The 280,455-nt window shown below is 53.8% G+C and overlaps 3 protein-coding genes and 2 long non-coding RNA genes across 27 annotated transcripts, besides 21 other annotated features; 2 read left to right on the top strand and 3 right to left on the bottom strand.

Moving 5' to 3' along the window:
- Window positions 16,529-17,095: an enhancer, noted in NCBI's record as "H3K27ac-H3K4me1 hESC enhancer chrX:461079-461645 (GRCh37/hg19 assembly coordinates)". NCBI's record gives its function as "activates a minimal SCP1, AML or CMV promoter by ChIP-STARR-seq in primed H9 embryonic stem cells {active_cell/tissue: H9 hESC(primed)}" and the evidence as "EXISTENCE:reporter gene assay evidence [ECO:0000049][PMID:30033119]".
- Window positions 17,096-17,663: an enhancer, noted in NCBI's record as "H3K27ac-H3K4me1 hESC enhancer chrX:460511-461078 (GRCh37/hg19 assembly coordinates)". NCBI's record gives its function as "activates a minimal SCP1, AML or CMV promoter by ChIP-STARR-seq in primed H9 embryonic stem cells {active_cell/tissue: H9 hESC(primed)}" and the evidence as "EXISTENCE:reporter gene assay evidence [ECO:0000049][PMID:30033119]".
- Window positions 17,096-17,895: a biological region, named in NCBI's record as "CNE-3 enhancer upstream of SHOX". NCBI's record gives its function as "regulatory_interactions: SHOX".
- Window positions 17,510-17,894: an enhancer, noted in NCBI's record as "CNE-3 PCR-amplified reporter construct fragment". NCBI's record gives its function as "activates a beta-globin promoter by in ovo reporter assays in chicken limb buds {active_cell/tissue: limb bud}" and the evidence as "EXISTENCE:reporter gene assay evidence [ECO:0000049][PMID:19997128]".
- Window positions 17,510-17,895: an enhancer, noted in NCBI's record as "CNE-3 PCR-amplified reporter construct fragment". NCBI's record gives its function as "activates a SHOX promoter by reporter assays in human U2OS osteosarcoma cells {active_cell/tissue: U2OS}" and the evidence as "EXISTENCE:reporter gene assay evidence [ECO:0000049][PMID:26631348]".
- On the bottom strand, window positions 44,683-87,418 carry LOC102724521 (uncharacterized). Of its 2 annotated transcripts, XR_001755744.2 has the most exons (10): window positions 86,950-87,418; window positions 83,345-83,602; window positions 81,748-81,862; window positions 79,669-79,835; window positions 76,053-76,125; window positions 75,515-75,819; window positions 57,369-57,981; window positions 47,779-47,899; window positions 46,529-46,727; window positions 44,683-45,922 (listed from the first exon to the last, which is right to left on the bottom strand). It is a non-coding gene; the product is annotated as an uncharacterized LOC102724521 (long non-coding RNA). The 2 variants fall into 2 exon arrangements; XR_007068359.1 differs by lacking the exons at window positions 44,683-45,922; window positions 46,529-46,727; window positions 47,779-47,899; window positions 57,369-57,981; window positions 76,053-76,125 and adding an exon at window positions 74,043-74,727 and having other exon boundaries at window positions 75,515-75,602; window positions 86,950-87,174.
- Window positions 70,727-71,258: an enhancer, noted in NCBI's record as "OCT4-NANOG hESC enhancer chrY:356916-357447 (GRCh37/hg19 assembly coordinates)". NCBI's record gives its function as "activates a minimal SCP1, AML or CMV promoter by ChIP-STARR-seq in naive H9 embryonic stem cells {active_cell/tissue: H9 hESC(naive)}" and the evidence as "EXISTENCE:reporter gene assay evidence [ECO:0000049][PMID:30033119]".
- Window positions 70,727-71,565: a biological region, named in NCBI's record as "OCT4-NANOG hESC enhancers GRCh37_chrX:406609-407442 and GRCh37_chrY:356916-357447".
- Window positions 70,732-71,565: an enhancer, noted in NCBI's record as "OCT4-NANOG hESC enhancer chrX:406609-407442 (GRCh37/hg19 assembly coordinates)". NCBI's record gives its function as "activates a minimal SCP1, AML or CMV promoter by ChIP-STARR-seq in naive H9 embryonic stem cells {active_cell/tissue: H9 hESC(naive)}" and the evidence as "EXISTENCE:reporter gene assay evidence [ECO:0000049][PMID:30033119]".
- Window positions 79,224-79,817: an enhancer, noted in NCBI's record as "CNE-5 PCR-amplified reporter construct fragment". NCBI's record gives its function as "enhancer in human U2OS osteosarcoma cells" and the evidence as "EXISTENCE:reporter gene assay evidence [ECO:0000049][PMID:26631348]".
- Window positions 79,267-79,817: an enhancer, noted in NCBI's record as "CNE-5 PCR-amplified reporter construct fragment". NCBI's record gives its function as "enhancer in ovo in chicken limb buds" and the evidence as "EXISTENCE:reporter gene assay evidence [ECO:0000049][PMID:19997128]".
- Window positions 79,366-79,528: a conserved region, noted in NCBI's record as "conserved region; CRCNE00011082 more deeply conserved sub-region". NCBI's record gives the evidence for it as "EXISTENCE:sequence alignment evidence [ECO:0000200][PMID:21731768]".
- Window positions 79,569-79,690: a conserved region, noted in NCBI's record as "conserved region; CRCNE00011074 more deeply conserved sub-region". NCBI's record gives the evidence for it as "EXISTENCE:sequence alignment evidence [ECO:0000200][PMID:21731768]".
- Window positions 80,988-81,487: an enhancer, noted in NCBI's record as "H3K4me1 hESC enhancer chrX:396687-397186 (GRCh37/hg19 assembly coordinates)". NCBI's record gives its function as "activates a minimal SCP1, AML or CMV promoter by ChIP-STARR-seq in naive H9 embryonic stem cells {active_cell/tissue: H9 hESC(naive)}" and the evidence as "EXISTENCE:reporter gene assay evidence [ECO:0000049][PMID:30033119]".
- Window positions 88,438-88,609: a silencer, noted in NCBI's record as "fragment chrX:389565-389736 (GRCh37/hg19 assembly coordinates)". NCBI's record gives its function as "represses an EF-1alpha promoter that drives an FKBP-Casp9 reporter gene in an ReSE screen in K562 erythroleukemia cells {active_cell/tissue: K562}" and the evidence as "EXISTENCE:reporter gene assay evidence [ECO:0000049][PMID:32094911]".
- Window positions 119,470-120,355: an enhancer, noted in NCBI's record as "H3K27ac-H3K4me1 hESC enhancer chrX:357819-358704 (GRCh37/hg19 assembly coordinates)". NCBI's record gives its function as "activates a minimal SCP1, AML or CMV promoter by ChIP-STARR-seq in primed H9 embryonic stem cells {active_cell/tissue: H9 hESC(primed)}" and the evidence as "EXISTENCE:reporter gene assay evidence [ECO:0000049][PMID:30033119]".
- PPP2R3B (protein phosphatase 2 regulatory subunit B''beta) lies at window positions 130,532-183,506 on the top strand. Of its 8 annotated transcripts, XM_047442005.1 has the most exons (15): window positions 130,532-131,071; window positions 132,334-132,397; window positions 155,107-155,184; window positions 155,849-156,034; window positions 169,746-169,849; window positions 170,103-170,205; window positions 170,664-170,738; window positions 171,179-171,265; window positions 171,767-171,923; window positions 175,508-175,556; window positions 176,043-176,132; window positions 176,499-176,674; window positions 178,543-178,661; window positions 178,729-178,835; window positions 182,376-183,201. In XM_047442005.1, exons 4-15 carry the CDS (start codon window positions 156,008-156,010, stop codon window positions 183,070-183,072), a joined length of 1,791 nt encoding a protein of 596 aa, XP_047297961.1. In that variant the 5' UTR covers window positions 130,532-131,071; window positions 132,334-132,397; window positions 155,107-155,184; window positions 155,849-156,007; the 3' UTR covers window positions 183,073-183,201. The 8 variants fall into 8 exon arrangements, with proteins under 8 accessions (XP_047297961.1, XP_047297960.1, NP_037371.2 ...); XM_047442004.1 differs by lacking the exon at window positions 132,334-132,397; XM_047442003.1 differs by lacking the exons at window positions 130,532-131,071; window positions 132,334-132,397 and adding an exon at window positions 152,964-153,519.
- Window positions 141,399-142,289: an enhancer, noted in NCBI's record as "H3K27ac-H3K4me1 hESC enhancer chrX:335885-336775 (GRCh37/hg19 assembly coordinates)". NCBI's record gives its function as "activates a minimal SCP1, AML or CMV promoter by ChIP-STARR-seq in primed H9 embryonic stem cells {active_cell/tissue: H9 hESC(primed)}" and the evidence as "EXISTENCE:reporter gene assay evidence [ECO:0000049][PMID:30033119]".
- Window positions 144,284-144,466: a silencer, noted in NCBI's record as "fragment chrX:333708-333890 (GRCh37/hg19 assembly coordinates)". NCBI's record gives its function as "represses an EF-1alpha promoter that drives an FKBP-Casp9 reporter gene in an ReSE screen in K562 erythroleukemia cells {active_cell/tissue: K562}" and the evidence as "EXISTENCE:reporter gene assay evidence [ECO:0000049][PMID:32094911]".
- Window positions 153,486-154,000: an enhancer, noted in NCBI's record as "H3K27ac-H3K4me1 hESC enhancer chrY:274174-274688 (GRCh37/hg19 assembly coordinates)". NCBI's record gives its function as "activates a minimal SCP1, AML or CMV promoter by ChIP-STARR-seq in primed H9 embryonic stem cells {active_cell/tissue: H9 hESC(primed)}" and the evidence as "EXISTENCE:reporter gene assay evidence [ECO:0000049][PMID:30033119]".
- Window positions 154,001-154,506: an enhancer, noted in NCBI's record as "H3K27ac-H3K4me1 hESC enhancer chrX:323668-324173 (GRCh37/hg19 assembly coordinates)". NCBI's record gives its function as "activates a minimal SCP1, AML or CMV promoter by ChIP-STARR-seq in primed H9 embryonic stem cells {active_cell/tissue: H9 hESC(primed)}" and the evidence as "EXISTENCE:reporter gene assay evidence [ECO:0000049][PMID:30033119]".
- Window positions 154,001-154,516: an enhancer, noted in NCBI's record as "H3K27ac-H3K4me1 hESC enhancer chrY:273658-274173 (GRCh37/hg19 assembly coordinates)". NCBI's record gives its function as "activates a minimal SCP1, AML or CMV promoter by ChIP-STARR-seq in primed H9 embryonic stem cells {active_cell/tissue: H9 hESC(primed)}" and the evidence as "EXISTENCE:reporter gene assay evidence [ECO:0000049][PMID:30033119]".
- LINC00685 (long intergenic non-protein coding RNA 685) lies at window positions 196,107-198,294 on the bottom strand. 2 transcript variants are annotated; one of them, NR_027231.1, is given in 2 exon segments: window positions 196,107-197,231; window positions 197,888-198,294. It is a non-coding gene; the product is annotated as a long intergenic non-protein coding RNA 685 (long non-coding RNA).
- GTPBP6 (GTP binding protein 6 (putative)) lies at window positions 198,643-212,680 on the top strand. 5 transcript variants are annotated; one of them, XM_047442545.1, is made up of 11 exons: window positions 198,643-199,000; window positions 200,020-200,160; window positions 200,388-200,525; window positions 202,140-202,210; window positions 202,419-202,549; window positions 203,222-203,289; window positions 204,515-204,907; window positions 205,812-206,020; window positions 209,559-209,707; window positions 209,927-210,079; window positions 212,242-212,680. In XM_047442545.1, exons 3-11 carry the CDS (start codon window positions 200,456-200,458, stop codon window positions 212,363-212,365), a joined length of 1,368 nt encoding a protein of 455 aa, XP_047298501.1. In that variant the 5' UTR covers window positions 198,643-199,000; window positions 200,020-200,160; window positions 200,388-200,455; the 3' UTR covers window positions 212,366-212,680. The 5 variants fall into 5 exon arrangements, with proteins under 5 accessions (XP_047298501.1, XP_047298500.1, NP_036359.3 ...); XM_047442544.1 differs by having other exon boundaries at window positions 199,955-200,160; NM_012227.4 differs by lacking the exon at window positions 200,020-200,160 and having other exon boundaries at window positions 204,515-204,673.
- Window positions 214,083-241,083, bottom strand: PLCXD1 (phosphatidylinositol specific phospholipase C X domain containing 1). 10 transcript variants are annotated; one of them, NR_028057.2, is made up of 9 exons: window positions 241,045-241,083; window positions 235,755-235,957; window positions 233,125-233,272; window positions 228,570-228,706; window positions 226,663-226,791; window positions 225,785-225,940; window positions 224,221-224,404; window positions 218,047-218,342; window positions 214,083-214,846 (listed from the first exon to the last, which is right to left on the bottom strand). NR_028057.2 is itself a non-coding variant. In XM_047442245.1 (9 exons), the coding sequence occupies exons 4-9, from the start codon at window positions 233,249-233,251 to the stop codon at window positions 218,104-218,106; spliced, it is 972 nt and encodes a 323-aa protein (XP_047298201.1). In that variant the 5' UTR covers window positions 233,252-233,272; window positions 235,755-235,957; window positions 240,672-240,811; window positions 241,045-241,083; the 3' UTR covers window positions 214,083-218,103. The 10 variants fall into 10 exon arrangements, 8 of the variants coding, with proteins under 8 accessions (XP_047298201.1, NP_001357299.1, NP_001357301.1 ...); XM_047442245.1 differs by adding an exon at window positions 240,672-240,811 and having other exon boundaries at window positions 214,083-218,342; NR_163416.1 differs by lacking the exon at window positions 241,045-241,083 and having other exon boundaries at window positions 214,083-215,549; window positions 217,660-218,342; window positions 235,755-236,058.
- Window positions 245,938-246,519: an enhancer, noted in NCBI's record as "H3K4me1 hESC enhancer chrX:187587-188168 (GRCh37/hg19 assembly coordinates)". NCBI's record gives its function as "activates a minimal SCP1, AML or CMV promoter by ChIP-STARR-seq in naive H9 embryonic stem cells {active_cell/tissue: H9 hESC(naive)}" and the evidence as "EXISTENCE:reporter gene assay evidence [ECO:0000049][PMID:30033119]".

Below are 280,455 nucleotides of genomic sequence, written 5' to 3'. Positions count from 1 at the left end.
AGCTACTCAGGAGGCTGAGGCAGGAGAATCACTTGAACCCGGGAGGTGGAGGTTGCAGTGAGCCGAGATCCCACCACTGCACTCCAGCCTGGGCAACAGAGCAAGACTCCATCTCAAAAAAAAAATAAAAATAAAAATAAAAATTCTCATTTTCAGGTGACAGAGTGAGACTCATCTCAAAAAAAAAAAAAAAACAAAAAGAAAGAAACTCAACAGAACACAAGTGTTTGTCTCTTGCCTACCTGTGATCTGGAAACCCTCTTCCCGCCTCATATTGTCCTGCTTTTCCAAACCAAACCAACACAGAGCAAGCTGTGCCCTGACCACCTTGGGACACGTCGTCAGAGCCTCCTAAGATGGTGTGACGGACGCTGTCTTCTTAACCTTGGCAGAAGAAACTTCCTGACTTGCTGGAGATCTGTCTCAGATATTTGGGGTTCACAGGCGTCTTATCCCGGGAGGTGACCGTGTATGAGAGATTTAATGAGGGTAGGAAGACACTTCAGAGATACTCTCTTAAATATGTTTTAGGGGCAACCTCACGGACCAGGGGCCATGAGGACAGCAAAGATCCAGCACCCACATGCACAGTATTTTTTCTTACCATCTAGTCCTTTATTTAAAATAATAATGATAATAATAAAAGATTGGCTGAGCCCTGCTCCCGGGTGAAAACACAGACGTAGGAATTGAGATGGTGGATGAGATTATAGGTGTGGATGAAGTCCCTGGGAGAACCTAGAGTGAGAAGGAAAGAGCCAGGAGTAGAATGTAGGACCCTCCAGGAGAGGAGGAGGCGAAGGAGGGCGAGAGGACGGCCAGGAAAGGATTGGGATGCAGTGAGAGGAGGGGGGAGAAGGGAGAGGGAGAGAAGAGAGAGAAAAGAGAGGAATGAAACAGAGAAAGGAAAGAGGAGAGGGGAGAGAGAGAGAAGAGAGAGGGAGAGGAAGAAAGAGAGGGGAGGGACAGAGGCAGACGGAGAGGAAGAGAAGAGAGAAGGGGAGAGAAAAAGAGGAAAAAAACAGAGAGAAGAGAGAAAGAGAGGGGCAGAAACACAGACAGAGAGGGGGAGAGAGACAGGGAGAGGAAGAGGAGAGAGACAGGCACAGAGAGAAAAAAGGAATGAAACAGACAGAAGAGAGACAGAGAGAAAGAGGGGGAGAAACACGGAGACGTGAGAGAGAGAGAGAGAGGAAGAGGAGAGACGGGGAGAGAAAAAAAGAGGAAAAAAACAGAGAGAAGAGAAAGAAAGAGAGAGAAGCGAGGGAAAATGCAGAGAAGAGAAAAAGAGAGAGAGAGAGGCACAGTCCAGTCTGCAGCCCCCACAGAACCTGCAACCTCTGCCCCTGCTAAAAGCCAGAGTGGAGACCCTTCATCTCTTCAGTGGAGGAAGGAGCTCCTGCTCCCACAGGGAAAGGGGATGCAGGGAGAGGGAAGGAGCTCCTGCTCCCACAGGGAAAGGGGATGCAGGGAGAGGGAAGGAGCTCTCACTCCCACAGGGAAAGGGGCTGCAGGGAGAGGGAAGGAGCTCTCACTCCCACAGGGAAAGGGGATGCAGGGAGAGGGAAGGAGCTCTCACTCCCACAGGGAAAGGGGATGCAGGGAGAGGGAAGGAGCTCCTGCTCCCACAGGGAAAGGGGCTGCAGGGAGAGGGAAGGAGCTCTCACTCCCACAGGGAAAGGGGATGCAGGGAGAGGGAAGGAGCTCTCACTCCCACAGGGAAAGGGGATGCAGGGAGAGGGAAGGAGCTCCTGCTCCCACAGGGAAAGGGGCTGCAGGGAGAGGGAAGGAGCTCTCACTCCCACAGGGAAAGGGGATGCAGGGAGAGGGAAGGAGCTCTCACTCCCACAGGGAAAGGGGCTGCAGGGAGAGGGAAGGAGCTCTCACTCCCACAGGGAAAGGGGATGCAGGGAGAGGGAAGGAGCTCTCACTCCCACAGGGAAAGGGGATGCAGGGAGAGGGAAGGAGCTCCTGCTCCCACAGGGAAAGGGGCTGCAGGGAGAGGGAAGGAGCTCTCACTCCCACAGGGAAAGGGGATGCAGGGAGAGGGAAGGAGCTCTCACTCCCACAGGGAAAGGGGATGCAGGGAGAGGGAAGGAGCTCCTGCTCCCACAGGGAAAGGGGCTGCAGGGAGAGGGAAGGAGCTCCTGCTCCCACAGGGAAAGGGGATGCAGGGAGAGGGAAGGAGCTCTCACTCCCACAGGGAAAGGGGCTGCAGGGAGAGGGAAGGAGCTCTCACTCCCACAGGGAAAGGGGATGCAGGGAGAGGGAAGGAGCTCCTGCTCCCACAGGGAAAGGGGCTGCAGGGAGAGGGAAGGAGCTCTCACTCCCACAGGGAAAGGGGATGCAGGGAGAGGGAAGGAGCTCTCACTCCCACAGGGAAAGGGGATGCAGGGAGAGGGAAGGAGCTCCTGCTCCCACAGGGAAAGGGGCTGCAGGGAGAGGGAAGGAGCTCTCACTCCCACAGGGAAAGGGGATGCAGGGAGAGGGAAGGAGCTCTCACTCCCACAGGGAAAGGGGCTGCAGGGAGAGGGAAGGAGCTCTCACTCCCACAGGGAAAGGGGATGCAGGGAGAGGGAAGGAGCTCTCACTCCCACAGGGAAAGGGGCTGCAGGGAGAGGGAAGGAGCTCCTGCTCCCACAGGGAAAGGGGCTGCAGGGAGAGGGAAGGAGCTCTCACTCCCACAGGGAAAGGGGATGCAGGGAGAGGGAAGGAGCTCTCACTCCCACAGGGAAAGGGGATGCAGGGAGAGGGAAGGAGCTCTCACTCCCACAGGGAAAGGGGCTGCAGGGAGAGGGAAGGAGCTCTCACTCCCACAGGGAAAGGGGCTGCAGGGAGAGGGAAGGAGCTCTCACTCCCACAGGGAAAGGGGATGCAGGGAGAGGGAAGGAGCTCTCACTCCCACAGGGAAAGGGGATTCAGGGAGAGGGAAGGAGCTCCTGCTCCCACAGGGAAAGGGGATGCAGGGAGAGGGAAGGAGCTCTCACTCCCACAGGGAAAGGGGATGCAGGGAGAGGGAAGGAGCTCCTGCTCCCACAGGGAAAGGGGCTGCAGGGAGAGGGAAGGAGCTCTCACTCCCACAGGGAAAGGGGATGCAGGGAGAGGGAAGGAGCTCTCACTCCCACAGGGAAAGGGGATGCAGGGAGAGGGAAGGAGCTCTCACTCCCACAGGGAAAGGGGATGCAGGGAGAGGGAAGGAGCTCCTGCTCCCACAGGGAAAGGGGATGCAGGGAGAGGGAAGGAGCTCTCACTCCCACAGGGAAAGGGGATGCAGGGAGAGGGAAGGAGCTCTCACTCCCACAGGGAAAGGGGATGCAGGGAGAGGGAAGGAGCTCTCACTCCCACAGGGAAAGGGGATGCAGGGAGAGGGAAGGAGCTCTCACTCCCACAGGGAAAGGGGATGCAGGGAGAGGGAAGGAGCTCCTGCTCCCACAGGGAAAGGGGATGCAGGGAGAGGGAAGGAGCTCTCACTCCCACAGGGAAAGGGGCTGCAGGGAGAGGGAAGGAGCTCTCACTCCCACAGGGAAAGGGGATGCAGGGAGAGGGAAGGAGCTCTCACTCCCACAGGGAAAGGGGATGCAGGGAGAGGGAAGGAGCTCTCACTCCCACAGGGAAAGGGGCTGCAGGGAGAGGGAAGGAGCTCCTGCTCCCACAGGGAAAGGGGATGCAGGGAGAGGGAAGGAGCTCCTGCTCCCACAGGGAAAGGGGCTGCAGGGAGAGGGAAGGAGCTCTCACTCCCACAGGGAAAGGGGATGCAGGGAGAGGGAAGGAGCTCTCACTCCCACAGGGAAAGGGGATGCAGGGAGAGGGAAGGAGCTCCTGCTCCCACAGGGAAAGGGGATGCAGGGAGAGGGAAGGAGCTCCTGCTCCCACAGGGAAAGGGGATGCAGGGAGAGGGAAGGAGCTCCTGCTCCCACAGGGAAAGGGGCTGCAGGGAGAGGGAAGGAGCTCTCACTCCCACAGGGAAAGGGGATGCAGGGAGAGGGAAGGAGCTCCTGCTCCCACAGGGAAAGGGGATGCAGGGAGAGGGAAGGAGCTCCTGCTCCCACAGGGAAAGGGGATGCAGGGAGAGGGAAGGAGCTCTCACTCCCACAGGGAAAGGGGATGCAGGGAGAGGGAAGGAGCTCTCACTCCCACAGGGAAAGGGGATGCAGGGAGAGGGAAGGAGCTCTCACTCCCACAGGGAAAGGGGATGCAGGGAGAGGGAAGGAGCTCTCACTCCCACAGGGAAAGGGGATGCAGGGAGAGGGAAGGAGCTCCTGCTCCCACAGGGAAAGGGGATGCAGGGAGAGGGAAGGAGCTCTCACTCCCACAGGGAAAGGGGATGCAGGGAGAGGGAAGGAGCTCTCACTCCCACAGGGAAAGGGGATGCAGGGAGAGGGAAGGAGCTCCTGCTCCCACAGGGAAAGGGGATGCAGGGAGAGGGAAGGAGCTCTCACTCCCACAGGGAAAGGGGATGCAGGGAGAGGGAAGGAGCTCTCACTCCCACAGGGAAAGGGGCTGCAGGGAGAGGGAAGGAGCTCTCACTCCCACAGGGAAAGGGGATGCAGGCAGAGGGAAGGAGCTCCTGCTCCCACAGGGAAAGGGGCTGCAGGGAGAGGGAAGGAGCTCTCACTCCCACAGGGAAAGGGGATGCAGGGAGAGGGAAGGAGCTCCTGCTCCCACAGGGAAAGGGGATGCAGGGAGAGGGAAGGAGCTCTCACTCCCACAGGGAAAGGGGATGCAGGGAGAGGGAAGGAGCTCTCACTCCCACAGGGAAAGGGGATGCAGGGAGAGGGAAGGAGCTCTCACTCCCACAGGGAAAGGGGATGCAGGGAGAGGGAAGGAGCTCCTGCTCCCACAGGGAAAGGGGCTGCAGGGAGAGGGAAGGAGCTCCTGCTCCCACAGGGAAAGGGGATGCAGGGAGAGGGAAGGAGCTCCTGCTCCCACAGGGAAAGGGGATGCAGGGAGAGGGAAGGAGCTCTCACTCCCACAGGGAAAGGGGCTGCAGGGAGAGGGAAGGAGCTCTCACTCCCACAGGGAAAGGGGCTGCAGGGAGAGGGAAGGAGCTCCTGCTCCCACAGGGAAAGGGGATGCAGGGAGAGGGAAGGAGCTCCTGCTCCCACAGGGAAAGGGGCTGCAGGGAGAGGGAAGGAGCTCCTGCTCCCACAGGGAAAGGGGATGCAGGGAGAGGGAAGGAGCTCCTGCTCCCACAGGGAAAGGGGATGCAGGGAGAGGGAAGGAGCTCTCACTCCCACAGGGAAAGGGGATGCAGGGAGAGGGAAGGAGCTCTCACTCCCACAGGGAAAGGGGATGCAGGGAGAGGGAAGGAGCTCTCACTCCCACAGGGAAAGGGGATGCAGGGAGAGGGAAGGAGCTCCTGCTCCCACAGGGAAAGGGGCTGCAGGGAGAGGGAAGGAGCTCCTGCTCCCACAGGGAAAGGGGTTGCAGGGAGAGGGGCCACAGGTGGTCTCTTATCTCTCTTACCCCAGCCGGCTGGGGCTGCGGCTATCCCAGAACAGAACACAGGGGCTAACTTAGAAACCGCAGACATTTACCGCTCAGAGCTCTGGAGGCTGGAAGACAAAGATCCAGGTGTGGTGGGTTCTGTGTGTATGGAAAGGCCTCCTGCTTCATAGACAGCGCCTTCTCTCTGTGCCCTCACGTGGTGGAAGGGGCCTCCCCGGCGACCCTTTTATAAGGGCAGTCATCCCAGCCATGAGCCTCCAACCCTATGACCTCCTCACCTCCCAAAGACCCCACCTCCCAATATCATCAACTTTGGAGAGAGGATTTCTTTCCTTTTTTTTTTTTTTATTATACTTTAAGTTCTGGGGTACATGTGCAGAACGTGCAGGTTGGTTACATAGGTATACACGTGCCATGGTGGTTTTCTGCACCCATCAACCCGTCGTCTACATTAGGTGTTTCTCCTAATGCTCTCCCTCACCTTCCCCCAACCCCCTGACAGGCCCTGGTGTGTGATGTTCCCCTTCCTGTGTCCATGTGTTCTCATTGTTCAGCTCCCACTTATGGGTGAGAACATGCGGTGTTTGGTTTTCTGTTCCTGTGTGAATTTGCTGAGAATGATGGTTTCCAGCTTCATCCATGTCCCTGCAAAGGACATGAACTCATCCTTTTTCATGGCTGCATAGTATTCCATGGTGTGTATGTGCCACATTTTCTTCATCCAGTCTGTCATTGATGCGCATTTGGATTGGTTCCAAGTCTTTGCTATTGTGAACAGTGCCGCAAAAACATACGTGCACATGTGTCTTTATAGGAGAATGATTTACAATCCTTTGGGTATATACCCAGTAATGAAATTGCTGGGTCAAATGATATTTCTGGTTGTAGATCCTTGAGGAATCACCACACTGTCTTCCACAATGGTTGAACTAAGGATGGGGAGACAATTTCAACACAGGAATTTGGGTAACACAGACATTCAGGCCACAGCTGAGCACGGGACAAGCATCACTGCTGAGCTGGCCGCCCCGTGGACACCACCTACCTGCACGCCCGCTTGCCTGTCAAAGATCAAATGCCAAGGACGGTCAAAAAACCCAACGTTTATCAAGCTCTCTCTGGGTGCCACGTCCTTCTGCGCAACTGGGCTTATTAAGACACAGATAGAAACAGCGTTCGTTGGAATCTGAACACTGAGATACTGTAAATATCCTGCCAAAAGGAAGGAATCTCTGAAAACATTGTCATGACAATCATATTAACAGATATTTCATCTTCTCCGCCTTGGGTAGGGCTTTGCAAGGTCTTTGTAGAGAATTTCCGTTCAAGCCTCCGAGAATCCTCAAGGGCCCTCTGCCTCCGGAAGGATTTGAAGGTCTTGGTGGAGACAGCGTTGAAGAAATATCATTAAAAGCAAAATCTGCCAACCCCGGGGACCTCACCACGAAGGTAAAAGAGAAAAGAAAATGATTTTATTGTGGAACCAGCATCAAACCAGAATGCCAAGCCTATCACAAGCAATTCACTAAAGAGGTTGTAATGACACGAAGCAATCTCACCCTTCGCTAGATGTAAGTGTGTACAGCCCATTGCCTTAGCTGGCTTTTGCAATCTCGAGTCAGGTGACAACTTAGACCCTTCTCGTCCGCAGACACTGGAGCTAGGGGCGTTTTCCTCCTTCATGATCTCATTTGAAAAGAGGTGGCTCCCAGGTCCTTGGGGAAACGTTCCTGGGTTATGAGACAGGCAAGTGGATTATTTAGACTTGAAAAAGATTTATACCCCTTTGCCGGGCGCGGTGGCTCACGCCTGTCATCCCAGCACTTTGGGAGGCCGAGGCGGGCGGATCACGAGGTCAAGAGATGGAGACTATACTGGCTAACACGGTGAAACCCCGTCTCTACTAAAAATACAAAAAAAATTAGCCGGGCGTGGTGGCGGGCGCCTGTAGTCCCAGCTACTTGGGAGGCTGAGGCAGGAGAAAGGCGTGAACCCGGGAGGTGGAGCTTGCAGTGAGCCTTGTCACGCCACTGCACTCCAGCCTGGGCGACAGAGCGAGATTCCATCTCAAAAAAAAAAAAAAAAAAAAAAAAGAGCAAGCACATACATGGGACACTGTTTATCTTTGAAAGAGGAGGCTGAGGTTATTCTGTCTGATTATGTCCAGTGTCTCCTTTTTATTCTTTTTTTTGCATAAATAAAATACGTTAATTATAGAATTAGAAAAGAATACACTTTGAGAAGGGAGAATGCTGTTGATGGAAAGAAAAGGGTCATGGTAAAACACTATCTCTACTAAAAATACAAAATTAGCCGGGTGTGGTGGTGCATGCCTGTAATCCCAGCTACTCGGTGGGCTGAGGCAGGAGAATTGCTTCAACCCAGGAGGCGGAGGTTGCAGTGAGCTGAGATTGTGCCATTAAACTCCAGCCTGGGCAACAGAGCGAGACTCCATCTCAAATAATAATAAGAAGAAGAAGATATCTTGGTCCTAATATCTAAACATATCAAAAAGTTGGCCAAACAAACATGTGAAAAAAAAGCTCATCATCACTGGTCATCAGAGAAATGCAAATCAAAACCACAATGAGATACCACCTCACACCAGTTAGAAGGGCGATCATTAAAAAGTCAGGAAACAACAGGTGCTGGAGAGGATGTGGAGAAATAGGAACACTTTTACACTGTTGGTGGGACTGTAAACTAGTTCAACCATTATGGAAGACAGTGTGGCGATTCCTCAGGGATCTAGAACCAGAAATACCATTTGACCCAGCCATCCCATCACTGGGTATATACCCAAAGGATTATAAATCATCCTGCTATAAAGACACATGCACACGTATGTTTATTGCGGCACTATTCACAACAGCAAAGATTTGGAACCAACCCAAATGCCCATCAATAATAGACTGGAGAAAGAAAACGTGGCACAGAGACACCATGGAATACTATGCAGCCATCAAAAAGGAGGAGTTCATGTCCTTTGCAGGGACATGGATGAAGCTGGAAACCATCATTCTCAGCAAACTAACACAGAAACAGAAAACCAAACACCGCATGTTGTCACTCATAAGTGGGAGTCGAACAATGAGAACACATGGACACAGGGAGGGGAACATCACACACCAGGGCCTGTCAGGGGGTGGGGGGATAGGGGAGGGAGAGCATTAGGAAAAATACCTAATGTAGATGATGGGTTGATGGGTGCAGAAAACCACCATGGCATGTGTATACGTATGTAACAAACCTGCCCGTTCTGCACACATACCCCAGAACTTAAAGTAAAATAAAACAAACACACAAACAAAAACTGAAAAAAAGAAAGTTGGCCAAAATATATGAACAGGACTTGGACGCTGGCTCATTTCTACGTTGGTATCTTAAGTAGTGATATTTTGTAAAAATCTGACCCAGACACGCTACTGTCTCTCTCTCTCTCTCTTTCTCTCTAATCCAAAATCATCTTTGGAAAGAAACACAACTCTTGTAAAAAATAAAACACGAGGCACCTGACTCACAAGACGGCAGCCTCAAGTTACACCACAAGTAACCGAGGTCCTTTCTGTTCACCACCACGTGGCCTCAAGGTTGCAAGGAGGCTGCTGCTGATCCGGGCATCACAGCCACACTCAGAGACAGGAGCGGAGTAGAGGTGGAGGGGCCGTGCTAGCCACACCTCCTCTTGTATATTTACCTTCCGTTCCATTGGCTGAGATTGGACCCCAGGGCCACCCCTAGGTAAAGAGAAGCAAAAGGTTGTCTTTGGCAGGTAATTCAACTGCTGGTTGTTCACACAACACCTCTTTTCAAAATTGGTTTTATAGCCCGAGTGGTGGCTCATGCCTGTCATCCCAACACTTTGGGAGGCTGAGGCAGGCAGATCACTTGAGGTCAGGAGTTCAAAACCAGCTTCAGCAACAAGGCAAGACTGTCTCTAAAAAAAATAAATAAATAAAACAAAAAAATTGCCAGGCATGGTGGTGCACACCTGTGGTCCCAGCTACTCTGGAGGCTGAGGTGGGAGGATCACTTGAGCCCAGGAGTTCGAAGTTCCAACGAGCCATGATTGCACCACTGTGCTCCAGCGTGGGCAGCGGAGTGAGACCGTGTCTTGCAAAAAAACCCAAAAAACAAAAACAACAGTTTTCTATGACTAGAGGGAAGTCACTCAGTTGTAGCATCATTTCCGAAGGTCCCTCCTTCTCTGAGCTTGGAATAACCGGGAAAATTGGATAAGGTTAGAGAAAACAAGGGGAGTAATGACCTAGTTCCCAACAGACCATCGGCTCCAAGCTCTTCCTATGTTGAGTATTAGAGTTTTGGAGTAAGTTCCATGGATGAGGTGGCTTCCATTTCCTAATCAACCTCAGAGAAAACAAATCATGTGTAAAGGTTGCCGACATTCCCAGTTAAACACAGAAGGAGGGGACCTTTTAGCCTCCGTAGCTGTTGCTTTTTTTTTTTTCTTTTTTTGAGACAGAGTCTCGCTCTGTCACCCAGGCTGGAGTGCAATGGCGTGATCTCGGCTCACTGCAACCTCCACCTCCCAGGTTCAAACAATCCTCTCCCTCAGCCTCCCGAGTAGCTGGGATTACAGATGCCTGCCACCACGCCTGGTTAATTTTTTGGTATTTTTAGTAGAGACAGGGTTTCACCATCTTGGCCAGGCTGGTCTTGAACTCCTGACCTCCTGATCCACCTGCCTCGGCCTCCCAAAGTGCTGGGATTATAGCCATGAGCCACCCCACCTGGCCCCTGCAATATATATATATGTATTTTTTTTTTTTTGGTGGCATATTCTGAAGCTCTTCAGGGTCTCCCAGGCTAATTCTTGAGACAGTCACCATTTTCCCTCCAGTGGAAACTCGGAGCTTCACCGGGAAATCGTTCATTTCAATCAGGATGTAGGGGACCTCACCCCATAGAACCATCACGCTATTAGGGCAGGAAAAGCAAAAAACTGTAAAAAAGCTGACACGTTTGTTTTTTTAATACAGGACGTAACTTAATTAATTAACTCTAAAATCCAGCATATAAAGTAGATCACTGGCCACTAGAAGAAGAGTAATTGATTTTTTTTTCTACCCAATACAGTTGCATAATTTATTCTTATTATTCATTTATATGGCATCTCTCTTTTGAGAAGTGCATAATGGTTTTGCAACTTTGGTGTCTTATTAAACATTCATCATCGCCCTCAGAGGACGGCAAGAGGCAAATATTATTACATTATCCAACAATTTCTCCATGAAAACCTATAATTGGAATGAAAAGCCATTTCAAGGAATGAAATAATGCCAGTGAAAGGTAACGCTGAGATAATTGAATGATCGGCTTTTCTGATATTCAGCACAAAAGAGCCGTAAATTGACTCTCTTGTCCAGCCCAGGTACCACATTGCTAACGGTGACATGACCACAGACCCCAGGAATGCAGCTTCCTACGGGTGGGTGTCTGCCCCTTGGGGCAAAGGATCGGGAGGGAGTCACTTCCTGCTGCGTTCTGCCTGCTTTTGGCAAGGTTGAGAGAGAGAGAGAGTGAAATATGTGTGGGAGCACGGATATTGATAATCCAGTTGGATGATAGATAGATGGATAGATAGATAATAGACAGATACATACATACATAGATAGATGGATAGATAGATGATAGATAGATATAATACATAGATACATAGATGAGAGATGATAGATATAATAGATGATAGATAAGATAGATGATAGATATAATAGATACATAGATGATAGATATAAATAGATATAATAGATAGATAATAGATGCAATAGATAGATGATAGATAAGATAGATAATAGATATAATAAATACATGATAAGATAGATGATACATACATACATAGATACATAGATAAATATAATAGATACATAGAATATAGATACATAGATATAATAGATACAAAGAATAAATAGATATAGATAAATAGATAAAATAGATACATAGAATACATAAATAGATATGGATACATAGATATAATAGATACATAGAATAGATATAGATAAATAGATACATAGAATACATAAATAGATATACATAGATATAATAGATACATAGAATAAATAGATATAGATACATACATAAAATAGATACATAGAATACATAAATAGATATAGATACATAGATATAATAGATACATACAATAGATATAGATACATAGATAAAATAGATACATAGAATACATAAATAGATATAGATACATAGATATAATAGATACATACAATAGATATAGATAAATAGATAAAATAGATACATAGAATACATAAATAGATATGGATACATAGATATAATAGATACATAGAATAGATATAGATAAATAGATACATAGAATACATAAATAGATATAGATACACAGATATAATAGATACATAGAATAAATATAGATACATAGATAAAATAGATACATAGAATACATAAATAGATATAGATACATAGATATAATAGATACATACAATAGATATAGATAAATAGATAAAATAGATACATAGAATACATAAATAGATATAGATACATAGATATAATAGATACATACAATAGATATAGATAAATAGATAAAATAGATACATAGAATACATAAATAGATATGGATACATAGATATAATAGATACATAGAATAGATATAGATAAATAGATACATAGAATACATAAATAGATATAGATACACAGATATAATAGATACATAGAATAAATAGATATAGATACATAGATAAAATAGATACATAGAATACATAAATAGATATAGATACATAGATATAATAGATACATACAATAGATATAGATAAATAGATAAAATAGATACATAGAATACATAAATAGATATAGATACATAGATATAATAGATACATCGATAGGTAAGATATATAGATAGATTAATAGATAGAGAAAGAGAGAGAGATGATAGCTGATCATCTCTCTTCTAGGTCTATATGGGCTACATTCACGGCGCCCCTTTCCCTGTGGGAAAGAAAAAGAAAGAAAGAGAGAAAGAAGAAAAGAAAGAAATGAAGGAAGGAAGGAGGGAAGGAAGGAAGGACAGGAAGGAAGGAAGGAAGAAGGGAAGGAGGGAAGGACAGGAAGGAGGGAGGCAGGCAAGAAAGGGAATACTTTTTGCTGTTGTTGACCAAATGATTACCTTTAGAAATCCTTAAATGATGAGTTTAATTTCAAATGCTGAAGTGGTTACAAACAGGCTTTTCTCACCACCATTTATGAGCTATTGAAACAGTCGCTTGATTCTCAACTGTGTTTGTTGTGAGACGTGTGTGGTAGCACCCAAAACCAGTCCAGTTTTTCAACTATGGAAGTGTAGGTTTGTTTTTTTTGGTTTTGTTTTGTTTTTAAGAGGCCAAGACACATAGATTTAGCGTTAACTTCTGAAAAAAAAGTGCAAGAAGCATGAACATCTCTTTCTGTACATTAGAAATGTGTCTCAGAATGCAATATATTGGATAAAAAGGGGAAAAACACCACAGAGAGGTGACATAATCTCACGGTGGCCCCTGGGCTTTGTTTAAAGAAAATAAATCAGTCTGGGAGTGGTGGCTCACGCCTGTCATCCCAGCACTTTGGGGAGGCTGAGGCAGGTGAATCACCTGAGGTCAGGAGTTCGAGACCAGCCTGGCCAACATGGAGAAACCCCATCTCTAGTAAAAATACAAAAATTAGCCGGGCGTGGTGGTGGGCACCTGTAGTCCCAGGTACTCGGGAGACTGAGGCAGGAGAATGGTGTGAACCCAGGAGGCGGAGGTTGCAGTGAGCCGAGACCACAGCACTGCACTCCAGCCTGGGTGACGAGGGCGCAACTCCATGTCAACAAAAAGAACAGAATTCGGCCGGGCACGGTGTTTCATGCCTGTAATTACAGCACTTTGGGAGGCCAAGGCAGGTGGATCACCTGAGGTCAGGAGATCGAGACCATCCTGGCCAACATGGTGAAACCCTATCTCAACTAAAAATACAAAAATTAGCCGGGCGTGGCGGAGGGCACCTGTCATCCCAGCTACTCGGGAGGCTGAGGCAGGAGAATCGCTTGAACCCAGGAGGCGGAGGTTGCAATGAGCTGAGATCGAGCCACTGCACTCCAGCCTGGGTGACAAGAGCGAGACTCCATCTCAAAAAAAAAAAAAAAAGAACAGAAGTCAGATGTCCTCAGGAACCCTGATGTTATCCTAGGGGGATATCCTAAGAAGTATCAAGACCCCATAGCCACCAGCAGCAAGCACAGCAGTGGCCAAACTTTGAAATTCTTTTCTATGTATAAGCAAGTCTATTAAAAAATAAACGCAGAACAGACAAATTCGTTGAGACAGAAAGGAGCTTTGTGACTGCCAGGGGCTGAGAGAGAGGGATTGGGGCTGTGACTGTTTGATAGGTTTCCTTCTGGAAAATTCTATTCCTAGAATATTTTGCTCCCCCAGAAGGAACCCTATGAAACAGACACACCCCCAATCCCTCTCATTGTAAATGTACAGCAACATTGTAAATGCACACACACGTCCCTGAACTGTTCACTTTTGAAAGGATTGCTTGCGTGCCATGCAAACTTAATCTCAGTTTTAAAAAATTGAGAAGCTGGGTGTGGTAGCTCACGCCTGTAATCCCAGCGCTTTGGGAGGCCAAGGAGGGCGGATCACGAGGTCAAGAGATCGAGACCATCCTGGCCAACACGGTGAAACCCCGTCTGTACCAAAAATACAAAAAATTAGCCGGGCTTCGTGGTGGGCGCCCCTTCGTCCGGCCTGAAGTCTCTTTTATAAGGGATGAATCCCATTCATGAGGATCCAACCCTCCTGACCACCACGCGCCTCGGCCTCCCAAAGTGCTGGGATTACAGGCGTGAGCCACCGCGCCCGGCCAGATGTCCACATCTTAATTCATCGTAAGTTCCTTCAAATCAACCGTTGTTGAGGCAGAAATCAACTGGCTCTTGGGGCTCATGATGTGGGGGTGACCTACCACATTTGTGTGTGTGTGTGTTTAGTGTGGTGTCTGTCCTGTGCAGAGTGTGTGTGTTTAGCGACGTCTGCGTCTGTTGCGTGTAATTGTAGATTATGTGTTATGTGTGTGTATTCAGTGTGACGTCTGTCCTGTGCAGAGTGTATGTGTTTAGTGTGGTTTGTGTGTGTTGTGTGTAGTGTGTATTTTCTGTGTTGTAAGTGTGTGGTGTCTGGTATCTGTATTGTGCATAGTGTGTGTTTAGTGTGGTTTGCATGTGTTGTGTGCAATGTGTATTTTGTGGGTGCAGTGTGTGTTTAGTGTGGTTTGTGTTGTGTGTAGTATGTATTTGTGTGTTTTGTGTGTGTATTGTGTGGCATCTGTGTTGTGCATAACGTCTGTGTTTAGTGTTGTGTATATGTAGTAGGTATTTTGTGTGTTGCATGTGTGTGTTTTATGTGGCATCTGTTTTGCGCACAGAATATGTGTTTAGTGTGGTTTGTGTGTATTTTGTGTGTTGTATGTGTGTGTGTTGTGTGGCATCTGTTGTGCACAGTGTATGTGTTTACTGTGGTTTGTGTGTGTTGTGTGTAGTGTGTATTTTGTGTGTTGTAAGTGTCTGTTGTCTGGTATCTGTATTGTGCATAGTGTGTGTTTACTGTGGTTTGTGTGTGTTGTGTGTAGTGTGTATTTTGTGTGTTGGGTGTGTGCGTGTTGTGTGGCATCTGTGTTGTGCATATGTGTTTAGTGTGGTTTGTGTGTGCTGTGTGTAGTGTGTATTTTGTGTGTTATATGTGTGTGTGTGGTGTGGCATCTGTGTTGTGCATAGTGTGTGTGGTTTGTGAGGCCAGTCTGTGTTTTTCTATGTATTTTGTGTGTCATATGTATTTTGTGTATATGTGTATTTAGTGTGGTGTTTGTACTGTGCAGAGTGTGTGTGTTTAGTGTGGTTTGTGTGGTTTGTGTGTAGTGTGCATTTGTGTGTGCAGTGTGTGGTTTGTGCTGTGTTGTGTATAGTATGTATTTGCGTGTTTTATGTGTGTGTGTTCTGTGGCATCTGTGTTGTGCATATGTGTTTAGTGTGGTTTGTGTGTGTTGTGTATATTTTGTGTGTTCTATGTGTGTGTGTTGTGTGGCATCTTTGTTGTGCATAGCATATGTGTTTAGTGTGGTTTGTGTGTGCTGTGTGTAGTGTGTATTCTGTGTGTTGTGTGCAGTAGGTGTTTTGTGTGTAGTGTGTATTTTATGTGTTGTGTGTGTGTGGTGTGGCATCTGTGTTGTGCATAGTGTATGTGTTTACTGTGGTTTGTGTGTGTTGGGACTGGGACCTAATGGCTGTCTACACAGCAGGCTCCTATGCAGCTCCATCCTGGGACTGGGACCTAATGGCCGTCTATGCAGCAGACTAGGATGTACCTGCATCCTGGGACCTAATGGCCGTCTACACAGCAGGCTTGACTCCAGCTCCATCCTGGGACTGGGACCTAATGGCTGTCTACACAGCAGGCTCGACTCCAGCTCCATCCTGGGACTGGGACCTAATGGCTGTCTACACAGCAGGCTCCTATGCAGCTCTATCCTGGGACTAGGACCTAATGGTCATCTACGCAGCAGACTCAAATCCAGCTCCATCCTGGGACCTAATGGCCATCTATGCAGCAGACTTGGATCCACCTGCGTCCCGGGACCTAATGGCCGTCTATGCAGCAGACTTGAATCCAGCTCCGTCTCAGGACCTAATGGATGTCTACACAGCAGGCTCGAATCCAGCTCCGTCCTGGGACCTCATGGCCATCTATGCAGCAGACTCAAATCCAGCTCCGTCCCGGGACCTAATGGCTGTCTACACAGCAGGCTCGAATCCAACTCCATCCCAGGACCTAATGGCTGTCTACACAGCAGGCTCGAATCCAGCTCCATCCCGGGACCTAATGGCCATCTATGCAGCAGACTCGAATCCAGCTCTGTCCCGGGACCTAATGGCTGTCTACACAGCAGGCTCGAATCCAGCTCCATCCCGGGACATAATGGCCGTCTATGCAGCAGACTCGAATCCAGCTCTGTCCCAGGACCTAATGGCTGTCTACACAGCAGGCTCGAATCCAACTCCATCCCAGGACCTAATGGCTGTCTACACAGCAGGCTCGAATCCAGCTCCGTCCCGGGACCTAATGGCCGTCTATGCAGCAGACTCGAATCCAGCTCCGTCCCAGGACCTAATGGGTGTCTACACAGCAGGCTCGAATCCAGCTCCATCCTGGGACCTGATGGCCGTCTATGCAGCAGGGTTGGCCGCCCACCCCGAGTTTATTCAGCTGCGGCCGCGCCGTCATGCCGTGGAGACTGTCGGCTTTTTCCGGGATCTTTTTTATCATTGCCTTTGCAAAGGTTCCGTCGAGTTTTATGCTGAGCTATGAAATTAGACCGATCGATTTTCTTCCTGCGTACAGAGGCAGAGGGGGAGCGACCTGGCTTTATGAAGTTGTAACGAACTGAATACCGAGGCTTGGCTCTGATCTCGTCTGCAGCAGTGGACGACTAATCCGTGTCCACACTCCACCGAGGATCTGAACAGTCCTGGGCAGGAGGAGGAATCTTCAGACTCGACCCCATCCAGAGGGACGGGGGTTCGAGGCCTGGCTGGTCCCGTCCTGCACTCCCCGGACGCTCCGGCCGTAGGATTTGCAGCTGATTTTAATTGCTTGTCGCCTCTGCTGGCTCACGATGGCTCCGGGAACCCAGCACAGAGACGTAGCACAATGCCAGGCCTGATTTTAATTTCTCGTCGCCTGTGCTGGCTCAGATGGCTCCGGGAACCCAGCACAGAGACAGGCCGGCTCGCAGAAGAGATGCTTCCCGGGAGCGTCTGGGAGGGAGCCTGGCTCTGGCAAGCCGGGGAGGGCTTTGGGGACCGGATTTGCGCTGGGGATGGCCATTCTGCCTGGGATTAACAGGATTAAAAAGCATTAAATGAGCGTCCTCCAACTCCCCACAGCAGACTTGCTTTCCGAAAGGATCCTCCTAGAGGCTCTGAGCACCCGGGGTGACCACAGAAAATAAAGGTTCCCCTTTAGCATGACAAAGGAGGGCTGCACGCATCCAGGGGTACAAATGCTCTGCCATATCCTCAATCCCATTGTTCCCCGCTCCGACACGGGGCCCCCTTCCTCCCCTTTCCCTTTCCCTTTTTTGTTTTTTTTTTTTTTAATTTCTCCGTGCAGAGCTCAAGGTGTCATATTAATTATTTAAATCTCGGGAAGATTTCAGCAGTGATCCACCAAAGGCCCTCTTCGGAGCCAGAAGGCCTTGGCTCTGTGTTAGTTTTTCTTAATTAGAGCTGAAATGAGAACTTTGATCTCCGGGCACAGAATGGCCAAAGAGGAGGCGGGGAAACTTCCCATGCGATTTTTTTTTTTTTTTTTTTTTTTAGTTTTTTTCTTTTCTGCCATACCTATCGTCTGTCTGGGCTGTTACTGTATGACACTTTGATCCACCTCGTTCTGGGGAAACAATTCAAGTACAAGAGGAACTTAAACAACTCAAAGGGCCGGCCGGGATGAGAGCCCAGTGGTTCGTCTGTCGGTCACCGCCTGCCAACACAGTTTTGTTATTTATTTTGGCCGTCTACACAGCAGGCTCAGATGCAGCCACATCCTGGGACCTAATGGCTGTCTACACAGCAGGGTCCAATGCAGCTCCGTCCCAGGATCTAATGGCCATCTATGCAGCAGACTCAGATGCAGCTGCATCCCGGGACCTAATGGCTGTCTACACAGCAGGGTCCAATGCAGCTCCATCCCAGGACCTAATGGCCGTCCATGCAGCAGGCTCAGATGTAGCTGCATCCCGGGACCTAATAGCTGTCTACACAGCAGGGTCCAATGCAGCTCCGTCCCAGGACTTAATGGCCGTCTATGCAGCAGGCTCAGATGTAGCTGCATCCCGGGACCTAATAGCCATCTACATAGCAGGCTCGAATCCAGCTCCATCCTGGGACTGGGACCTAATGGCCGTCTACACAGCAGGCTCGACTCCAGCTCCATCCTGGGACTGGGACCTAATGGCCGTCTACACAGCAGGCTCGAATCCAGCTCCATCCTGGGACTGGGACCTAATGGCCATCTATGCAGCAGACTCGGATGCAGCTACATCCTGGGACCTAATGGCTGTCTACACAGCAGGGTCCAATGCAGCTCTGTCCCAGGACCTAATGGCCGTCTATGCAGCAGGCTCAGATGTAGCTGCATCCCGAGACCTAATAGCCATCTACATAGCAGGCTCGAATCCAGCTCCATCCTGGGACCTAATGGCCATCTATGCAGCAGACTCGGATCCACCTGCGTCCTGGGACCTAATAGCCATCTACATAGCAGGCTCCACTCCAGCTCCATCCTGGGACTGGGACCTAATGGCCGTCTACACAGCAGGCTCGAATCCAGCTCCATCCTGGGACCTAATGGCCATCTATGCAGCAGACTCGGATCCACCTGCGTCCTGGGACCTAATAGCCATCTACATAGCAGGCTCAACTCCAGCTCCATCCTGGGACTGGGACCTAATGGCCGTCTACACAGCAGACTCGGATGCAGCTACATCCCAGGACCTAATGGCTCTCTACACAGCAGGGTCCAATGCAGCTCCGTCCCAGGACCTAATGGCCATCTATGCAGCAGGCTCAGATGTAGCTGCATCCTGGGACCTAATGGCTGTCTACACAGCAGGGTCCAATGCAGCTCCATCCCAGGACCTAATGGCCATCTATGCAGCAGGCTCAGATGTAGCTGCATCCCGGGACCTAATGGCTGTCTACACAGCAGGCTCGAATCCAGCTCCATCCTGGGACCTAATGGCCTTCTATGCAGCAGACTCAGATCCACCTGCATCCTGGGACCTAATAGCCATCTACATAGCAGGCTTGAATCCGGCTCCATCCTGGGACTGGGACCTAATGGCCGTCTACACAGCAGGCTCGAATCCAGCTCCATCCTGGGACCTAATGGCCGTCTATGCAGCAGACTCGGATCCACCTGCGTCCTGGGATGCAGACATGGGGGACAGAGAAGGGATCCTCATCCCAGGCCTCCAACGTGGGGACATGGGGACTAGTCTTGCCTCATTAACGCCTCTGTGTCTGCAGGAGCAGCGGCCGCAGCAAAGGCCCTGATTAAACAGCAGGCCTGAGTTTTCTCTGCAAAAAAAAAAAAAAACGTTTTCCTCTCTCATCGTGGTTTTGCAGACCGGAGCTTCCCCAGAAAGAGGTCACCTCCGAGGGCTCGCCTCGTTAGAATGCCTGGCTCATTTGCATTTGTCTTATGGAAAAAGCACAGGGTGACATCAAGCAATCGGGGGAAAAAATATATATATATATATCAAAAAGTGAGCCACAGTTCACGGAAGATGAAATCTGTGAATTTCACCCAACGCCTCGGAGAGACTACGGTACGGCTTCCTAACGACAAAATCAAAAAGACATCCCCAGCCTCCACCAGCAGGCCCGGCCCCGGGGCCCCGAGCCCACCCTGTGTCCGCCGAGCCCACTTCGCTGAGCTTTGCCTACGAGCCTTCGTTAGCGACCAACGCAGATCAATCCGGCCCCCGGTTCCCTTTGGAATGATTCAGCTGCGTGTCACCCCGTGGGTCAGCGGCGGTTTCCCCCCACTTGCAGAGAACGGGAAGAGGAGCATTTGCTGAGATATCCCTCCAAGATTGAAAGAGCCGGTCTCACAATATCAAGCCGAAGACTCATCCGGAGGTTCTGAGGTTTAGGGCTCTAAATTATAGCAACACGACTGCAATCTTTGAGGGTTTTTTTTTTCTTTCTCTTTTTTTAAATAAGCATGCATATTTTAGAGTGCATTTTCTGCCTCAGAAATAATTGGGATTTACAGCTGTTAAGATAATGACATGCTGTCTCTGTCAGACTCTCGGAGACAGAAGGAGGATTTCTCCCTGGCCTATGGATCCCAGAAGACTGGGGTGTGGACAGACTTTTCCCTGTACCCCCATAATCCAGCACCTCTGGGGCCCAGGGGCAAATGCATATGCTTTGTGATAACGTGTGCGCCTTCCCTTAAGACTCCAAGGCGACAGGACGGCCAGGAAGAGGCTCACAGTTGCTATAATTCCAGCAAAGACACTCCCATGTCTCAGGGCAGGGAATGGGAGAAAACACCTGTTATTTGTCCTGGGAAACAGTCCAAGCCAAGACTTACCTGGTCAGGTGAGCAACGTGGCTTTGACAGCCCCAGACAGCAGCTCAGGAATGTAACGCGCTCAAAAAAAATTTAAAAAAACTGAATTTCTCTAAAACGGTTGTCTGCTGGCAGAGACGGTTAAAAAAAGTCACTTTGGGCTGCGCATGGTGGCTCATGCCTGTCATCCCAGCACTTTGGGAGGCCGAGGCGGGTGGATCCCCTGAGGCCAGGAGCTCCAGACCATCCTGGCCAACATGGTGAAACCCCGTCTCTACTAAAAATACAAAAATGAGCCAGGCGTGGTGGCGGGCGCCTGTAATTCCAGCTACTCGGGAGGCTGAGGCAGGAGAATCGCCTGAACCCGGGAGGCGGAGGTTGCAGTGAACCGAGATCTCACCACTGCACTCCAGCCTGGGCAACAAGAGCGAAACTCCATCAAAAAAAACAAAAAAACAAAAAAACACCGAATTTCTCTAAAACGGTTGTCTGCTGGCAGAGACAGTTAAAAAAAAAATCACTTTGGGCTGGGCACGGTGGCTCACGCCTGTAATCCCAGCACTTTGGGAGGCTGAGGCGGGTGGATCCCCTGAGGTCAGGAGTTCGAGACCAGCCTGGCCAACATGGTGAAACCCCATCTCTACTAAAAATACAAAAATGAGTTGGGCGTGGTGGCGGGCGCCTGTAATCCCAGCTACTGGGGAGGCTGAGGCAAGAGAATCACTCGAACCTGCAGTTCCAGCTATATATTTTTTATATATAAAATCTCTAACCTGGGAGGTGGAGGTTGCAGTGAACCAAGACCACGCCATTGCACTCCAGCCTGGGTGACAGAGGGAGTCTCCATCTGAAAAAAATATATATATATATAAATATATATTTGTAGGTTTATATATAATATAAAAATATATATAAATATGTTTATATATTAATATAAATATAGGTTTATATATTATATATAAATATAGGTTTATATATATTATAAATATAGGTTTATATATAAAAATATAATATGAAAATATATATTGCATATATTACATGTATATAAATATTGCATATATTACATATATTAGATATTACATGTATATTATATTGCATATTATATATGTGTTATATATGTGATATGTAAGTTATGTATGTGTACATTATATATTTTATATTTTATATATGTAATATATTACATATTATGTGTAGTATAATGTATATTATATATGCAATATAATGTATATGGTATATTATGTATGTAATATAACATATATATCTGTAGTATATATAATATGTGTCATATATAATATGTATGTAATATATAAAATATATACATATTAGCCAGGTGTGGTGGCGTGCCCCTGCAGTTCCAGCTACTTGGGAGGCCAAGGTGAGATGATCTCTTAAGCCCAGGAGTTTGAGACCAGCCTGTGCCACGTAGCAAGATCCCATCTGCATTTTAAGAAAAAAAAACAGTTGGGGAGTGAACACCTTTATAGAGAGAGAAAATAAATATCTCTGGGTTCACTTAGGTGAGATGGAGGAATTGCTTGATTAACTATCCTTCCAATCGTTTACATACCAGCCAAGCTCAAAAGGGAGGTGTGGTTTGGAGCACGCCTCCAAGGCTGGGCACCCAGCTCCCAGCTCCCAGCTCTCCGGCATCGTTCGTGTCAGTTACGGAGCGGTAACCGGGACGGTGTGACAGGTGCCCATTCACAATGGGGAAGTGTTTCCTACGCAGGCAGCACACGCAGACCCCAGAGTGGTTTGTTTGTTTGAGATGGAGTCTCGCCCTGTCACCCAGGCTGGAGTGCAGTGGTGAGATCTCGGCTCACTGCATTGTCCACCTCCCAGGTTCAAGCGATTCTCCTGCCTCGGCCTCCCGAGTAGCTGGGATTACAGGCACCCACCACCACACCCAGCTAATTTTTGTATTTTTAGTAGAGACGGGGTTTCACCGTATTAGCCAGGATGGTCTCGATCTCCTGACCTCATGATCCGCCCGCCTCCGCCTCCCAAAGCTCTGGGATGACAGGCGTGAGTGGTATTTACTATCTAGGTGGGAATCATGAGTCGGCTCCTTGCGAGGGGATGTCCCACGACGGGGAATGTCACCTTTTTTCCTTGCAGGCTTTGAAAATCGAGACATCCTTGCGACCTCCTGTTTTGGGGAGAAACAATCCTGTTTCTTCATGACACTCATTACGTCCATTTCATCAGGTGCAATTTCCACGGCTATCAAGTCCTGGCCGCTTGATGGCCATGGACAGGAGGAGAGAAGGGTGCTGGCCAGACGGAGAGAAGGGTGCTGGCCAGACAAAGCCAAGGGTGCTGGCCAGACAAAGCTAAGGGGTTACGAGAGCCAGCCCACCTTCGTCCCCAAAGGAGACAGAGTGGCTCCGAGGCCATCGATGTCCGGCCGGCCGGGGCCTGCTCTCTTCTGGAAAATGAGTTTTTTGCCGTTGGTGAGTGCCAGGGTCCCTCTCAGAGCCCGTCTCTGCAAGGGGATCTTTTAATTACCTCTTTCCCCCAGTGACTTCTTTCGCCCCTGGAGGGGTGGCAAAGCTTTCATACTGTATCCTATTTTAATCTGTCATGACTGAGGAAGCCAGATGGCTCTTGATGACAAGCTCTCCCTCAAAACAGCCCGAACTTTCTATCAGAGGATTTGTAAGATGACGGTTTAAAAAGAGAGAGGCTGGGGGGTGCGTTTGCCTCCCACAAAATAACCTGAATTTTAATTGGACATCATAGTTTGGCAGTGATTTCCACGTGATTACCATTTCTGGTTAAGGAGCAGGTGGATTAGACGCGTAACCAAAATGGTATTAAAAGTTCCCAGAAAGGAGATTTACTTTTAAAATACGGAATCACGAAGAAAAGTTGTCAGGACCCTCATGTGTGGGACTCAGGGCTTCTAACAACTTCCCCTTGCCCAGCGCGTCCCTTTTTTCTTTTTCTTTCTTTTTTTTTTTCTTTGAGACGGAGTCTCGCTTTGTCGCCCAGGCTTGAGTGCAGTGGTGTGATCTCAGCTCACTGCAACCTCCACCTCCTGGGTTCAAGCGTTTCTCCTGTTTCAGCCTCCTGAGTAGCTGGGATGACAGGTGCACGCCAACGCACCTGGCTAACTTTTGTATTTTTTGTAGAGGCAGGTTTTGCCGTGTTGGCCAGACTGGTCTCCAACTCCTGGCCTCAGGTGATCTGTGTGCGACTGTTAATGTGTGTGAGTCTGTGTGTGCTCATGCGCACTGATCCGTGTGTGTCTGTGTATGTGTGTGAGTCTGTATCTATACTCACATGCACTGATCTGTGTGTGACTGTTGCCATGAAAATAGATGTGTGTGGGTGCACGTTTCTACCTGTGGGTGTGTGCACATGTGTGTGACTGTGTATGTGTGTGTCTGTGTACTCATGCGCACTGATCCCTGTGCGACTGTGTATGTGTGTGTCTGCAGACTCACACACATAAACAGTAACACAGATCAGTGCGCACAACACACAGACACACACATACACAGTCACACATGGATCAGGGCGCATGAGCACATGCAGACACACATACACAGTGAATGCACAAAACTAGGAGTGTGTGCTTTGCATTGTGCGTGTATGTGCATGTGCATTTGCATGTGAGGGCTCATGGCTGTGTGTGCTTGCCTTCTGTACACGTATATGCATATGGGCTTGTGTGCATGTGTGAGGCTTGCAAGAATGCGTGCATGCACCTGCACGTGAGGGCTCATGACTGTGAATGTGTGCTTGCCTTCTGTACACATATATGCATATGGGCTTGTGTGCATGTGTGGGGTTTGCAAGAATGCGTGCATGCACCTGCACGTGAGGGCTCATGACTGAATGTGTGCTTGCCTTCTGTACACCTCTGTGCAGAGATACTTGTGTGCATCTGTGCATGTGGGAGCTTGAATGAATGCATGCATGCAGTTGTATGTGAGCGCTCATGACTATCAGTGTGTGCTTGACTTCTGTACAAATATATGCATATGGGCTTGTGTGCATGTGTGGGGTTTGCAAGAATGCATGCATGCACCTGCACGTGAGGGCTCATGGCTGTGTGTGCTTGCCTTCTGTACATGTATATGCATATGTGCTTGTGTGCATGTGTGGGGCTTGCAAGAATGCGTGCATGCGCCTGCATGTGAGGGCTCATGACTGTGAATGTGTGCTTGCCTTCTGTACACGTATATGCATATGTGCTTGTGTGCATGTGTGAGGCTTGCAAGAATGCGTGCATGCACCTGCACATGAGGGCTCATGACTGTGAATGTGTGCTTGCCTTCTGTACACATATATGCATATGGGCTTGGGTGCATGTGTGAGGTTTGCAAGAATGCATGCATGCACCTGCACGTGAGGGCTCATGGCTGTGGGTGTGTGCTTGCCTTCTGTACACGTATATGCATATGAGCTTGTGTGCATGTGTGGGGTTTGCAAGAATGCGTGCATGCACCTGCACGTGAGGGCTCATGACTGTGAATGTGTGCTTGCCTTCTGTACACCTCTGTGCAGAGATACCTGTGTGCATCTGTGCATGTGGGGGCTTGAATGAATGCATGCATGCAGTTGTATGTGAGCGCTCATGACTATCAGTGTGTGCTTGCCTTCTGTACACATATATGCATATGGGCTTGTGTGCATGTGTGGGGCTTGCAAGAATGCGTGCATGCACCTGCACGTGAGGGCTCATGACTGTGAATGTGTGCTTGCCTTCTGTACACATATATGCATATGGGCTTGTGTGCATGTGGAGGCTTGAATGAATGCATGCATGCACCTGCACGTGAGGGCTCATGGCTGTGGGTGTGTGCTTGCCTTCTGTACACATATATGCATATGGGCTTGTGTGCATGTGTGGGGTTTGCAAGAATGCGTGCATGCACCTGCACGTGAGGGCTCATGACTGAATGTGTGCTTGCCTTCTGTACACCTCTGTGCAGAGATACCTGTGTGCATCTGTGCATGTGGGAGCTTGAATGAATGCATGCATGCAGTTGTATGTGAGCGCTCATGACTATCAGTGTGTGCTTGACTTCTGTACACATATATGCATATGGGCTTGTGTGCATGTGTGGGGTTTGCAAGAATGCATGCATGCACCTGCACGTGAGGGCTCATGGCTGTGTGTGCTTGCCTTCTGTACATGTATATGCATATGCACTTGTGTGCATGTGTGGGGCTTGCAAGAATGCGTGCATGCACCTGCACGTGAGGGCTCATGACTGTGAATGTGTGCTTGCCTTCTGTACACATATATGCATATGGGCTTGTGTGCATGTGTGGGGTTTGCAAGAATGCGTGCATGCACCTGCACGTGAGGGCTCATGACGGTGGGTGTGTGCTTGCCTTCCGGACATGTGCGCATGTGTGTGGGGGCACGCACTTAATACCGTCCCCTGTTCATCTCTCAGATTGCCCTTTTCTTCTACGTTCTACCCCCAACAGGCCAGGCCTGTTCTCCCACCTCCCTCGCTGAAACCCCATCTCCTCCGTCCTTCTCTCTGGTCCTGTGTGTTTGTGAGCTTGGAGGACAGTGCCTTCATCCAAAATTATATCAACCAGCAAGATTACACCCTCTTTCTTCTGAAGCTCCCAAAGGCATCTCTATAAATCCCTTGTTCTTCCTTCCTTCGGAGGTGGAGATTTGTACAAGGCAGGACTAATCCCAGGGCCAGAAAGCCACCTCTCTTCACCTTCAGGTGGGCCAGAGCTGAGCCACAGTCCACTGCCCACTCATAAGACACCTCGGGCCGGGCGCAGTGACTCACGCTTGTAATCCCAGCACTTTGGGAGGCCAAGGCAGGTGCATCACCTGAGGTCAAGAGTTCAAGACCAGCCTGGCCAATATGGAGAAACCCTGTCTTTACTAAAAAAAAAAAAAAAAAAAAAAAAAAGTCGGGCACGGTGGCTCACGCCTGTAGTCCCAGCACTCTGAGAGGCCGAGGCGGGCGGATCACGAGGTCAGGAGATCGAGACCATCCTGGCTAACACGGTGAAACCCCGTCTCTTCTAAAAATACAAAAAATTAGCCGGGTGCAGTGGCGGGTACCTGTAGTCCCAGCGACTCGGGAGGCTGAGGCAGGAGAATGGTGTGAACCCGGGAGGCAGAGGTTGCAGTTAGCCGAGATCGCGCCACTGCACTCCAGCCTGGGCGACAGAGCGAGACTCCATCTCAAAAAAAAAAGAAAGAAAGAAAGAAAAATACAAAATACAAAATTAGTTGGGCATGGTGGCACATGCTTGTAATCCCAGCTACTTGGGAGGCTGAGGCAAGAGAATCGCTTGAACCCGGGAGGCAGAGGTTGCTGTGAGCCGAGATCACGCCAGTGAACTCCAGCTTGGACAACAAGAGTGAAACTCCATCTCAAAAAAAAAAAAAAAAAGAGAGAGAGAGAGAGAGAGACCTCAGCCACCACTGCTCACATAATCCTTCTCCCCTCGTTAGATGTTATCTGCAGGCTGCACTGTCAGAAAAGTATCATCCCAGAGACAAACCATTCATCTGTCAAATACACACAGTTTGCACGGAAGGCGTGGAGACACCCACGTTATGGGTGCATTCGCCCAGGTTTAAGGTCTAGTTAGCACTGGGCTTGGCAAAGAGCATGACTTTTCCTCCTTCTGCGTCCGGTCTTCTGAGCCATGTGCTAATATCCTGGGACTCTGTCTGGTTTTGTTTTTTTTTTTTAACATTGCCTAAATCATATTTTCCATTTAAAGAAATTTCTAAAGAACAGTTGGCAAGTATTCAGGTCACCTTCTCCCCAGGGCTCACTTAGCACCTGCATGTAGATGGAGTGTTCCGCGCCGGCCGTCAACACCAATCGCGGCTGCATCACTCACGCAGTCAGCGTCCTGCTGCTGGCCGGCTCCAGCTGGACATCCTGTCTGCCGCTCTGAAAAGCAATCACATCATACTGGAACACCAGAGTGTCCAAAGCACACCTCAGCCTCTGCAGTGCCCATCTCACAGTCTCTAAAGCACACCTCAGAGTCTGCAATGCACACCTCAGAGTCTCCCGTACCCATCTCAGTCTCCAGTGCCCACGTCAGAGTGTCCAATGCACACCTCAGTGTCTGCAGTGCACACCTCAGGGTCTCCAATGCACATATCGGAATCTCCAAAGCACATCTCAGAGTCTCCAATGCCCATCTCAGTCTCCAATGCCCACGTCAGAGTCTCCAATGCACACCTCAGGGTCTCCAATGCCCATCTCAGAGTCTCCAAAGCACACGTCAGAGTCTCCAGTGCCCATCTCAGAGTCTCCAATGCACATCTCAGAGTCTCCAGTGCCCATCTCAGAGTCTCCAAAGCACAGCTCAGAATCTCCAATGCCCATCTCAGAGTCTCCAATGCACATCTGAGAGTCTCCAATGGACACCTCAGAGTCTCCAAAGCACATCTCAGAGTCTCCAAAGCACACCTCAGAGTCTCCAATGCACATCTTAGTCTCCAGTGCCCATCTCAGAGTCTCCAATGCACATCTCAGAATCTCCAGTGCCCATCTCAGAGTCTCCAAAGCACAGCTCAGAATCTCCAATGCCCATCTCAGAGTCTCCAATGCACATCTGAGAGTCTCCAATGGACACCTCAGAGTCTCCAAAGCACATCTCAGAGTCTCCAAAGCACATCTCAGAGTCTCCAAAGCACACCTCAGAGTCTCCAATGCACATCTTAGTCTCCAGTGCCCATCTCAGAGTCTCCAATGCACATCTCAGAATCTCCAAAGCACAGCTCAGAGTCTCCAATGCACATCTCAGAATCTCCAAAGCACAGCTCAGAGCCTCCAGTGTCCATCTCAGAGTCTCCAATGCACACCTCAGAGTCTCCAATGCGCATCTCAGAATCTCCAAAGCACAGCTCAGAGCCTCCAGTGTCCATCTCAGAGTCTCCAATGCCCATTCAGAATCTCCAGTGCACATCTCAGAGTCTGCAATGCTCATCTCAGAGTCTCCAGTGCATGTGGGTGTACCAGCACCTGCCTCTAAGAATGCTTCAGCTCATGTTGAACGAACATGTCTTCAGCACCCCTGTACTGGGTGTTTTACAGGCATTGTTTCTGCACATCAAAAAAATTCCAGACTCAAATGCTTGCAGGAGGAGGCAGGTCAGGTCAGTAAGGCAGGCCTGATGTGAGAGAGACATCGGGGAGCAGTGGAGACTGCGGCGAACATCCCATCCAGCCCACTGGTGTTGGGCAAGAATGAAGGCACGGGTTGGCCGCCCCTTCCAAAAATATTTCAAGGAACCCAGGAATTGGGTGTTCATGATCAGTGGGCCAGTGTTTAAAATATTAGCATTAATTTAAGGATACTGTCTCTTCCAAGAAAAATACGATGGCCAGCTACTTTACAATGTCGTCTCTGTTTTCTTGCGTTCATTCTGCAAGTCACAAATTACCAGATAAAAATGTGAGTTTAGGCAAGTTTTATAAATTGTCTGAGGACTGAGCAGGAAAGGGTAGGACCTGGAATTTCAACTCAGAGGCCAGTTTCAAAGACAATCTAAGCTCCCCACGGCATGAGGCCCCCCAAAAGTGTCATTCATTTCAGAATTGGATTCCTCTTCAAAGAGGCGAGGCTTAAGGAACCAAGCTTAGATTTCATGGGTAACTTAATCCAGTATGAGGCATCATTGCTTTTCCTTTCTTACAGCCTTTTTGTCTCTCTTTTCTCTTTCTTTTCTTTCATTTCTTTTTCCTTCCTTCCTTCCTTTCTTCCTTTCTGTCTTTGTCTTTCTTTTCTTTCTTCCTTCCTTCCTTTCTTCCTTTCCCTTCGTTTCTTTTTCTTGTCTTTCTTTTTTCCTTCTTTCCTTCCTTTCTTCCTGTCTCTTTCTTTCTTTTTTCCTTCCTTCCTTTCTTCCTCTTTCTTTCTTTTCTTTCTCTTACTTTCTTTTTTCTTCTTTCATTCCTTTCTTCCCCTCTGTCTCTTTCTTTTTCCTTCCTTCCTTTTCTTCTTTCTTTCTTTCTTTCTTCTTTTTCCTTCCTTCCTTCCTTCCTTCCTTCCTTCCTTCCTTCCTTCCTTCCATCCTGTCTCTTTCTTCTCTTTCTCTTTGTGTTTCTTACAGGGTCTCTGTCTGCTGCCCAGGCTGGAGGGCGGTGGTGCAATCTTGGCTCATTGCAGCCTCCAACTCCTGGGCTCAAGCAATCCTCCCACTTCAGCCTCCCTGAGTAGCTGAGACCACAGACAAGCTGAGACCACAGCTCACTGCAACCTCTGCCTCCCTGAGTAGCTGAGACCACAGACAAGGGACACCACACCTGGCTACTTTTTTTATTTTTATTTTTTGTAAAGATAGGGTCTCCCTAAGTTGCCCAGGCTGGTCTTGAATGCCTGGCCTCTGGCAATCCTCCTGCCTTGGCCTCCCAAAGTGCTGGGATTACAGGCATGAGCCACCATGCCTGGCCAATTACTGTGTTTTAAAAGTACATGGCCAGACACAGTGGCTCATGCCTGTAATCCCAGCACACAGTGGCTCATGCCTGTAATCCCAGCGCTTTGGGAAGCTGAGACAGGTGGATCACGAGGTCAGGAGATTGAGACCATCCTGGCTAATGCGGTGAAACCCCGTCTCTACTAAATAATACAAAAAATTATCTGGACGTGGTGGTGGGCGCCTGTAGTCCCAGCTACTCAGGAGACTGAGGCAGGAGAATGGCGTGAACCAGGGAGGCAGAGGTTGCAGTGAGCCGAGATTGTACCACTGCACTTCAGCCTGGACAACAGAGCCAGACTCCATCTCAAAATAAATAAATAAAAATTAAGTCATGAAATGTAGCTTCAAATGTACATGAAGGGCCGGGCGCGGTGGCTCATGCCTGTAATCCCAGCACTTTGGGAGGCCGAGGCAGGCAAATCACCTGAGGTCAGCAGTTCGAGACCAGCCTGACCAACATGGTGAAACCCCATCTTTACTAAAAATACAAAAATTAGCTGGGCATGATGGTGCATGCCTGTAATTCCAGCTACTTGGGAGGCTGAGGCAAGGCTTGAACCCGGGAGGCAGAGGTTGCAGTGAGCCAAGATCACGCCACTGCACTCCAGCCTGGGTGACAGAGCAAGACCCTGTCCCAAAAAAAACAAAAAAAATGTAGGTGAATATTACATCTCTACATTCAGAAGTACTTTCCAAGAATAAAAACAATGGAAGAAATTATATGAACAAGACTGATCAATTTGACTACATTCAATTTTAAAACTCTTTAGGTTTAAAAAACAATTTCAAGTAGCATAAAAGAAGTTGAAAAATATTGATAAAATATGCCAATGATAAAAGAGCCTGTGTCCTTAATATATAAAGAGCTCTTACAAATCAACAAGAATGATTGCTATTTATTGAATGCTTTCTGTGCATTAAAATTCTGTGCTACTCAATGTACATATATTATCTGGTTTAAATGTCATAAAAACTCTAGGCAATTTGCTACAGACGGAGAAAGTGAAAATTAAAGGCATAAATTAACTTCTCCGGAGAAACGGAGCTAGTAAATTGTCGTGTTGTGTTTGGATTCAAACCCAGTTCTGTGTGACTCTGAAGTTCAGGGCCCTAAGAACTGGTAAACACTGGAAAAATAAGCAAACATCTCAAGTAATTTACAAAAGAGAAACACACATGGCTTGTAAACATGAAAAAGAATTGTCCCCCACTAAAAAGTCGTCTTTAAATGCCAAGTCAAAACAATGGATGCCGTTTTGAAACTATGAAATTTGCAGAATTCCTCATTTTCTTTTTAAAATGAACCTCAATGTTCATCACAGCGTAAGTCCCGGGCGACCTCTTGCTCTGCCGGCAGGAACGTAAATTAGAACAGCTTTTCCCGCAAGCCGTTTGAGACTATGAATAGTGCCTTTTAGCAGTTGGTATATGAAATCCAATAATTTTACCTGAAGGAGTCAATCTTAACAATCCACGTTTTATGAGCTAGAAGGTTTAGGGAATCATCTACATTCTCTTAAATAACAGCCTGGTCAAATAGCTGCCGGCGGACCTAGAAGGATCCGTGTCACGTAGGAATCCAAAATCTTGTTTTTGAGAAAGACGTAATAACATTAAGACATGCTCCTGATACAAGGTTCCTAAAATGTGGTCATCTGCAGGTTCGGGGACCCACGGGGGAGAGGGACGCGGTGTCACCGTATTCTAGGTCTTCCCGGGCCATCCTTTATCAGAAACGGGATGAGTTTCCACCAAGAAATTGGGCCCCACCGAGGCCTTCATTGATCTTCACCTAGAAGCTACGTCAAAGCCAGTGTCACTCAGGCCCAGGCGGAAAAACGTCCCACGCAGAATTTCAGGGAATGAGGAACCAGGATGTCTGCAGACCAGGAGTCCAAGGAATACTGCCTGTTGAGGTGAGCATTACAGGCCTGCTGTATACACACCAGGCAGGAAGGCCACAGGCCGACTGTATACATCCCACTCCTGGGAGGGAGACCACAGGCCAACTGTATACATATCACTCTAGGGAGGGAGACCACAGGCCGACTGTATACATATCACTCTAGGGAGGGAGACCACAGGCCGGCTGTATACATCCCACTCCTGGGAGGGAGACCACAGGCCAACTGTATACATATCACTCCTGGGAGGGAGACCGCAGGCTGCTGTATACATCCTTCTCTAGAAAGAGAGACCACAGGCCGACTGTATACATCCCACTCCTGGGAGGGAGACCACAGGCCGACTGTATACATCCCACTCCTGGGAGGGAGACTGCAGGCTGCTGTATACATCCTTCTCTAGAAAGAGAGACCACAGGCCGGCTGTATACATTCCACTCCTGGGAGGGAGACCACAGGCCGGCTGTATACATCCCACTCCTGGGAGGGAGACCACAGGCTGACTGTATACATCCCACTCCTGGGAGGGAGACTGCAGGCTGCTGTATACATCCTTCTCTAGAAAGAGAGACCACAGGCCGGCTGTATACATTCCACTCCTGGGAGGGAGACCACAGGCTGCTGTATACATCCCACTCCTGGGAGGGAGACCACAGGCCGGCTGTATACATCCTTCTCTAGAAAGAGAGACCACAGGCCGGCTGTATACATTCCACTCCTGGGAGGGAGACCGCAGGCCGACTGTATACATCCCACTCCTGGGAGGGAGACCACAGGCCGGCTGTATACATCCTTCTCTAGAAAGAGAGACCACAGGCCGGCTGTATACATCCCACTCCTGGGAGGGAGACCACAGGCCAACTGTATACATATCACTCTAGGGAGGGAGACCACAGGCCGGCTGTATACATATCACTCCTAGGAGGGAGAGCACAGGCCGGCTGTATACATTCCACTCCTGGGAGGGAGACTGCAGGCTGCTGTATACATCCTTCTCTAGAAAGAGAGACCACAGGCCGGCTGTATACATCCCACCCCTGGGAGGGAGACCGCAGGCCGACTGTATACATTCCACTCCTGGGAGGGAGACCACAGGCCGGCTGTATACATCCTTCTCTAGAAAGAGAGACCACAGGCCGGCTGTATACATTCCACTCTAGGGAGGAAGAGACCACAGACCAACTGTATACATCCCACTCTAGAGAGGGAGGCCACAGGCCAGCTGTATACATCCCACACTAGAGAGACAGACCATAGGCCGGCTGTATACATCCCACACTAGGAAGAAAGAAACCACGGGCTGACTATATACATCCCCCTCTAGGGAGAAACACCACAGGCCAACTGTATACATCCCACACTAGAGAGACAGACCACAGGCCGGCTGTATACATCCCACTCTAGGAAGAAAGAAACCGCAGGCCGGCTGTATACATCCCACTCTACAGAGGGAGACAACAGACCAGCTGTATACATCCCACACTAGAAAGACAGACTGCAGGCCAACCGTATACATCTCACTCTAGGGAGGGAGAGACCACAGGCCAGCTGTATACATCCCATTCTAGGAAGGCATATATACACACAATCGCATTGAAACATTTAGAACTAACTCAGATTCAGTGTGCCACCAGTGGATATTGGGAAAGTGGGAAAGTGGCTTTATAATTTAAGAAGCAATGTGTCAGAGATGGTTAAATTAAGTTTCTGTCTGTAACAAAATCCATACATCTATGTACGTATGTGTGATAAATATAGATGTATGCATATATATGGTCAGGTATGTGTGTATATAAACGTGTGTGTAGAGGCCGGATGCGGTGGCTCACGCCTGTCATCCCAGCACTTTGGGAGGCCGAAGTGGGTGGATCACGAGGTCAGGAGTTTCAGACCAGCCTGGCCAACGGGGTGAAATCCCGTCTCTACTAAAAATACAAACATTAGCCGGGCGTGGTGGCGGGCGCCTGTAGTCCCAGCTACCTGGGAGGCTGAGGCAGGAGAATCGCTTGAACCCGGGAGGCGGAGGTTGCAGTGAGCCGAGATCGCGCCACTGCACTCCGGCCTGGTGACAGAGCGAGACTCCATCTCAAAAAAAATGAAATAAAATAAAATGACAGTAAAACAAAATAACATGACACACCGAATATCAGGTTAAAACTAGAAAGTTGGGGCAACGATTCAGGTGCTTGGCCTCTGTCTCCAAATCTGGTTGCAGCTATAGACAACGTCTAAATTTTTTTGCCTGTGTTTTCAGCCAGACAAACGTTTGCCTTCCTGTTCCCTCCAGGGGGAGAGCGCTCGATTGACTTTATTTTCATCTCGATGAATGATTGCATGTATTCTGCACCTCCCTTCCCGCCCAGACCTACCTTATCATAGACGGTGTGCGTGACTGAACACGATCATTTCAGCTCCTAGCCTTGAAATAAAACGCCGCTTGCCGACGGACGTCTGCAATGATGATGTAATTTCAGCCTTGTTGTTCCAGGAAAGCTTTGTCCCTGAATCACCTAAAACAAACAAACAAAAAAAGGTGGGTTGTCGGGGAAGGAGACCCGTGGTGTCTACATTCATATCTATCTCACTCTATCTACCAGGCGGATTTGCATTTGGGGACATTTGCCCCCACCCCGAGTCCCCGGTTCACAAAGGCAACGGTACGTGTAATCTTCTGAGTTGACAATGATGTATGGCTCCGGAGAAACGCACTATTCAGAAATTATCATGGAACAGACACTCCCCCACCCTCTACATTACTTCTTACGTCAACAAATGCACCGCCGTTTCTCCAGAGGCCGCCAAACTTGCGGCCACCTCGTTCTACAAGGAGGCGAGCCAGCCAGACTCATGGTGGCGAGCGAGAAAACGCCGTTCCCGGGGGCTTAGAGGTTCTCCTTTGCACAAAGCCTGGGAGTTTTGTTAGTGACTTCAGAGTCAGGTCCCGTACCAACAACACCGTCCGATCTAGACGGCATCCTCCTGGTGGGAAATTGCCTTATTTCTCCCTCTTAAGCAAGTGATTTGAATTAGGATTTGTTTTTCTTTCTGTCTTTCTTTCTTTCTTTCTTTCTTTCTTTCTCTCTCTCTTTCTCTCTTCTTTTCCTTTCTTTCTCTTTCCTTCTTTCTTTCTTCCTGATCTCTCCCTCTTAAGCAACTGATTTGAATTAGAATTGGTTTTTTCTTTTCTTCTTTCTCTTTCCTTTCTTCCTTCTCTCTCTCTCTTTCTTTCTTTCCTCCTTCTTTCTTTGTGCATTTGCAGTTGGCTACTTGTTACTACTTGTCCAAACAGCTGGGGAACCTGGCCGGGCATGGTGGCTCACACCTGTCACCCCAGCACTTTAGTTGGGAACTTCCTGATCTCTCCCTCTTAAGCAACTGATTTGAATTAGAATCTTCCTTCCTTCTTTCTTTCCTCCCTCCCTTCCCTCCTTCCTTCCTCCCTCCCTCTCCTTCCTTCCTCCCTCCCTTCCCTCCTTCCTTCCTCCCTCTCCTTCCTTCCTCCATCTCCTTCCTTCCTCTCCTTCCTCCCTCCCTCTCCTTCCTCCCTCTCCTTCCTCCGTCTCCTTCCTTCCTTCCTCCCTCCCTCTCCTTCCTTCCTCCCTCTCCTTCCTCCCTGTCTCCTTCCTTCTTTCCTTCCTCCCTCTCCTTCCTTCCTCCCTCTCCTTCCTTCCTCCGTCTCCTTCCTCCCTCCCTCTCCTTCCTCCCTCCCTCTCCTTCCTCCCTCCCTCTCCTTCCTTCCTCCCTCTCCTTCCTCCCTGTCTCCTTCCTCCCTCTCCTTCCTTCCTCCCTCTCCTTCCTTCCTCCCTCTCCTTCCTCCGTCTCCTTCCTTCCTTCCTCCCTCCCTCTCCTTCCTCCCTCCCTCTCCTTCCTCCGTCTCCTTCCTTCCTTCCTCCCTCCCTCTCCTTCCTCCCTCCCTCTCCTTCCTCCGTCTCCTTCCTTCCTTCCTCCCTCCCTCTCCTTCCTTCCTCCCTCTCCTTCCTCCCTCTGTCTCCTTCCTTCTTTCCTTCCTCCCTCTCCTTCCTTCCTCCCTCTCCTTCCTCCGTCTCCTTCCTTCTTTCCTTCCTCCCTCTCCTTCCTTCCTTCTTTCCTTCCTTCCTTCCCTCCCTCCCTCTCCTTCCTTCCTCCCTCCCTCCCTCCTTCTCTCTCTCTCTTTCTCTCTTTCTTTTTTTTTTCTTTCTGCAGTTGCAGTAAGCTTTTCTGGATTTGCAGAAACTATAGGCCGGCCGTATGCATCCGGCATACAGCTTATGTTATGGACAGTATGTTAGCACTTGTCCAACCTGGCCGGGCACGGTGGCTCACAGCTGTCACCACAGCACTTTGGAAGCTGGGAAGAGTGCTTGAGCCTAGGGGTTCCCAACCAGGCCAGGCAACATAGTGAGACTCCCCTTCTAGGCAAAAAATTAAAAAATTAGCTGGGCATGGTGGTGTACACCGGTAGTCCCAGTGACTCAGGAGGCTAAAACGGGAGGATTGCTTGAGCCTGAGAGGTTGAGGCTGCAGTGAGCTATGATCCTGCCACTGCACTCCAGCCTGGGCAATAGAGCAAGACCCTGTCTCTTAATAATAATAATCATTAGTATTATACTTCCCAGGGAGTATATTATTACTACTATATTATAAAATAGATACCATATTATAATGTATAATATAATACATAAATATATATTATTATGTATTAAATATTATATATCATTATATATTAAATACAATACATAAATGTTATATAATATAATGTAAATGTTATATAAAATATAATAAATATATTAATATATTAATATAATTACATATTAATCATATAATGTTTTATATTATATATTAACATAGTAAAATATGTAATTATATTATATATAATATATTAATTATAATATATTAATTAATAATATGCGATTATTATTATATATTGGCCAAACGCAGTGGCTAACACCTGTAATCTCAGCACTTTGGGAGGCTGAGGCAGGCGGATCACCTGAGGTCAGGAGTTTGAGACCAGCCTGACCAACATGGAGAAACTCTGTCTCTACTAAAAATACAAAATTAGCCGGGTGTGATGGCGCATGCCTGTCATCCCAGCTACTCCGGAGGCTGAGGCAGGAGAATCGCTTGAACCCGGGAAGCAGAGGTTGTGGTGAGCTGAGATCGCTCCCCTGCACTCCAACCTGGGCAACAAGAGCGAAACTCCGTCTCAAAAAACATATATATACATAATTATATATTAATATAATTATTATTGTAGTAATATCACATAATATATAATTATTTTATTATTATAGAATTTTTATTACAAATTATATTATAAAATTATTTTATTAATTATATTATTACATAATTATTTTATTAATTATTATGGAATTTTTATTACAAGTTATATTTATTATAAAATTATTTATTATAAAATTTATAAAATTTATTATAAATTATTTTATTAATTATATTATTATATAATTATTTTATTACTATAGAATATTTTGTTATACGTTATATTTATACAATTATTTTATTAATTATTAAAAATAATATTTTATTAATTATTAAAATATTTTATTTATTATAAAGCAATATTTTATTATTATAAAATAGTATTTATTATTATAAAATAATATTTTATTAATTATAAAATATAATTATATTATTATTATACAAAATAGCAGGGGAAGGCAAGGATATTTAAGGGTGTTTTATGTGGTACAATGAGTCTCCAAAACACACAGCCACCTCCAGGATACGAAGCTCCCACCTCCAGCCCCCCGGAGTGCCCAGAGCCGCCCTCTTCCCGGACAATTGTCCCACAGACGCCATGAGAGAGACGGCACCAGCTTCTCCGGATCAAGGCGCCTTAACTTTCTATAACTCTCTAATCATTCGGAAGATTCCCAAACAGCAGTGTCAGAGGTGTTGGAAGTAAAGCAACTCCACTTTCAACAGGGGCTGGGTAAAATGAGGCTGAGACCTTCTGGGCTGCATTCTCAGAAGGTTCAGATTTTTTTTTTTCTTTTTTTTAAGACAGAGTCTCGCTCTCTCACCCAGGCTAGAGTGCAGTGGTGCAATCTCAGCTCCACTGCAAGCTCCGCCTCCCGGGTTCAAGCGATTCTCCTGCCTCAGCCTCCTGAGTAGCTGGGATTACAGGCACGCGCCACCACACGCCCGGCTAATTTTTGTATTTTTATTACAGACGGGGTTTCACCGTGCTGGCCAGGCTGGTCTTGAACTCCTGACCTCGTGATCCACCCACCTTGGCCTCCCAAAGTTCTGGGATTGCAGGTGCGAGCCTCCACGCCCGGCTAATTTTGTATTTTTAGTAGAGACGGGGTTTCGCCATGTTGGTCAGGCTGGTCTCAAACTCCCGACCTCAGGTGATCCGCCCGCCTTGGCCTCCGAAAGTTCTGGGATTACAGGCATGCACCTCCACGCCTGGCTAATTTTGTATTTTTAGTAGAGACGGGGTCTCGCTATGTTGGTCAGGCTGATCTGGAACTCCCAACCTCAGGTGATCCACCTGCCTCGGCCTCCCCAGGTTAAGGCATTCTAACCTACAGGTTGAGATAGGAGGTTGGCACAAGACAGAGGTCATAAAGAGTTGCTGATAAAACAGCTCGCAGTGAAGAAGCCGGCCAAATCCCGCCAAAACCAAGATGGCAACGAAAGTGACCTCAGGTTGTCCTCACCGCACTAATTGTACCTTACACTAACTGTAATTCATTTGCTGCTAAAAGACACTCCCACCAGCACCAGGACCATTTACAGATGTCATAGCCACGCAGGAAGTTACCCTGTATGTCCTAAAAACAGGAGGCATGAGGCCGGGCGCGGTGGCTCACGCCTGTCATCCCAGGCTGGTCTCGAACTCCTGACCTCAGGTCATCCACCCTCTTCAGCCTCCCAAATACCTTGTTTATTAAAAGGCATCTTTGGGCCGGGCACGGTGGCTCACGCTTGTCATCCCAGCACTTTAGGAGGCCGAGGCGGGCGGATCACGAGGTCAGGAGATCGAGACCATCCTGGCTAACACGGTGAAACCCCGTCTCTACTAAAAATACAAAAAATTAGCCGGGCGTGGTGGTGGGTGCCTGCAGTCCCAGCTACTCGGGAGGCTGAGGCAGGAGAATCGCTTGAACCCGAGAGGCGGAGGTTGCAGTGAGCCAAGATCGCACCATTGCACTCCAGCCTGGGTGACAGAGCAAGACTCTGTCTCAAAAAAAATAAATAAATAAAATAAAATTTAAGAAGCAGATAAATAAGTGACTAGAGCCCCGCCTGGTTTCAGCTCATCTCCAAAGATGACCAAAGGAGGGATGAGTTATTTTCCCAGCATGGTCCTCAGAGACCCCTCTCCTGCACCCCAGGGACTCGAGAAGTCAAGGCTTGGTTTCCCGCTGTTCTCACCAAAAATAACCCGATCCCCTAACCTCCCTTTGAAATACCGGAAAAAAAAAATCAGGACGGCTCACGGAGGCAACACTGCTACACAGATACCTTCTTTGGAGCGAGGATGAATTTTAAATGATCACAAGAAAAAGAGATGTTTCATGAGAGAGATGCCAGGCACAGCCCGTGGCCCCCTGGGATCACCAAAAATCTGGTACTGGGGGATCGCCACCGTCTCAGGAAGGGGGCTGCAAGCATCCCAGGCAGGAGGGGACGGAGAGTGATGAGCTTTGCACCGATGGAAATAAAAATAGAACACTGTGTTATGGAGAGAATGACAAGTTAAATGACAAGCATTTAACCGTCTCTGTGCGCAGAAATGCGGACGGCTGCAGAAATGCAATAGAGGATTTTCTCCTGTTGCTTCCAAGTGAATGAGGGCCTGGGGACCATCCTGTACCCGTCTGCCTGTGCTCCGGAAGGCTGGATGCTTCGGGAAGGAGGCCAGGAGGCAGGACCAGCCGGAGACCGGGTCTGCACCTGTCACGGGTGAGCAGCGTTTGCTGGCTCGGGCAGACGGGGTTTCACCTGTAATGCCCAACCTCCTTTTTACTAACCCTGTTTTTAGACTCTCCCTTTTCCTTCAATCACCTAGCCTTGTTTCCACCTGAATGGACTCACCCTTAGCTAAGAGAACCAGACAGACTCCATCATGGCTCTTTCACTGGCAGCCCCTTCCTCAAGGACTGAACTCGTGCAAGCTGACTCCCAGCACATCCAAGAATGCAATTAACTGATAAGATACTGTGGCGAGCTATATCCGCAATTCCCAGGAATTCGTCTGATTACTAACGCCCGAAGCCCTGCGTCTATCACCTTGTAATAGTCTTAAAGGCCCTGCACCTGTTTACTTCCCTGTAACCATTTATCCTTTTAACTTTTTTGCCTACTTTATTTCTGTAAAATGGTTTTCGCTAGATCCCCCTCCCCTTTCTAAACCAAAGTATAAAAAAAAAATCTAGCCCCTTCTTCGGGGCCGAGAGAACTTTGAGCGTTAGCCGTCTCTTGGCCGCCGGCTAAATAAACGGACTCTTAATTCGTCTCAAAGTGTGGCGTTTTCTCTAACTCGCTCCAGGTACAACACGGGAACATCCTTTACCCAACTGATGCCTGTGCAGACGTCGCTAACAAATGCTGCTCACCTGTGACAGGTGCAGACCGGTGTCCGGCTGGCTGGACGTCTGGACATCTGGACGTCTGGAGGGCGGCCGGCCGGTCCTGCCTCCTGACCTCCTTCCCCAAGCATCCAGCCTTCCGGAGCTTCTCCGTGCCCTCCCCTTCCTTCTTTCTTTCCTCCTGTACATTGCCTAGAAATCGCCAGAAAGCTGCCACCGCGTCTACAGAAACAAAAACATTATCTTCGGGAGCACGCTGGGTGCATTTAAACCGACCCCACTGCCTTCTTCTAAACTGGGATCTGGAAGGAATGCTGAAGGATCTGGAAGGAATGCTGAAGGATCTGGAAGGAATGCTGAAGGATCTGGAAGGAATGCTGAAGGATCTGGAAGGAATGCTGAAGGATCTGGAAGGAATGCTCAGCATCCTATGGATTTTTTTTTTTTTTTTGGCTCTTTTTCCTTCTAAGATGACAGTGAGGCTGTTAAGCATAATAATTGTCCCTGAGTGAGTCACCCTCGCTGTTCCGCTTTTGCCTCCAAGGCAGGCTCTCCGCCCCCCGCAGAGGTCAGGGGTCACGTCTGCTAAATCACGCAATATCCCCGAATCCCAGGCGAATGAGGCCCTTCACAAACTGCTGCTGGTGATTAAACCAGCCCGGCATGAAACGCGGGCTCTAAATTGCGATTATTTGAATGATGGATGGCGTGTCTAACGAGACCATTATTGCCACGAGTGACCTTCTGGGCTGAAGACGGTTTCGATATAAGCAACACTCTCACGCGGCCGGGGTGATGGCCGTGTGCACCTGTGTGTGCGTGCCCGCGTGTGCACGTGTGTGTGTGTGATGCGTGCACCTGTGTGTGTCCTCGCTCTCTCTAGAGCTTGTCTCCGATTCTTTGAACTGCCACACAGGCAATGCCACCCTCACTGGATGTGTCATCCGAGCAGTCCCCTTAATGAGACCATTTTCATACACCTGGGCTGAAAGTGCCCCACGCCTAAAATACTCACGGGGTGAAACTTGAGTTCCCGTGCGTGCGTGTCCTCGTCCTCCATGGTAGGGAAAAAGAAAAAGGAATGGGAGAGAAAAGGGGTGTCTCCGGGAAGCCACTCACACATGCAGATGTAATTAAGTTGAGGATCTTGAGGTGAGATCATCCTGGATTAGGTGAGCTCTAAATGCAATGACAGGTGTCCTTGTAAGAGACAGAAGAGGACACACAGACACAGAGGAGAAGTCCACGTGGAGACGGAGGCAGAGACTGGAGTGATGCGGCCACAAGCCCAGGGACACCTGGAGCCCCCAGGAGCTGGGAGAGGCAGGAAGGATCCTGCCCTAGAACCTCTACAAGGAAGTGGATACAATTGTAATGGATTGAACAGTGGCCCCCAGAAAGATCTGTCCACATCCTAAAGCCCAGAACCTAGAATGAGATATCGTTTGGAAATAGGGTCTCTGCAAATGTGATTAAGTGAAGGATCTTGAGATGAGATGATCATGAATGAGGGTGGACCCTAAATGCAATGACAGGTGACTTTCTAAGAGACAGAAGAGGAGACACAGACACAGAGGAGAAGTCCACGTGGAGACGGAGGCAGAGACTGGAGTGAGGCGGCCACAAGCCCAGGGATGCCTGGAGCCCCCAGGAGCTGGGAGAGGCAGGAAGGACCCTCCCCTAGAACCTCCAGAAGGAACTGGATACAATCGGAATGGGTTGAACCATAGTCTCCCCGAAAAGCTATGTCTACATCCTAACTCCCTCAACCCATGAATGGAATCTTATTCGGATATGAGGTCTTTACAGATGTAACTAAGTCAAGGATTTCGAAATGAGATGATCCTGGATTAGGTGAGTCCTAAATCCATTGACAGGTGTCCTTCTAAGAGACAGAAGAGGAGACACAGACACAGAGGAGAAGGCCACGTGGAGAACAGAGGCAGAGACTGGAGTGATGCGGCCACAAGCCCAGGAAGCCTGGAGCCCCCAGGAGCTGGGAGAGGCAGGAAGGACCCTCCCCTAGGGCCTCTGGAGGGAGCTCAGCCCTGAGACCGCTTCATCTCAGACTCCTGGTCTGCAGGACTGGGAGAGGATAAATTTCTGTTGTTTTAAGCTCCCAGTATCTGTGAATGAGAACTTATTTGAAAATAGGGTCTTTGCAGACACAGTTAACTCAAGAAGTTTGAGATGAGGTCATCCTGGAGTAGGCTGGGCCCTAAATGCAATGGCAGGTGTCCTTGTAAGAGACAGAAGAGAAGACACAGACACAGAGAAGAAGGCCACGTGGAGAACGGAGGCAGAGACTGGAGTGACGCGGCCACAAGCCCAGGAAGCCTGGAGCCCCCGGGAGCTGGGAGAGGCAGGAAGGACCCTCCCCTAGAACCTCTGGAGGGACTGTGGTCCTGCCTACACCTTGATCTCAGACTCCTGGACACCGGGACTGGGAGAAAACAAGTTGCTGTTGTTAGAAGCCCAGAAACTCCTACAATACAGGGCCCAAGACCACTCCTTTCCTTCCCCCTCTTCCCCAGGAGCCTGTCCCTACCAAAAAAAAAAAAAAAAAAAAATTAGCCAGGCGTGGTGGTGCATGCCTGTGCTCCCAGCTACTCGGGAGGCTGAGGCAGGAGGATTGCTTGAGCCCAGGAGTTGGAGTCTCACTGGGTGACAGAGCAAGACTTCGTGTCTACAAAAATAAAAATAAATCAATGAAACACACAAGAGGACAGAAACACAGGAAACGCGTGACGTAGAAAGCACGTAGAAAATAAATAACAAACTGGGAGACTGAAGTCCCTCCTAAAATCCTCATAAGCCAGCCAAAAGGAAGAAAATTTGGCGCTTGCTACAACAAACGTGAGTCTTGGAGCAGTGACGAAGCCAGACACAGAAAGATAAACACTGTGGGGCCGGGCGCCGTGGCTCACGCCTGTAATCCCAGCACTTTGGGAGGCCGAGGCAGGCGGATCATGAGGTCAGGAGATCGAGACCATCTCGGCTAACACGGTGAAAGCCCGTCTCTACTAAAAATACAAAAAAATTAACCAGATGTGGTGGCGGGCGCCTGTAGTCCCAGCTACTCGGGAGGCTGAGGCAGGAGAATGGCGTGAACCCGGGAGGCGGAGCTTGCAGTGAGCCGAGATCGCGCCACTGCACTCCAGCCTGGGCGACAGAGCAAGACTCCATCTCAAAAAAAAAAAAAAAAAAAAAAAAAAAGATACACACTGTGGGATTCCATTTACAGGAGGTCCCTGGAGTCCTCAGAGTCATGGAGATGGAGAGGAGGTTGATGGCAGCCGGGGAAAGGGAGTGAGTGTGTAAGGGGAACAGGGTTTCTGTTTGGGAAGATGAGAAACTTCTGGAGATACGGATGGTGGTGATGGCTGCAGAAGCCAACTGCAGTTCAAACTGCTGTGTACATTTACACACGGTGAATGCCGGCCGGGCACGGTGGCTCACGCCTGTCATCCCAGCACTTTGGGAGGCTGAGGCAGGTGGATCACCTGAGGTCAGGAGTTCAAGACCAGCCTCACCAACATGGGGAAACCCGGTCTCTACTAAAAATACAAAAAATTAGCCGGGCGTGGTGGCGGGCGCCTGTAATCTCAGCTACTCGGGAGACTGAGGCAGGAGAATCGCTTGAACCCAAGAGGCAGAGTTTGCAGTGAGCCGAGATCATGCCATTGCACTCCAACCTGGGCGACAAGAGTGAAACTCTGTCTTAAAACAAAATACATGGTTAATGCTCTAGACTTTGTGTTATGTGCGTTTTACCACAATTTGAAAAACACTGGAGGCCGGGCACAGTGGCTCACGCCTGTCATCCCAGCACTTTGGGAGGCTGAAGCAGGCGGATCACCTGAAGTCACCCATCGAAGACCAGCCTGGCCAACATGGTGAAACTCCATCTGTACTAAAACACTGGGGGGAAAGTGTCAGGAAGCGGCAGGTTAAGGAAAGGAAATGGTACGATTTTCTGGCCGGAAACGGGGAAAGGGGTCGGGAAGCGGCAGTCGAAGGAAAGGAAATGGTACGATTTTCTGGCTGGAAATGGGGGTGCTGTGTAGCTGTCACCTCTGGGTAAACAGCTCCTGACACGTGTTCAATAGGATTACGTTAAAACAAGTGGGTCGTGATTGATAACCTAATATCCAGACCGTGCGGATCATCTATCACCAGGAGTATATTAATTATTCAGAGGAGGTCCCTTATCTAGGTGTTAAGCCCTGGATGGATTAGATATTTGTTAGCATTAGGATAGCATCCTAATGCAATCCCACTCCTTGGCCCGCAACCCACTGACAGGCCCCGGTGTGTGATGTTCCCCTCCCTGCGTCCCTGTGTTCTCATCGTTCAGCTCCCACTTAGGAGTGAGAACATGCGGTGTGTGGTTTTCTGTTCCTGTGCGAGTTTGCTGAGAATGATGGTTTCCAGCTTCATCCATGTCCCTGCAAAGGACATGAACCCATCCTTTTTCGTGGCTGCATAGTATTCCATGGTGTCTGTGTGCCACATTCTCTGTATCCAGTCTATCATTGATGGGCATTTGGGTTGGTTCCAAGTCTTTGCTGTTGTGAACAGTGCCTCAATAAACATACGTGTGCATGTGTCTTTATGGTAGAGTGATTTATAATCCTTTGGGTATATACCCAGTAACGGGATGGCTGGGTCAAACGGTATTTCTAGTTCTACATCCTTGAGGAATCGCCACGCTGTCTTCCACAATGGTTGAACTAATTTATTTACACGTACTCCGATTTGCCTTAGATAAAGCTACAGGATAGCCAGGCAGGAAAAAGCACATACACATCAGCCCAGAAGGACTCGCCTAGATCGTTTTTATGTTAAACAAAGCAAAAGTAATAATAATAATAAAATTAAAATAATAAAGGAGACAGACTTTGTGGTTGCAAATCTGTCTGAATGTTTCTTGGGTGTTATTTTTTCCCCATCCCCGCCCCCCTCCAATTTATTGCTGAAATCAGCCGGTTAAATGGTGGCTCAAGAAGTCAGGCTCTCTCTGGTATCCAATTATCTCCTCCTTTCCTAACCAGAAACAACAGGTGTCCACCAGGTCTGCAAACAGCGTAGAAAAAAAAAAATACATATCCAGTCGTTTAAAAATTGTAAATCTATGCCGTATGAATTTAAACCAGACGTGCTTCAGCTGAGGGGCAGGCTGAGTTCCAGCCAACGGTTTCGAGCAGGAAGGGCAAGAAATAGCTCTCATTATATTTCCTTAGCTGACTGTTATTCCAGGAAACCTTTGCTTAAAGGTGCCGGTGCCCAGTTAATGATAGTTGCCTTCCCCAAAGTCAAAGCTATTTTGTGAAAAGGAGTGTATGACACTATTTGCTAGCATTTAGGAGACCTGCATTATTTAGAATTGAATCTTCAAGAGAGGAACAGACTGCAGACATAAACATCCTCATTATTTTGAATCCGAGTCATCTTCCACAGCCACAAAAAAAAAAAAAAAAAAATTATTAAAGCAAACCTTTTAGGGATCGTTGGTCTGTGATTCATTTGGATTATTATTTTTTTTTCCAGCTTCCTTTCTTTTCCTTAAAATCTCACAGACACTCGGAGCTCTGGATAAACGCCGGCTTACGGGTGGCGCACGGTATTTTAGCTGCATTGGACATTATTTATTTTCCGTGAAAACCCTGTGCTTTCAACACAGTTCACCGAATATGCAGCTCTCCTCATTCCATCCGCTGCCAGTGCTTATCCTAGTTTCTGAGAACATTAAAATGAATGCAAACCTCTCTGCCCCTGCCATCTGGGCCCATTCAGCCCTCACCGGGGCCCGTGTGTTCATCACACCTGCTGCCCATAGCTGGAAAGTTGGCGGTAGGTCTTCTGAAATACGTGTGTCAGGATTAAAGTTATCCATTCAACCCCACTGCCGCCCTCTGGAAGGGAAGATGCCTCTTTCACGCCCCCACTCACCTCCAGCTCTGGGCTAAGGGGGTGACCCTATGAGGCAAGGAAGCCACTTTGGGGATGCTCTGAGCCCTGGTCCCCCTCATTCCCCGAATGCCACCTCCCGGGTACCTGGTGGAGACGTTCGCATGATGTGGGACTTTCCAGGTACCGCATAAGAGAAGGTGCTGGCCAGGAGCGGCGGCTCACACCTGTAATCCCAGCATTTTGGGGAGGCTGAGACAGGAGGATCGCTGGAGACCAGGAGGTCGAAGCAACCGTGAGCTGTGATCACACCAGGGTACTCCAGCCCAGGTGACAGAGCAAGACCCTGTTTAAAAATATATATATTTATATATTTGTATGTATATATAACATTAAAACATTATATGTATATAGCATTAAAATGTTATATATGTCATATATAAATATAAAACATTTATATATAACATTAAAACCTTATATATATAACATTAAAACCATATATATATATATATTTTTTTTTTTACAGATAGTTGTTATTTCAGACCTTGTCTCAAAAACAAAAAAAGAGGCCAGGCATGGTGGCTCACGCCTGTAATCTCAGCACTTTGGGAGGCCGAGGAGTGAGGATCACTTGAGCCCAGGAATTCAAGACCAGCCTGGGCAACATAGTGAGACCCTGTATGTACCAAAAGAAATCAAAAACTTAGCTGGGCGTGATGGTGCATGTCTGTAATCCCACATACTTAGAAGGCTGAGGTGGGAGGATCGCTTGAGCCTGGGAAGTTGAGGCTGCAGTGAGCTATGATTACACCACTGCACTCCAGCCTGGGCAACATAGTGAGGCCTGATCTCCACAAAAGATCAAAAACTTAGCCGGGCGTGGTGGCGCACACATGTAGTCCCAGCTACTTGGGAGGCTGAGGCAGGAGGATCGCTTGAGCCTGGGAAGTTGAGGCTGCAGTGAGCTATGATTACACTGATGCACTCCAGCCTGGGCAACATAGTGAGGTCTCATCTATACAAAAGATCAAAAAATTAGCCAGGCATGGTGGTGCACACATGTAATCCCAGCTCCTTGGGAGGCTGAGGCAGGAGGATCGCTTGAGCCTGGGAAGTTGAGGCTGCAGTGAGCTATGATTACACTGTTGCACTCCAGCCTGGGCAACACAGTGAGATCCTATCTCAAAAAAAAGAAAAAAGACAAAACAAAAAACACAACATTTTTTAAAAGAGAAGATGCTGTTTCAGGACACGGTAGTCTCCGCTCACTTAGGCATATCTGGGACCGGGTATATCTGTGAGCAGGTTTGTGTGAAGTCATTTTCCAAAGACAATACACCAATTTCCGAAAGGAAGCAGTGAGCCGTAGCAGCTCAGGAACCCCAGACTGGGTTCACCTTCCTATATAGCTCCGTGGGGAGGGATCCCGTCTAGCGTCCTAGGCGTTCGTAGGGTACAGACCGCAGACACAGAGGGAAGGCGGGGGCCGTAGGAGGGCCGGGATTGTGTTGTTTTTCACTGCAATGACATAAAACGTATTATATGAAATTCACCATAAATTTCACAACATAAAACTCACCACTTTAACCGCCGTGAAAATCTCAGTGGCATTGAGAACATCACTGCGCCGTGTAACCACCCCCTCTGTCTACTTCCAGAACATCCTTCTCCCCATAAAAGGAGACCCCCTCCCCAGGAAGCAGTTCCTCCTCATTCCCTCCCCACAGCCTGTGGCAACCACTCATCTGAGCTCTCTCTCTGTGCATTGGCCGCTTCCGGACAGTTGACGTAAGGGGATTGTACAATAAGCCAAAGGAAATATCGCTGAGTGTGACTTCTTCAGGGTGTATCCACGTTGCAGCCTAGGTCACAGCCTCATTCTTTTTCATGGCTGTATAGTACTCCACTGGGTGGGCACAAAGTGAGTGAACCACTGTTTGTTTATCGATTCATCCACTGAGGGACACCTGGATGGTTTCCATGTGTGTGCTCCTACAAACGTGAGCGAGCAGATATCTCTTCCAGTCCCTCTTTCTTTTTTTTGAGACGGAGTTTCACTCTTGTTGCCCAGGATGGAGTGAAATGGCGCCATCTCGGCTCACCACAACGTCCGCCTCCCGGGTTCAAGGGATTCTCTTGCCTCAGCCTCCTCAGTAGCTGAAATTACAGGCAGGCACCTCCACGCCCTTGGCTAATTTTGTATGTTTAGTAGAGACGGGGTTTCTCCATGTTGGTCAGGCTGGTCTCCAACTCCCGACCTGAGGTGATCCACCTGCCTCGGCCTCCCAAAGTGCTGGGATTACAGGCGTGAGTCACTGTTCCCGGCCCCTCCTTTCTATTCTTTTAGGTACATACTTAGCTGGGGTATTACTGGGTTCTATGGAAATTCTCTGTTTCACACTTTCAGGAGCCCCTGTGGTCCCATGAAAGCCAGATAAGAATCAACAGGCCCGGCACAGCGGCTCACGCCTGTAATCCCAGCACTTTGGGAGGCCAAGGCAGGTGGATCACCTGAGGTCAGGAGTTCGAGACCAGCCTGGCCAACAGGGTGAAACCCCATCTCTACTAAAAATACAAAATTTACAAGTGGTGGCGGGTGCCTGTAATCCCAGCTACTCCGGAGGCTGAGGCAGGAGAATGGCTTGAACCTGGGAGGCGGAGGTTGTGGTGAGCAGAGATCGCGCCATTGCTGTCCAGCCTAAGGGACAAGAGCGAAACTCCATCTCAAAAAAAAAAAAAGAAAAAATCTACATCCACAGGACCCCGGCACTGGGGCAGGGCAGGAAGGAGGGGCAACAGCAGGTCTTGGCGGGGCTCCTGGCTGCTCACATGTGGTGAGCCGGTCTCAAGGCCAGGCTGGAGGCTCTGAAGGAGGTTTCAGCTGACCTCAAGGACTAGCAGCTCCTTCCCCTCTTACTAACACACAGGCATTCATTTACCAGAATGAATACTGGAGATAAATTTTCCAGCCTGGGGGGTGGAGGGAACAGCTGTTTTTTGCTGCCCCATTTCACATAAAGCAAAACACTACATGAGGCCCACGCTATTCCCACGAGCCTCTCCCCATTTGCTTTCTGATGGCCTAACTTTCCATCCAGCCTTGGTGTCTGGGGAGCTTCAAGATTCCAGAACCCGGCTGGGCGCGGAGGCTCACGCCTGTAACCCCAACACTTTGGGAGACCGAGGCGGGAAGATCACCTGAGGTCGCGAGTTCGAGACCAGCCTGGCCAACGTGGTGAAATCCCGTCTCTACTAAAAATACAAACATTAGCCGGGTGTGGTGGCTCATGCCTGTAATTCCAGCTACTCGGGAGGCTGAGGCAGGAGAATGGCTTGAACCCGGGAGGTGGAGGTTGGAGTGAGCTGAGTTGGCACCATTGCACTCCAGCCTGGGCAACAAGAGCAAAATTCCATCTAAAAAAAAAAAAAAAAAGGATTCCAGAACCTTCCTCCCAAACAAGGAAGGTGGGAAAGAAACCCAGGCCGTCCCTGACAACTTTCTGAGCATGAACAAGTCAGAAACAGAACTTGGGGGGGCTGAGGTCTATGGAGCCTGGAGGAGGGCTACACCCCAATTCCCGATCCTACCCCAAAGGTCACCCCAGCAGCCACATCATTTTTAGCCCTAGGTTTGAATAACTACATAAATATGGTTTGTAAAAATGAATAGGTGTTATTTGTGATAATAATCCCAGGCAGGGCACGGTGGCTCATGCCTGTCATCCCAGCAGTTTGGGAGGCCAAGGCAGGTGGATCACTAGAGGTCAGGAGTTCGAGACCAGCCAGACCAACATGGTGAAATTCCATCTCTACTCAAAATACAAAAGTAGCCAGGTGCGGTGGCTCACACCTCTCATCCCAGCACTTCGGGAGGCTGAGGTGGGTGGATCATGAGATCAGGAGTTCGAGACCAGCCTGACCAACATGGAGAAACCCCGTCTCTACTAAAAATACAAAATTAGCCGGGCGTGGTGGCGGGCGCCTGTAATCCCAGCTCCTCGGGAGGCTGAGGCAGGAGGATCGCTTGAACCCGGGAGGCGGAGTTTGCGGTGAGCCGAGCTCATGCCACTGCACTCCAGCCTGGGCGACAGCGCGAGACTCCATCTCAAAAGTAGATAAATATATAATCCCAGCACTTTGGGAGGCTGATGTGGGAGGATCACTTGAGCCCAAGGGTTTGAGACCAGCCTGGTTTGCAATATAGTGAGACCCCCATCTCTACAAAACATTAAAATATATATATATATATATATATATATATATATATATATATAGCCAGGTATGGGCCCGGCGTGGTGGCTCACGCCTATAATCCCAGCACTTTGGGAGGCCGAGGCAGGTGGATCACCTGAGGTCAGGAGTTCGAGTCCAGCGTGGCCAGCTTGGTGAAACCCTGTCTCTACTGAAAATACAAAAATTAGCCAGACGTGGTGGCGGGTGCCTGTCATCCCAGCTACTCGGGAGGCTGACACAGGAGAATCGCTTGAACCTGGGAGGCGGAGGTTGTGGTAAGCCAAGATCACACCGCTGCTCTCCAGCCTGGGTGACTGACCCTGCCTCCAAAAAAAAAAAAATAGACAGGCATGGTGGCATGCACCTGTAGTCCCAGCTAGTTGGGAGGCTGAGGAGGGAAGATTTCTTGAGCCTGGAAGATCAAGGCTGCAGTGAGCTATGATTGCACCACTGCCCTCCAGCATGGGCGACAGACCAAGAAGCTGTCTCAAATAAATAAAATCATAAAATGAAAATAAATATTGCTAATACATAATGCAATGGTCCACAAGGTCGCTGGCCTGTGGATTGTGAGCAGAACGGCCTGTCTTTGCGTTCAGAACCTCACACTTACACACCCCTGCTCCCGGCCTCTGTGTCCCTCTGTCTCTGACACACACAGACACACACACACACACACACACACAAAGTATGTGATACTTTCTCCTGTCAATCTCAGAGAACTCCAATGAGACTGTAGGAAACGTGAACACATACGTGATCAATTCTGACAGTTCTTGGCAGCCGGGCAGCTGAGCCCTGGCTAGCATCTCTCTCTCCCCATCCAAGATTGAGTTTGGACGGAAACTCAGTCCTCATTTAAGAAGCAATTAAAGGGCCTTATAGACTGCTGGAGAATGAAGTGATTAATGCAAAGAGTCTCGTTTAATAGGGATATTAAGTAAACTGCTGCTTAAAACGCCCATTTATCATCCACGGATTCCTATTTGCCTTCCCGTTCCGCCAGCATGAGCATTTTCAGGAGGCAGGAGGTTTCCTGAGCGCGGCCGTTGCAAATGCCAGAAATCAAGCCGGTGGGTTTTTAGCTAATTCTGAGGGAGGCTAAACGGAACCCATAGCACGAGAAGGGGGTTGCCATGAGAGTTCGTGACAACTTCGAGATGCAGAGAACACACAGGATGTCGGCAAGGGAGTCCGGCCCCAGCTGCCCGCCGGGGAACACAGGGCGTACCACACCCCCAAATCCCTTTCCCCAAACACTGTGGGGACCCAGACGGGTGGCTGCTAATTCTGAAAATCGCGTGAATGTTGGCCGGTGTGGTGGCTCACGTCCGCGATCCCAGCACTTTGGGAGGCCGAGGCGGGAGGATCACTTGAGGTCAGGAGTTGGAGACCAGCCTGACTCACATGGTGAAACCCCACCTCTACTGAAAATACAAAAAAAAATTAGGCAGGTGTGGTGGCGGGGGCCTGTCATCCCAGCTGCTCGGGAGGCTGAGGCAGGAGAATCGCTTGAATCCAGGAGGTGGAGGTTGCGGTGAGCCGAGATCGTGCCATTGCACTCCAGCCTGGGCGACAGAGTAAGACTCAGTCTCAGAAAAAAAAAAAGGCCAGGTGTGGAGGCTCATGCCTGTAATCCCAGCACTTTGGGAGGCCAAGGCAGGCGGATCACCAGGTCAGGAGTTTGAGACCATCCTGGCCAACATGGTGAAACCCTGTCTCTACTAAAAACACAAAAATTAGGCAGGCGTGGTGGTGGGTGCCTGCAATCCCAGCTACTCGGGAGGCTGAGGCAGGAGAATCACTTGAACTCAGGAGGCGGAGGTTGCAGTGAGCCGAGATTGCACCACTGCACTCCAGCCTGGGCGACAGAGCAAGACTCCATCTCAAAAAAAAAGACCTTCAGAGAAAATCCAACACCACCAAATGTCAGATGTGGCAACTTATAAACAACAGACAAATGCTGCGCGCAGTGGCTCCCACCTGTAATCCCAGCAGTTTGGGAGGCCAAGGCAGGTGGATCACCTGAGGTCGGGAGTTCGAGACCAGCCTGGCCAATATGGAGAAACCCCGTCTCTACTAAAAATACAAAAATTAGTCAGGCATGGTGGCAGGCGCCTGTCTTCCCAGCTACTCGGGAGGCTGAGGCAGGAGAATTGCTTGAACCCAGGAGGTGGAGGTTGCAGTGAGCTGAGATCACGCCACTGCACTCCAGCCTGGGTGACACAGCGAGACTCTGTCTCAAAAAATAAAAACACATATTTCAATCATCATCTTTATTTCTTTTTTAAATCATGGCAACTTTTATTTCGGATTCAGGAGGCTCATGTGCACATTTGTTGCTTGAGTATAATGTGTGATGCTGAAGTTTGGGGCATGAAGGATTGTGCCATCCAAGTACTGAGCATGGGACCCAACGTATGATTTTTCCGCCTTTGCCTCCATCCTTCCCTCCCCCGTCTAGCAGACGCCAGCATCTATTGTTCCCATTTCTATGACTATTTGTACCCAATTTTAGCTCCCTCTTATGTGGGCCTCCACTGAGGCAAGAGAATGGCGTGAACCAAGGAGGCGGAGCTTGCAGTGAGCCGAGACCGCGCCACTGCACTCCAGCCTGGGCGACAGAGTGAGAATCCGTCTAAAAAAAAAAAAAAAAAAGAAGAAGAAGAAGCGCCTCCAGCTGCATCCGTATTTCTGCAAAGGACATGATTTGATTCTTTTTCATGGCTGTGTAGCATTCAATGTTACAGATGGATCATATTTTCTTTTTTTTTTTTCCGAGACAGAATCTTGCAACCTCTGCCTCCCAGGCGCGACCTCAGCTCGCTGCAACCTCCGCCTCCCGGGTTCAAACGATTCTCCCGCCTCAGCCTCCGAAGTAGCCAGGGTTCCAGGTGTTCACCACCAGGCTTGGCTACTATTTGTATTTTTTTTTCTTTTTTTGAGCCGTAGTCTCACTTTTGTCACCCAGGCTGGAGTGCAATGGCATGATCTTGGCTCACTGCAACCTCCACCTCCCGGGTTTAAGTGATTCTCCTGCCTCAGCATCTCAAGCAGCTGGGATTACAGGCACCTGCCACCACGCCTGGCTAACTTTTTTTTTTTTTTTGAGATGGAGTCTCACACTGTCACCCAGGCTGGAGTACATTGGTGCGATCTCGGCTCACTGCAACCTCCACCTCCCAGGTTTAAGTGATTCTCCTGCCTCAGCCTCCCGACTAGCTGGAACTACAGGTGCCCACCACCATACCTGGCTGATTTTTTTGTATTTTTAGTAGAGATGGGGTTTCACCATGTTGGTCAGGCTGGTCTCGAACTGCTGACCTCGTGATCCACCCGCCTCAGCCTCCCAAAGTGCTGGGATTGCAGGCGTGAGCCACCACGTCCGGCCTCAAGACTCTTTCTAATCCCCACCTCCTCCTAAAGCACCAGCCATCCTGCATAGAACCAAGAAACCCCAACAGGTTTCCTAACGAAATTGCCTGAGCTGTAACTTCTGCCAAATAAAATAAGCGTGTGGCAGACGGCGACCGAGGACTTTGCGTGAGCACGGACGGAGATTAGGAAGCAGCCGACTTTCCTGAGCAGCCTCTGCCTTCAGGAGCGTCTCGGCACGGCGGGCACGCACCTCACCCACCCTCCCCGGGGAGTCCTCCTTTGGCACATCCCTGGGGTGCCCTGGGGAAGTCACCGGGCCAGGGCCAGGGCTGGAGATGGCCGGTACCACAGTCTCAGAAGAGAGCAGTGAGGGCCCACAGGTGCCCAAGGGTCTCTCTCTCCAACAGAGCCTCCTCCTCGGGGAAAGGACTTCTGAGAGCAGGTGCAAACGTGTGCACGGCCCACCACGGCGTGTCTGCTCCTGACAGACTCATCCCGCAAGCCCAGGACGAACAAGGATGGGAGGATCCTGCGGAGCCGACAGTGACGTCACTCCCGAGACGCAAAACAAAGCAAAGGGGGGCTGGAGGTGGCACTTCCTTCAGGCAAGAGGGGCTCTGAGGAGAGGCCGCCAACGTTCACTGACATGCATGCACACACACAGACATGCAGGCGAATGCACACACAGGTACACAGATACACAGAAACATGTACACACATACGTACAAGGCACACCCACATTCACACAGACACACACATACAGACACATTTGCACACACACACACATATACAGGCAGATGCACGCACAGACACACAGATACACAGAAACGTACACACGTACGTACATAGGCATATGTACACTCACACAGACACACATATATGAACACATGTGCACACAGACACATATACAGGCATATGCATGCACAGACATACAGAAACATGTACACATATACGTGCATAGGCATGCCCACCTCACGCAAATACACACACATGAATGCCACTCACACGCATACACACAGAGACACACAGGCATATGCATGCACAGACATGCAGAAACATGTACACACATGTCCATAGGCACATTCACACACTCAAGACACAGGCGTATACGCAGACACACAGAAACATGCACACACACACGTGCATAGGCATGCCCACACTCACACACACATCCACTCACATGCACGCACACACACATGCAAGCATATGCACACAGAAACATGTGCACACATATGTGCATAGGCATGTCCACACTGAGACACGCACATACACTCCCACGCATGCACTCAGACACGCATACAGGTGCATGCATGCACAGACATGCAGAAACACATACACACATAGGTGCATAGGCACACGTCCACCCTCACACTAACATACACACACACTCACACGCATGCACACAGAGACACACAGGCATATGCATGCACAGACATGCAGAAACATGTATACACATGTCCATAGGCACATTCACACACTCAAGACACAGGCGTATACAGACACACAGAAACATGCACACACACACGTGCATAGGCATGCCCACACTCACACACACATCCACTCACATGCATGCACACACACATGCAAGCATATGCACACAGAAACATGTGCACACATATGTGCATAGGCATGCCCACACTGAGACACGCACATACACTCCCACGCATGCACTCAGACACGCATACAGGTGCATGCATGCACAGACATGCAGAAACACATACACACATAGGTGCATAGGCACACGTCCACCCTCACACTAACATACACACACACGCATGCACACAGACACACATGGGCGTATGCACACACAGAAACATGCACACACACACGTGCATAGGCACGCTCACACTCAGACACACACACATACACTCACATGCATGCACACAGACACACATACAGGTGCATGCATGCACACATACATACACACATGGACACACATAGACACATGCTGACGCCACACACAGATGCACACACACGGGCGCGTGCGCACACACGGACACACACAGAGGCACGCAGACACCACACACACATGTGGACACACGTGCACACACACACGCGGACACGCTCACGCTGCATGGAGGCCGTCCAGCCTGCCCTTCCCGCAAACACCTGACATGCCCTTGCTGGAGTAAAAAATACAGATGCAAATGACTCTTTTACAGGGGGGTTAGCGCATCATTTCTCCCCACTCTGCATCTTGCGTGTGTGACGGGGCACGGGGCGGCAGCCGGGGCCGGGGGTCGGCCAGGACGGTGCTGGGTGAACCAGGGCTCCCCCCACCGCAGCCTCCGTGTGGACCGGTCGTCGACATGATGTGTCATAATTTGGCCTCCGAAGCTGACAGGCCCGGCTGACTGGGGGCATTAAATCATTGCCCCGAGGGACTCTCACTCTGGCAACGCGCGCTGGTACGGCTGTCATCTCCTCCCACACAGTACCTATCATTTTTGACATGATTGGATCAAAATTAGTCAGTGCATTTAGATGTAAATTACACACATCCAAGAATCGTAATGAGCACGAAAAAAAAAAAGAAATACAGCCCTGTAGAGTTGACACGGCCCACGGCTTCCATCCGTCCTGCACCGCGTCCCCGGCTGATGAGCCCCCTGATAATGAAACTGGCGTATCAAAAAAAAGTCAGGAAACTTTTTTGAGGGGCATATTTAACCGAGCCTTAAATTCCCATATAAGTCTGTAATGTTGGCTCACCCAGAAGTCCCCGCTTTACCCAACGGCTCCCAACACAGAGAGAGACATAGCTGGTCTCTCCTGAAGCGTGGCTCAGCCCTGGCACGGCTCTCACCTCTGCTCACGTATCTCGGGCCTTTTCTCCCCATTCCCCCTGGATTCCTTCCTAATGCAGAATTCTCTTCCGAGGCACAAGGAGACACTGTCCACCTGGGCTTGTGACCCGGGCATTCTCGGGGTCAGCTTTGCCGGGATAGGGCAGGGGGCCACTGCTATCTTTCTCTGCAGGCTGGACGGCTTCAATGGGGGAGCTGAAATTATCTACTCAATGCCTACTTCCTCCTGGAATTGGGACTCAGCTGCCAGAAAACCTTCCCGAAACAGTCCCTCTAACGCTGAGGACCTTCCAGGTCCAGCCAGCCTCATACTCCAGGCCAAATGTCTCCCGCCGGCTCCAGATACACACAGGTTTGGGGTCAGGACCTCGTACTAACCCTCCTCAGCCAACCCACAGCTTTGAGAGCTGGTTTCTAACAACTGCATTATTTAAGCCGGCTCATGAACGACGGCGTTATTTCAGCACCAAACTAGCCTACTTTGCCTGTAACTGGTTTTACATTTGTTTTTTTTAAACATGGCCACACACACACACAAAAGAAGGGGAGAAACGCTTCTGAACACATACCTTTAAATATTCCTTAATCAGACACGCTTGATAAAACTGACAGGGCTGTCCAGAGGGCAGACACAAAACTCTTTCTCCTGCAAACCGTGGAAATCTTGGTGCGTAGAAACAGCTCTCCCCGCTCATGCGGGAAAACCTCACTTCAATTTGACATCCGGAGGTAACGACGGGGCACCTGCGTGCATCCCCAGCTCAGCCTTTCCACGGGGCCAGGCGGGCTTGAATTGAGTTAGGTAATTAGTGTGTGTTTGGCCTGTCACCCGTGTTTAGGGCAATAGCCTGGTGCATGAAGCCGTCATTAAACATCTCGGGCTGTGATGACCGCGTGTGTGGGGAAATTCTGGGGCCGGCAGGCGGAGAGGGGTGTCCCAAGGCAGGCCAGGGCTGGAGGGTATATAGAACCACCGTGGCAGCCAGGCTCTGGGAGCTCTCCGAGGTCTCTGAGACAAGATGATTACCGGAGCCAGAAGGTTAAACTGTCTTCACGCTTCCCCCAGCAGGTTGACAGCGTAAGGTAAAATACTTGTGTTTCACTGGAGCAATTCAAAACTCCGTCTACGATACACAGACAGAGCCCCCAACATCCAGGTTTTCACAGCAACGTAAAGAAATCCTGAAATAAAGCAAAAATGTACCTGAGCATTTTTTTTCTTTTCTTTTCTTGAGACGGAGTTTCGCTCTTGCTGCCCAGGCTGGGGTGCAATGGCGCAGTCTCGGCTCACTGAAACCTCCGCCTCCCGGGTTCAAGCCATTCTCCTGCCTCAGCCTCCCGAGTAGCTGGGATTACAGGCACCTGCCACCACGCCCAGCTGATTTTAGTATTTTTAGTAGAGACGGGGGTTCACCGTGTTAGCCAGGCTGGTCTTGAACTCCCGACCTCAGGTGATCTGCCCACCTCTGCCTCCCAAAGTCCTGGGATTACAGGCATGAGCCAACGCGCCTGGCCTATTTTTTGAATTATTATTTTATTTTTAAGACAGGGTCTGGCTCTGTTGCCCAGGCTGGAGTGCAGTAGCTCAATCATGGCTCACTGCAGCCTCGGACGCCTGGACTCAGGCGATCCTCCCTCCTCGGACTTCCCAGTGTCTGGGACTACAGACGTGAGCCACCACGCCTGACTAATTTTTTTTTTATTTTGTGTAGAAATCGGGGTCTTGCTATGTTGCCCAGGCTGGTCTTAAACTCCTTGGCGTCAAGCAATCCTCCCACCTTGGCCTCTCAAAATGCTAGGATTGCAGGATTGCAGGCGTGAGCCACCGGCCCGGCCGCCCTTGGCCATTTCTGACCTCCGAGCTGAAGGACTCAGTATATTTGAAATGCGGTGTTTGCGGCCAGGCGTGGTGGCTCGGGCAGGTAACCTGCGGTCAGGAGTTCGAGACCAGCCTGGCCAGCATGGTGCACAGATATGGCGTGCACCTGTAACCCCAGCTACTTTGGAGGTTGAGGCATGAGAATCACTTGAACCTGGGAGGCGGAGGTTGCAGTGAGCCGAGATAGTACCATTGCACTCCAGCCTGGGGGTACAAGAGCAAGACTCCTTCTCAAAAAAAAAAAAGAAAGAAAAGAAAACAGAAAGCAAAACCAGTGTCTTATTTTCTCCATGAAGGAATCCCGTACTTCCATATCAGTGCTAAAATCATAGGGGGCTTAAACCTATCGATGCCTAGCATTCCATTATTGGAACGCTAAGCATCTGGCAGTTATTTACCGCCTATTGTCAAAGTCATTGCCAAGGTCTGGTTTTTCACACATATCTGCAAATACAAGAAACTGCCACCTCCAGCATAAAACAGGACATCTTTGGGAAGCACGATGCCGGCCCTTCAGTTTCAACTCAGGACAAAATGAAGATTTTATTTTTTATTTTTAATTTTTGAGACGAATTTTCACACTTGTTGCCCAGGCTGGAGTGCAAAATCTCGGCTCACTGCAACCTCCGCCTCCCAGGTTCAAGCAACTATCCTGCCTCAGCCTCCCGAGTAGCTGGGATTACAGGCACCCGCCACCACGCCCAGCTAGTTTTTGTATTTTTAGTAGAGACGGGGTTTCACCATGTTGGCCAGGCTGGCCTCGAACTCCAGACCTCAGGTGATCGGTCCGCCTTGGCCTCCCACAGTGCTGGGATTACAGGTGTGAGCCACCGTGCCCAGCCCAAAACAAAGTTTTGAGACCTCTTCTCAGAAAAAGAAAATCATCCTGTTTGCAAACCATTGAATAGACAGGTAGATAACTGACTGATGGACAATTGATAGATATGATGAAAGATGATACATAGTTGATTTGATAGGTAAATAGATGATTGATAATTGATACAGATGATTGATGATTGATGCATAAATGATATAGATCAAGGATTGATGATTGATAGCTGATTGATAGGTATGATGGATAATTGATATAGATAGATGATTGATGATAGTTGATAGGTATGATGCATAATTGATATAGATGATAATTGATAAATAGTTGATTGATAGGTGTGATGGATAATTGATATAGATTGATAGGTAGTTGATTGATAGGTATGATGGATAATTCATATAGATAGATGATTGATGATAGTTGATAGGTATGATGCATAATTGATATAGATGATTGATAATTGACAAATAGTTGATTGATAGGTTTGATGGATAATTGATATAGATGATTGATGATTGATAGATAGCTGATCGAAAGGTGTGACGGATAATTGATATAGATTGATGATAGGTAGTTGATTGATAGATATGATGGATAATTCATATAGATAGATGGTTGATTGATAAGTATGATGGATAATTGATATAGATAGATGATTGATGATTGATAGGTATGACAGATAATTGATATAGATTGATGATTGATAGATGGTTGATTGATAGGTATGATGGATAATTGATATATGATTGACGATTGATAGCTGATTGATAGGTATGATGGATAATTCACACAGATAGATGATTGATGATATATGATTGATAGGTTTGATGGATAATTGATATAGATGCTTGATGATTGATGATTGTTAGTTGATTGATATGTATGATGGATAATTAGTATAGATAGATGATTGATGATAGATAGTTGATTGATAGGTATGATGGATAATTGATATAGACAGATGATTAATGATAGCTGATTGATAGGTATGACAGATAATTGATATAGACAGTTAATAGGTAGATAATTGACTGATAGATCACTGATAGGTGATAGATAGACAAACAGAGATTGTCTCAGCCTCAGGCAGTGTCTTTCAGCCCTGGTACTTCCGACACATGGGACTGGACGATTCTCTCTGGTGGGGCTGATCTGTGCACTGTAGGGTGTTGAGCAGTGTCCCTGGGCTTCACCCACCAGCGACCAGAAGCACCCTCACTCCACAATCCAGACAACCAAAAGTGTCCCCAGAGACTGACAAAGTGTCCTCAGAGGAGACAATCGGCAGCAGCTGAAAAGCACAGATTAGATAGATAGGTAGATAGATGATAGATAGATAATGGGTCAATAAATAGATCTGTAGATAGATGATAGATAGATAATAAAGATTGATGATAGATAATAGATAAAGGTAGATAGGCAGATCTAGATAAATAGGTAGATTGGTGGATGATAGATGATAGATTGATTGATTTATATATGATAGAGATAGATAGGTAATGGATGGGTAGATGATAGATGAATGATAGATGGATAGATAGATGATAGATAATAAAGATGGGTGATGGATGGATGAATGACAGATGATGGATAAATTGATTTATAGATGATAGAGATGATAGATGATGGATGGATGAATAGATAGATGTATGATAGATAATGGATAGATGGATAGATGGATGGATGGATGGATAGATGGATGGTTGGGAGAGAGAGAGATTATAGATAGATGATAGGTGGATAGATAGATAATAGATACATAGATAGATACATAGATAGATGATAGATAGATGATAGGTAGATAGATACATAGATACATAGATACATAGATAAATGATAGATGATAGGTGGGTAGATAGATAGATAGATAGATAGATAGATGCATAATAGATTGAGAGATTGATTGATTGATTGACAGATGATAGAGTCCCTCAGATAGTGTCTCTCAGCCTCACCTCTGCTGACATTTGGGGCTGGAGGATTCTCTGTGGTCACTGTAAGGTGGTGAGCAGCATCCCCGGGCTCCACAAACCAGGTGCCAGGAGCACCCCCCTCCCAGTTACCACACCCAGAACCGCCCCAGACAGTGCCGAGTGTCCGTCGGGGTGCATGTTCATCCCCAGTTGAGAACGGTCGCTCCCCAGTTCCCCCGGAAGCCATCCTCATTTCTAAAGTTCCAAGAACCTGGCCAGGCCGTTTCACCTCTCCACAAACATCTGACTTCTGCTCTGCTATATATTTAGAATCCTCTCCATTCATATTTATACCCACAGAGTCCTCTGCTGGCTGAACCCCTGGGCTCAATTTTTCAGCACGAAAAGAGCCTTTTTATTCCCATGGATTTTCACATGAAAACAGAGTGCATCGGATGGAGACGCACAATCCAAGAGGCAGCTCCACCGGCAAAAGGCCTGGAGAAAGTGCAGCTCCTGTGGGCTCCTGGGAACTCAAGGGCAGCAGGATGATGGGTGGGTACCACCGAGAGGAAAACTTCAGAGCAGGTGCAGAGGCTGACAGACGGCAGGTGCAGAGGCTGACAGACGGCAGCCTCCACCACAAACCAGAGCAGCATAAACAGACACAGTCTCAAGCCACAGCATGAGACATAAATAATGGCATTGCTTCCTTACCACAACACTCAGAGGCAGGCGCTATTTTCAGGTACATTTTTCCCGATGAGGAAATGAGGGGTTCATAGATGGTGAGAATTTCTCCTAATGCAATCCCTTCCACAGCCCCACAGCCCTCGACAGGCCCGGGTGTGTGATGTTCCCCTTCCTGTGTCCATGTGTTCTCATTGTTCAACTCCCACTTAGGAGTGAGAACATGCAGTGTTTGGTTTTCTGTTCCTGTGTGAGTTTGCTGAGAATGATGGATTCCAGATTCATCCATGTCCCTGCGAACGACATGAACTCATCCTTTTTGATGGCTGCATAGTATTCCATGGTGTCTATGTGCCACATTTTCTTTATCCAGTCTATCATTGATGGGTTGACTTGCTTAGAAAAACTTCCCTGTTGCCAAATACTGAGTGATGAAGAAAAACTCTGGGACTCATCTAGAAAGACGGTGAATTCAGAGAGCCGACATCATGGTGCACGCTAAGCAAAGACGACGGGCTTTGAAAACCTGCTGGGAATAGCAAAAGACTTGGGACCAACCCAAATGCCCATCAATGATAGACTGGATAAAGAAAATGTGGCACACAGACACCATGGAATACTATGCAGCCATGAAAAAGGGTGAGCTCCTGTCATTTGCAGGGACATGGACGAAGCTGGAAACCATCATTCTCAGCAAACTCACACAGGAACAGAAAACCAAACACCGCAAGTTCTTACTCCTAAGTGGGAGTTGAACAATGAGAGTATTTTTTTTAATCTTTATTTTTGCAGAGATGAGAAGCTAACTCTATTGCCCAGACTGGAGAGCTGTGGTACGATCTTGGCTCACTGCAGCCTCGACGTCCTGGGCTCAAGGAATGCTCCCACCTTAGTCTCCCCAGGAGCTGGGACTACAGGTGGAAACCACCACATCTACCTGATTTTTTTTTTTTTTTTTTTGAGACAGAGTCTCACTCTGTCGCCCAGGCTGGAGTGCAGTGGCGTGATCTCGGCTCACTGCAAGCTCTGCCTCCCGGGTTCACGCCACTCTCCTGCCTCAGCCTCCCGAGTAGCTGGGACTACAGGCGCCCGCCACCGCGCCCAGCTAATTTTTTGTATTTTTAGTAGAGACGGGGTTTCACCGTGTCAGCCAGGATGGTCTCGATCTCCTGACCTCATGATCTGCCCGCCTCGGCCTCCCAAGATATTTTTTTTATAGAGCTGGGGTCTTGCTATGTTGCCCAGACTGGTCTCAAACTCCTGGCTCCAGCGATCCTCCCACCTCAGCCTCCCAAAGTGCTGGGATTGCAGGCGTGAGCCACTGCACCCGGCCCCAAAGCACTTTTGGAAGGAATTTGAGGAGCAGATGCAGTAAGTGTCTCATGCATTATTTATTTTGCTTAGGAAGCATTTAAAATAATCCCCCTGCCAGGCACAGTGGCTCCCACTTGTAATCCCAGCACTTTAGGAGGCCGAGAAGGGAGGGAGGATCCCTTGAGCCCAGAAGTTTGAGATCAGTCTGAGCAACCTCATGACACCCCATCTCTACAATAAATTAATTAAATTAAATTAAATAATTCCCCAAGGTCCTCAGAACCACATTCAGTGATACACTTCCAAATACAACACATATAACTATGTATTTCTGTTATACATATAATAAAAGATATAACAAAGTCACATACAGTTGGTGCGGTTTGATCTAAACTATTCAAAGAAAAGTGACGTCACTGGGCACGGTGGCTCATGCCTGTAATCCCAGCACTTTGGGAGGCCGAGGCAGACAGATCACCTGTGGTCACTAGTTCAAGACCAGCCTGGCCAACACGGTGAGACCCCATCTCTACTAAAAATACAAAAATTAGCCAGGCGTGGTGGTGAGCACCTGTAGTCCCAGCTCCTCAAGAGGCGGAGGCAGGAGAATCACTTGAACCCAGGAGGTGGAGGTTGCAGTGAGCTGAGATCGTGCCACTGCACTCCAGCCTGGGTGACAGAGTGAGATTCCATCTTGAAAAAAAAAAAACCAGAAAAGTGACATCCTCACAATCTGTTGCTTCATTGGTGCAACCTCACCAGAGAGTTCTGAGGCCAGTGTGGACGCGGCTGCCATTTTTCTCTATATGATAGAGATAGACAGGGAATGGATGGATGGAGGGATGGATGGATGGATAAATACATACAGGATAGATAGATAAATAGACAGGTGATAGATAATAAAGATAGATGTGGGTGATTGATAGATGATGGATAAACTGATTGACTTACAGATGATAGAGATGATAAATAGAGGAGGGATGGTTGAGTAGATGCATGGATGGATAAATACATACAAGATGGATGAATAGATGGATAGATACATAGAAGACAGATAGATGATAGAATAGATGGATGGATGGATGGATAGATAAATACATGCAGGATAGATAGATGGATGAATAGATGATAGATAGATAATAGAATAGATGGATGGATGGATGAATACATACAAGATAGATGGATGAATAGGTGGATAGATACATAGATGATAGATAGATGATAGAATAGATGGATGGATGGATAGATAAATACATGCAGGATAGATGGATGAATAGATGGATAGATACATAGATGATAGATGATAGAATAGATGGATGATGGATAGATAAATACATGCAGGATAGATGGATGAATAGATGGATAGATACATAGATGAAGATAGATGATAGAATAGATGGATGGATGGATGGACAAATACATACAGGATAGATGGATGAATAGATGGATAGATACATAGATGACAGATAGATAGATAGATAGATAGATAGATAGATAGATAGATACATAGATAGATACATAGATAGATACATAGATAGATACATAGAATGGATAAATACACACAGGATAGATAGATGGATGACTAGATGGATAGATACATAGATGACAGATAGAATAGACGATGGATGGACGGATGAGAGAGAGATAGATGATAGATAGATAGATGATAGGTGGATAAATAGATAGATAATGGATAGACAGATAGATGATTGATTGATTGATTGACAGATGATAGATAGAGTCCCTCAGTCAGTGTCTCTCAGCCTCAGCTCTGCTGACATTTGGGGCTAGAGGATTCTCTGTGGCCAAACAGACCCCAGAGTGGTGTGTGGTGTGGTGTGGTTTAGACAAACGAGGCAGATGTTTTGAAATGCCAGCTTCCCTTGGTGCTCTGTGGACCCTCCATGGGCTTGTATTTAGTCCCAAATGGAGATCACGCCTGTCCCATTGAAGTGGCCTGTTCACATCACAGCTCCCCACCCTTCAGGAGGAATCAGACGCCCACCTTCGACCCATGGTGGGTACAATGTGAACTCCGTGTGCCTTGGGCCACCTTGTGGGCTGAGGTTGACGTGCACCTGTCATCCCAGCTACTCCGGAGGCTGAGGCAGGAGAATCACTTGAACTCGGGAGGCGGAGGTTGTAGTGAGCCGAGATCGTGCCACTGTACTCCAGCCTGGGCGACACAGCGAGACTCTGTCTCAAAAAAATGAAAAAAAAAATAAATAAAATAAAATGTCTATCCTAAATGAAATTTGCTGTGAGTATGGTGGGTACAGCTTGGGAAAATGAGTAGGTGTTTGGTGAAAAGGGAGGGGGGGAGGTCTCCCCTTTCTCTCAGCTGAGTGAAATCGAAGAGGAAAAAAATCTTAAAAGAAGGGGGAGGACTTGTAGGCTTATGCTAAAGTCCTGGAGTTGTAAAAGATAAAGGAAAGGGGACAGACAGGGTGGCTCACGCCTGTCATCCCAGCACTTTGGGAGGCCGAGGCAGGTGGATCACATGAGGTCAGGAGTTCGAGACCAGCCTGGCCAACATGGTGAAACCCCATCTCTACTAAAAATGCAAAATTAGCCAGGCGTGGTGGCAGGTGCCTGTACTCCCAGCTACTCAGGAGGCTGAGGCAGGAGAATCTCTTGAACCCGGGAGGCAGAAAATGCAGTGAGCCGAGATCACGCCATTGCACTCCACCCTGGGCAACAAGAGGAAAACTGTCTCAAAAAAAAAGAGTGGGCAGGACTTCTTGTTTTTTCGGGGGGCTTCTTGTTCTTGTTGTTTTCTGTTTTGAGACAGAGTCTCGCCCTGTCGCCCAGGCTGGAGTGCAGTGGTGCAATCCTAGCTCAGTACGGCCTCGGACTCCCGGGCTCAAAGGATCCTCCTGCCTCAGCCTCCCGAGTAGCTGGGACTACAGACCACCCCCCCCCCCCATCTACACCCGGCTAATTATTTTTTTTTTTATTTTTCTAGAAACAAAGTATCACTACGTCACTCTGTTGCTCAGGCTATAGTCTCAAACTTCTGGTCTCAAGCAATCCTCCGACCTCAGCCTCCCAAAGTGGTAGGATTACAGGCATGAGCCACCACGCCTGGCCAAATGTGTGTTTTTTTGAGCCACTCTGTGAACGGCCATTTGTTACACCTGCTGAAACAGCTTCGTAAGGGTGAGGCTTGTATTTCCAGAACACTATCTTGCTTGATCCTTGTAGCAAACCTACTACGGTATAGATGCCTTAGGCATATTTACAGATGTGTTGGCTGAGTGCAGTGGCTCACCCCCCTAATCCCAGCACTTCAGGAGTCTGAGGCGGGAGGATCAGTTGAGCCCAGGAGTTCGAGGCTGCAGTGAGCTATGATGACACCACAGAGCTTCAGCCTGGGAGACATAGCGAGACCCCATCTCTATCTGTTGGCTGAGTGCAGTGGCTCACCCCCCTAATCCCAGCACTTCAGGAGGCTGAGGTGGGAGGATCAGTTGAGCTCAGGAGTTCGAGGCTGCAGTGAGCTATGATGACACCACAGAGCTTCAGCCTGGGAGACATAGCGAGACCCCATCTCTATCTGTTGGCTGAGTGCAGTGGCTCACCCCCCTAATCCCAGCACTTCAGGAGGCTGAGGCGGGAGGATCAGTTGAGCCCAGGAGTTCGAGGCTACAGTGAGCTATGATGACACCACAGAGCTTCAGCCTGGGAGACATAGCGAGACCCCATCTCTATCTGTTGGCTGAGTGCAGTGGCTCACCCCCCTAACCCCAGCACTTCAGGAGGCTGAGGTGGGAGGATCAGTTGAGCCCAGGAGTTCGAGGCTACAGTGAGCTATGATGACACCACAGAGCTTCAGCCTGGGAGACATAGCGAGACCCCATCTCTATCTGTTGGCTGAGTGCAGTGGCTCACCCCCCTAATCCCAGCACTTCAGGAGGCTGAGGTGGGAGGATCAGTTGAGCTCAGGAGTTCGAGGCTGCAGTGAGCTATGATCACACCACAGAGCTTCAGCCTGGGAGACATAGTGAGACCCCATCTCTACCAAAAAAAATCATTTAGAAAAAAACAGCCAGGCATACTGGCACACACCTGTAGTCCAGCTACTCAGGAGGCTGAGGCAGGAGTATGGCTTGAGCCCAGGAGGCTGAGGCTGCAGTGAGCTGGGATCACATCCCTGCAGTCCATCCTGAGCGACAGAGCAAGACCCTGTCTCAAAACAAAAAATGCAAGGACCCTGATCACGTCACTGCACTTCAGCCTGGGCAACAGAGAAAAGCCTCATCTGTACTAAAAATAAAAATAACGGGCCGGGCGTGGCGGCTCACACCTGTCATCCCAGCACTTTGGGAGGCCGAGGTGGGTGGATCACAAGGTCAGGAGATCGAGACCATCCTGGCCAACACGGTGAAACCCCGTCTCTACTACTAAAAATACAAAAAATTAGCCGGGCGTGGTGGCGGGCGCCTGTAGTCCCAGCTACTCTGGAGGCCGAGGCAGGAGAATGGCGTGAACCCGGGAGGCGGAGCTTGCAGTGAGCCGAGATTGCGCCACTGCACTCCAGCCTGGGCGACAGAGAGAGACTCTGTCTCGAAAATAAATTAATTAATTAATTAAAATTAAAATTAAAATTAAAATTAAATTAAATTAAAATTAAATTAAATTAAAATTAAATTAAAATTAAATTAAAATTAAATTAAATTAAATTAAAATTTAAAAAGCCAGACATCTTGTCTTGGGCCACCTGTCTGAGCTTGGAACCCAGGAGGGATACTCCCCACGGTGTACACCCGTGAAGCCCCCTCTCAACACCGATCCCTTTGCTGAATACAAAAGGCTCTTCATTTCCAGAGTATAAAGTAGATCTCTCTTGAATTTCTAGATATCCTCAGACAATAACAACCAATCATTAGAGGTGGCCCCACAGCCTTGCTCCCCAGTAGGGTGGAAGGCAGAGGCGCTCAGAGGCACCCCCAGCTCGGGGGCGAGTCACCTATGACCACAATTGCCATCATTAGTGAGCTGGGCTCAGCTCCTCAGAAGCTGGAAAGCACGCTCGCAAACACCCTTTGATCATTTCTATTTCTAGGCCTTGAGTGATTCAATAAAACATACCTCTAAATTCAGATCCTTTCTGCGATGCCCTGTTTCGACTTTGAAGTTAAATTATCTAAAAGGAGTAACTGCCTAAGTTTTCTAGGCAAACTTCTCCATACTCGCGGCTTTTTCGTGGGAACTGCACTCACTGAAAGCAAGGTAATGTTCCTGCAAAATAGTATAAAGAGGCCGGTCGGGTGCTACGGTTCGTGCCTGTAATCCCAGCACTTTGGGAGGCTGAGGTGGAAGGATTGCTTGAGCCCAGCAATTGGAGAGCACCCGGAGCAACATAGCAAAACCCCAGGTCTATAAAAAATAATTTTTTGGCCAGGAGCAGTGGCTCACACCTGTAATCCCAGCACTTTGGGAGGCTGAGGCGGGTGGATCACCTGAGGTCAGGAGTTCGAGACCAGCCTGGCCAACATGGAGAAACCCCATCTCTACTAAAAACACAAAAATTAGCTGAGCGTGGTGATGGGTGCCTGTCATCCCAGCTATTCAGGAGGCTAAGGCAGCAGAATCGCTTGAACCCAGGAGGCAGAGGTTGCACTGAGCCAAGATTATGCCATTGCACTCCAGCCTGTGCAACAGAGTAAGATTCTGTCTCAAAAAAAAAAAAAAAAAAAAAACCAGAAAGAAAATTAGCTGGGCATGGTGGCGGGCACCTGTAATCCCAGCTACTCAGGAGGCAGAGGCAGGAGAATCACTTAAACCCAGGAGGCAGAGGTTGCAGTGAGCTGAGATCACACCACTGCACTCCAGCCTGGGCGACAGAGCAAGACTCCATCTCAAAAAAAAAAAAAAAGAAAAAAGAAAAAAGAAAATTAGTCTGGCATGGTGGGCACCTGTAATCTCAGCTACTCAGGAGGCTGAGGCAGGAGAATCACTTAAACCCAGGAGGTGGAGGTTGCAGTGAGCCGAGATCTCACCATTGCACTCCAGCCTGGGCGACAGAGCAAGACTCCATCTCAAAAAAAGAAAATTAGCCTGGCATGGTGGGCACCTGTAATCTCAGCTACTTGGGAGGCTGAGGCAGGAGAATCACTTGACCTCAGGAGGCGGAGATTGCAGTGAGCTGAGATCGTGCCACTGCACTCCAGCCTGGGCAACAGAGCGAGACTCCATCTCAAAAAAAAGAAAGAAAGAAAGAAAAAAGAAAAGAAAATTAGCTGAGTGTGGTGGGGGGTGCCCGTAATCCCAGCTACTCAGGAGGCTGAGGCAGGAGAATCGCTTGAACCCAGGAGGTGGAGGTTGCACTGAGCCGAGATTACACCGTTGCACTCCAGGCTGGCTGACAGAGCGAGACTCTTTCTAAAAAAAAAAAAAAAAAAAAAAAAGCCTATTCCCATCATATACGAAATGTGTAGAACAGGCAAACCCATAGAGACAGAAGGAAGATTTTGAGTTGCCTGGGAATGGGGAGGGAAAATGGGCAGTTCTTCTCCTGGCTCTGTTTTTGAGGGATGACAATATTCTGGTATTATGTAGATGATATGCTACCACAACAAGGTGAATTCAGTAAATACCAACAAATCCTTCTGCTTGAAAGGGTTGCTGGCTGCGTTGCCTCACCTGTGTAATTGCAGCACTTTGGGAGGCCGAGGCAGGAGGATCGCTTGAGACCAGGAGTACAAGATGGGCCTGGGCAACACAGTGAGACCCTGTCTCTACCAAGAAAATAGTAATAATACAAAAATTAGCCAGGCATGGTGGGGCATGCCCACGGTCTCACCTACTCAGGAGGCTGAGGCAGGAGGATCACCTGAGCCCAGGACATTGAGGCTGCAGTGAGCTGTGATTGCACCAGTGCACCCTAGCCTGGGCAGCAGAGCGAGACCCTGTCTCAAAATAAATACATAAGTAATAAAAATAAAATGGTTGATTGCATGTTTCGTGAAACTCACCTCAATTAAAAAAAAAAAAAAACTTAAAACAGAGTTCAGAGGCCAGGCATGGTGTCTCACGCCTATAATCCCAGCACTTTAGGAGGCCGAGGCAGGTGGATCACCTGAGATCAGGAGATCGAGACCAGCCTGGCCAACACGGCAAAACCACATCTCTATTTAAAAAATAAAAAAAATTAGCCAGGCGTGGTGGCCGGTGCCTGTAGTCTCAGCTACTCGGGAGGCTGAGGCAGTAGAATCGAACCCAGGAGTCGGAGGTTGCAGTGAGCCTAGGGTGCACCACTGCACTCCAGCCTGGACGACAGAGCGAGACTCCCTGTCAAAAAAAAAAAACAAAAAACAAAAAAACAAACAAACAAAAAAACCGAAAAACCCAGAGTCCACCGTGACTCTCACAGTCAGGACTGAGCCAGGAAGAATGGGATCAGGGTGTGGTATTCCTAGCCCTCGCCAGGCCATCCCCAAGGCTGCTGTCTGCAGAAATGGAAGTCACCCCCCGTAGCGCGTGAACTCAGAGCACTTTCAGCCAACAGCGCAGAAATCGCGGAAACAAAGGGAAAAAGAAAAGCCCTTTTTGAATATTTTGAATAAACAAAGGGAAAAAGAAAAGCCCCTTTTGGATATTTTGAATACAACTTGGGGTCTCCTGCTGCCTCGGCCATGCTGTGAACATAAATAAATCAACGCGGGGGTGTGTTGCATCCATTGGGATTGTCCCAAAAGCACAGAAAGAATCAGAAGACAGTGGCCTTTCTCAAGCATTAATATTTCACCAGGCTCAGGACCTCCCTGGATTACAAATTAACAGTAATCAGGTCCCAGGAGCTCTGCCCTCTCCCCACCCAAATCCATCATCGTTTTCCTGAAAAGCGTTTTTGTTTTGTTTTCTTTTTGCTGATTTGCTGATTTCACACCACCCTATCCCATGTAAAACTCCCTTCTTTTCTGAAAATGAGATTTTTATAATATAAATCAGAAGTGCTCGGTAAAAGAGGGTGTGAGCCCCACGCTGAGTCCCTGACTCCCCCAGCTACTCCCTCTCCAAACAGAGCCATTGATGGGGAAGCTTTGCCCTTTGACGCCCTTGAGATCATCGTGCTGTCCTGAGCGTCTGTCAACCCCAAATCCGGGGGAGGGCTCCAGCTAATTACAGATAGGCCCATCAAGGGTCGGGGCCCAGGTCTTCACATCCTCCACATTAATGCCCTCTTCTGACCTCCTTCCAACTCTGACAAAATATCTTCTCTGGCTGGAAAGTTCTGGGGCTTTCTATCAGGCTGCGAAGTTTGAAGCAAATTGGACAAGCCATTTTTGACTTACGAGGCCGTGAAAAATTAATATGTTTCTGAGTTCTGCGAAAGTGTCCAAACTTTTTCTGCTCATAACTCAAAAAAAAAAAAAAAAAAAGGAGGAGAAACTCATCTTTGGGGAGTTTTCTAACTTGCCCTGCACTCAGTCAAAAGAAAAGGGTTTTATTCCGTTTGCGTTGTGTTGTTTTGCTGTTTTGTTATTTTGCAGAGTTGGAAGGTATATCACGGAGATCCTGGTGGTGGGAATATTCTATGGTAAGGGTGTTCTCCCATAATGATATTAATTATAATTTAGCAGGTGTTTGAAGAACAACGGTCAGTATACACTGAATGTCGTGTTCCCCCGACAAATTGCTATGTTGAATCCCTAACCGCTAAGGTGATGGTGTTAGGAAGTAGAGTTTTGGAAGGTGATGAGATTGTGAGGATGAAGCCTCATGAATGGGATTAGTGCCTTTATAAAAATTACAGACCCCAGGCCTGTAATCCCAGCACTTTGGGAGGCCGAGGCTGGCAGATCACAAAGTCAAGAGATCGAGACCAGCCTGGCCAACAATGGTGAAACCCTGTCTCTCCTAAAAATACAAAAATTAGCCAGGCGTGGTGGTGGACACCTGTAATCCCAGCTACTTGGGAGGCTGAGGCAGGAGAATCCCTTGAATGCGGGTGGCAGAGGTTGCAGTGAGCTGAGATCGCACCACTGCACTCCAGCCTGGCAACAGAGCAAAATTCCATCTAAAAAAGGAAAAAAAAAAAAAAAAGGAGTGGGGGACCCCAGGCCAGGCACGGTGGCTCATGCCTGTAATCCCAGCATTTTGGGAGGCCAAGGCAGGAGGATCACCTGAGGTCAGGAGTTCGAGACCAGCTTGGCCAACATGGTGAAACCCCATATGTACTAAAAATACAAGAATTAGCCAGGCTTGGTGGTGGACACCTATAATCCCAGCTACTTGGGAGGCTGAGGCGGGAGAGTCAGTTGAACCCAGGAGGCAGAGGTTGCAGCGAGCCAAGATCGTGCCATCGCACTCCAGCCTGGGGTACAAGAGCATAACTCCATCTCAAAAAAAGGGGGGACCTCAGAGAGCTCCCTCACCCCTTTCACCATATGAGGACACAGCCTGATGGCACCGTCTATGAATGAGCAAACAGGTCCCCATCAAACACAAAATCTACCACGCCTTGATCTGGGACTTTCCCCACCAAACACCAAATCTACCACGCGTTGATCTGAGACTTCCCAGCCTCTAGAGCTGTGAGCAGTAAATTCTTATTGTTTCTAAGCCATGCAGTCTATGGCATTCTGCCATATCAACACCAAGGGAGTAAGACAGCTGCCACCAGGTCTATGAGATTCTAGCTTCTATTTAGCAAAGGCTCAATGAAACCAGAAGAGAGGAAGATGTGTCCTGCTTTTCAATCCATGCCCCCTGCACTGTGAACCCAGTCACAATTCTTTCCTCTTACCCACACGTGGCCAATAGTTGGTCCTCTCTGTGGCTGTCCTGCCTCTGATTTGTGTCCACAGTGAACCCACCTCAAGGTTGCAACAAATCTCCTCTTCCTCTCCCACTGGCTGATCCTGTTGGTCATCGTGAAATGTTTCCTGAGGTTCCCAAAGCTCGCCCCACCCCAAACCGAGGGCACTTTCTTCCTGATGCCTGAGTTCCTCATGCTCCTTCCATGAACACGTGAGATGGGGAAGCTGAATCATCGTGCTGGGACTCGGAGCCTTGTCATTTTGGGGTCATTCCTGCCTCACACGTCTCAGTGGGAACCAGCGTCACCTCCCTCTTTGGCATCCTGGAGCCTCATACATTCTCTATCCCCCCCATCCTGGCATCCAGGGAGCTGGACTTTCTGCCCAGCACTTGGAACCTTGAGAGAATAAAGGAAATCAGCTGCAGGACAGAAATTCCTCATGACCACAGCAACATCTCCAGAGCCCAGAGGCAGCTTGGAGAGTCCTCCCCGACCACCTTCCTCCCTTGGGTTCTGCCCTGTTGTCTGAGTCTCCATCTTTGGGTTCCCTGCCAAGACTATAAATTCCCCTAATGTTTTTCCCATGAATTCCTTCCCTGGCTAAGCTATTGAGGTCTTCTCTGATCCTCTCATGTCCTTTTCCTTGTTCTCCTTAGACCTCGTCCACCTCCACTCCTTCTATATCCCACCCGTGTGTGGAGCATCTGCAGGGACACTCCGACTCCTAGGTTGCTTCCTCTGCAAGATCTGGGGTGATATTTTCAGCTGCCTGAATAACTCCTCCACGTGCAGCCTTGATGATTGAAGATAAGGTTATGCCACCTCCCAAAGAACAGGTCAAAGACTTGGTAGGACATTCAGATTGTCTCGTTATCTGCTGCACTTCTAATTACAAATCAGAGACCGATCCATCTTATCTGCAGGTTTAAAATGAAGCTACTTCTGCACATCACTTTGTGGTCAGACGGAGGGGAACTCTCCACTTTTAAATTCAAAGTTGAATTGAATGAACGAATGAATGAATGAATGAATGAGTACTTGATGGAGACTTTCTCACCTCCCTGGCTGAGAAAAACTCCAACATCCACTCCAAACATGCAAGCAACTAAGTAAATAAGTACATTTCTGGTGGGGCTATCTGTTTGCTCTCCAAAGAAAGCAAACTCAGCCGAGCATGGTGGCTCATGCCTGTCATCTCAGCATTTTGGGAGGCCAAGGCGGGAGGATCACCTGAGGTCAGGGGTTCAAGACCAGCCTGGCCAACATGGTAAAAACCCGTCTCTACTAAAAATACAAAAATCAGCCGGGTGTGGTGGCAGACACCTGTAGTCCCAGCTATTCAGGAGGCTGAGGCAGGAGAATCACTTGAACCCAGAAGGCAGAGGTTGCAGTGTGGTGTGGTGGCGGGTGTCTGTAATCCCAGCTACTTGGGAGACTGAGGCAGGAGAATCGCTTGAACCCCAGAGGTGGAGGTTGCAGTGAGCCGAGATTGCGCCATTGCACGCCAGCCTGAGCGACAAGGGTGAAACTCTATCTGAAAAATAAAATAAAATAAAATGGAAAGCAAACTCTCCCTTCTCTGCATGGAAATAAACTTATCTTCTCCTTTTTGTTGCTTCTGAAAAATGAGACAAAATGAAGAGAAGAGAATGATATATTGTGATGTGAAAACACACACACACACATACACAAATGTCTCTCTTTGCTCTGCACCAATTACTAAATGAAAGCCAGTTTAGTGAATGTTTAAACTTCTCCACCCTAGAGGTTGAGCTCTCTGGGTATAGAAACCTCTCACTATGTTTCAGCTCCTCTGTCTCAAAAAAAACCCAAAAGATAGATGGATAGATAGATGATAGATGGATGGATGGATTAGATGGATGGATGGATAGACAGATAGATAGATAGACAGACAAACAGACAGACAGACAGACAGACAGACAGATAGATAGAATTGCCGGGCACGGTGGCTCATGCCTATAATCCCAGCACTTGGGCAGGTTGACGCGGGTGGATCACGAGGTCAGGAGATTGAGACCATCCTGGCCAACATGGTGAAACCCCGTCTCTACTAAAAATATAAAAATCAGCCAGGTGTGGTGGCAGGTGCCTGTAGTCCCAGCTACTCAGGAGGCTGAGGCAGGAGAATCACTTGAACCCAGAAGGCAGAGGTTGCAGTGAGCCAAGATCACACCACTGCACTCCAGCCTGGGCGACAGAGTGAGACTCAGTCTCAAAAAGAAAGAAAGAAAGAAAGAAAATCTACAGCAAAGTACCACAAACCACAGGGCTTAAACAACAGACATTGATTTCTCACACACATGAAGACTGGAGGTCCAAGATCAAAGTAGCAACATCTCAGCTCCTGGTGAGGACTCCCTTCCTGGCTTGCAGACGGCAACCTTCTTGCTGTGTCATTCCATGGTGCGGGGTGGAGAGAAAGAGACAGAGAGAGAGACAGAGAGAGAGGAAGCTCTGGTGTCCCTTTTATGGGGATACTAATCCCATTCGTGAGACTCTACCATCACGACCTCCTCACCTCCCAAAGACCCCCCACTAGTAACACTCTGACCTTGGGGTTCAGGGTTTCAACGTAGGACTTGGCAGGACAAAGCATTCATTCGGTCTGCAGAAAAAGATCCACAAAGCCCCTTTGGAACCTGGACTGGGACACAGCCGTGCATCTGGGGAGGCTCCACCTCCCAGGTTCAAGCGATTCTCCTGCCTCAGCCTCCCAAGTAGGTGGGACTACAGGTGCCCGCCACCATACCCCGCTAATTTTTTGTATTCTTAGTAGAGATGGAGTTTTACCACGTTGGCCAAGATGGTCTCGATCTCCTGACCTCATGATCCACTCACCTCGGCCTCCCAAAGTGCTGGGATGCCAGGCGTGAGCCACCGCGCCCGGCCAACCACAGATTTTTTCCAAAGACTGAAACCAACAAACAAAAAAAATCACCAAAATTCACAAAAGTATGTCTGTTACAACTTCACACTCACCTTTCATACTTTTCATTTTCATTATAAAACATTGACGAGTCGCTTTTTCTGCCTCCAACAAGCAGTAGAAACACAACAAAATACCACGAAAAGTCCACATGCGTCTACTATGAAAGCAGGAACATCTAACAACCTAAGGGCCCCTTTGTACACGAAAAAAGGCAAAAATTAACATTTCACGCTAGACCAGGACAGCACAAAGGGAATATGGCCTGGGGCCTTCATCTCTTCATCCTCACGAATTACCATGTGTGGTTGGAGACATATGTGTGGTTTGTCTGCCTCACGTGGGTGTCTGTAAAGAAACGTCTGTCCCTGCGTCCAGGGCCCCTTTGAGCCTCACGCCTCTCCCCCCTGCACAGGTAGCTCCACGGAGCCTTGTGGAATCAGCCGAGGCCGGACGTGTGGTTTATGAGGCCTCCAGGGCCCTCAGGGTCGGCCTGCAGCCTGGGCTGGACGATCGCTGAGTAACATTTGCAGCAGCAGCAGCAGCCTGAGGAAGGGGTCAATGTTTGCCACGCAGATGTGTATGTCTGTGTGTGGGTGTGTGTGTGTACAGGTGTGCGTGCATGGGCCTGTGTATGTGTGTGTCTGTGCAGGTGTGTATGAATGTCTGTGTGTATATGTCTGTGTGTGGGTGTGAATGTATGTGTACAAGCGTGTGTGTGCACCTGTGTGTGCGTGGGTGTGTATCTGTGTGTGTATGAATGTGTGTGTGTACAGATGTGTATGTCTGTGTGTAGGTGTGAATGTATGTGTACAGGCGTGTATGTGCACCTGTGTGGGGGGGGTGTGTCTGTGTGTGTGTGTGTACAGGTGTGTATGTCTGTGTGTAGGTGTGAATGTATGTGTACAGGCATGTGTGTGCACCTGTGTGTGGGGGGTGTGTCTGTGTGTGCATGTGAATGTATGTGTACAGGTGTGTGTGTGCATGTGCCTCTGTGTGTGTGTGTGCAGGTGTGTCTGTATATGTCTGTGGGTGTGAACGTGTACAGGCGTGTGTACCCGTGTGTGTGTGCATGTGTGTATGAATGTGTGTGTACAGGTGTGTGTCTGTGTGTAGGTGTGAATGTATGTGTACAGGCGTGTGTGTGCACCTGTGTGTGTGGGGGGCTGTGTCTGTGTGTGCATGTGAATGTATGTGTACAGGTGTGTGTGTGCATGTGCCTCTGTGTGTGTGTGTGCAGGTGTGTCTGTGTATATGTCTGTGGGTGTGAACGTGTACAGGCGTGTGTACCCGTGTGTGTGTGCGTGTATGAATGTGTGTGTACAGGTGTGTATGTCTGTGTGTGGGTGTGAATGGATGTGTACAGGCGTGTGTGTGCACCTGTGTTCAGGTGTATATGAATGTGTGTGTCCTGGTGTGTACGTGTGGGGTTGTGAATGTGTGTGTACAGGAGTGTGTGCGCCTGTGTGTGGTGCAGGTGTGTATGAATGTGTGTGTGGGTGCGTATGTCTGTGTGTGGGTGTGAATGTATGTGTATAGGAGTGTGTGTACGTGTGTGTGTGTGCAGGTGTGTATGAATGTATGTCTGTGTGTTGGTGTGAATGTGTGTGTACAGATGTGTGTGTAGGTGCGTACGAATGCATATGTGTGTCTGGGTGTGAATGTATGTGTACAGGCATCTGTGTGCCTGTGTGTGTGTGGGTGTGTATGTCTGTCTCTGTGTGCACAGGCCAGGGAAGCTCACACACAAACAGCTGTCTTCTTTGATTCATCTCTGCCCCCACCCTGGTGCGTTGTGCAGAGTTCATTGCACCCCCAAAATACTCAGTGCCCCGGCGTGAACCCTGAGTGGCCCAGCCTGGGCAGGTGCATGTCTCCAACCCGCCGTGTGGAACCCGCCACACTCCTGAAGGAAACGGTCTTCCCAGCTGAGCAGGCTTGAACCTGCTGCCCTAGAGTCCTGGGTCTTCCTATTGGGCTCCTTTCCAGGGTACCTCCTGGGGTCTCTGCACCCTCCTCCAACACCAGCTCTGGGGTCTGTGTGAAGGTCATAAAAACACCAACCCTCCCAGCACTTTGGGAGGCCGAGGTGGGTGGATCACCTGAGGTCAGGAGTTCGAGACCAGCCTGGCCAACACGGTGAAACCCCGTCTCTACTACAAATACAAAATTAGCCCGGTGCGGTGGCAGGTGCTTGTAATCCCAGCTATTCGGGAGGCTGAGGCAGGAGAATGACTTGGATCCAGGAGGCGGAGGTTGCAGTGAGCTGAGATCACGCCACTGCACTCCAGCCTGGGCAACAGAGTGAGACTCTGTCTCAAAAAAACAAAACAAATCAAAAACGCCAGCCCACCCAGGCAATGCCTGTTGCGCACCCAGGACTCTGCATTCCAGGCACCAGAGGCAGGAAGCTTGACCGAGCTGGCCAGGAGAGAAGCAAAGCTGCCCGTGTCGACCTGTCCTTCACTGCGGGAATGCAGGTGCTCAGGTACGCCACCGTTTGTCCCCAGCTTCCTGGCCAGCCGCGGGAACCCCCTGCTGCTCCCTTTCTTGGGGACAGTGATGGGGACCGGGTGCTTTTGCTCCCCTGAGACTGTGACTGTGTTTTGAAGCTGCCGCCAGGATGCCAGCGGCTCCGTCCCAGCAAACAGGCCACATAGCCGGGCGCGGTGGCTCACGCCTGTCATCCCAGCACTTTGGGAGGCCGAGGCGGGCTGATCCGGAGGTCAGGAGTTCGAGACCAGCCTGGCCAACATGGTGAAACCCCGTCTCTACTAAAAATACAAAAAATTAGCTGGGCGTGGCGGCGGGCGCCTGTAGTCCCAGCTACTCGGGAGGCTGAGGCAGGAGAATGGCTTGAACCCGGGAGGTGGAGGTTGCAGTGAGCCGAGATCACACCCCTGCACTCCAGCCTGGGCAACAGAGCGAGACTCCATCTCAAAAACTAAAAATAAAAATAAAAAAAACAGGCCACATGTGTGCACAGTGAGGCTCTCCAAGCCCATCGCTGTCCCAGGAAATGTTAACAGCTCCCCGAGCTCTGCTCCTCATCCAGGACCCCAGACCGACTTCTCCTCGACAGCCCTGGGACAGACACGACCGCGGCCTCCTCCTCCCCCTCCTCCCCTCTCCGCCTCTTCGGCAGAGGCCCCCACGTCCGCACGATCGGGAACAAACATCCTTTCTGATTCAGCATCACGTTACCTGCCAGTCCTGTGGCCTTTCCTCATCTGGTTGCACGTACCTCATATGCTTTGTGGTTAAATTATGCATTAAGGTCAATGTCAAAACACAGCAGCCCCGTAACCTGCAGGGAACTGGCTTTTACTCGTGATCACGGTGAAACGGGGGCCGCCTGTCAGCCAGCCGGGGTGGGCGCCCAGCGTGGGGGGCCCCCGTGCCGTGGCGTTGTCTACAAAGGCGGCCCGTCGTCTCCCAGGACGCACCCTTGATGGATTTACCCAGACAACGCGCCTCTCTTGAAAGGCGTCTGCCCTGCCTCTTCCATCTGAAACCTGTCAGCCTCACCTATAGACTCACGTCGGAAATCAAACAGCAGAGGCTGCGCGTGCCTGGGACGCTCCACGTGTCATGTCCTGACTTGTAGTTTCAGATCTTCTAAAGGAAAACGGTGTCAGAAGAAGGAAGGCCGGGAGGAGTGTGCTGTTCCGTGTTTGCTTTATCTTTTTTTACCCCTTAAAAAAAATAAAAATAAAAAAAAAATAAAAAGTTGCCGCATATTCCGGAAGCCGCCGTGGGCCTCGTGGTAGATGAAGCACGTCGGGGTGTTGAAGGAGGCGGCTCTGGGAGTGGGTGGGGGGTGGCGGGGGGTGGCGGGCCCCGGGGAGCTGCGGGAACCTCCTGGAAACTGCAGGAATTTGTGCAGGACGTATATTGATTGTGACTCTTGGGGGTTTTTCTTTCCTTTCTTTGGTTTCATTTCCTCCTTCCCTCCCTCCCTTCCTTCCTTCCCTGTCTCTGTCTCTGTCTGTGTCTCTGTCTCTCTGTCTCTCTGTTTCTCTGTCTCTGCCTCTCTCTGTGTCTCTCTGTCTCTCCATCTCTCTGTCTGTCTCTCTCTGTGTCTGTCTCTGTCTCTCTGTGTGTATCTGTCTCTCTGTCTCTGTCTCTCCATCTTTGTCTCTCTGTCTCTCTCTGTGTCTCTGTCTCTCTCTGTGTCTCTGTCTCTCTCCATCTCCATCTGTCTCTCTCCGTCTGCTGTCTCTGTGTCTCTGTCTCTCTGTGTGTATCTCTCTGTCTCTCTCTGTCTCTCTGTCTTTGTCTCTCTCTGTGTCTCTACGTCTCTCTGTATCTGTATCTCTCTGTCCCTCTCTGTCTCTCTCTGTCTCTCCATCTTTGTATCTCTCCCTCTGTCTCTGCCTCTCTGTCTTTCTGTCTCTGTCTCTGCCTCTCTCTGTGTCTCTCTGTCTCTCCATCTCTCTGTCTGTCTCTCTCTGTGTCTCTCTGTCTCTGTCTCTCTGTGTGTCTCTGTCTCTCTGTCTCTGTCTCTCCATCTTTGTCTCTCTGTCTCTCTCTGTGTCTGTCTCTCTCTGTGTCTCTGTCTCTCTCCATCTCCATCTCTCTCTCTCTCCGTCTGCTGTCTCTGTCTCTGTCTCTCTGTGTGTATCTCTCTGTCTCTCTCTGTCTCTCCGTCTTTGTCTCTCTCTGTGTCTCTACGTCTCTCTCTGTATCTGTATCTCTCTGTCCCTCTCTGTCTCTCTCTGTCTCTCCATCTTTGTATCTCTCCGTCTGTCTCTGCCTCTCTTTCTTTCTCTGTCTCTGCCTCTCTCTGTGTCTCTTTCTCTGTCTCTCCATCTCTCTTTGTCTCTCTGCGTCTGTCTCTCTTTCTCTCTCTCTATCTCTCTTTCTCTTTGTCTCTGTCTCTCTGCCTCTCTCTTTGTCTCTGTCTCTGTGTCTCTCTCTCTTTCTCTCTGAGCCAGTTCATCCTCCCCTGGTGCCTAGTTTTTAGGGGATTTTGAGCGTAATAAAAACTGATTCCTGGCCGGGCGCAGTGGCTCACACCTGTCATCCCAGCACTCTGGGAGGCTGAGGCAGGCGGATCCCCTGAGCTCATGAGTTCGAGACCAGCCTGACCAACATGGTGAAACCCCATCTCTACTAAAAATACAAAATCAGCCGGGCGTGCTGGCAGGTGCCTGTCATCCCAGCTACTCGGGAGGCTGAAGCAGGAGAATGGCTTGAACCCGGGAGGCGGAGGTTGCAGAGAGCCGAGATCACGCCCCTGCACTCCAGCCTGGGTGACAGAGCGAGACTCTATCTCCAAAAACAAAAAAGAGAGAGAGAGAGAGAGAGAGAGACAGGGTGTTGCCCTGTCACCCAGGCTGGAGTGCAGTGGCGCAATCACAGCTCACCGCCGCGTCCACCTCCCGGCCTCACACCATCCTGCGGTCTGGACGGGTCCCCGGGACACCCCTGTCTTTTCCCTCAGCTCTGCATTTTCCCAGTGAATTCTCCTCTTTCCTGGGGCCTCACCCACACCCGGGACCTGGGGCCACCGCTCCTGCCCATCCCGGCGCCGGGCACCCATGGCCGGCCGTGAGTTCTGGTCCTTCACTGGCAAGGAGGCACCTCCCAGGACCGTATACAAACCTGTAGGTACAAATGTCATCCGTCCTCAGCTCGGGGAGACACAGGTGCCTCTCACGGCGCTGACAGCCCCGGCACGTGTCGTGGGCTGGGTCAAGAATAGAAGCTCCTTCCCCTACTGAGAATGACCGAGAATCAGTGGTGTTTTATCCTGAATTTGATATTCAGAGTCGAATGAACTGTTTTTTTTTTTTTTTCTTCCCCCAGCTCAACTCTCATCTATTTATCTTAAGGCAGACGATCGCTGTGATTTTATAAGAAAGCGCTCCCAATCAAAGCGTACCTATGCGGAGGTAATTAATACAAAGATTGCTGAATTAAAGATGTGAGTCTCCGCTCTCGGGCGAGGGGCCCAGGGACCCCGTCTCCCGGGCCCAAATTATGCCAGAGACAGACCAATTAACACCCCGCGTCATCCTCTTTTATGTTAACTTCAATGACGGCTTCTCACCATTTTTAAAGTTATTTTCTTCTTCGCCATCTCTGCACATCAAAGAGCCAGGCCGGAGAGGCTCCCGCAGGTGAGATCGGTGCCAGGAGACCCCCCGGGAGGGGACGACCGCCGCCCCAGGAACCCCCACACGGATCACTGTAGGGTCCGCCTCGGGGAGCGAAGACCCTCAGGGAAAGGGCCCTTCTGAGGGGAAATCCTGGTCAGCTTATTATTACTATTATTATTATTATTATTATTATTATTATTATACTTTAAGTTTTAGGGTACATGTGGACAATGTGCAGGTTTGTTACATACGTATACATGTGCCATGTTGGTGTAGCATTAGGTATATCTCCTAACGCTATTCCTCCCCCTTCCCCCCACCCCACAACAGTCCCCGGTGTGTGATGTTCCCCTTCCTGTGTCCAAGTGTTCTCATGGTTCAATTCCCACCTATGAGTGAGAATATGTTTGGTTTTTAGTCCTTGCGATAGTTTACTGAGAATGATGATTTCCAATTCCATCCACGTCCCTACAAAGGACATGAACTCATCCTTTTTCATGGCTGCATAGTATTCCATGGTGTATATGTGCCACATTTTCTTCATCCAGTCTATCGTTGTTGGACATTTGGGTTGGTTCCAAGTCTTTGCTATTGTGGACAGTGCCGCAATAAACATACGTGTGCATGTGTCTTTATAGCAGCATGATTTATAGTCCTTTGGGTATATACCCAGCAATGGGATGGCTGGGTCAAATGGTATTTCTAGTTCTAGATCCCTGAGGAATCGCCACACTGACTTCCACAATGGTTGAACTAGTTGACAGTCCCACCAACAGTGTAAAAGTGTTCCTACTTCTCCACATCCTCTCCAGCACCTGTTGTTTCCTGGGGGAGAGGGGAGGGACAGCATTAGGAGACATACCCAATGTAAATGACGAGTTAATGGGTGCAGCACACCAGCATGGCACATGTATACGTATGTAACTAACCTGCGCTTTGTGCACATGTACCCTCGAACTTAAAGTATAATAATAAAAAAGTAAAAAAAAAAAAATGCCATTGACAAACCCAACTCCCATCGCGGCTGCCTCCCAACCTCAAAACGGCCGTCTCAAAGCACAAAATGAAACCGCCTCTGCCGTCGCCTCTGTCCTCCTCACCAATCGCCAGGTGGGAGAGGTTTCCACGGGGTCCGTCTCCTCGTCTCTTGAAGTCCCTTCACGCAGCTCGGCCGCCAAAAGCTCCCGAGTTTCAGCGTCTTGACCGGTGAACGGGAGAAAACAGAACGGCCCAAGGTGTCATCCCAGGTCGGCGGGCAGCTGGTGACATTTCGGCTCAAGCACGCTGAGTAAGACTCACCGCCACACCAGGTCACAGAAAGTGGAAACGAAGCCCGGGCTGGGCAGTGTACGCTGCTGCTACAATGGAAGAATGGAAGCTTCCTTCCTTCCTTCCTTCCCTCCCTCCTTCCTTCCTTTCGTCCTTCCCTCCCTCCTTCCCCTTCCTTCCTTCGTTCCATCACTCCTCCCTTCCTTTCTTCCTTTGTTCATTGCCTCCTTCTTCCTTCTTCATTGCCTTTGCAGCAATGAAGGGATCATCCCTTGCCAGGTGCCAGCCTCCCATATAGATTCTCTCCTTCCTTCTGAGCCCCTGTTGGTGTTTGACTAATCCATGGGTCCATGCCCATGCCAAGATCCCAAAGACAGGTGCCAGCGTGCAAGGGTCATAATCAAGCCACTTAAAGAGCTGTTGGGCCGGGCGCAGTGGCTGACGCCTGTCATCCCAGCACTTTGGGAGGCCGAGGCAGGCGGATCACGAGGTCAGGAGATCGAGACCATCCTGGCTAACACGGTGAAACCCGGTCTCTACTAAAAATACAAAAAAGTATCCGGGCGTGGTGGCGGGCACCTGTAGTCCCAGCTACTCGGGAGGCTGAGGCAGGAGAATGGTGTGAACTCGGGAGGCGGAGCTTGCAGTGAGCCGAGATGGCACCACCGCACTCCAGCCTGGGCGACAAGAGCACGACTTTGTCTCAAAAAAAAAAAAAAAAAAAAAAAAAAACAAAAAAAAAACAAGATTTCAGAGTGACCTGCTTGGAGAAGCCGGTATGAGCTCATGGGCAACTGTGTCTCTAAGTGCGGCCGTCCTCTTAATTCCTTAGTGCAGTGTGGTTCTCAGCCAGGGGACATCCTGCCCCCTCCCCGGACACACTCAGCAATATCAGGGGACATGTCTGCATGTCACAACATGGGGGTGAACTGGCATCTGCTGGGTGGAGCCCAGGGACGCTCCTCAGCACCCTACAGCGCCCAGGACGGCCCCACCACAGAGTCAACACCCTACAGCTCCCAGGACGGCCTCATCACAGAGACTCAACACCCTACAGCGCCCAGGACGGCCCCACCACAGAGTCAACACCCTACAGCTCCCAGGACGGCCTCATCACAGAGACTCAGCACCCTACAGCGCCCAGGACGGCCCCACCACAGAGTCAACACCCTACAGCTCCCAGGACGGTCTCATCACAGAGACTCAGCACCCTACAGCGCCCAGGATGGCCCCACCACAGAGTCAACACCCTACAGCTCCCAGGACGGTCTCATCACAGAGACTCAGCACCCTACAGCGCCCAGGACGGCCCCACCACAGAGTCAACACCCTACAGCTCCCAGGACGGCCTCATCACAGACACTCAACACCCTACAGGGCCCAGGACGGCCTCATCACAGAGACTCAGACTCAACACCCTACAGTGCCCAGGACGGCCTCATCACAGAGACTCAGCACCCTACAGTGTCCAGGACGGCCTCATCACAGAGACTTAACACCCTACAGGGCCCAGGACGGCCTCATCACAGAGACTCAGACTCAGCACCCTACAGTGTCCAGGACGGCCTCATCACAGAGACTCAGCATCCTACAGGGCCCAGGACGGCCTCATCACAGAGACTCAGACTCAACACCCTACAGAGCCCAGGACGGCTTCATCACAGAGACTCAGTACCCTACAGTACCCAGGACGGCCTCATCAAGAGAGTTAGCACCCTGCAGCACCCAGGGTGGCCCCAAGACAGAGAGTCCTCCAGTCCCAAACATCAGCAGTGCCAGAGCTGAGAAAGCTGCCTGGGCATGAGAGATTCTTTATCTATCATCTATCAATTATTGATTAATCAATTATCTATCTATTAATCAGCTATCCATTACTATCGGTCAATTATCTGACAACCAATCATCTGTCAATCATGCATCTATATCAATTACCTATCAACCAATCACTGATCAGTCATACATCTATATAAATTATCAATCATCTGTCAATCAATTCCCTATCAATCATGCATCTGTATCGCTTATGTATCAATTGTCTGTCAATAAATCATCTATCAATCATGCATCTATACCAATTATCTGTCAATTATCAACCATCTATTAATCATGCATCTATATCAATTATCAATCATCTGTCAACCAATCATCAATCATACATTTCTATTAATGTCTATCAATTATCTGTCAATCACCTATTAATCATGTGTCTATATCAATTATCTGTCAACCAATCATCTATCAATCATACATTTATATTAATGCCTATCAATTATCTGTCAATCACCTATTAATCATGCATCTATATCAATTATCTATCATCTGTCAACCAATCAATCATACATTTATATTAATGTCTATCATCTGTCAATCACCTATTAATCATGCATCTATATCAATATCTATCCATCAACTATCTGTCAACCAATCACCTATCAATCATACATGTATGAATCAACTGTGTATCCTATGGTTTGAATCAATGTGTCCTCCGAGTGAGAACATGTCCCCGACACCCCACAGGGCACAGGACGCCCCACGACGGAGAATCCTCCAGCCCCCGATGTCGGCAGATGTGAGGCTGAGAAACCAGCCTTCGTGAGAAGTCACCTGCCTGATCCCAAAATCCCTGCCGACAGCCACCTTCTCACCCTGGCGACAGAGGAATAGGACTTCGTGGCCACAACCCAGGACCCCACGACTGGGCATTAAACCGGCAGGCGAGGAGACACACGTGTGTTTAACACGAGGCTTTTCTTGAGGAGTCTCGGGCTCGTCCTGGACGTCAGCCGTGCGGGTCCCCTGTGAGATGAGCTATTTTCAGCTGAGACTCCCCAGGAAGGGGGCAGTGACCCCCTGCCTGGTCCAGGGTTCCCAGGGCCAGGCTGGAGGCTGGATTCTTTCCCAGGACCCCCCGAGTTTCAGGGGGAGAGACCCTCTCCTGCGTCCCCAGCCTCATACACACGAGCCCTTTTTTGTTTGTTTGAGATGGAGTCTCGCTCTGTCGCCCAGGCTGGAGTGCAGTGGTGCGATCTCAGCTCACTGCAACCTCCGCCTCCCGGGTTCATGCCATTCTCCTGCCTCAGCCTCCCGAGCAGCTGGGACTACAGGTGCCCGCCACCACACCCGGCTAATTTTTTTCTTGTATTTTTAGTAGAGACGGGGTTTCACCATGTTAGCCAGGCTGGTCTTGATCTCCTGACCTCAAGTGATCCACCCACCTCGGCCTCCCCAAGTGCTGGGATGACAGGCGTGAGCCACCGCGCCCGGCCAACAGGTGAGACATCTTTATGTGCACAGTTCCGGGGTAACAAGCACGCTCACACTTTTCTGCAACCATCCCCGTGATTTGTCTCCAAAATTCCACTTCTAAACCCGAAACTGCGACCCCCCCCTTCAACGACAGCTCCATTCGCCCTCCTCAGCCCCCGGCACCCACCGTTATACTTTCTGTCTCTGTGACTCTGGTGACTCGAGGGACCTCCTCGAAGTGGAATCACACAGGACTTGTCTTTCTGTGTCTGGCTGATTGGTCAATATTGTCAAGCTTCTTCCACATGGTAGCAGGTGTCAGAATAGCCTCCCTTGTTAAGGAGTCTCGCTCTGTTGCAGGCTGGAGTGCGATGGGGCAATCTCGTCTCACTGCAACCTCCGTGTCCCAGGTTCAAGCAATTCTCCTGCCTCAGCCTCCTGAGTAGCTGGGATTACAGGCACCTGCCACCACTCCCAGCTAATTTCTTTTGTATTTTAGTAGAGACGGGGTTTCAACATGTTGGCCAGGCTGGTCTCGAACTCCTGAGCTCAGGCAATCTGTCCGCCTCAGCCTCCCAAAGTGCTGGGATGACAGGCGTGAGCCACTGTGTCCAGCCTTTTTTTCTTTTTTTGAGATGGAGTTTCACTCTCGTTGCCCAGGCTGGAGTGCAATGGTGCGATCTCAGCTCACTGCAACCTCCACCTCCCAGGTTCAAGCAATTCTCCTGCCTCAACCTCCTGAGTAGCTGGAACTACAGGCACCTGCCACCACTCCCAGCCAATTTCTTTCGTATTTTAGTAGAGACGGGGTTTCGCCATGTTGCCCAGGCTGGTCTCGAACTCCTGACTTCTGGTGATCCACCCGCCTCGGCCTCCCAGAGTGCTGGGATGACAGGCGTGAGTCACTGCGTCCGGCCACTTCTTACATGATTTCTGCAAAACCCTCAGCAATAAAAAATAGGCCAGGCACAGTGGCTCACGCCCATCATTGCAGGACCCTGGATGGCCGAGGCAGGAGGATCGCTTGAGGTTAACAGTTCAAGACCAGCCTGGACAACACAGTGAGGCCCCATCTCTACAAAAACTGTAAAAATCGGCCCAGCGTGGTGGCGGGCACCTGTGGTCCCAGCTCCTCCGGAGGCTGAGGCAGGAGAATCGCTCGAGCCCAGGAGGTGGAGGCTGCGGTGAGCCGACATCACACCCAGACTCCAGCCTGGGTGACAGAGCGAGACCCTGATTTGAACAGGCTCTGAGGTTCTATGACTGGACAACAGCCTCGGGTCCCGGCCGCCACCATCCCAAGGGCCCCCCTCTCTGTCCTGGGCCGTTTTTGCAGCTCGACGAGTCAGGGTGACGCTTTTCCATGGATCTAAGTTCATGTGAGACAGCTGTAAACAAATGCTGGAGGGGTGACCTCGAGGGGTGCCTGTTTCCGTCCCTGCCTCACAGATGGGGAAACTGGGGTGCAAAGATGGTGAGACACGCCCCCCTCAACGAGGCCACAGAGCTGGCAGGAGGCTCAGCCAGGACACGGTGCAGATGCCAGGCTGTCCAGGAAGAAAGGAAGGAAGAGAGGCAGGGAGGGAGGAAAGGAAGGAGGGAGGAAAGGAGGGACGGAGGAAAGGAAGGAGGGAGGAAAGGAAGGGAGGGAGGAAACAGGCTGCAGTGAGCCGAGATCACACCCAGACTCCAGCCTGGGTGACAGACCCTGATTGGAAACTGTCCAAACGCTGAGCCGTCTAGACGTCGAGCCGAGGCCACTCAGGTCAGCAGCAGCACATGCTGTGTGCCCACGAAGACGATTATTCTAAGGGAGAATCTCAGGGAGGATGTTTGTGGACTTTTGTAGCCACTTAAACAATTTCTACAAAAGAAATAATAAAATAAAATAGGCCCGGTGCGGTGGCTCACACCCGTCATCCCGGCACGTTGGGAGGCTGAGGTGCTGGACGGCTTGATCCCAGGAGTTCAAGACCAGCCCAGGCAACATGGAGAAACCCCGTCTCTACAAAAAATACAAAAAAATACAAAAAAATGAGTTGGGCGTGGTGGCAGGTGCCTCTGGTCCCGGCTACTCGGGAGGCTGAGGCGGGAGGATCACTTGAGGCCACAGTAGCCGGAGGCTGCTCTGAGCCGAGATCATTCCCGCCGTGCTCCAGCCCCCGGATGACAGAATGAGACCCTGTCTAGAAAAGCAAACCACAAAAAAAATAAACTTTTTGAGGAAAACCCCAACAGACCTCCAGAGCCCGTGTGAGGAGGGGTGTCTGCAGGCAAAGCCGGGAATGGGAGTCTTTTGCCCAAGAGGCCCTGGCGGCCGCCTGCTGCGTCTACAGACACGGAAATGTGTCCTTGGCCTTTTCTGCACAGCTTGGGACCCGGGTCCGAGAAGCGGCTTCCTCCCTCGGAATCTTGCAAGTGTGGGAGGGAACGGGGCGGCTGAGGAGATGACGGTGCAAAGTGAAACGCGGCTGATTTTCCTCTCCTGGGCTAGACCATTGCTCACTCCCGACAGCTTCTGTTCTGTGACGGGAGCGTCAGAAACACAGTCGAGCAAAGGTTTCACGACGTCAGTTCCGAAGTAGCCGGTTACGGGGCCTGAACGGCACGGGGTTGGCAGCCGGGGGAGGGATGGGGCTTGAACCCGGTTTGGGATGAATGTAAAGACCTGAGCCCCGGCCCACGAGGCGGGAAGGCGGTCCCGGGGTTCGCAGCCCGGGGACCCACAAGGCTGAAGGCAGTGACGTGTTTCAAAACTCAGCAAAGGGTCCGACAACGGTCCACCGTTTCCGTAGCTGGCACTGCCATCCTGTGGCCGAAGAGAAAATATGTCATGGAAAACGCGGGGCCGGGGCGGCCGTCCTGTCTCTGGGGCGTCCGTGCTGTCTCTGGGGTGTCCGTCCTGTCTCTGGGGCGTCCGTCCTGTCTCTGGGGCGCCCGTCCTGTCTCTGGGGCGTCCGTCCTGTCTCTGGGGCGTCCGTGCTGTCTCTGGGGCGTCCGTCCTGTCTCTGGGGCGTCCGTGCTGTCTCTGGGGCCTCCATCCTGTCTCTGGGGCGTCCGTCCTGTCTCTGGGGCGTCCGTGCTGTCTCTGGGGTGTCCGTCCTGTCTCTGGGGCGTCCGTCCTGTCTCTGGGGCGTCCGTGCTGTCTCTGGGGCCTCCGTCCTGTCTCTGGGGCATCCGTGCTGTCTCTGGGGTCTCCGTCCTGTCTCTGGGGCGTCCGTCCTGTCTCTGGGGTCTCTGTGCTGTCTCTGGGGGCGTCCGTCCTGTCTCTGGGGCATCAGTCCTGTCTCTGGGGCGTCCGTCCTGTCTCTGGGGTCTCCGTGCTGTCTCTGGGGGCGTCCGTCCTGTCTCTGGGGCATCAGTCCTGTCTCTGGGGTGTCCGTCCTGTCTCTGGGGGTGTCCGTGCTGTCTCTGGGGTCTCCGTGCTGTCTCTGGGGCGTCCGTCCTGTCTCTGGGGCGTCCGTCCTGTCTCTGGGGTGTCCGTCCTGTCACCCGTGTGCCTTTCATGTCACTGGAGTGGCCGTCCTGATTCCAGATTCTGATCCCGGCACAGGGAGCATAACCTTGAGCCTGTCTGGGAGGGAAGGAGCCCAGCCCTGCCATAGTTGTACATTGCTTGCATGTGAGTCACGACTGTGGAAACTCCGAGATGGACCAGACAGTCTGTGTTTAGGGAACCATTGCTTTTCATGAGGGACGTGTGCGATCAATATTTTTAAGAGATATTCACTGAAGTACTATCAGCATGAAAATCATTTTCTAATGGGTTAAATATACATCTAGATCATATATATCTCTATATGCACAAATACCTCCACACCTGTATAAATGCATATATACATACAAGGGATGTGTCTGTGTGTCTGTGTGTGTGTGTGGAGTTAGAGCTAGAAAAGAGATATTCACTGAAATATTAGCAATGGAAATCATGTTCTAATGGCTTAAATATACGTATATATCATATATATCTATATATGCACAAACACCTCCACACCTGTATAAATGCGTATATACATACAAGCTGTGTGTGTGTGTGTGTGTGTGTGTGTGTGTGTGGAGAGAGAGAGAGTGAGAAGGAGAGACAGAGGCAATTTGGTTGAGAATTATGTCCCCCCCAAAAGACGTCTTGGCCAGACGCGGTGGCTCACACCTCTAATCCCAGCACTTTGGGAGACCAGAGCGAGAGGAGGCCTTGAGCCCAGGAGTTCAACACCAGCCTGGGCAACGTAGCAAAGACGTCATCTCTACAAAACATTAGAAAATTAGCCCGGCACATGCCTGTGGTCTCCGCTGCTCGGGAGGCTGAGGCGGGAGGACGGCTTGAGCCCAGGAGTTGGAGGCTGCTGTGAGCCGAGATGGCACCACTGCACTCCAGCCTGGGTGACAGAGCGAGACCCTGTCTTAAAAATAAATAAATAGAAAAGAAGAGCCTGAGGCAGAGGAGAGAGGCAGCTTGCAGCCTGGGACCCGCGTCTACACCGCCAACAGCCTCTAAGGCTCTACGACCGGACAACAGCCTCGGGTCCCGGCCGCCACCATCCCAAGGGCCCCCCTCTCTGTCCTGGGCCGTTTTTGCAGGTTGACGAGTCAGGGTGACGCTCTTCCATGGATCTAAGTTCATGTGAGACAGCTGTAAACAAATGCTGGAGGGGTGACCTCGAGGGGTGCCTGTTGCCGTCCCTGCGTCACAGATGGGGAAGCTGAGGTGCAAAGATGGTGAGACACGCACCCCGCCCCCCTCAACGAGGCCGCAGAGCTGGCAGGAGGCTCAGCCAGGACACGGTGCAGATGCCAGGCTGTCCACAAAGAAAGGCAGGGAGGGAGAGAGGGAGGAAATTGGAAGGAAGGAGGGAACGAAAGGACGGAGGGAGGGAGGAAAGAAGGAAGGAAGGAGGGAGGCAGGAAGATTCCGTGTGAATTCACGCCATGAACAAACACTCCCTGAGCCCATCCTCCACGGCCCGTTCTGCTCCAACCCCGGGATGAACCATGACCTCAGCTGACCGGGCCTTTGGGGGGTCCTGGTGTCCCCTCCCCCAACCCCGGGATAAACCATGACCTCAGCCGACCAGGCCTTTGGGGGGTCCTGGTGTCCCCTCCCCCAACCCCGGGATGAACCATGACCTCAGCCGACCAGGCCTTTGGGGGGTCCTGGTGTCCCCTCCCCCAACCCCGGGATGAACCATGACCTCAGCCGACCAGGCCTTTGGGGGGTCCTGGTGTCCCCTCCCCCTAGAATGGCTCAGGTGGGTTTTCCTCTGAGGTCAAGCCTGCATCCCGGGGACCCCGCCTCCGTGGGCAGCTGGTGGGATGGGCCGTCGCCGCCTCCCTGGAGAGCCGAGAATCCAGGGAGACACCCAACGTGAGGACGATGGTGACATCACGATGACAGTGAAGACCAGCCCTGCGGCCACCGCTCCAGCGACGGAAGCCAGGGACCCCCCCACCTCCATCCAAACCTTTCAGACGAGATTGGGTTGACTTGAGGCTGTGGCAAGGGGGTGTTTTCCTGGCTGATATGACAACACTTTGCACAGAGCCACCTCCAGGAATCGCCCCACAACTCCCGAGACCCACCGGCTCGTGCCTTTGGGGGCTCAGGAGAAGAGGGGCCCCCGGCACTCCGTTCACACGTGTGCGATGAGACACACCTGCCCCCCCACCCCCCACGTGGCTTCTAAACACGATGCACCCCCTCTGTCCCCACTGGAGTTTTCTCTGCATGCAGATGTGGCTTTCCTCTGCCTGGAACCCTCAGTACCGTCCCCAGCGGTCACCTAAGGTTCATCGGATGCAGGCGGGAAAGACATAAGCCCCAGAGGTGTTTTCCCTGTTTATTTTAGACAGTTTCTTTCTCTCACCCAGGCTGGAGTGCAGTGGTGCCATCTCAGCTCACTGCAACCTCTGCCTCCCGGGTTCAAGCGATTCTCCTGCCTCAGCCTCTCGACTAGCTGGGATTACAGGCGCCCGCCACCACACCCAGCTAATTTTTTGTATTTTTAGCAGAGGCGGGGGGGTTGCACCATGTTGACCAGGCTGGTCTCGAACTCTTGACCTCAGGTGATCCGCCCGCCTTGTCCTCCCAAAGTGCTGGGATGACAGGCGTGAACCACCGCACCCGGCCCCTCCCAGGTATTTATGCACCCACCGTCGACAGCCCTTGGTTGGGAGAGACTCTGGAGGGTGCGGTTAATTCTGTGGTTCTCCCAACCTACCACTCGGGAGGGCTCCATCACCCAGAGAGGCCCCTACGCACGCAAAGGAAGCTGGACTCGAGGTCTCCATGCTCTGAGCAAGAAAGAGAGCGGAGACACAGCTGCATACAGACCCCTTCCCTTTGTCCTTGTCATGGAGTATCTGAGCTCCCAATCAGCCCTGCAGGCTGCTGGGAAACCCTTCAACCCTCCACCTTGCCATCCTCCTCTCCACCCTAAGCCTGCCTCCCTGTCTCGGTTCTCGGAATACACAGAGGTTTTTCCCAGCTCAGAGTCTTTGCACACGCTGATCCTTCTTCCTGCATTGCTTTTCCCTGCGCACAGCCAGCTCCTCCTTCTTGCTTCTTTTCAGCACTTTTTTTTTTTTTTGGAGACGGAGTCTCGCTCTGTTGCCCAGGCTGGAGGGCAGTGGCACGATCTTGGCTCACTGCAACCTCTGCCTCCCGGGTTCAAGTGATTCTCCTGCCTCAGCCTCCCGAGTAGCTGGGACTACAGGTGCCCGCCACCATGCCCGGCTAATTTTTTGTATTTTTAGTAGAGATGGGGTTTCACCGTGTTAGCCAGGCTGGTCTCGAACTCTTGACCTCAGATGATCCACCCGCCTTGTCCTCCCAAAGTGCTGGGATGACTGGTGTGAGCCACCGCACGTGGCCTGCTTGTGATGAGTTCTTTTGGAGAAATGAATTCACGGGGTGTTGAGATGGGGAATAACAAGGGTACCAACTTTGGCTGCTCCTGGAGGTGTCTTTGAAGGGGTAATGATATTTTAAAAATGCTGAAGGGGCCAGGTACGGTGGCTCACGCCTGGAATCCCAGCACTTCGGGAGGCTGAGGTGGGAGGATGACTTGAGGCCAGGAGTTTGAGACCAGCCTGGGAAACCTAGCAAGACTCTGTCTTTATGAAAAAAAAAAAAAAAAATTAGCCAAACATGGTGACATGCACCTGCCATTCCAGCTACTCAGGAGGCTGAGGCAGGAGGATCCCTTGAACCCGGGAGTGGAGGTTGCAGTGAGCCGAGTTCGCCCATTGCACTCTAGCCTGGGCAATGAGAGCAAGACTCCATCTCAAAAAAAAAAAAAAAAAGGCCACGCACGGTGGCTCACGCCTGTCATCGCAGCACTTTGGGAGGCCGAGGTGGGTGGATCACCTGAGGTCAGGAGTTCGAGACCAGCCTGACTAACATAGTGAAACCCAGTCTCTACTAACAATACAAAATTACCCAGGAGTGGTGGTGGGCGCCTGTAATCCCAGCTACTCGGGAGGCTGAGGCAGGAGGATGCCTTGAACCCCGGAGCAGAGGTTGCAGTGAGCCGAGTTCGCCCACTGTACTCCAGCCTACACAGTAAGAGCAAGACTCTGTCTCAAAAAAAAAAAAAAAAATAGGCCAGGTGCGGTGGCTCATGCCTGTCATCCCAGCACTTTGGGAGGCTGAGGCGGGCAGATCATGAGGTTGGGAGTTCGAGACCAGCCTAACTAAGATAGTGAAACCCAGTCTCTACTAAAAATACAAAATTAGCCGGGCATGGTGGTGCACACGTGTAATCCCAGCTACTCGGGAGGCTGAGGCAGGAGGATGCCTTGAACCCGGAAGCAGAAGTTGCAGTGAGCCAAGATTGCACCATTGCACTCCAGCCTGGGCAATGAGAGCAAGACCATCTCAAAAAAAAAAAAAAAAAAAAGAAAAAGGCCAGACATGGCGGCTCACGCCTGTAATCCCAGCACTTTAAGAGGCCGAGATGGATGGATCACCTGAGGTCAGGAGTTCCAGACCAGGCTGACCAACATGGTGAAACCCCGTCTCTACTAAAAATACAAAATTACCCAGGCGTGGTGGCAGGTGCCTGTACTCCCAGCTACTCGGGAGACTGAGGCAGGAGGATGCCTTGAACCCGGAAGCAGAGGTTGCCGTGAGCCAAGATCACGCCATTGCTCTCCAGCCTGGGTAACAAGAGCAAGACTCTGTCTCAAAAAAAAAAAAAAAAAAAACTCATCACAAGCAGCAGTTAGATGCTATTTTCTTTGTCTACTCACTCCTGATCTCTGCACTAGAGAGGAGGGAACCTCACACACCCCACCACGTACCCAGCACCCGGAACAGCACTCACAGCTCCGTGGACACTCAACAAGCGTTCACTGAAAGCCCCACTCAGCCAGGGCAGGGCCGGGAGGCTGTGACAGAAAGGAGAAAGAAGACGCGCATTTGGGGACAGCTCCCCAGGGGCCCGTCCATCAGCCAGGACCACTTCCAGGCTGTGTTTTTCTTCCCCGTCTCCGAGGCCGAGCAGGTGATAAATCTTTCACCGAAGCCGGGGCTTTGCAGGACGGAGCCGGCTGCCACCTACGTGGTGTGGCTCTGGGGACCCCAGGAACTCCCCACACGCCGTCCGCGTCCAGAAATCCCCCTGCCCCACCCCAACCCGGCCGCAGGTGCCTCAAAGTCCTTCCTTTCTTCCTCAGGGTAAGAAATTAACGGCAGCTGTGAAAACACTCATTTTATCTGGGTGGCGAAATACATTAGACAGGGGCCCTGCCGTTAACACCTTCGCCCCAAGGAGTTTATCCGGATTCCCGTCAGGACCTGGGAGGTCTGGACAGAGAAGGCTCCGGGGTCCCAAGAACCAGGACAGACGGGAGGCGGGAGCAGGTGGGGGCTCTGAGAGTTTGCAGAGCGAAAGTGTTCTCACAAGGAGGGCGCTGGCGCAGGACCTCCAGCCAGGAATGCAGGGACGTCCCTTAGACGTTCTCCGACGGCCCCTCACGAGACCCTGACGTCCTGGCCTGTGTGCTGTCTGCAGCATGAAAACAGTTGTTTTTATTATTATTATTATTATTATTATTATTATTATATTATTTTTGAGACAGAGTTTTTGCTCTGTTGCCCAGCCTGGAGTGCAGGGGTGCGATCTCGGCTCACTGCAACCTCCGCCTCCCGGGTTCAAGCGATTCTCCTGCCTCAGCCTCTCCTGAGTAACTGGGATTGCAGGCACCTGCCACCACCACGCCCGGCTAATTTTGTATTTTTAGTAGAGACAGGGTTTCTCCATGTTGGTCAGGCTGGTCTCGAGCTCCCTACCTCATGATCCGCCCGCCTCGGCCTCCCGAAGCGCTGGGATGACAGGCGTGCACCACCATGCCCGGCTAAGTTGGTATTTTTAGTAGAGACAGGCTTTCTCCATGTTGGTCAGGCTGCTTTTGAGCTCCTGACCTCGTGATCCGCCCGCCTCGGCCTCCCAAAGTGCTCGGATGACAGGCGTGAGCCACCACGCCCGGCTAAGTTTGTATTTTCAGTAGAGATGGGGTTTCTCCATGTTGGCCAGGATGTTCTCGAGCTCCTGACCTCATGATCCACCCGCCTCGGCCTCCCGAAGCGCTGGGATGACAGGCGTGAGCCACCGTGCCCGGCCTCTGGTTTGCAATTGTGACCGAGCTGGTAAGAGGTGGGGGCCAAGGGTTCTCAATCTGTTTTTTAAATTTTTGTGTTTTGTTTTGTTTTGTTTTCGAGACAAGATCTTGCTCTGTCGCCCAGGCTGGAGTGCGGTGGTGAGATCACAGCTCGCTACAGCCTCCAACTCCTGGGCTAAAGCGATCCTCCCACCTCAGCCTCTTCAGGAGCCGGGGCGACAGGCACCCGTGTCACTACGCCCAGCTGATCTGTCTTTTATGATTTTTAAAGACACGGTCTCGTTACGTTACCCAGGCTGGGGGACTCAAACTCGTGGCCTCCAGCGACCCTCGTGCCTCGGCCTCCCGTAGTGCTGGGACTGCAGGTGTGAGCCACCACGCCTGGCCCAAAACAAAATTTACAGAGCAGGACAAGCGCGGTGGCTCACGCCTGTCATCCCAGCACTTTGGGAGGCGGAGGCGGGCGGATCACTGGAGGTCAGGAGCTTGAGACCGGCCTGGCCGATGTGGTGAAACCTCATGTCTACCTAAAAAAACACAAAAATTAGCCGGGCATGGTGGCGGGCGTCTGTCGTCCCAGCTACTCAGGAGGCTGAGGCAGGAGAATCGCTTGAACCTGGGAGGCGGAGGTTGCAGTGAGCCGAGATCACACCACTGCACTCCAGCCTGGGCCACAGAGTGAGACTACATCTCAAAAAGAAAAGGAAAAAGAAAGAAGGAAGGAAGGAAAGGAAGGGAAGGAAAGGAAAGGAGGGAGGGAAGGGAGGTAAGGGAGGGAGGGAAGGGAGGGAAGGAAGGAAGGAAGGGAAGGAAGGAAGGGAAGGAAGGAAGGGAAGGAAGGAAGGGAAGGAAGGAAGGGAAGGAAGGAAGGGAAGGAAGGAAGAGGGGCCGGGCGCGGTGGCTCCCACCCATAATCCCAGCACTCTGGGAGGCCGAGGCGGGCGGATCACCTGGGGTCAGGAGCTTGAGACCAGCCTGGCCAACACGGTGAAACCCCGTCTCTAGTAAATATACAAAAATTAGCCGGGCGTGGTGGCAGGCGCCTGTCGTCTCAGCTATTGGGAGGCTGAGGCAGGAGGATCGCTTGAACCCGGGAGGCGGAGGTTGCAGTGAGCTGAGATCGCACCATTGCACTCCAGCCTCGGCGACACAGAGAGACTCATCTCAAAAAATAAAAATAAAAGTTCCATGGGGAAATGAGCCAGAATATGTGTATCCCCAGCTGTTCTCTAAAGACTGAGGGTATTTGTGCTGTTAGGCGTCTCAAAGTTTTCTCGAATTAATTTATTTTTTTCCTTTATCATCTTCCAGAACTTTCTGCCAGCAGCCTGCGTGCATTTCTTTTGCAAGCAGAAGGCAGCCCTTTTTTTTTTAATGTTAGAATCAAAGAGCCGGTTTCTTTCTGTCTTTGTCAGGAGGATGCGGTACGGTGACCGGGCCCCAGGGCTGCACCGACCGCGTTTTGTGGGGACAGACGTGGGCAGAGTGGCTGAGATAGGAGGGGAACAGGTGCCCTCGGGCTGGGGCAGGGAGAGGGCACTGCCACGCATCGCCCTGATCATTCTATTCTGTCGCAGAGCCGTGGGCAGGACCCCCTCGGGCAGGTGAGAGCCCCAGGTGAGCCCCCCCCGCCTCACCTGGCATGCAGGCCGGGGAGGTGACCCCACCCGCAGGTCACAGACACGGGTGTTCTTACGGGAAGCCCGGAGCGTCCTGCGTGGCGAGGTGCCCGGGGAGGCGGCGGTGGGGGGTGGATCGGCAGAAACAAGTTGTGTTCTGAGGCGCAGCGCCTGTGATGTGGGAGCCGGGCGCCCGGGGTTTGCAGACGTTTCTCGGTAATGTTTGTGCAGAAGCAAAGATCGAGCTCCTGGCTGGAGACCGTGAGGCCACTATAGAGAGACCACGGATGCTGGCTGCCGGGAAGGTGGCAATTAGCAGGATTTATGGTGTTTGCACGGCTCCCTGCGGTGGGGCATCCTCTTGGAGGCGGCCCTGGGGAGCAGCGTGGGGTCCAGACGGTGTCTCCGGCCCGGCTTCAGAACAAGCCACGCGGCGTCCGGGAGGACCCGTTGTCAGAGGCGAATGAACCGCAGTGACTCCCTCTTGACTGACGGCTGATTCCTCGCCTGCAGACGTTTACGGTCAAGGGAACGAATGCGGCTCACGCCTGGAATCCCAGCGCTCTGGGAGGCCGAGGCGGGCGGATCACGAGGTCAGGAGTTCGAGACCAGCCTGGCCAACACGGTGAAACCCCGTCTCTACTAAAAACACAAAAATTAGCCGGGCGTGGTGGCGGGTGCCTGTAATCGCAGCTGCTCAGGAGGCTGAGGCGGGAGAATCACTTGAACCCGGGAGGTGGAGGTTGCGGTGAGCAGAGATGGCACCACTGCACTCCAGCCTGGGGACAGAGTGAGACTCCATCTCAGAAAAAAAAAAAAAAAGGAAGAAATTGATAATGTTTACTGGCACGGTGGCTCACGCCTGTAATCCCAGCACGTTGGAAGGCTGAGGTGGGTGGATCACATGAGGTTGGCAGTTCGAGGCCAGCCTGACCAACATGGAGAAACCCCGTCTCTACTAAAAAAAATACAAAATTAGCCGGGCGTGGTGGCGGGCGCCTGTCATCCCAGCTACTCGGGAGGCTGAGGCAGGAGAATTCCTTGAACCCGGGAGGCGGAGGTTGAGGTGAGCTGAGATCGCACCACTGCACTCCAGCCTGGGCAACAAGAGCGAAACTCCATCTCAAAAAAAAAAAAAAAGTATTTACTAAACAGCCCCAGACTTGGGAGTGTCCAGGTATCTTAATATCTGGAGAACAAAGGCATTTTCCTAAGTTTGCTCTAAACATAATACCAATTCTCGGCCGGGCGCGGTGTTTCACGCCTGTCATCCCAGCACTTTGGGAGGCCGAGGCGGGCGGATCAGGTAGTCAGGGGTTCGAGACCAGCCTGGCCAATATGGTAAAACCCGTGTCTATTAAAAGTACAACGATTAGCCGGGTGTGGCGGGTGCCTGTAGTCCCAGCTACTCAGGAGGCTGAGGCAGGAGAATGGCTTGAACCCGGGAGGTGGAGGTTGCAGTGAGCCGAGATCGCGCCACCGCACTCCAGCCTGGGCGACAGAGCGAGACTCCATCTCAAAAAATAATAACTATAATACTGATTCTTGCAAAATATAGTAATTAAGAAAATTAATCCTTTATCACGAACCTTTGTAGCAGAGCACGTGTACCCGTATAGACAATTCTTTCTTTCTTTTTTTTTTTTTTTTGAGACAGAGTCTCGCTCTGTCGCCCAGGCTGGAGTGCAGTGGCGCGATCTCAGCTCACTGCAACCTCCGCCTCCCGGGTTCACGCCATCCTCCTGCCTCGGTCTCCCGAGTAGCTGGGACTACAGGTGCCCACCACCACGTCCGGCTAATTTTTTGTATTTTTAGTAGAGATGGAGTTTCATCGTGCTGGCCAGGCTGGTCTCGATCTCCTGACCTCGTGATCCACCCGCCCTGGCCTCCCAAACTGCTGGGATGACAGGCGTGAAACACCGCGCCCGGCCCCATTTTACTTTCTAAATAAACTTGCTTTTATTTTGCACTGCAAACTTGCCGTGAATTCTTTCTTGCACGAGATCCAGGTACCCTCTCTTGGGGTCTCAATCCGGAGACCCCAAGATGGCGTTGGCTGCCCGGTGGTCCGGGACTCAGGGGTCCACACGGGCTCTTCTGTGGCAAAAGGGGGATACCGAAGGGACGTCCTCCCTGTCAGCCTCCTGGACAGCTCAGCGTGGGCACCCGGGGAGCCCAGAGCCGCAGCCCCACACCCACCTCCCCGCCCACCAGCTCCCTACATGCTCAGAAGCAGGAGGACGTGAGTTTGAATTTGGCGACGTATCACCCTCTTGTTCTCCAAACCCAACATCAGGGCTGGGAGCCGTACTGCACACCTGTAATCCCAGCACTTTGGGAGGCCGAGATGGGAGGATCGCTGGAGCCCAGAGTTTCAGAGCAGCGTGGGCAACATAGGGAGGCCCTATCTCTACAGAAAATACAAAATGAGGCTGGCACGGTGGTGCATGCCTGTGGTCCCAGCTACTCGGGAGGCTGAGGCAGGAGGATCGCTTGAGCCCAAGGATTGGAGGCTGCAGTGAGCCAAGATCATGCCACTGCACCCCAGCCTGGGCTACATAGGGAGACCCTATCTCTACAGAAAATACGAAATGAGGCTGGCACAGTGGTGCATGCCTGTGGTCCCAGCTACTCGGGAGGCTGAGGCAGGAGGATCGCTTGAGCCCAAGGATTGGAGGCTGCAGTGAGCCAAGATCATGCCACTGCACCCCAGCCTGGGCTACATAGGGAGACCCTATCTCTACAGAAAATACAAAATGAGGCTGGCACAGTGGTGCATGCCTGTGGTCCCAGCTACTCGGGAGGCTGAGGCAGGAGGATCGCTTGAGCCCAAGGATTGGAGGCTGCAGTGAGCCAAGATCATGCCACTGCACCCCAGCCTGGGCAACAGACCAAGACCCTGCCTCGAAAAAAAAGAAAAGAAAAACCACATCCTTGAAGGTGCCAGGAGGGACGTTTATTTGGACCTCACGGAACGCTCTCTCGTCTTGGGGATCTGGGGGTGGGGGGATGGCTTCAGCGTTCACCTCCGTGCCAGACGCAGCCCCGGGCACACGGTGAACAGTTCCTAGTGGGCTGGTGATGAAGGCCTTTCGCCAGGTCCCGTTAGGTCCTCTGAGAAGTCTCCAGGGCCCCAGGGGCAGGAACAGGCTTGAAGTATTTGTGGGCTTATAAAGGTTTCCACCTGCCCGTAAAACGACGTTTACGAGAGCCCACCTCCACCTAGCAGTCACGGCCGCCTCCCCTCCTCACCCCTCCGGCGGCTCCAAATCCCTGGATTATGGAAAACGGTGTGCGTGATCTGGACTCGGAGATCTGTTAGAAATACACACATTTGGGAAGAGAGGTCAGAAAGGCAGATTTAAGAATAAAGACCTTCCCTGGGGTGGGCAGGGGTGGGGGCAGTGTAAATGAAAGGCGGGATTTGGGCGGGCAGATACATCAAGCCCAGGTGTTCAAGATCACCATGGGCAACAGAGCAAGAGTCTGTCCCTACAAAAAAATTTAAAAATTAGCTGGGAGTGGTGGCACCTGTCTGTAGTCCCAGCTCCTCAGGAAGCTGAGGCAGGAGGATCACCTGAGCCCAGGAGGTGGACGCTGCAGTGAGCTGAGATTGCACCACTGCACTCCAGCCTGGGCCACAGAGCAAGAGCCTGTCCCTACAACAAAATTAAATATTGGCCAGGTGTGATGGTGTATGTCTGTAGTCCCAGCTCCTCAGGAGGCTGAGGTGGGAGGATCACCTGAGCCCAGGAGGTGGAGGCTGCAGTGAGCGGAGATTGCACCAGTGCACTCCAGCCTGGGCCACAGAGCAAGACCCTGTCTCTACAAAAAAAATTAAATATTGGCCAGGTGTGATGGTGTATGTCTGCAGTCCCAGCTCCTCAAGAGGCTGAGGCAGGAGAATCGCTTGAACCAGGAGGCGGAGGTTGCAGTGATCCGAGATCACACCACTGCACTCCAGCCTGGGTGACAGAGCGAGACTCCGTCTCAAAAACAAACAAACGAAAAATGGCTCACACGGTGAATTTTATGTTCTGTACGTCTTACGTGCCACGGTAAACAAACAGGAAAACAAGACTCAGAAAGCATTCATCAGCCACCACGTGAAAACCACCCCTTGATCCATTTTTATAATTAATTTCAGACAGTCAGGTATTTGGTTTAAGAGCTGTGGGAGTCCACGCTACCTGGGGTGCTCGGACGCTTAATTGCAAAATAATTAGAGAAAATTGGTGACTGCTTTCATCTCTGTTTCATCTTTCAGGGTGAAAAGTGAAAATCTAGACGCTTCCGGTTCTATTCTAATGATGTTTCATACGCGGCCGCCAAGGCACAAAGCAAGCTGACCGTTTTGTACCATTTGGACTTGACTTTTTTCTAAATGTCATAAGGGAAACTTAATTCCTTTTAATTAAATGTCTTTAAAAGCCCGTCCCTTTAGTCTTTGAGCTCCTCTTCTCGGTCTCCTCCCGCGCTGTGGAGGGTACTTCCATTTTCAATAAATCCCTTCATTCCTTCCTTGCAAAAAATAAAAATAAAATAGGGCCAGGTGAGGTGGCTCACACCTGTCATCCCAGCACTCTGGGAGGCAGAGGAGGGTGGATCACCTGAGGTCAGGAGTTCGAGACCAGCCTGACCAACATGGTGAAACCCCGTCTCTACTAAAAACACAAAATTAGCCGAGCGTGGTGGTGCACGCCTGTAATCTCAGCACTTTGGGAGACTGAGGCAGGAGAATCACTTGAACCCGGGAGGCGGAGGTTGCAGTGAGCCGAGATCCCGCCACCGCACTCCAGCCTGGGCAACAAGAGTGAAACTCCGCCTCAAAAATATTAATAATAAAATAAATAAAAAATAGGCCGGGCGCGGTGGCTCACGCCTGTAGTCCCAGCACTTTGGGAGGCCGAGGCTGGCGGATCACCTGAGGTCAGGAGTTCAAGAACAGCCTGGCCGACACGGCGAGACCCCATCTCCACTAAAAATACAAAAATTAGCTGGGCGTGGTGTGGGCACCTGTCATCCCAGCTACTCGGGAGGCTGAGGCAGGAGAATCCGTTGAACCCGGGAGGCGGAGGTTGCAGTGAGCCGAGATCACACCATTGCACTCCAGCCTGGGTAACAAGAGCAAAACTCCATCTCAAAAATGATAATAATAATAATAAAATAAAAAATAAAAGGTGCCATTTCCCCTGCTCCTTTTATTTTTGACATGCTTTTCAGCATGACTGTGTACAGCAGTCGGCCCCTGCCCTGGAGTCCAGCTGCACCTGCTCCTGCCCCAGCCCCGGCTGACCGAGGTCTGTTTACGTCTCCCCAGTATCACCCAGCAACGGGGACCTAAACACAGCTGAGCAGCAAAGACAAGGGCCCCCGGGTGGTAAAGACGCAGGTCCTCTTTCCGCAGATGGCCCTGAAAAAGACCCTATGCCCCAAGGACCCGGGGTCGGGGGAGGTTTCTCCTCTGCTCTGCACCCCACATCCCGAGCTCTCGGGCAGCTCCGAGCTCAGCCGTGGGTCCTGGAGGAAGGAGGGAGACGCTGTGTTACGGTTCCCCGCGGGTGGGAACCAGTGCCCTTCTAATTCGGAAGGTGGCACATTCCCCAGGCCTGAAGTCATGCTGGCCTGGAGGGGGGCTGCCATCCTGTCCGGGGGGCCTGGCTCGTCTTGGAAGGGCAGGCATTGTGGAGGCTGGGACTCCCGGCTTCTCCCCAGCTTCCTTCCTCCCTGACCAGCCCATCGGAAAAGCAATTCCTCCTGTAGACCTCAGAGCTCCAGCGTCTCCGGCATCCACCCACCCCGGGCCTTTGCAAGCCACCCTGACCGCCGATGCCAAGCGGGATGTCTAAATCGGGCGCGTGCATTCCTGCCACTAAGCGTGGCCCTCGGTTAATCCCTGGCAGGGGGTGACTGTCTTGGCCGTGGAATGTGTGGACGGAATGTTGGGGCCGGGTGAGCTGTTGAAAGCTCGTCCCCGGCGCCCACCCGGACTCCGCAGCTCCATGGACACTATTTCCAGGATGGGGGAGCGGACAGGGCCCCTTTCAACCTTCGGAATTCCTGGCGGGGCCTCCCAGCTGTGCTCGCCATGCTTATTTAAATCTCGCTGATTTAAAAGAAAATCCTTTTCCATCTTCTTCTGGGTGGCTTGAGGCTGTGCCTAGGGGGGTCCATGGTCACCGGCTGTATTTTCACAAACCATTGATTTTTTTTTTTCTTTTTGAGACAGACTTTCGCTGTCACCCACGATCTCAGCTCACTGCAACGTCCGCCTCCCAGGTTCAAGCAATTCTCCTGCCTTACTCTCCCGAGTAGCTGGGATAACAGGCACACACCATCACACCTGGCTAATTTTTTTTTTTGTATTTTTTTTTTTAGTAGAGATGAGGTTTTGCCATACTGGCAAGGCTGGTCTTGAACTCCTGGGCTCAAGCAATCCACCGGCCTCGGCCTCCCAAAGTGCTGGGATTACAGGCAAGACCCACTGCACCTGGCCTCTACAAACAATTTAAAAATAAAATCAGCCGAGCATGGTGGCTCACGCTCGTAGTCCCAACCACTCAGGAGGCCGATATGAGAGCATCGCTTGAGGCCAGGAGTTTGAAACCAGCCTGGACAATATTGCAAGACCCCCATCTCTCAAAAAACAAATTTAAAATTGGCCAGGCATGGTGGCGCACACCTGTAGTCCCAGCTACTCGGGAGGCTGATGCAGGAGGATTGGTGGAGCCCAGAGGGTTGAGGCTGCAAGGAGCTGAGATCCCAACACTGCACTCCAGCCTGGGCAACAGAGCAAGACCTCAGCTGAAAAAATAAAGACAAGTTTGATACCGACAGTGACAGCTGTGCTCAAATTTGTGGGTTCCTAGCCCTGGAGCAGGGTTTCAATTTTTTTCTTTGAGACAGTCTCAAAAAACCAAAGAAACAAAAAACCTCTGAGATGGTTATATTTCAATTTCTCTGAGATACAGGGTGTATTACCTTGGAACACTATTGTTGCCAACTTGATCTCCCACCTACGGTGAACAAAACTTTGCGTTTGAATCCAAAAACAGGCTAGGCAAGTATATTGAGACATTCATAAAAGCTCTTTGAATCGGCAATGGGAGTCATTGCAACTTTATTTATTTACTTTTTTTTTGGAGACGAGGTTTTGGTCTGTTGCCCAGGCTGGAGTGCAGTGGTGCGATCACAGCTAACTGCAGCCTCGACCTCCTAGGCTCAGGCAATCCTCCTGCCTCAGCCTCCTGAGTAGCTGGGACTATAGGTGTGCACCGCCACAGCTGGCTAATTTTTAAGTTTGTTTTTTTTTTTTGAGACGGAGTCTCGCTCTGTCGCCCAGCCTGGAGTGCAGTGGTGCCATCTCAGCTCACTGCAAGCTCGGCCTCCCGGGTTCACCCCATTCTCCTGCCTCAGCCTCCTGAGTAGCTGGGACTATAGGTGTGCACCACCACAGCTGGCTAATTTTTAAGTTTTTTTTTGTTTGTTTGCTTGTTTCTTTGTTTTGAGATGGAGTCTCGCTCTGTCGCCCAGGCTGGAGTGCAGTGGCGCGATCTCGGTTCACTGCAAGCTCCGCTTCCCGGGTTCACGCCATTCTCCTGCCTCAGCCTCCCGAGTAGCTGGGACTACAGGCGCCGCCACCACGCCCGGCTAATTTTTTTTGTATTTTTAGTAGAGACGGGGTTTCACCGTGTTAGCCAGGATGGTCTTGATCTCCTGACCTCGTGATCCACCCGCCTCGGCCTCCCAAAGTGCTGGGATTACAGGTGTGAGCCACCGCGCCCGGCCCCAAATTATTTATTTATTTATTTATTTATTTATTTATTTATTTATTTAGACACAGTCTCACTCTGCCACCGAGGCTGGAGTGCAATGGTGTGATCTCGGCTCACTGCAACCTCCGCCTCCCGGGTTCAAGCAATTCTCCTGCCTCAGCCTTCCGAGTAGCTGCAATTACAGGTGCCCACCACCGTGACCAGGTGATTTTTGTATTTTTAGTAGAGATGGGGTTTCACCATGTTGGCCAGGCTGGTCTCAAACTCCTGACCTCAGGTGATCCGCCCACCTCGGCCTCTCAAAGCGCTGGGATGACAGGTGTGAGCCAACATGCCCGGCCTAAAAGTAGCCACTTTTAACACTATAACTAAAGCAAGCTGCTTTGGGGCAGACATCAACAACATTCTTTTTTTTTTTTTTTGAGTCGGAGTTTCAGTCTTTGTCACCCAGGCTGGAGTGAAATGTCGCGATCTCAGCTCATTGCCACCTCGGCCTCTTGGGTTCAAGCAATTCTCCTGCCTCAGACTCCTGAGTAGCTGGGATTACAGGCACATGCCACCATGCCCAGGTGATTTTTGTATTTTTAGTAGAGACAGGGTTTCGACACGTTAGCCAGGCTGGTCTCGAACTCCTGACCTCGGGTGATCCGCCCGCCTCAGCCTCCCAAAGTGCTGGGATTACAGGCGCATGCCACCATGCCTAGGTGATTTTTGTATTTTTAGTAGAGACAGGGTTTCGCCATGTTGGCCAGGCTGGTCTCGAACTCCTGACCTCAGGGGATGCACCCGCCTCAGCCTCCCAAAGTGCTGGGATTACAGGCGTGAGCCACCGTGCCCAGCCTAAAAGTAGCTGCTTTTACCACTATGAGTAAAGCAGTTGGGCAAGTGTGGTCAGCAGATTCCCAGACATAAAATCCAGGACCCAGGCTCTTTTCCACAGCTCACCGTGGAGCCCATCGCAATGCCTGGGATCCACCTGGCCACCAGGTCCTTGCACCCCACAGTCACGACAGCTGCCCTGGGTCCCCGGGGTCATGGAATTCTCCAGATCTGCCAGTCCGCCTGAATTGGAGTAGCTCTTCCCAGAAAACCTCTGCAAACCCCAGCCGAGGCTCAACAGCCCGGCTGCCACGGGTGCCGAGAACCAGGCGTGCCCACGGAGGTGAGAGCAGGTAGGAGACAGAGCTGATGCTTGGATAGGACCCACACGTTCCTCCCACCGAGAGGTCCGAAGGCAGCCAGGCGCGGTGGCTCCCGCCTGTCATCCCAGCACTTTGGGAGGCCGAGGCGTGTGGATCACCTGAGGTCAAGAGTTCAAGACCAGCCTGGCCAACATGGAGAAACCCCATTTCTACTAAAAATACAAAATTACCCAGGTGTGGTGGCGGGCACCTGTAATCCCGGCTACTCAGGAGGCTGAGGCAGGAGAATCGTTTGAACCCGGGAGGCGGAGGTTTCAGTGAGCCGAGATCACACCACTGCACTCCAGCCTGGGTGACAGAGCAAGACTCCATCTCAAAAAAAAAAAAAAGCCTGAAGGCTCCCACTGAGTGTCCTGCTTTCAAGTTAGCTGCACCCCAGCCTGCTGCGGTGGCTCACGCCTGTCATCCCAGCACTATGGGAGGCGAAGGCGGGTGGATCACTTGAGGTCAGGAGTTTGAGACCAGACTGGCCAACATGGTGAAACCCCATCTCTACTAAAAATACAAAAATTAGCCCGGGCATGGTGGCAGGTGACTGTCATCCCAGCTACTCAGGAGGCTGAGGCAGGAGAATCGCTTGAACCTGGAAGCCGGAGGTTGCAGTGAGCCGAGATCGTGCCACTGCACTCCAGCCTGGGCGACAGAGCGAGACTCTGCCTCAAAAAAAAATAAAATAAAGTAAAACAAAAATAAAATAAAATGTATTCTGATGTCTGGACACCATGGTTCATACCCATAATCCCAGCAGTTTTGGAGGCTGGGACAGGAGGATCACTTGAGGCCAGGAGTTCAAAACCAGCCTGGGCATATAGGGAGAACCTCTCTCTACAAAAAAACAAACCAAAAAAACTTAACTGGGGATGGTGTTGTGCACCTACAGTCCAAGTGTACTAGTCTGTTCTCAGGCTGCTAATAAAGGCATAACGAAGATGGGGTAATTTATAAAGGAAAGAGGTTTAATGGACTCACATTTCCGCATGGCTGGGGAGGCCTCACAATCATGGCGGAAGACGAAGAAGGAGCAAAGTCACATCTTACATGGCGGCAGGCAAAAAAAGGGCGTATAGAGGGGTGCTCCCATTTATAAAACCATCAGATCTTGGCCGGGCACGGTGGCTCACGCCTGTCATCCCAGCACTTTGGGAGGCTGAGGAGGGTAGATCACCTGAGGTGAGGAGTTTGAGATCAACGTGGCCAACATGGTGAAACCTCGTTTCTATTAAAAATACAAAAAATTAGCCAGGTGTGGTGGCGGGTGCTTGTAATCCCAGCTACTTGGGAGGCAGAGGTTGCAGTGAGCCGAGATCATGATATTGCACTCCAGCCTGGGTGACAAGAGCGAGACTCTGTCTCAAAAAAAAAAAAAAAAAAAAAAATCAGATCTCATGAGACCTATTCACTACCACGAGAACAGTCTGGGGGAAACTGACCCTATGATTCAATTCTCTCCACCTGGCCCTGCCCTTGACACGTGGGGATGATAACCGTTCAAGGTAAACCTTGGGAGGGGACATAGCCAAACCATGTCACCCAGCTACTCAGGAAAAACCGCGTCACCCAGCTACTCGGGAGAAACCGCATCACCCAGCTACTCTGGAGAAACCGCGTCACCCAGCTACTCGGGAGAAGCCGCGTCACCCAGCTACTCGGGAGAAGCCGCGTCACCCAGCTACTCGGGAGAAACGGCGTCACCAGCTACTCCGGAGAAACGGCGTCACCAGCTACTCGGGAGAAACGGCGTCACCCAGCTACTCGGGAGAAACGGCGTCACCAGCTACTCTGGAGAAACGGCGTCACCAGCTACTCGGGAGAAACGGCGTCACCAGCTACTCGGGAGAAACGGCGTCACCAGCTACTCGGGAGAAACGGCGTCACCAGCTACTCGGGAGAAACGGCGTCATTCAGCTACTCGGGAGAAACGGCGTCACTCAGCTACTCTGGAGAAACGGCGTCACTCAGCTACTCGGGAGAAACGGCGTCACCAGCTACTCGGGAGAAACGGCGTCACCAGCTACTCCGGAGAAACAACATCACCCAGCTACTCGGGAGAAACGGCGTCACCAGCTACTCTGGAGAAACAGCGTCACCAGCTACTCTGGAGAAACGGCGTCACCAGCTACTCGGGAGAAACGGCGTCACCAGCTACTCGGGAGAAACGGCGTCACCAGCTACTCGGGAGAAACGGCGTCACCAGCTACTCGGGAGAAACGGCGTCACCAGCTACTCTGGAGAAACGGCGTCACTCAGCTACTCTGGAGAAACGGCGTCACCAGCTACTCGGGAGAAACGGCGTCACCAGCTACTCGGGAGAAACGGCGTCACCAGCTACTCGGGAGAAACGGCGTCACCAGCTACTCGGGAGAAACGGCGTCACCAGCTACTCGGGAGAAACGGCGTCACCAGCTACTCGGGAGAAACGGCGTCACCAGCTACTCTGGAGAAACGGCTTCACCCAGCTACTCGGGAGAAACGGCGTCACCAGCTACTCTGGAGAAACAGCGTCACCAGCTACTCGGGAGAAACGGCGTCACCAGCTACTCGGGAGAAACGGCGTCACCAGCTACTCGGGAGAAACGGCGTCACTCAGCTACTCGGGAGAAACAGCGTCACCAGCTACTCTGGAGAAACAGCGTCACCAGCTACTCGGGAGAAACGGCGTCACCAGCTACTCGGGAGAAACGGCGTCACCCAGCTACTCGGGAGAAACGGCGTCACCAGCTACTCGGGAGAAACGGCGTCACCAGCTACTCGGGAGAAACGGCGTCACTCAGCTACTCAGGAGAAATGGCGTCACCAGCTACTCGGGAGAAACGGCGTCACTCAGCTACTCGGGAGAAACGGCGTCACTCAGCTACTCGGGAGAAACGGCGTCACCCAGCTACTCGGGAGAAACAGCATCACCAGCTACTCGGGAGAAACAGCATCACCAGCTACTCGGGAGAAACGGCGTCACCAGCTACTCGGGAGAAACGGCGTCACTCAGCTACTCGGGAGAAACAGCGTCACCAGCTACTCGGGAGAAACGGCGTCACCAGCTACTCGGGAGAAACGGCGTCACTCAGCTACTCTGGAGAAACGGCGTCACCAGCTACTCGGGAGAAACGGCGTCACCAGCTACTCGGGAGAAACGGCGTCACCAGCTACTCGGGAGAAACGGCGTCACCAGCTACTCGGGAGAAACGGCGTCACCAGCTACTCTGGAGAAACGGCTTCACCCAGCTACTCGGGAGAAACAGCGTCACCAGCTACTCTGGAGAAACAGCGTCACCAGCTACTCTGGAGAAACAGCATCACCCAGCTACTCGGGAGAAACGGCATCACCAGCTACTCTGGAGAAACGGCATCACCAGCTACTCCGGAGAAACAGCGTCACCAGCTACTCCGGAGAAACAACATCACCCAGCTACTCGGGAGAAACAGCGTCACCCAGCTACTCGGGAGAAACGGCGTCACCCAGCTACTCGGGAGAAACGGCGTCACCAGCTACTCCGGAGAAACAACATCACCCAGCTACTCGGGAGAAACAGCGTCACCCAGCTACTCGGGAGAAACAGCGTCACCCAGCTACTCGGGAGAAACGGCGTCACCCAGCTACTCGGGAGAAACAGCATCCTCCAGCTACTCTGGAGAAGCCACGTCACCCAGAAACTCTGGAGAAGCCGCCTCACCCAGATACTCGGGAGAAACCGCGTCACCCAGCTACTCTGGAGAAACAGCGTCACCCAGCTACTCGGGAGAAACAGCATCCTCCAGCTACTCTGGAGAAGCCGCGTCACCCAGAAACTCTGGAGAAGCCGCGTCACCCAGATACTCGGGAGGAACCGCGTCACCCAGCTACTCTGGAGAAACAGCGTCACCCAGCTACTCGGGAGAAGCCACGTTGCCCGGCTACTTGGGGAGCTGAGGAGGGAGGATCCCTTGAGCCTGAGAGTCCAAGGCTACAGGAGCGAGACCCTGTCTCAAAAAAAAAAAAAAAAACAAATATAAGTAAAGCAATAAAATAGACTGTGGTGATGGTGGCACAAGTCTCTGCATACAGAAAGCCACGGGTTGGAAGAGTTTAAACGGACACATTGTCAGCTGTGTAAATTCTCTCTCTATACAGCTCTTTTCTGGAAAACCAGTGAATGTGACGCACCGTATTCATGGCTAAGGGGCCAAACTCACATGACCATTTGCAGAAATGCAGGAAAAGCATTTGAGCAAAGGCAGTGCCTTTTCGCGATAAAAATTCAGTCAACCCAGAAGGGGACAGAAAGTTCCTCAAGCCGCTGAAGATCCAGAAGACGGCCCTGGCCGGTGGGCCGCGATGAAGGTCGCTCTGGGCGCCGTCGGGTAAAGCGTGAGACGCACTCCCTGTCAGAATACAGTCCAGGAAGGAAGGGCTTCTCCGAGGCGTCAAAAGTCATGCGTTGCCCCGGCCTGGGTTAGGAACCATCAGTCTTGTCATCCCAGAGACTCTCCCAGCACCCGGGGAATAAATGAGACATTGGAACGGGCTGCAATCCCGCCCCGGCAGACGGTGCCGTTTGATTTCTCTTCCATCTACACGATGCGCGTCACATAAAAAGGTGACTGTGTGGCCGGGCGAGGTGGCTCATGCCTGTCATCCCAGCACTTTGGGAGGCCGAGGCGGGAGGATCACTCGAGGTCGGGAGTTCGAGACCAGCCTGGCCAACATGGTGAAACCGCGTCTCCACTAAAAATACAAAAAGTAGCCGGGCGTGGTGGCGGGTGCCTGTCATCCCAGCTACTCGGGAGGCTGAGGCAGGAGAATCGCTTGAACCCGGGAGGCGGAGGTTGCGGCGAGCCGAGATTGCACCTCTGCACTCCAGCCTGGGCGACAGAGCAAGACTCTGTCTCAAAAAAAAAAAAAAAAAAAAAAGGTAACTTTGTGACCCTGAATAAAATTAAAATGTCTAAAAAATATGAGCCAGGCTTGGTGGTGCATGCACGCTGAGGCAGGAGGATCTCTTGAACCCAGGAGGCGGAGTCTGCAGTGAGCCGAGATCACACAGGTGCGCTCCAAGCTGGGCAACAGAAGGAGACCCTGTCTCTAAAATAAAATAAAATAAAATAAATAAAATGAAATAAAATAAAAATAAATAATAATAAATTTAAATAAATTTAAATAACTATCTAAATGAATACATAAATAAATAAATGAATAAATTTAAATAAATTTAAATTTAAACAAATTTGATTATTTATTTATTATTATATATTTATTATATATTATTATTTATTAATTAAATTTATTAAATAAATTTAAATCGTTTTTTAAATTAAATTATAATTTCCCTCATGACATTTAAATTTAAATGAAAATGTCATGAGGGAAATTATAACTATATTTCATTTAAAATACGTTAACAAAGCAAATGTTATCACAGAGTATTTACAACAAAGCACTTTTGGTGACTTTAAAAGCAGATTACACAAACAATATCACAGTGTTTTAGATCCAATGGGGACTACAAATGTCCGTTAAGGGTTTTGTGGGGTTTGTTTTTTTTTTCGGTACGACATTAAAACAGATTTTGTCAAGAATTATTACCTCCTCGAACAAAAAGCACATTGTTGTCTCAGGGAAAAAAAAACACACAATTATGCTATTGAGTTTGTGGCTACAAAGATGTACTGTCATATAAAGTAATAAAAACGGGGAAAACAACATAAAATAAGAGTTAGACGGATTAAACGACTTCATAGGAACCTGAGGAAAAGGAAGCAAAGTCCCTTTACTGAGAGCGCTTTTAGGGACGCATAATCAATACTAAAGTTTATACATCCTGCCTCGGGACTTGATTTAAAAATTCTCCTATTTATTAAATAAGTTGACGTTGTTTTGAGATGTAATGAAATGGCCGCAGCAGGTGCGGAGGCCGATTTTTGAGGGGGGCAGGTGGAGCACGGCTGGCCTTGTGCAGCCCTCTGCTGAGTGTGCGTGATTTCTACTGCAAATGCTCACTGTCAAGACACGAACCATTCCCGTTTATCTCAAAGAGGACTTATTTAATAATTCCAGCATTGTGTCCTTTCCTTGAAAGAAAGGACACAAAGAAGTGCAGGGGTGGCCGGGTGCGGTGGCTTATGCCTATAATCCCAGCACTTTGGGAGGCTGAGGTGGGTGCATCCCCTGAGGTCAGGAGTTCGAGACCAGCCTGGCCAACAAGGTGAAACCCCCGTCTCTACTAAAAATACAAAAATTAGCCAGGCATGATGGTGCACACCTGTAATCCCAGCTACTCGGGAGGCTGAGGCAGGAGAATCGCTTGAACTGGGAGGTGGAGGTTGCGGTGAGCCGAGATCGTGCCACTGCATTCCAGCCTGGGAGACGGAGAGAGACGCCGTCTCAAAAAATAATAATAATAATAATTAGCTGGGCATGATGGCAGGTGCCTGTAATCCCAGCTACTCGGGAGGCTGAGGCAGGAGAATCGCTTGAACCAGAGAGGCGGAGGTTGTGGTGACCTGAGATCGTACCACTGCACTCCAGCCTGGGCAACAGCGCAAGACTCCATCTCAAAAAAAAAAAAAAAAAAAAAAAAAAGAAAAAGAAAAGAAAAGAAAAAAAAAGAAGTTCAGAGTTTGCAGACGTGAACCCTACATGACCCAAATGTCGTCCTTTCCGGAGAGAAATCGCGTGGCTATGATTTAGGACGATTTCTACTTCCAACCTTTAGGAAAATGACAAAGAGGAGGTTCAATGTCTGCGCTGGGGACCCCCCGAGCCTGTCCAGGTTGCACCGTCATTGCCCAGAGAATGCTCAGATTGCATTTCACAATGTGGTCCCAGGGGCCGACCTATTCCGTTGCAGGTGAGCGTAGAAGCATGAAGCTGTTCAATCTGCACACAGCACCTGACGGCCCTGGGGTTTTACGCCGGCAATGACCGTGCTGTGGTTCCCACCTTCCGGGGTTGAGGAAGGACCTGCCAGCCTTTACGCTTTGCCGCCCCAGCACGCAGGTGGCAACTGTGGCAGAGAAGGGAAAATGGGAGCCCAGGAGGTCTCCTAGGGAGAGCAGCGATCCGACTGTGGGTCCCAGGGCGGGCTCTGAATCTCAGCCCCACTGTCTCCAAGGGGCTTCCTCAGCTGGGAAGTGGGAACCACGGTGCCCCCTAAACGAGGCATATTCTTCACTCCAGCATCAGGTTCCTGCCAGGGACTCCAAGTCAGGAGGACAAGCTCCTGCGCGGCCTGCGTGGCCGCTCCCCTGTGCGGGCCCTCTCCTGAGTGGGGAGAAAGCTGCTTCCCCCAGTTCTTCCCTGGGCAACACCCCCTGCCAGCTGCAAGGACACACACGCACACACAGAACCACGTGCTCAGTCACAGGCTCACGCACTCACACGTACCCTCACACACATGCACACACATACAGTCACGTGCTCAATCACACACGCACTCACACATACCCTCACACACACACAAATAGCCACGTGCTCACACTCACACGTACCCTCACAGAGCCAAATGCTGAATCACACACACATACCCTCACACACACACCCTCACACACACACACATACTCATACGTTCACACTCACGCACTCACACATACCCTCACACACACATACTCAGTCACACATCAAAGCATTTTCATAGATAGCTTGTTTCTAGCTTTTATCATTGGATATTCTATGTTTCCTTACAAGCCTCGATGGACTCAGAAACGTCACTTTGGAGATTCTACAAAAAGAATGTTTCCAAGTTGGTGACTCAAAACATTTAAAGTGATCCTCCTATCTCCTTGTAGCTGGGCCTACAGGCAGGTGCCACCATGCCCGGCTAATTTAGTGTATTTTTTTTTTTTTTGCAGAGACTGGATCTTGCTGTGTTGTCCAGGCTGGTCTCAGACTCCTGAACTCAAGGAACCTACCCACCTCTACTTCCCAAAGTGCTGGGATGACAGGCTGGAGCCCCGACGCCCTTGTTTCATTTATCGAGGGAACAAACATGTATTAGGAAGCTACCGTGAAGACAGTTCCATGGTGTAATGGTGAACATTCTGGACTCTGAATGTGTCTGTCTGAAAGCTACCGTGTGACAGGTGCCATTCTATTTCCCGGGGTCCCTGTAGTGAGAGAAACAGACCAAGGAGAAACCTTCCTGTCCTCGGCGGCTCACGTTCTGATTGGTGGGGGCTGGGTGGGGCTGTGAGGGGTGGGTTAAACCCAGACAGCCAGCAGGCACACAATTCGCTGTCATAGTGTCAACATTCTTCTCCATAAAGGCTTTCTTCTGGCCGGGCACGGTGGCTCACGCCTGTCATCCCAGCACTATGGGAGGCCGAGGCGGGTGGATCACGAGTTCAGGAGATCGAGACCATCCTGGGTAACACAGTGAAACCCCGTCTCTACCAAAACTACAAAAAATGAGCCGGGCGTGGTGGCGGGCACCTGTCATCCCAGCTACTCGGGAGGCTGAGGCAGGAGGATGGCGTGAACCCGGGAGGCGGAGCTTGCAGTGAGCCCAGATTGCACCACTGCACTCCAGCCCAGGCGACAGAGCGGGACTCCGCCTCAAAAAACAAACAAACAAAAAAGAATACACGGTTCCATTAAACAAGCCAGCCTCTCTGAGACTCCCGGAGGTCAGCTTTGCAGGTTGCTAATTTAATACAGAAGAAGGGTGAAGGGCTTATGTTTTTATAAAATGTAATTTTATATATTTTCATATTTTAAAACTTTTTATAAAATACAATTTTACATATTGTCATATGTGTAAAAATGTTTTTACAAACTATAATTTTGTTTCTATATTTTAAAATTTTTTATAAAACATAATTTTATAAACTATATTTTTTAAAAAATTTATATTGTATTTTATATATATACACACATACACACATATATATACAGACACACACATATATACACACACACAGATATATACACACACACACATACACACACACACACACACACACACACATCTGCACCCAAATTTCCCCGTTCTTTAAGGATAGAAGACATGGTGGTGAGCACCTGTAATCCCAGCTACTTGGGAGACTGAGGCAGGAGAATGGCTTGAACCTGGGAGGCGGAGGTTGCAGTGAGCCAAGATCGCACCACTGCCCTCCAGCCTGGGTGACAAGAGCGAAACTCCGTCTCTTTAATATATATTAAAATGCATACATGGGCCAGGTGCAGTGGCTCACGCCTGTAATCCCAGCACTTTGGGAGGCTGAAGCAGGAGGATGGCTTAAGCCCAGGAGTTTGAGACCAGCCTGGGCAACATAGCGAGATCTCATTTCTAAAGAAATTTAAAAATTAGCTGGGTATGGTGGTGCACGCCTGTGGTCCCTGGTGCTCAGGAGGCTGAGGTGGGAGGATTGCTGGAGCCCAGGAGTTTGAGGCTGCAGTGAGCTGTGATCGTGCCATTGCACTCCAGTCTGAGTGACAGAGAAAGAGTCTGTCTCAAAAAGAAAAAAAAAAAATCTAATTTTCTGCCATGAGAAAGCAAGTTGCTATTGCAGACAGCCACCTCAATCATGCATCCTGGGCTTCTAACCCTGAACTGACAGGATTCACACACTCTCTCATATGCCGAAAGGGTCATGGCTTATAACAATCATGTAGGCGGCCGGGCGCGGTGGCTCACGCCTCTAATCCCAGCACTTTGGGAGGCCGAGGCGGGCGGATCACAAGTTCAGGAGATCTTGAGACCATCCGGGCTAACACGGTGAGACCCCCTGTCTCTACTAAACATACAAAAAATTAGCCGGGTGTTGGTGGCGGGCGCCTGTAGCCCCAGCTACTCTCTAGGAGGCTGAGGCTGGAGAATGGCGTGAACCCGGGAGGCAGAGCTTGCAGTCAGATGAGATGGGGCCACTGCTCTCCAGCCTGGGCGACACAGCGAGACTCCGTCTCAAAAAAAAAAAAAGCATGTAAGCAAGCCTAGGAATCCCTTAGTCTTCCTTCCTATAATAGCAAAATCGTACCAATTCCTCCCTCCCCCAGCTGCCCTCCAAAAATAGCGCCACTCAGCAGGCCCACGATCGAGTGACGGGCACAGAGGTGAGCCCCACAGATGCCGTCTGTACACTTTCCACGGGATGTTTTTAGAACGTGAAAGGCCGGGAATAGCCTCCCCTGCCCACACCCACAAGGCGCCCCAGGAGAGGAAGGTCCCGCAACACGTGGTCTACCTTCTTTTATTGTTGCTTTTCATTTATTTTTATTGTTTACATTTTTTGGTAGGGGCAGGGTCTTGCTAGGTGGCCCAGGTTGGTCTCGAACTCCAGGCCTCAAGCGATCCTCCTGCCTCGGCCTCCCACTGTGCTGGGATTGTGGGCATGAGCCGCCGCGCCTGGTCCTATGGTCTTTCATTCCAGGGCTGAGAGGGAGTTCAGGTGGCCCCTTGGCTCTGTGTCCGTGTGTAACTGTGGCCGGGCGCGGTGGCTCACGCCTGTCATCCCAGCACTTTGGGTGGCCGAGGCGAGCGGGTCATGAGGTCAGGAGTTCGAGACCAGCCTGGCCAACATGGAGAAACCCCGTCTCCACTAAAAATACAAAATTAGCCGGGCGCGGTGGCTCACGCCTGTCATCTCAGCACTTTGGGTGGCCGAGGCGAGCGGGTCATGAGGTCAGGAGTTCGAGACCAGCCTGGACAACATGGAGAAACCCCATCTCCACTAAAAATACAAAATTAGCCGGGCACGGTGGCTCACGCCTGTCATCTCAGCACTTTGGGTGGCCGAGGCGAGCGGGTCATGAGGTCAGGAGTTCGAGACCAGCCTGGACAACATGGAGAAACCCCATCTCCACTAAAAATACAAAGTTAGCCCGGCACGGTGGCTCACGCCTGTTATCTCAGCACTTTGGGTGGCTGAGGCGAGCGGATCACGAGGTCAGGAGTTCGAGACCAGCCTGGCCAACATGGAGAAACCCCATCTCCACTAAAAATACAAAATTAGCCAGGCACGGTGGCTCACGCCTGTTATCTCAGCACTTTGGGTGGCTGAGGCGAGCGGATCACGAGGTCAGGAGTTCGAGACCAGCCTGGCCAACATGGAGAAACCCCATCTCCACTAAAAATACAAAATTAGCCGGGCGTGGTGGCTCACGCCTGTCATCCCAGCTACTTGGGAGACTGAGGCAGGAGAATTGCTTGAACCCGGGAGGTGGAGGTTGCAGTGAGCTGAGATCGTGCCACTGCACTCCAGCCTGGGCAACAAGAGTGTAACTCTGTCTCAAAAAAATTTAAAAAAAAAATGCAAAAAAAGAAATCAAACTATACATAATATTGCATACAGACAGTCCCCAGCTTCCAATGGTGCAATTCAGGATTTTTTAACTTTATGCTGGAGAGAAAGCAGTATGCATTCAACAGAAAGTGTACTTGAAGGCCGGACGTGATGGCTCACGCCTGTAATCCCAGCACTTTGGGAGGCCAAGGTGGGCCGATCACTTGAGGTCAGGAGTTTGAGACCAGCCTGGCCAACACGGTGAAACCCCGTCTCTACTAAAAATACAAAAAATTAGCCGGGTGTGGTGGCGGGCGCCTGTAGTCCCAGCTACTCGGGAGGCTGAGGCAGGAGAATGGTGTGAACCCGGGAGGCGGAGCTTGCAGTGAGCCGAGATCGCACCACTGCACTCCAGCCTGGGCGACAGAGCGAGACTCCGTCTCAAAAAATAAATAAATAAATAAAATAAAATAACAAAACAAAATAAAGTAGGTCAGAAAGGCAACTGGAGTCCATAGCCCACGTTCTGTAACCCAGTTCTGACTCTGCTGTGCGCCCCGTGGTTAGAAAATGGCAAGTCAACAGAAACGTTCTCAAACCAGAGACCAAGGCACATCCCGAGGCATCCGTCTCACTAACAACTGCGGGGACGTGGGATCTGGGGGACATCCTGTCTCTGCCACTCAGAGCGCTGCTGCGTGCAAACAGGTACAAATGCCAGCAACTCTTCGAGAGCTTCCCACGTCATCCACGGACGGGCACGACCTCTTCCTCACCACCAACACCCACCCTATCCCATCTACCATAGTGTGCTTGCCACAGCGAAGATGATTCCATAAAACACCACTTGTGCTCTGAAACCACAGGGACCCACGTCTGCCTGGACCCGGAAAAACGGTGCAGAATATAGCAGGTTTCTGGCCGGGCGCGTTGGCTTACGCCTGTCATCCCGGCATTTTGGGAGGCCGAGGCGGGTGGATCGCTTGAGGTCAGGAGGTCGAGACCAGCCTGGCCAACATTATAGGTGTGAGCCACCGCCCCCAGCCTGGGACCTTATTTGGAAATAGCGTAGAGATGCTGAAACCCCATCTCTACAAGGAATACAAAATATTAGCCGGGCGTGGTGGCGGGTGCCTGTAGTCCCAGCTACTCGGGAGGCTGAGGCAGGAGAATCGCTTGAACCCGGGAGGCGGAGGTTGCTGTGAGCAGAGATAACACCACTGCACTCCAGCCTGGGTGACAGAGCAAGACTCCATTTCAAAAAAAAAAAAAAAAAAAACAAAAGAAGAAAAGAAAAAAAAAAGAGAGAGTTTTTGTCACGGAAACGCCTGACAGTGCCTTGAAGCTGGGGATTAAGAGTGAATTGCATAGTTGGGATTCTGCAGCCAGAAAGTCATCGCGGAGTTAACGCAGTGCCTGGCCGAGGCTTCCTGAAAGCTGCTGGTCCCTGACCTCTGGGGCACGAACAAGACATCTGAAAATAACTGGGGTTCCGTGCTGCCAAAACGGCACCGGACGTCAGCTGTTCTCCCCGGAGGCATTCCTTCCACACACGGGTTCCTTTGGAGGACAAAGGGAGCAGATGCTGCCGGCCGAGCCTACGGCCTCTTCAGTCCTGGAGGGTGTGGGGGGCAGGAGGAGAGGGCTGCGGTGTCTGGGGCAGCCTCGTCCGGCCACTTCTCAGCAAGACGTCCCTCTGTGCTGTTGAACAACCATGTCTGGACTTTTTTTTTTTTTTTGAGACGGAGTCTCGCTCTGTCGCCCAGGCTGGAGTGCAGTGGCACGATCTCGGCTCACTGCACGCTCCGTCTCCCGGGTTCACGCCATTCTCCTGCCTCGTCCTCCCGAGTAGCTGGGACTACAGGCGCCCGCCACCATGCCCGGCTATTTTTTTTTTTTTGTATTTTTAGTAGAGACGGGGTTTCACCATGTTGGCCAGGATGGTCTCAAACTCCTGACCTCGTGATCCGCCCGCCTCGGCCTCACAAAGTGTGGGATGACAGGCATGAGCCACTGCGCCCGGCCTATTTATTTTATTTTATGTGAGACAGGGTCTTGCTCTGTTGCCCAGGCTGGAATGCAATGGTGTGATCTCGGCTCACTGCAGCCTTGACCTCCTGGGCTCAAGTGATCCTCCCACCTCAGCCTCCCGAGTAGCTAGGACTACAGGTGCACACCACCATGCTGGGCTAATTTTTTTTGGGGGGGGGGTAGAGATGGCATCTCACTACGTTGCCCAGACTAGTTTCAAACTCCTGGGATCAAGTAATCCGCCTGCCTCAGCCTCCCGAGTAGCTGGGACTACAGCATGGGCCACCATGCCCAGCTAATTTTGCTTTTTGGTAGAGATGGGGTCTTGCTATGTTGCCCAAGCTCATCTCAAATTCCTAGGCTCCAGTGATCCTCTCACCTCAGCCTCCCAAAGTACTGGGATTACAGGCAGGAGCCATCCGGCCCGGCTTTTTTTTTTTTTTTTTTTTTTTCAGATGGCATCTCGCTCTGTTGCCCAGGCTGGAGTGCAGTGGTGCAATCTCGGCTCATTGCAACCTCCGCCTCCTGGGTTCAAGTGGTTCTCCTGCCTCAGCCTCCTGAGTAGCTGGGATTACAGGTGCCCACCACCCCACCCAGCTAATTTTGTATTTTTAGTAGAGACGGGGTTTCACCATGTTGGTCAGGCTGGTCACGAACTCCTGACCTTGTGATCCGCCTGCCTCAGCCTCCCAAAGCCCAGCCCTGATTTTTGAATACTCTCTGTACTTCCCAAGTTTTCTCCAATCAGCAACTACTCCTTTTACAAAGAGGAAAAAAACAGTTTTCTGTACTACAGTGCTGTAAATCACTACCCCTGGCTATCAGAAATACGTCCTTCTGGCCGGGCGCAGTGGCTCACGCCTGTAAATCCCAGCACTTTAGGAGGCCGAGGTGGGCGGCTCACGAGGTCAGGAGATCGAGACCATCCTGGCTAACACGGTGAAACCCCGTCTCTACTAAAAATACAAAAAAATTAGCCGGGCGTGGTGGCGGGCGCCTGTAGTCCCAGCTACTCAGGCGGCTGAGGCAGGAGAATGGCATGAACCCGGGAGGTGGAGCTTGCAGTGAGCCGAGATCGCGCCACTGCACTCCAGCCTGGGTGACAGAGCGAGACTCTGTCTCAAAAAAAGAAAAAAAAAAAGAAATACATCCTTCTGTCATTCAGAAAAATGTGCATTTCGGCCGGGCACGGTAACTCACGCCTGTAATCCCAGCACTGTGGGAGACTGAGGCAGGCGGATCACGAGGTCAGGAGATCGAGACCATCCTGGCTAACATGGTGAAACCCTGTCTCTATTAAAAATACAAAAAATTAGCCGGGCGTGGTGGCGGGTGCCTGTAGTCCCAGCTACTAGGGAGGCTGAGGCAGGAGAATGGCGTGAACCCGGGAGGCGGAGCTTGCAGTGAGCTGAGATCACGACACTGCATTCCAGCCTGGGCGACAGAGTGACAGTCTGTCTCAAAAAAAAAAAGAAAGAAAGAAAGAAAGAAATACGTCCTTCTGTCATTAAGAAAAATGTGCATTTCACCAACTACACTCTGAGTCAAATGTAGGTCTTACGCAGAAAAAAAAAAACAAAGCTTTTACCGAAATGGGTACCCAGGCTCCATTCTCAATTTGCTTAAAATTTATGCTGAGCGAAATAAAAGAAGGCGTCACATCTGACATGCTAAGACTTTTTGCCTCATTTCAGATTAGGAGGAAAATCCACCCCATAGCAAAAGTCCGATATCTATCGTTCTAGTTAAAGAATCACCTAGAGGCCAGCGCGGTGGCTCACGCCTGCAACATCCCAGCACTTTGGGAGACTGAGACGGGTGGATCACCTGAGGTCAGGAGTTCGAGACCAGCCCGGCCAACATGGTGAAACCCTGTCTCTACTAAAACTACAAAAATTAGCTGGGCATGCTGGTGGGTGACTGTAATCCCAGCTACTCGGGAGGCTGAGGCAGGAGAGTCACTTGAACCTGGGAGGCGGAGCTTGCAGTGAGCCGAGATTCTGCCACTATAGCACAGGCGAGATAGCGAGACTCCATCTCAAAAAAATAAATAAATAAAATAAAATAAAAGTGAACTGTTTCACAGTAGCTGGATTTCGTAACGGCCCAAAAGCAGAAACCACTCAAGTGTCCACCAGTGGATGGGTGGATTAGCACAATGTGGTCCATCCACATGGTGGAATAGTATGCAGCCATGAAAAGGAACGAGGCTGTGACACAGGCTGCAATGTGGATGAGCCTTGAGGATGTCACACTCCGTGAGAGAAGCCAGACACAAAAGGCCACATAGAGTAAGATTCCATTTCTAGGAAAGGTCCAGAACAGGCAAATCCATGGAGGCAGAAAGTGGATGGGTGGTTGCCAGGGGATGGGGAGGGGGACGAATGACTGTTAATGGGGACAGGGTTTACTTTTGGGGTGAAGAAAATGCTCCAGACCTTTTGTTGTTGTTGGTTTGTTTGTTTATTTTTGAGACCGGGTCTCGCTCTGTGGCCCAGCCTGGAGCGCAGTGGCGTGATCTCGGCTCACTGCAACCTCCGCCTCCCAGGCTCAAGTGATTCTCCTGCCTCAGCCTCCCAAGTATCTGGGATTACAGGCACCAGCCACCAAACCCAGCTAACTTCTGTATTTTTAGTAGAGATGGGGTTTCGTCATGTTGGCCAGGCTGGTTTTGAACTCCTGACCTCAGGTGATCCGCCCGCCTCGGCCTCCCAAAGTGCTGGGATGACAGGCGTGAACCACCATGCCCAGCGCAAGTGTTCCGGAACTAGACAGAGGTGGTGGTACGCCATTGTGGATGTTTTAAATGCCCCTGTTCACTTTAAAACGGTTCCTTTTATGTTATGTGGAATGTATCTCAATTACAAAATTAAAAACAGAGGCCTGGCACGGTCACTCATGGTGGTCATCTCCGCACTTTGGGAGGCCGAGACCAGTAGATTGCTTGAGCTCAGGAGTTTGAGACCAGCCTGGACAACATGTCAAAACCCCGTCTCTACAAAAAAAATTAGCCAGGTGTGGTGGCAGGTGCCTGTGGTCCCAGCTAATTGGGAGGCTGAGGTGGGAGGATCGCTTGAGCCTGGGAGGCGGAGGTTGCAGTGAGCTGAGATCGCACCACTGCACTCCAACCTGGTGACAGAGTGAGATCCTAGCTCAAAAAAAAAATTGGCCGGGCGCGGTGGCTCACGCCTGTCATCCCAGCACTTCGTGAGGCTGAGGCGGGCGGATCACAAGGCTAGGAGATCGAGACCATCCTGACTAACACGGTGAAATCCCACCTCTACTAAAAATACAAAAAATTAGCCGGGCGTGGTGGTGGGCACCTGTGGTCCCAGCTACTCGGGAGGCTGAGGCAGGAGAATGGCGTGAACCCGGGAGGTGGAGCTTGCAGTGAGCCGAGATTGTGCCACTGCAGTCCGGCCTGGGCAAAAGAGCAAGACTGTCTCAAAAAAAAAAAAAAAATTAAAAATATAAATCTTTCAAAACCCTAAACAACTGTCTACAGTGTGATGTTCTGGGTCGTGGATAAGAGGAAAGTACTTATTAAAAGGATTCAAGGCTGCGTGCGGTAGCTCACGCCTGTAATCCCAGCACTTTGGGAGGTCGAGGCAGGAGGATTGCTTGAGGCCAAGAGTTTGAGACCAGCCTGGGCAACATAGTCAGACCCCATCTCTAGAAAAAAATAAAAAAATTAGGCGGGCATGGCGGTGCATGCCTGCAGTCTCAGCTACTCGGGAGGCTGAGGGTGGAGGATCACTTGAGCCTAGGAGGTCAAGACAGCAGCTGTGATCGTACAACCGCACTCCAGCCTGGGTAACGGAGTGAGACCCTGTCTCGGAAGGAAGAGAGAAAGAGAGAGGAAGGAAGAGAGAAAGAGAGAGGAAGAAAGAGAGAAAGAGAGAGGAAGAAAGAGAGAGAAAAAGAAATCTCAGCTCCAAGTATTACCAAGAAAAATAAGAGATGACACATAGGAAAACCTGTTTCTAATGAGCTCAAGCACGGGCCAAGTTCAATCAGAGATATGCATGACATTTATTATTATCATGAACAACACCAAAATAGATGCAGTTAGGGGTGATACAAAATGCTGGCCAGGCGCGGTGACTCACATCTGTAATCCCAGCACTTTTCGGAGGCCGAGACGGGCAGATCTCCTGAGGTCGGGAGTTCGAGACCAGCCTGGCCAACGCGGCAAAACCCAGTCTCTACTAAAAATATAAAAGGTAGCCGGGCGTGGTGGCAGGTGCCTGTAATCCCAGCTACTTGGGAGGCTGAGGCAGGAGAATCGCTTGAACCCGGGAGGCGGCTCCAACCTGGGCGACAAGAGCAAAAACTACGTCTCAAAAAAAAAAAAATAGAGAGAAAAGAAAATGCCATCTGCGTGCTCTTTGCAAACATTTCCCCATCTGCGTGCTCTTTGCAAACATTTCCTCCCGAAAGTCTCCCGGAATGATAAAAGCAACCACACAGCCTGGCCACCTAGAATCTGGGTCCGCTTGTTCCAGGCTCAGAATCTTTTTCCTCTCAGCCAGTCTCATCTTCCGGGCTGTCAACAGCGTGTGCAGGGCCGCAGGATTTATAGGTAATGACATGCTTCTAATTCTCCATTACCTCCAAAGATTTCATCTTCCCCTTTTCTAAATCCTTCTTAGGAGATACTTGTCAGGTTCATCTGGCCCAGCAGCTTCTGACAAGGGGACCCCGCTCATCCCCGTCATCTCTGTGACTTCATGTAAATAGCGGCACGTGGCGGCCGCCTTTGGCCCTCGGCCCCGAATCCATTGCGGAGTCTCACTTCCATTAATTCTTAATTTGTGACCACGCTTCCTTTTCTGTTCTGTGTTTAAATGGAGATGTGATTAGTAAGGTAATAGGAGAAAGCCGGGGTCCTCACGATGCAACGTGCATTTCTGCGCCTTATAGAAAATTGGATAGGCGTCATTATTTCTTCCAGTAGCAGAGTGCATTCTGACATCTGATTGCTTGAACTGTGATATTTCCATACGCCATCCATCACCCCGGCCACGGCGGCACGCTGAATATTCAGATTAAATTGGAACTTTTTCCCTATGAATAAGGGATTTCATTCTATCCTATAAGATACACTGTCTCCGGGGAGAGGAAATTGAGTTGAAGGTTGCTGAAAATCGTATTATCCAAATACAGAGTTCTTTTCCTTATCATCAAAACCTGAAACACAGCCGTGGGGAACCGAGAGGTCAGGAGAGAATTCAATTAGAGAGGAAAATGGAAAAGGGAGCATTTTTCCACTTACGTTTTATTTTGCCAAGCAGGTGGCAGCGGGCGCCGCTCGGGACAAAAGGGGCGATGTGTGAAGGGTTTTTGGTTTCTGGAAGATGGATGAGGACACAGCCTCAAGGAGTTATGAAGAGGCAGGAAAACCTCTACAGCAAATGTTCCATCCTCTCCTTTGCCGGTTTTGGACGAGGTATCTGTGAGAGTTCCTGGCCTCTTACTGCCACAGTTACGGTGGTTTCTTTTTTTGGGAGGGAGTCTCGCTCTGTCACCCAGGCTGGAGTACAGCAGCGCGATCTCGGCTCACTGCAACCTCCGCCTCCACCGGGTTCAAGCGATTCTCCTGCCTCAGCCTCCCCAGTAGCTGGGATGACAGGTGCACGCCACCACATCTGGCTAATTTTTGGATTTTTAGTACAGATGGGGCTTCACCATATTGGCCAGGCTGGTCTCGAACTCCTGACCTTGTGATCCGCCCACCTCGGCCTCCCAAAGTGCTGGGATTATAGGAGTGAGCCACCACTCCCGGCCCACGGTTAGAGTCTAAACTGTGCACGCTGCCTGGAGTCCCCACCTCTCCTCACCTGAAATATGCACTCGGAAATGTGTTTCCAAAACCTGCAGAATGCAGACCCACACTACTTTCCTATTTATTTATTCATTTTGAGACAGAGTCTCGCTCTGTCGCCAGGCTGGAGTACAGGGGCATGATCTCTGTTCACTGCAAGCTCCGCCTCCCGGGTTCAAGTGATTCTCCTGCCTCAGCCTCCCGAGTTGCTAGGGTTACAGGTGCCCGCCACCACGCCCAGCTAATATTTGTATTTTTAGTAGAGACGGGGTTTCACCACGTTGGCCAGGCTGGTTTCGATCTCTTGACCTCGTGATCCACCCCTGTCGGCCTCCCAAAGTGCTGGGATGACACTGTGCTCGGCTGGGTTTTTTGTTTTTTTTTGTTTGTTTGTTTTGTTTGTTTGTTTTAAGTCATCGTGCGGAATGCAAGCGGCAGATATAAACTTGATCCCTCTTTGACCTCTCACTGCACGCACCTAGCTGGGAGCTTTGGGTCGGCGCAGGACCAGGGAGATCCTACTTGCCAGGTGCTTCCTCTGAGGCATCTCCAGGTCTGGAGCTTTAGTGTTCGATCAACCACCCAGGTCTGCGGGGCGAAGGCCGACTGAGATCCAGAGCATGTCATACAGTGGGTGAGTTTGCATTTCTGAGCAGCTGCAGGTGGGGCAGAGGCTGCAGAGGCTGTGGCCACACAGGAGACCCGGGCTCAGGTGGATGAAGGAAGGAGCTTCTCTCCCTCTACAACCGTTGTGGCTCCCTCCTTCCTCACCTCCCTGGGAAGCGCTGACCCAGCTCTTTGTTCCTGGACCTACATCCCACAGAGGAGCAGAGTCTTCCGGAATCTTCCTCGCTACTCTTCCCTCCCCATTCTCGCTTTTTATTTTATTTTTATTTTTATTTTTTCGAGAGGGAGTCTCGCTCTGCTGTCCAGGCTGGAGTGCAATGCTGTGATCTCGGCTCACTGCAACGTCTGTCTCCTGGGTTCAAGTGATTCTTCTGCCTCAGTCTCCCAAGTAGCTGGGATTACAGGCACCCGCCATCATGCCCAGCTAATTTTTCTATTTTTGTAAAGACGGGGTTTCACCATGTTGGCCAGGCTGGTCTCGAACTCCTGACCTCAGGTGATCTGCCTGCCTCAGCTTCCCAAAGTGCTGGGATGACAGGTGTGAGCCACCACGTCTGGCTAATTTTTGTATTTTTGTAGAGACGGGGTTTCAGCATGTTGGTCAGGCTGGTCTCGAACTCCTGACCTCAGGTGATCCTCCCACCTCAGCTTCCCAAAGTGCTGGGATAACAGGTGTGAGCCACGATATCTGGCTGCTTTTTAAAATTTAATGCTTTTAGGGACAGAGTCTTTCATTCCTGCCTCGGCTGGAGAGCGGTGGTGAGATCTCGGCTCACTGAAGCCTCAACCTCCCAGGCTCAAACGATCCTCCTACCTCAGCCTCCCGAGTAGCTGGGACCACAGGCACACGCCAGGATGCTCAGCTAATTTTTAAATATTCTCTAGAGATGGGGCTCGCCATGTTGCCAAGGCTGGTCTTGACCTCCTGGGCTTAAACAATCCTCCTGCCTCGGCCTCCCAAAGTGCTGGGATGACAGGTGTGAGCCACCATGCCTGGCTAATTTTTGTATTTTTGTAGAGACGGGGTTTCACCATGTTGGCCAGGCTGGTCTCGAACTCCTGACCTCAGGTGATCCACCACCTCGGCCTCCCAAAGTGCTGGGATGACAGGTGTGAGCCACCGTGCCTGGCTAATTTTTGTATTTTTGTAGAGACGGGGGTTTCACCATGTTGGCCAGGCTGGTCTTGAACCCCTGACCTCAGGTGATCCACCGTCTCGGCCTCCCAAAGTGCTGGGATGACAGGCATGAGCCACTGCAATCTCCCGGCCTGCCCTCACCTTTCTCTCCCCAGGACAATTCTGGTGGCCACCCACCACCCCTGCAAGACGGACAGACCCGAATGGGCAGGGCGTCCATCCGGCTGTGGAGCAGCTTGGATAATTGCAGCTGGCCACATCCCAGCAAACTCTGCAACACCTCAGGCCCTGCCAGCCTTGGGGGCCCGACAGCACCTCTTTGTTCTCCCAGAGCAAAGCCTGCACGGAGTGGGCCCCCGGGCCCCAGCGCAGACTGAAGGCGCATTCTGTTTCTGCCCTGAGTTGATTTCTGTCCTGTTGGCCCTGGGCCTCACTACACTGTGCCCCAGTAACCTGGCAGAGAAAGGCCTCTTGTGCAGGCATTCAAAGGAAACCCTTTCCCCTCAAAACTGCAGTGATGCTTCCAACAGTGACTCGCAGCTCATCGAAACACCCAGAATGAAAAGCACGTTTGTTCCTTGAAAAGACGTCTGTGTCCGATACATACTCAAACAGAGAACTGTATTAATATATTCACTTCCCTCCAGAAATCACAGCATCGCACACACACACAAACGGTTGCTTCCCAATTAGGAAAAATAACTTCACAGAATTCCTGCGTGATGGCGCTCTTCTGACCAAGTACACTCGGATTTTTATATCCAATCACGAAACACAAACTGAAATTCAAATCATTATGTACACAACACAAAACTATCGTTTATGAGTGATTTAAATCGGGTGCGGTGGCTCACGCCTGTAATCCCAACGCTTTGGGAGGCAGAGACAGAGGCAAAGGCAGGAAGATTGCTTGAGGCCAGGAGTGTGAGACCAGCAACACCTCGTCTCTATAAACAATAAAATTAAAAATGAGCCAGGCATGGTGGCGCATGCCTGTTGTCCCAGCTGCTTGGAAGGCTGAGGTGGGAGGATCGCTTGAGCCAGGAGATCAAGGCTGCACTCAGCTAAGATCGCAGCCTGGGTGACGGAGCAAAACCCTGTCTCATACGAACAAAAAGAGTTATTTAGGCCGGGCGTGGTAGCTCACGCCTGTAATCCCAGCACTTTGGGAGGCCGAGGCGGGTGGATCACTTGAGGTCAGGAGTTCGAGACCATCCTGGCTAATACGGTGAAACCCTGTCTCTACCAAAAATACAAAAATTAGCCAGGCGTGGTGGCGGGCGCCTGTAATCCCAGCTACTCGGGAGGCTGAGGCAGGAGGATCCCTTGAACCCGGGAGGCGGAGGTTACAGTGAGCTGAGATCTTGCCATCGCACTCCAGCCTGGGCGACAGAGCGAGACTCCAACTCAAAAAAAAAATAAAACTAAAAAAAGAGTTATTTTTTTTTTTTTTGAGACAAAGTCTGGCTCTGTCGCCCAGGCTGGAGTGCAATGGTGTGATCTCAGCTCACTGCAACCTCCACCTCCTGGGTTCAAGCAATTCTCCCGCCACAGCCTCCCGAGTAGCTGGGACTACAGGCACACGCTACTATGCCCGGCTAATTTTTCTATTTTTAGTAGAGATGGTGGGGGCGGTTTCACTATGCTGGCCAGGCTGGTCTCGAACTCCTGACTTCGTGATCTGCCCGCTTCAGCCTCCCAAAGTGCCGGGATTACAGACTTGAGCCACCGCGCCCGGCCAAGGGTTACTTATTGAGTCTGGCTCGATTTATGCAGCTCAGAAGTAGGAGAACCTGGCTCATAAAAGACCTTGAAATTACTCTCTAACAGGGTGCAACACCAGGTGAAACCCTATTTTGATAAAAAATGAATAAAAAGCGGGGCAAGATGTAAAGGAAACAGGTGCATGTGTGCCAGACAGATGATAATGCAGTGTTTTTATGGATACTGTTAAAAGCAGAAACAAAAACGACCATTGGGTAAAGTTATTTAACTAATGTCACCTCCCTGGACGTGGATGATTTTTGCAATTTTCAACGCACTTCACGCTCATCCCTGAACACCAACGTTTAAAGGGGTCCAACTCCTCCAACCTGTCTCTACTGTTTGATAAGCAAAGCTAAAGTAAACGGGGCCCTTTGGGTCCCAGGTAGCCCGCTGTTATTGAAAAGTTTGATCTTTTCCTCGCGCGCTCCCGTAGGACGCACGCTCGCTCCCGAGCTCGGCGGGCGCGCACCCCGCATGCTCGCTCGTTCCCGGTGCCTCCCACTGCGCAGGCGCACTCCCGTCCTCCAGCCCCACCCGCTCACACACCTCCCAGCCTCTGGCTTGCGCCCCGCGGGCAGCCATTGCGCACGCTCACCCGACCGGCCTCCCGAACTCCGCTCCTCCACCGCTATGCACGGCGCATGCTCCATGCGGAGGTTCCACCCTCTCCTCGCTCTGGCAGGCACGCATTGCGCATGCTCGCATTTCCGCAGCTCTAGGACTGCCACGCCGCCATGGGCCGCGCCTCTAAAAATCCTAAACGCAGAAAGAGCTCGGGCGGTACGGCCGCCACAGCCCCTCCCTCGTCCTCACCGCAGCCGCTCGGCCCCACCAAAGCCTCCTGCAAAAGCTCCGAGGGCCGCGGGGCGCGCGTGGCTAGCGGCGGCGTCGCCTCGTGATGACATCGTCGCGATGACGCGACGCAGTGACGTGAACGCGGGCGCCCTTGTTTGGGAGCGCGGCCGGCGCGCCCGTTTTGAAGCTGCCCTGAGCAGCGCGGGCCGGACCGCGCCCCCTCCTCGGTCCCCGCGCCCCGCGAGTCCGCGCAGTTCCCGAGGCGCGGGCCCTGTTCCCTGCGCCGCGCCCCCTCAGCGGGCCGTGCTCGCATCACCGAGGTCGGTCCGGGGCGGACCGAAGCCCCCGGGGCGGGGCGGGGCGCGGGCGTCCGGGGGCGCCGCGGGCCCAGCCCCCGCCATGCCGCCCGGCAAAGTGCTGCAGCCGGTCCTGAAGATGAAGGTGGACGAGCTGTTCCTGTACTGGCTCAGCGAGGCCAGCACGCAGCGGATGCTGCAGGACTGCCTGCGCCGGATCAAGGCGCCCGGGCGGGACCAGCCGACCCCGGGGGACGGGGAGCAGCCCGGGGCCTGGCCCACAGCCCCGCTCGCCGCCCCCCGGCCCAGCGGGCTCGAACCCCCGGGAACCCCCGGGCCGGGCCCTGCGCTGCCCCTGGGCGCCGCCTCCAGCCCCAGGAACGCGCCCCACGTTCGAGGCACCCGTAGATCCGCAGGGACGAGAGTAGTAAGTTACTCTTCCTTCTGCTAACAACTGCGCAGGTGGCTCTGGTCGCATAGTGGGCGTGTGGCTGCGCGATGGAGGCTGGTGGGCGAGCGTCAGACCCCAAAACGGTTTCATATTGAGTCTGTTCCCCGCCCCGACCCCCCCCACCACACACATACAGACAAGAAAGTCCCACGTACTGAACATTCCGTCATTGACAGTTGTTAACCTAAAAATCACACAATTTATAAAGGTAGAAAGGCTTCCTATTTTATTTTATTTTATTATTTTAATTTGTTTTAATTTTGAGACAGAGTTTTGCTCTGTTGCCCAGGCTGGAGTACGATGGCGCGATCTTGGCTCACTGCAACCTCTGCCTCCCAGGTTCAAGCGATTCTCCTGCCTCAGGCTCCCGAGGAGCTGGGACTTACAGGCACGTGCCACCACGCCTGGCTGATGTTGTATTTTTAGTAGAGACTGGGTTTCCCCCATGTGGGCCAGGCTGGTCTCGAACTCCTGACCTCAAGTGATCCTCCCGCCTTGGCCTCCCAAAGTGCTGGGATTTCAGACGTGAGTCACTGCGCCTGGTCCGTTTTTTATTTATTTTACAATTCTTTGGAGACAGGGTCTTGCTCTGTCTCCTAGGCTGGAGTGCAGTGGCGCAAACACAGTTGGACTTCCTGCCTCAGCCTCCCCAGTAGCTGGGATTACAGGCGTGCACCATCACGCCAGGCTAATTTTTGTTTATTTATTTATTTATTTATTTTTGCAGAGACGAGGTCTTGCTATGTTACCTAGAGTGCTCTGGAATTCCTGGGTCCAAGCAATCCTCCCGCTTCGGCCTCCCAAAATCCCACTGTATTTCTTAGAAGAAACGCCATTTATTTCATAGAAGGTGATTATACACCGCAGGTGAGAAGCGCAGCCTCTGGCTAATGTACCTGTAATCTCAGCTACCCGGGAGGCTGAGGCAGGAGAATCACTGGAACCCAGGAGGCAGAGGCTGCACTCCAGCCTGGGCACCAGAGCAAGACTCCATCTCAAAAAAAAAAAAAAAAAAAAAAAAAAGAAAACTAAAAACAAGCACTTGGAGGGAAGAAAAGATGAGACGGGAATTTATGCTGAGTGGGTTGGCCAAGTGTATATATTCAAGAAGTTATAGGAAGAGCTATGGATATTCACCAAGGGTGTCCTGACGCATGGGTATTGAACAAACATGCATGTTACCTACTCCCGAGTTCACCTTGGAGCGGAGACTTAACATTTAAATGCATTATGGTTAGGCCCCCTAGGTCAAAAGGTGAAGCAACTCTGCAGCCTCTGTCAACCGGCCAGAACCAGTCCGTGGTGAGTAGTTACCAGGATAAAGTGATTGCAATCAGTTTTTTTTTTTTTTTTTTTTTTTTGAGACAGATTCTCACTCTCACCCAGGCTGAGATGCAATGGTGCAATCTCAGCTCACTGCAACCTCCGCCTCCCGGGTTCAAGCGATTCTCCTCCCTCAGCCTCCCGAGTAGCTGTGATTACAGGCGCACACCACCACCCCCGGCTAATTTTTGTATTTTTAGTAGAGGCAGGCTTTCACCTTGTTGGCTAGACTGGTCTCAAACTCCTGACCTCAGGTGATCCACCCGCCTCAGCCTCTCAAAGTGCTGGGATGACAGGCGTGAGCCACCACACCTGGCCTGGAATCAGTCTTTTCCCAGTCAAAGCTGTAGTTACGGCTGGTGGAACAGAGGGGTCTGTTCATCAGGATCTGACAGGAAGCTGCAGGTGTTTTAATATTGTTTATATTGGTCAGGCATGGTGACTCACGCCTGTGATTCCAGCATTTGGGAGTTGGAGGCAGGCAGATCACTTGAGTTCAGGAGTTCGAGACCAGCCTGGGCAACATGGCGAAACCCCATCTCTGCTAAAAATACACAAATTAGCCAGGCGTGGTGGCGCACCTGAAGTCTCAGCTACTCAGGAGGCTGAGGCAGGAGAAATGCTTGAAGCTGGGAGTCGGAGATTACTGTGAGCTGAGATTGCACCACTGCTCACCAGCCTGAGCAACAGAGGAAGGCCCTGTCTCAAAAAAAAAAAAAAAGTATATATATATATATAGAGAGAGAGAGAGAGAGAGAGTCTTCTTGCGTGCGCGAGCTTGAGGCCAAGATAAGCAATAGAGAAAAAGAAAAACATCCTTTATTTACTTCTTGAATCTCAAAAACGAGTTTCTGCAGAGGTCTCTAGTGAATAACCTAAAAGGACATTTAGCTGCTGGAGAAAAAGAAATGCTTTGGCAGTTGGAACTGTAGTTTATTCTTTAAGTGTAGGCGGTGTGTGACTTAACCCTCACCTCAGGTGGCCCTTGGTCTTGTTTGCCACAGAGTCTGTTCTGTCAGTCTTACGATGTTGATTTTAACCTTTTTGCTGGTTGGTTGTGTTTAAACTGCCAAAGCAGGAGGGGTATAATAAGGTGTGTCCAAACTCCCATCCAGTCATGACTGGGAACTTAGTTGTTTTTTTGTTTTTTTGGTTTTTTTTTTTTTTTTTTTTTTTTTTTTTTGAGACGGAGTCTCGCTCTGTCCCCCAGGCTGGAGTGCAGTGGCGCGATCTCGGCTCACTGCAAGCTCCGCCTCCCGGGTTCACGCCATTCTCCTGCCTCAGCCTCCCAAGTAGCTGGGACTACAGGCGCCCGCCACCACGCCCGGCTAATTTTTTTGTATTTTTAGTAGAGACGGGGTTTCACCGTGTTAGCCGGGATGGTCTTGATCTCCTGACCTCGTGATCCGCCCGCCTCGGCCTCCCAAAGTTTTGGGATTACAGGTGTGAGCCACCGTGCCCGCCGACAGCCGTGTATTTTTAAAAATGCTTTCTGTCGTTTTATACTATGCAGTTTAAAGCGATAAAACATTGCTTCCAGATGTTATAGAAACACGTATGGCTGGTGCGTCTGGTGTCCCGAGAATACTACGGAAGCCTGAAATATTCAGAATGTTCCGTCGGAACTTGTTTATACCATTTGAAAATTTTCAGCTGAACACCAGCTTTCCATCAGCAGCACTAATAAGCATGTCACAAAGTGATATTTACGTAGCACCACAGTTTTCCAGCCAAAATGGACCAGCCTCTCTACTTGCTGAGTGAGAGGTGGGTGGCAATCTGAGGTGAGCTCCTTGCGTTCTAAATTACCGGTGGTTGTCCGATGTCTTCTGATGGATCTAGAACATTTTCCAAAAGTACGTGTCGATGAAAATGTGAACTAGAGCTAGAGGCAGCTTGGAGACCGTCTGGCTCAGGCCCTCCAGATCCCGATCCAGGAGGGGACTCAGGGCCCCAGGACGCATCTCTTGAGCTCCGGCCCAGTGCACTTTCCCAGTGAGCTGCAAAACCTGAAGCACCTTAGGAACTCTTGCCCAAATCCCTCATTTACTGAGGAGGTTGAGAGGAGGGCCAGGACTCAAGAAGCATGTGCTAGTAATGATGGTTCCCCTCCATGACTTGCTTTCTCAGTGGGATCGCTAATGAGCTGCCATTTTGTCCTTAAACGTGTTGAATGACAGCCAGACGCTAAGGTAAATGCTTGAATTGTGTGACTTTGCAAGAATTCTCCTAGGGCTGGGACTATTGTGACTTTGCATGAATTCTCCTAGGGCTGGGAATATTGACGGAAGGTCAGGTCTGTGCAAACGAGGCCATTTGGGTGCATGTGAGAGGATGATATATTCTGTAAATCAGGCAAGAAGCCTCTAACAAGTGGAAATTAAGTTCCAAAGGTGTTCAAAGCAGGGAGACATCATTTCTCTCCTGGAGAAAGTTTTGAGGAGGAAGTGAGTAGTGGAACTTGAGAAATGCACTGAGTTTATTGGGTATAGGGGGCAGGACCAAGGGAGGCGGTGAAAATGAGACCAGGCTCAGTCGCTCACACCTGAATTCCTAGCACTTTGGGAGGCTGAGGTGGACGGATCACCTGAGGTCAGGAGTTCGAGATCAACCTGGCCAACATGGTGAAACCCTGTCTCTACTAAAAATACAAAAATTAGCTGGGTGTGGTGGTGGGCACCTGTAATCCCAGCTACTCTGGAGGCTGAGGCAGGAGAATCACTTGAACCTGGGAGGCGGAGATTGCAGTGAGCTGAAATTGTGCCACTGCACTCCAGCCTGGGTGACAAGAGTGAGACACTCTGTCTCAAAAAAAAAAAAAAAAGAAAAAAAAAGATGAGATGTTCAGGTCACGTTGAGGGACTGGAGTGGTCTGACCGGAGAAGCAGAAGGAAGGATGCGTGTGGACCGTGGGCATGGCGGCCAGGGTGTGCAGGGTGCAGGATTCTGCACTTAGGAGATGGCAAGAATTTTCAAAAAGCAGTGACTGACCTTGTTTGGGACTAAAAGTTTACCTTAAACATGTCTACGTGTTTGGAACCTATGGCTTACTTCAGCTGAATCTCAAGAAGTGAATAACTTAGAAAGATGTGTCTGTTCATTGGGACAAAAAAGATGAGCTTGGGCTGGGCACGGTGGCTCATGCCTGTGATCCCAGCACTTTGGGAGGCCGAGGCGGGCGGATCACAAGGTCAGGAGATAGAGACCATCTTGGCTAACACAGTGAAACCCTGTCTCTACTAAAGATACAGAAAATTAGCCGGGCGTGGTGGCGGGTGCCTGTAGTCCCAGCTACTCCGGAGGCTGAGGCAGGAGAATGGCATGAACCTGGGTGGCAGAGCTTGCAGTGAGCTGAGATCGCGCCACTGCACTCCAGCCTGGGTGACAGAGCAAGACTCTGTCTCAAAAAAAAAAAAAAAAAAAAAAAGATGAGCTTGTTCCTGTCCATCCCATATACAGAATACGCGAGGCCACGTTAACAGTGAAGGATGCAGTTCCATGCTACAAACTCTGGCTGGGGAGGGGCGATGCTGGGGTCAGAGGAAGAGATTTTCATAAATAAAGCAGCTTTTTCTCACCCACACATGTACAGAATGGAGTATGAGCTGTCAGGAGGGTTCACGCTAGGTCCATTGAACTCCCCAGCCAAGGGTGAAAGGAACGGCATTGTTTTACGTTACCTACGCCTTCATCGTTACTGAGCAGAGAGATTGCATTCTGTGTTTGAAAGGGGTGCTTGCAGTGGCTCCTTCCCGTCTTTGGGGAAGAGAAACTGGTACAAATTAGAAAATGTGAGCATTGGCCGGGTGCAGTGGCTCAATCCCAGCACTTTGGGAGGCCAAGGAGGGAGGATCCCTTGAGGCCAGGAGTTTGAGCCCAGCCTGGGCAACATAGCGAGACTCCCCCATCTCTGTAAAATAGTAAAATCAGCCAGGCATGGTGGTTCATGCCTGAAGTCTCAGCTGCTTGTGAGGCTGAGGCAGGAAGATCCCAGGAGTTCGAGGCTGCAGTGAGCTATGTTTGTGCCAGTGCACTCCCGCCGGGGCAACAAAGTGAGACTCTGTCTCTAAAAAAAAAAAAAAGAAAGAAAACGCCAGTATCGATGGGCTGATGCTGCAAGCCAGGGTGCTTCTGCTAGGGGGGACCCTAAATGCATCTTTAAAGTAAGTTCTTACAAGGGGAATTAAGAACCTCATGTGGATGAGCTGCTTTTTTTTTTTTTTTTTTTTTTTTTGAGATGGAGTTTCACTCTTGTTGCCCAGGCTGCAGTGCAATGACGCAATTTCGGCTCACTACAACCTCCACCTCCTGCAGTTCAAGTGAGTCTCCTGCCTCAGCCTCCCGAGTAGCTGGGATTACAGGCACCCGCCACCACGCCCGGCTAGTTTTGTATTTTTAGTAGAGATGGGGTTTCACTATGTTGGTCAGGCTGGTCTTGAACTCCTGACCTCAGGTGATCCACCCGCCCCAGCCTCCCAGAGTGCTGGGATGACAGACGAGGGCAACCACACCCGGCCAGTACTGCACGATTTTGATTGCATTTCCCTGCGGCCTGGTGACGCCGAGGAATTTTCAGGTGCTTATTTGCCATTCATGTGGTTCCCACTGTCGAGCGTCTGTTCAGGTCGTGTGTTTGCTTTTTAAATTGGGTTATGTTATCACTGAGTTGCGAGAGCTCTTTACATACAACTGTTGGCAAGTCCTTGGTAAGACAATGTGGTGTGTGCATATGTCTCTTGAGTCTGGCTTGCTTTTTGTTTTCTTCAGTGTCTCAAAGAGCAAAAGTGTTTAGTTTTTCAACTTTTTTCTTTTATGACTCTTATTTTTTGTGTCTTATTACAAAATGTTTGCATACCACAAGGTGTCAAATATTTTCTCCTATTTATCTTGAGAAAGCAGTGTGGTTTTAGGTTTGCGTTTCGGCCTGTGATCCAGTTCAGGTCAGTTTTTCTGCGTGGTATGAGGTGAGGTATCTGGATGACCCCAGCACCGTATATTGAACAGTCTTTTCTCCCCCCGTGGAATTGTGTTGTTGAAAGTCAGTTGAGTACGTACGTCTGTTTTATTATTATTTCCATCCCATTGCTGTATGTGCATCCCCTCACCTTCATGGCACTTTCCAGATTAGTGTAACTTTCTAGCAAATTTTGAAAGCAGATACTGTGAGTCCAAGCCTGTTCTTTAAAAATTGCTTTCCAGCAAGAAAAGCCTGTTGGAATTTTGATTGGGATTGCTTTGAATCTGTGGATCAATTTAGGATAATTGATACCTTAACAGTATTTTCCAATCCACAAACAAAGGACTTTCCATTCATTTAGGTTTTGTTCAGCAACGTTGTGTACTTCCCCGGGTACACCTCTTGCACCTCCTTGATTAAGTTTCTATCTGTTTATTTAGTTCTTCTCTAATTTCTGGAAGCTACTCAGTTTTGGTGTCCACCTAACCTGTGATTTTTATCAGACCGGGTGCCAGCATTCTAGAACATTAGAACAGGGTATTTGGAGATAAACACGGGCGTGCGTGTGCATCACACACACAGGTGCATACACACAAACACACAGGTGCATACACACACACAGGTGCATATGCACAAACACAGGTGCATACACACATAGGTGCATACACACATAGGTGCATACACAGGTACATACACACATAGGTGCATACACACAGGTGCATAACAGGTGCATACACACGCATACACACATACATAGGTCCATACACACAGATACATACACACAGGTGCATACACATACATAGGTCCATACACACACACACACATAGGTGCATACACACAGGTGCATACACAGGTGCATACACACGCATACACACATACATAGGTCCATACACACAGGTACATGCACACATAGGTGCATACACACACATAGGTGCATACACACAGGTGCACACACAGGTGCATACACACACACGTAGGTGCATACACACACACAGGTGCATACACACAAACACACAGGTGCATACACACACACAGGTGCATGTACATACAGGTGTGGTTATCTTAACGTTTCATTAGAAGTTCTTAACAAACATGTTGTAAGACAAAAGCACCTAGAACCCTCAGGGCAGGAGCTCAGGGTTTCTGAAGGTTTCGTGCGGGAGCCTTGAGCTTGCCCAGGGACTGTAGCTTTTGTACAGGTGCGTGCCTGTCTGCGTTCAGTTCTCACTGCCTTCGTAACAACGACCTATTCACGTTTTCATAGTGGGCACCGATGAGAGTCTCGTTGTGAGGAGGAAGGAAGGTGTCGAAAACCCTTCTTGCAACCTCCGAGAATCTGCAACCATGGAAACTGTGTAAAGAGCTTCATCCCTCCCTCCCCTTCTGTTGACAGAGAGAACCATGCCGTTTCCTGAGATGAGGTGGACGGGTTTTGAATCCGCTGGAGCCTGTCCTCTCAGGGCCTTTGAAACAGGGAGGAAGCCGTGCTCTGCAGACGGCACCTGCAGGGTGAGGACAGGATTCTGGGCCATCTTCCTGTCTCATAGGCTTGCCTGTTACTAGCTATGCTTTTAGCTTTGGATGTTCAGAAAAACTTTTTCTCACAAAGGGCAGGTCGCCTTCGTAAGCCTTTCAAATCTGGGATTTCAGAAAAGCCATTATGTTTGCTCATGGAAGACACATTTTTATCCTAAAACAAGCCGTCTGAACAAATGTATGTTTAGTGAGAATGAAAAGTGAAGAGATTTTTATGAAAATTTTGCATAAAGGTCTTCTGGGCATTTTAGGAGCCTTTAGAGGTTGATGGTAAGATTGTGTCCCGACAGCAGAGGGACGGTGGAGATTCGGGTGCCGTGAGGGGCTTCATCGGCCCAGATGGCAATGTTGTCTCTTCAGAGTAGGAATTTGGGGGGAACAGGCTGAAAACAGGCCTCGCAGATTCCGTGCTGGCCTGTGGTGCAAAAACAATGCTATGACGGCCCCGTCCCTGTACACAGTAGTGTATAGACAGCCCTGTGGTGGTCCTGTCAAGTGTGGACGGCCCGTCCCTGTACACAGTAGTGTATAGACAGCCCCATGGCGGCCCCACTGTAGACGGCCCGTCCCTGCATACAGTAGTGTATAGACAGCCCCATGGTGGCCCCACTGGGTGTGGATGGCCCGTCCCTGTACACAGTAGTGTATAGACAGCCCCACGGCGGACCCACTGGGTGTGGACGGCCCGTCCCTGCATACAGTAGTGTATAGACAGCCCCATGGTGGCCCCACTGGGTGTGGACGGCCCGTCCCTGTACACAGTAGTGTATAGACAGCCCCATGGTGGCCCCACTGGGTGTGGACGGCCCGTCCCTGTACACAGTAGTGTATAGACAGCCCCATGGCGGCCCCACTGGGTGTGGACGGCCCGTCCCTGCATACAGTAGTGTATAGACAGCCCCATGGCGGCCCCACTGTAGACGGCCCGTCCCTGTACACAGTAGTGTATAGACAGCCCCATGGTGGCCCCACTGGGTGTGGACGGCCCGTCCCTGTACACAGTAGTGTATAGACAGCCCCATGGCGGCCCCACTGTGGACGGCCCGTCCCTGTACACAGTAGTGTATAGACAGCCCCATGGTGGCCCCACTGGGTGTGGACGGCCCGTCCCTGTACACAGTAGTGTATAGACAGCCCCATGGCGGCCCCACTGTGGACGGCCCGTCCCTGCATACAGTAGTGTATAGACAGCCCCATGGCGGCCCCACTGGGTGTGGACGGCCCGTCCCTGTACACAGTAGTGTATAGACAGCCCCATGGCGGCCCCACTGTGGACGGCCCGTCCCTGCATACAGTAGTGTATAGACAGCCCCATGGTGGCCCCACTGGGTGTGGACGGCCCGTCCCTGTACACAGTAGTGTATAGACAGCCCCATGGCGGCCCCACTGTGGACGGCCCGTCCCTGCATACAGTAGTGTATAGACAGCCCCATGGTGGCCCCACTGGGTGTGGACGGCCCGTCCCTGTACACAGTAGTGTATAGACAGCCCCATGGCGGCCCCACTGGGTGTGGACGGCCCGTCCCTGCATACAGTAGTGTATAGACAGCCCCATGGCGGCCCCACTGGGTGTGGACGGCCCGTCCCTGCATACAGTAGTGTATAGACAGCCCCATGGCGGCCCCACTGGGTGTGGACGGCCCGTCCCTGCATACAGTAGTGTATAGACAGCCCCATGGCGGCCCCACTGTGGACGGCCCGTCCCTGTATACAGTAGTGTATAGACAGCCCCATGGCGGCCCCACTGTGGACGGCCCGTCCCTGTACACAGTAGTGTATAGACAGCCCCATGGTGGCCCCACTGGGTGTGGACGGCCCGTCCCTGTACACAGTAGTGTATAGACAGCCCCATGGTGGCCCCACTGGGTGTGGATGGCCCGTCCCTGCATACAGTAGTGTATAGACAGCCCCATGGCGGCCCCACTGGGTGTGGACGGCCCGTCCCTGCATACAGTAGTGTATAGACAGCCCCATGGCGGCCCCACTGGGTGTGGACGGCCCGTCCCTGCATACAGTAGTGTATAGACAGCCCCATGGCGGCCCCACTGTGGACGGCCCGTCCCTGTACACGGTAGTGGATGGCCCCATGGGGGCTCTGTCGAGTGTGGACAGCCCTGTCCCTCCCCCATCCGGTGTAGACAGCCCTGTGGCTGCACTGGGGGCGGGTGGTGCGGGTTCTGCATCGGGACAGGACGCAAGGGCTCCAGGGGGGCAGTGGGACTGCATCCAGAGGTGGTTCGAGGGCTCCAGGTCAGAGTCTAAATCTCTGCCTATGTGTGCACTTCAGGATTTTGAGGCTGTTTTCCAAAAGTCTTTTTTTTTTTTTTTTCCTTTTTGAGACGAAGTCTCGCTCTTGTCCCCCAGGCTGCAGTGCAGTGGCGCAATCTCGGCTCACTGCAACCTCTGCCTTCTGAGTTCAAGCGATTCTTCTCCCTCAGCCTCCCAAGTAGCTGGGATGACAGGCACCCGCCACCATGCCCAGCTAATTTTGTATTTTTAGTAGAGACAGGGTTTCACCATGTTGGCCTGGCTGGTCTCGAACTCCTGACCTCATGATCTGCCTGCCTTGACCTCCCAAAGTGCTGGGATTACAGGCATGAGCCACTGTGCCTGGCTGTGTTCCAAAAGTCTTGTACGGAAAGAGGAAACCTGGCAGTAAAGTCCACAGGGGTGTGTGTCACCCGCCGTGGCAGGACAGGGCGTGTGTCACCTGGCGTGGCAGGACAGGGCATGTTGCCTGAGTGTGAGGATCGCGCCCGTTGGCTCGCTTCCCCCGCATTTTGGGTTTGATCTTTGACTTTCGGAGGGAGATCACAGGAGGTTGGCTCCCAATCTGGTTCCCCTAGCTGCGTTTGGGAGGCCGTCCGTGTGTAGTGCTGATATGAACTGAAGGGGCGGCACCTCTGCCCTGTGAGTTTGCGCCCCACATCGTGGGTGACTGGGCGGCACCTCTGTCCTGTGAGTTTGCGCCCCGCATCGTGGGTGACGGGACGGCACCTCTGCCCTGTGAGTTTGTGCCCCACATCATGGGTTACTGGGCCGCACCTCTGCCCTGTGAGTTTGCATCCTGCATCGTGGGTGACTGGGCGGCACCTCTGCCCTGTGAGTTTGCATCCTGCATCGTGGGTGACTGGGCAGCACCTCTGCCCTGTGAGTTTGCGCCCCGCATCGTGGGTGACTGGGCGGCACCTCTGCCCTGTGAGTTTGCGCCCCGCATCGTGGGTTACTGGGTGCACTTGTTTAAATCGTCTCCTGGTGGTTTGAGCACATTCCCTCTGGTGCTGTCTTAAAGCTTCCCTTTGGAGACTTACCGGGGGTCAGAGGCCGACTTCTGAATCCTCAAGGACAGTAAGGAAGTGAGAAGGATGGAGGGATCCGAGGATGGCTGGAGAAGGGAAGGAGGTGGAAGAGAAGGAAGTGGAGAGGGGCGTACCCCTAAGAAGAGTTGGAAGGGGCCTTGCGGGTGGGGGGCTGTGGTGGGCGTCAGAGGTGGTGTGGAAGGTTGCAGGAGAAGAAAAGGCCAGTCTGAGATGGCTGCAGACTTCTGGTTCCAAGTCTAGGACACTCGGAAAAAGGAAAACGATGGAGACAGGAAACAGATCGGGGCTTGCGGGGGTTGGGTGCGTCAGTGCCACACAGACGTTTTTCAGGGCAGGGAAACTCCTCTGCGTGACCCCACAGTGGTAGATCCGTGTCATCCTGCGTTTTTCCAGACTCAACAGAGCGTGCGGCAGCGGGAGAGCCCAGTGCACGCTGTTGACTCGGGGTGATAGTGACCCGTCCAAGGAGGTTTATTGACTGTAACAGATGCAGGCGGTCACGCAGGACCTTCCTGATCGGGGACCCGGGAGGCTTTCTGCTGACAGCGTTCAGCCTGGCAGGGATGTGGCCAGTTTCTGACCCTCAGCCCGAAGGTATCCTGTCTCCTTCCCGGTGGGATCGAGGTGCAGGCCCCCGGAATGTCAGCTCACCCTCATTTAAAGTTGCCCGTCCCCCTTTTCCACCGCCCCTCTTTTCTTGTTCTAAATACGATTGCAAACAAGCGCAGTTATCACAGTGAGCAGTGGCAGAGAAGACGAGATCCTGGATGCCCACTGCAGCTTAGCTGTATTCTAGAAACTCCTGAAGTTTGGGGAGGGGCGGAGATGCCGGCGCGCTTTGATGCCGGGCTGCCGGGATGTCTGGGCTGCCGTGCGTGTTTGTGGAGGCGCAGCTGCACCTGGCGTGCCCTGTGCTCTGGAGGGGCAAGCCGGAGTCGGCACCGAGCCTGCAGCCAGCTCTGGTGTTGTCGTGGAGGGGGGGGACCTCACTTCTCGCGGGGAGCGCCTTCGCCTGGGTCCCCGAGGCCGTCCCCAGGCTCTCTTCTCGGGGACCTGTTGATGCGCGTTCCGCCCAGGCTCTCCTCTCGGGGACCTGTTGATGCGCGTTCCGCCCAGGCTCTCCTCTCGGGGACCTGTTGATGCGCGCTCCAGGGCGAGCCACGTGACGGCTGCCGCGGTGCAGAAAGCGCCCCCTTGCCCGGCCGGACGGCCCAGCCCGGAGCGAACGGGGAGAGGAGAGAAGAGGACCGGAGGGAGCGGAGGGCAGTGCAGGGAGCGGAGAAGGAGGAGAGGAGAGCAGCGCCGGGAGCAGCCGGGTCTGCACAGTCGCGGGTCGGGAGAGGCGGCCGCCCCCACCCCCGGCGCCATGCGCCCTCCTCAGCCTGAGGAATGCGCGCGGCGCGGGCCCCGGCCCCAGAGCGCCTGGCGGGCGACGCATGGAGCGCGCTGAGCCCGGGCCACGCCTGCAGCGCCCCGCCGGCCCCGGCCCGGCCCTGCCCCGAGAGCGCGGCGCCCGGCCCGGCCCGCGGAGAGCCCTGCGCGCCGGCGGCATGCGACTCCGCGAGCGCTCGCTGCGCCAGGACCCCGACCTGCGCCAGGAGCTGGCCTCACTGGCCCGCGGCTGCGACTTCGTGCTGCCCTCTCGGTTCAAGAAGCGGCTGAAGGCCTTCCAGCAGGTCAGCCCCGCGCGCCCCGCGGCTGCCCGACACCGGGCGAGGCCTCCCGGCCCGGCGAGCCCTGCCCTCCCGGCCCCGCGTGGGCCCCCGCTCGCCGCTGCTGGCCGTGCACCCGTTGTTGCGTGGCGGGGCCCAAACGCCAGATTTACAGGGCCAGTTGTGGGCGCAGGGGACCCGCTCGGGCCGCACGCCGCCGAAAACCGGGTGCTGCTCTGTGGGAAGCGGTGCCAAGCTTGTTAGGAAAACCGGGCTTTGAAAAGAGCACTCGCTCCTTTCCCGGGAGTTTTGGCTGTGAGTGCGCGCCTTGCTGTGATCAACCAAGGCGGGTGAGAGCCGTCAGCGCCTGGGAGTGTTCGCTGCAGACAGATTTTTAATTTAAATATACCTTGCATTGCTGGTAATAAACATCGGGAAACTCCTTCACCCTTCGTAAAGGCGTCGGGTGGGTGAAACTTTCCCGGCGTTATTGCAATACCCAGCATTCCTTCCCACTGGCTAACTTAAGAGTCGGTTGAGATATCACTCACATACCGGACTATTTATGCAGCGTGGTTTTATTCAGTAACTCAGTGGCTTTGAAATTTATTTATTTATATTTATTTATTTGAGACGAAGCCTCTCTGTTTCCCAGGCTGGAGTGCAGCGGCGCTATCTCGGCTCACTGCAACCTCCACCTCCTGGGTTCAAGTGATTTTCCTGCTTCAGCCTCCCGAGTAGGGCTAATTTTTGCATTTTTAGTAGGGACGGGGTTTCACCATGTTGGCCAGGCTGGTCTTGAACTCCTGACCTCAGGTGATCGCCCACCTGGGCCTTCCAAAGTGCTGGGAGTAGGGGCGTGAGCCTCCACCCCAGCTGGCTTTGAAATTTAATCTCAGTTCTCATAAGTGCTCAGGGAAGTAAAATTTGTGTCTGTACCCCGTGTATATTGTATGAGTTAGTTTTACGAGTACCATGTGATTTAAACGTGTAAGAGTCTTCCTGTGACAATCCCAGTATAATTTGAGAATTTAGGGTTTGGCTGCGGCCGAATCTGATCCGAATTTCATCCAGACAGGGTGTGCGTGGCGGGCGCCTCACACCCACGTGGCACATCAGACGCGCTTTTCAAACTCAGTTCCAGGAGTCTGGAACTAGTGGCCTAACATCAAGGTGAACCAAGGCATCCTGCTTGAAGGGGGAGGAAGACCCACTTCTTTCTGTTGATATTTTAATTGAAATTTTTTCTGTAAGATCTCACATCAACTTTTGCACTCCTTCGGAGTTTTTGACCTCTGTCTTCCAGGTTTTGACATTTTGCCTGTAAGTGGGTAAGGGCGAGGCTGGTGTCTTTAAAATCCTCTTAACCTGCGAAGAGCGAGATCAGCCTCGTGCGGGATTTGCTCTAGATGGTGGGAGGTGCTGGGCGGTGCGGGCTCGCTGGTCGCAGAGTCAATGAGGTGATTAGCTCGCACGTGGCTGGATGAGGAAGCCCTTCAGCCCTGCAGTGGGGCCCTGGCTCTTCTGTGGGGGGCTGTGGTGACGATGCACCTGTGAGGACTGTTTATTTTTAAAAAGTCAGTTTCTGGGAAATCATGAATTCCGTTTACAGAAGTTTGCTTCATTTTACAGAAAATAGGTTTCCACGTTTTTAGGGAGTGAGGACAGACGTGTGAAATGCATGTTGTCTGAGGGGTGGTGGAGGAATTACAGGCATATTTGGGGGTATTTGTGGGGGTGGTGTTGGGGGAGAAGGGGACGTTTCCTGGCTGCTTTCACTCCGCGCATGAGTGTGGGCTCTGTCTGTTGGGTCCACCCCACTTGGACACACCCTCAGGGTTGTCAGGGAGCACCCGTGTTGGAGCCACTGGACGTGTTGGGGTGCCGCACCTCCGCCTTCGGACGCTCCCGGCCGGGCAGCACGGTACTGTTTTCAGGGGTCCTCTGACGGGCACAGCCTTCCACGGCCAACGTTGGCCGCACCCACGAGCCCCTGGCGGGTGCTCCTGAGCTTGATCTTCTGACTGTGCGACGTCCCACCTGGGCTTCTGTTCCCACTAACCCCCTGGCGGGTGCTGCCTGCCCCGATGGTGAACCCAAGCTCCTCCTCCTCCCTGCCACTGCCCACTTCCCTGTCACCGGCATCCTTGACAAACCAAACTCGGGGGGTGGGGGCGTTCAGCGACCGCCGGCCTTGGGAACGGAACAGCATGCGTTCACGCCGTGGGTCCGGGGAGGCTCCCGTGTGACGATGGCGTGTTACACGTACTCTCACCGTGGGTCCGGGGAGGCTCCCGTGTGACGATGGCGTGTTACACGGCTCATGCTCTCACTGTAGGACCCAGCATGTACCTGGAGTGGGGCCGTGCAGCTGCTTGGCTGAGCTCTTCTTGCCGGAGCCACTGCCTGCGCCTCCTGCCCAGGGATTCTCGGGCCTTCTGTCCCCGGGCAACAGCAGGACAGCTCAGACCTTGTTCCCAGCCCAGGACAGCTGTGCTGCCTAGCCTGGCCCTCCCCGCCTGGGGAGTGACTCTCCCGCTCCCCACACACTGACTCAGCACACAGACGCCCCTCTTCACCTGTCCTGGTCACACAGACACTGTCCGGCGTCCCCACGGGGTCCTTCGGGTGGACGCACAGACCCTACACGGCACCACGCATGGCTGAAAGCGCCGTCCCCTACGCGGCAGCCCCGCTGTACTTGGAACTGACTTCAGCGTGGTGACAGCCTGGGCTCTGGGCGTCCCTGACGCACCTCCTGCTCTCACCGCCAGGGCACGTGCCGTTCCCCTCCCAAGGCCAGTGGTCACCAAAACCCTTGCAGCCTTTGGTTTGGCCAGGACGCTGCCCAGGATGCCACTCCCTGGGCAGTGGCAGGGAGAAGGCAGGGCTTGGGTTCCCCACCTGGCAGGGAGCTGCAGCAAGGGGGGTTAACGGGAAACAGAAGCCCGGGTGGGAACGTCCACACAGAAGACCAAGCTCAGGAGCATCCGCCAGGGGCTTGTGGACGCAGGGAGGGTGCCGGATCCTCCCCTCGCTGTGTTGCGCGGCATCCACCGTCACCCCTTGGCTGGTGGACAGAATGATCCCCACGTCCCCCAGCCCAGCCTTCCGAGCTCTGTGGAGACTCACGCCTCGCTGCAGCCGTGGCTGCAGGCGCCAGTGCCTGGGCTGCAGGTGTGGGTGCAGGCCCCAGCCGACGTCTCTCAGCGTCCGTTGAGGCCCGGTTGCTCGGCTGCAGTCATGTGTCTGAGTGAATGTTAGCCCACGTGAGCTCTGGCCTACTCAGACACCTGCACCTGCTGCGTTTCTGTGTTGACCCCTCCACACCAGTTCTCCCTCTTTGCTAGAGAGGGGATTTTTAAACCCACACGTGGGGCCTCTCATCTCCGTGTTCGGCTCCTCTGTGTAAACACCGACCTTTTTGACTCCTGTGTTTAGCCGTCCAGCGTGCGGTTTGCAGGTGTAGCTGGCAGCCCTCTACCAGCCCTCTCAGAGGGTCCCTGGGAGTCAAGTGCTGGGCCGAGAAGAATGCTCAGAGCTTGCAGCAGGCCCTGCCTTCCAGGGGGTGGCCGTCATCTGGGTGGGCGAGGGGCTCAGCTGGAATCCATGAGTGTGCGTCCCGGCCAAACCCCCCGTCCCTGATTCCATACCACAGCCTCCCGTGCTTCCGCCTCCCGCTGCAGAGTGGGGGCCGCTGCAGAGCGGGGGCTCCTGGGGGCACGGCTGTGCGTTGCAGCCCGTACTGAGCGTCCCTTCCGCCGGCCCCCTGCTGCTCCGGCACCTCCTCTGTGGCTTTGATCGTGGTGTCCGGTCCTGCTGCCGTGGGGGCGAGGGTCATTTCTGCTGGTCACCGCGCCCTGCCTGCTGTGCGCACCCTCTGCACATGCGGGGGTCTGCCCGAGGCTGGTGTCGCGAGAGGATGTGTCACGGTGCACGTGGCCTGTGTTCTCGGGGTACACTCACCTGCACCCATCAAGCGCACGCACTTCTACGCAAAAACAGGCAGCCTCAGTGTTAGGCTCAGCCTTTGTTTTTGGTCGTATATGGACGTGTTTTGCAAAACTGTGGGTGTACTCTGGAAGGGCGACACATGTATCTGTGACTTCTGGAATTGTGATGAGTCAGGGAGCTGCCTTCTCAGTGCCCTCAACAGAAATAGCTTGTTGGGAGTCAGGGTGTCGCCTTTATCAGTGCGCTTTGGGTGACGGGCTCTTTACGAAGTTCTTTTTAAAGTACACGTACTGAGGAGGATTTAAAGTGGATGACCTGGCCGCCACAGGCCCCTCTGGTTTGTCTGAACTTTTTAATGAACAGGCGGCTGGCTTTAGAATTCTTCTTCCACATACATGCAGCTGTTTTTGCTCCTTCTGTGTTTACCGTAGATGCCTGGCCTCACCGGCTACGTTTGGGGCAGGGCAGCAGTCCCTGTGATTCCTTCAGAACCCCCTGAGACCTGCAGCTCAGCCCGAGAGGTGGCCAGTTCCCAAGTGAGCTGTGTGTGTTGAAAAGAATGTGTGCTCTGCAGCTGTGCTGGGGCCGAGTCTATTTCTGTCCATGAGATTAAGCTTGTAAATCTTCTGTGCCCGCATGGGGTGGTTGTGTTGTTTGTTCCATCTCTCGTCTATTAGTGCCCATGGTGGGTGGTCCCGGCTTTCCCCCCGTCGGTGCCCAGGGTGGGTGGTCCTGGCCTTCCCCCGGTCGGTGCCCAAGGTGGGTGGTCCCGGCCTTCCCCCCGTCAGTGCCCGGGGTGGGTGGTCCCGGCCTTCCCCGTGTCGGTGCCCAAGGTGGGTGGTCCCGGCCTTCCCCCCGTCGGTGCCCAAGGTGGGTGGTCCCGGCCTTCCCCCCGTCGGTGCCCAGGGTGGGTGGTCCCGGCCTTCCCCCGGTCGGTGCCCAGGGTGGGTGGTCCCGGCCTTCCCCCCGTCGGTGCCCAGGGTGGGTGGTCCCGGCCTTCCCCCGGTCGGTGCCCGGGGTGGGTGGTCCCGGCCTTCCCCCCGTCGGTGCCCGGGGTGGGTGGTCCCGTCCTTCCCCCCGTCGGTGCCCAAGGTGGGTGGTCCCGGCCTTCCCCCCGTCGGTGCCCGGGGTGGGTGGTCCCGGCCTTCCCCCCCGTCAGTGCCCGGGGTGGGTGGTCCCGGCCTTCCCCGTGTCGGTGCCCAAGGTGGGTGGTCCCGGCCTTCCCCCCGTCGGTGCCCGGGGTGGGTGGTCCCGGCCTTCCCCGTGTCGGTGCCCAAGGTGGGTGGTCCCGGCCTTCCCCCCGTCGGTGCCCAAGGTGGGTGGTCCCGGCCTTCCCCGTGTCTGTGCCCGGGGTGGGTGGTCCCGGCCTTCCCCCCGTCAGTGCCCGGGGTGGGTGATCCCGGCCTTCCCCCCGTCAGTGCCCAAGGTGGGTGGTCCCGGCCTTCCCCGTGTCTGTGCCCAGGGTGGGTGGTCCCGGCCTTCCCTGTGTCTGTGCCCGGGGTGGGTGGGCTCCGCCTTGCCTAGCGGGCTCAGTTTGTGTCCAGTGGTGTTTACTTGATCAGTGCCGAGGCTGCGTTGTCAGGCATGGATAAAGTTAGCATCAGCCTGTCTTCCCCTGACTGACCTCTTCAGCGTTCCTTGGTGGCCTGTCTGTCTCCAGGTCTGTCCATCACCTTGTGTCACTTCATGGATGTTAATACAGCGACACCAGCTTTCTCTACTGTCTGCCTGCTCTTTTTCCATCTCAAAAAAAAATGTGTAGCCTCTGGGTCCTTAAGTCACATATATCTCCTGTCTTTCTGTCCTCTGTGTCTCCCATGTACGTGAATGCTGTTTTCTTTCTGCAGTCAGACCTTTGTCTTGTAACTAGAGCACTCGGTGCATTGAGGTCGATGTTGCCTGCTCATCCGTGTGATGGACTGTGACCGTCTCATCCTGCACCTCTGTCTCCTGCTCTTTTTCAGCTTGGTCGCCTTTTCTCTCGTTTGGAGTACACGCTTCCTACTAGCTCACTGTTTATCCTACAAATGTCAATGGCTGGCCGGGCACGGGGCCTCACACCTGTGATCCCAGCGCCTTGGGAGGCTGAGGCAGGAGAATCGCTGGAGGCCAGGAGTTCAAGACCAGCCAGCACAACATAGCGAGACCCCGTCTCTATAAAGAAAAAAAAAAGGAACGTCGACTAAATTTTTCAAAGCCCAATATTAATCAGTATCTTTTCCTCCAACTCACAAACCGTCTCACACTCATCCAGTCAGCATGTCACTGACAGGCTGTTGTATTGACTTTTTTTTTTTAATTGAACATACGTTGTTTTCACTGATTTATGTTTTTTAAATTGAACATACATTGTTATCACTGATTTATGTGGTCAGCTGCCGAGGTTTTCCCACTCATTACCGCTGACCTGCTCTTCATCCCTTCTTTCAATTCCAACCTTCCCTTTGGGAGCTCTTGGCTTCTCCCTGCTGCATTTCCTCAGCTTTTGCCCCGTAGAGTGTCTGTTAATGGGGTGCATGCTCTGTAAATTTGGGGCTAAAAATGTCCAAGTATTCATCTCACTTTTTTTTTTTTGAGACAGAGTCTCACTCTGTCACCCAGGCTGGAGGACAGTGGTGCGACCTCAGCTCACCGCACCCTCCGCCTCCCGGGTTTAAGCGATTCTCCTGCCTCAGCCTCTCAAGTAGCTGGGATTACAGGCATGCGCCACCACACCTGGTTAATCGTTTGTTTTGTTTTGAGACAGAGTCTCACTCTGTCGCCCAGGCTGGAGTGCAGTAGTGCGATCTCAGCTCACTGCAACCTCTGCCTCCTGTGTTGAAGCGATTCTCCTGCCTCAGCCTCTCAAGTAGCTGGGATTACAGGCATGCGCCACCACACCTGGTTAATCGTTTGTTTTGTTTTGAGACAGAGTCTCACTCTGTCGCCCAGGCTGGAGTGCAGTGGTGCGATCTCAGCTCACTGCAACCTCTGCCTCCTGTGTTGAAGCGATTCTCCTGCCTCAGCCTCCCGAGTAGCTGGGAGTACAGGCACCCTCCACCACACCTGGTTAATCGTTTGTTTTGTTTTGAGACAGAGTCTCACTCTGTCGCCCAGGCTGGAGTGCAGTAGTGCGATCTCAGCTCACTGCACCCTCCGCCTCCTGTGTTGAAGCGATTCTCCTGCCTCAGCCTCTCGAGTAGCTGGGAGTACAGGCACCCTCCACCACACCTGGTTAATCGTTTGTTTTGTTTTGAGACAGAGTCTCACTCTGTCGCCCAGGCTGGAGTGCAGTAGTGCGATCTCAGCTCACTGCACCCTCCGCCTCCTGTGTTGAAGCGATTCTCCTGCCTCAGCCTCTCGAGTAGCTGGGAGTACAGGCATGCGCCACCACACCTGGTTAATCGTTTGTTTTGTTTTGAGACAGAGTCTCACTCTGTCGCCCAGGCTGGAGTGCAGTAGTGCGATCTCAGCTCACTGCAACCTCTGCCTCCTGTGTTGAAGCGATTCTCCTGCCTCAGCCTCTCAAGTAGCTGGGATTACAGGCATGTGCCACCACACCTGGTTAATCGTTTGTTTTGTTTTGAGACAGAGTCTCACTCTGTCGCCCAGGCTGGAGTGCAGTGGTGCGATCTCAGCTCACTGCAACCTCCGCCTCCTGTGTTGAAGCGATTCTCCTGCCTCAGCCTCCCGAGTAGCTGGGATTACAGGCATGCGCCACCACACCTGGTTAATCGTTTGTTTTGTTTTGAGACAGAGTCTCACTCTGTCGCCCAGGCTGGAGTGCAGTGGTGCGATCTCAGCTCACTGCAACCTCCGCCTCCTGTGTTGAAGCGATTCTCCTGCCTCAGCCTCTCCAGTAGCTGGGATTACAGGCATGCGCCACCACACCTGGTTAATCGTTTGTTTTGTTTTGAGACAGAGTCTCACTCTGTCGCCCAGGCTGGAGTGCAGTAGTGCGATCTCAGCTCACTGCAACCTCCGCCTCCTGTGTTGAAGCGATTCTCCTGCCTCAGCCTCCCGAGTAGCTGGGATTACAGGCATGCGCCACCACACCTGGTTAATCGTTTGTTTTGTTTTGAGACAGAGTCTCACTCTGTCGCCCAGGCTGGAGTGCAGTAGTGCGATCTCAGCTCACTGCAACCTCCGCCTCCTGTGTTGAAGCGATTCTCCTGCCTCAGCCTCTCGAGTAGCTGGGAGTACAGGCATGCGCCACCACACCTGGTTAATCGTTTGTTTTGTTTTGAGACAGAGTCTCACTCTGTCGCCCAGGCTGGAGTGCAGTGGTGCGATCTCAGCTCACTGCACCCTCCGCCTCCTGTGTTGAAGCGATTCTCCTGCCTCAGCCTCTCGAGTAGCTGGGAGTACAGGCATGCGCCACCACACCTGGTTAATCGTTTGTTTTGTTTTGAGACAGAGTCTCACTCTGTCGCCCAGGCTGGAGTGCAGTAGTGCGATCTCAGCTCACTGCAACCTCCGCCTCCTGTGTTGAAGCGATTCTCCTGCCTCAGCCTCTCAAGTAGCTGGGATTACAGGCATGCGCCACCACACCTGGTTAATCGTTTGTTTTGTTTTGAGACAGAGTCTCACTCTGTCGCCCAGGCTGGAGTGCAGTGGTGCGATCTCAGCTCACTGCAACCTCCGCCTCCTGTGTTGAAGCGATTCTCCTGCCTCAGCCTCTCCAGTAGCTGGGATTACAGGCATGCGCCACCACACCTGGTTAATCGTTTGTTTTGTTTTGAGACAGAGTCTCACTCTGTCGCCCAGGCTGGAGTGCAGTGGTGCGATCTCAGCTCACTGCAACCTCCGCCTCCTGTGTTGAAGCGATTCTCCTGCCTCAGCCTCCCGAGTAGCTGGGAGTACAGGCATGCGCCACCACACCTGGTTAATCGTTTGTTTTGTTTTGAGACAGAGTCTCACTCTGTCGCCCAGGCTGGAGTGCAGTGGTGCGATCTCAGCTCACTGCAACCTCCGCCTCCTGTGTTGAAGCGATTCTCCTGCCTCAGCCTCCCGAGTAGCTGGGAGTACAGGCACCCTCCACCACACCCGGCTAATTTTTTTTATACTCTTTTTGTTTTTTGTTTTCTGTTTTTTTTTTTTTGTTTTTTTTTTTTTTAGTAGAGATGAAGTTTTGCCATGTTGCCCAGGCTGGTCTTGAACTCCTCAGCTCAGACAGTCTGTCCCCCTCAGCCTCCTTTCAAAGCGCCAGGATTGCAGGCACGAGCCCGGCCGGTTTGAGGGTTTTCGCAGCATCCTGGTGACCGTGAGTTTGGTTTGCAAACCTGCAGGAGAGTCGGCTGTAGCCGTCAGTTCTCGGGGGAGAACTCCCCCCTGCCCAGCTCGTACCAGCAGCTCCAGGTGAAGGCTGCTACTTTCATTCCTGGGGCCGGAGGCGCGCTGGGGATTTACTTGGAGCTCATTCTTCCCACTGAAGGTGACGCGTTCTGGGAGCTTCCCCGGAGGACCCTGCGTTTTGCCTCCTCTTCCCCAGAGCTCTGCAAGGCTGTGAGAGATTTCGGGTGAGCCCGCTCGGCCCACGCTTCTGAAGGCAGAGCCTGTTCAGGCTCCACGGGCTTCCCCGGGTTCTTCCTTCCAGGCAGCTGTGGCCTGAGGTGTCCTCCTTTCCTGCCAGCCTGTGGGCGCCGTCTAGAAGACGTTTGTCAACTATTCTGTCCAGGGTTCTTGGCAGTTTTCATCAGGAAGGTTGGTTTGTGTACCCAGGTCATTGCTATATTGCCAAACACAGGAGCCCGAGAGCTCACTGCAGAATATTCGCGGGGTCAGTTCCGTACCCCAAATAGCAGAGCTGTGTGAACCCAGCGTGATGAAGGAGGAAGAGCCGCAGGCTCCACAGTGGGACCCCCACAGCGAGAGACGGGAAGGCGCCGCTGCGGGAATGCGTTGTGGGCTCGGGAAGATGCACTGTGGGATCGCGGGCTTGGGGAGATGCATTGTGGGATGGTGGGCACAGGGAGATGACTGTGGGATGGTGGGCTCGGGGAGATGCATTGTGGGATTGCGGGCACGGGGAGATGCATTGTGGGATCGTGGACTCATGGAGATGCACTGCGGGATCGCGGGCTCGGGGAGATGCACTGCGGGATCGCGGGCTCGGGGAGATGCATTGTGGGATGCTGGGCTCGGGGAGATGCATTGTGGGATGGTGGGCTCGGGGAGATGCATTGTGGGATCGCGGGCTCGGGGAGATGCACTGTGGGATTGCGGGCTCGGGGAGATGCACTGTGGGATGGTGGGCTCGGAGAGATGCACTGCGGGATGGTGGGCTCGGGGAGATGCACTGTGGGATGGTGGGCTCGGGGAGATGCACTGCGGGATCGTGGGCTCGGGGAGATGCACTGCGGGATCATGGGCTCGGGGAGATGCACTGTGGGATCGCGGGCTCGGGGAGATGCAGGGACCTCCTGCCCCAGGACACAGAGGTCACGTTCTGAATCACAGGGAAGGGGTGTGCCCTTAGGTAAAGCTGTGCTGAAGGAGCACTCAGTCGGCAGCTACTGCGGGAAGCCTGCTCTGCCCCAGGTCACGGAGGCGGCCTCTGTTCCTCCTACATGGGGATCAGAGAAAAACAACTGAGTCTCACCGTGGGTGAGGGTCCTGCAGCGACAGCAGGGTGGGCACAGTTGAGGCGCTGTCAGTGGGACCCTTGTGACCTGGGGTGAGGGTCCTGTGGGAGTAGCAGGGTGGGGACAGTTGGGGCGCTGTGGGACCCTTGTGACCTGCGGTGAGGATACTGTGGCAGTAGCAGGGTGGGGACAGTTGGGGTGCTGTCTGTGGGACCCTTGTGACCTGGGGTGAGGGTCCTGTGGGAGTAGCAGGGCGGGCTGTTTTCTCTGTGTGGACACTGGAGCTTGGACCCAGTCCTGGATTGATCCAGGCAGTCAGGATTGTGGGTGCAAAGGCCCTGAGCTGTGGTCCACTGGTATGCGGACTTCCTCCCTGGACCCCTCCTCCATGGCAGTTGGTTGAGGAGGACACAGCCCCGTCCCCTGAGTAGTTGATGGAGGAGGAGGAGGACGCAGCCCCATTCCCTAGGTAGTTGGTCAAGGAGGACACAGCCCTGTCCCCTGAGTAGTTGATGGGGGAGGACGAAGCCTCGTCCCGAGTAGTTGATGGGGAAGGACACAGCCCCGTTCCCTGGGTAGTTGGAGGAGGAGGAGGACGCAGCCCCGTCCCTTCAGTAGTTGATGGTGGGGGAGGACGCAGCACCGTCCCTTGGGCAGTTGATGGAGGAGGACGCAGTACGGTTGCTGATGCTGTTAACTGTTTCAGATGGTGTTTTAACATCACGGGATGAGATCAAATGTCCACCTCGCAGGTTGTGTAGAGATGCAAGCAGGAGACTCTTGAGTGAGTGTTCTGGGGCCTGCAGATATACTGGGTGAGGAGAGTGCTGGTGCTGAGTGGGGCCAAGAGCCCGTGGGCGTGGGCTGTGCACCGGGTGAGGGGCTGAGGCGTGTCCGCAGCAGTACCTGGTGGTCGACCCCTTCTCCTGGCTGTGTGGTTGCCTGCCCTGCCTCTGCCTCTCAGAATGTGAGTCTTCCGGGCTCCAGGGACAGGGTTGCCTGTGGACGGCACCTGTGCCTCTCCACGTCTGAGCTCTCAGGCGTCTGGGGTGCGTGGCTGCCCTTTTCCCCAGGTCCCTGCCAGGTGTGGTGGGGTCAGTGGTGTGGCTCATGGGAATCGGGAGTGGGTCCTGGCTGGGCTCTCAGGTGCCTGGGGCACGTAGCTGCCCTTGTCCCCAGGGCCCTGCTCGGTGTGATGGGGGCTCAGTGGCGCAGAGCCGCCACCCAGAGTGGGGTCCATGGCAGCATGGTGTGGCCTCCTGGGTGAAGGTGGGCCCTGCAGTGGAGTACGTGTGTGGTCCCCCGCAGGGATTGCAGTGTGTCCTCTCCCGGCTGGGATCAGGTGGCCTCAGCACTGTCGGCCCTAGAGAGGCCCCGTGTGTTGTCCGGGTGAAGAAGGCGTTCGATGCTCCCAGGTTCTAACTGAGCGCTGTCTGTCGACTCTTCAGGTTCAGACACGGAAAGAAGAGCCTCTGCCCCCGGCCACGAGCCAAAGCATTCCGACCTTCTACTTCCCCAGAGGACGCCCGCAGGACTCCGTCAACGTGGATGCCGTCATCAGCAAGATCGAGAGCACCTTCGCCCGGTTCCCCCACGAGAGGGCCACCATGGATGACATGGGCCTGGTGGCCAAGGTACGTGTCACGCGTGGGACGTGGAGCAGCCGAGGTGGTACTGCGGGCATGTGAGGGTGAGGCGGAGCGGCCGTGGTGGGTGCGTGTCACACGAGCGTGAGTGAGGCGGCACGGCCGAGGAGGGTGCGTTTCACACGTGTGCGGGAGCGGCCCAGGTTTTCTCTGAGGTTATAGTTGTGGTCTGAGGTTTGCTGTCTGGTTGCTGCTGTGTGAATTCTTAAGCATCTGAAATGCGAGTGGGAATTCCGTCTGCATTCTCATCCTGATGCTGTGAAGAGCGCAGGCCCGCCCTGTGCCACCCTCCCCTTCTCTCCCCTCCGGGGCCAGTGGCGCCAGCTCTCGTGGCTCTCGGAGGCCGTTCTGCACCCTCCTGGCCTTGCCCCTTTCTGCCCGAGGAGCGGCCATCCCAGGCTGGGCAGCTGTGGACCCGTCTCCTGGCAGCAGCCCCATGGGCCCATTTCTAGACTCACCCTGAGTGCTGCGGCGCGGCGTGCATCATTCGCCGCCTGCTTTCCTTCTCAGCTGCATGCTCTCCAGGCTGACCGCCTGGACGCCCACAGATGGAGCACACTCAGTTTAGTGTCTGTCCGTTACCAAGGCAAGGCCTACACCAGAGATGCGTGTCTGGACCCCTGGTGGGTGGTTGTGTTTCCAGGGACCTGTGCCCGCATCTCCAGCCTCCTACCCTCCAGGTGGAGTCGCTGGCCAGTGGATGCTCCCACCCCTCCAAGTCAGAGCCCCAGAGCCTCGGTGCACGGTACATGTGAGCCCCTCACGGTGAGACCCCTGCCCCCCAGCCCTCTCCAGCTCTGCAGCTGTGAAGGGGGTCCTCGGGAGTGAGCAGGTTTTTGTTTTTTGGGTTTGCTTGTTTGAGACAAAGTCTTGCTCTGTCACCCAGGCTGGAGTGCAGTGGTGTAATCTCGGCTCACTGCAACCTCCACCTTCTGGGTTCAAGTGATTCTCCTGCCTCAGCCTCCCAAGTAGCTGGGACTATAGGCATGCACCACCATGCCTGGCTAATTTTTATATTTTTAGTAGACATGGGGTTTCACCATATTGGCCAGGCTGGTCTTGAACTCCTGACTTCAAGTGATCCGCCTGCCTCGGCCTCCCAAAGTGCTGGGATTACAGGCATGAGCCACTGCACCTGGCCGGGTTTTGTTTTTTTAACTTATTAATACAGTCTATTAAATGAGTTGGTTTTGGGATGTTAAACCAACCTTGCATTCCTGGGATAAATTCCGCATGGTCGCTGTGTCTCATCTTTTTTATATGTTGCTGGATTCCAATAATTTTGCAACTGGATTCACAGAGAAGACAGTGCTTGGTAGTTTTCTTGTGAGTCCTTTGTCTGGTTTTGGTTTTAGGGCAATACGGGTCTGAAAGAACACATTAAGTGTCCCCGCCCTTTTTCTATTAGGGATTGTGTTTTTAAAGTATTTTAAAAAGTTTTGTTTTATAAATATGTAAAAACCTCCATGGTTACAAAGTGAGCACTAACAAACTAGACACATTCAGGTAAGTCCAGGTTCTGTCCCTGTCTGTGCTGTTTCTACCCCAGAGGTAATAGTTTCCATAGCTTTGGTTTATCCTCTTATTGTTATTTTAGCTTTTAATATGAGCAATTATGTACAAATATGTGTATGAGTATGAACATACATACTTCTTGCATTTCTTAGAGAAAAATTAGCATGCTGTTGTACACTTGCATATTTGTTTTTGCTAAGTCACTCCGTATTTGTAGAGGTGTCCCTGTCTTGTACGGCAGTGTGGGGCCATGAAAGGACCAGATAAGTCACAACCATGCAAAACCATCTTCCAGTAAAAATTAGGATCATTCTATAATCATTTTTGTTGAAATATTAGAAACTTTCTTACAGTCGGTTGCAAACATGTAGTGAATGAAAAGAACTAATATTTACCTAGTATGCTGTAACTTAAAACACCAGAAGCATTAAGAATTGTTTCATCTCTCAGTAAAAACTTGCCAAAAGTAGTTACAGCAGTGCCATCTCCTTGTCCCGTGTGGAGTGAGCACCTGCTCCGTGCCCTGGCAGACTCACTCGACTTAACACGCCTTGCTCAGCTTCCGCGTTTTATCCTTGGTGCTCTTGAAGTTGTGGGGTATCTCTGAGAGTTCCTTCACTGGGAGGTCTCTTTGCTGGCATTCCGTCTGCTGGGACACCTTCATCCTTTTCAGTACAGCCTCCGTTGTGTGGAGAACTCACCCTCGCGGAGTGCGCCCGGCCCCACCCACAGGGTCTCTGCGCGCCTCGGGCTGGGTCAGACACCTCTTTTGCAGCTCACGCGCTGCGTCCGCTTCGGGTCCTACAAAGCCGCTCGCGCAGCCCAGTGAGGTTCCTGCATGGGACCCATGTATTCCCCTCAGTGCTTCCCCGCCACGATGCCCCTCCCCGGCCGCGGTGCTTCCCCGCCAGGGCGCCGCCCCGCCCTCCCCTACCCCCGCCGCGGTGCTTCCCCGCCAGGGCGCCCGTCCCCACGGTGCTTCCCCGCCACAGCGCCCCTCCCCACGCGGTGCTTCATCCCCACGGTGCTTCTCCCCAACGGCGCCTCCCCCCACCGTGGTGCCGCCCCCCACAGCGGCCACCCCCCCTCCGCGGTGCTTCCCCGCCTCGGCGCCTGGTTCTCATGTGCGCGTTTCATGTCATTTTCCTTCCAGGACTCAGTTCTCGGTGTCACCTCGCTTCCACGCACAGCGGCACTGGCCTTGGTGGCCGTCTAAGGTAGTGAGGCTTTAAGACTTGAAAGAACCTGGTCCGTTGGCTGGATGTCACGTTTGGTGGTAAAAAGCAAGTTTTGTCGTTGTCTTCGACGCCCCAGAGAAGCAGGGTGACCTGGGTGTGACCCAGCGGGGCAGGGGAGAGCTCTGAGACTGAAGTTGTGTCGCTTGCAGCGTCTGCACCGCTGGGAGTCCGAGAGACACCTCCACAGGCCCCACTGTGCCTGCACGCACCGACCCGGCCCTGCAGGCGGAGAGCATGGTGCTCGAGCACCCACCGTGACTGTGGGCAGAGGCCAGCAGGGTGTGCGCTGTCGCGACTTAATCCACCTGCGCTGTGGCGGCAGAACCCTGTGAGCGTCCCGCGTGTGTGGGGGCCGCAGGCAAACTTCAGCTTCCCCGCCAAGGCTGCTGAGCCTGTCTCGGTGGCGCCCAGCTCGCCGCCACCTGCAGATGTCCGTCCACGTCTCCATCGTGTGCCTTTGGGACGGTTTTCTGTGAGCCGGGCCCCCGGCCCAGGGGACGAACGAGTAGGGGTGTCACTGCCGTTTCGAGTTCTCCCCGTCGCGTGAGTGACTGAATGAGGGCCTGGAGTCACAGCTCCACACGCGTGTTGTCAGGCGGGTGGACTTTGGCCGGCGGCTGCTTGAGAACTCACGTCTGAGGGGACTTTGAGTTTGATGAGGGGGGTCCCCCCGTGGATCTTAGCCGTGGCCGTGCAGCGAGGTCCGTGTGTGCCTTCTCCTGGCCCGGTTCTTCCTGTCTGTGTGAGTCAGGGCTGATCTCATACATCATTTCCTCCCTTTCATCATTGTCACTCCTCTGTGTTTTCTCTGAAGCCGTTTGAGACAGAGTCATCAGCTCCTTCACCTCCACCAAACTCCACCCCCTCAGCTGCCCCCACAGGAAAACACACTTTTCTCTTTGTTAATTTCCTTCAAACGTTGTTGGCTAATTCAGGGTTTTCATTTATGGAGACTATTTTGATGATTTACATTTTTTCTAAAAATTTTTTGCGTAACTTAGAAATTTCTTGCTCTAAAGCTTTTCCTTGTCTTGTACGATTTACAAAATCTTGATCGTATCTGCATCATACATAGACACTTTCTTGACAGAATCATTTATTTCCGGTTCCTTTCTTGATCCGTCATGCTACACACTAACGTATATCTCTTTCAGTAAAGCAGCTGTCAGTGTTACAGATTATTTCAGTTCTTTCTCTCATGAATATCTATGGTCATCTTTTTTACATACACTTCCTTCTGTCATTTTTTTTAGTTTATTGAATAGTTTTTTGTTTGGCCAGCTGTATTGTCATATAATTACACACCCTAAGATTCACCAATTTTAAGTGTACAATTTGATCCATTTTGGTAAAGCACACACCTGGGTATCCATCCTCATAGGCAGGACCGGCCGTTTGTCACCTGCCGCGGGTGTCCCACGTGCCTCCTTTTGCACCTCATCATTCCCCTCTTTTCTCCCTGGCCCGGGCCAGCTGCAGATGTGCTTCCGGTCGCTGTAGCTTTGCCTCTCTTAGAATTTCACATGAGGACTCTTGGAGCATTTTGTCTGTGGTTTCTAACTTCTTCCTGGCAGCATCTTTATTTTAAATTTTATTTTGAATGGACAAGTAATATTTGTGTATACAGGGTACAGCAAGATGTTTCGCTATGTGTGTGTGTTGAGGACTGATTAAGTCCTGTGGTGTGGATACTGTGGGGCTCGCTGTGTGGCTGGCGAAGGCGTGGTTACCGTGGGGCTCGCTGTGTGGCTGGCGGGGTGTGGATACTGTGGGGCTCGCTGTGTGGCTGGCCAAGGCGTGGTTACCGTGGGGCTCCCGTGTGGCTGGCCAGGGTGTGGATACTGTGGGGCTCACTATGTGTCCCTGGCCGTATGGGCAGTTTCTTTTCTATCACTGAGTAGCTTCTGCTGTGTGTGTGCTCCATCTCTCCCCTGTTCCAGGGTTGATAGACGTCTGGTTGCTTTGGTTTTTGCTTCTTGTGAGTAAAGCTGCTGTGTGTCTGTGCACTGATTTACGCAGACATGCTTGCATTTTCCTGAGGTGATTAATACCGCAGAGGTGAGCTCTGCCTCATCTGGTGGCCACATGTTTAGTTTTGTAAGAAGCTATAAAACTGCTTCCAGGGCCCAGGAGTGGTGGCTCACTCCACTAATCCCAGCACTTCGGGAGGCTGAGGTAGGCAGATCACCTGAGGTCAGGAGTTCGAGGCCAGCCTGGCCAACATGATGAAACCACATCTCTACTAAAAATACAAAAATTAGCCAGGTATGGTGGCGGGCACCTGTCATTCCAGCTACTCGGGAGGCTGAGACAGGAAAATCGCTTGAACCTGGGAGGTGGAGGTTGCAGTGAGCCAAGATCGCACCACTGCACTCCAGCCTGGGCGACTGAGCAAGACTGTGTCTCTACGCAAAAAAACAAAAAACAAAAAACCCTGCTTCCGGGGTGGCCCTGAGTGACGCATTTCCAGGCAGCAGCGTTGACCCCTGCGGGCACGTGGCCACACGCTTTGCCTTTAGCCGTTCTGTGCGTGTGCAGGCGTCCCGTCCTGGCTGCACTCCTCATTTCCCTGATGTACGTGTTGACCACCTTACGTGTTTCTTTCTCATCAGTTTGCCTTTTTTTCATTTTGGGGCAGCTGTGTTGAGATATAACTGATGTGGGATGCATGGTGCGTGTGGAAGGTACAATTCAATGAGCTTTGACGTCTGTACCCACCCATGAAACTATCCACAGCACCAAGACAATAGGCGTCCCTGCATCCTTGCGCTTGAGCGGGCACGTGCGCTGGACTTTTCTCTGCTGCTTTCTGACGCGCACCTGCCCTCATCCCACGCTACCTCAGGCCTCCTTTCTGTCAATATAGATTAGCCGGAATTTTCTGGAATTTTATGTAAACAGAATCAGACAGCAGGCACTTTTTTTTATTATGGGAAAATTCACACAACAGAATTCACCACCGTAACCATTTGGAGCACAGAACTCGGAGACGTTTGTGGCATATACAGCACGGTGTTCCATGTGCGTGTGTGGAGGGCCGGATCGCGTGGTGTTCCGTGTGCGCGTGCAGTTCCACTTCCGGCTTTCTGGGGAACCTGCACGCTGTCTTCCCGAGTGGCTGCACCGTTGTTCGTTCCCACCGTGTGAATTTTAGAGCCGGTCCCTCCGTTGCTACGACAGCCTGCTGGGATTACATGGGCATCCTGTTGACTCCAGATGAACTTGGAAGAATCTTGACCATATTGAGGCTTCCGTCTCATGAACGCGGTCCAGCTCTCCCTTATTTCAGGCATCTTTCACTTCTTTCAGTACGCCTTGTAGTTTGGTCTTGTTCACGGTTCATCACATTGATACCCAAGCATTTCCTGTTTCTGATGACACTGTACGTGGTATTTTTTTACTTTAATATGATTGTCAATTGTGAATGTTGAGAAGCACTGTTAGGTTTTATATGTGGACTTTGCATTTTCTGACCAAGTTTAACTCAGTCATCGGCTCTACCAGCTCAACCTTTAAGTCCGGCAGAGTCTCTAACGCACGGTCAGGTCATCTTCAGGTGAGCACAGTTCAGCCTTTCTCTTCTCGTCTGCATCGGTGTCTCCTCCCTGACTTTCTGTACACAGGCTCGGCCTGCCAGTGCAGTGCTGGAGAGCCGTGGAGAGCACGCCCCTTCCCGCCTCGGGCTCAAGTCGTCCGTGACGCAGCGGCCCTGCCTGGCGTCCTTCATCAGACTCAGGAGGCCCCTTCCCTTTTGGTTTCTTGTTTGCTGGGAGCTCTTGTGTTTTTTTTGAGACAGGTTCTCATTCTGCCCCCGGGCTGGAGTGCAGTGGCATGATCTCAGCTCACTGCAGCCTCGACCTCCTGGGCTCCAGTGATCCACCCACCTCAGCCCTCCCGAGTAGCCGTGACTACTGGCACCCGCCACCACACCTGGCTGATTTTTTCTTTTTTGGTAGAGACAGGGTTCTGCTATGTTGCCCAGGCTGGTCTGGAACTCCTGGGCTGGAAGGATCCTCTTGCCTCAGCCTCTCATGGTGCTGGGATGATGACAGGCATGAGCCATCACGCCTGGCCTCAGTTTACTTTTTAAAATTATAAAAGTGCCTTGAAGTTTGTCCGGGATGCTAAATGTGTATTTCTGCGTGTATTGAGAGGGCAGTGAGGTTTTCCTTTGGTCCTGTAAAAGGTGAATGGACCTGACTGACGTCTGAGTGTGAAGGCAGCCCCGGTCCTTGGGTGAGCCCCCGGTCCCTGTTCCACCGCAGCGTGCATTGCCCGGCCACGCAGGGGTAGCGTCTGTGGTCATGAAGGACTGGTCTTGACCTGACTGACGTCTGAGTGTGAAGGCAGCCCCGGTGTTTGGGTGAGCCCCTGGTGTTTGGGTGAGCCCCCAGTGTTTGGGTGAGCCCCCGGTCCCTGGGTGAGCCCCCGGTCCCTGGGTGAGCCCCCGGTGTTTGGGTGAGCCCCTAGTCCCTGGGTGAGCCCCCGGTGTTTGGGTGAGCCCCCAGTCTTTGGGTGAGCCCCCTGTGTTTGGGCGAGCCCCTGGTCCCTGGGTGAGCCCCGGTCTTTGGGCGAGCCCCGGTCTTTGGGTGAGCCCCTGGTCCCTGGGCGAGCCCCTGCTCCCTGGGTGAGCCCCGGTCTTTGGATGAGCCCTGGTCTTTGGGTGAGCCCTGGTCTTTGGGTGAGCCCCTGCTCCCTGGGTGAGCCCCCGGTCCCTGGGCGAGCCCCAGTCTTTGGGTGAGCCCCCGGTCTTTGGGTGAGCCCTGGTCTTTGGGTGAGCCCCCGGTCCCTGGGCGAGCCCCGGTCTTTGGGCGAGCCCCTGCTCCTTGGGTGAGCCCCAGTCTTTGGGTGAGCCCCGGTCTTTGGGTGAGCCCCCGGTCTTTGGGTGAGCCCCCAGCCCCCGGTCCCTGGTCCACCACACAGTGTCACACTTCTCCTATGTGTTGGGTCCACATTGCCAGGCCTCGCAGGGGTTGCGTCTGCGCTCGTGAAGGACTGGCCTGCGGTCTCCTTTTCTTGTGATAGCTTGGTCTGGTTTAGCATCGGGGGGATGCTGGCCTCGGAGAGTTGCTTGGAAAATGTCCTTTAGAATTCACTTTTCTGGAGCCATTTGTTTAGAATGGGTGTTATTTTTATTTGAATGTTTGGTAGAACTCATCAGTGAAGCCATTTGGGATAGTTTTCTCTGTGGGAAGGTTTTTAATGACAGCATGAATTGTTTCAATAAACACAGGCTGTCTGTATCATCTTTTCTCTTTTTTTTTTGGAGACAGAGTCTTGCTCTGTCACCCAAGCTGGAGTGCAATGGCACCATCTCACCTCACTGCAACCTCCGCCTCCTGGGTTCAAGCCATTCTCCTGCCTCAGCCTCCTGGGTAGCTGGGATTACAGGCATGCGCCACCACACCCGGCTAATTTGTGTATTTTTAGGAGAGATGGGGTTTCACCATGTTGGCCATGCTGGTCTCGAACTCTTGACCTCGGGTGATCCACCCGCCTTGGCGTCTCAAAGTGCTGGGATGACAGGCCTGAGCCACCGCACCCGGCCACTGCCACCCACTTTTAGACCATCGGATCTCACAAGAACTCAGGATTACGAGACCAGCAAGGGGGCTGTCCACCCTCATCACCCAGTCACCCCCCAGCAGAGCCCTGCTCCAACACTCAGGATCACAGTTCCCCGTGAGACTTGGGTGGGGGCTCCGAGCCACAGCCCACCACTGGTTCATGTGACCCTGAAGACTCCTCCGGCTCCGCGATGTCACTCGCTCACATAGCTTGGCAGCGTTTTCACATCTTTACGTGTCTGCAGATCGTCCTCTTGTCCCGTCACCCGCCGAGGAACGCGTGCTGAACTTGCCGGCCGTGGTTGTGGCGTCCTCCTTTCTCCTCTCACACCTGTCGGTTGGTGTCGGCGTGCCCTGTGCGACTGTAGACGCTCGGGACTTTGTCTGCCTCGCGAGTCCCCCTCAGCAGCACCATCACGTGGGCCTTGGGGCCGGCGGTGTTTCCTGCTCAGGGAGCTACTCTGAGGTCAGCAGAGCCATAATGGAATAGGGTTCAGCAGTACACAGGCAGACGATCCACACAGAGCAAGGTGGGCAGACGATCCACACAGAGCAAGGTGTGTGAGTCCCACACGCATGTGCTGAGCGAGGGAAGCCAGGTCTAAAAGTCCGCAGATGGCCGGGTCCCGTTGCCGTGTCCTGGAAAAGGTGAACTGGAGCCACGGGGAGGAGGCCTGGGGGCCGTCGCCGTAGCGGACTGCGGAGGGGCCGAAGGGACTGTCAGGGCTGGCGGCCTCGTTCCCTGTCCTGGCCGTGCGGGTGGGCGTGCCGCCGCGTTGCCGGGCCCCACAAGGAGTCGGTCTTTCTGTGTGTCGATCACGAAAAGACTTTTAAAAGTCAGATCAGGGTATCTGATGTTTTATTCCCTTTCCCATAAGGATTTTGTGACATTCAGGTAAAACTGCTTTCCTTTGTATCTTTTGCATTTTAGAGTTGATTATCTCCATTTACTTTAGGATTATTTTAAATTATGAGCTAATTCATTTGGAGGTAATTTTCGGGTTTGGTGTGGTGGGGGGACTGTGTGCCCAGCACTCTCCCGCTCAGTTCTCATCCCCCAGACGCCGGGGGTGCAGCTGTCTCTGGTTGCAGTGTCATCCCTGTAGTCCCAGCACTTTGAGAGGCCAAGGCGGGAGGATGGCTTGCGGCCAAGGGTTCCAGACCAGCCTCGGCAACATAGTGAGACTTCACTGTAGAAATTAAAAAAATTACCCAGGCATGATAGCGCGCACCTGTGGTCCCAGCTACTTGGGAGGCTAAGGTGGGAGGATTGCTTGAGCCCGTGAAGTTGAGACTGCACTGAGCTGTGATCACACACTGCACTCCAGCCTGGGCAACAGCAAGACCGTGTCTCGAAAAACAAGTAGAATAAAAATGGATCACGCTGTGATCACACACTGCACTCCAGCCTGGGCAACAGCAAGACCGTGTCTCGAAAAACAAGTAGAATAAAAATGGATCACGCTGTGATCACACACTGCACTCCAGCCTGGGCAACAGCAAGACCGTGTCTCGAAAAACAAGTAGAATAAAAATGGATCACGCTGTGATCACACACTGCACTCCAGCCTGCAGGTCTGGACACATGAGACGCTATATCCTGCACGGCTGGATAGATCTGATGCTCCATCCCTGCCACCGGGTCATGACGGTGTGTCTTGCACGCGGTGAGGAGCACAGATGTGAAGGCTCACACATCCCCCCATCCCTGGGTGTTGAGCGCTTGGGGTTTGAAACCTGCACGGCCTGTGAGCCAGAATGGTCTCATGAGGTCAAAAGCGTGGGACTAGCACTAGCCCAAGGACCCGGTGCTGCACCCGGCTCGTTCCCTCCCACCGCACCGGGACGCCCTTCCAGGTGGCCAGGGCTGAGCTCCGTCAGGATCCTCATCACGGGAGCCGGCACGTGCCTGTGCGTCCTGCGGGGCCCGGCCCCTCCAGCCGCACACGGCTGCCTTCAAGTCATCCACAGGTGCGCCAGCCGGAGCGCGTCCTTTCCCATAGCAGCACTGCAATCCCCGCTGTGGCGCGCAGCCCCCTCTGCAGTCCCCCACGCCCCCCCGTGGTCACTCCCGCCCTGCACCTGTCAGGACGACTCTGCCACAGTTTATTCCTCCAGTCCCTGCTCTGGCGTCCGGCTCCTCTCGCCTGGGGCACCGTGAACCAAGCAGCCGACGTCCCCATCTGTGCAGGCTCTCACGGGCACGGGCCCTCTTCCCACTGGTGTGCTTCTGGGAGGACAGATGTCCTGGCCGGGCCACGGGGCTTTACGCTCAGCCGCCCCGTGGGCCGCTTTCCCGGCAGCTGCGTGGCGTCCCAGTTCCCCCAGCAACGCGGAGGACACCCAGCTGCCTGGCAGCCTCGCGGGACCTGGCGTCTTCAGTCCTTTTTGTCTCAGCCGCGCGTGTCATGTTCTTGTTGCCACCTCTCCATGCCCTGTGAACCCTGCCCTCGCCGGCGCCAGTGCTGGGCGCTTCCCCTTGTCTACGGCCACCGTGCACCCCTCTCCGGAGGGCAGTGCATGTCCACTCGGTCGTGTTCGGGCCTCTTTCTCACTGATGCTTAAAATTCTGCCTCTGAGTCCCTCGTCAGAATCTCGCCTTGCAGAGACATTTCTCCCTCTGTGTCATGTCCTGTCATGGTGTTCACCGTGCCGGTAGCTGACCCTGAGTCCTGCGCTGGGGCGGTGCAGCGGTGCTCCCTTCCTTCAGGGAGCGCACGTGTGGCCCGTGAAAGAAACCTTGGCCGCGGCAGAGCCGTGCAGCGTCCCTCGTTTCCTTCCAGGAGGGGCCGCTGTTTGGCCTTTCACCCTTCGGGCTGGGATCCCCTGGTATTCAGTTTGTGTGAAGTGTCTTTGCCTGTGGATATTCCACGGGGCTCTGTCCCAACTCACTTCCTTCCCTTGCTCTCTTAGGCCACCGGTGCCCGACAGAGACTGACTGAGTCTTCATTACTCTGACTTTACAGGAAGGGTTGAAACCGGGCAGTGGGACTCATATCCACCAACTTGGTCCCCCTGTGAGTTCTTTTGTGTTCCCTGGTAAGTTTTCACATGAGCCTGTCCGTGTATACTACAAACCCCAAAACAACAGGCCCTCGGTGCATGTGGATGGGGATTGCTGGACTCTGTGGGTGGGGATCGCGTGGACTCTGGGTCAACAGAGTCGTCTGGAGGAAACTGCAGTCTGTGAACTCAGCAGTGAGGTCCACCTCACCACGTTGAGGTCGTCTTTGATTTCACCCAGCCGTGCCCTGCAGTTTGCTTTGTAGACACTGTGTGTGATTTTTGTTCCATTTTTCGTAGGTTGATTTTTCATGCTCTTGATAGATGGCATTATTGAAGATTTTATTTTTAGTTGTTTGTTGCCAGTATATTGAAATAATTTATTTTTGCATATAGTCCTTGGATCCAGCAACTTTGCTGAAGATACTTATTAATTCCCGTATTTGGTAAGCATTTGGATTGTCTACACAGTGTGTTGCTTGTGAATCATGACGGTTCTGCCTCTTCTTACCCGTCGTCGTATCTTTCGGTCTTTCCCTTGCCTGCTGCCCTGGCTCGGCCGTCCAGGCGGCCTTGGTGGTGACACTGTCCTCTTGTTCCCAGCACAGGGAAGAAGTGTTCATGTGTCATCGCTGTCTGAGCAGCTGGGGTGTTTCGTAGAGGCCCTTTGTCTGAGCATTCAGGCTGCTGTCAAGAAACACCATAGCCCGGGCAGCTTGTCACCAGCAAGACATTTACTGTTCACAGGTCTGCAGGCTGGAAGATCTCGGTGTGGCAGAGTGGTGCCTGGTTCATCGACGGCGCCTTCCCGCTGCGTCCTCACGGGGTGGAAGGGGTGAGGGAGCTCTCTGGGGTCCCTCAGAAGGGGACTCATCGCATTCATGAGGCCCCACCTCCCAACACCATCGCCTCGGGGGAGAGGATTTCAGCACGTGGATCTTGGGGACCCAGGCATTCAGGCCATAGCACCCTTTATGAGAATAAGAGTGTCCCTCCTGATTCTGGTTTCCTGGTCTATTATTATTATTAGATATTCCTGTTCTATTATTGCCGAGTTGGACTTGCTACTGTGTGTTCTGTGTGGGATTTCTGCCTCTGCTCTCCAGTGATAACTGGCCTGTGACTTCCTGTGTCCCTGACCGCGTCCAGGCTGTGCCAGCCTCGGAACAGGCACTGGGAAACGCCCCTCGTTTTTCTTCTCCAGGGGAACGCATGTGTGATTTCTTCCTTCAATGTTTGGTCGACTCATGGGAGCAGCCTTTGGGGGCTGGAATTTTCTTGGTGGGACAGTTTTAAATTATGGACACAATTTCTTGCAGAAACAGCTCTTTCAGATTTTCTATTGTAGTTTATTTTTTGACTTGTTCATCGGGGAGTCTGTTTCAGCAGTCATCTGACTTACAGGCATAAAGTGATTCATGAGCATCCACTATCTGATGTTTGTAGGATCTGTAGTTACAGCTGACATGGCTAATCTGTATTTGCTCTTTTTTTGAGACAGAGTCTCTCTCTGTCACCCAGGCTGGAGTGCAGTGGTGTGATCGTGGCTTACTGCAACCTCCACCTCCCAGGATCAAGTGATTCTCCTGCCTCAGCCTCCCGAGTAGCTGGGATTACAGGCGCCCGCCACCATGCCAGGCTAATTTTTGTGTTTTTAGTAGAGACGAGGTTTCACCATGTTGGCCAGGCTGGTCTCGAACTCCTGACCTCAGGTGATCCACCCCCCTCGGCCTCCTAAAGTGCTGGGATTACAGGCATGAGCCACCACGCCCAGCCAGCCAGGGTTAATTAATTTTTAAGAAATCTTTCAAATCATCGAGTTTTGATTTTGTTGATTTTCTGTTACTATTTACTTTGCGTTCCATCTCTGCCATGTATTTGTTCCTTTGGGGTAGAAGTGTAGACGATCGATTTTAAACTTTCCTTCCTCACGCGTGTATTTAAGGCTGTGAACCTGCCATGGGTCGCTGCTGTAGGTGCGTCCCACACATTCCATGAGATGTTTCTGTCGCCGTCCGATTCACCGCGTTGCCTGGCTGACGGGGCCATTTATTCCCGTACTTACTGGTTCTTAGTACGTGCCGCTTGATTTCCAGACGCTGGGGATGCAGCCGCCTCTGGTTACAGTGCCCACGCGTGGTCTGTGGTCAGGGGATACTGCGTGCCCGGCACTCCCACGCTCAGCTCTCATGACTGATTGAAGGCTGGAGCGAAAGCCACGTTGAGTTTGCAGATGCCCAGACAGGCCGCGCTGAGCGTGCTGTGTCTTTCTGCAGCAGAGGGTCTCTGGGCGGCGTCGGTCAGGCGCGAGGTACGCAGCAGGAGCGCCGGCGTCCAGGCCCTGCTGACTGCCCACTCCTGCCCTCTCTGCCCCAGGCCTGCGGCTGCCCCCTCTACTGGAAGGGGCCGCTCTTCTATGGCGCCGGCGGGGAGCGCACGGGCTCCGTGTCCGTCCACAAGTTCGTCGCCATGTGGAGAAAGTGAGTCCTGGGCTGGGCAGGGGGCTGTGTCGGGAGGGCGGAGGCGTCCCCGGGTCCCCGTGGTGCCAGGACGGGTGCCCCCTGAGGCTGCCGCAGTGAGAGGAGAAACCCTTGTACGGGCACAGGCCTGGCCGTCGTGTGTGGCCACCTGCCACGCACCACGTGGAACACCACACACGTGTTCCACCCTGCGTCTGCGGGGTCGAAAGCCACCCCCCTGTGAGGGTGGTGCCCAGTCATCCTGTCCTTCCAGAATCCTCCAGAACTGCCACGACGACGCGGCCAAGTTCGTCCATCTGCTCATGAGCCCCGGCTGCAACTACCTGGTGCAGGAGGACTTTGTCCCCTTCTTGCAGGTGAGAGCCTGCGTCTACACCACAGGCCTTATCCTTCACGGGAGGGCCCGCGTCTACACCGCATGCCTCATGGGAGGGCCGGCGTCTACACCACACGCCTCATCCCTCACGGGAGGGTCCGCGTCTACACCGCACACCTCATGGGAGGGCCCGCGTCTACACCACATGCCTCATCCCTCATGGGAGGGTCCGCGTCTACACCGCACACCTCATCGCTCACGGGAGGGTCCGCGTCTACACTGCACACCTCACGGGAGGGCCCGCGTCTACACCACATGCCTCATCCCTCACGGGAGGGCCGGCGTCTACACCATACGCCTCATCCCTCACGGGAGGGCCGGCGTCTACACCGCACACCTCATCGCTCACGGGAGGGTCCGCGTCTGCAGCGTCCACACCGCACACCTCACGGGAGGGCCGGCGTCTACACCACGCGCCTCGTGTCTTCCCACCCGCAGGACGTGGTGAACACGCACCCGGGGCTGTCGTTCCTGAAGGAGGCGTCCGAGTTCCACTCGCGCTACATCACCACGGTGGGTCCCCAGCGGAGGGGCCGTCGGTTCCAGCGCGGGGCGCGGGTGTTTCTGCAGCGGCCGCCGCGGGGCTTCTGCGGACGGGGCGGGCGGGGCCCGGGGTTCCTGAGCTTCCGGAGGAGGCGGCCGCGCTCTGGGAGAGTCTCCACCCGCCCGGGAGCCCGGTGTTGGGGGGACTCTGGTTTTCCGGGGTGGCCGCACCCCCTTCCCACCTGTCCTGGGCCCGTGTAGCTCCGGGGCGTCCCCGGCCAGACCCTCCCCGCTTTCCGCGGCCTGGGGCGGCGCCTCCCGCAGGGCCCTTCCCTCTGCCCCCGCCTGTGCCCTGGCGGCCCCGTGCGGCTGAGACCAAGGGCGCGCCCCTCTCCCGGCTCCCGGTCTCCGTGCGGGGCGAGGCTCCTGGGGGTCTCTGCGCACCCACCGCACTGACAGCGCCCCCGCAGGTCATCCAGCGGATCTTCTACGCCGTGAACCGGTCCTGGTCCGGCAGGATCACCTGCGCCGAGCTGCGGAGGAGCTCCTTCCTGCAGGTGCGGAGCGGCCCCCTGTCCCCTGCCCCCTGCCTTGTCCCTACCCCTCCTACCTCCACTCCCTTCCCTTCCCTCCTCCCCCCTCCCTCCTCCCCTCCCACCCCCTCTCCCACCCCCACCCCCACCCCCACCTCCACCGCGCTCCCAGCCCACCCCCAGGCCTGTGAGCACTGGAACCCCGCCGCCTGCGGTTGGGGGTCCACGGTTGATCTAGGAGGCGGGTGGGGCCGTACTGGGCACCACCCTGAGGGGGAGCCGAGCCCTGACTCCCCCAGAGCTGCCCCCACCCCCACACCCGCCTAGGGAGCCACCCCCATGCTGGAGCTCCCCCCACCGCAGAGTTGCCCCCACTCGGAGTGCCCCCCGGCCCCAGCTGCCCAGTCCCCCCCACCCACGGAGCGGCCCCGACCCTCCCAGCCTTCCCTGCCCCGCCCGCAGCCAGGCGGACTTGGGGCATCCCCGCAGAGGCCCCGCGCTCAGGCCGCCTGGGTCCTTTGGCAGAATGTGGCGCTGCTGGAGGAGGAGGCGGACATCAACCAGCTGACCGAATTCTTCTCGTACGAGCATTTCTACGTCATCTACTGCAAGTTCTGGGAGCTGGACACGGACCACGACCTGCTCATCGACGCGGACGACCTGGCGCGGCACAATGACCACGGTGCGTGGGGGCACAGGGGCGGGCGGGCCGCGCGGACACCGAGCACACCCTTCTCTCAGGGCCTGCGGGTCTGCAGCTGCCTCTCCTTCCGCACTCCCAGCTCTGTGTCTGCAGCTGCCTCTCCTTCGCACTCGCCGCTCTGTGTCTGCAGCTGCCTCTCCTTCCCCAGTCGCTGCCCCGTGTCTGGGTCCCCGCGTGCGCCTCTGCCCGAGGCCTCTGCCTGGGGGCGTCTACAGGGTCAGTGTGGGCCGCTGGTCCTGAAGCTCCTGGCCCGAGGGCCAGCAGCGCTGTGGGGCTTCCTTGTTAACACCCGAGCAAGGGCGGGCAGGCCACACGCCTTCCCTCAGGAGCTCCAGGTTCCAGCCCCCAAGGCCTGGAGCAGTTTCCATCCAATCCCGGGCTAGGTGGAGCCCCAGGCTTAGCGGTCGTTCATATACCTCCGCGGGAGCCGGTGCCGCCCAGGTGTCCTCACAGCAGCCACTGCCTCCCGGCCCCTCTAAGAGTCATCCACACTTGCAGGAACTCAAAGCGGCCTGTGGCCTGTGGGGCTTGAGTTTTCTAAAGGATTCCTTTAAGTGTGCTTTTTACCCCAAAAAACCATATGACCAAGACTGTTTCCGAATTACGGTGGCATCTGTTGTGTGTGGTCGACTCATAATACGCCTGGTTCCCCGAACGTGAGCTGCACCCGTCTGCGTCTCCCGGGGCTGGTCCTGGGTCGCGTGGCCGCAGTAGATCCCTGCGTCGGACGCGCACCTGAGCAGACGTAGCATTCCCTGGATTTGTCCTGCGCTCAGTTCAGGGAGCCACCTGCGCCCTGGGCCCCTAACTAGCCACGAGGAGAGCACAGCTCCACAGCGCCGGCCCGTGTGGCCTGGGCCAGCACCTGCACAGCTGGGAATCGGCCCAGAACCAGGCGCTCACTGTCCCTGTGAACCCCCGGCCCGGCGCGGCCCCAGCTTTCCGCGTTCCTCTGGAGCCCACTCTCGGTCCCAGGGCAGGATGCCGTGTGCGGCCGGGCTGCGCTGTTTCTCACGCACTGCGGCCTGAAGCGGGGGGCGGCACCTTGGCTCGTGCGTCCCAGGGACACCGGTGACCGCAGGGATGGCCGCCCAGGCTGCGGGACCTTCTCGTGGCCCAAGCTGACGGCGACGGTGCTTTCACTCCTGCCTCCCGTTGGTGAGGTCTCCCTCCCGCCTCCCGTTGGTGAGGTCTCACTCCGGCCTCCCGTTGGTGAGGTCTCACTCCCGCCTCTCCTTGGTGAGGTCTCACTCCGGCCTCCCGTTGGTGAGGTCTCAATCCCGCCTCCCGTTGCTGAGGTCTCACTCCCGCCTCCCGTTGGTGAGGTCTCCCTCCCGCCTCCCGTTGCTGAGGTCTCCCTCCCGCCTCCCGTTGGTGAGGTCTCACTCCCGCCTCCCGTTGGTGAGGTCTCCCTCCCGCCTCCCGTTGGCGACGTCTCCCTCCCGCCTCCCGTTGGCGACGTCTCCCTCCCGCCTCTCCTTGGCGACGTCTCCCTCCCGCCTCCCGTTGCTGAGGTCTCCCTCCCGCCTCCCGTTGCTGAGGTCTCCCTCCCGCCTCCCGTTGCTGAGGTCTCCCTCCCGCCTCTCCTTGGTGAGGTCTCCCTCCCGCCTCCCGTTGCTGAGGTCTCACTCCCGCGTCTCCTTGGTGAGGTCTCCCTACCGCCTCCCGTTGCTGAGGTCTCACTCCCGCGTCTCCTTGGTGAGGTCTCCCTCCCCCCCTCCCGTTGCTGAGGTCTCACTCCCGCGTCTCCTTGGTGAGGTCTCACTCCCGCCTCCCGTTGCTGAGGTCTCACTCCCGCCTCCCGTTGGCGAGGTCTCCCTCCCGCCTCCCGTTGGCGAGGTCTCACTCCCGCCTCCCGTTGGCGAGGTCTCACTCCCGCCTCCCGTTGGCGAGGTCTCACTCCCGCCTCCCGTTGGCGAGGTCTCACTCCCGCCTCCCGTTGGCGAGGTCTCACTCCCGCCTCCCGTTGGCGAGGTCTCCCTCCCGCCTCCCGTTGGCGAGGTCTCCCTCCCGCCTCCCGTTGGCGAGGTCTCCCTCCCGCCTCCCGTTGGCGAGGTCTCCCTCCCGCCTCCCGTTGGCGAGGTCTCCCTCCCGCCTCCCGTTGGCGAGGTCTCCCTCCCGCCTCCCGTTGGCGAGGTCTCCCTCCCGCCTCCCGTTGGCGAGGTCTCCCTCCCGCCTCCCGTTGGCGAGGTCTCCCTCCCGCCTCCCGTTGGCGAGGTCTCCCTCCCGCCTCCCGTTGGCGAGGTCTCCCTCCCGCCTCCCGTTGGCGAGGTCTCCCTCCCGCCTCCCGTTGGCGAGGTCTCCCTCCCGCCTCCCGTTGGCGAGGTCTCCCTCCCGCCTCCCGTTGGCGAGGTCTCCCTCCCGCCTCCCGTTGGCGAGGTCTCCCTCCCGCCTCCCGTTGGCGAGGTCTCACTCCCGCCTCTCCTTGGCGAGGTCTCACTCCCGCCTCCCGTTGCTGAGGTCTCACTCCCGCCTCCCGTTGCTGAGGTCTCACTCCCGCCTCCCGTTGGCGAGGTCTCACTCCCGCCTCCCGTTGGCGAGGTCTCACTCCCGCCTCTCCTTGGCGAGGTCTCCCTCCCGCCTCCCGTTGCTGAGGTCTCCCTCCCGCCTCCCGTTGCTGAGGTCTCCCTCCCGCCTCCCGTTGCTGAGGTCTCCCTCCCGCCTCCCGTTGCTGAGGTCTCCCTCCCGCCTCCCGTTGCTGAGGTCTCCCTCCCGCCTCCCGTTGGCGAGGTCTCACTCCCGCCTCCCGTTGGCGAGGTCTCACTCCCGCCTCCCGTTGGCGAGGTCTCACTCCCGCCTCCCGTTGGCGAGGTCTCACTCCCGCCTCCCGTTGGCGAGGTCTCACTCCCGCCTCCCGTTGGCGAGGTCTCACTCCCGCCTCCCGTTGGCGAGGTCTCACTCCCGCCTCCCGTTGGCGAGGTCTCACTCCCGCCTCCCGTTGGCGAGGTCTCCCTCCCGCCTCCCGTTGGCGAGGTCTCCCTCCCGCCTCCCGTTGGCGAGGTCTCCCTCCCGCCTCCCGTTGCTGAGGTCTCCCTCCCGCCTCCCGTTGCTGAGGTCTCCCTCCCGCCTCCCGTTGCTGAGGTCTCACTCCCGCCTCCCGTTGCTGAGGTCTCACTCCCGCCTCCCGTTGCTGAGGTCTCACTCCCGCCTCCCGTTGCTGAGGTCTCACTCCCGCCTCCCGTTGCTGAGGTCTCACTCCCGTCTCCCGTTGGTGAACCTTTGGTTGAAACGTGTTTGTTTCCGTGATCACACTCGAGGTCTCTCTCTCCGTCTGAAAGCTGTACCTTTGAGGCCTGAATATTCTGCTCTTTACAAGTCGGTCTTGGAGCCGCGGTCAGCTTTGCGCTCTGTGGATTTCATGCTGGACTTGGCTCTGCTCGACGGGAAAGCGTGGTGGGCCCCTAGGATGGGCCGTGCAGGGGCATCGGGGCCCCGGGGCTCTCCCAGACCCAGGCGTCCTCTCAGCTTTTCGGTCCCCACCGCATCCAGTCTCGGCTCCGGGGGGTGGTGACGTCGGGGCCGAGGCACGGTGCGGGCTGCCCATCAACCGCATTCCTTTCCAGCCCTTTCTACCAAGATGATAGACAGGATCTTCTCAGGAGCAGTCACACGGTACGTACGGCTCAGGCGCCTGACGGCAGCCATTGCCCCTGCGAGGACCCCGGTCCCTCTCCTCATCGTTGCCTGACGTGAGCTTTTTGTGCCCCGACAGCGAGTGGTTGTCACCCCAGGCCCTGGCGAGGGGGGCACGTGTCTCTGTCACGTGAATCCCTAGTGGGGGGGGGTGGCACAAGACTGTCACGCGAAGTCTGAGGAAGGGGGTGGCCCAGGCCCCAGGTCGGGGGTTCTTGTCGGGCGCTGGGCCTGAGTGAGCAGTAACGAAGGTGCACTCCTGACCCTGCCTGGATCTGGGGAAAACCCTCTGGCCACGGGGCCTCCACCTCCTCCCCGGAGAGGCAGGAGGAGGGGCAGGAGGGGGGCAGGAGGAGGGCCGGGCCCGGGGGGCTCCCCTCACCGAGGCGCGTGGACAGGGGCTCCGTTCCTGTGAAGCTCTCCCTGACATGCATCTTCGTCTCTCCATCCTGGCTTTCGATCTAGAGGCAGAAAAGTGCAGAAGGAAGGGAAGATCAGCTATGCCGACTTTGTCTGGTTTTTGATCTCTGAGGAAGACAAAAAAACACCGACCAGGTGGGTTCCTGCTGCGGCATGCGTTTGTCCCAGTGGAGGGGCCGGGAGCCGCCCATGTGACATGTGTCCCCAGGCGGATGCCTGCACGCCTGGTGGGGGCTGCACGGCACAGGGGGACATGTGCACGCCCGGTGGGGGCTGCACGGCACAGGGGGACATGTGCACGCCTGGTGGGGGCTGCACGGCACAGGGGGACGCGTGCGCGCCCGGTGGGGGCGGCAGGGGGCAGGGGATGCCTGCACGCCCGGTGGGGGCTGCAAGGCACAGCGGGGACGCGTGCACCCCCGGTGGGGGCTGCCTCAGGGGCTGCAGGTCACGGGCTGGGAGGGCCCAGGGCAGGGGCTGACAGAGCTCGCCGTGCCGCAGCATCGAGTACTGGTTCCGCTGCATGGACCTGGACGGGGACGGCGCCCTGTCCATGTTCGAGCTCGAGTACTTCTACGAGGAGCAGTGCCGAAGGCTGGACAGCATGGCCATCGAGGCCCTGCCCTTCCAGGACTGCCTCTGCCAGATGCTGGACCTGGTCAAGCCGAGGACTGAAGGTGATGCCCCGTGAGGGCATGGCCCAGGGTGAGGGGACGGACGGGCGAGAGGACGGCCCAGGGTGAGGGGACGGACGGGCGAGAGGACGGCCCAGGGAGAGGGGACGGATGACAGCCCAGGGAGAGGGGACGGACGGGAGGGAGGACGGCCCAGGGAGAGGGGACGGACGGGAGGGAGGACGGCCCAGGGTGAGGGGACGGACGGGAGGGGGGACGGCCCAGGGTGAGGGGACGGACGGGAGGGGGGACGGCCCAGGGTGAGGGGACGGACGGGAGGGGGGACGGCCCAGGGTGAGGGGACAGACGGGAGGGGGGACGGACCAGGGTGAGGGGACGTCCCTGTGAGGCGCTGTCCTACTGAGTTTGTGAGGAGGGCCAGCACCACAGGTGCCTAGTCTCACAGTGCAAGAACCTCCTATTCGGGGCGTCGACACCCCCCGAGGGGTGACCTAGAGAACCTAGGGCCGGAGCTCACCGGGGACGTTGGCACTGGGCTGAGGGAGCAGTTGCCACGTTCGTGCTGATGCCGCACAAGGCGGTCCTCCCCTCACCCCCCCCCCCCCCGTCTCCTCCCCTCTCACCCCGCCCCCCCCGTCTCCTCCCTTCTCACCCCCCCCGGCTCCTCCCCCCCTCTCGCCCCCCCCATCTCCTCCCCTCTCACCCCCCCCATCTCCTCCCCTCTCACCCCCCCATCTCCTCCCCTCTCACCCCCCCCATCTCCTCCCCTCTCACCCCCCCCATCTCCTCCCCTCTCACCCCCCCCATCTCCTCCCCTCTCACCCCCCCGGCTCCTCCCCTCTCACCCCCCCGGCTCCTCCCCTCTCACCCCCCCGGCTCCTCCCCTCTCACCCCCCCCAGCTCCTCCCCTCTCACCCCCCCCCGGCTCCTCCCCTCTCACCCCCCCCCGGCTCCTCCCCTCTCACCCCCCCCCGGCTCCTCCCCTCTCACCCCCTCCGGCTCCTCCCTTCTCACCCCCCCCGGCTCCTCCCCTCTCACCCCCCCCGGCTCCTCCCCTCTCACCCCCCCCGGCTCCTCCCCTCTCACCCCCCCCCCGGCTCCTCCCCTCTCACCCCCCCCCGGCTCCTCCCCTCTCACCCCCCCCCGGCTCCTCCCCTCTCACCCCCCCGGCTCCTCCCCTCTCACCCCCCCGGCTCCTCCCCTCTCATCCCCCCCCGGCTCCTCCCCTCTCACCCCCCCCGGCTCCTCCCCTCTCACCCCCCCCCGGCTCCTCCCCTCTCACCCCCCCCGGCTCCTCCCCTCTCACCCCCCCGGCTCCTCCCCTCTCACCCCCCCCCGGCTCCTCCCCTCACCCCTGTTCCCCCCACACCATCTCCCCAGCTCCTCCCACCCACCCCCGTGCCCTCTAAGGCAAAGGGGAGCCCCACCGTCCACGCCGCCTGGCTTCCTTCTGCATCTCAGAATCCAGCTCTGGGACTTTCACTTTGGAAATGGCTCTGAGGCCCGGGCACCGCCCTGCAGCCCTGCCCCCCCCGGCCATGGGGCGCCTCCTGCTGCTCAGTGTCCCCGGGACACCCTCTGGCCTCTGCCTGCACGGGGAGCTCCGTTCTCTGTAATTTCAGATCCAGCAGCGCCCCTGCTGGCCGCGCCTCCCTGCGCTAGTCCCAGTCCACGCATCCTTGGGGCACCGGTGGCCCCTAGTCGCCTCCGCATCACGGCCTCCCACGCCTCAGTCCCCACCCAGAACCAGGACACTCGCGTGTCCGCCTTTCACGTCAAACACGTGGCGTGAGAGCCCGGAGCTTCGTGCCGCGTCCTTAAGCACGTGTGACAGGACGCGCGCACCCCACACCCAGGCCCCGAAGGTGAGACCGGGCTCACGCGCCTTGGACGCACTCCCCTCCCCGCAGGGAAGATCACGCTGCAGGACCTGAAGCGCTGCAAGCTGGCTAACGTCTTCTTCGACACCTTCTTCAACATCGAGAAGTACCTCGACCACGAGCAGAAAGAGCAGATCTCCCTGCTCAGGGTGAGTGCGGCGGGCACGCGGGCCGGGCCGCGCCACGCCGTGTACGTAACCCGTGTGCTTCCTCCAGGACGGTGACAGCGGCGGCCCCGAGCTCTCGGACTGGGAGAAGTACGCGGCCGAGGAGTACGACATCCTGGTGGCCGAGGAGACTGCGGGAGAGCCCTGGGAGGACGGGTGAGTGGGGAGGACGGGTGAGTGGGGGGACGGGTCAGTGGGAGGACGGGTGAGTGGGGAGGACGGGTGAGTGGGAGGACGGGTGTGTGTGCAGCCGGGGGATGCGGGGTCAGTCAGGTGGGGTGCGCGGACACAGAGGGGCGGGGTGAGACCTGACACGGGGCCGGTGAGGTAAGGACAGCCGATGACAGGGCCGGGCCTCGGTGCAGTCTGCCCGTCATTCCCCGCGTGGGGTTCTGTGATCCTGGGCGCGAGGCTTCGCACATCAGGCCCAGCACGGGGAGGCCGAGTCGTGTTTCGCCAACGACGTCTGTCCTTATCCCACGGCTGGCACCTGCTGGGCAGGCTGCAGGGCCCGTGGCCATTCCAGCCTCCGCTTCGGCCTTCCAGCCTTGGAGGCCCTGAGAGGCCCTGGGCTGGTTGCTTTCTCACGGAGCGTGAGGGTTCTTCGTGTCTTCAGCATACAAACCCTTTATTTGCGACGTGTTCGCCTTTTTCCCAGTTTGTGACGTATGTTTTCACCCCCTCTTCACGTGGTGTCTCAGAGATGTTCTGAATTTGGAGGAGGAGACACTGACTGGTTATTTTTACAGCGGTGTTTCTGGTGTCATATCTAAGAATTCATTTCTGAATCCAAAGCCACGAAGATTTTCCTCTGCGATGTTTTGTGTTTTGGTCTGGGGTCCTCTTGAGTAACCTTCCCTGTGGGGTGTGAAGCTCGGATTGAGGTTCCCCTTGTGGTACGTGGGTGTCCGGGTGTCCGACTGTCCCAGCATCAGCTTTGCAGGCCGCAGCGTTGCCTCGGCGTCGTGACTGTGCCGTGTGCGGGCTCCGTTCCGGAACCTTCCTCCGTCCCACTGCTGCACGCGTCTGTCCGTTCCCGCGGCAGAGCTGGCTGTGGTGAGAAGCCTCCGACTTGGGCGCCGTGTGGAACTGTCGGGGCCATTCTGGTGTTGGGCTGCCTGTGTGTGAATCTTAGACTCAGCCCGTCCTTGCTCTGCCGTCCTGTGGGAACGTGTGTTGGACTCTGACGTGGTGGTGAGTGCTGGTCCCGGGACCACGTGGACTGTGGCCCCCACCGGCCTCCCGTGGTGCACGCTGGAGCGACGTGGTCACTTTTGCCATCCCGTGCTGAGCTTCTCAGTTCTGCTTCTGTCCCGCGCTACGTTGGCTATTCTGGTTTCTTTGCCTTTGTATGAAAACACATAAGAATAGGCTCCTTCTGGCCGGGCGCGGTGGCTCACGCCTGTCATCCCAGCACTTTGGGAGGCTGAGGAGGGCGGATCACGAGGTCAGGAGATCGAGACCATCCTGGCCAACATGGTGAAACCCCGTCTCTACTAAACAAAAAAAAAATTAGCCAGGCGTGGTGGCGGGCGCCTGTAGTCCCAGCTACTCGGGAGGCTGAGGCAAGAGAATGGCGTGAATCTGGGAGGCGGAGCTTGCAGTGAGCCGAGATCGCGCCACCACACTCCAGCCTGGGTGACAGAGCGAGACTCCGTCTCCAAAAAAAAAAAGCCAGGGATGGTGGCACACGTCTGTAATCCCAGCTACTCGGGAGGTGCAGGTTGCAGTGAGCCAAGATCGCGCCACTGCACTCCAGCCCGGGCAACGAGAGCAAAACTCCATTTCCAAAACAAAAACAAACAATCTGAACTTTTGAGTGAGATCTCGCTGAGTGAATGGATCCCTGTGGGCCCAGCTGCCGCCTTCATAACCGCAGGAGGCCCAGTCCATGGGCGCCGTCCGTGTCTCTCGGCAGGATTTTTGTAGCTTTCCGTGTACGCTTGATGCGAATGTTGTGAGACTTCTGAGTGTTTCCTGATGTTTTCCTGTTGTCAGCGGTGCTTTTAAGGTTCCCGTTTCCAGTTGTTCGTTGGTAGCATATAGAATTTATTGACCTTGTGTTTTGCACCTTCATGAAACTCACTTACTGGATCTCAAAGCTCTGTCGGTTCTTTGGGGTTTTCTGCGTGGACAGCCCATGTCTGTCAGTGGGTCCGTCTCTCGTCTTCCTTTTCACCTCTCTGTGTACGTTACTTCCTTTCTCTTGCCTGCTGCATGGCCTGGAACCCGCAGGGAGATGTGGTGGATGTCAGGGCAGACCACGGCCAGCCTTGAGTGAGCCCTGCTGGTTTGTGTGCCGTCCTCGTTCCCAGTCCTGGGGGACGTCTCCCCTCACGCAGCGGTAAGCACGCTCATTGGCGAGGATGTTCTCCCTCTTCCTGGTCTGCGGGGGCTTTCTCGCAGTGGGGGCCGAATTTCTCAGATGCTTTCGCTCCGTGGTTCCTCTGTGTGTCCATACAGCGAGTTACACCGAGTCATTTTCAGCCAGCCTCGTGTTCCCAGGATAGATCTTGCCGAGTCATGTGTTATCCTCACATATTACTGGATTCTCTTTGCAGAGATTATCTGTAGTATTTTATTATTTTTTTGGAGACAGGGTCTGGCTGTGTCACGCAGGCTGGAGGGCATTGGCGCAATCTCAGCTCACTGCACCCTCCACCTGCTGGGCTTAAGGAATCCTCGCACCTGAGCCCCCCGAGTAGCTGGGCTTCCAGGCACGCACCACCACACCCGGCTACTTTTTTGTATTTTTTTGTAGAGATGGGGTTTCACCGTGTTGCCCAGGTTGGTCTTGGATGCCTGAGCTCGAGGGTTCTCCCCGCCTCGGTCCCCCAACGTGCCGGAATTACAGGTGTGAGCCCCTGCCCAGCCTTGAGTGAGCTTTGCTGGTTTGTGTGTTTCGGAAACTTGCCCGTTCCCATCAGTGGGTTATTGTTGGTATTTCCTGCTCGTGACTCTGATGTCTGCAGAATCCAGTGATAGCGTCTCTCACGCTCCTGATACTGACTTTGTGTGTGATCAGTGAGGCGAGGGGCCGACGAGGTTCACTCCTCTTCCCAGGGAACCACGGGTGTTTCTCCCCTTTGTTCTGCTGTTTTCCTTGAGTATCTTCAGGCAGCGACGTGGGCCATGGACACCGCAGCCCGCGGCCTTCTGATTTTGGTGCAGCTCAAAATACTTTCTGGTTACCGTTGGGTTCCCGACCCATGGGTTCCATGGACGTGCATTTTAACCCCTGCTCCCCCATCAGCCGCCCCGTCCGATTCCTGCCAAGCAGCACAGGGCCCCTGCGGCCCACCCTGGGCCGTCTGTCCTGTGTGTCCGTCCTCCTCGTGGTCATTGTTTGCACGGTGGCTCTGACCTGGCAGCCAACCTCTGGGTCCCCACAACTTCCCAGTCTCTGCCTTCTCCTGTCGGACACCCTAAGGCAGCTGTGGCCCCCAGACCTAGCCTGGATGGGTGTGCGCCTGTCCCCACCACCGTCTGTCACCTCTGCTCCCCACCTGACCAGTGTCCACCCCCACGGCTGCCCGGCTTTGTGTCTGCGGCACAGCCAGCAGCACGCTGGGGTCGACTGCCTTCACCGTGTCCACGCCTGCTCCGGCAGTGGGAGCTCAGGTCCGTGGGGGTGACCGCGGGGAGCTCAGTGCCAGGCTGTCGGGGGCGTCTTGGAAAGCAGAGGTGTCCCCACAGGATCTCTGAGAGTCTGTGTGGTCCGTGGCCGCGCTGGGTTCCCCGGAGCAGCGCCCGACGTCACTGCCGAGACCTTAAGGGAAGGCGCGCGTCCAGTCCTCGCACTGCTGCGTGTTCTGGTCAGAACGGAAGTGGTAGCCTCCACTGGGAGCTTCTGTGCTTTGGGAGAATGTGTCTAAACTGTGGTCCTGTTTGTTCTCCAGTCCTGTGTGGACACCACGACCCAGTTGTAAACACAGGTCCCGTGCAGCTCGCTTTGGGGAAGAGGCGCGCCCGCCCAGGTCCTCTGTGTGTAGCTCACGCCCGGGGCTCCGTCCCGTCCTGGGTGGGTTTTCACCTGCACCGCAGGCCCCTCCCCCGGGAGCATTCGTGGAGCCGGCGTCCTCAGCCAGGAGCGCGTTGCTGGCTCAGCGGCTGGAGCTCAAGGTCGGCTCAGGGGACTGTCTCGTGCTGGAGGTTGGCGGCCGAGCAGCCTGTGTTTCCCGGAAAACGGCCCAGGGCCTGCTCCGCGCTGCTGGCCACGTCTTCGCCATCCCCTCGTTGCAGGTTCGAGGCCGAGCTCAGCCCTGTGGAGCAGAAGCTGAGTGCGCTGCGCTCCCCGCTGGCCCAGAGGCCCTTCTTCGAGGCGCCCTCACCGCTGGGCGCCGTGGACCTGTACGAGTACGCATGCGGGGACGAGGACCTGGAGCCGCTGTGACGCCGCCCGCGAGAACGCCGCCGCGGGGCCGCTCCCCACGTGCCACCACCGGGCCACCGCGGCTCGTGTAAAAACTGTTGTGGAAAATGAGTGCGTTTGTACGGAATGATAAACTTTTATTTATTCACAGAAGCGTGTTGATTGCCGCTGTGGGTTCGTGGCTGGACCTGCCCAGAGCTCTGTGCCAGGGGGACACGTAGGGCCGCGCGTGAATGGGACGGGTTCCCACACGGACACCCTCTGGCGCTTGCCGTTCCCGACCCAGCCTGGGTTCCGGGGCCTGCGTCTGTGGAAAGGGTCCGTGTGCGCACAACGGTGACCGGCGGCTCCCGGGCGCCTCAGTCCTGGACAGGAGCCTCCACCACAGGCTGTGTGAATGTTTTGTGTAAACGTACAAAACCGTTTCTGGCGATCACGCTTGTACGTTTGGAGGATTTTCAGTCACGGGCTCGGCTCCCTCAGCCACAGCGTGGCTCCGTCCAGGATTTACAAGCGTCAGTGCTGGAGGGGGACCGCAGCCACGCCAGACGCCTCGGGGTGCAGCCTGGGCCTCTCTGCGGGGCCCCTCCCCAGCCAGGGGGACCCCACCCTCGGGGCCGTTCCCTCCCGGAGCCACGGACCCAGGCCCCGTTCCACAAACGACCCCAGAAGGAAGGAGCCCGCGCCAGAGTGGGGACGTCCACAGCTGGGGGACACCTAAATGAGGGGGGTCGGAGGCCCCACCAGGAGGAGCTCCCTGTGCAGGGGAGGCCACAAGCACCCCAGGGGCACCCGACGTGGATGAGCCCAGGCCCAGCTGTGCTCCCTCTGCACGCAGGTGAGGGTCACAGGTGGTGACCATGGGAACAACCCCGTCCTCACACACGACAAAACTCTCCCCCAGGAAACGGAGGTGGCAGCGTCCACGCGGCAGGGCAGGGCCAAGCCGGGACCACCCCGAGAGCAGCATACGCACCCCGTTCATCCACCGGCAGCCGTCGCTGTGAAGGAGGCGGACGCACAGGGTGGTCCCGTGACCCCTGAGGAGAGACTGCGGGGGCTCCAGGTGGTGGGTAGACGAGGCAGCACCTCCCGGGGGAATGCTGCTGTCCCCAAGGTGTCCTCAGTGTCACCAGGTGCTCCCCTGAATTCCCGGATGCCCCCACCTGGGTCTGCGAAGGGTCAGGACCCCCAACAACAGGACAGGTGCAGGGCAGGAGGTTCTGCCGCAGGGAAATGACACTGGGAGCCACGGCCCGCAGGGCCCACCCTGCCCTCAGCTCCGGGGAGCCCGTCTGGGAGACCATGTCCGCCCCACACCACCTCCGGACACCACCCCCCAACACACACACACCTATGAGCCGGAGCCCATGGTCATGGGAGGGCTCTGACCAGCGCCCTCAGCCTCCCCACACTGACACTGGGAGCCCCCCCAATTAGGGTTCAAGGCTGAGACATGAGAGGCCTCCCTGGGGCCGTGAAAGACAGCGTCCCCCACCCACGACGCTGGTGAGGCCCCTGCACAGCCACTGAGCATCCTCCGACATCCCTGTACCCAATGCATTCCCCCAAGTGCCCCGTCCTTCCCCAGCCACAACCCCAGATGCCCCGGGCAGTGCCGGGGCCGGGCGTGCACACCGACACCTTTGCCGGAGAAGTGGGGGGGTCCTGTCGGGGGTCCTCGTGGACGGCGGCGCTGCGGGGAGACCCAGAGCCCAGCAGTCATGCCCTCCACGTGTTCTGGGGGTCCATTCCCCCGAGGGCTCACGTGTGCAGGGGGCCAGGGACCCCACAAAACAAGCACTCGGGGCACCCTGACCGTGGCCAGCGTCCCGCCAGAAGCCAGGATGTTCCAGGGCTCAGCGCCTCACCCTCTGAATGACAATCGTGGGTCCCCCGCACTTCGTGGCCGTCACCCCTTGGAGATCCCCGAGCAGGGACCCGACCCAGCCCACCCCTCCCCTCCCTCACGGGGTGCCTTCGTGTCAGAACCAAGAGTGTTCACAGGGGCAGCCCCGGGTCCACCCAGGAGCAGCAGCATGAGCTCTGTTCCGGGAGGACCATGAAAGGTGCCAGCCACAGCCCTGAGGTCCCGGGGCACCTCCTCACGGGACAAGACACAGCTGCTCAAGGCGCAGCAGGGGTGACCGCCGGCACCAGACCGGCATCCACAGCGCTGTCCTGAGGGGCGGCAGGGACAGTGATGGCAAGACGGGCTACCCAGAATAAGGGGACCCAGCCTGGTGGGGGGGACGGGGCCCGGAGAGCCATGAGACGGGGGAGACAGAGGAGATGGAGAGGGGGAGATGGGGGAGAACTGGGGGGCCTCAGATACAGGGGATGAGGCAAAGCCGGACCCAGCCATGGCCTGCAGCCCTGAGGTCCCGGGGCGCCTCCTCGTGGGACAGGACACAGCTCCTCGAGGTGGAGCCGAGGTGACGGGGAGCAGAGGTGACGGGCACCACAGGTTCCCAGCACTGGCACCAGACCGGCACCGAGAGCCCCGCCCAGAACAAGGGGGGACCCAGCCTGCGGAGGGACGGGGTCTGGACAGCCACGAGACGGAGGAGACGGAGAAGGGAGAGATGGAGGAAATGGAGACGGGCAAGACGGAGGGGAGGGAGGAGATGGAGAAAGGGGAGTTGGGGGAGAACGGGCGGGCATCAGATGCAGGAATGAGGCAGAGCCAGACCCAGCCGCGCTCAGCAGTTCCTAGAGAAGACACGGCTCCCGGGGGAGCGGGAGGCCTTTATGACTCAGAGCCGGGGAAGGAGCAGAGGCCGGAGGTCGTCCCCAGCACGGTGCCCACGGGCCGCCCTGCCCAGGCCGAGGGGTCGGACCCCACACGGCACAGAAGCCCCGTCTGCCGCAGCCCCGAGACACACATCCTGTGGCTGACAGCGGTGCGGCCCCTGGGCCGGCGCAGACCCCACGTGGCACAGACGGCCCCGCTGGGTCTCAAGCCTGCAGACAAGGCCACGCACCCGGCAAGACGCTGCTGCGTGGCTACAGCAGAGGGGCCTCGAACCACGTTCCCCATGACCCACGGGCAGACCCTGGCACAGCAGGGATCCCTGCGCCCTGGCGCCGTGTAGAAGTCACAGCTCCCCCAGCCTTGGCTGCCGCACACGCCACTCAGAGCCTGGGGAGCAGCCGTTCGGGTCTCGGTGAAACAGCGGCCCCAGGACGTGTCTGCGCAGCTCCTAGGCGGGGGCTGCCCCGGGTCTTCCGCACGGGGGCCTGGCCGTCGGCTGCAGCCTCCCCCGGCCCCGTGTCCTCACCATGGCGTAGCTGTCTCCACCCCGGTATCAGCTCCCGCAGCAGCCCCGGCCGCCACGAGTGGGTCCTGACCACAAGGAGGGGGGTCCTGACCACAAGGCGGGGGGTCCTGCCCGCCTCTGCCCCAGAGAACAGCCCCTCTGCGGGGACAGGGCCACCCCATCTCCCTAGCGCGGCGCTGCCTGACCTCACGGAGCAGCCATGGGGGGGACGAGGCCCCGTCGGGGGGGACGACCCCAGTGGTGCAGGGATAGGAGGTCCCGCTTGGACAAGCCCCCCACAGGCCTCCCCACAACAGGGCTTCTAGGCCCCGTCTCTCAGCCCCCAACACACAGGCCCTTGCCCCGCAACCAGGACGGGCCTGAGCGGTACCTACGGCCGACAGCCCACAGGTGCGACCACAGGGGGACGCGACCACAGGGGGACGCGACCACAGGGGGACGCGACAGCCCCTCCCCCAGGTCACAGAGGCCCCCGAGCCCCCATCCTCCTCGCCAGGGCCTCGGCCCCCAGGCACTCACACAAACCTTGCAGGAGACTCAGAGAAGTGGGGCTTAGGGAGGCAGCCCCCTAGCTATAGCGATTCCAGAAAGGCAGACTCTATGCTGTGCCTGTTTTCTGTTTGTCGCCCAGGCTGGACTGCCATGGTGCGATCTCGGCTCACTGCAGCCTCTGCCTTCTGGGTTCAAGCGATTCTCCTGCCTCAGCCTCCCGCGTAGCTGGGATCACAGGCGCCCGCCACCACCACGCCCGGCTAATTTTTGTATTTTCAGTTGAGACGGGGTTTCTCCATGTTGGCCAGGATGGTCTCAAACAACTGACCTCAAGTGATCCACCCGCCTCGGCCTCCCAAAATGCTGGGATGACAGGTGTGAGCCACCGCGCCCGGCCTTTTTTTAATAGAAAACTGGGGTCCCACCAGGCACAGGGGCTCACGCCTGTCATCCCAGCACTTTGGGAGGCCGAGGCAGGCGGATCACGAGGTCAGGAGTTAGAGACCAGCCTGGCCAACATGGTGAAACCCCGTCTCTACTAAAAATACAAAAAATTAGCCGGGCGTGGTGGCGGGCGCCTGTGATCCCAGCTACTCGGGAGGCTGAGGCAGGAGAATGGCATGAACCCGGGAGGCGGAGCTTGCAGGGAGCCGAGATCACACCACTGCACTCCAGGCTGGGCGACAGAGCGAGACTCCGTCTCAAAAAATAAATAAATGTACCATGGAAACCTGCCCCGTCCTCACCTCACCCAATGTCAGAGTCAGGGACACAGGGCATAGCCCACAGGGTAGGATGACAGGATGTCCACCCAGGCCCTGACCCTCCTGACCGCCCCTCATCCAGGGGTACCCCGACCTTTTAGGACTATGACGTGCCCTGAACACCGGGGATGTGGGGTGCCCCAATCCTTTAGGACTACGGGGTACTCTAAACATGACAGCCATGGGGTGCCCTGACCCTTTAGGACTATAGGGTGCCCAGAACATGACGGCCGGAGGGTACCCCAACCTTTTAGGGCTGCGGGACACACTTCTTAAGACTACAGCTCGGCCTACAGGAGTCCAGGGGACGCCAGGCCTATGTGGGGAGGGGGCAGAGGCAGAAAAGCGATGGGGGAGGTGCGGGGCATCGGCTGTCCCTGCCCTGAAGGGACGGATGGGGCCGCCAGGTAGGCGTGCGGCCAGGACCACCCAAGGACTCAAGGGAGAGATGGGACGGGGAGAGGGGGAGGGGGGGACGGGGAGAGGGGGAGGGGGGGACGGGGAGAGGGGGAGGGGGGGACGGGGAGAGGGGGAGGGGGGGACGGGGAGAGGGGGAGGGGGGGACGGGGAGAGGGGGAGGGGGGGACGGGGAGAGGGGGAGGGGGGGACGGGGAGAGGGGGAGGGGGGGACGGGGAGAGGGGGAGGGGGGGACGGGGAGAGGGGGAGGGGGGACGGGGAGAGGGGGGACGGGGAGAGAGGGAGGGGGGACGGGGAGAGTAGGGGGGACGGGGAGAGGAGGGGGGACGGGGAGAGAGGAGGGGGGACGGGGAGAGAGGAGGGGGGACGGGGAGAGAGGAGAGGGGGACGGGGAGAGAGGAGAGGGGGACGGGGAGAGAGGGAGGGGGGCGGGGAGAGAGGGAGGGGGGCGGGGAGAGAGGAGAGGGGAGGGGGAGGGGGGAGGGGGAGAGAGGAGGAGGAGGGGGAGGGGGAGAGAGGGGGGGAGGGGGAGAGAGGAGGGGGAGGGGGGAGAGAGGAGGGGGAGGGGGGAGGGGAGAGGTGGGGCGGAGAGGGGAGGGGGGCAGGGAGGGGGGGCAGGGAGAGGGGAGGGCAGGGAGAGGGGAGGGGGGCGGGGAGGGGGGAGGGGGAGAGGGGAGGGGGGCGGGGAGGGGGGAGGGGGAGAGGGGAGGGGGACGGGGAGGGGGGGCGGGGAGAGGGGAGGGGGGATGGGGGGGCGGGGAGAGGGGAGGGGGGACGGGGAGAGAGGGAGGGGGGACGGGGAGAGAGGGAGGGGGGACGGGGAGAGGGGAGGGGGGACGGGGAGAGGGGAGGGGGGACGGGGAGAGGGGAGGGGGGACGGGGGGGCGGGGAGAGGGGAGGGGGGACGGGGAGAGAGGGAGGGGGGACGGGGAGAGAGGGAGGGGGGACGGGGAGAGAGGGAGGGGGGACGGGGAGAGAGGGAGGGGGGACGGGGAGAGGGGAGGGGGGACGGGGAGAGGGGAGGGGGGACGGGGAGAGGGGAGGGGGGACGGGGGGGCGGGGAGAGGGGAGGGGGGACGGGGAGAGAGGGAGGGGGGACGGGGAGAGAGGGAGGGGGGACGGGGAGAGGGGAGGGGGACGGGGAGAGGGGAGGGGGGCGGGGAGAGGGGAGGGGGGGCGGGGAGAGGGGAGGGGGGGCAGGGAGAGAGGAGGGGAACAGGATGGGGGGGCGGGGACAGGTGCCGGAACCAGGGTCACACGTGGAAGGCCAGGACCCTGGGTCAGGGCGGGGTGGGAAGACCCGGGGTCACACGTGGGGCGGCCTCCTGACTGCAGCGTGGCCTTCAGTCGCGCTGTCACCAGCCTGTGGGACCCCTGGGGTGCAGAGAGGGAGCCAAGCCTCGGGGGCCCAGCCCGGATGCCGCCGACTCCCACCCGCCAGCCTCGCCGAGAGCCCACTGACGTGATCACTCCACAGAGATCCCATCCCGGGGTTCCGGGGCCCGTGCAGGAGAAACGCAGGTGCAGGGCCTCGTGCCCACACCGCCGGCATCTGTGCTCCACAACCAAACTCCTAGAGCCGTCATCATCCCTGGGCTGCAGCGCTGGCCGGCGACGACTCCCCGACCACCTCGCTGGGGTCACATGTCCCCGTGGGTAGAAAATCCAGTGACGGATGTAGACAAAGAGCCCTCTGCACGCCTGGAAGCCCAGCGCCTTCGGAGGCCGAGGTGGGGGGATCACCTGAGCTCAGGAGTTTGAGACCAGCCTGGGCAACGTGGCAAAACCTCGTCTCTAGGAAAAATTTAACAATCAGACGGACACGGTGGTGCGCACCTGTGATCCCAGCTACTCGGGAGGCTGAGGCAGGAGAATGGCTTGAACCCGGGAGGCAGAGGTTGCAGTGAGCCGAGATCGCCCCATTGCACTCCAGCCTGGGGGACAGAGCAAGACCCTGTTTCAAAAAAAAACCATTTAGCCATTTGCATGATGAGGACCAAGAGAATAAAAATGAAATCTCAGCAACTCACTCTCCAATTCCTGTAGGAAAATGAAATGAGAAACATACGCATGTAAAGTATTTAGTATTTCCTGCAGTTTAAGAAATAGAATCCGGGGCCGGGGCACGGTGGCTCACGCCTGTCATCCCAGCACTTTGGGAGGCCGAGGTGGGTGGATCACCTGAGGTCAGGAGTTCGAGACCAGCCTGGCCAACATGGTGAAATCCCGTCTCTACTAAAACTACAAATACTAGCTGGGTAGTGGTGGAGCATGCCTGTAATTCTAGCTTCTCAGGAGGCTGAGGCAGTAGAATCACTTGAACCTGGGAGGCGGAGGTTGCAGTGAGCCAAGATCGTGCCATTGCACTCCAGCCTGGGTGACAGAACAAGACTTCGTCTCAAAAAAAATAAATAAAAACAATGCTCATCTTTGTACGATCTAATTGTCAGTCATTTTTATTTCCTTCTGCGTTTGCTTTCAGGAGAACTTACCACCATTTTCCTGGCCACCGTCTTCCAAAACAGACGACGGCTTCACCATATCATGAAGAGATTTTCCTCTAACACACGAGAAAAACAAACTTGCAAACTGGTTATAAAACAGCCACCCCCTTGGCCGGGTGTGGTGGCGGACGCCTGTAATCCCAGCTACTCAGGAGACTGAGGCAGGAGAATAGCTTGAACCCGGGAGGCGGAGGTTGCAGTGAGCCAAGGTTGTGCCATTGCACTCCGGCCTGGGCAACAAGAGCAAAACTCCGTCTCAAAAAAACAAAACAAAACAAAACAAAAAACAAACTTGCAAACCTATTATAAAACAGCAACCCCCTGGCTGGGCACGGGGGCTCACGCCTGTAATCCCAGCACTTTGGGAGGCCGAGGCGGGTGGATCACCTGAGTTCGGGAGTTTGAGACCAGCCTGGCCAGCACGGAAAAACCCCTATCTCTACTAAAAATACAAAATTAACCAGGCATGGTGGCAGGTGCCTATAATCCCAGCTACTCGAGAGGCTGAGGCAGGAGAATCCCTTGAACCCCGGAGGCAGAGGCTGCAGTGAGCCGAGATCTTGCCATTGCACTCCAGCCTGGGGAACAAGAGCAAAACTCCACCTCAAAAAAAAAGAAAAACAAAAACAAAAACAAACTTGCAAACCTGTTATAAAACAGCCACCCCCTTGGCCTGACGTCGTGCCTCACGCCTGTAATCCCAGCACTTTGGGAGGCTGAGGCAGGCGGATCCCTTGAGCTCAGGATTTTGAGACCAGCCTGGCCAACGTGGTAAAACGCTGTCTCTACCAAAAATACAAAAGTTAGCCAGGTGTGGTGGTGCATGTTTGTAATCCAAGCTAGCTGGAGGGCTGGGGCAGAAGGATCACTTGAACCTGGAAGGCAGAGTTTGCAGTGAGCCGAGATCGCGCCACTACACTCCAGCCTGGGCGAGCGAGCGACACTCTGTCTCAAAAAAACAGACAACGGTCACTCCCAACCAACTCACATTAAACCCTTCTCTCAAGGGCTATGGATAAACAGTTTGAATTTTAAGAACACAAGCTGCCATGAGACATTTTAAATGTTTTTGTCAGCAAAGGGCAGAAAGTTATAAAACTCAATGACAGGAAATTGCAAACATATAAGATTATAGTAGGTAAAATATCAACCCAATCTTTTTTTTTTTTTTTTGAGACAGAGTCTGGCTCTGTCACCCAGGCTGGAGTGCAGTGCTGCAATCTCAGCTCACTGCAAGCTCCGCCTCCTGGGTTCACGCCATTCTCCCGCCTCAGCCTCCTGAGCAGCTGGGACTACAGGCACCTTCCACCACACCCAGCTAATTTTTTGTATTTTTAGTAGAGACGGGGTTTCACCGAATTAGCCAGGATGGTCTCGATCTCCTGACCTCGTGATCCACCCACCTCAGCCTCCCAAAGTGCTGGGATGACAGGCGTGAGCCACCGTGCCCGGTTTTTTTTTTTTTTTAAACACTTGTGAAGGTGCACAGGTAAATGATCAGATTTTTTTTTTTTTAAGATGGAGCCTCGCCCTGTCACCCAGGCTGGAGTACAGCAGCATGGTCTCAGCTCACTGCAACCTCTGCCTCCCGGGTTCAAGCAATTCTCCCACCTCAGCCTCCAGAGCAGCTGGGATTACAGGCACCTGCCACAACGCCCCGCTAATTTTTTGTATTTTTAGTAGAGACAGGTTCTCACTATGTTGGCCAGGTTGGTCTCGAACTCCTGACCTCAGGTGATCCACCTACCTCGGCCTCCCAAAGTGCTGGGATGACAGGCATGAGCCACCGTGCCCAGCGTAGATTTATTGGATTCTAAAATGCACAATTCTCTGTGTCTGGGTGTTTCTGAAACCAAGGTCATCTCACCATCCACAGGAATCTTTAATAGCTTTTTCCCCCCAACAGTTATTACCATCCATGGTATATGAAAGTCAAGAAAACAGGAAACTCTCAAAACCAAGTTCCGAAAGCCCTGGTGCTTCTGCTAAGCTGGCTGCGGCCTCCTGTGTGTTTCGAATACCAGCCACACTGTGGCAGCCGCATCTCACCAGGCAGGCCTCCATAACGGCTTCAGTACCGACTGAGTGGCAAAGTTACATATAAAAACCTGAAAGAGGCCGGGCGCGGTGGCTCACGCCTGTCATCCCAGCACTTTGGGAGGCCGAGGTGGGCGGATCACCTGAGGTCGGGAGTTCAAGACCAGCCTGACCAACATGGAGAAACCCCGTCTCTACTAAAAATACAGAATTTAGCCAGGCATGGTGGCAGCTGCCTGTAATCCCAGCTACTCGGGAGGCTGAGGCAGGAGAATCACTTGAACCCGGGAACCCGGGAGGCAGAGGTTTCCGTGAGCTGAGATCATACCACTACAGTCCAGCCTGGGTGACAGAGCGAGACTCTGTTTCAAAAAAAAAAAAAAGAAAAGAAAAAAAAATTGTTACAGAGAAGAGGGTCTCGCTATGCTGGCCAGGCTGGTCTCGAACCCCTGAGCTGAGGCAACCCTCCTGCGCTGGTATCCCACAGTGCTGGGATGACAGGCCTGAGCCACCGCCCCCGGCCATCTATGGCTTTTTATCTCCAACGTGAGGCAAGGAAGAGGCACAGCTCAGGAGCGAGCTGAGTCGACGGCAGATGGCGCCCAGGTCCCGAGCCAGCTGTGTCTGCAATGCGGCCACCTGCACGTCCCCTCTCATCCCAGAGCTCACCCTCCGGAGCCATCATCCCCCCAACACGCAGGGCTCACCCTCCAAAGGGCCCCTGGCGGGGTCAGGGCCTGCGTGGTGGTCCGTGGACTCGCTTACCGACCCTCCTTCTGCGCGGCCTCCTGAAGCCCTTGGATGGCTTGGAGGGCACGGGGACCAGGTACTAAAGGATAATCATGGCTACACACACGTCCCTGAGCTCACCACCTGAGGACGCCCTCATTCCGTCTCTATGAACAGGGCAGACGGAACCCAGGAGCCCAGGAGATTGATGGTTACACACACACACACACACACACACAACGTCCCTGAGCTCACCACCTGGGGACGCCCTCATTCCATCCCTATGAACAGGGCAGACGGAACCCAGGAGCCCAGGAGATTGATGGTTACACACACACACACACACACACACGTCCCTGAGCTCACCACCTGGGGACGCCCTCATTCTGTCTCTATGAACAGGGCAGACGGAACCCAGGAGCCCAGGAGATTGACGGCTACACACACACACACACACACACACACACACACACACACACACAACGTCCCTGAGCTCACCACCTGGGGACGCCCTCATTCTGTCTCTATGAACAGGGCAGACGGAACCCAGGAGCCCAGGAGATTGACGGCTACACACACACACACACACACACACACACACACACACACACACACGTCCCTGAGCTCACCACCTGGGGACGCCCTCATTCCGTCTCTCAGTCTATTAACAGGGAATACTGAGCCTGGGAGACTGTCGGCTACACACACACACCCAAGCTCACCACCTGGGGACACCCAATGCTCCTCCCCCAGCACCTTCGAAGCTCTCATTCCGTCTCTCAGTCTATTAACAGGGAAGACGGAGCCCGGGAGAGGCCTCGTCCCGCGCTGCCCCGGCGAATCTGGGTCCCGATTCTGAGTTCAGTGGTGTTAGAAATAATAGGGTATGTGCCCCCTTCAGGGTGAATATAGCTAACCCCATTTACCCAGGCTGTGCACGTCACAATTCCACTCGTGGTGTAGCTGGGACCACAGGCACCCACACACCACACCCGGCTAATTTTTAAATTTTTTTTTTGTAGATATGGGTTCTTACCATGTTGCCCATGCTGGTGTCAAACTCCTGGGCTCAAGCGATCCTCCCACCTCAGCCTCCCGAGTAGCTGGGACCACAGAAGGTCCATCCCACACCCCCACCCCACCGTCAAGCTCTCGCTTTAGGGCCCAGGCTGGAGTGCAGTGGTACAATCTCAGCTCCCAGGCTGGAGTGCAGTGGTACAATCTCAGCTCACTGCAACCTCCACCTCCCAGGTTCAAGCAATTCTCCTACCTCAGCCTCTGGAGTAGCTGGGACTACAGGTGTGTGCCACCACGCCCGGCTAATTTTTGCACATTTAGTAGAGTCAGTGTTTCTCCATGTTGGCCAGGCTGGTCTCAAATGCCTGACCTCAGGTGATCCACCCACCTCGGCCTCCCAAAGTGCTGGAATGACAGGCGTGAGCCACCGTGCCTGATCTCAGACACCTTTTGGTGCTTCTTGTTTGAGATGGGGTCTCACTCTGTCACCCAGGCTGGAGCACAGTGCTGCAATCTAAGCTCACTGCAGCCTCCACCTCCTGGGCTCAGGTGATCCTCCCACCTCAGCGTCCCGAGCAGCTGGGACCACAGGCACCCACCACCACACCAGGCTAATTTTTCTTTCTTTCTTTCTTTTTTTTTTTTTTTGTAGATAATAGGGTCTTACCATATTGCCCATGCTGGCGTCAAACTCCTGGGCTCAAGCAATCCTCCCACCTCAGCGTCCCGAGCAGCTGGGACCACAGGCACCCACCACCACACCAGGCTAATTTTTCTTTCTTTTTTTTTTTTTTTTTTTTTTTTTGTAGATAATAGGGTCTTACCATATTGCCCATGCTGGCGTCAAACTCCTGGGCTCAAGCAATCCTCCCACCTCAGCGTCCCGAGCAGCTGGGACCACAGGCACCCACCACCACGCCCGGCTTTTCTTTTTTTTTTTTTTTTTTGTAGATAATGGGGTCTTACCATATTGCCCATGCTGGTGTCAAACTCCTGGGCTCAAGCAATCCTCCCACCTCAGCGTCCCGAGCAGCTGGGACCACAGGCACCCACCACCACACCAGGCTAATTTTTCTTTCTTTTTTTTTTTTTTTTTTTTTTGTAGATAATAGGGTCTTACCATATTGCCCATGCTGGCGTCAAACTCCTGGGCTCAAGCAATCCTCCCACCTCAGCGTCCCGAGCAGCTGGGACCACAGGCACCCACCACCACACCAGGCTAATTTTTCTTTCTTTTTTTTTTTTTTTTTTTTTGTAGATAATAGGGTCTTACCATATTGCCCATGCTGGTGTCAAACTCCTGGGCTCAAGCAATCCTCCCACCTCAGCGTCCCGAGCAGCTGGGACCACAGGCACCCACCACCACGCCCGGCTTTTCTTTTTTTTTTTTTTTTGTAGATAATGGGGTCTTACCATATTGCCCATGCTGGTGTCAAACTCCTGGGCTCAAGCAATCCTCCCACCTCAGCGTCCCGAGCAGCTGGGACCACAGGCACCCACCACCACGCCCGGCTTTTCTTTTTTTTTTTTTTTTGTAGATAATGGGGTCTTACCATATTGCCCATGCTGGTGTCAAACTCCTGGGCTCAAGCAATCCTCCCACCTCAGCGTCCCGAGCAGCTGGGACCACAGGCACCCACCACCACGCCCGGCTTTTCTTTTTTTTTTTTTTTTTTGTAGATAATGGGGTCTTACCATATTGCCCATGCTGGTGTCAAACTCCTGGGCTCAAGCAATCCTCCCACCTCAGCGTCCCGAGCAGCTGGGACCACAGGCACCCACCACCACGCCCGGCTAATTTTTCTTTTCTTTTTTTTTTTTTTTTTTTGTAGATAATGGGGTCTTACCATATTGCCCATGCTGGTGTCAAACTCCTGGGCTCAAGCAATCCTCCCACCTCAGCGTCCCGAGTAGCTGGGACCACAGGCACCCACCACCATGCCACACTAAAATTTTTTTTTTGGGGGGGAGGGTAGAGAAGGGGTCTTACCATGTTGCCCAGGCTGGTGTCAAACTCCTGGGCTCAAGCGATCCTCCCACCTCAGCCTCCCGACATGTAAACGGTGGCTACATTTCCGCACAATCCCCGCGGTCTCCCTCATTCTGTTTTACAACTACTCCCACATAAAGTAACGTAGAAAGACGAGCCCCGTTATTCCCTTAGAAGGTAGACTGGAGCTTGCAGGAAGCTGTAGGATAAACATTCAGAGGCCAACTGAGATAAAACGAAACACCCAGGTGATTTTAAGCTAATCAAGAGCCCCTTTCACGTGGGTGATTTTAAACTAATCAAGAGCCTCTTTCACGCAGGTGATTTTAAACTAATCACGTTCTCCCTTCACAGAACTAAAAAGGGAGGTTAATTTACACAAACGCGCAGGCTACAGCCACCCGTCCTGCCTAGGGACTTCGGGCCAAAAATGCCACCTGTCACACCTCCAATCCAGGCGCTGCAGGGCTGTTAGGAGGGGAATTAGCAGCTGGGATACCCCGATCCTACAAGGAGGGGGGTTAGCAACCCCTCCTGAAATACCAAAAAGGCCTCGGCTTCCTGCAGACGCTTAAGGAACATGCCAATCACAACCGATTTCCTGAAAAACGCAAGAAATCCTGGTGAGGGCTGGGGTTGCAGGACGCTCTGCACACCACGGGTAACAGTTTTGGGGTAGCTTCTCTGAGACCGGCTGCCTCTTACTGTCCCCTGGACCAGGGGGGCGCCGCTCTCATCCTCCTGGCATCTCCCAGGCCCCTGCCCCACTCAGAGCTCCACCGCAGGGGCTCCCGAGGCTGGACTCAGACCCGCTGGATCCCATCCAGGCCCCCAAGGCAGCAGTGGAGACCCTCAAGGCTGGACTCCAGCCCCTAATGTAGACTCAGGGACCCCTGGGATGGATGGGTTCGAACCCCCAAAGCTGACTTCAGGACCCTCAGAGCTGGACTCCACCCTCCAAGGCAGCATTCGGGACCCTCACGGCTGGACTCGAGGCCCACGGCAGACATGAAGACCCCTGGGAGGCGTCCGGGACCCCCAGGACTGAATTTGAGGCCCCCAGGCAGACGTGGGGGCCCCTGGGCGGTGGTCAGGACGCCTGGGGCTGGACCCAACCCCCAAGGCAGACGAGGAGAACCCCCGGGCGGCATCCGGGCCCCCCAGGGCTGGACTCAAGCCCCCAAGGCTAGACGTGGGGACCCACCTGGGCGGCGACCGGGACCCCCAGAGCAGGTCTCAAGCCCCAAAGGCAGACGTGGGGGCTCCTCGGCGACGTCCAGGACCCCCAGGGCTGGACTCAAGCCCCCAAGGCTAGACACGGTGACTCCGGGGTGGCGTCCGAGACTCCCACGGGGGAACTCCAGTCTCCAAGGTAGACGTGAGGACCCCCGGGCGGCATCGGGGACCCCCAGGGCGGGACTCGAGCCCCCAAGGCAGACGCGGGGATGCCGAGGCGGCGTCCAGGACCCCCAGGGCGGGACTCGGGCCCCCAAGGCAGACGCGGGGACGCCGAGGCGGCGTCCAGGACCCCCATGGCTGGACTCGAGCCCCCAAAGCAGACATGGGGACCCCCTGGGTGGCGTCCGGGACCCTGAGAGCTGGACTCGAGCCCCCAGGGCAGACGTGGGGACTCCGGGGCAGCTTCCGGGGCCCCCACGGCGGCTCTCCAGGTTCCAGGGCAGACGTGGAGACCCCTGGGCGACGTCACGGACGCCCAGGGCGGGACTCGAGCCCCCAAGGCAGACGTAGGGACCCCTGGGCGCCGTTCTCGATCCCCGGGGCTGGAGTCAAGCCCCCGAGGCGGCGTTCCGGACTCTCGCAATCAGACTTGGACTCCACCCAGCGCGGAACGGGGTAGGACGGGAGCGAGGACGAGGTGAGTGAAGGCAGCGCTGCCGCCGCCGCCGCCGCCGCCGAGGCTCGGGGTCCTGGCGCCTACCGGGCCGGCGGCTGCACCGCGGGATGGGTCTGCCAGGAGCCGCCCACGCCGAACAAGAAGCGGCCCGGTCCCGCCTCCCCCGCCGGCAGCGCGTGCCAATCACCAGCACCTGATGCGGGGCGACCAATGAGGAGCACGCCCTGCCGGGGCGCGGCGCTAGGGAGCCCGCCCCGGCCGCACGCCAATCACCAGCACGTGACAAGGGATGACCAATGAGGATCACGCCCTATGCTGCGGAGAGGCGCTGGTGAGCACGCCCCAGCTGCACGCCAATCACTAGCACGTGACGCCGGATGACCAATGAGGAGCACGGCCTGTGCCGGGGAGAGGCGCTGGTGAGCCAGCCCCGGCCGCACGCCAATCACGAGCACGTGATGAGGAGCGGCCTGTGGGCAGCCCCCGCCCCAACGTTCAGCCTCCAGACGCGCCATGTGGGCCCTGCGGGCCGCCGTACGCCCGGGGCTGCGGCTCTCCCGCGTGGGCCGCGGCCGCTCGGCTCCGCGGGCAGCCGCGCCGTCCTGCCCCGCGCGCGCGCTAGCCGCTGTCGGCCGCAGGAGCCCCGGGAATCTGGAGGGGCCGTGGGGCGGAGGGCGGGGCCTGCGGGCGGACGGCGGCCGAAGCCGCACGGGAGACGACGAGGAGGAGCCGGAAGATGCGGACGAGAACGCCGAGGAGGAGCTGCTGCGGGGAGAGCCTCTGCTGCCGGCGGGGACCCAGCGCGTGTGTCTGGTTCACCCTGACGTCAAGTGGGGCCCGGGGAAGTCGCAGATGACTCGAGGTGACCGCGGCAGGGCTTTCGGGGGAGAAACAGGAGCTGGAGACCTGGGGGCGGGGCTCTGAGGGGAGGGGGCTCATAGGTGGAGATTCAGGGGCGGGGCTCTGAAGGGACGATCTCATAGGTGGAGATTCAGGGGCGGGGTTCTGTGGGGAGAATCTCATAGGTGGAGGCGCAAGGGCGGGGCTCTGCAGGAAGGATTTCATAGGTGGAGATTCAGGGGCGGGACTCGGGAGAATCATAGCTGGCGATGCAAGGGCGGGGCTCTGGGGAGGCTCATAGGTAGAGATTCAGGGACGGGGCTCTGACCTGAGAATCTCATAGGTGGAGACCCAGGGCGGGGCTTTGAGGGGAAGAGCTCAGGTGGCGACGTAGGGGCGGGGCTTCAGGGGGCCAGGCTCTAAGGAGAGGGTCTGATGGTTGGAGATGCCAGGGCGTGGCGCTGAGGGGCGGGGCTCTGAGGGGAAGAGCTTATGGATGGTGATGCGGGGGCGGGGCTCTGAAGGGAGGATCTCATAGGTGGAGGTGCATGGGTGGGGTTCGGGGGAGGAGCCCATGGGTGAAAGGGCGGGGCTTATGGGGAAGAGGGGAGGATATCATTGGTGGAGGTGCGTGGGCGGGGCTTCGGGGGAGGGGCCTATGGGGTAAAAGTGCGGGGGCGGAGCTTATGGGGTGGAGTCCGTGGGATGGGGTGGGGCCCGTGGGGTCCGTGGGGTGGGGTGGGGTGGGGTGGGGTGGGGTGGGGTTGGGTGGGCCGGGGCGGTTCTCGCCGATGGGACCTACGTTTCTCTTGCTCTGGGTTAGAGGTAGGCACGGTGTGTTTGAGGTCAGGGAAGGGAGGGCGTCCAGCGGACCAATCTGTGTCTAGTCCCACCCCCCACCCCCCAGGAGGAAATGCAAATGAATAAGTCGCTGCACGTGTCAGAGTCTCATAAAGGTTGATTTTTCCCTTGGAAGCTCCTGTAGTCGATGAGTGGTTTTTCTTTACGGGTGTTTTCCAAAATGGCTAATTCCTGGAACAGATGAAGCCCCGAACTGCTCAGAACAGCGCGCAGACCTCTTGCCTCTCTACTCCCCAAACCTGCCGGTGGTTCCTCAGTAATCCCCTGAGCACCCGCAGCTCCCGGGTTCCCTGCTGCGCCCGCCTGGAGCCCAAATTCCATGTAAGGCAGGGTCGCCCTCGTGTCCCGCTGTGGCTCCGGTGTCCTTCTCCCGTCAGATTCCTACTTAGAGGCCCTGGGGGGACGAAGTCATATCGGGGGACAAACGGCGGCTCAAGGTGCCTTCTCCGGGGAGATTGTCTCAAGGGCAGGAGGAGGCCTCCCCGGGCAGGTGTGGACGGGGGCCCCGGGCAGAAGCGTCTCTCACGGTGGCCCTTGTGTCCCCGCAGCCGAGTGGCAGGTGGCGGAGGCCACAGCGCTGGTGCACACGCTGGACGGCTGGTCCGTGGTGCAGACAATGGTCGTGTCCACCAAAACGCCGGACAGGAAGCTCATCTTTGGCAAAGGGAACTTTGAGCACCTGACAGGTGGGTCCGTCCAGACCTGCTCCTTCCCCAAACCTCCTTTCCTGTCCGCCGCTACCGAAAACATCCAACCGAGACATGCTGAAGTACGGGGGTCTTGCGGGGCCAGAGGGGAAGCGGCCTCTCGGATTGCCCAGGTGAGCTGGGAGCACACGCCAGTAGGAGTCGGAGGACGGTGAGGCTTTATCTGTGTCGAGATTCACACCGGGCCCTGGAGAGACTTAAACTGGTAAAGATTAGGTCGGGGCAGTTTATAGAGTCCAACAAACAGGGTAGGCGGTGGACCGGCTGTAACCCCACCTGCCCCTGCAGGCCCCAGCCAAATCCTCCTCCTGGGTGACCCCCACCCCACCAGCAGTCTCTTAGGGTGGGGTCCAGCATGCGATCCTTGCGCTTCCCAGGTTTCTGACCATCCCGCTTCCAGTAGAGTTGGGAAGACGCTACTCACTTGCCCAGGTGGGGGTCGGCTGCCCTGGGTCACCTGCCCAGGTGGGGGTCAGCTTTCCTGCCTGACTCAGATGCATCTCACCCCTGCTGGGATGTGTTCACCCTGTGTGTGTGTGTGTGTGTGTGTGTCCCCAATGGGATGTGTCCACGGTGCATGTGTGTGTGTGTCTGTCCCTGTCGGGATGTATTTACTGTGTGTGTGTCTGTGTGTGTGTCTGCGTGTGTATGTGTTTGTGTCCCTGCTGGGATGTGTTTACTGTGTTTGTGTGTGTCTCTGTGTATGTGTCTGTGTGTGTGTCTGTCCCTGTCGGGATGTATTTACTGTGTGTGTGTGTGTGTGTGTCTGCGTGTGTATGTGTTTGTGTCCCTGCCGGGATGTGTTTACTGTGTTTGTGTGTGTCTCTGTGTATGTGTCTGTGTGTGTGTCTGTCCCTGTCGGGATGTATTTACTGTGTGTGTGTGTGTGTGTCTGCGTGTGTATGTGTTTGTGTCCCTGCCGGGATGTGTTTACTGTGTTTGTGTGTGTCTCTGTGTATGTGTCTGTGTGTGTGTCTGTCCCTGTCGGGATGTATTTACTGTGTGTGTGTGTGTGTGTCTGCATGTGTATGTGTTTGTGTCCCTGCCGGGATGTGTTTACTGTGTGTGTGTGTGTGTGTCTGCGTGTGTATGTGTTTGTGTCCCTGCTGGGATGTGTTTACTGTGTTTGTGTGTGTCTCTGTGTATGTGTCTGTGTGTGTGTCTGTCCCTGTCGGGATGTATTTACTGTGTGTGTGTGTGTGTGTGTATGTGTTTGTGTCCCTGCCGGGATGTGTTTACTGTGTTTGTGTGTGTCTCTGTGTGTCTGTCTGTGTGTCTGTGTCTGTCCCTGTCGGGATGTATTTACTGTGTGTGTGTGTGTGTGTGTGTGTGTGTGTGTCTGCGTGTGTATGTGTTTGTGTCCCTGCCGGGATGTGTTCACCGTATGCATGTCTATGTCTTTGAGACACACACTCCTAGAGACACACCCCCTCCCACGCTGACTTCCTGGATCCCGGGTCTCGTGCTCAGGAAGTCGGGGATGCCTGTGAAGTGAGCTCTCCGCGGTGCATCCCACAAAGGGTATGGTGGGCTCATCCCACAGTCCACGGGTGTGGACGGCCAGCCTCTGACGGGACCCCCTCTTTCTGTTAGAAAAGATCCGAGGGTCTCCAGACATCACGTGCGTCTTCCTGAACGTGGAGAGGATGGCTGCCCCGACCAAGGTACCACAGGATGTGGCTTGCTGTGTTTGTCCCCGCACTCCACGCGATGAAGGAGGGGACGCCACGGCGTCCGGCCAGGCGGGGGACAGATGGGGACAGATGGGGACACGGTGGGGTTAAGGCATTAGAGACGTCCTCCTTCCTCTCACATTGGCCACCAGGGCCCGGCCTTCCCCCGTGGCTTCTCAGTTGCTCTCTCCTTTTGCAGAAAGAACTGGAAGCCGCCTGGGGCGTGGAGGTGTTTGACCGCTTCACGGTCGTCCTGCACATCTTCCGCTGTAACGCCCGCACGAAGGAGGCCCGGCTTCAGGTGGCCCTGGCGGAGATGCCGCTGCACAGGTATCGTGGGGCCCCTGGGCCGCGCCGAGCGTCACGTCCACTCCCGGAACCCCTCCGTTCTGTAGTCACCTGTAGGGCGTTCTGGGGGTGCGTGAGGAAGAAAAGCACCATGGGGGCCGGGCGCGGTGGCTCACGCCTGTCATCCCAGCACTTTGGGAGGCCGAGGTGGGCGGATCACGAGGTCACGAGATCGAGACCATCCTGGCCAACACGGTGAAACCCCGTCTGTACTAAAAATACAAGAAAAAAATTAGCCGGGCGTGGTGGCGGGCGCCTGAAATCCCAGCTACTCAGGAGGCTGAGGCAGGAGAATGGCGTGAACCCCAGAGGTGGAGCTTGCAGTGAGCCGAGATCACGCCACTGCACTCCAGCCTGGGTGACAGAGCGAGACTCCGTCTAAAAAAAAAAAAAAAGAAGAAAAGCACCGTGTGGGCTCTCTCTCCGGGGCCCGTTGCCCCCACTGCCTGCCCCCGGCTCCCCACTAGGCAGGTCCCCTCGGCCCGGGACACGCGTCACTCACAGTGTGTGAGCTACACGCGGAGCGGGGCCGCAACAGCGGCTCCTCCCTTCGGCCCAGAGGCCCAGCTCAGTGCCCCCTTCACCTTCACCTCGACCTCTGCCGGGAGGGAGACAGCGTCCGCAGAGACCGAGCCACTCCCGTTCCCACACCAGGTCGAACTTGAAAAGGGACGTCGCCCACCTGTACCGAGGAGTCGGCTCGCGCTACATCATGGGGTCAGGTAACTCGGGCCGGGCGCGGCGTCCCAGAGGGTCCTCGGAATGCGGTTGTCAGCGGCAGCCACCCTTCTCAGCCCTGGAAGATTCCAACAGGGTGGGGTCCAGCTGGGGTCTCCGTCTCCTGGTAGCATTTGAGGACATAGGAGACCCTCAGCCCTGGAAGATTCCAACAGGGTGGGGGCTGGCTGGGGGCTCCGTCTGGTAGCATTTGAGGAGATAGGAGATGCTGGTGGTTTTTGGAGGTTTTGCCTAAATCAGTAGCCACAAACTGGGGATTTAAACAGCAGAGATCTATGCTCTCCCCTCCTGGACACCAAAACTCTGAGATCAAGGTGAGGACAGGGCTGCGCTCCCTCCAGGGGCTCCTTCTGCCTCTCCCAGCTCCTGGGGGCTCCAGGCATCCCTGGGTTTGTGGCCGCGTCACTCCAGTCTCTGCCTCCGTCTCCACGTGGCCTCCTCCTCTGTGTCTGTGTCTCCTCTTCTGTCTCTTACAAGGACACATGTCATTGCATTTATGGCCCGCCCTAATCCAGAATCGTCGCATCTCTAGATACTTCAGTTATGACAAACACCTTATTTTCAAATAAGGTCCCATTGACCAGTTCTGGGAATTAGGATGTGGACAGATCTTTTAGGAGGACCACAGTTCAATCCGCTACACTTGTATCCACTTCCCTCTGGAGGCTCTAGGGCAGGGTCCTTCCTGCCTCTCCCAGCTCCTGGGGGCTCCAGGCGTCCCAGGCTTGTGGCCTCGTCACTCCGGTCTCTGCTTCTTAGAAGGACACAGGTCGTTGCCTTAGGGCCCACCCTAACCTAGGGTGATATTTTGAGACCCTACAAAGACCATATTTCCAAATCAGGTCCCATTCCCAGGTTCTGGGACTTCGGATGTGAAAGGGGCCCCACTGAGCCCGCTCACGATGACGTCCTGGGCCGTGTCCCGCTCGGAGGCCTCCGTAGTGATCTGGCCTTTACTTTCTCCCCGAGTCACGGGAAGCCCTCGTTGACCTCACAGGGTGGACACCCGGAGGCGAGATCCCGTTCCGCCGAGCAGAGCCCTTTCTCATGGAACAGGACGTGTCGGGGCCGCTGCTGGGGAAAGCAGCCGGGCCCCCAGATGCTGGAGCGGGAGCAGGCCCCGGGCCCCCGCAGACCCTCCGCGGCACCGCCCGCACTTGTGCCTTTCCCGGCGTGGCTCACCGCCTCACCATCTCGGGTGTCTTTTAGGAGAATCCTTCATGCAGCTGCAGCAGCGTCTCCTGAGAGAGAAGGAGGCCAAGATCAGGAAGGCCTTGGACAGGCTTCGCAAGAAGAGGCACCTGCTCCGCCGGCAGCGGACGAGGCGGGAGTTCCCCGTGATCTCCGTGGTGGGGTACACCAACTGCGGTGAGCACGCGCCCAGGGGAGGGGCCTTCCGCGGTCTCCGTGTCACCGGTGAGGACTCGCCCGGGGGAGGGCAGGGGGTCCCTGTCGTCTCAGTGGTGCCGTACGACAGCTGCGGTGAGCACGTGCCCAGGAGAGGGGGTTCCCATGGTCGCCGTGTGGGGTACACCAGCTGCTGTGAGAGCTCACCCAGGAGACGGGTTTCCTGTGGTCTCTGTGTGGGGTACAGCAGCCAAGGTGAGGATGTCATCTACCCCATCCTCCCATCCAGAGCTTTACCACCCTGTCTATACCACAATCTCCCCTCCATCTACACCATCCTCCTGTCTAGACCATCCCCACTGCCCTATCTATACCACCACCCTGTCTACACAATCCACCCATCTACACCATCACCTCTCCTCTGTCTATACCATCCTCCTGTCTACACCAGCACCACTACCCCATCTATACCACCACCCCGTCTACATAATCCACCCGTGTACACCACAATGTTCCCTTTGTCTGCACCGTCCTCCTGTCTACACTGGCACCACTGCCCCAGCTATACCACCACCCCGTCTACATAATCCACCCGTGTACACCACAATGTCCCCTTCGTCTGCACCGTCCTCCTGTCTACACTGGCACCACTGCCCCATCTATACCACCACCCGTCTATACAATCCACCCATCTGTCTACACCATCGCCTCTCCTCTGTCTACACCATCCTTCTGTCAACACCGGCACCACTGCCGTATCTATATCCACCCATCTACACCATCACCTCCCCTGTGTCTACACCATCCTCCCATCCACACCAGCACCACCACCCCACCTACACCATCCCACCATCTACGCCATTGCCAAATCTACACAGACGACCTCACTCCCATCCACGCCTTCACACGCACACCCGTCCACACCACCATCTCCCCCGTGTCCGCACGGCGGCCCCGCTCCATCGGCCCGAGAACAGCGACGGTGGCTTTGTCCCACGCGTCGGGTCTGGCCCGGGGTGCCCGAGGAGCTCAGGGACCGTGTAGCCCGGGGTGCGGCCCCCCAGAGGGTGCCGTGGTCTCCATTTGGAGGGCCTGGCTGCGGCGCTAGGAGTTGGGACGCAGGGATCTCTGCAGCGCCCTGACCTCCACGCCCTCCTAGGAAAGACCACGCTGATCAAGGCACTGACGGGCGATGCCGCCATCCAGCCACGGGACCAGCTGTTTGCCACGCTGGACGTCACGGCCCACGCGGGCACGCTGCCCTCACGCATGACCGTCCTGTACGTGGACACCATCGGCTTCCTCTCCCAGCTGCCGCACGGCCTCATCGAGTCCTTCTCCGCCACCCTGGAAGACGTGGCCCACTCGGTGAGCGTGGGACGGCCGGGGATCGGGTGCTCGGACACCCATTCGGCACGGGGGCTGGGCACTCAGACACACACAGCCAGGGGTCGGGCCCTCGGACACCCACTCAGCCCAGGGGCCGGGCCCTCGGACACCCACTCAGCCCAGGGGCCAGGCCCTCGGACACCCACTGGGCACGGGGACCAGGCACTCAGACACACACAAAGCCAGGGGCCGGGCCCTCAGACACCCACCCAACTCGGGGCCGGAACAACAACTGCCTCCTGGGGCTCAGACTTAGTGTCCCCCAAGCCTCCCACGTCCCCGGGCGAGAGGCTGAGCGGTTGCCCCAGCCTCACCGACACTCAGGGCCATGTTCTTGCCGCCGTGAGCCCGTGTAGAAATAGGAAGTCGGCCGTCAGTCCTCTCCCGGCTTATGTGCCTGAACACATAAGCGTGTTCCCGGGTGCACCTGCTCCACGTCACAGACCCCTGACAGACAGAGTGACCGTTCGTGTCACAGACGTGCGGGCAGTGGCGGACACAGCACGGTGATGCCTGAGGATCGATGAACACCGAGACCCTGGAAACACCTGTGGGGTCCTGAGGCTGTCACTGCAAAAGGGGCCACAAATGGGGGCCAGAAACCACAGGAACCAGCTCTACCACAGTTCCAGAAAGCGGGAGCTGACCACAGACTCTAGGGGAGGGTCCTTCCTGCCTCTCCCAGCTCCTGGGGGCTCCAGGCGTCCCTGGGCTTGAGGCCGCATCACTCCAGTCTCTGCCTCTGTCTGTGGCCTTCTCCTCTGTGTCTGTGTCTCCTCTTCTGTCTCTTAGAAGGACAGTAGTCATTAGATTTAGGGTCCACCCTAATCCAGGATGATCTCATTTCAGATCTTCCACTTAATCACATCTGCAGAGACCCTGTTTCCAAATAATGTCCCATTCACAGGTTCCAGATGATCAATACATGGACAGGTCTTTTGTGGGGGGCCACAGTTCAGTTCACTTCAGTTGGATCCAGTTCCTTCTGGAGGCTCTAGGGGAGGGTCCTTCCTGCCTCTCCCAGCTCCTGGGGGCTCCAGGCGTCCCTGGGCTTGTGGCCGCATCACTCCAGTCTCTGCCTCTGTCTGTGGCCTCCTCCTCTGTGTCTGTGTCTCCTCTTCTGTCTCTTAGAAGGACACCTGTCATTAGATTTAGGGTCCACCCTAATCCAGGATGATCTCATCTCCAGATCTTCCACTTAATCACATCTGCAGAGACCCTGTTTCCAAATAATGTCCCATTCACAGGTTCCAGATGATCAATACATGGACAGGTCTTTTGTGGGGGGCCACAGTTCAGTTCACTTCAGTTGGATCCAGTTCCTTCTGGAGGCTCTAGGGGAGGGTCCTTCCTGCCTCTCCCAGCTCCTGGGGGCTCCAGGCGTCCCTGGGCTTGTGGCCGCATCACTCCAGTCTCTGCCTCTGTCTGTGGCCTTCTTCTCTGTGTCTGTGTCTCCTCTTCTGTCTCTTAGAAGGACAGTAGTCATTAGATTTAGGGTCCACCCTAATCCAGGATGATCTCATTTCAGATCTTCCACTTAATCACATCTGCAGAGACCCTGTTTCCAAATAATGTCCCATTCACAGGTTCCAGATGATCAATACATGGACAGGTCTTTTGTGGGGGGCCACAGTTCAGTTCACTTCAGTTGGATCCAGTTCCTTCTGGAGGCTCTAGGTGAGGGTCCTTCCTGCCTCTCCCAGCTCCTGGGGGCTCCAGGCGTCCCTGGGCTTGTGGCCGCACCACTCCAGTCTCTGCCTCCATCTCCACGTGGCCTTCTCTGTGTCTGTGTCTCCTAGGACACCTGTCATTGCATTTAGGGGCCACCTAGATAAATCCAGGGTAACCTCATCTTAACTACATCTGCAAAAACTCCATTTCCAAGCAAGGTCCCCTTCTCTTCTGTGTCTGCCCCACATCTCTTTCTTTCTGTCGTAAACATACCGGTCGGTCGTTGGATTTAAGGCCCACTCTGCTCCACCCTGACCTCATCTTCACCAGCTGCATCCGCAGAGATCTTAATTCTGGGTAGGGTCCCATTCTGAGGCTGCTGGTGGATGTGGATTTGGGGGCGGGGTGCTGTTTGGCTCCGGAACTGCCCCCGGCCGTAGGGTGCTGAGTGAGCTGCACACTCCATCCGTACCGTAGACTTTCCAAGTGCATGAAGAGCACGGGGAAATATTGTCAAGCAACAAGGCAGGAAAACAAGGTGTGAGATTGTCACATTCAGGCTACGGCTTTGTTTTTTGCCCTGAGGGAGAAGCAGCAAATGTCCCAAAGAACGGACGCGGCTGCCACCTCCTTGAGGAGATGGGACTGAACCCCGCCCGGAGCCTGGACTCCGCTTTCGACTCCTCCCGACAATAAATTATGGACCGGGTGTGGTGGCTCACGCCTGCAATCCCAGCACTTTGGGAGGTTGAGGCGGGTGGATCACTTCAGGTCAGGAGATCGAGACCACGGCGAAATCCCGTCTCTACTAAAAATATAAAAAATTAGCCAGGCATGGTGGCGGGTGCCTGTAGTCCCAGCTACTCAAGAGAGGCTGAGGCAGGAGAATGGCTGAACCCGGGAGGCGGAGCTTGCAGTGAGCTGAGATCGCGCCACTGCACTCCAGCCTGTGTGACAGAGCGAGACTCGTCTCAAAAAAAAAAAAAAAAAAAAAGTAAAACTTTCCTGGGATGAAATTATTTTTTTTGTTTTTACTTTTCTTCTTTAGAGACAGGGTCTCGCTCTGTCACCCAGACTGAACCGCAGTGGTATGATCTCGGCTCACTGCAGCCTCGACCTCCTGGGCTCAAGTGATCCTCCCACCTCAGCCTCCTGAGTAGCTGAGACCACAGACACGCACAACCAGGCCATGGCTAATTTTTGTACTTTCTGTAGAAACGGCCTCACTCTCTTGCCCAGGCTGGTCTCAAACTTCTGGGCTCAAGCCACCTCCCAAAGTGCCTCAGTTACAGGAAAAATATTATTTGTATTAAGTGCATCCAAACAAACAAAAAGTAGACGTGGATACCCCGGTAGTATAAGTTGGAGAATTACACACGGCTTTATTTTTTTTTCCCTGTGTTTTTCAAATTTTGTGTAAGGAGCCTGCCTGTAAGATTTTTTTTGAACGTGAGAAAAAAAGCATCCTTTAAAGAGGAAATAATTCCGCTGTTAAAAGACATTTCACAGGAGGATGAAGCCGCCCTAAAGCTTTGAATGAAGACCCCCTGGGTGGGTGGGTGGTGGTTGGGTGCTCATATATGGCACCCCCTTGCGTGTGGGTCTGGGGGTGCGGAGCTGCTGCCTGTGGCTTGGAAGGTTGGGTAAGTGCAGCCGGGTGGGCTCGCGTCCACTGTTGGTCTAGGAGCCCCCGTCCTGGGGTGTCCGAGGGGCCTGCACACAGGCGTACCTCCCATGCCCAGCCTGTCGTTGGGAGCTCGTGTGAGCCCCTCTCCTGGGCCTGTCTGCAAGCTTGGGGTCAGGGACCAGAGGCTCCGCAGCTCTGACCCCACGGCCCGGCCCACAGGATCTCATCTTGCACGTGAGGGACGTCAGCCACCCCGAGGCGGAGCTCCAGAAATGCAGCGTTCTGTCCACGCTGCGTGGCCTGCAGCTGCCCGCCCCGCTCCTGGACTCCATGGTGGAGGTTCACAACAAGGTGGACCTCGTGCCCGGGTGAGTCCGGCCCTGGGGTCCGCAAGCGTCTCCTTCCCCTGCACGCGCTGGAGCCGGGTGGGGAGATGCCCCGTCTCCTCGTGTGAACCGCAGCGGTGGCAGTCAGGACACAGGGAGTGGCCCCAGACTGTGCCCCGTGGGCAGTGGACTCCTGGGGACCCTGATTTCGTCCGGCCGCCCCGACGCTGAGCGGGGCCTGTGACATCCCCACCCTTGCAGGTACAGCCCCACGGAACCGAACGTCGTGCCCGTGTCTGCCCTGCGGGGCCACGGGCTCCAGGAGCTGAAAGCTGAGCTCGATGCGGCGGTTTTGAAGGCGACGGGGAGACAGATCCTCACTCTCCGTGTGAGGCTCGCAGGGGCGCAGCTCAGGTGAGCGGCCTGCAGGGGCAGGAGACGGGATGGTGCTTTGGATGCCTGTCTCTGGCTCTGAAACGGGCTCTTCGTGGGTGCACAAGGAGCTGTGAGATCCCCGAGAGCTTTAGGATGTACAGACGAGATGAATGGGTTTGCATCAAATGTACATTTGTGACTGTGCATACAAGAGGTGCCTAATCTGCGCTTGAGAGTCAAAATCTACATTTGTGACTGTGCATACAACAGGTGCCTAATCTGTGCTGACAGTCAAAATGTACATTTCTGACTGCATACAACGGGTGCCTAATCTGTGCTTGACAGTAAAAATACATTTCTGACTGCATACAACAGTTGCCTAATCTGTGCTTGACAGTCAAAATGTACATTTCTGACTGCATACAACAGGTGCCTAATCTGTGCTGACAGTCAAAATGTACATTTCTGACTGCATACAACAGGTGCCTAATCTGTGCTGACAGTCAAAATGTACATTTCTGACTGCATACAACAGGTGCCTAATCTGTGCTGACACTCAAAATATACATTTCTGACTGTGGATACAACAGGTGCCTAATTATGCTGACAGTGAAAATGTACATTTCTGACCATACAACAGGTGCCTAATCTGTGCTTGACAGCCAAAATGTACATTTCTGTGCATACAACAGGTGCCTAATCTGCACTGACAGTCAAAATGTACATTTCTGACTGCATACAACAGGTGCCTAATCTGTGCTGACAGTCAAAATGTACATTTCTGACTGCATACAACAGGTGCCTAATCTGTGCTTGACAGTAAAAATACATTTCTGACTGCATACAACAGTTGCCTAATCTGTGCTGACAAAATGTACATTTCTGACTGTGCATACAACAGGTGCCTAATGTGTGCTGACACTCAATGTACATTTCTGACTGTGGATACAACAGGTGCCTAATTATGCTGACAGTGAAAATGTACATTTCTGACCATACAACAGGTGCCTAATCTGTGCTTGACAGCCAAAATGTACATTTCTGTGCATACAACAGGTGCCTAATCTGCACTGACAGTCAAAATGTACATTTCTGACTGTGCATACAACAGGTGCCTAATCTGTGCTGACAGTCAAAATGTACATTTCTGACTGCATACAACAGGTGCCTAATCTGCGCTTGACAGTCAAAATGTACATTTCTGACTGCATACAACAGGTGCCTAATCTGCACTTGACAGTCAAAATACATTTCTGACTGTGCGCACAACAGGTGCCTAATCTGTGCTGCCAGTCAAGGGGTACAGGTCTCCCTACCAATAAGAAAGCAAGCTCCAGCTGGATGCCGTGGCACAGGCCTGTAACCCCAAGACTTTGGGAGGCCGAGGCAGGAGGATTGCTTGAGCTGAGAGGAGTTTGAGGCCAGGCTGGGCAACATGGTGAGACCCCATCTCTACAAAGAATAAAAAGTTACCACCCCAGGTGGGGTGGCTCACACCTGTAATCCCAACACGTTGGGAGGCCGAGGTGGGCGGACCACAAGGTCAGGAGATCGAGACCAGCCTGGCTAACACGGTGAAACCCCGTCTCTAATAAAAATACAAAAAATTAGCCGGGCGCAGTGGCGGGCACCTGTAGTCCCAGCTACTCGGGAGGCTAAGGCCGGAGAATTGCTGGAACCCAGGAGGCCGAGGTTGCAGTGAGCCAAGATCGTGCCACTGCACCCCAGCCTGGCGACAGAGCGAGACTCTGTCTCAAAAAAAAAAATAAAAAATAAAAAGCCGGGCGCAGTGGCTCATGCCTGTCATCCCAGCACTTTGGGAGGCCGAGGCGGGTGGATCACGAAGTCAGGAGATCGAGACCATCCTGGCTAACACGGTGAAACCCCGTCTCTACTAAAAACACAAAAAATTAGCCAGGTGTGGTGGCATGCACCTGTAGTCCCAGCTACTCGGGAGGCTGAGGCAGGAGAATCACTTGAACCCGGGAGGTGGAGCTTGCAGTGAGCTGAGATCGCGCCACTGCACTCCAGCCTACGCGACAGAGTGAGACTCCGTCTCAAAAAAAAAAAAAAACAAAAGGAAACAGGACGGTCTGATGAATGGTTTGAGCTAAGCTCTTTTTAGCGTAATTATTTATCATGAAACTAAGCAAATACTTACGGGTTCTGCTTGTCTCCATACAACGCGCATCTGTGCCCAGCTGGCTGTATAAGGAGGCCACAGTTCAGGAGGTGGACGTGATCCCTGAGGACGGGGCGGCCGACGTGAGGGTCATCATCAGCAACTCAGCCTACGGCAAATTCCGGAAGCTCTTTCCAGGATGAACGGACGCCCACAGAGGCCTGCGGGGTGGGGGCATCGCTGCCTGGGGAGCTGAGGCGTTACCGCTGTGTTGGGGGCAGCTTGGTGTCAGGTGCAGCAGGGTCCTCCTTGTCTGGTTCTGCACCCGTCTCGCTCCCAGCCATTTGCTGGGATGACCGTGCAGGCCGGTGACACGGCCGCACCTGCCCCAAAGCGGGCCGCCCGAGCGTCCACTCCAAGCCTGAGCATCCACACAATTCCAGTGGGCCCTCGGTGCCTGCTGTGAACTGCTTTCCCTCGGAATGTTTCCGTAACAGGACATTAAACCTTTGATTTTACTTCCGTGAGCAGCATTTCCAGTTCCTCCTGCACCTGCCGTGAGCCGTGGCCCTGGTGGGCACCGACGGCCCCTCCGCCCGGCTGTCTGTGTTCACAGATGGTCTCGTTTCCCATGGTGGTGTCGGGGAAATGACGAAAAATCAGGTTTCCCGGCAGCACAGAGAACCCTTCCACAAAAGTAGAAGGGAAAGCAAATAGTTTTACTAAAGAAGCAGCTTCAAACCAGACCGTGAGGACGGGCACGGTGGCTCACGCCTGTAATCCCAGCACTTTGAGAGGCTGAGGTGGGTGGATCACGAGGTCAGGAGATCCAGACCATCCTGGCTAACATGGTGAAACCCCACCTCTGCTAAAAATACAAAAAATTAGCCGGGGGTGGTGGCGGGCGCCTGTAGTCCCAGCTACTCGGGAGGCTGAGGCAGGAGGATGGCATGAACCCGGGAGGCGGAGGTTGCAGTGAGCCAAGATCGCGCCACTGCACTCCAGCCTGGAAGACAGAGCGAGACTCCGTCTCAAAACAAACAAACCAGACGGTGATGTGTCACAGACCATCCACTAAGAGATGCAGAGAGAGAATTTCACCTGCGTGTGGCCAGGCTGTGCAGCCGTTACACGCACATTAGCCGTCTCCATCAACGGGAAAACAAAATGCCTTGTATGTTTTGAGACAGAATCTCGCTCTGTCACCCAGGCTGGAGTACAGTGGTGCGATCTCAGTTCACTGCAACCTCTGCCTCTTGAGTTCAGACAGTTCTCCTGCCTCAACCTCCCAAGTAGCTGGGATTACAGGCGCCCGCCACCACGCCCGGCTAATTTTTTGCATTTTTAGTAGAGATGGGTTTTCAGCATGTCGGTCAGGCTGGTCTCAAACTCCTGACCTCAGGTGATCCACCCAACTCGGCCTCCCAAAGTGCTGGGATTACAGGCGGAGCCACTGTGCCCGGCCTGAATTAACTTTTTTTTTTTTTTTTAGACGGAATGAGTGTCACTCTGTCATCCAGGCTGGAGTGCAGTGGTGCAGTCTCGGCTCACTGCAAGCTCCGCCTCCCGGGTTCACACCATTCTCCTGCCTCAGCCTCTTGAGTAGCTGGGACTACAGGCCCCCACCACCATGCCTGGCTAATTTTTTATATTTTTAGTATTCTTATATATTTATAATTTATATATTATTTTTGTATATTTAGTAATTTTTTGTATTTTCACCATGTCGGTCAGGCTGGTCTCGAACTCTTGACCTTGTGATCCGCCCACCTCGGCCTCCCAAAGTGCTGGGATTACAGGCGTGAGCCACCGCACCCGGCCTCCTGAATTAACATTTTCTAAAGATGCTTCTGGCGTGCTATCCTGAAAGCTGCCAGAGGTGTCTTGGCTGCATTGGTGGTAATAAAATTCATACTCATATTTGACTTTAATGATGTTCATTTATTTAAACGATCTGTATGAATTCGGTGATTTTGTGGATACGCCCCTGACAGACAAGGATTCACAGCCGACGGAAGTCAGGGAGGCTCCCTGCAAATTCTTCATCTCCGCGGGGCCTGCCCGAGCCCTGATCCTGCAGAGCCGTGGGGCTGAGGTAGCCGCCGGTTGTGGTCCAGGAGTGCGTCTTTCTGGATGCGGGGCACCTTCATTTCACCGTAGCAACCGGGTACCAAAAGTAGAAGCGGATTTTTGGAAAATGAGTCATTAGGTCCCAAAGAGAACCTATTGCAACATGGACTCCATAACGTTCTTGAGGATCATCCTGAGAAACTGATGTCTCTCGTTAGACAAAAATGCACGATTTGCTTGGGAAAGGGGAGTAAAAATGGTGCTGGCATCCATTGGCTGGCTGGGAACTTGAACCAGCAGCTCCAACAAGCGACATGTAGAAAATGAGGTATAGGCCGGGCGCGGTGGCTCACGCCTGTCATCCCAGCACTTTGGGAGGCCGAGGCGGGTGGATCACCTGAGGTCAGGAGATCGAGACCAGCCTGGCCAACATGGTGAAACCCCGTCTCTGCTAAACACACAAAAATTATCCGGGCGTGGTGGCGGGCGCCTGCAATCCCAGCTACTTGGGAGGCTGAGGCAGGAGAATTTGCTGGAACCCGGGAGGTGGAGGTTGCAGTGAGCCAGGATCACACTACTACACTCCAGCCTCGGCAACGAGAGCGAAACTCCGTCTCAAAACATAAATAAAAATACAAATACAAAATTAACCAGGCACGGTGGCACGCGCCTGTAATCTCAGCTCCTCGGGAGGCTGAGGCAGGAGAATCACTTGAACCCGGGAGGCAGAGGTTGCAGTGAGCTGAGATCGTGCCATTGCACTCCAGCCTGAACAACAAGAGGGAAAATCCATCTCAAAAAAACAAAAAAAAGTATTTGCAGGATCTGCGTCTGAAACTAGGACCGTTCACGCTTCAGAGGCAGAAAGAAACCTGTGCAGAAAACCGGTGTGCGAGTCTCCCACACGGACTGGGGGCGCCTTCCGTGGGGGGGGGGTCTCCCTTGTACCTGTAGGACTTTAATTCACGGAGGTGACCGGGACTAGCACAGAGAGGCCACTGAAAGAAGAAATTACTCCTGACCCTTCCCGAGAGAAGACGCTGCCACACCACGCAGGGCACAAGCGGATACCTGGGTTTGGCTCGGGAGGCAGGAATGAATGAGGGAACAGCCCAGGCCACAGCCTTCAAGGGGCTTCGGCAGAACCGGGCAACAGGACTAGGGAACGGCTGAGGATTGACAACTTTTGAACACTTCAGTAGCACTCCGGGCTGGGGGGCTGGCTCTACTGGGCTGGGACCCAGCCAGGAATGATTTAGGGCCAGGGAAATACTGGCTTGAGGCCAGGTGCGGTGGCTCACGCCTGTGATCCCAGCACTTTGGGAGGCCAATGCGGATGGATCACCTGAGGTCGGGAGTTCAAGACCAGCCTGGGCAACATGGTGAAACCCCATCTCTGCTAAAAATACAAAAGTTAGCCAGGCGCGGTGGCGGGCGCCTGTAATCCCAGCTACTCAGGAGGCTGAGGCACAAGAATTGCTTGAACCTGGGAGGCAGAGGTTGCAGTGAGCTGAGACTGCGCCACTGCACTCCAGCCTGGGCGACAGAGCGAGACTCCATCTCAAACATAATACTCCTCCTACTACTACTAAATAATTAGCTGGGCATGGTGGTGTACACCTATACTCCCAGTTACTTGGGAAGCTGAGGCGGGAGAATTGCTTCAGCCCAGGCGTTGAAGGTTACAGTGAGCTATGACTGTGCCCCTACTACACACCAGCCTGAGCAACAGAGCCAGACCCCATCTCTACAAAAAAAATTAGCTGTGGGTGTGGTGGCTGACACCTGAGGTCCTGGCTATGGCAGAGGTTGAGGTGGGAGGATCAGTTGAGCCCAGGAGTTTGAGACCACCCTGGACAACATAGCCAGACCACGTCTCTACAAAAAAATAAAATTACCTGGGCATGGTGGTGCCTGCCTGTGATCCTGGCCACTCTGGAAGCTAAGGTGGGAGGATCACTGGAGCCCAGGAATTTGAGACCAGACTGTGCCATGTGGTGAAACCCTGACTCTACCAAAAATACAAAAATTAGCCAGCAGTGGGGGTGTGTCCCTGGAGCCCCAGCTACACGGGAGGCTGAGCTGAGAGGATCGCTTGAGCCCAGGAGGTTGAGGCTGCAGTGAGCTATGACTGTACCACTGCCCTCCAGCCTGGGTGACAGAAAAAGACCCTGTCCCTAAACATAATTTAAAGAAATATCGGCGGCTGGGCACAGTGGCTCATGCCTGTCATCCCAGCACTTTGGGAGGTCGAGGCGGGCAGATCACCTGAGGTCAGAAGTTTGAGAACGGCCTGACCAACGCGGAGAAACCCCGTCTCTACTAAATATATGAAATTAGTCGGGTGTGGTGGCACATGCCTGTCATCCCAGCTACTCGGGAGGCGGAGGCAGGAGAATTGCTTGAACCAGGGAGGCGGAGGTTGCGGTGAGCCGAGATCTCGCCGTTGCACTCCAGCCTGGGTGACAGAGTGAGACTCCTCAAAAAATATATATATACACATATATATATATACACATACACACGCACGTATATATGTATACGTGTGTATATACACGCATACACACATATACATGTATACATACACGTATACACGCATACACACATATACATGTATAAACACATATACATGTACACATACACATATACATGCATACACATATACATGTATGCATACACGTATACACATATGCACACATATACATATATACACACATACACACATATACACACACACACACACATATACACATGTATAAACATACATACATATATACACACCGATATATACACATATATACACACAGACACATAAACACACATATATACACACACATATATATCTATAGGCTTGGTGTGAGAACTAGCTGAGGGGTTGGCTGACAGGGGAGGCCGGCTCCTAAGTGGGCTGTCACTGTGTTTAGTAATTAGTGAGCTGTGGGAGGATAGTGTCTCCCTGGGTCTGTAAGGGCTCCAGACGCCACAGCAAGGAGAATACAGAAATAAGAAAACATATTATGGGCTGCCATGGTGGTTCTTGACTGTCATCCCAGCACTCTGGGAGGCTGAGGTGGGAGGATCACTTGAGGCCAGGAGTTCAAGACCAACCTGGCCAACATAGAGAGACCCCATCTTTTTTTTTTTTTTTTTTTTTGAGATGGAGTCTCGCTCTGTCGCCCAGGCTGGAGTGCAGTGGCACGATCTCAGCTCAATGCAACCTCCACCTCCCGGGTTCACGCCATTCTCCTGCCTCAGCCTCCTGAGTAGCTGGCACTACAGGTGCCCATCACGCACCCAGGTAGTTTTTGTGTTTTTAATAGAGACGGGGTTTCACCATGTTGGTCAGGCTGGTCTCGAACTCCTGACCTCATGTTCCACCCGCCTTCGCCTCCCAAAGTGCTGGGATGACAGGCGTGAGTCACTGCACACTCGGCTGTTTTTTTTTCTTTTGAGATGGAGTCTCGGTCTATCATTCAGACTGGAGTGCAGTGGCACGATGTCAGCTCAATGCAACCTCCATCTCCCGGCTTCAAGCAGTTCTCCTGCCTGAGCCTCCCGAGTAACTGGGACTACAGGCGCCTGCCACACACCCAGCTAAGTTTTGTATTTTTAGTAGAGATGGGATTTCACCATGTTGGTCAGGCTGCTCTCAAGCTCCTGACCTCATGATCCACCCACCTCGGCCTCCCAAAGTGCTGGGAAGACAGGCGAAGTCACCACGCCCAGCCACCCCATCTCTATTTTAAAGAAAATGAAAACGTATTATCATCGGTCCTATGATCACCAACATTTGGCCCAAACAAAGTCACAATACTTGGAAATTCGGGGGTGAAACTGCAGCCGCCGCGTCCCGAACTTCAGAAGGGTCCCGTCAGCACCACAGCAGCTTCTGATTGAGCGCGATGACGTCACTGACGAAGCCGTCTGCGCCGATGAAGTCCCCCGCGATGATGTTGGTGCACCGTGAACCCGGCCCCGGGCACTGCTCTCGGACCCACGCGCTCAGCCGCGGAAGGTTGGGCAGCGTCATCTTCTCCAGGGACTCGGACGGGTGCGCCAGAACGTACTGCAGGTTCTCCGTGAGGTTGATGCCGGCCACGAACAACCCTCCTGCAACGGTGAGGGTGGGGAGAGGTTACACGGTCACGGGCCTCACCCGCCTGTTTCTCCCTCCTAGTCACATTATTAGAGGTTCGCATCTCAGGAATTAAGAGTTGAAAGCACCATGTCCAACAAGGAAATTGGGTGAGCTTTGCTTATAAAGCGTGGTGGGCAGTAGACAACCCCAAAGATGCTCACGTCGTAACACCGTGTGGGAGACAGAATAATGTCCCCAAAGATGTCCACATCCTAATCCCCATGTGATAGACAGAATAATGGCCCCAAAGATGTCCACGTCCTAATCCCCATGTGATAGACAGAATAATGTCCCCAAAGATGTCCACGTCCTAATCCCCATGTGATAGACAGGATAATGGCCCCAAAGATGTCCACGTCCTGATCCCCATGTGATAGACAGAATAATGTCCCCAAAGATGTCCACGTCCTAATCCCCATGTGGGAGACAGAATAATGTCCCCAAAGATGTCCACGTCGTAATCCCCATGTGATAGACAGAATAATGGCCCCAAAGATGTCCACGTCCTAATCCCCATGTGATAGACAGAATAATGTCCCCAAAGATGTCCACGTCCTAATCCCCATGTGGGAGACAGAATAATGTCCCCAAAGATGTCCACGTCCTAATCCCCATGTGATAGACAGAATAATGTCCCCAAAGATGTCCACGTCCTAATCCCCATGTGATAGACAGAATAATGTCCCCAAAGATGTCCACGTCCTAATCCCCATGTGATAGACAGAATAATGGCCCCAAAGATGTCCACGTCCTAATCCCCATGTGGGAGACAGAATAATGTCCCCAAAGATGTCCACGTCCTAATCCCCATGTGATAGACAGAATAATGTCCCCAAAGATGTCCACGTCCTAATCCCCATGTGGGAGACAGAATAATGTCCCCAAAGATGTCCACGTCCTAATCCCCATGTGATAGACAGAATAATGTCCCCAAAGATGTCCACGTCCTAATCCCCATGTGATAGACAGAATAATGTCCCCAAAGATGTCCACGTCCTAATCCCCATGTGATAGACAGAATAATGTCCCCAAAGATGTCCACGTCCTAATCCCCATGTGGGAGACAGAATAATGTCCCCAAAGATGTCCACGTCCTAATCCCCATGTGATAGACAGAATAATGTCCCCAAAGATGTCCACGTCCTAATCCCCATGTGATAGACAGAATAATGTCCCCAAAGATGTCCACGTCCTAATCCCCATGTGATAGACAGAATAATGTCCCCAAAGATGTCCACGTCCTAATCCCCATGTGATAGACAGAATAATGGCCCCAAAGATGTCCACGTCCTAATCCCCATGTGATAGACAGAATAACAGCCCCAAAGATGTCCACGTCCTAATCCCCATGTGGGAGACAGAATAATGTCCCCAAAGATGTCCACGTCCTAATCCCCATGTGATAGACAGAATAATGTCCCCAAAGATGTCCACGTCCTAATCCCCATGTGGGAGACAGAATAACAGCCCCAAAGATGTCCACGTCCTAATCCCCATGTGATAGACAGAATAATGTCCCCAAAGATGTCCACGTCCTAATCCCCATGTGGGAGACAGAATAACAGCCCCAAAGATGTCCACGTCCTAATCCCCATGTGGGAGACAGAATAATGTCCCCAAAGATGTCCACGTCCTAATCCCCATGTGGGAGACAGAATAATGGCCCCAAAGATGTCCACGTCCTAATCCCCATGTGGGAGACAGAATAATGGCCCCAAAGATGTCCACGTCCTAATCCCCATGTGATAGACAGGATAATGTCCCCAAAGATGTCCACGTCCTGATCCCCATGTGATAGACAGAATAATGTCCCCAAAGATGTCCACGTCCTAATCCCCATGTGATAGACAGAATAATGTCCCCAAAGATGTCCACGTCCTAATCCCCATGTGATAGACAGAATAATGGCCCCAAAGATGTCCACGTCCTAATCCCCATGTGATAGACAGAATAATGTCCCCAAAGATGTCCACGTCCTGATCCCCATGTGGGAGACAGAATAATGTCCCCAAAGATGTCCACGTCCTAATCCCCATGTGATAGACAGGATAATGTCCCCAAAGATGTCCACGTCCTAATCCCCATGTGATAGACAGAATAATGTCCCCAAAGATGTCCACGTCCTAATCCCCATGTGATAGACAGAATAATGGCCCCAAAGATGTCCACGTCCTAATCCCCATGTGGGAGACAGAATAATGTCCCCAAAGATGTCCACGTCCTAATCCCCATGAGGTAGACAGGATAATGGCCCCAAAGATGTCCACGTCCTAATCCCATGTGGGAGACAGAATAATATGGCCCCAAACTTGTCCACATTCTTATCCCCCATGTGATAGACAGGAAGAATGCTGTTGTCTTGGGCACTAAGTCTGTGCCATCTCTTATGAGGCTTATAGAGAGGGTTGACGTTGACCAGTGATTCTCAAAGTGGGGTCCCTGCAATAGTTAGAAATGCAAATTTGGGGGCTCCACCTACATCTGCTGAGCCGGAATCTCCTGCAAGCCATATTTGAAGAAGCTCCCCCAGAGGTAGGTTCCAGTGCCCCTGTGTTGACCAGCTGGACTGATTCCACAGCCAGAGACGGCAAAGGCAACAGACGTTTATGGCCAAGTTCTCTCAGTGGTTTTTAACACGTATTTCTAGGCTGGGCACGGTGGCTCATGCCTGTCATCCCAGCACGTTGAGAGGTTGAGGCCGGTGGATCATGAGGTCAGGAGTTCAAGACCAGCCTGACCAACACGCTGAAACCCTTTCTCTAGTAAAAACACATCCAAAAATTAGCTCAGCATGGTGGTACGTGCCCGTAATCCCAGCTACTCGGGAGGCTGAGGCAGGAGAATCACTTGAATCCAGGAGGTGGAGGTTGCAGTGAGCCGAGATCACGCCATTGCACTCCAGCCTGGGTGACAGAGCAAGACTCTGTCTCAAAAACAAAACAAAACAAACAAAAAAAGGCCGGGCACAGTGGCTCAAGCCTGTAATCCCACCACTTTGGGAGGCCAAGGCGGGCAGATCACCTGAGGTCGGGAGTTCGAGACCAGCCTGATCAACATGGAGAAACCCCATCTCTACTAAAAATAAAAATTAGCCGGGCGTGGTGGGAGGCTGAGGCGGGAGAATTGCTCGAACCCAGGAGGCGAAGGCTGCAGTGAGCCAAGATTGCGCCATTGCACTCTAGCCTGGGCAACAAGAGCAAAACTCTGTCTCAAAAAACAAACACACAAACAAAAAAATTTTCCGCCTGGCACCGTGGCTCACGCCTGTCATCCCAGCACTTTGGGAGACTGAGACGGGCAGATCATGAGGTCAGGAGTTCGAGACCAGCCCGACCAACATGGTGAAACCCTGTCTCTACTAAAAATACAAAAAAAAATTAGCCGGGTGTGGTGGCGGGCGCCTGTAGTCCCAGCTACTCAGGAGGCTGAGGCAGGAGAATGGCTTGAACCCGGGAGACGGAGGTTGCAGTGAGCCGAGATCGCGCCACTGCACTCCGACCGGGGCAACAAGAGTGAGACTCCACCTCAAAAAAAAAAAAAAGACATTTCTGAAGTCTCTAAACCTCGTTCCTGTGTGAGGGCAAGAGACCAAGTTGAAAAAACCTGCTCCTTTGCCCGGCCCGTGACTGGGTTTCATGCTGCCCCTGTGGGAAGCAGCCCTCGCGGCCGTGAAGATCACCTTGAGAGAACCCAGCCGCAGGCTGCAGGACCGAGACGGCCCCACCTGCCACCGTCCCCGCGGGGAGGACCTTCCTCCCTCCCTCCCTCAGGCTCCTGCCTCCGGAGGACACGGGGCCGTGGCTGCCGACGCTGTCTGCACCTCACACCCCGTCGGTGGCTTTTTTACAAAAATTGTGGTGAAATTCACGTACAAAAAAGTTACCTTTTTTTTTTTTTCCCAAGATGGAGTCTCGCTCTGTTGCCCAGGCTGGAGTGCTGTGGCGCGATTTCGGCTCACGGCAGCCTCCGCCCCCGGGTTCAAGCAATTCTCCTGCCTCAGCCTCCCGAGGAGCTGGGATTACAGGTGCACACAACCACGCCCAGCTAAATCTTTTTGTATTTTTACTAGAGATGGGGTTTCACCAGACTGGTCGCAAACTCCTGATCTCAATTAATCCACCTGCCTCGGCCTCCCAAAGTGGTGGGATTACAGGCGTGAGCCACTGCACCGAAATTCACGATTTTAAATTGCACAACTCGGCTGGGAATGGTGGTTCAAGCAGATCGCTTGACCCCAGAAGTTTGATTTTGTCTTGTTTTGTTTTGAGACAGAGTCTCGCTCTGTTGCCCAGGCTGGAGTACACTGGCTCGATCTCGGCCCACTGCAACCTCCGCCTTCCTGGTTCAAGTGATTCCCCTGCCTCAGCCTCCTGAGTAGCTGGGATTATAGGCGCGCATCACCATGCCTGGCTAATTTTTCTCTTTTTTGTTTTGTTTTGAGATGGAGTCTTGCTCCTGTCGCCCAGGCTGGAGTGCAGTGGCGCGACCATGGATCACAGCAACCTCCGCCTCCTGGATTCAAGCATTTCTCCTGCCTCAGCCTCCCAAGTAGATGGGATTACAGGTGCCTATTTTTTTTTTTTTTTTGAGACAGAGTTCCACTCTGTCGCCCAGGCTGGAGTTCAGTGGCGTGATCTCGGCTCACTGCAAGCTCCGCCTCCCGAGTTCACACCATTCTCCTACCTCAGCCTCCGGAGTAGCTGGGATTACAGGCGCCCGCCACCACGCCCGGCTAATTTTTTGTATTTTTAGTAGAGACGGGGTTTCTCCATGTTAGCCGGGATGGTCTCGATCTCCTGACCTCATGATCCGCCCGCCTCGGCCTCCCGAAGTGCTGGGATTACAGGCGTGAGCCACCGCGCCCGGCCTGTGCCCGCTAATTTTTGTATTTTTGCTAGAGAAGAGGTTTCGCCATGTTGGCCAGGCTGGTCTCCAAACTCCTGACCTCAGGTGATCCACCCACCTTGGCCTCCCAAAGTGCTGTGATCACAGGTGTGAGCCACCGCACCTGGCTGACACCAGGAGTTTGAGACCAGCCTGGCCAACACAGTGAGACCCCTTCTCTAATCAAAGAATTAACTAAAAAAAATAAAGTGGATTCACGTTGTGCAACTCCGACCTCTCCCTAGTTCCAGAACATTCTCATCGTCCTAAAAGGAGAGACCCTGTTTCCATGAAGCAGTCAGTCCTCATTTCCCCTCCGCAGCCCCCGGCAACCACAAATCCTCTTTCTGTCTCTGGATTGGCATGTTCTGGGCATTTCCTGTAAATGGATTCACACACTACGTGTCCTTTTGTGTCTGGCTTCTCTCACTGAGCGTGATGTCTTAAGGTTTGTGCCCGCTGCATCCTTGTCAGAGCCTCGTTCTTTTTCATGGCTGTGTAATATTCCACCGCGTGGATGGACCACACCTTGTTGATCCCTCCCCCCGCCAATGTACATGGACTGCTTTCTCCCTGGGTGCTTCTTAAGTAGAGACAGGGTTTCATCACATTGGTCAGGCCGGTCTCGAACTCCCGACCTCAGGTGATCTGCCCGCCTCAGCCTCCCAAAGTGCTAGGATGACAGGCATGAACCACTGCGCCCGGCCGCTAAGTTTTATTTCTAGTAAAGTTGGGGTCTCACTATGTTGGCCAGGCTGGTCTCAAACTCCCGACCTCAGGTGATCCACCCGCCTCGGCCTCCCGAAGTGCTGGGATTACAGGTACAGGGATTACCACGCCCAGCTCATGGATTCCTTTTAAATTGTTTTCACGTAAAAGTGAAGGCAAGTCCATGTGGACCCGGCCTGCCGCAGGGCGTCACGGGAGGCTGTGTGGAATCTACCCCCACGAGGGGCGACCTGGTACCTGGGCGGCCGCAGCTCTTCATGGTCTCCAGGTATCGGATGAGGGCCTCGGTCTTCACCCTGTTTCCCCACCAGTAGGGGACTCCTGGCCACAGCTCGTGGTGCCGGCGCAAGGAGCTCTCGTCTTCATAGGAGACGATGACCTGTTGGCCCCGGGACCACAGCTGCCGCAGTGTCGGCACCTCCTGCAAAGGACCAGAGTTAAGGGGTGCAGGGGAGAGAGGAGAGCCGGGGGCACCTGGGAGAGCGGAGGGCTGGGAAGTCGGGACACCGGCCCAACACGAGTATAAACCAAAAATGAAATTCTGGCCGGGCGCAGTGGCTGACGCCTGTAATCCCAGCACTTTGGGAGGCCGAGGTGGGTGGATCACCTGAGGTCAGGAGTTTGAGACCAGCCCGGGCAACATGGTGAAACCCCATCTCTACTAAAAATACAAAAATTGGCCGGGTGCGGTGGTGCACGCCTGTCATCCCGGCTAGTCAGAAGGCTGAGGTAGGAGAATCGTTTGAACCTGGGAGGCAGAGGTTGCGGTGAGCCGAGGTTTCGCTATTGCACTCCAGCCTGGGAGACAGACCGAGACTCCCTCTCAAATAAATAAATAAATTAAGTATGGCCAGGTGCAGGGGCTCATGCCTGTAATCCCAGCACTTTGGGAGGACACGGCGGGAGGATCACTCGAGGCCAGGAATTCGAGCCTGGGCTGCACAGGGTGACCCTGTCTCTATTTTTATATATTTATTTATTTTTATTTTTTATTTTTTGAGACGGATCTCGCTCTGTCTCCCAGGCTGGAATGCAGTGGCGCGATCTCGGCTCACTGCAACCTCCACCCCCCGGGTTCACACCATTCTCCTGCCTCAGCCTCCCGAGTAGCTGGGACTACAGGCGCCCGCCACCACGCCCGGCTAATTGTTTGTATTTTGTGTTAGTAGAGACGGGGTTTCACCGTGTTAGCCAGGATGGTCTCGATGTCCTGACCTCATGATCCGCCCGCCTCGGCCTCCCAAAGTCCTGGGATGACAGGTGTGAGCCACTGCGTCCGGCACACCCACCGCCACACCCAGATAATTTTGGTATTTTTAGTAGAGACGGGGTTTCACCATGTTGGCCAGGATAGTCTCAATCTCTTGACCTCGTGATCCGCCCGCCTCGGCCTCCCAAAGTCCTGGGATGACAAGCGTGAGCCACCACACCCAGCCTAATTGTTGTATTTTTAGTAGACACCAGGTTTCACCATGTTGGCCAGGATAGTCTCGATCTCTTGACCTCGTGATCCACCCGCCTCGGCCTCCCAAAGTGCTGGGATGACAGGCGTGAGCCACCGCGCCCGGCTGACGCTGCACACATTTCTAAACCCGTCAAGGGAAGCAGATCTCACCAGGAGCCACCCCACCGGGTCAGCCAGGGCCCCCCACACTGCGGGAGAGCAGGCAGCCCCCGTTCGACGGCTTCACCTGCTACAGGAATCATGGCAGCACCCACACCCAGGGCACAGCAAATGGAGTCTGAGGCTGACGATGCCCCTGCCCCGGGAGAGACGTGCGGATATCCTTCCCCTCCTCACCCCACGAGGACACAGCATGTCCCCGAAGATGTTCTTGATACAGGCGACCAGGTACTCGTGCAGGTCCTCGCTCAGCCCCTCGAAGTTTCTGCAGGCCAGGATGACCACCTCGCGTGGATGCCGCTCCAGCCACTCCGAGATTTCCGTGAGTGTGTCCTGGGGAGGGGGGTGCTGGGCTGAGTCCTGCACGACTCCAACACCACAGGGAAGGCGGGGTGTGGCGGCTCACGCCTGTCATCCCAGCAATTTGGGAGGCCGAGGCGGGTGGATCACCTGAGGTTAGGAGTTTGAGACCAGCCTAGCCAACATGGTGAAACCCCGTATCTACTAAAAATACAAAAATTAGCTGGGCGTGGTGTCCGGCGTCTGTAATCCCAGCTACTTGGAAGGCTGAGGCAGGAGAATTGCCTGAACCCAGGAGGCAGAGGTTGCAGTGAGCTGAGATTGCACCACTGCACTCCAGCCTGGGCGACACAGCAAGACTCCATCTCCAAAAAAAAAAAGCAAAAAAAAAAGAAATCTCCGTAACGGATTGGCGGGGTCAGTGTCTCCTGTCTGGTGTATAGGTGACGTCACCCTTCCATTAAAGACCGGGCGTTTCCTGTCCACATCTGCATGTGGCTGTTTCATCCCCACGGGAGCTTGGCCACCTCCCGCCGTCCCCCTTGCTTCCCACCTCAGCCCGGCCGCACCTGCACCAGCGCCCGGCCGCCTCCCGCTGTCCCCCTTGCTTCCCACCTCAGCCCGGCCGCACCTGCACCAGTGCCCGGCCGCCTCCCGCTGTCCCCCTTGCTTCCCACCTCAGCCCGGCCGCACCTGCACCAGTGCCCGGCCGCCTCCCACTCTCCCCATTGCGTCCCACCTCAGCCCGGCCGCACCTCCACCAGCGCCGTTGTGTACACCATATGGACAAAGTGCAGGTTCTTCTCCGAGCCCTCCAGCATGTGGGCTATCCGCAGGTCCAGGTACCGCACCCCGGCATCCAGCTGCTCTGTGACGTCCAGTGCCTGTGGACAGAGGCTGCTGTCATGTCTGCCTGGCTGAGCGCCGCGTCTGGGGGGCTCAGGAATGGGCTGTGGGGTTGGCCCACCCGCATGTCCTGCTGCCCACTGGGACGTGGATGTCGTAACAACAGCTGTTTGTATGTGCTGGGAGCGCTGCAGCCACGGGGACCTGCATTTGGAAAACCTCATCTCCGGGGACCTGGCCTTTTTTTTTTTTTTTTGAGACGGAGTCTCGCTCTGTCACCCAGGCTGGAGTGCAGTGGTGCAATCTGGGCTCACTGCAAGCTCCGCCTCCCGGGTTCATGCCGTTCTCCTGCCTCAGCCTCCCCAGTAGCTGGGACTGCAGGCGCCCGCCACCGCGCCCAGCTAATTTTGTTTTGTATTTTTAGTAGAGATGTGGTTTCAACATGTTAGCCAGGACGGTCTCGATCTCCTGACCTCGTGATCCACCCACCTTGGCCTCCCAAAGTGCTGGGATTACAGGCGTGAGCCACCGCGCCCGGCCTCTACTAAAAATTTTAAAAATCAGCCTGGGTGTGGTGGTGTACACCTGTAGTCCCAGCTGCCCGGGAGGCTGAGGAAGGAGGATCCTTTGATCCTGGGAGGCCCAGGCTGCAGGAAGCTGAGATCGCACCACCGCACTCCAGTCTGGGTGAGAGAGCGAGACTCCATCTCTAAAGGAATGAATGAATGTGATTATTAGGGAGAAAGGGGCCTGTCTCCCTGTTTCCCAGGGACTAGCAGATGCCTGACTGCAAACTGCAGACCCGCCTCAGGTCCTAAAGACACGAGAAATGAGTCCTTGTCTGTCTTGAGTGCAGGCATGAAAGGGGTTGTCTCGGCCGGGCGCGGTGGCTGACGCCTGTAATCCCAGCACTTTGGGAGGCTGAGGCGGGTGGATCACGAGGTCAGGAGTTCGAGACCATCCTGGCTAACACAGTGAAACCCTGACTCTACTCAAAATACCAAAAATTAGCCGGGCGTGGTCGCGGGAGCCTGTAGTCCCAGCTACTCAGGAGGCTGAGACAGGAGAATGGCGTGAACCCGGGAGGCGGAGCTTGCAGTGAGCCGAGATGGCACCAACTGCACTCCAGCCTGGGCGGCAGTGAGACTCCGTCTCAAAAAAAAAAAAAAGAAAAAGAAAGAAAAAGAAAGGTGTTGTCTCTGCTGGGATGCAACAGGGCGAGACCCTCTCCCTCTGCAGCTCTCAGTGGAGGCCTGCGATGCTCACGGCATTAGCTTTACGCCATTTAATAAAATGCTGGGCCGGGCGCGGTGGCTCACGCCTGTAATCCCAGCACTTTCGGAGGCTGGGGCGGGCAGATCATGAGGTCAGGAGATCAAGACCATCCTGACTAACACGGTAAAACCCCATCTCTACTAAAAATACAAAAAATTAGCCAGGTGTGGTGACAGGTGCCTGTAGACCCAGGTACTTAGGAGGATGAGGCAGGAGAATCGCTTGAACCCAGGCAGCGGAGGTTGCAGTGAGCCGAGATCACGCCACTGCACTCCAGCCCGGGTAAGAAGAGTGAGACCCTGTCTCAAAAAATAAATAAATAAAAACACTGTTCCCCTCTCTTCCACCTCTGGGGAGGGGTTCTGGGTGGGCAGCAGGTTTTGTTTTAATCCTGTCTCCGCAGCTGGGATAGGAACCTGCCTCCTGAGCCCACAGGGCACCACTCAAACCCTACCTGGGTGAGGGGCCATTTCAGCACCACGGGGCCGTGGGCCCCACATAGCTGACAGGCCAGGTCAGCAGCACGGGGCACAGACCGTACCTGGGTGACGGACCATTTCAGCACGACAGGGCGCGTGATGCAGGGCAAGGCCTTGTTCAGCAGCTGCAGCAGCCGGGACTCCTCGTGCGAAATGGGGGACTTCTTGTTCAGGCAGTACGTCATCGTGTCGTGGCTCCCTGAGAGCAAAGCACACACGCGGACATGTCACCACGAGTCCGTCCCCGCCACCTGCTGTGAGTCGCTCCACAGCCCGCCTACAGCACAGGCTGCTGCCCGCCCACAGCACAGGCACAGGTATGGCGGGAGGGGTGCACGCTGACCCCCAAAACTCACGTCCACTGGAACCTGGGAACACGACCCGTGTTGAAACAGGGTCTCTGCAGATATCATTAGGTTGAAATGAGATCATCCTGGAGTAGGGCGGGCCCCCAAATCCAGTGACAGGTGTCCGTCTAAGACACAAGAGGAGGAGACAGACACAGAGGAGGAGGCCTCGTGGAGACGGAGGCAGAGACTGGAGTGATGCGGCCACAAGCCCAGGGATGCCTGGAGCCCCCAGGAGCTGGGAGAGGCAGGAAGGATCCCCCACTCTAGAGCCTCTAGAAGGAACTGAATACAATTTCAATGACTTGAGTGGTGATCCCCAAAAGAGCTGTTCAAGTCCTAACCCCCTGCCCAGAACCTGTGAATGGGATCCTGTTTGGAAATAGGGTCTTTACACATGCTCTCAAAATGCTCAAGATGAAGTCATCTTGGCTTTGTGCTGGGTCCTAAATGCAATGACAGGTGTCCTTAGGAGACACAGACCCAGAGGAGGAGGCCACGTGGAGATGGAGGCAGAGACTGGAGTGATGCGGCCACAAGCCCAGGGATGCCTGGAGCCCCCAGGAGCTGGGAGAGGCAGGAAGGACCCTCCCCTAGAGCCTCAGGAGGACGTGTGGTCCTGCCCATATCTTGACTTCAGATTTCTGTATCTAGAACTGGGAGAGAGTAAATTTCTGTTCTTTGCCGCCTCCTGACGTGTGCTCACTTGTTATGGTAACCGCAAGAAACACAGACCTTTGTAGAGTTTGACTGATGGCTGACGTTTGCATTTCCTGCCTATGACACGTAGTTGTTATTTCTTAAATATAGATATAAATATATCTATATTTAAGATATATATATTTAAGATATATATGACATATATCTATATATAAACATATATAGTATCTATATCTATAAACAAAGATATATAGTATCTATATCCATAAACATATATAGTATCTATATCTATATATAAACATATATAGTATCTATATCTATATATAAACATATATAGTATCTATATCTATATATAAACATATATAGTATCTATATCTATATATAAACATATATAGTATCTATATCTATATATAAACATATATAGTATCTATATCTATATATAAACATATATAGTATATATTCTATATATAAACATATATAGTGTATATATATCTATATATAAACATATATTAGTATATATTTACATAAATACATATTTTTGCATAAATATGTATTTATATAAATATATAAAATATATATCCACATATTATGTTTATAAATATAATATATAAATGTACTTATGTATCATATATTTATATAAATATATGATATATATTTTATATTTTACATTTACTTATTTATATATTATATATAAATATAAATATGTATGTTTATATATAAATATGTACACTTACATATAAATGTGTGTGTGTATATACATATTTGCAGAGATGGGGCCTCACTATGTTGCCCAGGCTGCTCTCAAACTCCTAAACTCAAGTGATCCTCCTGCCTTGGCTTCCCAAAGTGCTGGGATTACAGGCGTGAGCCACCACGCCCGGCCTTCCCCCTTTAAATCCCCTGAGGAACGTGAAGCCCCTTTACATCCTCTGAGGAACGTGGACCCCCTTTAAATCCCCAGACCCCGAGAGGCATTGGAACGAAGCCACAGTCACCTGCTCCCCCGATCTTGAGCTAAGGTGTTAAGGAAGGAGACCAGTACTTCTCCTGCTGCCCCCTACCCCCACCTTGCCTAGTTTATAAGACAGGAGAAAGCAAAAGGTTGGAAAGAAACAGAAGTAAGATAAATAGCCAGACAACCTTGGCACCACCACCCAGCCCTGGGAGTTAAAATAATATCAATCCATAACCTAAACCACTTCTGTTATCTGTAAATGCCAGACGTTGTATGAAAAAGCGTTACAAAACTTTCTGTTCTGTTAGCTGACACATGTAGCCCCCAGTCACGTTCCCCACACTTGCTTGATTTATCACGACCCCTTCACGTGGACCCCTCAGAGTTGTAAGCCTTTAAAAAGGCCAAGAATTTCTTTTTTAAGGAGCTCGGCTCTTAAGATGTGAGTCTGCCGAAGCTCCCGGCCAAAGAAACCTCTTCTTTCTTTAATCCGGTGTCTGAGTTTTGTCTGCGGCTGGTCCTGCTACAGTATCACCCCTGGAAGCTACTTACTAGGTCAGCTCTAGACTGACAGATGCCCCGCATCTCTACAAATTAACCTAAGATGTCGGGTGCAATAGCTCATGTCTGCAATGCCAGCACTTTGGGAGGCCGAGGCAGGTGGATTGCCTGAGGTCGGGAGTTCGAGACCAGCTTGACCAACATGGTGAAACCCCATCTCTGCTAAAAATACAAAAATCAGCCAGGCATAGTGGAGCGTGCCTGTAATCCCAGCTACTCGGGAGGCTGAGGCAGGAGAATCGCTTGAACCCAGGAGGCAGAGGTTGCGATGAGCTGAGGTGGAGCCACTGCACTCGAGCCTGGGCGATAAGAGCAAAACTCCGTCTCAAAAAAAAAAAATTAACCTCAGGATGTCACACTGGGGCACCATAACTCATTCCCTACATTGCAAGGAAGAACGCGATCAGTGCTCGATGCCACTTCAGTAACCCACATGAATTCCTGAAAAACAGCTTTCATCATCACCCCCTCTCCTGATGTGCACTTTCTTTAGAAGCTCCCGTCTCGACGTTGTTCTCCACAGCCACTTCCTAAGGCGAGTTGGAGGGTTTCCTGGGCTGCAGTCCTCAAATGTGGCTCAAGGAAACCCCCTACTTATATTAATTTTGTCTAAGTTTATTTCCTTAGGTTGACAATACGTATCTGTGTGCATGTGTATGTGTGTCCGTATGCCTATATGTGAGTGTGCATGTGTGTGCCTGTGTTTAAACATGTACCTGTGTTCCTGTGTGCATGGACGTGTGTCTACGTGTGTGCATGTGTGTACACGCGTGTGCATGTGCATGTGTGCCTGTGTACACGTGTGCATATGTGCATTCATGTATGTCTATGTGAATAGGTGCAAATGTGTACATGTGTATGTCTGTGTGCATGCATGTACGTGTGTACACGTGTATACATGCATTGCATAGACGTGTCTCTGCGTGCATAGGTGCAAATGTTTATGTGTGCACGTGTGTCTGTGCATGTACATGTCTACACCTGTGTATATCTGCAGGTGTATATATGTGTGCATAGGTGCAAATATATATATACATGTGTGCATGTGTGTACATGTGTACACGTGTGCATGTGCATGTGTACACACCCGCACATGTGCATGCATGTGTATGTGCATCCATGTGTGTATGAGCCTATGTGCATGTATACATGTGTGCATTAGTATGTGCCTACATCCATGTATACATGTGCCTGCATGTGTGTACACCTGTGTGTGTGCATGTATATGCATCCATGTGCATATGTGTGGGGATGTGCATGTGTGCATGCATGTATGTGTGTGCGCATGCATGTGTGTGTGTATGTATGTGTCTGTGTGTGCCTGCATGTGTGCCTATGTGCACCTATGTATGTGATATGGCTCGGCTGTGTCCCCACCCAAATCTCATCTTGAATTGTAGCTCCCATAATTCCCATCTGTCATGGGAGGGACCTGGTGGGAGGTCACCGAATCACGGGGCGGGTCTTTCCCATGCTGTTCTCGTGATCGTGAATAAGTCTCACGAGATCTGATGGTTGTACAAAGGGCAGTTCTCCAGCACACGCTCTGTTGGCTGCCACCATGTAACATGTGACTTTGCTCCGCATTCACCTTCTGCCGTGATTGTGAGGCCTCCCCAGCCAGGTGGAACTGAGTCCATTAAACCTCTTTTATAAATTACCCAGTCTCGGGTATGTCTTTGTTAGCAGCGTGAGAACAGACCAACACAGTATGCACATGCGTATGTGTGCAGATGTGCATGTGTGTGTGCAGATGTGCATGTGTGTGTGCAGATGTGCGTGTGCAGATGTGCATGTGTGCGTGTGTGCGTGTGTGCGTGTGTGCATGTATGCCTGTGTATGTGTGCACATGTGTGCATGCCTGTGTGTATGCATGTCTGTGCATGTCCATGACTATGTACATATGTGTATGCACACACGTGTGCACTGTGTGTATGTGTGTGTCCACATCAGTGTGCTTTCTAGGATTTCCCTACACCCAGGATTGCTCCTACAGCCAGCGTCCCCACTGGGGAATGCAGACGCCACAGCTCCCGCCCCACCCTGCCGTCACCTGGGATAGAGGCAACGGCCCCTGCCCCACCCCAACCTCACCTGGGATGGAGAGGTGGTGGAGGGGCACATCCCAGAGCCGGGGACACAGTGCCGACATCCAGTCCTCGTTGGCATTTCTGCAGTGCAGCCTCGAGAAGCTGTTGGAAGCGCTCACCTGCCCACCCATCAGAGGTGAGCCCTGGGCAACCTGAGGAAGGAGAAGAGGAAAAGAGGTTTTTTACGGTGACTTCAGGTCAGGAGTTCGAGACCAGCCTGGCCAACTTGACAAAACCCCATCTCTACTAAAAATACAAAAATTAGCTGGGCGTGGTGGTGGGCACCTGTGGCACCTGTCATCCCAGCTACTCGGGAGGCTGAGGCAGGAGAATCGCTTGAACCCGGGAGGTGGAGGTTACAGTGAGCGGAGATCCCGCCACTGCACTCCAGGCTGGGCAACAAGAGTGAAACTCCATATCCAAAAAAGAAAAAAAAAAAAGAGAGAGAGAGAGAGGAAAAGGGGTCCTTGGAAGCATTTTTTGCAGCTCCAAAAAATGTTTCTTGTCTAGCGTGAAAGCCCTGGCTCTTAGACCCGGCTTGGCAACCTTTAATATGCAAATGCGAGCCTTTAGCTGGTCCAGCCCACATGGCGATTCCCACCGTTGCCCTCTTGCCCTCGCCCCCACCCGTGCCTGACACCAAGGCCGCCCCCACCCGGGCCTGACACCAAGGCCGCCCCCACCCGGGCCTGGCAACACGGCCGCCCCCACCCGGGCCTGGCACCACGGCCGCCCCCACCCGGGCCTGACACCAAGGCCGCCCCCACCCGGGCCTGACACCACGGCCGCCCCCACTACCCTCAGGCGTGTGGAACATCATGGCGCCCTACATTTGCATATTACGGAACTGGGGTGGGCGGGCCAGGTTTTTCGCGGGCTACGTGAATGACAGGCCTGGTCAGACCAATCCCCTCAGCGCTATGCAAATGAGTCACGCCTCCTCCAGGCACCGTATAACACGGGCTGGTCTCCTGCCTGGGGTTTGGAGCCCCCGTCCCTCTGTCTCAGTCCAGGGGAGCCACTTCTTTCTGCCTTCTCGCCTTGGTTTTTTTTTTTTTGAGACGCAGTTTCGCTCTTGTTGCCCAGGCTGCAGTGAAATGGCGCGATCTCGGCTCACCGCAACCTCCGCGGTGCTGGGATTACAGGCGTGAGCCACTGCCCGGACCTCCCTTCTTTCCTATTAAACTCTCCGCTCCTTAAAACCACTCCACGTGTGTCCGTGTCGCCTACACACACACACACACACACACATACACACATAACAGAATATATACATATATACATATTATATACATAACATATATATAACATATATAATATATACATATAATATATATTATACATATAATATATACATATATAATATATATATAATATATATATAACATACATGTATAACATATATACATATATAATATAGACATATATAACACATACATAACATATATACATATATACATCACTATATATACATATATAAGTATATATATATAATATACTGTTGAAAATAAGGGAAGTGACCCTTTCCATAAGGACATTTTAGACAACTTGTAAATTCTTTCTCTGCCTCTGAAGTGTATATAACTTTTTTGGTTGGTCTTTTTTTTTTTTTTTTGACACAGTTTCCCTCTCGTTGCCCAGGCTGGACTGCAATGGCGCGATCGCGGCTCACTGCAACCTCCGCCTCCCAGGTTCAAGCAATTCTCCTGCCTCAGCCTCCAGAGTAGCTGGGATTACAGGCGCCCGCCACCACACCTGCTTAATTTTTGTATTTTTGGTAGAGACGGGGTTTCACTATCTTGGTCAGGCTAGTCTTGAACTCCTGACCTCAGGTGATCTGCCTGCCTCGGCCTCCCAAAGTGCTGGGATTACTGGCGTGAGCCACGGTGCCCAGCTGTATGTACGGTTTTTTTTTTGTTTTGTTTTGTTTTTTTTAAAGACAGGGTTTCACTCTTGTTACCCAGGCTGGAGTGCAATGATGCAATCTCGGCTCACTGCAACCTCCGCCTCCCAGGTTCAAGCAATTCTCCTGCCTCAGCCTCCAGAGTAGCTGGGATTACAGGCGTCCGCCACCACGCCCGGCAATGTATGTAAGATTTTTAATCATTTAGATTAAAACTGATTAGATTAAAATCATTAGATCTAATTGATTTAATCAAATCAATTAGAATTGTTGATCTTGAGCCCAGAAATCAGCCTGTTGACAGTTTCACATCTGAGGAATGTTTCCTGGTGGACCTGAGGCCTCCTCTTAGAAATGAGACCTGGAGGGGCCGGGCACGGTGGCTCACGCCTGTCATCCCATCACTTTGGGAGGCTGAGGTGGGTGGATCACCTGAGGTCAGGGGTTCGAGACCAGCCTGGCCAACATGGTGAAACCCCATTTCTACTAAAAGTACAAAAAGTAGCCGGCCGTGGTGGCGCACGCCTGTAATCCCAGCTACTCAGGAGGCTGAGGCTTGAACCCGGGAGGCGGGGGCTGTAGTGAGCCACAATCACACCATTGCACTCCAGCCTGGGTGACAAAGTGAGACTCTGTCTCAAGAAAAAAGAAATGGGACAGAGAGGAAGGGAAGAAGCCCCGGCCTCCTGGAGAAGAGACAAACTTCAGCTGCCTGCAAACTGCAAACCCACCTTGAGTCCCACACGCAGGGGGAGTTCGGAATTCGAATTGTTGGTCTCGAGCCCAGAATGAAAGGCCTGGTCTCCCTGGGCCGCAAGAAAGGACGAGATCCTCTCGGTCTGCAGCTCCTGGCGGCTGCCCGCGTTGGCTTCACAAGGTTCTGTAATAATCCTGCTGCCTTCTCTTCCACACTGAGGCCAGGCTTCCCAGGTGGCTGCAGATTTTGTTCTTATTTACATCTTCCCAAAAGCCTTCCTCCCAGACCCTAAGCCAACACCAGCTACATGAACTCAGATCTTCCCTGCTGCCCGGAAGGAGGGAGGGAGGGAGGGAGGGAGGGAGGGTCCCGGGAGCCTGCTGGGCCCAGGAGGAGGAGCCCATTCTTTATCAGCCCGGGGGATGTCAGCTCAGCCTCTTTCTCCAAGAGAAGCAACCACACCTGTACCGCGGCTCCGGGTCCCCAGGAGGGAGCTGGCCCCTTCTCTGCAGCCAGCTGGAAAAGGCCCAGGACGGCTTCCCCTCCCCCTGCACGCCCCCCGCTCCGCCTGCACGGCCCCCCCTCCCCCTGCACGGCCCCCCTCCGCCTGCACGGCCCCCCCTCCCCCTGCACGGCCTCCCCTCCCCCTGCACGGCCTCCCTTCCCCCTGCACGGCCCCCCTCCCCCTGCACGGCCTCCCCTCCCCCTGCACGGCCTCCCCTCCCCCTGCACGGCCTCCCCTCCCCCTGCACGGCCCCCCTTCCCCCTGCACGGCCTCCCCTCCCCCTGCACGGCCTCCGCTGCCCCCTGCACGTACCCCCCTCCGCCTGCACGGCCTCCCTTCCCCCTGCACGGCCTCCCTTCCCCCTGCACGGCCTCCCCTCCCCCTGCACGGCCTCCCCTCCCCCTGCACGGCCTCCCCTCCCCCTGCACGGCCTCCCCTCCCCCTGCACGTCTTCCCCTCCGCCTGCACGGCCTCCCTTCCCCCTGCACGGCCTCCCTTCCCCCTGCACGGCCCCCCTTCCCCCTGCACGGCCTCCCCTCCCCCTGCACGGCCTCCCTTCCCCCTGCACGGCCTCCGCTGCCCCCTGCACGTACCCCCCTCCGCCTGCACGGCCTCCCTTCCCCCTGCACGGCCTCCCTTCCCCCTGCACGGCCCCCCTTCCCCCTGCACGGCCTCCCCTCCCCCTGCACGGCCTCCGCTGCCCCCTGCACGTACCCCCCTCCGCCTGCACGGCCTCCCTTCCCCCTGCACGGCCTCCCCTCCTCCTGCACGGCCTCCCCTCCCCCTGCACGTCTTCCCCTCTGCCTGCACGGCCTCCCTTCCCCCTGCACGGCCTCCCTTCCCCCTGCACGGCCCCCCTTCCCCCTGCACGGCCTCCCCTCCCCCTGCACGGCCTCCCTTCCCCCTGCACGGCCTCCCCTCCTCCTGCACGGCCTCCCCTCTGCCTGCAGGGCTGTGCAGTGATCTGCCTGGAGCATCCCAGCAGGGCCGCTGTGAGCCTCCGGATGCCCAGGGTCCCGGGGCCGCGGGGTGGAGGGGAGGTTAAAATGCAGGTCTGGGCGGGGCCCGCTGGCTCACGCCTGTAATTCGAGCACTTCAACACTTTGGGAGGCCGAGGCGGGCGGATCACCTGAGGTCAGGAGTTCGAAACCGGCCTGGCCAACATGGCAAAACCCCATCACTGGTAAAAATACAAAAATCATTTAGCCGTGCTGGCGCGCGCCTGTAGTCCCAGCTACTGGGAGGCTGAGGCAGGAGAATCGCTTGAACCCGGGAGGCGGAGGTTGCAGTGAGCCGAGATCGCGCCATTGCACTCCAGCCTGGGAGACAGAGTGAGACTCCCGTTCAAAAACAAAAAACCTTCGTCTCCACATCCTCTTATCTTAATGCAGATATTCCTTTCTACTAATAACTCTTTTTTTCTTCTTTTTTTTTTTTTCAGAGACAGGGTCTCGCTCTGTTGCGCAGACTGGTGTGCAGTGTCATGATCTCAGCTTACTGCAGCCTCCGCCTCCTGGATTCAAGCTATTCGCCTGCCTCAGCCTCCAGCACAGCTGGGATTACAAGCACTTGCCACCATTCCCAGCTAATTTTTTGTATTTTTGGTAGCAACGGGGGTCTCACCATGTTGGCCAGGCTGGTCTCGAACTCCTGACTTCAGGTGATCCGCCCGCCTTGGCTTCCCAAAGTGCTGGGATGACAGGCGTGAGCCACCGTGCCCGGCCTAATAATAACTCTTTCAACCAATTGCCAGTCAGAAAATTTTAAAATCTACCTTATGACCTGGAAGCCCGCCTCACCACCAGTGGAGCAGTCCCACCTTCACCGATTGAACCTGTCAGGCCTCTGAGCCGAAGCTCAGCCATTATCACCCCTGTGACTTGCACATATACGTCCAGGTGGCCTGCAGGAGCCAAGAAGTCTGGAGCAGCCAAGGAAAAACCACAGAGAAGTAAAACAGCCAGTTCCTGCCTTAACTGGTTAACTAAAATTACAACATTTTACTATCGTGAGTTCTCCCTGCCCTACCTTAGCCGATCAATCGACTTTGTGCCGTTCGTCCTCTGGACAATGAGTCTTATGATCTGTGCACCACGCACCTTGCAATCCCTCCTCTGCTGACAATAGATAACCACCTTTTGCTGTAATTTTCCATTACCTACCCAACTCCTATTGAGCCACCCCTCCCCCATCTCCCTTCGCTGACTCTCTCTTCGGACTCAGCCCACTTGCACCCAAGTGAATGAACCGCTTTATCGCTCACACAAAGCCTGTTCGGGGGTCTCTTCGCACCGACGCGCTTGACAGAACCAAGGTTCGTCTTACACGTATGGATTCATGTCTGACGTTTCCTTAAAATGCATAATACCAAGATGTCCTCCGACCACCTAGGGCACAGGTCGTCAGGACCTCCTGAGGCTCGGTCACAGGCGCGTCCTCAACCTTAGCAAAACACACTTTTTTTTTTTTTTTTTTGAGACGGAGTCTTGCTCTGTCTCCCAGGCTGGAGTGCAGTGGTGCAATCTCGGCTCACTGCAACCTCCGCTTCCCAGGTTCAAGCAATTCTCCTATCTCAGCCTCCCAAGTAGCTGGGACTACAGGCGCCCACCACCACACCCAGGTAATTTCTGTATTTTTAGTAGAGACAGGGTTTCACCTTGTTGGTCAGGCTGGTCTTGAACTCCTGACGTCAGGTGATCTGCCCGCCTTGGCCTCCCAAAGTGCTGGGATGACAGGCGTGAGCCACCGTGCCCGGCCAGCAAAACACACTTTCTAAATGTCCTGAGACCTGTCTCAGATACTTTTTGGTTCAGAAGACTCGAGGAAATCAGTGTCTCCTAGGACAGGCTGGACCCAAAGCTGTACACTCACATCCTCTGTGTCATGACGGATTCCATCCATTCCGGCTACTGTCATACTCCCTCCCTCCCATCACAGTCCCTTCCCCCGTCACAGTCCCTCCCCTCCCGTCACCTTCATCATATCCCAGGTCCCCTGACCACTGAGGGGTGTCCCCTCCTGTCCCCACGTCCCCCGACCCCTCCCCTCACATCCCAAGTCCCCTGACCACTGAGGGGTGTCCACTCCTGTCCCCACACCTGTCCCCATGTCCTCCTGAGCCCTCCCTCACATCCCAGGTCCCCTGACCACTGAGGGGTGTCCGCTCCTATCCCCACACCTGTCCCCACATTCCCCCTGACCCCTCCCCTCACATCCCAGGTCCCCTGACCACTGAGGGGTGTCCCCTCCTATCCCCACACCTGTCCCCACGTTCCCCCTGACCCCTCCCCTCACATCCCAGGTCCCCTGACCACTGAGGGGTGTCCACTCCTGTCCCCACACCTGTCCCCATGTCCTCCTGAGCCCTCCCCTCACATCCCAGGTCCCCTGACCACTGAGGGGTGTCCACTCCTGTCCCCACGTGCCCTGACCCCTCCCCTCACATCCCAGGTCCCCTGACCACTGAGGGGTGTCCACTCCTGTCCCCACGTGCCCTGACCCCTCCCCTCACATCCCAGGTCCCCTGACCACTGAGGGGTGTCCACTCCTGTCCCCACACCTGTCCCCATGTCCTCCTGAGCCCTCCCCTCACATCCCAGGTCCCCTGACCACTGAGGGGTGTCCACTCCTGTCCCCACGTGCCCTGACCCCTCCCCTCACATCCCAGGTCCCCTGACCACTGAGGGGTGTCCACTCCTGTCCCCACACCTGTCCCCATGTCCTCCTGAGCCCTCCCCTCACATCCCAGGTCCCCTGACCACTGAGGGGTGTCCACTCCTGTCCCCACGTGCCCTGACCCCTCCCCTCACATCCCAGGTCCCCTGACCACTGAGGGGTGTCCCCTCCTGTCCCCACACCTGTCCCCACGTTCCCCAACCCCTCCCCTCACATCCCAGGTCCCCTGACCACTGAGGGGTGTCCCCTCCTATCCCCACATCTGTCCCCACGTTCCCCCTGACCCCTCCCCTCACATCCCAAGTCCCCTGACCACTGAGGGGCGCCCCCTCCTGTCCCCAGGTCCCCCGACGCCTTCCCCACACATGACAAAGTGGAGCAGGAAGGAGCCCCGGGGGCGGCCCCCACTCCCAGCCACCTCTGCCATCTCGTCCGGACGGCACAGCGGAGTGGGGTCTGGAGGCCGTCCCACGGAGCACTGACCCTTCCTGGGGGAGGTCCTCTCCACCCTGGCCTTCACGGTCGCGGCGGGACAGCGCAGATGACGGACGGGCCCAGACGCCCGGTGACCCGCCAGGCGGGGTGAGACACCTACACCTTCCCGCCCGCTGAGTCCTCGGGAGACTCACGTCCCAGAGGCGTGAGTGGCCGTGACGCGCACATTCAACGCACGGGGTGAATGGTTGCTGGGTGAATCAACGGAAGGACAGGGGTGCTCAGATCCCAGCATTCCCAGTGCCCCAACATCCCCACCGTCCCAGCTGTCCCGACCCGTCCCCACGCAGGCCCCGGCGGCAGGGTGAGGACGTCCAACCGGCCAAGCAAGTCGTGGCCCCCGGGCTCATTTCATAACCGTCCTGGGCTGTTTCCACACTGGCTCCGCGGCTCTGACCCGGCAGAGAATTCACGGTCTGCAAGGGGTGCAGGCCGCCTGTGGCTGCCAACGTCCAGGCCACAGATCCCAGGCGACCCTCCCCCTGAACCCCCTGCCCGTGCCCCCAGCTAAGGGTCCCAGGAGGAGGAGAAGGAGCCTCAATGACGGAAGCGCGGGTTCCTGATTCCCAGCCCACAACAGGCACAGACGGCACCCGCCACGTCCCCCGTAGGGGACTTGCCATCAGGAGAACGGGGTAGACACACTCACCTTCCAGCCGCTGGAATCCCAGAGCTCCTGGCAGCTCCCGCCGGGTCTCTGCGGGACACTCTTCCTAAAACACACCCAGTCCGCTGCGATTGGCTGTGGCGCGGACACTCCTGCCACCAGGAGGAGGGACAGCCCGCCCCCGCCACGGATCTGTCCCCACCGCAGGAGCGGGACCGGCTGGGCTGCAAACACCGCCCTGAACTCCCACGGGGACCCCACAGACCAGGACTGGGGACCGGAAGACCCCTCCCAGGGGACCCCACGGTGTGTCCCAACAAGGTGTCCCCGGGGTCCCCCGGTCAGGGGCTTAGAGACAGCAAGGACGTCCCAGAGGTGTGTGCCCACGGGTTCTCTGTGGTCAGAGGGGCCCTTGCAGGGGACATTGAGGTGTCTGACTGACGGGCCCCACTCGGGCCACTGGCCGCGGCTGCGGTGGGTCTCCCGGAGCCCCCAGGACGGGGTGAACAGGTGCTTTCATCTCGGCCCTGGGGTCAACGCATGGGGCCGGCAGTCCCAAGCCTGCAGGCTCTGAGCGCCTTGGCCAGCAAACCCACCGGGATCTTCCCCCTGCAGGTTCCGACCTCTCCCGCCCCGCGTGGCCCGGACCCTGGGCAGCCCGTGCCGCCTCCGTCGGTGGAAGTGGCTCCTCCCAGCGCAGCCCACGCCTGCGATCTCCCCCCCCGAGCCAACCTGGAGCTGACCAGGAGCCCAGGTCAGGGGTCTGTCCAGGGCCCCGTTCCTGCCTCCTCCTGGCTGCTTCCGGTCCACCCCGCAGGTGCTCCCCACGCACCCCGCTGTCTCCCACCCCGGGCTGGACTCCAGGACAGGGCCAGTGTGGGCTTCAGAGAGTGCACGGAACGTTTGGGGGCCGCAGTGGACGGCTCAAAGGGCTGCCTTGGGATCCCATGTTCCCGGGTGGAATTCTCCCGCATAGCCACGGCTGGGGCTTCTCTCCCTGCACCCCATTTCTGTCCCGGCTCCCTGTTTCCTCCCTCACCCCAGCTGTGGGGTACCTTGAGGGCGGCTGCTGTCCTGGCACAGGGACATCTGGTCGGCCTACAAGCCACAGGCCACCGGCCTCTCCGCCTCTTTCCATCCTAACTCAGGCCCCGTCACCTCCCCACACTCCGCCCTCCCCCCTGCTCCTCCTCCCCCTCCTCCTTCCTCCCCCTGCTCCTTCTCCATCCTCTCCCTCCTTCTTCCTGTCCATTGAGACTCCCCCTCTCTGCCCAAAGCCCCCTGTGGCTTCCTCTTGGCCCATCTGTTTCCTCCCTCCCCCTCCTCCCTCCTCCTCCTCCCTCCTCCCTTCACTGAGGCCCTGCGGGGACACCAGCCTCCTGGTTCCCGCCTCCTTCCACAGCCCTGGGAGAGTCTATAAAATGACCTGTGCCCTGGTGTGGCACGGGAGCAGGAAGCGGCTTCCACGCCTCCTCCCACAGTCACAGGGCCCGGCCCTTCCTCCCGCTGTGCCCCAGAGTCATGAGGACCAGAGGTCACAGGGCCCGGCCCTTCCTCTGTGTCCTGGTGTGATGTGGACTGTGGTCACAGGGCCCGGCCCTTCCTCTGTGTCCTGGTGTGATGTGGACTGTGGTCACAGGGCCCGGCCCTTCCTCCGTGTCCTGGTGTGATGTGGACTGTGGTCATGAGGCCCGGCCCTTCCTCTGTGTCCTGGTGTGATGTGGACTGTGGTCACAGGGCCCGGCCCTTCCTCTGTGTCCTGGTGTGATGTGGACTGTGGTCACGGGGCCCGGCCCTTCCTCTGTGTCCTGGTGTGATGTGGACTGTGGTCATGAGGCCTGGCCCTTCCTCTGTGTCCTGGTGTGATGTGGACTGTGGTCACAGGGCCCGGCCCTTCCTCTGTGTCCTGGTGTGATGTGGACTGTGGTCACAGGGCCCGGCCCTTCCTCCGTGTCCTGGTGTGATGTGGACTGTGGTCATGAGGCCCGGCCCTTCCTCTGTGTCCTGGTGTGATGTGGACTGTGGTCACAGGGCCCGGCCCTTCCTCCGTGTCCTGGTGTGATGTGGACTGTGGTCACAGGGCCCGGCCCTTCCTCTGTGTCCTGGTGTGATGTGGACTGTGGTCATGAGGCCTGGCCCTTCCTCTGTGTCCTGGTGTGATGTGGACTGTGGTCACGGGGCCCGGCCCTTCCTCTGTGTCCTGGTGTGATGTGGACTGTGGTCACGGGGCCCGGCCCTTCCTCTGTGTCCTGGTGTGATGTGGACTGTGGTCACGGGGCCCGGCCCTTCCTCTGTGTCCTGGTGTGATGTGGACTGTGGTCACGGGGCCCGGCCCTTCCTCTGTGTCCTGGTGTGATCTGGACTGTGGTCACGGGGCCCGGCCCTTCCTCTGTGTCCTGGTGTGATCTGGACTGTGGTCACGAGGCCCGGCCCTTCCTCTGTGTCCTGGTGTGATGTGGACTGTGGTCACAGGGCCCGGCCCTTCCTCTGTGTCCTGGTGTGATCTGGACTGTGGTCACAGGGCCCGGCCCTTCCTCTGTGTCCTGGTGTGATCTGGACTGTGGTCATGAGGCCTGGCCCTTCCTCCGTGTCCTGGTGTGATGTGGACTGTGGTCACAGGGCCCGGCCCTTCCTCTGTGTCCTGGTGTGATGTGGACTGTGGTCACAGGGCCCGGCCCTTCCTCCCGCTGTGCCCCAGAGTCATGAGGACCAGAGGTCACAGGGCCCGGCCCTTCCTCTGTGTCCTGGTGTGATGTGGACTGTGGTCACAGGGCCCGGCCCTTCCTCTGTGTCCTGGTGTGATGTGGACTGTGGTCACAGGGCCCGGCCCTTCCTCTGTGTCCTGGTGTGATGTGGACTGTGGTCACGGGGCCCGGCCCTTCCTCTGTGTCCTGGTGTGATGTGGACTGTGGTCACGGGGCCCGGCCCTTCCTCTGTGTCCTGGTGTGATGTGGACTGTGGTCACGGGGCCCGGCCCTTCCTCTGTGTCCTGGTGTGATCTGGACTGTGGTCACGGGGCCCGGCCCTTCCTCTGTGTCCTGGTGTGATCTGGACTGTGGTCACGAGGCCCGGCCCTTCCTCTGTGTCCTGGTGTGATGTGGACTGTGGTCACAGGGCCCGGCCCTTCCTCTGTGTCCTGGTGTGATGTGGACTGTGGTCACGGGGCCCGGCCCTTCCTCTGTGTCCTGGTGTGATGTGGACTGTGGTCACGGGGCCCGGCCCTTCCTCTGTGTCCTGGTGTGATGTGGACTGTGGTCATGGGGCCCGGCCCTTCCTCTGTGTCCTGGTGTGATGTGGACTGTGGTCATGAGGCCCGGCCCTTCCTCTGTGTCCTGGTGTGATGTGGACTGTGGTCACAGGGCCTGGCCCTTCCTCTGTGTCCTGGTGTGATGTGGACTGTGGTCATGAGGCCTGGCCCTTCCTCCGTGTCCTGGTGTGATGTGGACTGTGGTCACAGGGCCTGGCCCTTCCTCTGTGTCCTGGTGTGATGTGGACTGTGGTCACAGGGCCCGGCCCTTCCTCTGTCCTGGTGTGATGTGGACTGTGGTCACAGGGCCCGGCCCTTCCTCTGTGTCCTGGTGTGATGTGGACTGTGGTCACAGGGCCCGGCCCTTCCTCTGTGTCCTGGTGTGATGTGGACTGTGGTCATGAGGCCTGGCCCTTCCTCTGTGTCCTGGTGTGATGTGGACTGTGGTCACAGGGCCCGGCCCTTCCTCTGTGTCCTGGTGTGATGTGGACTGTGGTCACAGGGCCCGGCCCTTCCTCTGTGTCCTGGTGTGATGTGGACTGTGGTCATGAGGCCTGGCCCTTCCTCTGTGTCCTGGTGTGATGTGGACTGTGGTCATGAGGCCTGGCCCTTCCTCTGTGTCCTGGTGTGATGTGGACTGTGGTCACAGGGCCCGGCCCTTCCTCTGTGTCCTGGTGTGATGTGGACTGTGGTCACAGGGCCCGGCCCTTCCTCTGTGTCCTGGTGTGATCTGGACTGTGGTCATGAGGCCCGGCCCTTCCTCTGTGTCCTGGTGTGATGTGGACTGTGGTCACAGGGCCCGGCCCTTCCTCTGTGTCCTGGTGTGATGTGGACTGTGGTCACGGGGCCCGGCCCTTCCTCTGTGTCCTGGTGTGATGTGGACTGTGGTCACGGGGCCCGGCCCTTCCTCCGTGTCCTGGTGTGATGTGGACTGTGGTCACAGGGCCCGGCCCTTCCTCCGTGTCCTGGTGTGATGTGGACTGTGGTCATGAGGCCCGGCCCTTCCTCTGTGTCCTGGTGTGATGTGGACTGTGGTCACAGGGCCTGGCCCTTCCTCTGTGTCCTGGTGTGATGTGGACTGTGGTCATGAGGCCCGGCCCTTCCTCTGTGTCCTGGTGTGATGTGGACTGTGGTCACAGGGCCCGGCCCTTCCTCTGTGTCCTGGTGTGATGTGGACTGTGGTCATGAGGCCCGGCCCTTCCTCTGTGTCCTGGTGTGATGTGGACTGTGGTCATGAGGCCCGGCCCTTCCTCTGTGTCCTGGTGTGATGTGGACTGTGGTCACAGGGCCCGGCCCTTCCTCCGTGTCCTGGTGTGATGTGGACTGTGGTCACAGGGCCCGGCCCTTCCTCTGTGTCCTGGTGTGATGTGGACTGTGGTCACAGGGCCCGGCCCTTCCTCCGTGTCCTGGTGTGATGTGGACTGTGGTCACAGGGCCCGGCCCTTCCTCTGTGTCCTGGTGTGATGTGGACTGTGGTCATGAGGCCCGGCCCTTCCTCTGTGTCCTGGTGTGATGTGGACTGTGGTCACAGGGCCCGGCCCTTCCTCTGTGTCCTGGTGTGATGTGGACTGTGGTCACAGGGCCCGGCCCTTCCTCTGTGTCCTGGTGTGATGTGGACTGTGGTCATGAGGCCCGGCCCTTCCTCTGTGTCCTGGTGTGATGTGGACTGTGGTCACAGGGCCCGGCCCTTCCTCTGTGTCCTGGTGTGATGTGGACTGTGGTCACAGGGCCCGGCCCTTCCTCTGTGTCCTGGTGTGATGTGGACTGTGGTCACAGGGCCCGGCCCTTCCTCTGTGTCCTGGTGTGATGTGGACTGTGGTCACAGGGCCTGGCCCTTCCTCCCGCTGTGCCCCAGGGTCATGAGGACCGGAGGTCACAGTGCCCGGCCCTTCCTCTGTCCTGGTGTGATGTGGACTGTGGTCTCGGGGCCCAGCCCTTCCTCCCTCTGTGTCCTGGGCGGCCAGGTGTGGGCTGGACACGAGGGGAGGACATCACGTGGGCTGAGGGACGTGTCGTCCGTGCCTCGGTGCTGCCTGTGTTCTGCGAGCCGAGGGTTGTGAAGGGTGCTTGAGTGAAGTGGGCCAAGTGTGAGCCCCTGTAAATGGCTGTGACTTCCCTGTTGACCGTGCCCTTGTGTCCGACAAGGGGTGTTTGCAAACCCCTCCCAAGGCCGGGCACGGAAGCCCTTGGTCCAGCTGCTTCCTGGAATGGAAAACCCTCTCCTGCACTAGAAAATCCCATGACCCCGCGTTTGAGTTTCGAATATTTAGCATGGGGAGCACCCCTCCAATGGCTAGGAGAGACACCAGGCGGAGATAAAGGTTTGACTATTTACCAGTCCTGCATCCACGGCCGGCCTGCAGGCCCCACCCAGGCGGAGGTAAGGATTTGATTATTTATGGATCCCGGGTGCTGCAGGCCCCACCCAGGCGGAGGTAAGGATTTGATTATTTATGGGTCCCGGGTCCTGCAGGTCCCACGCAGGCGGAGGTAAGGATTTGATTATTTATGGGTCCCGGGTGCTGCAGGCCCCGCCCAGGCGGAGGTAAGGATTTGATTATTTATGGGTCCCGGGTGCTGCAGGCCCCACCCAGGCGGAGGTAAGGATTTGATTATTTATGGGTCCCGGGTGCTGCAGGCCCCACCCAGGCGGAGGTAAGGATTTGATTATTTATGGGTCCCGGGTGCTGCAGGCCCCGCCCAGGCGGAGGTAAGGGTTTGATTATTTATGGGTCCCGGGTGCTGCAGGTCCCACGCAGGCGGAGGTAAGGATTTGATTATTTATGGGTCCCGGGTGCTGCAGGCCCCACCCAGGCGGAGGTAAGGATTTGATTATTTATGGGTCCCGGGTGCTGCAGGTCCCACGCAGGCGGAGGTAAGGATTTGATTATTTATGGGTCCCGGGTGCTGCAGGCCCCACCCAGGCGGAGGTAAGGATTTGATTATTTATGGGTCCCGGGTGCTGCAGGCCCCGCCCAGGCGGAGGTAAGGATTTGATTATTTATGGGTCCCGGGCGCTGCAGGCCCCACCCAGGCGGAGGTAAGGATTTGATTATTTATGGATCCCGGGTGCTGCAGGCCCCACCCAGGCGGAGGTAAGGATTTGATTATTTATGGGTCCCGGGTCCTGCAGGCCCCGCCCAGGCGGAGGTAAGGATTTGATTATTTATGGGTCCCGGGCGCTGCAGGCCCCACCCAGGCGGAGGTAAGGATTTGATTATTTATGGGTCCCGGGTCCTGCAGGCCCCGCCCAGGCGGAGGTAAGGATTTGATTATTTATGGGTCCCGGGTGCTGCAGGCCCCACCCAGGCGGAGGTAAGGATTTGATTATTTATGGGTCCCGGGTCCTGCAGGCCCCACCCAGGCGGAGGTAAGGATTTGATTATTTATGGGTCCCGGGTCCTGCAGGCCCCACCCAGGCGGAGCTAAGGATTTGATTATTTATGGGTCCCGGGCCCTGCAGGCCCCGCCCAGGCGGAGGTAAGGATTTGATTATTTATGGGTCCCGGGTCCTGCAGGCCCCACCCAGGCGGAGGTAAGGATTTGATTATTTATGGGTCCCGGGCGCTGCAGGCCCCACCCAGGCGGAGGTAAGGATTTGATTATTTATGGGTCCCGGGTGCTGCAGTCCCCGCCCAGGCGGAGGTAAGGATTTGATTATTTATGGGTCCCGGGTGCTGCAGGCCCCACCCAGGCGGAGGTAAGGATTTGATTATTTATGGGTCCCGGGTCCTGCAGGCCCCACCCAGGCGGAGGTAAGGATTTGATTATTTATGGGTCCCGGGTCCTGCAGGCCCCGCCCAGGCGGAGGTAAGGATTTGATTATTTATGGGTCCCGGGTCCTGCAGGCCCCGCCCAGGCGGAGGTAAGGATTTGATTATTTATGGATCCCGGGTCCTGCAGGCCCCGCCCAGGCGGAGGTAAGGATTTGATTATTTATGGGTCCCGGGTGCTGCAGTCCCCACCCAGGCGGAGGTAAGGATTTGATTATTTATGGGTCCCGGGTCCTGCAGGCCCCGCCCAGGCGGAGGTAAGGATTTGATTATTTATGGGTCCCGGGTGCTGCAGGCCCCGCCCAGGCGGAGGTAAGGATTTGATTATTTATGGGTCCCGGGTCCTGCAGGCCCCGCCCAGGCGGAGGTAAGGATTTGATTATTTATGGGTCCCGGGTCCTGCAGGCCCCACCCAGGCGGAGGTAAGGATTTGATTATTTATGGATCCCGGGTGCTGCAGGCCCCACCCAGGCGGAGGTAAGGATTTGATTATTTATGGGTCCCGGGCGCTGCAGGCCCCACCCAGGCGGAGGTAAGGATTTGATTATTTATGGGTCCCGGGTCCTGCAGGCCCCACCCAGGCGGAGCTAAGGATTTGATTATTTATGGGTCCCGGGTCCTGCAGGTCCCACGCAGGCGGAGGTAAGGATTTGATTATTTATGGGTCCCGGGTCCTGCAGGCCCCGCCCAGGCGGAGGTAAGGATTTGATTATTTATGGGTCCCGGGTGCTGCAGGCCCCACCCAGGCGGAGGTAAGGATTTGATTATTTATGGGTCCCGGGTGCTGCAGGCCCCACCCAGGCGGAGGTAAGGATTTGATTATTTATGGGTCCCGGGTGCTGCAGGCCCCGCCCAGGCGGAGGTAAGGATTTGATTATTTATGGGTCCCGGGTGCTGCAGGCCCCGCCCAGGCGGAGGTAAGGATTTGATTATTTATGGGTCCCGGGTCCTGCAGGCCCCACCCAGGCGGAGGTAAGGATTTGATTATTTATGGGTCCCGGGTGCTGCAGGCCCCGCCCAGGCGGAGGTAAGGATTTGATTATTTATGGGTCCCGGGTCCTGCAGGCCCCGCCCAGGCGGAGGTAAGGATTTGATTATTTATGGGTCCCGGGTGCTGCAGGCCCCACCCAGGCGGAGGTAAGGATTTGATTATTTATGGGTCCCGGGTCCTGCAGGTCCCACCCAGGCGGAGGTAAGGATTTGATTATTTATGGGTCCCGGGCCCTGCAGGCCCCACCCACACTGGGTGGTGAGGAATGCAGCAGAGAGGGACCCTGGGCCAGCACCTTTATTGGGTCCAAGGTATTATCCCACCCTGTTTCCGGCTCGCAGTTGTCACGGGTGGTTGAGAGCCAGCAGGGAGGGTCTCTGAGAGGTGGCACCGTGCGGGCGTCGCCGGGAACAGAGGCACAAAGCTGGGAGCCCCGGACCCGGGTTTCAACAGCATGGGGCAGCCGCACGGCTCACGGGGCCTCAGGCCGGGCCGTGACGGGCTCAGAGCACACCTGCGTGAGCCGAGACCGGAGGCTACGTGATCTCATTCTGCAGGTGCGATTCCCGAAGCTGCTCTGTTCCGAGCTGCCTTGTTTAAAACCGTCGCCGGGCCGGGCGTGGTGGCTCACGCCTGTCATCCGAACACTCTGGGAGGCCCAGACGCGTGGATTGCCTGAGCTGAGCTCTGGAGTTCGAGACCAGCCTGGGCAACATGGTGAAATCCCGTCTCTACTAAAAAAAAAAAAAAAAAAAAAAATAGCCGGGCGAGGTGGCGGGTGCCTGTAATCCCAGCTACTCCAGAGGCTGAGGCAGAGAATCGCTTGAAAAGGGGAGGCGGAGGTTGCAGTGAGCCGAGATCGCGCCCCTGCACTCCAGCTTGGTCTCCGTCTCAAAAAATAAAAAATAAAAGTAAAGTCATCAATTCTGTTTTCCCCTGTCCTTGCCGAGAAGCAAAATGACATGAAAAGGATAGAGAATTGTGTCTCCGAAGCTGAGTCTTACCCCTTTACCAGAGAAAAGACACAACTTTGGGAGGCCAAGGCGGGCGGATGGCCAACATGATGAAACCTTGTCTCTACCAAAAAAAAAAAAATACAAAATTTAGCTGGGCCTGGTGGCACGCGTCTGTAATCCCATCTACCGGGAAGGCTGAGATAATCGCGGCTCACTGCAACCTCCATCTCCCGGGTTCAAGCGATTCTCCTGCCTCAGCCTCCCAAGTAGCTGGGATTACAGGCACCCGCCACCACGCCCGGCTAATTTAGTAGAGACAGGGTTTCATCATGTTGGCCAGGCTGGTCTCAAACTCCCGACCTCAGGCAATCCGCCCACCTTGGCCTCCCAAAGTGCTGGGATGACAGGCGTGAGCCACCGCACCCGGCCAGAGATACTGATTTTTATGAGCAACACGTATAGGCTTCCTAAATCACACCGCTGGAAAAAGTATTCTCCACGTCTGTAGCTCCTCTCTCTGCTGGTTTGGGGGTTCAGGAAGCAGGGCGCGATTTTGCATTATAAGTATCGACTAAAGAATGGTAAGGCTGGCTGGGTGCAGCGGCTCACGCCTGTCATCCCAGCAGTTTGGGAGGCTGAGGCAGGTGGATCCGTGAGGTCGGGAGTTCAAGACCAGCCTGGCCAACATGGTGAAACCCCGTCTCTACTAAAAATACAAAAATTAGCCAGCCATAGTGGTGAATGCCTGTAATCCCAGCTACTGGGGAGGCTGAGGCGGGAGAATTGCGTGAACCCAGGAGGCAGAGGTTGCAGTGAGTCGAGGTTGTGCCACTGCACTCCAGCCTGGGCTGCAATAGTGAAACTCCATCTCAAAAAAAAAAAAAAAAAAGGACAGGTGCGGTGCCTCACGCCTGTCATCTCAGCACTTTGGGAGGCTGAGGCGGGCAGATCACTTCAGGTCAGGAGTTCGAGACCAAAAATATAAAAAATTAGCCGGGTGTGGTGATGCTCACCTGTAATCCTAGCTCCTTGAGAGGCTGAGGCAGGAGAATCACTTGAACCCGGAAGGCGGAAGTTGGAGTGAGCCAAGATCTAGCCATGGCACTCCAGCGTGGGGGACAGAACCAGACTCTGTTTCAAAAAAACAAACAAACAAACAAAAAACAAAACAAAAAAAGAATGGTGAGGCTGCAAAGGACAGCTTTGTTTCTCATAAGGGGTTAGGCGCAGGGGAGCTATTCCTACAGCCTGGGAAGCAGAGTCAGAAGCCAGAAGCAGACACCTCCAGAGAGGGGCAGAAGGAACAGGAATCAGCCGGGCGCGATGGCTCACGCCTGTCATCCCAGCACTTTGGGAGGCCGAGGCAGGTGGATCACGAGGTCAGGAGATCGACACCATCCTGGCTAACACGGTGAAACCCCGTCTCTACTAAAAATACAAAAAATTAGCCGGGCGTGGTGGCGGGCGCCTGTAGTCCCAGCTACTCGGGAGGCTGAGGCAGGAGAATGGCGTGAACCCGGGAGGCGGAGCTTGCAGTGAGTGGAGATCGTGCCATTGCACTCCAGCCTGGGGGACAGCAATAGACTCCGTCTCCAAAAAGAAAAGAAAAGAAAAAAAGAAAGAAGAAAGAGAGAGAGAGAGAGAGGGAGGGAGGGAGGGAAGGAAAAGAAAGAGAAAGAAAAAAGTGCCCGTTTCCTCTGGCACAAGGGTGCCCGTGCCACAGCTGAGCTGGAGAAGGAAGTCAGGGATGAGGAGTGGAGTCAGGTATGCGGCCCTCTCACCCCTGATGCCAGGCGCACCTGCCCACCTGGTCCCATGCTAATCATTCATACTCCAAGTCCCCACGCTTAAAATTGTAACACAGCCCTAAATGTCCCAAAATGTCCTCTGATCACACACAGCAGGAGAATCACTCGACTTTGCATAGAGTTGTCAAAACACATACAAATATATGCTACCACACACCGGTATTGAACGTTAAAATCGATTACCATTTTCCACTGATCAAGTCAACAGAGATTGAAAAACCAGCACTTTTGGGAGAGGCCGAGGCAGGCAGATCGCTTGAGCCCAGGAGTTCCAGACGAGCCTGAGCAACATGGCAAGACCCTGTCTCTACAAAAAATATAAAAATTAGCTGGGCGTAGTGGTGTGCACTTGTAGGACCAGCTACAGAGACCTCTTCCCTCCTCCTGTAGTCCCAGCTACTCAGGAGGCTGAGGAGGGAGGATCACTTGAGTCTAGGAGGTCGAGGCTGCACTCCAGCCTGGGGGACACAGTGAAATCCTGTGTCTACCAAAAAAGGTGAAAAGAGAAACTTCTGTCTACAATATTGATGGTTCCTGAAGTTGCCTCCCAACATATTTTAAGTTCGGCCTAAAGATTTCTCTGTACATAGTGAACTGTGACGTAACAGGAGGTGTCAACAGACCAGAACCTACTCTTGTGGCAATCACTGAATCTCAGCCAAAGGCAGCCAAATGTTCCAACCGGGTTCAAACAAGGTAAACGCCAACCCACACCCAATGCAGCTGTTTCTCTGCTTTCTGTGTGTCCTGTCCTTTTCTTTCTTTCTTTCTATCTTTCTTTCTTTCTTTTTCTTTCTTTCTTTCTTTTCTTTCTTTCCTTTCTTTCTTTCTTCTTTCTTTCTTTCTTTCTTTTCTTTCTTTCTTTTCTTTCTCTCTCTCTCTTTCTTTTTCTTTCTTTCTTCTTTCTTTCTTTCTTTTTTTTTGTGGAAACAGAGTCTCGCTCTGTCACCCAGGCTGGAGTGCAATGGCGCGATCTCGGGTCACTGCCAGCTCCGCCTCCCGGGTTCACGCCATTCTCTGCCTCAGCCTCCTGAGTAGCTGAGACTACAGGCACCAGCCATCATGCCCGGCTAATTTTTTGTATTTTTAGTAGAGACGGGGTTTCACTGTGTTAGCCAGGATGGTCTCGATCTCCTGACCTCGTGATCCACCCACCTAGGCCTCCCAAAGTGCTGGGATGACAGGCCTGAGCCACCGCGCCCGGCCCACTTTATTTTATTTTTTATTTTTATTTTTCAGACAGAATCTCGGTCTGTCACCCAGGCTGGAGTGCAATGGCGCGATCTCGGCTCACTGCAACCTTCACCTCCTGGGTTCAAGCGATTCTCCTGCCTCAGCCTCCCAAAGTGCTGAGATTACAGGCATGAGCCACCGCACCCAGCCTAAGACTTATTTTTCTTCCACATCCCCAAAACTACAGCGTCTGCAAATCCACACGGGCGTTCCCGACCGGACCTGGATTCCCCACTGTCCCCAACCCTGCCCCTTAGAGGCGGTTCAGACGCCGCCGACCTTGAAGCCAACGACAGACACCTGTTGTTTCCACGCAGGGAAGAAGCCACAGCTCAGGGTACAAGAAGCCTGTGCTGGCTCAGGTTGATCTTTTTTCTTTTATTTTTGAGACAGAGTCTCACTCTGTCTCCCAGGCTGGAGTGCAGTGGCACGATCTTGGCTCACTGCAACCTCCGCCTTCCAGGTTCAAGTGATTCTCCTGCCTCAGCCTCCCAAGTGAGTACCTGGGATTACAGGTGCCCGCCACCACACCCGGCTAATTTTTTGTATTTTTAGCAGAGACTGTTTTTCACCATGTTGGCCAGGCTGGTCTCGAACTCCTGACCTCATGTGATCCACCTGCCTCGGCCTCCCAAAGTGCTGGGATTACAGGCGTGAGCCACCGCGTCCGGCCCCTGATTCAGTTTTTGACCACAGCTGGTTTCCTCTTTTATTTCAGGTATACAGGCCATATACACTGATTGTTGTAAAATATATTCCATCTTACTCTTCTTCATATACACATATATATATTTCATTTCCTTTTTTGAGACACTCCAGCCTGGGTGAAAGAGCGAGACTCCATCTCAAAAATAAATAAATAAATAAATAAATAAATAAATAAATAAAATAAAAAATAAAACTCCGCGGCCGGGCGCGGTGGCTCACGCCTGTCATCCCAGCACTTTGGGAGGCCGAGGCGGGTGGATCACGAGGTCAGAGGATGGAGACCATCCTGGCTAACATGGTGAAACCTCGTCTCTACTAAAAATACAAAAAATCAGCCGGGTGTGGTGGCGGGCGCCTGTAGTCCCAGCTACTCGGGAGGCTGAGGCAGAATTACTTGAACCCGGGAGGTGGAGGTTGTGGTGAGCCGAGATCACGCCACTGCACTCCAGCCTGGGTGACAGACCTAGAGAGAGAGATTATCTCAAAAAAAAAAAAAAAAAAAGATCCTGCCAAGCTTGTGACTACTAAATGCCACTGCAGTGCACACTTTGAAATGGGTAAGTTGACATTATATAATTTCACATTGAATGATTAAAAACAAAAATGCAAATTGTATGTAAAATTCAATGATTAATTAAATTGCAAATTGAATGATTACAAATAAGTATTGACTATGAATAGGTTACCTTTTCTGAAGAATAGGAGAGGTTAAAAAAGACATTTTTTCCTTTTTTACTTTATAAACATCTTTACAGTTGAATTTTTATTTTTATTTATTTATAATTATTATTTTTTGTAGAGACAGGACCTGGCTATGTTGCCCCGGCTGGTCTCTAAATCTGGGGCTCAAGCGATCCCCCAACCTCAGCCTCCCAAGGTGCTGGGATTACAGGCGTGAGCCACTTCACCGGCCTGTTTGCATTTTAAAAATAAGCTTGCATCACTTTTTAGATAAAAATTAACTACAGATAACCTCAACTGACCCTAGCAGGAACTGGAGTCTCTGCTCCTCCTCTGAGGCCCTCAGCTCCCCGTGGGTGGGGGCTCTCTAGGCAGCCCCCAGGAACAGGTGGGCCTCCTTGGTAACCCCCAGAGACCCCCAACCCTGGCATCCTGCAGGGTGGCCGGGCAGGGAGGGAGCTAGGGAGCTGGGCAAGGCGGGTCCCACAGGAAAGGGCTCTACTCCCTGAGATTGAAACCATTTTTGCAAAAACAATTTTTCTTTCTTTTTTTTTTTTTTAAGACAGAGTCTCGCTCTGTCACCCAGGCTGCAGGGCAGTGGCGCGATCTCGGCTCACTGCAACCTTCGCCTCCCATGTTCGAGCCATTCACCTGTCTCAAGCTCCTGGGTAGCTGGGACCACAGGCACCCACCACCATACTCGGCTAGTTTTCGTATTTTTATTAGAGACGGGGTTTTACCACATTGGCCAGGCTGGTCTCAAACCCCTGACGCTGTGATCCTCCCACCTCAGCCTCCCAGAGTGGTGGGATTACAGGCATGAGCCACCGCGCCCGGCCTGATAAAATTGTAAGTGAGAACATTAGGGCAGTGAAGGAGAGCTAACCTCACTGAGTCCGTCTTGCTTCGAACTTCCACGCTGTCTGCAAGCTGTCTCCAAGCTGTCTCCAAGCTGTCCTTCTTCACTCATGGGTGTCACCCACACTATCTTTGGGAGGAACTTAGTTTATAGTTTAGCTTTGACACGAAGATGATAATAGCCCTTTCCCAGTGCAAACCTCCTTCTTGCCTGGGGACTAGGCCGTGTTTACAGGACTAAGAGATTATCCCCTGGATTAGAAATGATGGTTTAGGACTCTGGCCTCTGGAGGCTGCAAGTTTCTGACCCTCCTCAAATTGCTCCTGCTCACATCGCTTTTGTGAAACCTACAATCAGTGCTGAGATATGTCACAGACCCTTCACTGGACGGATCAGCTGGCACCACCCAGATGATCAACCGGCTAATCTGGTCTGCGGCCCCCACCCAGGAACTGACTCAGCGCCAGACGACAGCTTCGACTCCCTGTGATTCCATCTCTGACCCAACCAATCAGCACTCCCCACTTTCTGACCTCCTACCCAGCAAATTATCCTGAAAAACTCCAGTCCCAGGGTCTCTGGGGAGACGGATTTGAGGAATAAGGAAACTCCGGCCTCCCACGCAGCCGGCTGGGATTGCAGCTTTGTGGTAGTGATAAATCACTCTGTCCACGCAGCCGGCGAGGTGAGCCCCTTGGGCGGTGACAGGAAGACCAAGGAGGATAAAGAAAAGCCAGCTCCTGGGGGCGCGAGGTCACAGCCGTGGCTCGGACGGGAACCCCAAGGTCAAAGGATAGCAGGGGCAGGAGGTGCCGGCCTTGGAAGGCAGCGGCAGATTCCACAGAAGCCTCTGGAGTCCTCGTCCCAGGCAGACGCCGTGCACCGCCTGGAGGTGGTGGGAAGAGCGCACACAGCTTGCAAAGGCCGGGGTACGTCGCCAGAGGGGCACAGGCGCAAGGGGGCCTGGCTGGCCCAGAAGAGGGGTCCCCGGAACCCCAGGTCCATGTCAGGGCCGGAGCCTGCCCAGATCCATTTTCCCTGCTGATTCCCAAGGTGCTCTGTGCCCCCAGAGAACTGCTTTGAAACCCACATACCTCACGGTGGGGCCCACCCCAAAAGCCCATCCCTGGGCTTCATGAGGTGTGGTTTGAGACCCTATATTTTTTTCTGTTTTGAGACGGAGTTTCGCTCTTGTTGCCCGGGCTGGAGTGCAATGGTGCCATCTCGGCTCACTGCAAGCTCCGCCTCCCGGGTTCAAGCGATTCTCCTGCCTCAGCCTCCGGAGTAGCTGGGATGACGGGCACCCGCCACCATGTCTGGCTAATTTCTTTTATTTTTAGTAGAGACGGCGTTTCACCATCTTGGCCAGGCTGGTCTTGAACTCCTGACCTCGTGATCCACCTGCCTCAGCCTCCCAAAGTGCTGGGATTGCAGGCTTCATTTTTTTTTTTTTTTTTTTTTTTTTGAGATGGAGTCTCGCTCTGTCGCCCAGGCTGGAGTGCAGTGGCGTGATCTCGGCTCACCACAACCTCCACCTCCTGGGTTCAAGCAATTATTTATCTGCCTCAGCCTCCCGAGTAGCTGGGACTACAGGCACCCGCCACCACACCCGGCTAATTTTTTGTATTTTTAGTAGAGACGGGGTTTCACCAGGTTAGTCAGGATGGTCTCGACCTCCTGACCTCGTGATCCGCCTGCCTTGGCCTCCCAAAGTGCTGGGATTACAGGCGTGAGCCACTGCGCCCCGCTATTGTTCTAAGCCTAAAGGGGGAAGGCCTTGTGAGCTGTGCTTCGTACTGGTTTTTTTTTCACATTACACCAGGTTCAAGCAATTCTCCTGCCTCAGCCAGGCTGGTCTCAAACTCCTGACCTCATGATCCGCCCACCTCGGTCTCCCAAAGTGCTCGGATTACAGGTGTGAGCCACCGCGCCCGGCCACAGTTAACCATTTTCACCGTGCCCGGCCAGAATTAACTATTCTAATGGGTCCATTCACTAGCATTTAGCACCTGTTTCCGCAGGGGCCGGGTCTGTGCAAACCACACCCCGGAGGTCGAGGAAGCTGAGAGCTGAAGGAAGAAGCTGACTAATCCAGATTCTCCGAAAGAAATACTTAGCAGAGATGTAAGAACAGAAGCCGTGTCTGCGAGGAGAGTGGATCCCGGTCGTCCCTGCAGACCCAGGGCTTCACCCCAGGGAGGAATATGCAGGAAAACGTTGGTGGGAGGGAGGGGGGCCCTCACGGTCAGGGAAGGTGCCTCAGGGACAGCCACGTGCACCTGCCCCAGGGCAGGGTTTATGGTCCAGGCTATTGAGGTCACATTGGAGAAAGTAGCAAAATCATCTTAGAGACCTTCCCAGAGCAGCGGTTGGTCAGAAGTGAACAGGTGGATCAGCATTCCAGATGGAGTTGCTCTCTCTTCCACAAACACTCACTGTCAGATGCAACCCCCACTCTCTCTAGCTACCCCCCCCAGCTACCCCCACTGTCTCTAGCTCCCCCCACTGTCTCTAGCTACCCCACCTCTCTCTAGCTATCCCCCCCTCTAGCTACCCCCACTGTCTCTAGCTCCCCCCACTGTCTCTAGCTACCCCCGCCTCTCTCTAGCTATCCCCCTCTCTAACTACTCCCCACCTCTCTCTAGCTATCCCCCTCTCTAGCTACCCCACCTCTCTCTAGCTATCCCCCTCTCTAGCTACCCCACCTCTCTCTAGCTACCCCCACCTCTCTCTAGCTACCCCCCCCAGCTACCCCCACTCTCTCTAGCTACCCCACCTCTCTCTAGCTATCCCCCTCTCTAGCTACCCCACCTCTCTCTAGCTACCCCCACCTCTCTCTAGCTACCCCCCCCAGCTACCCCCACTCTCTCTAGCTACCCCACCTCTCTCTAGCTATCCCCCTCTCTAGCTACCCCACCTCTCTCTAGCTATCCCCCTCTCTAGCTACCCCACCTCTCTCTAGCTATCCCCCTCTCTAGCTACCCCACCTCTCTCTAGCTATCCCCCTCTCTAGCTACCCCACCTCTCTCTAGCTACCCCCCCCTCTCTAGCTATCCCCACTCTCTCTAGCTATCCCCCTCTCTAGCTACCCCCACTGTCTCTAGCTACACCCCCTCTAGCTACCCCCACTGTCTCTAGCTCCCCCCACTCTCTCTAGCTACCCCACCTCTCTCTAGCTATCCCCCTCTCTAGCTACCCCCACTCTCTAGCTACCCCACCTCTCTGTAGCTACCCCACCTCTCTCTAGCTACCCCCCTCTCTTTAGCTCCAGCACATTCTCATGACTCCACAAGGAGACCATGTGTCAGAACCCCGTTCCTTTTCATGGCTGCATACTATTCCACTCTGTGGACAGAGCACATTTTGTGTGTCCCTTCCTCTCATGACGGCCTGTGCTCTCTCCTGAATGCACCATGCATGCAGGTGACGTGTGTGCAAAGCCATTGCCTGGCAGGTCCCAGAGACCCTCTGCTGGCTCCCAAGCAGGTCCCCTCCCACCTCACGGGTGACCACGCTGAGGTTCAGGACAGATGAGGCAGGTTGCTGAGATGAGGGGCAAGCCCAGCCCTGTGGGGGCCCAGCTGGGTGCCCGGGTGGCTCACGTCACCAGAGGGGCCTCCTGCTGCACCTTTGAGCCAATGGCACTGAGCATGGGGTGGGTCTCTATGAGCTGGTTCACACAGACACCCCCACACCCACCCCATGGATGTGGGAGCCTCCACCATTTCCCCTAGGGGTTCGCAGCCTCTCCCCAACTAGAGACCCCCTCCCTGGGAGTCCCTCAAGGGCTCCCCACCCCCATACCCATACACCATTGCAGTGTTGGCAGCTGGAAGCCCCCCAGGGGCCCTTAGGGACCTGAGGACAGGAATGGAGGGAGGAAGCTTCCCTGTGTGTGGTTCCTGTTTGCTCTGTGAGGTGAGGTGTGGACACCCACAGTCAGCAGGTCAGAGGGACCTGCAAGGTCAGGCAGCGTCTCCCAGGCTGGCCAGGGGCCAGGGTTAGGGTTGGAAGACCGGGATGGTCTGTGGAATCCCCATGCTCACCCCCCACCGCCGATTACCCTGGGAGGGCAGTGGCCACAGTCAGGTCCCAGCAGCAGAGCCCAGCTCTGGGGGTGGATGCAGGGGGTGCTGCAGGGGCCGGCTGTACCATCCCAGGCGGTCTTGGGGGGTCACGATGTCCCCAACACGGTGGGAGGGAGGCAGAGGCCCCCCTCAAACTCCTGACCTCAGGTGATCCAACCGCCTCAGCCTCCCAAAGCGCCGGGATCACAGGCATGAGCCACCGTGCCCGGCCACTTTCCGCTTATTTTTACAGCACTGATTTTGCAGAAGTCTTTTGCTTTAGGGCCCTGGCCCCGGCCCCTATGCCACCTCGCACCCCTCCACCCCTCTCTGCCCGGATCCTGGCCTCCCCGTACTCATCCAGGCTGCCCTCAGCCTTCCCATGCAGTCCTGGACAATACAAGGAGCTCCGTCCACACTGGCTCCGGCACGTGGAGAGGGAAACCTGGCTCCTCGGCTCAAGGAAAGTACTTTTTTTTTTTTTGAGATGGAGTTTCACTCTTGTCGCCCAGGCTGGAGCGATCTCGGCTCACTGCAACCTCCACCTCCCCGGTTCAAGCGATTCTCCTGCCTCAGCCTCCCGAGTAGCGGGAATTACAGGTGCCCGCCACCACGCCCAGCTAATTTTTGTATTTTTAGTACAGATGGGGTTTTGCCAAGTTGGCCAGGATGGTCTCAAACTCCTGAACTCAGGTGATCCACCCGCCTCTGCCTCCCAAAGTGCTGGGATTACGGGCGTGAGCCACCGCGCCCAGCCAAGCAAAGTATTTTTTAAAGCTCTGTCTTGTGGTAAATCTCACAGCAGGTGAAAGCATCTCGATTCATAGAATAACCTGGGCGTTGGCCTCACAGTTGCAGCAGCAACCAGCCGGGCCTCCCGTCGCAACTCCATCCGAGCTCCCAGACTCCCCACCCTCCTGTCCACCCTGCCTGGCTTGAGACAGGTGGATCACCTGAGGTCAGGAGTTCAAGAGCAGCCTGGCCAACACGGTGAAACCTCATCTCTACTAAAAATATAAAAATTAGCCGGGCGTGGTGGCTCACACCTATAATCCCAGCACTTTGGGAGGCTGAGGCGGGCGGATCGGGAGGTCAGGAGTTCGAGACCAGCCTGGCCAACATGGCAAAACCCTAAAAGAACAAAAATTAGCCGGGCGTGGTGGCGGGCGCCTGTGGTTCCAGCTACTTGGGAGGCTGAGGCAGGAGAATCGCTAGAACCCGGGAGGCGGAGGTTGCAGTGAGCTGAGTTTGTGCCACTGGACTCCAGCCTGGGTGACAGAGCAACACTCCGTCTCAAAAAAAAAAACACAAAGTGCTAATTATATATATATTTACCACAATTTGGAAACATTGTTCGCCGGGCGCAGTGGCTCACGCCTGTCATCCCAGCACTTTGGGAGGCCGAGGCGGGCGGATCATGAGTTCAGGAGATTGAGACCATCCTGGTTAACACAGTGAAACCCCGTCTCTACTAAAAATACAAAAAATTAGCCAGGCGTGGTGGCGGGCGCCTGTAGTCCGAGCTACTCGGGAGGCTGAGGCAGGAGAACGGCGTGAGCCCGGGAGGCGGAGCTTGCAGTGAGCTGAGATCACACCACTGCACTCCAGCCTGGGCGACAGAGCGAGACTCCGTCTCAAAAAAAATAAAATGCTCATTATATACATATTTACGCCAATTAGAAAACCTTGTTCATCCTATCAGTCACTTCTGGGCGGGGAGTTAGAATTCCGCAGAGACGCCTTCTGTCTCGCACAGATGACTTCTGGGAGGGCCGGTGAGCTTACGGGGCCATGAGGTGTGTAAGGGGGATCTGCACAGCCCCAGGCAGGACTTATGCCACACAGAGGCCCAGTGCTTGGTCCCTCGGCTGTGACTGACGTCCCCACGGCAGCCACAACCGAGCTGACTTTGAAGAACGGCTGCCTTTATTGCCCGCTGTGAACCCGACGCTGCTGCGGGAATGAGCGTGCGGGGGGCCGCTGACGCCGGCCCAGCACCCCCGCACGGAGGCCAACGCACGAAGCTGCCCTGGGAGCGGCTCTCGGCTCAGCCAGTGAAGGGGTAAACGGGGGCCTCCTCTCACCCCAAAGCCCGTGACCCCTGGATGGAGCCGGGATGCTGCGATCAGTTCCAAGGCTGTGGCCGAAACACCGTGTTACCGGCAGAGTAAGGCCAGAACAATGCTGGAGGCTTTAAAACCCACACGTTAAAAACACAATTTTTGTTTGTTTGTTTGTTTTGAGACGGAGTCTCGCTCTGTCGCCCAGGCTGGAGTGCAGTGGCACGATCTCGGCTCACTGCAACCTCCGCCTCCCAGGTTCATGCCATTCTCCTGCCTCAGACTCCCGAGTAGCTGGGACTACAGGCAGGTGCCACCACGCCCAGATAATTTTTTTTTTGTATTTTTTAGTAGAGACGGGGTTTCACCAGGTTAGCCAGGATGGTCTCGATCTCCTGACCTCATGATCCTCCTGCCTCGGCCTCCCAAAGTGCTGAGATGACAGGCATGAGCCACTGGGCCCGGCCTAAAAACACAATTTCTATCTAACACCCGGGGGCATAAAACCTTTGAAACTGGCCGGGCGCAGCGGCTCGCACCTGTCATCCCAGCACTTTGGGAGGCCGAGGCCGGCGGATCACCTGAGGTCGGGAGTTCGAGACCAGTCTGACCAACATGGTGAAACCCCGTCTCTACTAAAAATACAAAATTAGCCGGGTGTGGTGGTGCCTCCCTGTAATCCCAGCTACTCAGGCGGCTGAGGTGAGAGAATCACTTGAACCCAGGAGGCGGAGGTTGCAGTGAGCCGAGATCACGCCACTGCACTGCAGCCCAGGCAACAGGAGCGAAACTCCATCTCAAAAAAAAAAAGTTTGGAAACGTTTGTTTTCTAGGAAACAGAAACAATAACCTCCGTCTGTCTGCAGACATCGCCCACCCTGCCCGAGCTTCCCACCGAGGTTAAAGATGAGCTCTCGCCCGCGGCCCCAGGAGGGACTCTCGGCAGAAAACCCTTACGGAACCTTGAAGATGTGTCCAGCCCGGGGCTCCCGTAACAAGTGCTCCGGACTCAGGCGGTCCGCCGCGGAGGTCACGTAGAGGTTGTCGTAGCCGGGTCCCCGAAGCAGCAGGAGGTGACCCTGTACACAGGCAGCTCCACCGTGCACAGCACCTTCCCTGTGAGCGAGCGTGGGGGCTGAGCCTGAGCACCCCAGGCCGCCTGCCTGGCCGTTCCTCCTGACCCTGGGCCCAACCCCCGGGCAGCATGGGTGTCTCTGTGGCACCTGGAGCTGCCAGATTGGCACCTGCCTAGCCAGGCCCAGCCGCACCTGCTCTAGTGAGCTCTGTAGTCTCCCCAGATTCATGCCAAGTAGGATCTCAGAATGGGAAATTATTTGGAAATAGGGTGTTTGCAGAGGTAATTAGTAGGTCAGAGCAGGTTAGGGTGGGTCCTACATCCAATCACCAGTGTCCTTCTAAGAGACAGAAGAGCAGACACAGACACAGAGGAGGAGGCCACGTGGAGACGGAGGCAGAGACTGGAGTGATGCGGCCTCAAGCCCAGGGATGCCTGGAGCCCCCAGGAGCTGGGAGAGGCAGGAAGGACCCTCCCCTAGAGTCTCAATACAATTGAAGTGGATTGAACTGTGGTTCCCAAAAAGATCTGTCTACACCCTAATATCCACAACCTAGGAATGAGACCTTGTATAGAAATAGGGTGTTTCAAGATCTAGTTAGTGAAGGATCTTGAGATGAGATCATCCTGGAGTAGGGTGGATCCTAAATGCAATGACAGGTGTCCTTCTAGAGACAGAAGAGGAGACACAGACACAGTGGATGAGGCCTCGTGGAGACGGAGGCAGAGACTGGAGTGATGCGGCCACAAGCCCAGGGACGCCTGGAGCCCCCAGGAGCCGGGAGAGGCAGGAAGGACCCTCCACTACAGCTCCTGGAGGGAGTACGGCCCTGAAACTCCTCGGTCTCAGACTCCTGCTCTGCAGGACTGGGGGAGGTGACTTCCTGTTTCTTAGGCAGCCAGTCCTTGGTTGCGGCAGCCCCAGGACCTAGCACACCTGCAGAGGGAACCTGGGAGTCCGTGCCGTCGGGAAACGGAGGCCCCTTAGTCTCTACAAATTCGCGATTGCTGCCCGGCCCCGACTTCTGAAGCCAGAACGCTGCAGACGCAGTGGACACCCGATGTGGCCAAGCCTCATACGGCCCCGCCATCCGGCACACACCTGTCTCGGGGTCAAGGCGTATCACCTTGCCTCTATCGACGCAGAGGCCACCCAGAGCTTCCCCGCAGCGTCCACGCACACGCCGGCCGGCATGCCCTGCTCCGGATGCAGCCGGTACAGGAGCCTCCGGTTCACTGCAATGAGAGGACCGGGATGGGCAGGGGCCTTCCCAGCCCTGGTGAGTGCCCTGCTGAGTGCCAGGAGCAGGCAGACCTCAGGCAGGCCCGTGACCCTCCTGGATGTGAGTGGAGCCTGGAGGAGGTGCACCTAGCTCGTTGGGAGCCTTGGACGTGGCTGGATCCTGATGCGTACAGACCCCGTTTGGCGAACAGCTGTAGGCTGAAAATTAATGTCCCCAAATACAGCTGACCAGGGCACACACCTCCTCAAACGCCGGCCCAAGGACATCACCCTTTAAACAGCATCCAATCTCTCTCCTAGTTCCCACCGAGGATTATGAACGAAGCCTTGATGTACACCTGTTGACTTTGTGGAAGATGGGAGACTTCTCTCCCAACCCGAAGCACTTCCAGCCCAGAAACCCCAGTGACACCTGGTCGAAGGCCTTGTACCTTGGCCTTTCTTTCCTCAGGTGGAAATGAGAAGAAAGAACATGGCCCCAAGGACAGACACCAGATAACTGGGGACTTGGCTGTCCACCAGCTGGGAACTGAGAGTTATGCCTGCTCCAGTGGCCCATCCTGCTAGAAAAAAGATGTCTTTACCAGGAAAACGGGATGTGGCAGTCCTCACCCACCCACAGGATGACCTGGTCCCCACCAACATCCAGGGATAACCTTGAACCCATCGACATCCAGGGATAACCTTGTCCCAGTCAACATCCAGGGATGACTTTGTCCCCACCCACATGTGGAGGTGACCTCGTCCCCATCAACATTCACCAAACATGCAGAGATCACCTTGTCCCCACCAACGTCCGGGGATAATCTTGTCCTCATCAACATACAGGACTGACCTTGTCCCGATAAGCACCCAGGGATGACCTTGTCCCCACTAACAAGCAGAGATAACCTTGTCCCAATCAACATCCAGGATGACCTTGTCCCCACTGACATGCAGAGATCACCTTATCCCCACCAACATCCAGGGATAACCTTGAGTCAATCAACATCCAGGATGACCTCATCCCCACCCACATGCAGAGATCACCTTGTTCCCACCAACATCCGGGGATAACCTTGAATCAATCAACAACCTTGAACCAATCAACATCCAGGATGACCTTGTCCCTATCAACATCCAGGACGACCTTGTCCCCACCCACATGCAGAGATCACCTTGTCCCCACCAACATCCAGGGATAACCTTGTCCCAATCAACATCCAGGATGACCTTGTCCACCACCCACATGCGGAGATGACCTCGTCCCCATCAACATTCACCAAACATGTAGAGATCACCTTGTCCCCACCAACATCCAAGGTTAACCTTGAACCAATCAACATCAGGATGACCTTGTCCCCACCCACATGCAGAGATGACCTCGTCCCCATCAACATTCACCAAACATGCAGAGATCCCCTTGCTCTCGCCAACGTCCGGGGATAATCTTGTCCCCATCAACATCCAGAATGACCTTGTCTTCACCAACATCCGGGACTGACCTTGTCCTGATAAGCACCCAGGGATGAACTTGTCCCCACTAACAAGCAGAGATGACCTTGTCCCAATCAACATCCAGGATGACTTCGTCCCCATCGATATGCACAGATTCTAGGGAAAAGAAAGAGAGATCAGACTGTCACTGTGTCTATGTAGAAAGGAAAGACATAAGAGACTCCATTTTGAAAAAGACCTGTCCTTTAAACAATTGCTTTGCTGAGATGTTGTTAATTTGTAGCTTTGCCCCAGCCACTTTGCCCCAACCTGGAGCTCACAAAAACATGTGTTGTATGAAATCAAGGTTTAAGGGATCCAGGGCGGTGCAGGACGTGCCTTGTTAACAAGATGTTCACGAGCGGTATACTTGGTAAAAGTCATCGCCATCCTCTAGTCTCAATAAACCAGGGGCACAGTGCCCTGCGGAAAGCCGCAGGGACCTCTGCTCTTGAAAGCCGGGTATTGTCCAAGGTTTCTCCCCATGTGATAGTCTGAAATATGGCCTCGTGGGAAGGGAAAGAGCTGACCATCCCCCAGCTCAACACCCATAAAGGGTCTGTGCTGAGGAGGATTAGTAAAAGAGGAAGGCCTCTTTGCAGTTGAGATAAGAGGAAGGCATCTGTCTCCTGCTCGTCCCTGGACAATAGAATGTCTCGGTGTAAACCGATTGTATATTCCATCTACTGAGATAGGGTAAAACTGCCTTATGGCTGGAGGTGGGACATGCTGGCGGCAACACTGCTCTTTAAGGCGTTGAGATGTTTATGTATGTGCACATCAAAGCACAGCACTTTTTTCTGTACCTTGTTTATGATGCAGAGACATTTGTTCACGTTTTCCTGCTGACCCTCTCTCCACTATTACCCTATTGTCCTGCCACATCCCCCTCTCCCCGATAATGATCAATAAGTACTAAGGGAACTCAGAGGCAGGTGCCGGCGCGGGTCCTCTGTATGCTGAGCGCCGGTCCCCTGGGCCCATTTTTCTTTCTCTCTACTTTATCTCTGTGTCTCTTTCTTTTTTCAAGTCTCTCGTTCCTCCTGATGAGAAATGCCCACAGGTGTGGAGGGGCAGGCCACCCCTTCAAGGATGCACATGGAAGGATGCACAGAGGAGGATGCACATGGGAGGATGCACATGAGTTGTACAGAATGGATGAGTCCCTACACACAGGAGACTCCTTCCTGTCACAACCTGAGACCCGCTCTTCCTGTCACGGCCCGAGACACCCTCTTCCTGTCACGGCCCGAGACCCCCTCTTCCTGTCACGGCCCGAGACCCCCTCTTCCTGTCACGGCCCGAGACTCCCTCTTCCTGTCACGGCCCGAGACTCCCTCTTCCTGTCACAACCTGAGACCCGCTCTTCCTGTCACGGCCCGAGACCCGCTCTTCCTGTCACGGCCCGAGACTCCCTCTTCCTGTCACGGCCCGAGATCCCCTCTTCCTGTCACGGCCCGAGACTCCCTCTTCCTGTCACGGCCGGAGACCCCCTCTTCCTGTCACGGCCCGAGACCCCCTCTTCCTGTCACGGCCCGAGACCCCCTCTTCCTGTCACGGCCCGAGACCCCCTCTTCCTGTCACGGCCCGAGACCCCCTCTTCCTGTCACGGCCCGAGACCCCCTCTTCCTGTCACGGCCCGAGACTCCCTCTTCCTGTCACGGCCCGAGATCCCCTCTTCCTGTCACGGCCCGAGACCCCCTCTTCCTGTCACGGCCGGAGACCCCCTCTTCCTGTCACGGCCCGAGACCCCCTCTTCCTGTCACGGCCCGAGACCCCCTCTTCCTGTCACGGCCCGAGACTCCCTCTTCCTGTCACGGCCCGAGACTCCCTCTTCCTGTCACAACCTGAGACCCGCTCTTCCTGTCACGGCCCGAGACCCGCTCTTCCTGTCACGGCCCGAGACTCCCTCTTCCTGTCACGGCCCGAGATCCCCTCTTCCTGTCACGGCCCGAGACTCCCTCTTCCTGTCACGGCCGGAGACCCCCTCTTCCTGTCACGGCCCGAGACCCCCTCTTCCTGTCACGGCCCGAGACCCCCTCTTCCTGTCACGGCCCGAGACCCCCTCTTCCTGTCACGGCCCGAGACCCCCTCTTCCTGTCACGGCCCGAGACCCCCTCTTCCTGTCACGGCCCGAGACTCCCTCTTCCTGTCACGGCCCGAGATCCCCTCTTCCTGTCACGGCCCGAGACCCCCTCTTCCTGTCACGGCCGGAGACCCCCTCTTCCTGTCACGGCCCGAGACCCCCTCTTCCTGTCACGGCCCGAGACTCCCTCTTCCTGTCACGGCCCGAGACCCCCTCTTCCTGTCACGGCCCGAGACCCCCTCTTCCTGTCACGGCCCGAGACCCCCTCTTCCTGTCACGGCCCGAGACTCCCTCTTCCTGTCACGGCCCGAGACTCCCTCTTCCGGTCACGGCCCGAGATCCCCTCTTCCTGTCATGGCCTGAGTTGTTTTTCAGGTTTCTTTGGGATCCCCTTGGCTACAAACAGGTCCACTCAGTCAGCTGAGGGGCTTAGAATTCTATTTTTGGTTTACCCCACTATCAGGAGGTTGTCTGAGATAAGCCAGCCCCTCCCACCCTTGCAGGCACAGTGTGCAAGCATAAGATCTCGTGCTGGCCGCCATTCAGGTGGCAGCCACAGGGATGGTCCAGACGTGGCTCTCCAACCGTCCTTAGACCACACAAAGCTTTAGGATTTCTGGGGTCCCAATGCAGACTCTAAAGGTTGCATAGTCTGGTCTCTATCTGCCCTCAATGAGACCTAGGCCCAGTGCAGACTCTAAAGGTTGCATAGTCTGGTCCCTATCTGCCCTCAATGAGACCTAGGCCCAGTGCAGACTCGAAAGGTTGCACAGTCTGCTCTCTATCTGTCCTCAATGAGACTTAGGCACAATGCAGACTCTAAACGTTGCACAGTCTGCTCTCTATCTGCCCTCAATGAGACCTAGGCCCAATGCATACTCTAAAGGTTGCACAGTCTGCTCTCTATCTGCCCTCAATGAGACCTAGGCCCAATGCAGACTCTAAAGGTTGCATAGTCTGGTCTCTATCTGCCCTCAATGAGACCTAGGCCCAATGAAGACTCTAAAGGTTGCGCAGTCTGCTCTCTATCTGTCCTCAATGAGACCTAGGCCCAGTGCAGACTATAAAGGTTGCACAGTCTGGTCTCTATCTGTCCTCAATGAGACCTAGGCCCAATGCAGACTCTAAAGGTTGCACAGTCTGCTCTCTATCTGTCCTCAATGAGACCTAGGCCAAGTGCAGACTCTAAAGCTTGCACAGTCTGCTCTCTATCTGACCTCAATGAGACCTAGGCCCAATGCAGACTATAAAGGTTCTACAGTCTGCTCTCTATCTGTCCTCAATGAGACCTAGGCCCAATGCAGACTCTAAAGGTTGCACACTCTGGTCTCTATCTGTCCTCAATGAGACCTAGGCCCAGTGCAGACTGTAAAGTTTGCATAGTCTGCTCTCTATCTGTCCTCAATGAGACCTAGGTCCAATGCAGACTCTAAAGGTTGCACAGTCTGCTCTCTATCTGTCCTCGATGAGACCTAGGCCTAGTGCAGACTCTAAAGGTTGCACAGTCTGCTCTCTATCTGCTCTCAATGAGACCTAGGCCCAATGCAGACTCTAAAGGTTGCACAGTCTGCTCTCTATCTGTCCTCAATGAGACCTAGGCCCAATGCAGACTCTAAAGGTTGCACAGTCTGCTCTCTATTTGTCCTCAATGAGACCCAGGCCCAATGCAGACTCTAAAGGTTGCACAGTCTGCTCTCTATCGGTCCTCAATGAGACCGAGGCCCTATGCAGACTCTAAAGGTTACACAGTGTGCTCTCTATCAGTCCTCAGTGAGACCTAGACCCAATGGAGACTCTAAAGTTTGCAAAGTCTGCTCTCTATCTCTCCTCAGTGAGACCTAGACCCAATGCAGACTCTAAAGGTTGCACAGTATGGTCTCTATCTGCCCTCAATGAGACCTAGGCTCAGTGCAGACTTTAAAGTTTGCACAGTCTGCTCTGTATCTGTCCTCAATGAGACCTAGGCCCAATGCAGACTCTAAAGGTTGCACAGTCTGCCCTCTATCTGTCCTCAATGAGACCTAGGCCCAATGCAGACTCTAAAGTTTTAACAGTCTGGTCTCTATCTATCCTCAATGAGACCTAGGCCCAATGCCGAATCTAGAGGTTGCACAGTGTGCTCTCTGTCTGCTCTCAATGAGACCTAGACCCAATGCAGACTCTAAAGGTTGCACAGTCTGCTCTCTAACTGCCCTCAATGAGACCTAAGCCCAATGCAGACTCTAAAGGTTGCACAGTCTGGTCGCTATCTGTCCTCAATGAGACCCAGACCCAATGCAGACTCTAAAGGTTGCACAGTCTGCTCTATATCTGTCCTCAATGAGACCTAGGAAAAGTGCCGACTCTAATGGTTGCCTAGTCTGCTCTTTATCTGTCCTCAATGAGACCTAGGCCCAATGCAGACTCTAAAGGTTGCACAGTCCGGTCTCTATCTGTCCTCAATGAGACCTAGGCCCAATGCCGACTCTAAAGTTTGCACAGTGTGCTCTCTATCTGCTCTCAATGAGACCTAGGCCCAATGCAGACTCTACAGGTAGCACAGTCTGCTCTCTAACTGCCCTCAATGACACCTAGGCCCAATGCAGACTCTAAACGTTGCATAGTCTGGTCTCTACCTGCCCTCAATGAGACCTAGGCCCAATGCAGACTCTAAAGGTTGCACAGTCTGCTCTCTATCTGTCCTCAATGAGACCTAGGCCAAGTGCAGACTCTAAAGCTTGCACAGTCTGCTCTCTATCTGACCTCAATGAGACCTAGGCCCAATGCAGACTACAAAGGTTCTACAGTCTGCTCTCTATCTGTCCTCAATGAGACCTAGGCCCAATGCAGACTCTAAAGGTTGCACACTCTGGTCTCTTTCTGTCCTCAATGAGACCTAGGCCAAATGCAGACTCTAAAGGTTGCACAGTCTGCTCTCTAACTGTCCTCAATGAGACATAGGCCCAATGCAGACTCTAAAGGTTGCACAGTCTGCTCTCTATGTGTCCTCAATGAGACCTAGGCTCAGTGCAGACTCTAAAGGTTGCATAGTATGCTCTCTATCTGTCCTCAATGAGATCTAAGCCCAATGCAGACTCTAAGGGTTGCCGAGCCTGCTCTCTATCTGCCCTCAATGAGACCTAGGCCCAATGCAGACTCTAAAGGTTGCACAGTCTGCTGTCTATCTGACCTCAAGGAGACCTAGGCCCAATGCAGACTCTAAAGGTTGCACAGTCTGGTCTCTATCTGTCCTCAATGACACCTAGGCCCAGTGCAGACTCTAAAGTTTGCACAGTCTGCTCTCTGTCTGTCCTCAAAGAGACCTAGGCCCAGTGCAGACTCTAAAGGTTGCACAGTCTGCTCTCTATCTGTCCTCAATGAGACCTAGGCCCAATGCAGACTCTAAAGGTTGCACAGTCTGCTCTCTATCTGCCCTCAATGAGACCTAGGCCCAATGCAAACTCTAAAGTTGCACAGTCTGGTCTCTATCTGTCCTCAATGAGACCTAGGCCCAATGCGGACTCTAAAGGTTGCACAGTGTGCTCTCCATCTGTCCTCAATGAGACCTAGGCCCAATGCAGACTCTAAAGGTTGCACAGTCTGCTCTCTATCTGCCCTCAATGAGACCTAGGCCCAATGCAGACTCTAAAGGTTGCACAGTCTGCTCTCTATCTGCTCTCAATGAGACCTAGGCCCAATGCAGACTCTAAAGGTTGCACAGTCTGGTCTCTATCTGTCCTGAATGAGGCCCAGGCCCAATGCAGACTGTAAAGGTTGCACAGTCTGCTCTCTATCTGTCCTCAATGAGACCTAGGCTCAGTGCAGCCTCTAAAGTTTGCATAGTCTGCTCTCTATCTGTCCTCAATGAGACCTAGGTCCAATGCAGACTCTAAAGGTTGCACAGTCTGCTCTCTATCTGTCCTCAATGAGACCTAGGCCTAGTGCAGACTCTAAAGGTTGCACAGTCTGTTCTCTATCTGTCCTCAATGAGACCTAGGCCAAGTGCAGACTCTAAAGCTTGCACAGTCTGCTCTGTATCTGACCTCAATGAGACCTAGGCCCAATGCAGACTATAAAGGTTCTACAGTCTGCTCTCTATCTGTCCTCAATGAGACCTAGGCCCAATGCAGACTCTAAAGGTTGCACACTCTGGTCTCTATCTGCCCTCAATGAGACCTAGGCCCAATGAAGACTCTAAAGGTTGCGCAGTCTGCTCTCTATCTCTCCTCAATGAGACCTAGGCCCAATGCAGACTCTAAAGGTTGTACAGTCTGCTCTCTATCTGTCCTCAATGAGACCTAGGCCCAATGCAGACTCTAAAGGTTGCACAGTCTGCTCTCTATTTGTCCTCAATGAGACCCAGGCCCAATGCAGACTCTAAAGGTGGCACAGTCTGCTCTCTATCGGTCCTCAATGAGACCGAGGCCCTATGCAGACTCTAAAGGTTACACAGTGTGCTCTCTATCTGTCCTCAGTGAGACCTAGGCCCAATGCAGACTCTAAAGTTTGCGCAGTCTGCTCTCTATGTGTCCTCAATGAGACCTAGGGCCAGTGCAGACTCTAAAGGTTGCATAGTCTGCTCTCTATCAGTCCTCAGTGAGACCTAGACCCAATGGAGACTCTAAAGTTTGCAAAGTCTGCTCTCTATCTCTCCTCAGTGAGACCTAGATCCAATGCAGACTCTAAAGGTTGCACACTCTGGTCTCTTTCTGTCCTCAATGAGACCTAGGCCAAATGCAGACTCTAAAGGTTGCACAGTCTGCTCTCTAACTGTCCTCAATGAGACATAGGCCCAATGCAGACTCTAAAGGTTGCACAGTCTGCTCTCTATGTGTCCTCAATGAGACCTAGGCTCAGTGCAGACTCTAAAGGTTGCATAGTATGCTCTCTATCTGTCCTCAATGAGATCTAAGCCCAATGCAGACTCTAAGGGTTGCCGAGCCTGCTCTCTATCTGCCCTCAATGAGACCTAGGCCCAATGCAGACTCTAAAGGTTGCACAGTCTGCTGTCTATCTGACCTCAAGGAGACCTAGGCCCAATGCAGACTCTAAAGGTTGCACAGTCTGGTCTCTATCTGTCCTCAATGACACCTAGGCCCAGTGCAGACTCTAAAGTTTGCACAGTCTGCTCTCTGTCTGTCCTCAAAGAGACCTAGGCCCAGTGCAGACTCTAAATGTTGCACAGTCTGCTCTCTATCTGTCCTCAATGAGACCTAGGCCCAATGCAGACTCTAAAGGTTGCACAGTCTGCTCTCTATCTGCCCTCAATGAGACCTAGGCCCAATGCAAACTCTAAAGTTGCACAGTCTGGTCTCTATCTGTCCTCAATGAGACCTAGGCCCAATGCGGACTCTAAAGGTTGCACAGTGTGCTCTCCATCTGTCCTCAATGAGACCTAGGCCCAATGCCGACTCTAGAGGTTGCACAGTGTGCTCTCTATCTGCTCTCAATGAGACCTAGGCCCAATGCAGACTCTAAAGGTTGCACAGTCTGCTCTCTAACTGCCCTCAATGAGACCTAGACCCAATGCAAACTCTAAAGGTTGCACAGTCTGGTCGCTATCTGTCCTCAATGAGACCCAGGCCCAATGCAGACTCTAAAGGTTGCACAGTCTGCTCTATATCCGTCCTCAATGAGACCTAGGACCAGTGCCGACTCTAATGGTTGCCTAGTCTGCTCTTTATCTGTCCTCAATGAGACCTAGGCCCAATGCAGACTCTAAAGGTTGCACAGTCCGGTCTCTATCTGTCCTCAATGAGACCTAGGCCCAATGCCGACTCTAAAGTTTGCACAGTGTGCTCTCTATCTGCTCTCAATGAGACCTAGGCCCAATGCAGACTCTAAAGGTAGCACAGTCTGCTCTCTAACTGCCCTCAATGACACCTAGGCCCAATGCAGACTCTAAACGTTGCATAGTCTGGTCTCTATCTGCCCTCAATGAGACCTAGGCCCAATGCAGACTCTAAAGGTTGCACAGTCTGCTCTCTATCTGTCCTCAATGAGACCTAGGCCAAGTGCAGACTCTAAAGCTTGCACAGTCTGCTCTCTATCTGACCTCAATGAGACCTAGGCCCAATGCAGACTATAAAGGTTCTACAGTCTGCTCTCTATCTGACCTCAATGAGACCTAGGCCCAATGCAGACTATAAAGGTTCTACAGTCTGCTCTCTATCTGTCCTCAATGAGACCTAGGCCCAATGCAGACTCTAAAGGTTGCACAGTCTGCTCTCTAACTGTCCTCAATGAGACATAGGCCCAATGCAGACTCTAAAGGTTGCACAGTCTGCTCTCTATGTGTCCTCAATGAGACCTAGGCCCAGTGCAGACTCTAAAGGTTGCATAGTATGCTCTCTATCTGTCCTCAATGAGATCTAAGCCCAATGCAGACTCTAAGGGTTGCCGAGCCTGCTCTCTATCTGCCCTCAATGAGACCTAGGCCCAATGCAGACTCTAAAGGTTGCACAGTCCGCTCTCTATCTGTCCTCAATGAGACCTAGGCCCAATAGAGACTCTAAAGGTTGCACAGTCTGCTCTCTATCTGTCCTCAATGAGACCCAGGCCCAATGCAGACTCTAAACGTTGCATAGTCTGCTCTCTATCTGTCCGCAATTAGACCTAGACCCAATGCAGACTCTAAAGGTTGCACAGTCTGCTGTCTATATGACGTCAAGGAGACCTAGGCCCAATGCAGACTCTAAAGGTTGCACAGTCTGGTCTCTATCTGTCCTCAATGACACCTAGGCCCAGTGCAGACTCTAAAGTTTGCACAGTCTGCTCTCTGTCTGTCCTCAAAGAGACCTAGGCCCAGTGCAGACTCTAAAGGTTGCACAGTCTGCTCTCTATCTGTCCTCAATGAGACCTAGGCCCAATGCAGACTCTAAAGGTGGCACAGTCTGCTCTCTATCTGCCCTCAATGAGACCTAGGCCCAATGCAAACTCTAAAGGTTGCACAGTCTGGTCTCTATCTGTCCTCAATGAGACCTAGGCCCAATGCGGACTCTAAAGGTTGCACAGTGTGCTCTCCATCTGTCCTCAATGAGACCTAGGCCCAATGCAGACTCTAAAGGTTGCACAGTCTGCTCTCTATCTCTCCTCAATGAGACCTAGGCCCAATGCAGACTCTAAAGTTTGCACAGTCGGCTCTCTATCTGCCCACAATGAGACCTAGGCCCAATGCAGACTCTAAAGGTTGCACAGTCTGCTCTCTATGTGTCCTCAATGAGACCTAGGCCCAGTGCAGACTCTAAAGGTTGCACAGTCTGCTCTCTATCTGCCCTCAATGAGACCTAGGCCCAATGCAGACTGTAAAGGTTGCACAGTCTGCTCTCTATCTGCTCTCAATGAGACCTAGGCCCAATGCAGACTCTAAAGGTTGCACAGTCTGGTCTCTATCTCTCCTGAATGAGGCCCAGGTCCAATGCAGACTGTAAAGGTTGCACAGTCTGCTCTCTATCTGTCCTCAATGAGACCTAGGCTCAGTGCAGCCTCTAAAGTTTGCATAGTCTGCTCTCTATCTGTCCTCAATGAGACCTAGGTCCAATGCAGACTCTAAAGGTTGCACAGTCTGCTCTCTATCTGTCCTCAATGAGACCTAGGCCTAGTGCAGACTCTAAAGGTTGCACAGTCTGCTCTCTATCTGCCCTCAATGAGACCTAGGCCCAATGCAGACTCTAAAGGTTGCACAGTCTGCTCTCCATCTGTCCTCAATGAGACCTAGGCCCAATGCAGACTCTAAAGGTTGCACAGTCTGCTCTCCATCTGTCCTCAATGAGACCTAGGCCCAATGCAGACTCTAAAGGTTGCACAGTCTGCTCTCTATTTGTCCTCAATGAGACCCAGGCCCAATGCAGACTCTAAAGGTTGCACAGTCTGCTCTCTATCGGTCCTCAATGAGACCGAGGCCCTATGCAGACTCTAAAGGTTACACAGTGTGCTCTCTATCTGTCCTCAATGAGACCTAGGCCCAATGCAGACTCTAAAGTTTGCGCAGTCTGCTCTCTATCTGTCCTCAATGAGACCTAGGGCCAGTGCAGACTCTAAAGGTTGCATAGTCTGCTCTCTATCAGTCCTCAGTGAGACCTAGACCCAATGCAGACTCTAAAGTTTGCAAAGTCTGCTCTCTATCTCTCCTCAGTGAGACCTAGACCCAATGCAGACTCTAAAGGTTGCACAGTATGGTCTCTATCTGTCCTCAATGAGACCTAGGCCCAGTGCAGACTCTAAAGGTTGCACAGTCTGCTCTCTATCGGTCCTCAATGAGACCTAGGCCCAATGCAGACTCTAAAGTTTGCACAGTCTGCCCTCTATCTGTCCTCAATGAGACCTAGGCCCAGTGCAGACTCTAAAGGTTGCACAGTCTGCTCTCTATCTGTCCTCAATGAGACCCAGGCCCAATGCAGACTCTAAAGGTTGCACAGTCTGCTCTATATCTGTCCTCAATGAGACCTAGGACCACTGCCGACTCTAATGGTTGCCTAGTCTGCTCTCTATCTGTCCTCAATGAGAACTAGGCCCAATGCAGACTCTAAAGGTTGCACAGTCTGGTCTCTATCTGTCCTCAATGAGACCTAGGCCCAATGCCGACTCTAAAGGTTGCACAGTATGCTCTCTATCTGCTCTCAATGAGACATAGGCCCAATGCAGACTCTAAAGGTTGCACAGTCTGCTCTCTATCTGCCCTCAATGAGACCTAGGCCCAATGCAGACTCTAAAGGTTGCACAGTCTGCTCTCCATCTGTCCTCAATGAGACCTAGGCCCAATGCAGACTCTAAAGGTTGCACAGTCTGCTCTCTATTTCTCCTCAATGAGACCCAGGCCCAATGCAGACTCTAAAGGTGGCACAGTCTGCTCTCTATCGGTCCTCAATGAGACCGAGGCCCTATGCAGACTCTAAAGGTTACACAGTGTGCTCTCTATCTGTCCTCAGTGAGACCTAGGCCCAATGCAAACTCTAAAGTTTGCGCAGTCTGCTCTCTATCTGTCCTCAATGAGACCTAGGGCCAGTGCAGACTCTAAAGGTTGCATAGTCTGCTCTCTATCAGTCCTCAGTGAGACCTAGACCTAATGCAGACTCTAAAGTTTGCAAAGTCTGCTCTCTATCTCTCCTCAGTGAGACCTAGACCCAATGCAGACTCTAAAGGTTGCACAGTATGGTCTCTATCTGCCCTCAATGAGACCTAGGCCCAGTGCAGACTCTAAAGGTTTCACAGTCTGCTCTCTATCTGTCCTCAATGAGACCTAGGCCCAATGCAGACTCTAAAGTTTGCACAGTCTGGTCTCTATCTGTCCTCAATGAGACCTAGGCCCAATGCCGACTCTAGAGGTTGCACAGTGTGCTCTCTATCTGCTCTCAATGAGACCTAGGCCCAATGCAGACTCTAAAGGTTGCACAGTCTGCTCTCTAACTGCCCTCAATGAGACCTAGGCCCAATGCAGACTCTAAAGGTTGCACAGTCTGTTCTCTATCTGTCCTCAGTGAGACCTAGGCCAAGTGCAGACTCTAAAGCTTGCACAGTCTGCTCTCTATCTGACCTCAATGAGACCTAGGCCCAATGCAGACTCTAAAGGTTGCACAGTCTGCTCTCTATCTGTCCTCAATGAGACCTAGGCCCAATGCAAACTCTAAAGGTTGCACACTCTGGTCTCTTTCTGTCCTCAATGAGACCTAGGCCAAATGCAGACTCTAAAGGTTGCACAGTCTGCTCTCTAACTGTCCTCAATGAGACATAGGCCCAATGCAGACTCTAAAGGTTGCACAGTCTGCTCTCTATGTGTCCTCAATGAGACCTAGGCCCAGTGCAGACTCTAAAGGTTGCATAGTATGCTCTCTATCTGTCCTCAATGAGATCTAGGCCCAATGCAGACTCTAAGGGTTGCCGAGCCTGCTCTCTATCTGCCCTCAATGAGACCTAGGCCCAATGCAGACTCTAAAGTTTGCACAGTCCGCTCCCTATCTGTCCTTAATGAGACCTAGGCCCAATAGAGACTCTAAAGGTTGCACAGTCTGCTCTCTATCTGTCCTCAATGAGACCCAGGCCCAATGCAGACTCTAAACGTTGCATAGTCTGCTCTCTATCTGTCCGCAATTAGACCTAGGCCCAATGCAAACTCTAAACGTTGCACAGTCTGCTGTCTATCTGTCCGCAATTAGACCTAGGCCCAATGCAGACTCTAAAGGTTGCAGAGTCTGCTGTCTATCTGACCTCAAGGAGACCTAGGCCCAATGCAGACTCTAAAGGTTGCACAGTCTGGTCTCTATCTGTCCTCAATGACACCTAGGCCCAGTGCAGACTCTAAAGTTTGCACAGTCTGCTCTCTGTCTGTCCTCAAAGAGACCTAGGCCCAGTGCAGACTCTAAAGGTTGCACAGTCTGCTCTCTATCTGTCCTCACTGATACCTAGGCCCAATGCAGACTCTAAAGGTTGCACAGTCTGATCTCTATTTGTCCTCAATGAGACCCAGGCCCAATGCAGACTCTAAAGGTTGCACAGTCTGCTCTCTATCGGTCCTCAATGAGACCTAGGCCCAATGCAGACTCTAAAGGTTGCACAGTCTGCTCTCTATCTGCCCTCAATGAGACCTAGGCCCTATGCAAACGCTAAAGGTTGCACAGTGTGGTCTCTATCTGTCCTCAATGAGACCTAGGCCCAATGCAGACTCTAAAGGTTGCACAGTGTGCTCTCCATCAGTCCTCAATGAGACCTAGGCCAAATGCAGACTCTAAAGGTTGCACAGTCTGCTCTCTATGTGTCCTCAATGAGACCTAGGCCCAGTGCAGACTCTAAAGTTTGCACAGTCTGCTCTCTATCGGCCCTCAATGAGACCTAGGCCCAATTCAGACTCTAAAGGTTGCACAGTCTGCTCTCTATCTGCTCTCAATGAGACCTAGGCCCAATGCAAACTCTAAAGGTTGCACAGTCTGGTCTCTATCTCTCCTGAATGAGACCCAGGCCCAATGCAGACTGTAAAGGTTGCACAGTCTGCTCTCTATCTGTCCTCAATGAGACCCAGGCCCAGTGCAGACTGTAAAGTTTGCATAGTCTGCTCTCTATCTGTCCTCAATGAGACCTAGGTCCAATGCAGACTCTAAAGGTTGCACAGTCTGCTCTCTATCTGTCCTCGATGAGACCTAGGCCTAGTGCAGACTCTAAAGGTTGCACAGTCTGCTCTCTATCTGCCCTCAATGAGACCTAGGCCCAATGCAGACTCTAAAGGTTGCACAGTCTGCTCTCTATTTTTCCTCAATGAGACCCAGGCCCAATGCAGACTCTAAAGGTTGCACAGTCTGCTCTCTATCTGTCCTCAATGAGACCGAGGCCCTATGCAGACTCTAAAGGTTACACAGTGTGCTCTCTATCTGTCCTCAGTGAGACCTAGGCCCAATGCAGACTCTAAAGTTTGCGCAGTCTGCTCTCTATCTGTCCTCAATGAGACCTAGGGCCAGTGCAGACTCTAAAGGTTGCATAGTCTGCTCTCTATCAGTCCTCAGTGAGACCTAGACCCAATGGAGACTCTAAAGTTTGCAAAGTCTGCTCTCTATCTCTCCTCAGTGAGACCTAGACCCAATGCAGACTCTAAAGGTTGCACAGTCTGGTCTCTATCTGCCCTCAATGAGACCTAGGCTCAGTGCAGACTTTAAAGTTTGCACAGTCTGCTCTGTATCTGTCCTCAATGAGACCTAGGCCCATTGCAGACTCTAAAGGTTGCACAGTCTGCCCTCTATCTGTCCTCAATGAGACCTAGGCCCAATGCAGACTCTAAAGTTTCAACAGTCTGGTCTCTATCTGTCCTCAATGAGACCTAGGCCCAATGCCGACTCTAGAGGTTGCACAGTGTGCTCTCTATCTGCTCTCAATGAGACCTAGACCCAATGCAGACTCTAAAGGTTGCACAGTCTGGTCTCTATCTGCCCTTAATGAGACCTACACTCCCAGGAGTCTGCAGAACAGGGTGTGTGTAAGTTTTCTGGGGCCGCTCAAGGAAACGGGGGATTAAAAAATATTATCCTCACAGTGCTGGCATGTTGGCCTACACAGAGCCCTGCTCGCCGTGAACGTCAGGACTTCCTGCGTGATCTCTTCAAGTCCGATTGGGAGCCCTTTGACTCGCCCCCTGTCTGTGCTGGAGAATTCAGAGCCCACTGACTCATCTTTCTTTGTGGCCTGGGAGAGTTGTGGAGAACATGCCGTACCTTCGCGGTGCCGCACGGATCTTCCTGCTCCCTCCCTCGGGAGTCTCGCAGGGACCCCATCTCGTTTTAATGTTTTGTCAATACGGCACCCACGAGAACGTTGCAGGGAAGACACCACTGTGGCCGTAAACCACAGAAACTAGAGCTGAAGTGGCCCCAGGTGGCCTCCAGTCAAGTGGTATCCAAATTCTTCACCCTGAGGCCCTTTATTTATTATTATTATTATTAGAGACGGAGTTTCGCTCTTGTTACCCAGGCTGGAGTGCAATGGTGTGATATCAGCTCACCGCAACCTCCGCCTCCCGGGTTCAAGCAATTCTCCGGCCTCAGCCTCCCAAGTAGCTGGGATTACAGGTGGGCGCCACCACGCCTGGCTAATTTTTTGTATTTTTAGAGATGGGGATTCTCTATGTTGGTCAGGCTGGTCTCGAACTCCCAACCTCAGGTGAGCTGCTGGCCTTGGCCTCCCAAAGTGCTGGGATTACAGGCGTGCACCACCACACCCATCCCTATCTTATTCTTTTTCTCTCACCAGGGACCCCAAATTTGGAAGAACCATAATCATGTTTATTGACATCATGTTAAATTAAGGTTCCCACGTTTATTAATAAAAGAAATATATCATTAGCCTGGCCTTTTAAATTTTTCTTAATTTAATTTTTTTTTTTTTTGAGGCAGGGTCTCACTCTGTCACCCAGGCTGGAGTGCAATGGTACCATCATGGCTCACCACAGCCCCCCGCTCCTAGGCTCAAGCAATCCTCTTGCCTCAGCCTCCTGAGTATCTGGGGATTATAGGTGCACACCATCACACTCAGCCAATTAAAAAAAAATTTCTAGTAGAGATGGGGTCTCACCAAGTTGTCCAGGCTGGTCTCACACTTCTGAGCTCAAGTAATCCTCCTGCTTTGGCCTCCCAAAGTGCTCGGATTACAGGGGTAAGCTACCACATTCAGCCTTTATTTTTATTTTTAATGGAGGTAAAAGCCACATAACATAAAATTTACCCTTTCAACTACTT

The sequence above is a fragment of the Homo sapiens genome, chromosome X (genome assembly GCF_000001405.40).
Source record: "Homo sapiens chromosome X, GRCh38.p14 Primary Assembly".
NCBI classification, from domain to species: Eukaryota; Metazoa; Chordata; class Mammalia; order Primates; family Hominidae; genus Homo; species Homo sapiens.
This window is presented reverse-complemented; position numbering and strand designations above follow the sequence as displayed.

Excerpts from the sequence above, each read along its gene's own strand:
- PPP2R3B (XM_047442001.1), top strand. The coding sequence starts at position 130,748 with ATGCCGCCCGGCAAAGTGCTGCAGCCGGTCCTGAAGATGAAGGTGGAC. Across the intron at positions 131,072-155,848 it reads GATCCGCAGGGACGAGAGTA|GTTCAGACACGGAAAGAAGA; the intron begins GTAAGTTACTCT and ends TCGACTCTTCAG. Across the intron at positions 175,557-176,042 it reads TTCTCAGGAGCAGTCACACG|AGGCAGAAAAGTGCAGAAGG; the intron begins GTACGTACGGCT and ends CTTTCGATCTAG.
- GTPBP6 (XM_047442543.1), top strand. The coding sequence starts at position 198,652 with ATGTGGGCCCTGCGGGCCGCCGTACGCCCGGGGCTGCGGCTCTCCCGC. Across the intron at positions 202,550-203,221 it reads GCGGAGATGCCGCTGCACAG|GTCGAACTTGAAAAGGGACG; the intron begins GTATCGTGGGGC and ends TTCCCACACCAG. Across the intron at positions 203,290-204,514 it reads GCGCTACATCATGGGGTCAG|GAGAATCCTTCATGCAGCTG; the intron begins GTAACTCGGGCC and ends GGTGTCTTTTAG.
- PLCXD1 (XM_047442245.1), bottom strand. The coding sequence starts at position 233,251 with ATGGGTGGGCAGGTGAGCGCTTCCAACAGCTTCTCGAGGCTGCACTGC. Across the intron at positions 224,405-225,784 it reads ACATGCTGTGTCCTCGTGGG|GAGGTGCCGACACTGCGGCA; the intron begins GTGAGGAGGGGA and ends GGTCCTTTGCAG. Across the intron at positions 218,343-224,220 it reads GAAGAGCTGCGGCCGCCCAG|GAGGGTTGTTCGTGGCCGGC; the intron begins GTACCAGGTCGC and ends TCACCGTTGCAG.